The following is a 288,358-nucleotide window of genomic DNA, read 5'->3' as shown; positions in this document are numbered from 1 at the left end:
GATTTTGCGCTAACGGTTAATACTTGTTTCCGAGACTTGATTTTGTATTTTTTGTTGTTGTCTAATTATATGGATCTGTCTACAAGAAGCAGAAGGCAACAAAACCATTTACGGGCTTTCCATATCAATATAACCTGAAAAGCTGGTCTAAGGATGTCTTATACGTCTGATACGCGGAGATTGATAGCTGCCATCCTTAACCCGGACGACGTGTGCACCCGATTTACACATTGTACTCAGCTACCCCATCGGCAAAGTTCGCTGCACATGACACTTAATATCCAAATCCACTTAATACATGGCATGTCCGCGAGCTGGGGCATTTATGCACCTTTTTACAACTATTGACGCGGACCTCTATCGGATATTTCCTCAGAAAATCTCGAACTCGAAAATCTCGAACGCGAAAATAAGGTCTGTTTTGAGCTACTTGCTGTCTACCCGATTGACCTCAATTGGTGCCTCATTTATACTGACGCCTTTTGAGAATCTGACATCATGTAAAAATATGTCACAACGTTATGTATATTCCAGTCTATCGAACAGCTTGGCCTGGAAGGGGCTTCACACGCAAAGGTGCGCAACAATGTTGTTTTGATAGCTTGTTCTAGAGTGAAGCAGATGTATGAAGTGCCAGATGCTTTTAGAATGACAAGAAATTGACACTTTGACAGCGAGTTATTTTTTTTCTTCAACAGCAAAACGCCAACCACAGGTGCACCTGCTCTACGCTTGAAAACAATGTCTGCACGTGTTAAATGACAACGTGGTGACATTACTGAGTAGTGCTCAAAAGCGAGATGGCACGAAGCCGTCGGTAAATGTAATTCACCGTGACACTTAAGTTTTGACTCGTATTTTTGTTTGCCGAGCAGGTCAGTGGAAGGCTCTGTTCCCATACCCATATTTATAAATTTAACGCCATGTTATGAATGGAAAATTCTTGAGCAGAGCCTTAAACAACAGTCAAAACTGTGGAGCTAAATGTTCGAACACTGCCGGCATTTGAAAATGAGCTGACGAACTTTCTCACATATGATGCGTAGATCTATTGAAGAAAGACAATCCTAAGACGCTGGGTGCAGGAATAGAGCGAATCATGGGAAAAGCAGCAGAATCACCGGGTTATCCTCATAAATCTGATCGCTGTGGTAAAAGTTAAATATCGATGAGTGCGGCCGAAATCTCCATGGGGTTGTCAAAGGTTAGGTGAAACTCGACAAAATGGCAATTGCACCATCCCATCTTTAACATTCACTTGTGTGAAGGTTCCTAAAACTATTAGGGTAACCTTTCTAAAACCAATCACACACGGATTCTTTTTTAGATTAACTGAGTAAATCTTTTGGCGAAAATGATTGGCTAAAAAGTCAGTATTAGAAGGTTACTAAACGTAACCTTTATATACAAGTACATAGACAATACAGGGGTTTTTTTTTCGTCATAATTAATAAACACTTTGCATCAGTGCACATTATAGGCTATTAATATTCATCGATCGCATTAGAAACACAACCGCTTTTATGGTAAAGGCAACATCTTGCATCGTAAGTTCATGTGTCCATTAACACTAGTTAGACCTAGATACACAGTAGGAAGACAAAGTCAAAGACAAAGATTTACAAGGAATAACAGATCGATACTGTCGTCGCTTCCTGTTTGATGCCAAATATTCATTCCCTACAATCTGGAGTGCAAACATAGACGTGTTATACCTTAATAATGTCACAGGTTCGATAACCTTCTCCATCCGACATTGGTTCATATATAATAGCTGGTATGTTTTCAATCTTTCTCATTTCAGGTTTGGAAAGTACCTTGAGGAAATTAATTAATTTCACTGGCGGCGTGGAATCGCCGTCGTAGTGGCCATGTGACTGAAAAATTGGTAAGTACGTCGGAACACCCATCGGATATATAGGCCCTACACTGTTCGTATTACGAAAGTACACGAAGGGTCAGCGATGAAATCCTATCATAAAAAAAGTTAAATTTAAATTGTTGATATGTGTATTGAAAACATACTGTACCTAAAAAAAAACCTGTAAACTAACTGGACGTTACGGTTAGCCTTTTTGGTGTAAACAATATCTAACTTTAAAACCTTCTATTATTTGCACAGCTGAGGCCTGTGAAGATAAAGGCACTATAACCCATCAGAGGGAAGCTTTTCTAATTTAAACATTTAATCCTTCACTGGTTTTAGTGCTAAAAACAAACAGACGTTTAAACTGAATGTGTCTTATTTTGCTCCAGGTTATATCGAGTTTTATTTTTGGCGAGGTAATAATGTTGTTCATCTTATACCGTGCTCTTGTCTCAAGCCCTGGGTTTCTGGTAAAAAAAAAATCCTGCACGGGGCATTGGCTGAAGCAGGGCATATCAAGGATTTTAACACAATAATCGGGTTTCGCACTTAAATGTATACCTCAGAATGGAGCGGATATCTTTCAAGCATTTCAGCCTTTTTGTTATTTCGGCTTTTAGATATACTTGTTGAGCGCAAGAAATTGATCACAGATGTCTAATGGAAAAAACAAGCTTCTGCCCGTTGTGGAATGTTTTCAAAAATTCTTTGTAAGTTATCGTCATACTGAATGGAGTAAATTATTCTCTCAACAAGGTGCCATGTATTTAAAAGATACACGAAACGGTACTCTAAAACGAATAATATGGCTTTAAGGGAAATGAAGAAAGTTGTGCAAAATACTTGAACAATATTCTTTCATTTTTGAGGTATATATGTTTTTATCTCTTAGTAACTCTTGTAAAAGTTTCGGAAATGTCGTCATCAAGATACTTCGCGAACTGAGCGCCCTCTATTCGCACTCTTACTGGAATAGTGTTTTGACAGCTATTACTGCTGTCGCCACTACAGGCTACTTAATTTCCTTACTGATCGATTGGGTTTTATACTAAAACTGTAGAATAAGGCCACCTTTACGCCGTCATAAGATATATGAGATTTTTTGTACTTTCATATTTGAGGACACATCCAAAAGTCCATATTAAAGGTATACAGAATCGACGCTGATTGACTGACAGCGGAGATAGGACTACCTGGGGTAAACACTGGAGCATTGGTCACTCTTGACTAGATATGCCATACCTAAAAGGCAAAGTCTGGACTTGCCTTTCACGGGCTCGAAAAGACAATTTTGAAAAATCTCCTCATTGAACAGGTCAAAATTTAACAGAATCGCTAAGAGTTAGATTAAGATTTGAGATTAATATTTCATTATTTATCGTGGACATTTTAATTCTCATCACGCAATGTCGGTTGTAAACGGACTGATTAAATTCTTATTGATGTAAGTAATTTTCTTTGTCTAACAATATAAATGATGATCACTGGTGATTGATAAATGCAAGCTATTCAGCACTGACCCCACCAAAAGTTAAAAAATAAAGCTTAAAGTAATCATATAGTAATTACTTATAGATGAGCGGTCACTGTCTGAGAGTAACCACATTGTTCATGATAATATTCGGGGTCTATCTGGATGTCAATTAAAAGAAGGCTAAACGGCGTTTTTGTGTATTGTGAGAACAGCTGTAGCCTTGATTTTGATGAGTTTAGATACATCGTCGTGTGACGGGTTATCTATCCGCATATTACCCGATGATACCACAGAGCACTGAGGACGACGAGTTTAGATAGATCGTCGGGTGACTGATTACCCATCCGCATATTACCCGATGATACCACAGAACACTGAGCCGATCGAGCAAGTTGTGATTTCATGTATGTGGCAAATGGCCTTTTAGACTTTCATAAATGCAAACCCTTCCTATTTTATAAGTTGTTGTCAATCACTAATCTCAGTTATACTTCCATTACAACTGTTTATATGTGACATGGTGACTTCATTCAACACGATGCCTATTTTATGGTGTTATAAAAACCTGTTAAAAGCAAAAAGTGGGCTGTTTTCTCTCCGAATATTCATTTATTGATTTCCATTGAATGTACCAGCACGAAGTTTAAGCACCGGGAGAAAAAGATAAAAGGGAGTGTCTGTTGATTAAGACAAAGAGACGACTGGTCTAAACAAGACAGATGATCGGTCTTTACGTGCAATGGAGATCGAGATCGAATTACGTAGAAAACAAAGGCCAGCGATCAAGACCAGGGAGTTCGTAATTTAAGAACACTTCAGTCTTTTGACCCCTTATATGATGACTCGGCTCTCTATTGAAACCAATACACAACATAAAAATAACTCTCTGTTTGTAAAAATAGTAATAGCAATATTTTAAAATGATTTTAATGGGAATTTATGAGTGAGTGAGTGAGTACTTAGGGTTTAACGTTGTGCTTTATAACAATTATTCGTTCATATGGCGACGAAGGAGTTCTCAGGCTGCGTGTACGTGTAATGTGCCTCTTTGTTGCAGGATGGATTTGCACCGCTCTTTTATCTTGTACTGGTTAACTGAGACGATTTACCGAAGGCAAGTAAGTCGCCCCGCACAAGCCTGATACGGGTCAACCAGTCGTTGCATTGTCCTCTAAATGCTGAATGCCAAACTAGGAAGCTACAACTTCCTCTCTTGAGGTCTAGGTGTTACCTGACCCAGGATTGACCCTGGATCTACCGCCTCCAAAGCGGGCGCTGTACGAATTGAAACATGGGGGGCCGGTCAGGGAATTTATGACAACAAAAGGCTGTATTAAGTGTAAAATGAAGAAAATCGTAATCCAAAACACGAAGATAGTACTTGGAAAGTTAGCCTTTTACTTGTAAAACTAGCTTGATTGAAATACTGACAAAGATAGTGGATTGTATTATATTTATATTCAGTCAAGTTGTTGGGGGCCTCCGTGGCTCAGTCGGTTAGCGCGCTAGCGCAGCGTAATGACCCAGGAGTCTCTCACCAATGCGGTCGCTGTGAGTTCAAGTCCAGCTCATGCTGGCTTCCTCTCCGGTCGTAAGTGGGTAGGTCTGCCAGCAACCTGCGAATGGTCGTGGGTTTCCGCCGGGCTGTGCCGGGTTTCCACCCACCATAATGCTGGCCGCCGTCGTATAAGTGAAATATTTTTGAGTACGTCGTAAAACACCAATCAAATAAATAAATAAATAAATAAATAATCAGTCTTAATAAGTTTTAAATGACATATATGCTCTCAAACAGCATATAAATCTAGACCAGGTAGACAGGGGACAAAGTGTACTTCTGGATGTCACAGAGAATAGTTTCCGTGGAAGCATAAATTGAAGAATTGCTCCTTGAAAGTATGTTTAATCGATTAGGTGGCTGCTTGTGGTAATGGTGTATGTGTGGTTTGGACAAAAATATCTTCACCTTGTAATGAACAGACATGGGATTCTGGACAGTCTCTTCTCTGTGAAGAGAGAGTTGTGATCACGTAACCCTCTTACTTCGTTAAATTGAAACATTGTATCTGTGAGCTCTACATGATCCTGAGAGATCCTCTAATATCCGCTTGGTGTCGCATATGTCCACAGTGCTATTTAGTGGTCTGACACCGCTCTATGACGTAGCGGTCATAGATCCCCATATAGGCCTACCTAACAGTGGTAATCATTAATCAGAATTTTCCCGTTATAGATTATCTAATCAGAATTTTTACACCATACATATTCTTTGTGAATGAAAAAAATTTCATCCGTTAATCATAAGCAAAATGATCGTGTTAATCTGATCCAAATCCCAATATCCTTAATTACACATAATCTCGGATTTCTATTTATCGTTCAGCATAACACGAACTATAAACAGAAACACTACGAAAGACTACCAACAGTTTCCGAACTTTCGTTTTCTGTCTGGGATTTAGGTCACAGTGGAAAAATGCTGTGGGTTTTAGTCAGAGCAATGAACTTTAGTCAGGGCAAGGAATTGATTTTTTCTGCTATGTGAGGAGAAAGAAGTGAAATGCTAGGATCTGGTCTGACAGTTGACGTTTATCACGTGAGCCGCGTGGCAATGAGTATTCTCTCTATAATGGTAAATCGATTAATTCCTGCATCAGCCCGATGTTAAAATCTTGGGTGACAAGTGAATAAAACTTCCCAGTAAATACAAAACACTTGTGCAGATATAATTCAAGTGATCGAAAAGTTTACCTGGAAAACATAAACAGTTGTATGTCGACAGAAAATAAATTGATGCAGGGTATTGCAAGTAAGTATTTGAAGCACCTGTTGACTTTCCACCCGACCTTATCTGCAATCCTTTCTATGTATTCCTGAAGAGTTCCGTTCCAAAGCTTTTTATCCTTCATTCTATAATTCATTTGACATAATGAACTTGAGTAGATCGACCAAGCAATGTAAATAAGCGTTAACAGGAAATTTCTGTGAAAACGGCGATAGAAATAAATTGTCCATCGAGTTTTTATCGATCATTTTCGGCGACACTATTACATCGCCATGACATAAATCCTTGTATATAAATGAAAAGTCACAAAGTAAAACGTTTTAGGATCGAAATCCCTTTGTTAAACAATCAAGTGTTGTTAATTCATTAAACAAAACTTTAATACTTTTTCAATAACAACTGAGTTTTCACCGTAACTTTACTTTGTCATTTTTTATGTTGTAAGATAGCTAGAAAACCATTTGCAGTTGCTTAGTATCATGAATAAATTAATAATGGAAAGCATTAAAAGTATTACTGTTACGTAGGGAAAAGTAGACTCATTTGTGTACATAGACAAATACGGGAGATTCTTGTATCCATGTAGGGCATATACCTGGTTAGGGATATCCAGTGATGTCTTATACATATACGTGAGTAATGCAGTGCGTACCGTCAGTTTGTTTCAAGTCAGTCTAGCAAATAATTTTGGATTTGACATTAAGACACTTATGACGTGTTGTTGCTTGGTATTTGACTCCATAATAAATTCATATAGCCACCGTCGCTCAGTGTTTGATATTGTTCGAGATGACCTCAACAAGCCTTATGATAAATCAGTCCCTGGGTGATGACGCATTCCATTTTTGTAGATCAAAACGGATTAATCTAATCCGTTCTTGTTCCGGATTAATTCTTTACCGTTAACGGACTAATTCGTTGCATCGACGAAAATGCATTTCTTCTTCACTGAGGGAACGGATTTGACTGAACATTTTTTGAGCATGAAGGGTAATTCCTTGGTTACACTACAATCTGATAAAGTTTATAAATAGACCTAATTCCAAATTTGATTGAGTTCTTGTCACATTGAACCAGATCGGATCTACATCATTTCTTGAACTGATGAAATCTTCATTCAGGAGCTTTTTCGTCGAACCGGCTTGATGTAAGTCAGACAGAGAATGACCTGACCGCTCTGCCTTCAGAAGATTTGCCTAATCTGCTGCTGATGTTTGGCCGTTTCCCACGCGACATATAGTAAACGTCAGTTCTTTTGTCCCACATTTAACACTCTTATACTTATTTCATTGTTATTCAATTTAGATTGAAAGTATACGAAAAGGAAAAAGAACCCGCATGTGGTTAATTTGAAAAACAATTTCTTAAAATTGCATCATTAAAACTGATGTTGGAAAAACGAAAATATGCATTAAGCTGGCGACAGTAACTACTACGATTCTGTTCAGTTAATTTTTATGGATGGAATGTCAAAAGGAGTGCTGGAGAGAAAAACTTGAAAGGGCCGTCCCAAAAACGGACACTTTTGCGAATCAGCAAAAATGAAACGTTAAATGTACTTTCATCTTTGTGCCTTTCCACTTGAACGTTGAGTTTTTAATGCACCTGAAATTTTAAACAGAAGGGAAATTTCTGTTAGCCCAAGAGATAGAAATCATAAGGTTACAAGTATAACTGATACAATTTTATTTCATGTCAAAAACGTCTTTTGACGAAAAGCAAGATCGTCTATTGTTGGTTGAGTGTTTGTGATAAACTAAATGTAATCTCCATCCATAATTTGATATCAAAGATATCGCGGGTGCTTTTTCACGATAACTAGAAACATTGGCATAAAAATTCTATTAATTCCCAGATAAATTTAGAAAATAATTCACCTTTGGCATCAGTTCGGCTTGTGTAATTGACACATACACAGTTTGAAACAGACACACGATTTCATCATGATTTACTTACGGTGAGTGTAATCTAGAGCACTATGCTCCAATACACAATAATGGCAATCAGAAGTTCATAAATCCTAGAAGAAATAGGAACGCTTTCACGTATTTGTATTTTGTATTATCAGTTCATGTATTTCGTGACAATAGTCTGGCATCCGCATGCAGCAGGAACACAAAATACGATTTAATATGAAAAACTAAGCATCATTGTGTTCGCCCGCTTTTTAACATGAACTTTTAAATCCATACAATCCAGACTGCAGGGGTAAATGTGTTATGCAAATAATGTCACATTGGTTATAGCATTCACTAACCGATAATGGATTATACTGACCTTCGTCATTTCCTAAGTCAGTCTTTCTCAGCTTTCGCTGTGAAGAAGTGTTGAGAAAATTTAAAATGTTTGGCCACTCGCTATTCTTTCGTGTTGAATGTATTTCATCATATCATCAATGAAGACGGCCTTTTAGACATGATAGTTAATTCCATAGATGTTTCATAGAGCTGAAGAGGACAAATTTCTACACCCTTGTCTCACTTCCGAACCCTGGTTCAGCGTTAGAATTCTCTGATTTTAACACTACATTTTTGTCCACCTTTGTATGTTTCTATAACTGTTTGATAGTTCAAGAAATCGATGAAAACTTGGGTATGTTGACTTAAACGTCTGTATATATATATGTCCCTGCTTCACATCATATTATGGAGACATTTTGTTAGCGGATTATTCAGATTTTTTTTTGAACCTCAGTGTTATTCCTGCAAACCAATTAATGGTGATAGAAGATCAGTTAAACTATCGACATACCTGTGATGAAACGTACCGTACCCTGTTAAACTATCTATATATTTATGATGAAACAAACCGTACCCTAGAAAGAAACTGGCGTTACAAGTGAATTCGCCAAATTTTGCCCCAGGTTAAATCGGGTTTTAGTTTTTGGCCTCGTAACACCTGTTGTTCAGCTTAGTGTGCCAGTCTAAAGTCCTGGGTTTATGGTAAAAAAAAAACTGCTGCTCGCAGCATTGAATGAAGGAGGTCATTATACTTTTTAACATAATAATCTGGTTGGATTTTCGTTGGTGAACATCACATTTCAAGAACAGCGCATGTGAATGGTGCAGGCATCTTTCAAGCGTTTAAACATTTTTCTTTTTGCGGTTTACACAGATGCTTCGAACTTTGAAGTATTCTTGTTTTACGGATTAGATTGATTTCAGATTAGTCGACAGGTAAAAAAAATCTGGGGCACCACGGTATGTCCTCAAGCATTCTGTGTAGGTTATTGCTTGGCAGAATGGGTTATGTTTCAGCAAGAAGATCTAGCTTAGCCAAAGAATCTTTGAAGTAAATGGAAGATTCTGGATATGCAGTCGAAGCAGTGCATTTAAGCGTATTGGTCAATTCAGCCTGGGTTTTTTGTCATTTGCATCGTCTGCATGGGCCTTTCGTAGAAAAGACAACCTTGCATGTTGTAATTAAAGGCACCTAATCACTCAATACAGATTATGCATTTAGATCATTTGTAGAGACAATTTTGTAAGAGTTTCTTTTTTTAAACCGATTGAGTACTGAAGACAACCGTTAAGAGTTGGATTAAGAGTGGTTTCCGTAGAAACAAATAAAGTTTTCCAAGAAAATTCCACTTCGGCTTTTCAATGTATTTGTCAAACACGCAAGAGTATTAACCCAGCGCAGCTTCTGATGAATAATATAGCGTCGTTTTTAAAAATTCTGATTATCTGTTATTATGACAAATTACTGCACATATCCGTAAGACATCTTTGACCATATTTTTATCTTCACAGCGATAACAAAAAAAAATTCAATTAAATTAAGTTTTTGTGCAGATCGTTCAAGAACTAAGTGTTCACTATCAATGTCCAATGTTTTAATCAGGAAGACATGGGTTTTGTCTGTCTTTCTGGCATTTGCATCATGATATATCTTCTTTAAAGTAGATAGTAAGTTCGTCTTCCACTATCTGAATTGTTTATAACTTGACTTTAAATCCCGTATGATCATAATCAATTTGCGCTTACATCCTATATTTGTCAGAATAACTTGGGCCGAATTTGCAAGGATAAAGCTGCACGGTATACCGTTATAAAGTTAAGCAGTGATATTCATGGGCTGAAGTCTATACTCAGTACCGCTGCCTGTTACCCTGATTCTGAACACAGGCTTCTCATTGATCGGTGATTCTCCGGAAAGACGCGCAAGCCTAAGTCGTGGTTGTTGCTCGGAGAGAGCTCCTCTCTTATATCCCTGTCAACAGCTAATTAGAGGATTACCGTAACACCGGCGGACATTTACTTGTGTGAGGTCATTTCAACCTAGACGGAGATTGTTCAAGCTGCCAGCGCCCCCAACAACGGACAGAATGCTGGGCACCGGTATGTAAGCTTTCTTATCCGCAACCCAATGTTATAGTGCTTCAGATTCGCTTTTATCAGGTGCCTCTAATTTCCGGAGGTTAAATTGGTTGAATTTTGGTTTTCAGGCTAACTTTAATTACAGGGATGTCTAAAGTAGCAATATAATATTGTGACCCAGATCATAACTAACTGCATACACAGGCTCTGCTGTAATGTTTAAGCGCAATTATCCGATGAACTGTCAAATAGTTAGGTTCAACTTGAAGTTTTAGTTGGAATGTGTTTTGCGTTTACATTAGGGTTTCATTTTTAGTATAAGGCGCATATACATGTGTTCAAAAGGTTCTGAGTGAGAAGAAGCGGTAAGTTCGTCCACATGAGGTACTTCTGTATGCTTAATTCATCATGAGATTACAAAGTACTTTTATAATATTTTGACCGGTCATGCTGGAGAATTTTGGCTTAAGTCAAGCCACATTTAGATGCAGACCATTATATCCCAATAATGCCTTGTTTTTTCTTATGTCAGGATGATAGAGTACCTGCTTTTGGTATAGTTTCATGCTTAAATGTTGAGACTGATTACCCAGTAGTATATCGATAGCATATCGATAGTATAGCCATATAAACCACCAAGATCGTTCCCATCGCCAGAGGCCCACTTTACACAGCTGTTATAAAATGCAACATCCAATGCATTTAACATGATGAAGTATGCCTTAATTATGTGTTGACACGGTCGCGTGTTACCCCTGCTTCATAAAGCGAGGCCCTGACCTTTACAGGCTTTAAAGTACCGTTTATACTCCAAATCTAAAAAAAAATTGTGAAAACAGAAACATGCCTATACAGTTGGATTCTGTCAGTATTCAAACTAAACCATTCAAATCATTGTCACCTTTTGTAATGCCTAAGAAAAAGCAGCCATTTCCTATATAGGACTAAGTGTGCAGAAACTATGTTCATCCAATATCCAGTATATATCTAAACGATTCTAAGATACTCGTTACGTTGTTCAAACAATATTTTTCTATTTCGTAGATGGCCGTGGGTTTCCCCCGGGCGCTGCCTGTTTTCTCCCACCTTAATGCTGACTGAGAAATTGGCAGTTCATTTAGAATATTACAGCACAATATACTCCTCTTTGATATATGGGAAATTTTTTCCGATCGATTTTGCCCTCAACCGTGTGGTTTTAGAGAACCACTCGCTGACAGACTTTCTCGTGGCATTGACGCAATCGTGACTATGTCATATCCATCATTTACAACGCCCTGCTACTTGAGCGAGGACAACGTCAGAAAGCAATCGTCTCTAATGAACGTCGCTGTGAGAGAGCACAGCACTGAAGTTGGACAATCGCCTGCTCTATTTTACTGTTGTACAGACCTTCAGTCGACATTCCGTGTCAGTCTTTGTCAAATGTGATAGTCATCTATTTACAGGTTCATGCAGTGTATACTTATATATACTATTCAGATAAACAGAACGAAAAGGCTAACTCGTCTGTAACGATGTGACAAAGTCGTCCATTAAGAGCCAGGAAGAAAATTGGCGTTCAGCTTGCCAAACAGCAAAAGAGATAACGACTTTTTAGTGAGTGGAGTAAATGATAAAAATGATGAAAAGGCATTTTCGGACTGAATTCACTCGCAAATTTGTGGTAATGAGATATTACGGCACAATTGGTCAGTGTTTTTTTTTTTTTTTTTGTATTAATATATTACATAAATAGAAGTCAGGGTACTTTACCACGGAAATAAACCGTTATGTATGGGTAACATGGCCCTGTTCTGGATGAAACAGGATTTGTCAGGCCTAGTTTGAGTGGGCGCGATAACACATCTAGTCTTTTTGACAGAAAACTCTCAGGTCCGGCGGTGAAAATTCGTTGCTATGTCTCACCACAGCGCTACTTATATGGCAATGTTCCATTCATTCCATCCACTGTTCACACCGAAAAATGTCCAGCATTCGCGTTAACACAGGAAACGTACCGGTAAAATTAACAACAACAAGGTCGCCATTAATTGTATAACGTGTTGTGTCTTATTGATCTGTATAGCTTAGATAATGCTTAACGATCTGGAAAAGAGTCGAGTGAGTGGGGTTTAACCTCGTACTTTTTCAGTCATATGACGACGAGAAAAGAGGCGATAGTTCGGGTCAAACATTATTTGATTTTTGTCGCGTATGCATGCACATCGGTCGAACACCTGTGTGATGAAATGTGCATCTCTGACAGAAGGTACTATATGGCCATAGTGCACGGCTTGTTTAGGCAATTCTGGCTTTTTGAATGCGTAAAAAGCCGCGAGAAACGGAGGTATGACGGCTAGCTCAATGCTGTGTTAAAATATGAAGTATTTTGTTCCTATGCACATGTACTCGTACACCAGTGTACTCTGGTTTGTTAGTAGACGATTATGGTGTAATGAAGTGAGCTGTAAGTGACCGCAGGCGAATGTGTCAAGATTCGTCATGAGTTAAAAATGTCTCAAAAGCCAATTTTAGTTTCTTTATTTGCTAGTTTGATAGCAGTATTATTAGGTTATGTATTCAATGAGCTGCAGAATGAATGTTAACAATCTGGTCATAAAGGTATCTATGCAATCCATCGCAGAAATGTTGCTGATAACTCCTGTCTAAACTGCACGTGAGGCTGACATATGAAAGGTCACAGCTGCTGCGGGTTAGTATTCACCGATATCAAACGTTATAATACAGCTTATCAGTTCGCTGTTATATATAGACAGTATTACACTCCTGTATAGTACAATATTTAATTAGTACACTTACAAGAGAGTTTTATTACAGAAATAGGCCGTTAATACAACGTATCAATTTCACGGATATGGGACAGGGAGTTCTTTTCCATGTAAACACTCGTCAAAACCGACTGTTTAAATCTAGCTGTTAATGGGTTATTCGTTCGGGAAAAGCGTGCGTGTTTTGCTTTTGTTTTGAAAGTTGATATATTGAAGAGGTAAAGTGTTTACGGGGAGACAGGCGTTTTTCTATCACCCATATGTTGCCCGTGACCACTGTGTACATTGATTTGTTTGTATAAGACATTACGGTGTTTAAACTGTATGTTGTTTTACACAGGCTTTCACTTACTGTCAATTGCAGAGCCGTTATCGGCTGTTACCAACTGGTAAAGACCCTCTATGCTATTCTGGTTTTCTCTTGTGAGGCAAGGAAAGTTAAGTGTTAACTTTCGTTTGGTTTTTCAGGTGGAAACGATTTACTCAGGATTACCTAGTAAACTAGACGTGTGATTTTGCATGGGCCCAATGTAGTACTACAGGCCCAGAACCTTTTTTTGTAACACGGGTCATTACCATAAGATGGATTTGTGGTATTCTTATATCTTCCAGATTTCTTATATTTGAGAGTAAAAAGACGTTCAGACAAAAGTACATACATAATTAGATTTATCTAAGATGGAACTCTGCCATTTTGTGATGCCATTTCAAGTCGTCAGACAAATAATTTGTATAACACAGGTAAAACTGGAATGGCTGTACATTTTCCACGCCACCGTCATGTCTGACATTTCTGAAATGTAATCAAACTCTTGGACAGTGAACGATTTAACGAGCGCAATTTTCCCATTCAAAACCTTCCGCATACCACATGCATGTGCATAATCTTTGGGAATGCCGTCATTCAGCAACCACGGAGAGCAATAATATACTTACTTTGGCTAAAGGTATGTTTAACAGATTTCCATCCATCCATTTGCCAATTCCAGACCAATTTCGTCAATACCTGAACATCATGCCAATTTTCTCATGGTGAGCGGGATGTGGAAGAGTTAAGTTTTTTGCCTTTCCTCGGTGTTGGATGAAGTCCGCTAAAGTTCGCTAAAGATCACTTGTCTTCCACCTATACGACACGTCACTCTTGAGTTCCCCAGTACATCGGTGATGTTGGATTCTGGTCATATTCTCCACCCCCAAAACTCACTGCAATCTTATGTGACGAAGACTTTCGTGTAGTGTTAAACCACTATCCAAAAAAAATCCTTTACCTTTGCTGTTTTCATGCACTAGATCTACATACAACTGCGTATATGATGAAGTGTTGCATAGTTTGGCTCCTGGCTTATTATGCTTGTGTCATTCACCTTTCATATAGCAACACTGTTAAAATGCCTTTAAACTTGATTGTAAACATGCAGAGTTTCATTTTAGCTACTGATAATATTCAAGAACAAAAACTTGCTGAACCAAAGTCAACACACAATTACACTGCTCTGTATTCAGTGTATGCTTAAGAGGGAACCAAGTCGCAATCTCGCTGGAGGCACTAAGTAGTATATGTTTTTCTTTAATATTGTTCATGTCTGATATTTTACGTTTGTTTAATATAGTGTTGAAGGCATCCGTTAAGGACATGGTACTTTGGCCACTCATATTAAGAAGATTTGACCCAAGAACAAACCATACATCAGTGTATTGTTACAAATTAATGCCAGTTTTTGTGGACACGAAAAGCCATTCCAATGGCAATTTCCATCTGCTTTTACCTTCATAGACCCAATAAACATCAATTGTGCGTCAGAACAGAGCATAGAATCCGGTGCTTCAGTTCCCTAAAAAACCATTGTGTGTGAGGTTCTGAGATAAGAACTCCAGACGGGTAGATCACCACTATACGGCTACAGTGCTCAGGACAGCAGAGGGCTGGGGTGTAATTCTATAATCCCTCTAGCTAATTTTTTATTTCATGCTAATGGAAGACTCGATGACGAGCTACACAGATGGTCCAAATGACAGTAAAACGCATTGTTTTCTTCTGTGACGTTGCAATGCCAGTGTACTTCATGCATGTTTTACGAGAATACGTACACCGATAATTGTGACGTAATAAAGGACAGAACAAATGAGTTCACAGCTTTGGACGGTCTTGATACAGGCAGCAAGGAGTTTTACGCGTTCCCCATTATTCCCCCAAGTGAACAGCATCAGAAGGAACACTGAAAGTATTCGATCTTAATTACTTGTGCGTAGTGTTAAGTGGTTTTTGTTTTAGATATAACAAACTGTTGTATTATTAGGTAGGCTTTAAGTTGTTTCCCTGATGATATTTTATTAAGGTTTTAACCCGCTTATATTAATCGGAATTCCCGGAATAAACTACTTATCTGTCACAATAGGAACTGGTACACTTTTCTACATGTGACATACTCACATATGTATATGAGCACACTGGTGGAAGACAAGAGCAGTTTTTATACTTTCTGTTTTTACCTAGTTGTTGGTGGTTTATGTAATATTTCGTTTTGGGAATTGGCCTTGTGATTATTGATTGGCTAGCATTATGCTAGGAGGAAACCGGGCAAAGCCTGCGGGAAACCCATGACTATTCGCACATTGCTGGCAGGCATCCCCACCAATGTCACTTAGAACAGGATGTGAAAAATACTTTGAGACAAGATTGCCAAATCTCAGTTACTCCTACACTTACGATTAGCTAACGCAATCTTCGACTGAAAATTCGTTGGTAATTGTCGTAAATCATGGAATGATGGTACGATCTTTGCAATAAATGATAATGATCATCAGTTTACACCTGTTGTGCTAGAAAACAGACGAAATCACCCAGTGTCATATGAATACAATAGAAGTAGTTCGAGTGGGAGATTACACATAAAATGTTATCGTTTTCATCTTTTTTTCCTATGGTTTATATTGAAACTGTGTAATATGCCAGTTATTGTACACATCGATGACATTGTCTTAATAATGTGAAATGAGGTATATTATCCAAGGTCAGTGTATCCAGCCTTATAATAACAGTGTAACGGCAGATGTTGTGATGCTCACTGTTTCCATGGCTAAATCAGGCGAGACGTGGGTTGAATGTCCTTCCCTGATAGGGACGTCTATGGGTCTAGGTAATAATAGATAGTCGACGGTGCTGTCTTGCATGTTTGAACTCTCTTACCTTGTACCAGTATGATCTGTAGTAAATAAAGTGAAGAAATCGCCAGTAACTACGGTCACTATAGTTTCCCTCACCCAGAATTTAATTTTTGAGAATGGAGTTCTTTTAAAAAATAAATATATCGCCCACTGCAAAATACTATTTCTGATCTATGATGGATCTTTTGGTGTGCTTTTCTATTTGTTTAACTGAGAACAGACAACATACAGTTCATATTCGCTTGGAAGACAAACAAGGTTCGGTTGTAACGTTGGCTTTAGACATTGTAGTTTGCATATGGCCCTGCTTTACCAAGCTCCTGCTGCCGTTTGAACAGTTTAACGGGTCTTCCACAAATAGTTGTGAATACCCGTGTACGTCACATGTGAAGAAGTTCGCCAGTAGCTTGCCAGTGGTCGATGGTTTGCCCCCAACACTCCAGTTTCCTCCACGCAAAACAAAACAGACTGCAATCGTGTATGTCAAAACTTCAGATAAATAAGTAATACATTCTTTGTTGGCTTGGTGATCAAGGCATCGTAAATATTGGAAATATCCTCATTTGCCTCCTAAGTGTGTATTTTATTGCTGTTCGTCTATTATGTTTTCGGCAATGGTGTGAACCGGTTTCCATGGCAGGCTTTCGGTCTATTGTTCTTTCAGAGCAAATGAGTTTCCCAAATCACAGAAGCAATACGATTAAGCCTAAGATATATCTATACAAGGAAATGCTCTTCATGATTTATGTTTACATTTATTGTTATTTTCTCCAGAATCTACTGTGCTATATGTTCCATGTGACTGTCCAAAATCTTTTTCAAACTGGTGATATGTCCTCCCGTGGAGACTTTGAATAGAGAGTTAACTTATGAATATTTTTCAAGAGTGCTTAGTTCGTTTATTGGCACGCCAGTTGAGAATAAGCGGCTGCCTCATAGAATCGCTTGGCGTGCGTCACTGAGTAGTTGCTTGTGTTTACCCAGAGGCCATTCGGGTTGATTAACTGATGTATAGTGCTGAAGAGAATAACACCACCGATGCTATACTGGACCTATTCTGTAGGTTATGTGAATGACACTTTTTTCTGACAGGAGACATGAAAAATAGAAAAATCCAATAGACAAGCTGATAAGCAGTACATGTAACTGAATGTCGCTACACCCAAATGTACTTATTCATTTTTTAGCTAGAAAACTGAACTTGAAGAGAACTGACTGAAGTAATATAGGAAGCTATGGCACACACTAAATAAGAGAATAGGCAATGATACGTACATCAGTGCATAGAGACCATGATACTGTGTTTTAAATAAGGTAGTAATTAGTATTGGATCAGGGAAAAGGCAGTCAGAGGCTATATACAGTTTTGAAGCAGTATACACATAGTCGGAGATTATAATAAGTACTGAATCAGTGAAAAGACAATTGGAGGTTATAATATGGTTTGAAGTTGTGCACAGTCAAATGTGATAAATGTGTACTGAATCAGCGTACAAAACATCTAGTGTATTGGATCAAGGGACAATCACAGGTAACACTGAATGTCATAAGGTTATAACGCTTAATGAATCAGTGAAAAGTCACTGGCTGTTATACTATTGAATCACCGTACACACAGTCAGAAGAGCGTCCACTTTGGGAACAGTCAATCCTGGGTCGACTCACACATACTCCTTGAAAGAGGAAGTTGTAACTACCTCACTTGGCGTTCAGCACGAAGGGGATAGTGCAACGACTGGTTGACCCGTATCAATATAATGGCTCCGGGGGCGGCTTACTTGCCTTCGGTAAGGCATCTCAGTGAAGCAGCACTAGATAAAAGAGCGGTGGAAATCCCTCCTGCAACAAGAAGGTACGTTACATGCACTCTAAGGATTCCTTCGTCGTCATATGATTGAAAAATTGTTAAGTACGACGTTAAACCCCAAGCACTCACTTACTCATAGCCAAAAGCTATGACACCGACTGATATCCGTGCACAGACAATCGTAGGTTATAATACTACTGAATCAGGGTGTAGAAAGTCTGAGGTTGTAACACCTACTGAATCGGAGTGCAGTTAGTGGTAGATTATATTATCTATTCAATCAGTGTAAAGGCAGATTGAGGTTATAACACCTACTGAACCGGAGTTCAGTTAGTCGTAGATTATATTATCTATTCAATCAGTGTAAAGGCAGATTGAGGTTATAACACCTACTGAATCGGAGTTCAGTTAGTGGTAGATTATATTATCTATTCAATCAGTGTAAAGGCAGATTGAGGTTATAACACCTACTGAACCGGAGTTCAGTTAGTGGTAGATTATATTATCTATTCAATCAGTGTAAAGGCAGATTGAGGTTATAACACCTACTGAATCGGAGCGCATCCAATCGCAGATAAAAAAAAACGTATTCAATCAGTGTAAAGGCAGTCTGAGGTTACAACACCTACTGAACCGGAGTTCAGTTAGTCGTAGATTATATTATCTATTCAATCAGTGTAAAGGCAGATTGAGGTTATAACACCTACTGAATCGGAGCGCAGCCAATCGTAGATTTAAAAAAACGTATTCAATCAGAGTAAAGGCAGTCTAACGTGATTACACCTACTGAATCGGAGTGCAGCCAGTTGTATATTACAATACGTATTCAATCAGTGTAAAGGCAGTCTTAGGTTATAACACTTTTTATGACGAATTTTGTAACAATCATAGGTTATACAACTATTGAATCAACGTACAGAAAGTCAGATGCTATCACACTTAGTGAACATATGTTATAATACTGTAAAGGCAAACACCTACTGAATCCGCGTACACGCCAATACGAGGTTAATACTGGTGTTATATCTACTTTGTCTGTGGCTGAGTATGAACGCTGCATAAGCTGTACTCTTCCAGCAGATCTTTATTTTCGCATGCGGCAGGGTAATGAACATTATTTCCCCAACACAGTCTGGACTGGACAAGGTTCCTTCGCAGGGCTACACTGATCTCCTGGCTGGTTACTTGGCCATAGTATCCCAGACAGGCCAGTATTGTGCATTATGTCACATTGCCTCGCTTTTATACTTGATACCAAGCGCGAAGCCGGATACATTAACAGCGTTGGCTAATATATAAATACCTAGAAGGATATGGAATATGCTTACACACGAAACTTAAATAACTGAAATTAAAGAACAAATTAAATATATTTTGGAATATTTACATGATTTCAAATTTTGAGCTCAGTATTTTTTTGTTTTTATTCTTAGTTGCACACGTTTTTGCATCTTATCTCAAGGAACCAAGGAAGATGGTACTTGATCAACAAATTAACAGATAATACAATACTGATGATGGATTTAAAGTTCACATCAGCCTGTAATAATGAGTAGAAAATCAGGAGAGCTTTATTCACAAAGAGCAAATTCAAAATCATTTATACGCCCATATTGTTATTTCACGGCCTGAATGTAAAGTTTCAACAGAATACACCGGGATTTAAGTGATTTGAGAAACCACTTTACGCGTGTCAAGGAGTTTCCGATAAAAATATCGTCGAGATCAAAACGAAATGACATGCAAAATAGTAATGCAATAAATCACTACGCCTTGGTAATGGTAGCTGGGGCTCGTATCCCCGTTAGCAATCCGTAGCAGTTTAAACGTCGTTGCTGCGCTGATGAGAATAATGGGCTTATCAGCTGCTGTCGTCAACACAATTTCCTACATGTCTGCTTATAGCTGTAGGCCCAAGAATGGCTGATTCATGTCACCTGGCAGGTAAAATAGACGTGGCCGAAAGATATCATCTGTTTAATATCTCTGTACAGGACCCAAGGGCCTTTCAGCACTGTTATGATAAGTTGTCAAACCCCGAACAGTTCTAATGGACATTAACTCAATTTTTTAATGTAGATTAAAATAACTTCATTGCTCTGGCATATTCATGTCGTCACGACAGTGTCGGGATTACCTCCGCCCCCTGGACAACTCAGACCCACTTCTTCTAGGCGGTATTCACGCCAGTGCCGGACTAAGAAAGCCAAGAGTAGCTTGTGTGCTTGATTTTGATTTGCTTGATAACTAAATGTATGTGAACAAAGATATATTATGCAATATATTATCATGCATTGTATTCTATGTGATGGGTGCTTGCCTTTCAGTCGATCAGACAGACGACATTTAAGACCTAACCTGGCCTTGGACAGAGAGTTTGTAGATCCTCCTGCTCATACTGTTCGTAGAACCTTGGTGTTCATCGTTCATCTCGTGGAGCAGTTTAACTTTCGTTGAAAAGCAATTGTGTTTCACCAATACGCTAGTTGTGAATGTATTTGTATGTCTCATGTAAAACAGTTCGTTAATAGCTTGCCAGAGCTCAATGTTTTACTCAGCGCATTCCGGTTTCCTCCATCCATAAAACTGGCAGCCATCGGGTAAGTGAACAATTCTTGAGAATGGCGTAAAATAACGATAAACTAATCAAAATCGTGCATGTATTGACCTTGTATCGCGGTTATAAGCACACATTCAGAACGGCGTAAGTTTCAACCACGTTACATGTACATGTACATAAGTGTACTCATGTACGCGAAAGGTATTCAGATGGTGCTGGTTTTAAACATGAGATCCACAAAGATGTTCATATGCTTTTAACCCAAAGGAATCCTTGGGTGAAATATAAATAAAACTCTTAAAATAAATATGTTTGTTGAACGTCTTGCCCTTGACTTGATCGTGTAACCGAGTCTACTGCACTACCGAGTCTACTGAATTGGTAGATGCTGCATATACAATACACAACCCAAGCAAAGAGGAACATTTGAGGTGTGAGAAACGTTGAGCACGCTTTGTTGTAAAGATCCCATGATAATGAAGACAGACCCTGCCACATCATTAGACATGGTGGGCGTTAAGCATATTCCAGTTTGATGTTTAGCACTAGTGTTTTCTAGGCTTCGTGCACGCTGTGCCTTATGAAGTGTGTATTCAGCCTTCAGCTGTGTTATATCGTTAGTCATTCAGCATGAAACCGTGAAATTTCGGCCGAAAATAACCATACCGAGTTAAACTATTAAATTTTGCCTCCTAACTTCGCCTCTAATGAAGCAGTAGTTAAATAGTTGTAATCGGAGGGCCTTCCTAGGAGGCCACACTACTTGAAAACATGAAGTCTTATCTCTTACAAAATGCACATTCATGAATGAATTTTTATGAATGTACGTCAGACCTGTTTCTCTATTTCGTTTGTTTGTTTTCCGTTTTTTCTTTACGAATTAGTTTATTTGGATTGAATTTACGCTGTACTAACAAAACAATGTACTTACAAGGCGGTGACTTATGAGCTGAGAAAAAGGGCAGAACCTCGACAAGTATGTGACAAACTTAACGTCACGGCTAAATTAATAGCAGCTAGATTCGAACACATAGCGTCACTGGTCTTGTTTTGCTCATTTGTCCCAAAATACAAGGCGAATGAAATGCCTACCTTCCATTAGAGGGACTTTTTCAAGGAGATTTTTTTTGACCTACTTTTTATGTGACCTTGGATTAATTAATTATGTCCTGGACTGAAATAAAATGTTGATAAGATGCCTGATAAACACGAGAGAGTTTTAACAATGGCAGTGGGCATATTACAGCTTGACAAATTGTCCCATACACCATCCGTTGCCACAATGACGGATGGTGGAAATGTTTCTGCGTCATCTACAATAGCCGTAATATCCTGAAGAGAGTTTGGCCGTCCCTTAACTGAGCCCTTACAGATTGGTCACTCACTGCTGTACATTGATTGATTACGGCCCTGTGAGTGGGTGTAGCTTTATAACCAGAGCGTTTTCTGATCATATCTCGCAGAAATATGAACTCAATACATATGTCTATTTATTAACACCGGAGAGGTTACCGAAAGTTTTTCTGGAGATGTGAGCTTTAGTTGGACACGCCAGAGCCGTCACAATGGACCATTAATATTGTGCACCCAGGCGACTTCCAGTTGTGACCCACAAGGTCAACCCTTCGCTCCCCTGACAGGCTTGTGAATTCTTTCTTTTCTTAGATTCACTGGAATGCCCTCTGTCTGACTCTGGCGGTCAATCTGAAGAAATCACTTGAAAATAATGGCACTGGTAGGAAATCCGATGTTGCTTACAGCTAGACGTTTTTCTGAGAACATGTGGGCCACGTTAGAGGAGCACATTTGAATTTTATAGAATTAGCAGGTATAGTAGATTCTTTCCAGGATGACAATTTAATATCCACAATCTGTCTACATGTAGTCAAATTTGTTTTGTTTTTGGAAGTTTTAATCGGAAGTAGGCTGCTCATTACATAGTCATTGGCCATTGAAGGTTTATCAGACCATTTGAACAGTGTACAAGTGTGACAAAGAATCTACGAGACAATGTACAAATGAAAATATAACTCGGTCTTCAAAGGGAAACAAATATACGTTCCTTTGTTCCTTACTTAGCCCTGCTTTCAACTGTGGAGACTGAATCGTTTGTACAAAACTACGCTATGTGGAGATTGTGTCAGTTCGCCAAAGCCAGGGAGAGCTGTCTATTTCATATCTGGCTCGCGGGTGGCCTCATTTCAGTGTTAATTTGCTGGAAACCTTGGAGCTGATTTAGCCCACATTTTGCACCTTTGGCCATGGGGCATTTTCAATTGATTACTCTCTGTGTCCTAATTGCGTGAAGGGAATTCCTCCGAATACTTAAACAGTTGACTTTAATTGTGTTCGTTAAATATTCTTTCACGCGTAAACCCTGAGATGCAGAAACACTATAACGGGAAAGCTAATGAGACATTAAAAGTTAAAATTCACATTTAAAACGTATTATGTTCTGAAATAATAATAAACTGCGTGAAAAGAGAAGGTTGAAAGAGTCTAACAAAGAAAAACCAAGAAGAAAAATTGTATATAAACATGTTGGTCTAAAAATCATAGCAAGATAACAATCAATCTTTTGCAAACTTCTGAGCGTTTTTTTTTTAGCATTTTTCTTTTGTTCTTTTCTAATGTCAATTCCGAAATTAGTAAATTATTCTTTATCAAGAGCATGGAAATCGATGAGCGCATTATAATTTAAACTTTTCTGAGACAATCATCAAAACAAGCTGTCACGTAAGGCTGGAAATGCAGTCATATCTAGTTGTTTCAAATATTTCAATGTTTATTTCAATTTAAAAGGTCAGACTAATTCATCTTACCAGATGTTTTAGTCAAACATCTGCGTTATATTTTCTTCCCCAATATAACGCCTGCATGTCATCATACTAGTATTTTCTTCACCGTATTAACGTGGATCAGACATTTACCTGTTTCGCCTAGGACCGTATTCCCGGACTCAGGTACACCACTCTAGAGACAGACGCGAGTTAAATAAGAATTTTTTCTGACTGATTTCCCAAGATGGCTAGCCTACGCTTAGTATTTGTTGAGAACCGCGTAAAAGCTGCGGTGACTCTACGAAAGCCGTTATTCCCTTTACATGTCCAAGCACTAAAGGAGCATAAACCGTCGTTGTTGGTCAGCTTCAAAATAAACGAGCCATCGGCAAAAACTGAGAATGTCTTCTGTAGTTTTCAACAGCTACTTTGGGATGAACCAAAGTGTCCAACCCCCTTAAGTCATGCCATGACAGCTTTAACTTGTTGTCTGCGTCTATCATACGGTAAGCCCGTTAAACCTTCAACTCTATGACAGCTTACGGACAGCTCGTAGAGGAGGTGAAAATAATTCTGATGTGAGTGGAATCATGTATATTCAAGTGCGCTATATCGATGCTTCCTGTGGGGAATAATTCGAAGACAAAGTTTTCAAGGTTATCCGCGGAGGTAGTGTCATTGGAGCCTCTGGGTTAATCAAGGGCACTCTCAGTACGCACTGAACATTGATGTCTACCATTGGATCTCAAGCGCTGTAAATGCCCCGGCGACTGCTAACCGTGTGATTCTCAGTAATTACAACAGAGACTGCTGAAATGATGACTGTCAATTACTATGGTGTAGACCATTCGTCAAAATGTCTAGGGCCTTTTTTCCCCAGTAACACCTCCCGCTCTAAGAAGTTGCTCTTAAGCCGCCCGCGATCGTTACATTTGCTTATCCCAACATGTCCCCCTCCGACTGGTTGAGTTGGCCCAGTTAACCGGTGGTATCGCCAGAATCACCTCAGCCACTATAATGGCAGGCATCACGAGAAGCTCTCATTTCAAGCTCATTCCCAGACCATGCTGAAGTATTCCATAGTTAAAAAGTACCCAGTCGGAAAAAACCCGCGGGTAAAATATTGACTCAATCCCATAAGATCCATTCGAGCCTGAAATAAAAGTTTCACTAGACGCTACTGTGGGCTTTACGCCTATGCCATGGATGTAGCCAGAGGCGTGATATCACCGGCGCATTGCTGATGTTTCAGGAAATACAGTCTATTCCAAGAAGGTAATTATCTCACGTAGGATCAAAATATACATAGTAACACGTTTTCCGATCCCAGCGCCCTTTGTGAGCACAGCAATATGACCACTAATAAACTCACCCAATGGTCTTTACTCATGGCATTCTTATCATAAGAGATAATCCTTGCGGATGGTATTTGGTGTTAGAAGTTTTGTCCGATGACTTATTTGGGTGAAGGAGCAAAAATCTATTTAGTATTTTTCCTAATTCCACGCAGTAACATTTACTGAGTGAGGCAAAAGGATAATCTAACACCTCACGTCATAGGCCTCGAAAAGTTAAGCCACAGTCGGGCGTGGATGAAAATTTCACCCCTTAATTGATAAACCTCAGGATATTAAGCCTGGATGAAAATCACACCTCATGAACATCAGACCACAGTCGGACCTAGATGAAAATCACACCTCACTTGATAAACCTCAGGACACTAAGCAACAGTCGGGTCTGGGTGAAAATCACACCTCACCTGATAAACCTCAGGATATTAAGCCAGGCTCGCCTGGATGGAAATCACACCACTCTTGATAGATCTCCCGACGTTTTGAGCCTCAGCCCAACCTTGATGAAAGTCACTGCTCAACTGATAAATCTCACCGTCAAGTCATTGGCGAGAGGAGGAAAATTTCACAACCGACAACACAAACCTCAGAACGTTAAGCCATATTTCTCAGTCGGTTAGCGCGCTAGCGCAGCGTAATGACCCAGAAGCCTCTCACCAATGCGGTCGCTGTGAGTTCAAGTCCAGCTCATGCTGGCTTCCTCTCCGGCCGTACGTGGGAAGGTCTGCCAGCAACCTGCGGATGGTCGTGGGTTTCCCCCGGGCTGTGCCCGGTTTCCACCCACCATAATGCTGGCCGCCGTCGTATAAGTGAAATATTCTTGAGTACGGCGTAAAACACCAATCAAATAAATAAATTAAGCCACATTTGAGTCAGGCTGAGAATCTCACATCTTACAATATCTAGAGTGTTGTCACTGCACAATCCAACAATACTCCAACGAGACCAATTTCATACAGTAGTTTAATGCTTACGACTATTATTTTAATCTTGATAAAACTTAACACAGTTAAAGCCCGGTGCTCCCATAGAAATTTGTTACCTTCATGAAAATGTGGAAAACAAATATCTGTGTTTTAATTCTGATTTGAAAACGTCTTTGCAAACAATACGCCAGTCGAGCCTGGATGGAAAATACGGGGGGAGGGGCGTTCTTAAGTATATTCATTTAGAATTTCTATAATTATCAATAATCCAGCTTTTGTTTGTAAACCTGTTGAATAAGCAAGACAATCGATGCTATCTTAACATGTGTCCAGTAAGGACAAGTTTATCGATCCACGTTTGAAACCAGACATTATTTACGGAAATACCTGTAAGCATTTCATTTGCTATCAAACAATACAATTTGTTCTCGCTATACAACAAACACAATAGATTTGTATACACGTATCAGCAGGCATCTTCTGGTTCTATTTTTGTGTGGACAATTGCAGTCACAGCGAGACCGAGAAAAAGCCTTCCATTAAAAAAAAGCAATAATTTCATCTACGATTTGAAGACTAAATATTACTGGAAAATTTTTTTATTGTTTTTCTAATAATAACGATGGTGCATTCTGCTTGTCTTTTCTCACTTTTCCGTGGAAGTCGTTATAAATGTTGTCTTGGATTTAGTATAACTACCCCTCGAGATCGTTTAATAAACTTTCAATTATTCACATACGGATGTAAGTTACAAAAAGACACGTCTAAACACTCATTGCGTGAAGGCCTAACGGTACTTATAGACTTATATGAAAAACTTCTTAGAGATGCTTCTGAGCTGGGGTGTTTTTTTTCTAGGCTTTTTCCCAATCTGTTAACATTCTTGAGTACAAATGTAACACCAAGTAAACAAATAAAAAATAAATATACACCCTATGTCTTGAAACAACGTTACTAACACCTGTACATTCCTTGGTTTATGTTCACCAACGTGTACACGATAACAGATAACTGTATCACGACAAAACGACTGGTTCTTCATGCACAACAGATATATTTACTGTTAATATCTTGCAGGCAATTTTGTTGAGAATAACAGAAATTTATCGTCACTTATTTTTAATTTTGTTTTACCGAGATATCGTTCCAATTCTGCATTTACAATGTAATTTCTGTAAACACGTGGAAAGCGTTGTGCTTGGCAATAAGGCAGCAGGACATGAAAGAGTGATATGGTCATGTTAGATAGTTTCCATCCCCTTTTAGCACTGATAGCTCGGGAGATATTTTTTAATCATGACAACTTATGCTAGTTTTAGCATGATGAGCATTTTGGATCCTAATTAAATTTATGCGGCTAAAACATTTTGAATGTCTAGACATCGTCTAACACTATGACTTCTCTTTACTTGACTTATTTTTAATATCTTTGTAGGTCTTTTGTGGTTTGTCTCTAACATTGTTTTGGAATATGGTCTTGCGATTATTAACGTGGTATACTGCTGAAGGTGATACGGGTATCATAGCGGTTATATTATCACATCACCTCAGAAAACCTGAACAACTTACTTTTGGCGACAGTTTAGCGATACATGTACATACACCCACTGTAATAACACAACTCACAGTGTACAATGTAATTATTTCTTTCTGTTGATTGTCTGTCACTCTACCAATCCTTACAAAGAGCGCAATTCTATCCAATGATAATCGAGTTTCTACAATTTTCCTTACTTCTACACTTTCGAGTAATATGTTTTAGTTTACAATGCGCTAAAACAAATGCTTCAAATCGCTTTACGTATGACCCAGTAGACTTACGAACATGTGGATGTGTTCCGTATATTGGAAAAAACAGCGTGGATGTAGGGGGTTTGAGATGGGAAGTGCTCCGAGTGAAAAGCTGGGCGTACAAGCCATGCATAAATGTCCCCTTTAGATCGCTGTTTAGTGCTATTCCCTCTGGGATCCAATGATTGTGGACATTAGATCAAGGCCTATTGCCTCCATTTCAAAAAATATTATCAGGTAGCGAACAAAAGTTCCAGAATCCCCTGGAGCTCCAGACTTATCAGGACAACCAAGACTCGATCAATAAGGTACATTCAATCAACTTTTTCTTCAGGACATGGGGCTTTTTTCAGGGGAATCTACTCCAGCACTATAGGCGCTAATTTCTAATCAGTCAAACTGCGGGATGACACTTTTTAGAAAGAAATGATACGATCTTCGGAATGATGCCGTCACTGTTAAACATCCATCGGAGTGTGATTTGTGAGAAGGTGAAATGAGCGATGTTACATCGTCAGGGTGTTTAAAAGCTGCAATTGATGTCGTGAAAATCAGCGTTGAGTAAGAATAGCTCTGTTAACCAGCATCTGGAGGTACATCTCCTCGTACTTGATGACCTGAATAACGGGAAGTTTATTTGAATGAAAGTTCTTTTTACATGGCTTTATTCGAAGTTTCTACCATACCTCTCTACCGTGTTTTTTCCGGCTGTTTGCATTCTTGATACCCCATACATCAGCATTATCCAGCTGTGCATCTATTGATACGATCCCAACCATCCTCTACCTAGCTAAGCCTTAAGGAGGAAATTCTCCTTAATTTTCCTCAACTTGATGGGACAATTACGTTAAAAAAATTACAATAGACGATCCCCGGTGATTTGAAACTTATACGACATTTTTATAAATAAACAAGTTTTCGGACACTCAATTACCGTATGTAATTGATAATTTGATGAACCGCTCAATGTGTTCTGTCTACAGTATGGTTCTGGGTATATAGCAATCGCGTCAATGACTTAGCAGGGCAATACAGCTCAGCTGGATGTGTGAGAGGCTGACGCATCACGATACTCTCGTAATCCGCGCTTATGCCTAGGTATTATCTGCGTGGCTGCCCTAATGCGGTCGGACATAACACATGGATGAGGAAGACATAGATACACGCGGGTTATCTCTCCCTGAACTCCAGTTACTATGCACGTCCCTTCTGCTGATTAAGCCGCTCATCTCATTCCCATTAAATATTCATATTTCACGTTATTGCCCAAATTGTCATTTGTTTCACCATTTGTCATATCTGTTCCCGGTCGACCCCAGCAAGCTTTACTAGGTTTTGAAAGACTAATTCCTACCGCTTACATGCGTCTTCTTTAACTGTCCCAAAACTGGCGCTACCTAAACAATATATGCTAGTTATAATCAACTGGTATCCGAGAATGATAACAATAAGGAACGTTTTTCTTGTTTGTTTTTTTTCTAATCGCATTGTTACTATTTTTTCTCCATTCGCTGTCGCTACCTAACCGATATACGCTGGTTATAATCAAACGGTGTTTGTGAATGATAAAACAAGAAACATGTTTTCTCTTGTTTCTTTTTCCCAATACCATTGCAGCGAATTTCTTTCTACATTCGCTTTGTAACTTGATAAAACATTTGGATATATTTATTTATTTATTTATTTATTTATTAGAGTGGTGATTACTGGAGAATATTTCACTTACACAACGACGATCTGAGTAATGACGGGACGAAAGCAAACGGAGCCTGGTGGAATCCTACGACTATTCTCAAATTGGTGGCAGACAACGAACGGAGAGGAAGCCAGCGTGAGCTGAACTTGAACTCACGCTTAATATCGTATTGGTGAGAGGCATTATTCTACGCTAGCACGCTAACAACTGGGCCACGGACACCTTGATATTAGGTGTAGAACAATAAACTCCACATATTGGCGCAAGGCATCTAAGATATAAATACGCTCTGAGCCTCTGTTTTATAAGAATCATTTGTTGTTCGATTCTTGCGTTAACTATAAAAACATTGTCAGCAATCTGTGGAGCTCTTGTGCCAATCCACGGAGGGTTCTGTTGACGTTCCCGACATCTTCGCTGACAGTTAATAGTAACGGAACGTGGTATTGCGTTGTTTCATATGTTACGTGTTATATTGCATGCTGTGGGGCGAAGTCTTGTAATTGCCTGAACGTTCGAAATATTGTCTCAGCTCTATCCTTCACAGAACGGGGGGGGGGGGGGTTTAGTCTGAGGAATGAAGTCCCGGGTTGTCAACACTAATGGACAGTCCCACCTGCCTGTCATATTTTATTTGCCATGGGACATCATTTTTCTAAAAGGAGATATTTTTTTCATAACATGTAAAACGAACAGGGAATTATAAAACCATGGCTAAGGGAATCGCGCTTACATTCCTAATTTAATAATTCTTAATTTACATAATGCCTTCCTACAAAGGACCGCATAGTTTTGTCTATCATATGTTGTCGCCTTAGTGAACGTTGCCCTTACGCTCCAGTTCACTTAGCTCGAAGAAATGTCTGGAACCGGAGGCAGTCAGCTGTATGAAATTAATATGGCATACACAGGGTCCTCGTTTATTAGGGTCCATTGCCATTAAGCGTTTAATTTTTTCCCGCAGCACCAAATGGGCCAACCAGGCCACAGACTCAAATTCCGCTCTCAAGCATTTGGCTGTAGATCAGGATGTAATAGATGGTTCTAAACTAGTTTCTCCCAACTATAACCTGGCCACCGGCGAATAAGAGAAAAGAACTTGAATATGAGGTTAAACTTTATTCAAGAAATAAACAGGTGCAGACGGAAATCTGTCTGCTATAAAGACATACAGGTTAGGAGAATAATAGTTTTATATCATTGTATCTACATACACACGTCCGCCTCATCTCAGAAAAGGAATAAAATTCTGTGTTTTATACCTTTCAGTTGACCTTGTCGACAAGCTCATGCGATCATGATCCAGTTGTTCCAAAGTATACTAGCTAATAGGGGTATCAGGGGTCATATTACGTATTTTAAACTTATAAAATTTTATCCAAACTCAGCAGACAATGCAGTTGTCCAAAACTAACTTTGGACAATATGTAATACATAGCTACGCAATTATATTTAGGCTAAGTGCAAAATCGAAGATTGGGCCAAAACTTAAATCTGGTATTAAGTCTTCAAACACTTTTGAGCAACTGGGCCCCGGTTCACAATTTGCACCCTTGTCTTAGAATATTTGCTATTACACTAAAGTAACCTTCTTCACGGATACTAGCGATTTACAATAGCATAGATTTACGTATAGAAATCACAGTGAATAATTACTTTAATGCCCTGTAATCTTAAGGCTATTCAGTCTGAAATAAAGAATTGTTATATTATTATGTTATATATCATTAAGAACTTTGATGGCGCAATTTTTCGTTATAGTATGTGGAACCGGATTCGTTTCACCGATGCACACTTTTGTTTAATTGCCGTGCTTTAACCTTTACACGTGACCAGATACATGCCCTAATATTGTTCTGAACTCCTTTTATCAACCTTCTATTCAGCCACTAACTACTACTCGTGCACGAACGGTTTGCTGAAGTCGGGAAGAATTCTCCTGAAGTGATTGATTGATCAATTGGAAGTTGTTTAACGCCGTACCGGTACTGTTTTATTGCTGGTTGGAAGAGACTGAGTATAAAACAGCACAAAATAATCATTATCGGTGAAACACCCATTCCACAAAAAGATTTCTCACTTAAACCAAAATGTGAGATACATTCTTAAAGATTATTTTTCGGTTTAATGAAGTAAAATTTTGTCCACCTCATCAGTTTATCTTGTAATGTAATAGCCAAATGTATTTAAATTTCCACTTTCAGAACCAAAAGCTGAGCTTTTTGGAAAGATGTTAAATTTTGACTTAAGTTAGAAACGACTTTGTGGAATTGGCCGTAGGGCTTGATTGAATGCAGGTTCTGTTCACGGACATTACAAACTTCATCTACAGCAGTACAAGTTCTGGATCTACAGCAGTAAATTCTTATCACAGACCAAATAAACTGGATTTACACCATTATAAGCTCTGGTCGCGGACGATACACACGATCTGCAGCAGTGCCAGTTCTGGTCACAGGTGAAACAAATTTAATCTACTGAGTATAAATTCTAATCATAAGTAATCTAAAGTGGCTCTATTGCAGTACAAGTTCTGGTCACAGGTGCTACAAACTGGATCTACTGCAGTTCAAGTTCTGGTCACAGGTGTTACAAACTGGATCTACTGCAGTTCAAGTTCTGGTCACAGGTGTTACAAACTGGATCTACTGCAGTTCAAGTTCTGGTCACAGGTGTTGCAAACTGGATCTACTGCAGTTCAAGTCCTGGTCAAAAGTGAAACAAACTGGATCTACTGCAGTTCAAGTTCTGGTCACAAGTAAAACAAACTAGGTTTATAGCAGTATAAGTTCTGGTCACAGGTGATAAAAATTTATCTACAGCAATACGAGGCATCGAGCTGAGGATCTTTTCGTCACCGGGGTAGCTGGGCCTAAATTTACCCATAAATTCTGGTGCATTACGAACAGTGCAGGATTTTTAAATTATGAAACAGTCATAGCCAAAAAAACGCCAAAGATTCCTCTAATAATCAGTTAGACAGCCTCGTGATACAGAAGACCAGGCTCTAGTAACTGATGGTTTTATACCAGACACATCAGCCAAAATACCACTTTCCACTGTCAATAAGATGTTAGGGACATTTATATCAGTCACTTCCCAATGTCTTTGAACCATTGTAAAAGTGAAGGCCTGGTTGCCCATCAGCCTGGGTACTAGGCCATTTCGGTTGGCAGTCAAATTAAACATGATTACCAACCAGGAAAGAATATTAGCTGCCATCACTAATTCCTGCATGAATAGCCTTCACCGCGAACTAATGTAGACTTCAGTGACCAAAAAGCCTTGTGGTCGACTTCCCGGCTGGCTGGGTCAACATTTACGCTTTTCAAATGTCAATTGAGACATTCTTTCAAAGATCGCCCTACATTTCCTGGAAGTGAAATATTATCCTGTTCAGAATGACTTAGTTTAATGTTTCATGTTGCAGGAGGTGAAAATTAAATTTACCATGGAGGAGTCCATTTCTTGCTTGACTTTGCAATGTTCTGAAGAAGATAGTTGTTGTAGCGACCTTCATAGTGTGTGTTGTTATACCGAATTCTACTATTGTGTGGGTGTAGCCATAAAGACAAAACCTACTAGATGGGCGCAGTGATGGAAGAGATAATCATCATAAAATACAAAGTGTCGGTCATAAGTTTAAGGGGCAATTATTTGTCTGCCATGCAGTCTAGTGGTAAGGTTTCATACCACCTTCATCAAATTTCGCCAATCAAGATGCAAGGCATTGTTTGACTGATCATTTTCACGAGTAAACATTTGCCCCTTATGGAAGTGTATACAATTAAGCCTCTCTGTACATTGAAGAAATATGTGAAGAAATATTTGTATGGGTTTCATGGTTTATATTATGAAGACATTATTGTCATATCTGTGTGGTTGGTTGGATTTCCTGAACGTCACTTGCGATTTGCAATAGGTTTGGCCTTAATGTGGTTTACTGGACGAATAATCATTATGTTTGTTTTTCGGAAATTTCAATATCCCACATAATGTCAGATTTGACAAGGCGAAAACACAATGCTTCATTGATTATGGTTGATTTACCAATACAATCTAGACAAGCATCATCAAAGCAGAAAATGGAAACGAAAACGTGGCTTCAGAAAGCATTATTTTCTTATTTTTCTTATCATGTTTAAGGAAAATAAACTCTGCAGAAGACATGCCATTGAATGGAATACCGGTAGATATGTTAAGTCTCTCTAGTGTTGCATGAGCGAGAAGGCTTTCGTAAATCTTCAGTGTTTTGCAGGTGATCGCTTCCGGATGGGGAGACCTTCCAGAAGACCAATTTCCGCTTAAATAAAGCCCTTGATACGAGCCACAGGGAGTTAACCCGTTTACCAGAAACTGATGTGTGGCTTCACAGTTTCCTTTGTGTGATTGCTAATTTATCTACAGCTGTTACCAGGCTAGCTTGTCACGCTCTTGTCATTCCATTGTTATGGTCATATCACTTCACCTTCCAAATCACAATTTAAGTAACTTGTTGAGAGTGTCAAATAACGGAATAAAAGCTGAATTTGTACCCTGACGGGCGTTATGGTTGGTGAATATGTTTCATTACATGTCACCCATGTTACACTGGTAACATTTATTTAACCTGTGTATAACCTGGAAATAGGAGTTCAGAATATTTAATATAAAAGACAAGGAACCGGTATGTAGAATATGGATTTCACTGGTTACGAGTGACCATTTGCCATCTACCACACTGTCATTAGCGCTCTGGTTTTACTCTCTATGCTGTAATCCTTTATAATGTACACCGGAAGTCTCCACTAATTTTTTTTCTGCCTCCTTAAGCGTGAAGGAGATAACACAATCCTTAAATCTCGTAATTCGAACTTTGCAGATAAAAATCAAGTAATCTTTGTTAATATCCGTATGGTGGTAGAGCATCAGTACTTATACTGCTTAAAGTGAATCTGGCCAGAGAATTACCGAAAAATGATTGGTTCATGATACTTTTTTCAAAATGTTTTGAGTACATTCATGACACCATTCCAGCTGTGTAAATGTGGATGTTGTATAAACTATTTTCCCCACTCAAAGGTAAGCTGGACAACGATGTTAAGAATAATGAATAATGTTAAAAATATGATTAAGGTCTTGGAACAGATTTCACTTTAGAATTGTTCACGTAGTGCCTTTTTCTCTTCTCATTCCACACAAAAATTAAACGGATTTCCCCCGGGGTCTACCCGGTTTCCTGACATCATAACAGTGCCATCAATCCTATTCAGGTGGGATGTTTTTAAGTACTTAAAACATTTCTGAAAGTTTACTCTTATTGCTACTTAATAACGGTTTCACTGAAATCTTAGGCGTCAACTTTTGTCTTGGTTAAGGTAGACAATTGGCAATCTGTGCATTAAAACAATATATGGTAAAGGAATGAAAATAAAATACACCACAACACCGATATCCACATGTTGCAAGGTATTCTACCATGTACCTAATTCAAGTGAAATATCTACCTGTCTTTGTTACTTCAATACCCCTGATATATCTCTCTCATACTGTTTCCATTGAGAACGAATCCGACTTATGCCATGGTGACTGAATGTGATGTGGTGATGTGTGGTAGAAGACGTGTGTTTAAACAACAGGATAACCAAGAATTGTATGCCGAATAAATCTTCCCACGAATGGGTTTTAAAAAGCAATGACGACTTGCAATATGAATTCAACTGTGAGACGAGTTGAAAAGAGTATGTGACAGCAGGTACTTTTTTCTAGATACAGACGTTTATTTATATTTTTAATAATTTCGAAATTATATATTTTGGATAATTATCCGGACATTATTTTTCCACTTTGTTGGTTAATTAAACAGAAATGTACTTCTGTTTCTTTATAATGATCTGAATAATAATAAGAGGAAGAAATATCGACAGAAAAACAGGGTGCAGCTGTTCGTTTAATTAACTTTTGCTCTTTCTATCACTTTACTGTGTCTCAACAAAACTTAGTTGGCTGGCATATCAGCAAATGGCGGGTGGCTTTTAACATAGTTAAACAGGCAGAACATAGGTGCAAGCAAAGTTTGCATGAGAATTTTTTTTTTGAGAGTTTTATGAGACGATCATCCAAGTTAACTTCATAGGCTATATCAAGAACATCCCACAGATGGTTTTATAGCAAAGTCATTTTTCTACTCTGGTTGATTTCATCGTCAGGGCAAATATGACATGAATGAAAGATTTCTTTTATAAACCATACAAACGATGAGGAGCATATAGCAATGTTTGCAAGTTTTACTCCTACTTGTACATATACATCAACCATCTATCGACAGCACAGCAATTCCTAGGCGTTTTGTTTAATGCGTCATATAATTTCCCTGTAGATATGTGCTAATGCGAAAAACCTATTATCAGCATATGGATTTTGTATCCCCCAGAGATTTGTTTTTACCTTAATGCATCAAGATCCAGACATCTTTGAGAATACTTGGCGTCCTTACAATAAGTCCTTAAATAAGGTCCAGTTTTTCCCTTGATACAATACGATTATGTACAATTAGGTATGTCCAAAAACGAGGCCTCAAAATTTTCAGATAAAACCATTAGCGTGAAATTATGAGAACATAAAAGCTCAGTTAAACCAGAAACACTAGACGGTTTAACTTGTAAAAGTCTTAAAACTACAACGAATAGTTTGCAAACACATTAGGAGAGATATTCAAAGTACAGTACAAAAGGAGCAAACTCCCCATTTGACGGATTACTTGACCACAGATCTAATAATCAGTTCTTCTTATTGAACTATCAATACTGACTTTGTTATCAGTTGTGTTTCCAGTAAAAACTTGGTTTGTCCATCAAATACACATATGGATCTGTACATCTCCTAAGAAAGGTGGAGCGGTCAGGGTTAATACAGGCTTTCATACCTTACAAAATCCATCAGGAACAACTACGGTAAACAGTGGAAGAAATTACTCATAAAATTGGCTTAATATAATTGAGGATTGTTCTGTACAATTAACGACAGAAATCGTTCGGCCTTGGGAATACCTACTTTGACAGGTGAAGTTAAAGGCGACAGAGTGAATCCTTGCAGATCGACAGATATTAAATAAGCCAATCACAGTGCACAGTCAGTTAGCTTTATGCACAGCAAGTGTGGCATGTATTGACGTCTGTAAAGTATTGTTAGCGTTTCTAACGGTGTGTAGTCGCTCAGAGGGATGAATTTGAAAGATAGTTGATACAAGACCTTTATATGCTTAAAATCATATGCATGGCCTTCCATGCATTTAAGTTTCAGTATGGAGTAGCATTTGAATTCTAAGGGGAGTGTAATCCCTAACGTTTCGTTGTTGACAGATTTCTTAACAAACGTAATACGTAATATACTATAGAAATATAAAGAGCTAAACAATTTACAGCAAAAGACAAACCATGATGATGTCATCGGCGACCAACACTATATCAGTATGGCCACCTTAGGAATCAAATTTCAATTTTAAGATGCATATGTTGAGCCCCCAAACAACACGTGGAAATATAATAAAATTTCAGCAAGGCTGTTTGTTGAGTTTATTACTGGTTAAAGTGCATATGACCTATGACCTGTCATTATTTACATGTGTAAAACCTAGAAAGCCGAACTAACATTACTAAGTCAGATACTCATTTAAATAGAGACGACAGAAGAGTAAACCGATTACGTACATGTGCCTCACACGACTTGTTGTCATTGTTCTCGCTTGATAACACTGCGATGCAGCGTGAGTCACTTAAACGGACTATATAGACTTATGGATATTTGACTATGTTATAGAGAAATATATTGATTTGTGTACGTACAGAATCAATTTGTTATTTTTCTTTCGCTGAAAAACACACTGCTTATATACGTAGTGGCCATGGTAGCCCTAGTATATCCAAAGAACTAACATTATGTGATAAAAAAAATCTCTTCTTTTCTCCTATTGCCGACGCGGCTGAAGGCTTCCAAACGCCTTAGCATTTTTATTCATCGACCACGCAAATGGCTTGCACATGTGCCGCCTGATAAGCACAAATCGCGGCCGTAGGGTTGAACGTGTTACTTACAACGCGAGCAATGAGTCTGAATTGTCATGAACATGGAAGGTATCTTCATGCTCGGTTGAACTCAATGGACAAAACCAGAACATCGCACAATAAACAAACCGGTTTGAACAGCTGTGCAAGGACATCATGCAGAAGTAGATGGCAAATCAATGACTATGTATTGAGGTTACCAGTGTCGTACTGCGATGCTCAAGTTCGTACTGACAGCTGGCAGCAGTATTGTAACATGTCTGTTTTATGTACTGGTTCTGTACTGTCCTCATTTGACAGTCTGGTCATTTGACTGTCTGACTGTACAGCTTTTAAATGTCTACAGATTGACGTTGCTCTTAGTGGATCATTCACAGGTGTTCAAAAAATAATATTCTTATTAAATTGAAATGATCTCACATACTTTTCAATATATATAAAGAATTTCAAAGAAAGTTAGGAAAATGTAAAAAGTTTCGGCAGGTTTATGTGATGAAACACAAACTACATCAAATCCGTTTGATACAGACTCTTGGTGCTTGAATATAATACGTCATGTGAAGAGTCATTATTTTCCACACATACACCCGAGAGAGAGCTGTTGACTCGCGATTGTCTTCTGCTTGGGAGAGACAAAGTGGCTACGTCAAGCTTTGCCGATTTATTGGCAGTTGGTTTATAAATTATTTCACTGGAAAAGACACTAACAGTACCAGCCTTGCACTTAAATCATGTTTTTAGCCTAATGACAAAATTAATTACTTTCATTACAGTCATTCCATGAAAACAATGCAATTCATTTTACTTCAGTTCGGACAAATGGACCTTAGGCTCTAAGCTCAGTTCTCCTCCATGATCAGAAACTCTGGGAATTATTTTTAACCGATGCATTCATCAGAAATAACAACATTTTGAAGTAACTTACTTTCAATACAGTTTCATCTTGTTCAGGAAAAATTAGCGTAGTGACCTGTCCTTTGGTATTTCAGAATATAGTCGTTTAATGCTGTAAAACTTTGGAACGTGTGGTTCTTGTCTGTGTTCTTTTTTAAAAAAAATATCTTTGATTGGAGGGGGAAGGGGAAGGTCATGATTGTTTACAGGGTCAATGGGACGTCGTCAGTAGATGTGTTGAATTTTGTTGAATATGCCTACTGAACCCCTGTAGTTTATTCTACCTTATTGAATACATCTACTGAACCTTGTTTTTTTGCAACTTGCTGAGTATTCCTACTCGGCCTTGTTGAGTAGACCGAATGAGTCCGTAAAGGCATGCGCAGCACATATGATAAGATGACTATAAATCCCTTGACACCGTCGACCAGGTTGCCAATGACTGCTTGCGGATAGGCCAGCTTATAGGTATTATTCCCTTTTTAATGGATTACACACACTCTCTCCCAAACCCCATAAGCGAAGAGGCCTTCCTAACGTTAGCCCTCTGCAAATCCAAAGGTGGCATTTATATCTCAGAGCTGTTGGTGTCCAGTGGGAAACGCAAGTTTGCTGCTTCATTTAATGACCCTAACGTAAATGGGAATTTGAGCTATTGGCCGTCTGATCACAGCTACGTGACTTCCGAATACAAGACTGGGGCATCTTCTCAGACGGTATTGCTGAGTCCATAAGTCTGTGAAGTCCTGTGTAGAATGACTTTAACGAGTTTGGCTATGATTCTTTCCTCGAAGATATGTCCGTCTTTAACAATCACCAGTAGCGGCTCTGCCTAAGTTGAGCGTCGTGCGTGTAGTGATAACCTCAATGTAAGGCCATCGATCTAGGCTTATCCTCGCTTATCAAATTAACCAAACAAGTGACGTTATTTTTGCCCACCTTGAACCTGGCAAGGGGCCAATCAGCGGAAAGAGTGGCTCCAGATATCCGACTGTAAACCTAAGTCTCTGCCAGAGCAAACTACCCTACTGACAACCACGGGGCTGAATGCCACGGAATTAGTGCAGGCTACAATACGCGGCTTCATGCCGACGTATACATATAGAGTAATAGTGCCAGTTACTTCTTTCGCGACCTTACTCCTCAGCAATTAGTTGACCACTTATGTTGTCAAGAAACTGCTTTTCTCAACTATCTCTTCTCGAAATAGATATTTACAATATTAAATAGAACATTTCTACACAGTCTTGGAATCCATGGTTAACTGAAGGATCGCCCTATATATGTACTGATATGAACCGAAATCCCCGCCTGCATCCCAATGAATTTGCACCAAGATCCTACTGGATACGAAAACAATAATACTCTTCAGGAGCTATTTGTGGTTGAATATTAACGAAGCCACAGCTAGGCGATACCCCAGATTACAAAATCGTCTCCGTTTATTTTATGAGTTGTATACGAGAGTCGAAACTGACGCTTAGATTTAATGGCATGAAATTTTTATTTGCAAAAGAAAGGTCAACCTTTAATATGGGCTAGCTGTATTTGAGTAAAGAAATTCTGACCACAAATTTCTAGGGAAAGTGGCAACTGAGGCGGCACAATGAAGTTTTCGATTGACACGTACTTTGGCCAATTTAGAACCGGTAAAGTGATGTACCCCGCCCAAGGCAATGAACCAAATCGGTTAATGAAGCAAGCTTCAAGGTTCGCTTCTGCAGTAGGAGATGAACCCCCTCAATGTCCAGTCAGTCGAGGCAACCTGAAGCCGAAAGAGTTATTAAAGAGAGCGACGGTGTTATTGGCGACTAGACCACACGGCTGTGAAAAGCCTTTATATTGGAAGAAATGCTCCGCGGTGCTCAGAATTATGACAGAAATGGGAAGCCCAAGGAAGTGGCTGTAACATGAGGGGCCATTTCGTTAATGGATGTGGAATTAAATCCCTCTTGCACTTATTTTCGTTACACAATATTCCTATATAATCAATGCCCATATTGTGTGAGAAAGCAAAAATCTACCTCACTCATGGCTGATAAAATTCTCCAGGTATAAAGACCAAAGATTGGAGACATCCGTTTTAATCACCAGGGCTACAGTGCCAGCGAGTAAGACTGCGAAGTAACAAAGACACGGTACCAGTTTAATATCCGTCTAAAAGAAAGCTTGACACCGTTTGAAGGATTCAGATACAATGGCACATATTGATATCTGACCGCCATGTTTACTTCCCTGGCTCTTTCTGTCGCACTTTGAGAGGTATAAACTTAGATGCTTGTGGGTAATTATATTCTAGTAGAATCGGACTAGGAGTGAGGGGCTACTAGTCTCATGTCTACCAAATTGTTGTTGTTCTCGTTAATTTATGAGAAATTTCAACTAATGGCCATTCTGATCTCCATTTTTGAATTATTAGATACAGAATCATTGTCCTACATCATTATGTTTACGCGATATCTGTGATGACCGTAGTTATATGTAGGTTTTAAAAATGTCAAACATAATATAAACTTCATGGTCATTAATTACCATTCCATTATTAGCATGATTCCATGAACACTTAACAGACCACAACTGAATAGTTTAAGACTGAATCTAACCTGCCTCACTAATAGGACAAAACCAATTGAAAATCTGAAGAGGAAAATATAACACTTCTGGGCCACACACAGAAAACACTTACAAGTTTTGTCTATTAATTTATTTGTTTCACTGTTGTTTCATGCCATACTCAGTTATACTCATTATGGGTGAAGGAAACCTAAGTGTACGGAATAAACTACGGACATAAAGACAAACTTTCCTACATGTGACAAGTCTTCTTCGGGAGTTAGACCGGGCAAACGGCCATACGAACGTTCTCGACCGCATATTGTCACCACGGCCCCACAAGCAATGAGACAGGTTGAATCCAGTCCAGATTCGGGTTTGAATACGCACCATTCAGAGTTTTGAGCAGCGATAGTAAATAAGGCATTTCAAGAGATGATGTTGACTTATTAAGGCATAAAATGATGCTATGAAAAAATCTTACGGTTTGATTAGGTATTTCTTGGGGTTGACTTATTCATAATTATTTCAATGAAACCCACACTCATGGGTTATTTGAGGCAATCGAACAGCCTCAAACACCACAAATGCCGACAGACCTTTCCCAACTTCAAATCAAGAACACTCATTTGACCAATCATAATTAATATTGTTGCAAGTAGGTCAAACGAATGTCATACACATTGTTTGCAAATGGAACCCCTTTGCAAGATTTTCAACATTTTCTCATCAAAACAATGTTTTTAATAATAAAAAATAAATGTGGCCAGATGTGGCCTTTTAATTTTCTCCTGACAATCGGAAGTGCTAATGGAGTTCTGATTCCATCACAGCGACACCTATTGGTCTCCTTGTCACGAACACAGCGACACCTGCCAGGGGCCGTTATCCTTATTTCCCGTGCATATCCACGAATAGTGCAACAAAAAGATGCTGTTTTTGCACTTATCGAATACTTGAGCACCATGCGGAGATCTAAGGCCGATTATACTAGAGGTGCTTACTTAATACCTATTATCAGGACGTGATATGCCTGTACACGGGCGGGTATCGCTTGTTACAGTGAGTAGATGTAATAAACAGGGCGGCAGAAAACAAATGGCTACCGTTCCCATCCATAAAGTGATACAGGTGGAGCGGGGGTTGTTCTTGCGCTTTCCGCTTGCTACCGAAGTTTTGCATTAGCGATCGATACTCGATTACCTTGCTCCCTCTGGTATGCGCTAGCTATCCGGCTCTCGTGGCTTCCCTGTCGACAGGCCATAGCAAGTCGAGGGATTGGCTAACAGAGCGCTCAAATCGTTCAGGAGAACCTACCAGCTGAGAAACTCCAAGCTCACAACGGCGTTTTTCGTCGTTCACCTTGGTGAAAAACAGTGGAAGTTGTTCAGCATGGGACGTAAGTAAACGCTATATGATTCGTTTATTATATATACAGGAGAAAGTGAAGGCTGTTAGGGTAAACTTGACTGTTTGTGTTGGTAGGTTGCTTTAACAGCGTGATGTTTGTCTAGATTCCTACAAATCGATACTTACACTTCGGTTGGAACTTAGAAATGACTAAATTTGTATTTTACTTTGCTAATTTCCTATTCCAGCCCCTAAGAATTTTCAAGGGCCCACGAATAGCCGCCATTTATGTATAACATATGGATTTTTATTTGACGTAATCCATACTGTAACTCTGTAGAGTTGTTGCATGTCTTCACGGCTAACTGATGCCCATAATACGGCGTATTATTTGTTTTGTTTATATTATAATCCTTTTCCACTGCTACCGGTATCCATACCCTTAAGAACATTCATAAGTATGGGTATATGAATCTACTATTCTATCAATCCTTTTTTTTTTTTTGCCTTCTTCCATAATGTATATATCAGTTCATTCATGAGTACTTGATGGATATTTAATGAGAAAACCTTAGGTTAAAAAGTCAGCTACCATAACCCTGAACCTCTTGTCGATTTTCAGATGTTCGCTTTTTAGACCAACAACACATTCTGACCCTTAAAATCAGTTGCTTTTCAACGGAGATTCTTTTTTCATCTTCTATAGCGATACAAATGTGACAGATCCACTAATGTGAAGATTAACAATGTATGAAGATTATTCTTGGTTCATATAGCACCTAAGTCGTACTGACAAATACTCACTACTGACGATCTATTTATATGTCCATTTACGGTTGGTTACCTTTCAATAATGCATACCAAATAGCTTATTTCCATACTGGCCAGTTTGCTGTGGCGACTTCAATTTCTGCTGGTCATACCCAGGGGAAGGTCAATCTGGACCAAAACGCGATTATGGCCAGTAAGTGAAGTTTGCCGCGGCGAGCAGACGGCCACTTAGTGGAATACGATTAACTTTGCGTAGGTCTCCGTTAGCGAAAATAGCAAACCCTTCATCGCCATTTCTGAGCACCTGTTCGAAAACCCGTCGTCCATAGGTGTATTTGCCATCGACTGTCATAATAGTTACTTAAAACGGACGTGACAAAGCAAACGCTCGTTTGGAGGGAAGTGGATGAAGAGTGATAAACGTATAAGTGAATTAGTAGCTGTCGGTTTCTAGGTAAACCATTACCAAGTGTTACTTATGGTATAAGCAATCAACCATCTAAGTTAACCACTTATCCAGTGTAAAGGCTCCATAGACATGCTCCGTGACATGCCTAGCACCATTAACGCAGCATTAAAGTAGTCGATGGAAACCCTGTTTACTAGGTTAAGCCTTCATTTGTCGTTTACAAAAGATTTATAGATTCAATTTAATCCGCAGACATCTCTCGGGTTTGTCAGCCTGTCTAAGTCATCTGGTCGATTTGCCTTTGGATTCATTTATCTTCGTACGTGTACCTGCCAGGTATAGGAATAGTGAATCTGTCATGGAGAAACACATCCTCCCAGCACATGCCTAGCGCTGGTGACAAGCGGCTTATGATAGAACAGCTGGACGTCCTCTTGTTACTGATGGCATGGACATGATGGGACAACTTAAACCGCGATGTGTGCAAACCCTTCCCACTGACGGAGATGAATCGATGTGAACAAAACAAAGCCACAACAGAAGGAAATGGAAAGTGTCTAGCTGCTGGCATGTTGCGGGTGGTACTAATCACGCATGTTTTTACCACAATTTGCCAGTTTGAAACAATAATCACAGCCTTTGTATACGACTAACAAAACAGCCTTCCGCGATCCCCATGTTTTATGAAATGATGAGAGTACTTGCCTATTTAACCCACCAACCACAAGAAGAAAGTCTGTTGTTTTGTTATGTGCCTCGACAACTTCTGATTTAATTTGTTAGCTGATGTACAAGATGGCAGAAATATTCTGTGGGGAATTGCAGAAAATTACATCAGAGCAAAAATTTCTTTGGAAATCTTGTCGTAAGTATTTTATGAAGAAAAACTCGAACGAAAATGGTTTGCATCTGCACTGCAATGTACAATGTCGAGGTGATTTTTCCAGCTGTGTCATGAATGTAGTCATCGCTTTAACCGCGGAGCAGCCTCCTATAATGAAGCCACATAGTAACGGCACATACATCATGTGACCCTCTTGTTCTGTTCGTCTGTCACTTTGAAAAAATACGAACGGTTGGATTGGTGCTGACATATTGACCTCCAACAGGAGTCACGATCACGTCAGGTGTTTGATGGTCGCTAAGCTTCTGTGGTGCTTAAGAAAAGTTCTTCACAGTGGTTTAAGTGCGAAAGAAGCCGTCTAAGGTTAGTCCATGGCACATCAATTTCCAGGTGCTTAACAAAAGTTTTCTTGACTGAATGCATGCAACGTTGTTGTGATTTGTGTGTGGACATTGGCTTCAGCTTTATTTTGGTTCTGTTGTTTCAGGGAATGTTCTTCATACTCAAACCTAAACTGACAAGAAATACAGTTGGGTTCTTCATATATATATATATATATATATATATATATATATATATATATATATATATATATATATATATATATATATACATGTAGGGTGTTTATATATATACATGTACCCAGCAATGTTCTTCATACTCAAACGACATGAAATACAGTTGGGCTCTTCATTTATATATATATATATATATATATATATATATATATATATATATATATATATATATATATATATATATATATACATGTAGGGTGTTTATATATATACATGTACCCAGTATCTGTATCCACCTGCTATAGTAAGCAAGCTATACATATTGACTTACGTGTGTAGTGGGATCTGCACGCAATACGAGAAGGTTACAATTCCTTTCGAACGCTGGTGAAATGGGTGTTTGTCATTAATTGGATCAATTCAAATGTGATGTACAAGGCAAGCGTGCTAATAGTAAACGAATAGAACTTGGGTGTATACTTTTGCCAGTTTTGTCTTATATTCCTCACTAGTTATGCCTTTGATACTAACCGGAGACACAGCAGACCAGAAGCTGAGAGCATCGTACCCAGTAGGTTTTTACAGCTGGGCGAGTCTTTTGTTTCCATACAGGCACATAGCAATTTTACCCCGGAATCTATTGATTCACTGGATCAGCATTCCACTGAACCTTACAATAAGTAATATTAATTTAGTCTATATGAGAGCTCCCATTATTTCTGTGAAAAGCAGTCGAATCTCGCAAGAGCGAAGTATAGAAGATATGATTTGCACTTCAATCATCAGTGGAGGTTATACTTAAGTCTAATTGATGATTCATTCTTCAGTTTCGGAACTCATACTATCGTCAAACTCTTTGACATTATGCATGTTATGTAGTATATTCATGTTAACATTTACAGTTAATTGCTAACGTCCATTATGAAATAAGTTCAACAGCGTAGTGTTGTATTAAACCACTTTCACACTTCGTTCAGTTCAGTGCGTGGAATTGTTTCTATCTCTGACTGCACGGTTACAGAACAGCTTTTACTACTGATGTTGTTCTAACTGCATATGCCCCTGTTTGCTTTTAGTAAAGTTTTTTCAGTTCTGCTCCTGCATGACATTAAACAATGACTGAAAACAATGGTCTGGATAGCTGTCTCTCGTGAACTGTTTTGAGATGCCATCGCTGCGGGACAAACAAATCAGCGTGACCGTGTTAAAGCATCATGACCCTCAGCACTTACAGATCAGTAAAATCCGTGAATTTTATTCCACTCGTTTTGACATCTGAGACTTTGCATGAGTTCGAGGACAGTTTCAAGTCGAAATTTTAGAAAAATACATTTTAAACAATTGGATTGGAGTTGAATTCTGGGCTGTCGCCAAAGACTGTAAGGTTGTACCATAGGCATAAATGATCATTTTCTTTTGTTCATCTCATATATGACACAGCTATCTGGCTTATTGTACTAGAATTACACAAAAAATTCGGAATTCTAGAGGATAATGATTTAAAGAACGACAAAGGATTTAACAGACTAACAGAGATTTTAATTATAATGTATATTATAGTACGGACTTAAAACAAAATGTTGTGTTGATGGCTCTTGTGAAGTGTTTGGGGAGTGGCTTATCTTAAATCCCATTCGTTTTTCCGTGCTTTGAATTGTCTGTAGGCATATAGGCCTACACTGATGTCCACGATTTGGAATAATACCAGGCTGAGCGAATGATATAATCAAAGAACAGTAAATAATGTACCGTATTTTTCTCCCGCGTGGCCTTAAACTTTGTTTTACCAACTTGGCTAAGCCCCTTATTGGTCAAAAGTGTAAGTATAGTTTGAGAGTAATGATCAAATCTATTGTGATATTCTTAACAACAGTGGCGTTTGTCATTTCCCTGAAGGACACTATCAGACCTGCATAAATGTCTTTCCTTAAGAAGTTGACCGGACAAAGGATCCGCCTGACGCTTTGTGAGTGCACCATACGAAAAGTTAAAAGACAAAGCTGGTAAAATATTGTTCTGTTTGTTAGTGTCTGGTGACTACTTTTGACTGCTTTTGCAATCAGGACTTTTTAAGATTATAAGAAACACCCAATAACCCCCTGTGTTCGGCACATAAGTATTTCAGTGATTTTCAGCGTGAATGTTGAACATTGCAGTTAGAATTACTGCCCAAATAAATAAAAAAGGCAGTACCAACATCGACGTAATTTGCTATTGTTGACACATAACTTTCTTTCGATCTGGCCAGTATTTTTTCACTTCAGCTTCGGGATTAGTAATGGTGCATGTTTTATTTTATCACTTTAGGTAACAACTCATATAAGCTACTTTGCATCATATCAGTCACTTTGTGTAACATTTTATTATTAACTTTTACAATGTTTTAAATTTATCAATTCGAATAAGGCGTGTGTGAAGCTGTCGCTATTAGTTTATTTCTTTGGTAGGTATTTTACGCCGTACTCAAGAATACTTCACTTACATGACGTCGGCCAGCATTATGGTGGGAGGAATCCGAGTAATACCCGGAGGATACCCATGACCTACGTGTTTGTAGCTCTAAATATTGTGTTCCTAATTACCTGATTGTGGCCAGTGGTGATGTAATTTTAATGAGCTTGATTAATGCTTCTACTTGACCGGTCATATAAAAGACTGCAGCGTATGGAGTATAATCACAGCATTGACGACAGCGTGATAGGTGACAAACGGTCACAGCTATTTCCAACTCCTTGTCAATTTACCTCAGTCAGGATTTTATTCCGACTGTTCAACTATATAGGTACAATATAGCAGTACACACCCTCTAGCACCTAGCCTTCAGCAGAATTAGGTAAAAAAAATGCATTGATGTAAGTAGCAATTTGTTAGACTTCCCAGGTCTAGAATTAAGCTTGTCTTAATTGACGAACTCCCGCAAGTGCAAAAGAGACCTGATACATTTGTACTCTGTGTTCTATTTGATTCCTTGTCTTGGAAATTTAAATATTACATCTTGCTTTTTTATTCCACCTGCGAGACCTGTCCTTTATATAAATAATATGGGCCAAATTATATCCCGCCGACAACAGAGTAAACTCGCATCCAGTGTCTGACTGCAAGGTATAAAATCTGTATGAAGGCTTTGCACGTGGGCAACGACTTCATGCAAGCTGTAAGTCTTACTTTGGAGAATTGTGATGAATAATTCAACACGCTGCTGACACTCACATGAATAGTAAAAAATGTATGGCAGGTCATCTTAACCCTTACCTAAACTTTGTCTTTGGTAGGAACCTACAGTCAGTTATTTGTTTGCTTCTTTGCTTGGGGTTTGACGCGACTTTAAAAAATATTTCTGTCATATCACGCCAGTGTAGCATGCCAGCTCCATTGTCGACATTTTGATAGAGCTGCATAACTGGTACGTAGTGTGGAGAACGCGATACAGTCACATTGTTAAGTACGCTGGAATGAAGACAACAGAAATTCGCGGAACCGATTGTAGCAATCGTTCAAAACGGCAAAAGTATCCAAATGTATATTTCACAATAATGCAATTAATGAGTGTGTAGCCTCCAACTGAGGGAGTTTCAAAAAGGGAAACGGTTTAACCAGTTTGCTAGAAACAATATAGCTGATACACGAGTAGTATAGCTCCGAAAAAAAAAAATGAGTCTTTCTTTTTTCGGGCCAGAGTTACACTACGCGAGTATTACGTTAAACTAATCAGTGGAACACAATGTATGTAGCAGGTAATTGTGGCAATTGTTAATGGGTAATGACCACAGCAAGCCATTCAATTCCACACAAAAACTATGGTGAAATAACAGAGAACCCCTTGTCTCCTTGAATTTGTCAATTATCATTGTCATTCCTGTAGACAATGAAACTCCTTCACAGCCACCGAGGACAACAGCCACAGCGATTATGCTCTTGGGTCATTGTGGCAGAAAGAAGGCTACACGCGTTTATGACTTCAAAGTAGTTTATATGAATTTTGGGGATTTCGTGAATGTTGCTTGTTTACCGTACAAAGTGGTCAAAATAGTTTGGTGTCATGTAAAAATAAGCTAAGCACACGCTGTAAAACCCAATAGCTGCAAGGTCTGTGACATTATGTGCTGAGAGGACGGCCGATATGGCGCCCTTGTGTCTGTCAGTAATAACTGCCAAACCAAATAACTTGATTGAGATGCAAAACAGTAGAGCATCGAGCTTCATGTTCTCTTTGATCGATGTCTAGTTGCGCTCCTTAAGACGTCGAGTGGCCGTCAATTTCAATTAACGCCTACGATAAAGTTAGTCTCTGAAATTCTAGTCCCGAGCTGCGTTGTTATCTGATCCCTTATATCAAGCCGTACTTGTAACAACAAAGGTATTATCAATAGACTCTCTTTGAACCGATGCTTGCTTTTTGTCTCAGTATCAATATGGCATATATCCTTGGAAAGTGAATCCAATTTAAGTAAACTTGAACAAAACCCTTTCATCCTTTCATGTTCGTTTTATCTACAACATCCCATATACTTCTAATGGACACTAAAATCGATTCTGAAACTCGTTCTTAGACACTGGCGCTTGTCCAAGGCGGTAATCTCAAAGCAGATGTGCATAGCAGACTAAATATTCATTATAATCGAATTCCCCAGCCTCGTTTTTTTCTCGCTTATGTCACTTCCCAAGTTTGCACTCATGGTCAGCTGTTGTAACAAATCAGACGAAAACTTTTACAAATACTCGAACAATATTTGAGAAAATGTTGGAAGATGTAAATCTGAATGTAAATATTTCCGCAGGAATAGAAATCTTTTGTGATACATCTGTTGTACTACTGCCAGGTCAGATCGTAGACTATACGTGTTTTTGGGCACACGGATTTATTAAAAATTGTAGACTTCTAGACTGTTGTTTTGTGTATCAATTACCATTAATAATAATGCCAAACTGATTATTTACAGATTAACAGATTACAAAGAATGGCAGCTGTTCAGAGAATTCTTAGATCAGAGAGAAATGTTCTTCTCCAAAGGTGTTTTCAGCGATAAGTCCTTCTCCCGACTGCACGCGTATAACAGACATTTGCATGGTATCGGGTGTCTTAAATTTCCATGAGACATGTTAAGACGATAACAGTAATGTCATAAGTGTAACCCCATTCAATGAGCGGCAAATTCTTCAATATTTTGATACATTATACATGTTCTAGCGCAAAAGATGTGTCCATAAATGTTGGCAATATGGAATGGAATGTTAAATTCCTAGCCATCCCTCGATGGATTTGACAATTAAATTCTCTGCAGGCAGCCTTTTGAAAGTGGTCGGCATTCTTCATCAATGCGTCAATGGTCGCTTTGAAACCAGCATAATCCAATCAGACCAGCCTGCCGCATTGAAGCCAGCATAATCCAAGCAGACCTGCCTGCCGCATTGAAGCCAGCATAATCCAAGCAGACCTGCCTGCCGCATTGAAGCCAGCATAATCCAAGCAGACCTGCTCCCGTTAAGTTACCGTGTAACGCGGCAATGTTCCCTCGACGCGCCTGTCCACACCTGATGACATTCATGAAGCAAGGTAATGAAGAGCCTCTCTTCCTGATCACTGGCCTGTTTTACAAAACGTGGCGTAGGAATTGTCTTGCGTAACAATTTAGTCGTGAGAACGTTTAGCATAGATCGACATATTGCATGCAATGCATAAATTACAACATTTCTTTAGAGATGATAATAAAGGAGCCGTGACACGTAGTCATTTTCATCGCAATATCTGCGCTAACGACTACAGAAATATGAAGATAAACATTCAGAGATGGTAATTTAAGGCCCATCCAGCCTTATCTATGTTTCGATGACGCAAAAGGCATATTATTCTTTTGTAATCATTATTCCAAGACGGCAACAGGGTATAAAATATTACTAGTTGTCGCAATGCTGTGTTGAGCACATTTACCATGGTGCCATATCAATTCATTGTACGGTGTCACGAAAGGTACGCCAGGCGCATTTTGCGACTGCTACGTAGAACGATCCCCCACCATGAAAAGCGAAACAGGGGCAGCGATGTCAGTGCCGTAGTTGAAAGAGAGTCAAGCTATTGTTCAATTTATCTTAGTTAAGGGATTACTCTTATCTGCTTGTGTCAATGGTAATAAATGGTAGAGCACCATTGGCTAAGTAGAACTAGCTACAAAATATACTCTGGTATTAATTGCAATTTGCGGGAGGTCAGCGGTCTAGATTAATCCAAAATGCTGCATTTTTGCCCGTGGGATGGAAGCTCCAAACGATATTGACATATTGACTATTCTCGTGACATAAATGAGTACTATGTTAACTGTTGCCCAAAAATCGTCATCACAAAGGCAGGAATGAACAATTTTAGTCTGAATTAATTTAGGAAGTTATTTAGACTTAGAATAGTCTTCTTCTTACCAACGTGATGCTGTTAAAAGCGAATTTACAGCGAAACGGCAGGCGACCTTGGGGGAAGAAAACAGCGGAAGTGGGAAGGTCTCTGAGCAACCTGAGGCTCAGCCTGGTTTCCTCCCACAATAAGGCTGGCATCCGTTTTATAGGGCGTAAAACACCAATCAAATGAATAAATAAATAGATCCTGTCAACCACCAACTACAAGTAAATTCAGGATATTCCATAATAGAAACATGACGGAAAGATTAAAAATGAAAATCACATTTACTTTTTTAGATTTATAGTTTGAGCACTTTCTGGTGACAATAACGAGTTGAAGCTTTTGATAACTTCCTTCAGACTACAAAATAGAAACCTTGTAACTTCACTATAAAGTTTTCTACAAACTATCATAGCAGTTTCTTGACTGCTTTAAATCCTTCCGTCGAAGGTTCGGTTCGGTCTCTGTTGGCTTTTAAATGATATGAAGAGACGTTTATCATTTTGATTTGAATGGATGCATAGAAACTTCCGTGGCATATCACGATCATTCCTTTTGCTGTCACCAGATTCCTGTCGCTTGTGGCGAAATTGTATAAATACGTAACCGCTATGACAGACATCTGTCTACAGATGATCTATGCCTAAGGTGTTTTTTTTAAATAAACCTGTAAATATTGCATACCATGGACTTGATATCATATATTATTCACCGCTCTTTGTCTCTGTGTCAGATTTGTTTACCAGAATTTAGTTAAAAGCACCAATCTCTGCATGGAGGTCACTCGTGTAACTCCCCAAATGTTTACTAATGATAATATTTCCTTCTGTATCAACAGGGTCGAACAATCTATTCAATATGGATCTCCAGTGCTTTTTCCCTTGTGTATAAGTTTCCATAAACCATGTTTGCTGTGCAATGTTGGTTATGCAGTAGACACATTTTTGGAAATGATTTTGTTGTTAACTTCTGTGCCCTAGCGGCGTCTCCGTATTATTCCGGCCACTGTAACTAGTACACTCTGTGGGTTGCTATTTTTTAGTACAGGGATTGATCGATGACCTGAATAATAAAACATGACCTCATTAACGCACTGACCCGAAAGGTAATACAAAATCAACATTTCATTTATCTAAAGGTGTAAGTTTAACGCTAGAGCCGTGCTTCGTGTTACAATGTTTCTTTTGTGATAGTTTGTTTGATTAATTATTTTCTGAAAAGTAAAAAGTTTTCTCATCAAATATACAATCATGCATGTGTAAGAGCGTCAAAAAGAAAATTTGATTCCTGCCGGAAACTGCAATCTTTTTATCATACAAACAAGCTAGGCCGTCTTGCTGACAGTGGCCTATTGATTCCCTGTGTCGCGCAGAGCTTACTTCCATGGAGACGTTCCGTCACTCAACAACTCTAGCCACGTCAACCAAATCCCGGCCCTGGCCAAATGCCACTGGATACCACCAAGCCACATCTTGGATAAAATCAGATCTTCTAATTCTCTAAATTGTCTTGGCTTTAGGGGAGTTATATATCACTTCATCTAGTATGTTACACAATGGGTTTAATGACTTGGCCACGATGGGAATTGATCGTCTGTGTTCCACACTTGAATCGGTAAGCTAAATATGAACCTTGCGTTCTTTAGCCGTTGTGTGTTACAAGATAGCACCGTCTCCCTCTCTGATGTGCTCGCCCAACCCTAATCACTACAGACAAAGGTCTCAATGTAAGTCATAACCCCGTTACGTCTTCTGAGAACATTCCAGAAGGTTTCATATCATGAGGCAATCTTTCGTAGAATATCCACTCATGTGACAGACAATCTCAGGCCAAACAGGAAATTGTTCATTATGTTATTTTGGAAATGCTTCTAGAAAGTTTGGCCTTTATCACAGGAGAAAAGTTCTATGTAGTTTTGCTGATAATCAGTCTTACATTGTCTAACCCTTTCCTGGGTACCTACATTCACTGCACAGTTTCTTTATTACACAATAATTTAAACAATACAAATGACGGGAATAAAATCCCATGGGGCTTGATCTATTCCTTGTAGCAGATAATTATGAATGTATCAAAACAGTCCGATGAACATCATCAGTAAATATTTAACCTGTGATGGACCAGTAATGGACAGGTATAAACATTAATATAAAAATAAAGCAGTAACAATAATATCCCAATACACACTGTCGCACAGCATAAACTTGCTCTATCGAGTAAGACAGGCATTACCGCCAATAAGAAGTCAGATAAGAAGTCAAGGAACCCCCAACACGATTGCCCCGGCCAGCTAAGCTGACCTTTATCATTACGTCACCATTGCATTTCAATTCTGTTCACGGAATTTCTGGAACTCTCAACTAACTGACCAATCATTTGAGTGAAAGCTATTGTTCTTGAAGGTAGACCCACCCCAAGATACAATAAGCAGAAAACGTGTATATTTGCATACTGGTATTGATCTTCTATAATTACGCCTATGAAAAGTAAAACCAATTTGCATTTCTGAGCGAATTTTTGCCAACAGACAGAATACAAAAATGTGGACCAGAATCAGAGTAGGTTTGTAAATTTTTGTAGAGAAGGGTTTATTTCATTTGAATTTGCAAAATCAAAGAATATGTCTTGCTTCGGAGACGAAAAAAGTCAAACATCTTGCGAAATCCCCAGATAATATCGAAAAACTGCAGAAAAATTCAAAGCTCCGATAATAGATTTCACTAATTACCTCTTACTTTGAGCTCAAACTGTGTGCGTTTGAATCAATTAGTGCTCCTAAACGACGTCGAAGTTGAATTAATGAATTCAGCATGAAAACATCCTCTAGACTCGTCGACCCAGCTGACACTCAGTTAAAACTAATTTGTAATAGCTCGCCAACCAAATGCAAAGTTCACTTGGCTTTCTGTTGGTATATTTGTGTCACGAAATACATTGGAATGTGTATTTTCGTTTGGACGCTCGTTACCTCTCATCAGACTTTTAGAATCATGCCACACCTTCCATTAACGACAGTGTATATGCCCTGGATAGTGTAGAAATGTCCACATAATCAGAGTATATGGGTCTAAAACAGTTTAAACGAAACCAATTGGTACGCCTGAAGAGGAGAGTACTCAAATCAAAAAGCAATATTCTTGGGTTTCTTTACTGGCAAAGTTACTTCTGTGTATACCAGAGATTTCAAAGAACCTTTCAATAATTGATTTTCACATCTATTCACTCAACAGCTCAAAAGTCTCTCTGGACATTAAACCATAATCACTGATTCATTCAGAAGTCTGTTAGAGTAACAACAGATTTATATATAGCAGAAATCTTCAAAGACCTTACATGACCCAGCTTGACACTTACGAAGCATAATCGATATCTGGGTCACTTCAGCAGGTGGGTCAAGCACATTGACCTACCGCAGAACTGCTCGCACTTTACATTAAAGTAGATATTGGTTTATCAGGGGTAACATTGCTGGTGCAGCCTTCTTTGAATTAGCTGAATTACATCGTAACTGAGGTCAATACATAATTACGACGTCAAATGGTACAACAATTTTTGTCATGATCTCGCTGTAATTGACAGTTTTATTCATCATACTAACCGTTACTTACTGGTCAAGTGATTTTATTACAGGGGAATATATATGACCAGTATTTTGAAAGTGCCTGACAGCGATTGGGAGATCTTTACTGATCTTTATAGCTGGTCATCCAATACTGTTATCCCAGTGTTGGTTGGCATGGATGTTTGTTTCTGTTAAAGATCGCACCAAAATGTGATTGACTGTATTGCCTTCGATGAGAGCCTTACCCTGTAAGATTCTCCATGTGTTCTTTGTTTCACTATATTAGATGTCCATGTTATGTTTGCTTGGTTGGCTCGTAAAACCAGACTATCCAAGGAAGTTGTGAACCTGCCCCTTGTGATTTATTTATTTACTTGATTGATGTTAAAAGCCGTAATCATGAATTGTTGACTAGTAGGACGGCGATATCGGGTAACGGAGCGTCCCATCGCATACATCATCAGGCATCTGTCCAACTTCGAACAAGCAACTTCAGTGGTCAATTTCCGGTTTAAAGCTTTGCAGGCTTTCCGGAAAGCCTTGCATGGAGCGCTCACAGATCTTCTGAATCCAAAGAAATTTTTTTATTTGACGGGTGTTTTATGCCGTGGTCAAGAATATTTCACTTTTACGACGGCGGTCAACATTATGGTGGGGGAAAACTTTGCAGAGCCCGGTTTAATCCACGACCTACGTACGACCAGGGGGGGAATACAGCATGAGCTGGCCTTAAACTCAGGGCGACCACATTGGTGATAGACTCTTGGGTCATGGCCCTGCACTAGCACGCTGACTTTTCCTGCAAAGTCCCACCTGCTTTCTCATCATGAATGCGGCTGCGAGGATTTTTTTGTCGTTAGCGGTAAAATATTAAGGCGTGTAATGTTGGTTATGATGTGACCGCAGAAATAACACAACTTTTATCTTCTCTATAAAAACAAACTGTATCTATAAACATAACGCTAACTGCGTTCTTATCTTTACCTAAACGTTTGAACTCTGTAAGAAGGAAACTAAACTAATTGCAACTTGGTGGAATGTATATCTACCGCAATTAGCTGTAAGTGTTGTAACATTTCCACCTGTATTTTATATGAATGTATTTCTTCTCATGATTGCAACGTTTGACATTGACACCCAACGTTTCATATTTGTTTTAGTAAATGTGTTTTGATAAGGAAACTCAAATTCCCCTCATCTGTCTGTCATTTTTTTTTATTAATTTGATTAATGACATCGTCTAGATAATAAATATGGCGAAATGATACCAGATGGCAGTTTGCTTAACCTCACCACTATCGAAGGCATATGAATTTCATTTATCACACAGAATACAATGTCTGTATATGTACGTCACATCTGATTGTGGTATGACTGAGAAAAGTACTGTAAATGCTTTACAAAGTTTAAGATAGATGTAAAGTAGAGTAGATGTACAAAAGATACCGTGATATTGATATTCGTGCAATGGTTTTAGTTGTAGTTTTACATCTAGCCCTAGCCCCAGGTGGCTATCTCATCTCCTCTCTTTATACTGGGCTGGGAATATCATAGCCACAGGAGCAACCTGTGATAATCCATACACCGATTCACGCCATAGCCGATGCGTCCACGATGTCTGCAGTCCAAAACATGTGTATTCTATGGCTCTTACCTTTCAGCTCGCCTGCACACGCAACATCCCAGGTATACTCCACTCGGTTATGGCGCACCAGTGCCGAAATCACAAGACGGTCACAGCTGAAGCAGTAGCCATGTTGCCTTCACCACAGTTATGGGTCTTGTTAAAGTTGTCGTTCTTGGATGGCCCATACGCGTTAATCCTGAAAAGACATGCCTAATGACGGACTTATTTTGAAATAGGTCGCAGTGTCGTGATTACGGGGCTGGTGTGTCATTACCTAGGGGAATATGCCTGGGATATTAAGTGTGCGGGCGAGCTGAGGGGTAAGAACCACAGATGACATCAGTTTTGGACTGCAGGCATCGTTTAGAAAGGACTCATGGGACATTGCGTGAATCGGTGTATGGTTTATTATTGGTTGCCAGTGTGGCAATCAGAAGAGCGCTGTTTATCTACAGGAAAAGTAGTATAGCCCTTAGATAAAGGCATATAAAAGATAAAGGTAATAGTATAATTTCTATCCAAATATGCAGCTGAAAAAAACATTGGCTGTATTGGATTTTTCATAGTGAAATTTCTAGTTGATCTACTGAGCAACACCAAATCATTATTCAAATTAATGGTGTGATTGTAAATAAATATTCCTATATATACTTAGTATCGCTGGAATCCATTGCTTCTTTCCGGTTTACAAGGTTAAAACATATTAGCACGAGCTGCTCGTTCAGTGACTCGATGATATGATCATTCCAGACGCTCGCACTGGGTAGCATTTTTCAGATATATTCAAATGTAATACTGTGAAACGTCACACTGGTGACATATGTAAAAGATGTAACAGATAGATCCTTGTCTGATACACTCCCTTTGTTTAAATATGCTGTCAGTTAAGAGGAAGCGGACCAACTGTAACTACTGCTTCTTACTGGCCTTTCAAATTTTTTCAAGAGATCTAATGGTCAACCACATTATGAATATGTCAGAATCGTCTGTATTAATGGCTTCTTTCAACAAGATAAAAATCGATAATTAAACACCTTAAGTTTCTGAGATATGTAAAGAGGAAGCCTGCATTAGGCCACTGGTGTATACATACATTTTAAGTGAAGGCACTGGAGGCCTTATTGAAATTGTACCTTCACACTAGCTGACCTCTCATGGGAAGGCCATGCTGACTTTTATTTGGCAGGTAAAATAAAGACGTATCATAAATATGCAAATCCTTACCAAGACGCCACCGAGTGTCTAGTCTTGCTGGCAAACAACAAATATACAGCTGCCTTGTGTATTTAGACAATTGTAAAACAAACAAATGAACCGTTTTCCTTGTCTTCTTTAATCACTTTATCCTGTTGTTTCAGCTTGGCATCAGCTAGGATCAAATAATTGTTCCGAAAGACAAAACTACAACCGACAACCCACTAAAATGAGGAACACAGATTTCATTTTTCAACATAGTAGCCGAAATATTCGCCTCAAGTTTTATCGAAGGATTGATTTGTCATCCCAACTAAATGCAAAGTCTTTACTGTGGCGGAACAAAAGAGGTGGCAGTGGCGATAGATGCAGGTCTTCTCCCATAGTGTTTCTGTGATCACCCACATCTGCTATCATGACACGATAGTAAGTGCTGGCGTACCGGACCACCCAACACATGGTTTTCTAGACCTGTACTACGTCTGAGAATACCGCACAAGCTTTTACCCCCAAGGGTTATTGTCGCCACGTCATGACTGAAAAGGGGCCTCCGTGGCCCATTGGTTACGGTGCTATATTCTATCTTTTAGCGAGTCGCCTATGCTCAACTCTCTGTAAAATCAGTCAAAATCGCTACATTGCCTTTAGTCAATGACATGTAACAAGCTCTACCATGTGGATATGTTGGAAGTTCATATTCTTGCAAGTAGAACATTTTTTCTAATTCATAATGTCCATACCTTCGGTTTCAACTTTAAGAACCATTGGCTCGAATGACGTCAGAATTATTTAAAAAACAGTGGCATGCTGGATATTGGGCGTTCAGCATGTTTGACAGAGGGTGACACCAGTTACCTAAACTTCTATTGACTTGACAGTAAACTATGTTACTAACGCTGCTGTATTTGAAATTGTTTACACGTTTTAGCATAATATAACCTTAATAAATGAATTTTATTTTATCTCTTGCAGTATACAGATGAAAGTTAGGAAAGAGACAGTAGTGTGGGTTGTGCTACTGCGTAGAGTTTGTTCTTATCGCTTGTTAATGTAGTCATTACAAAATAAATTACTCTCAACGCCCATTGTCCAGCATGCAACTTGCTTGTGAATAATTGTGATGTCAGAGGAGGCAGTGAGTTCTTGGTGTCGAAACCAAGCTTATGGAGTTTAGCATTATGAATTAGAAAAGGTATTCTAATTGCTTTTTCTTTGTAATCATATGAATATACAACATGTCCATGTGTACAGCTTGGGTTTTTAGCGTCACTAACTAAAGGCAATTTCGGTAGCGAGTATGGGTGATTTTACAGACAAGTGAATATACGCGACTCGCTAAAATAGATAAACTATAGCATATCACAGTGACTCAGGAACCCATTACCAATGCTAACGCTGTTCTAGTCACGCTGGAACCGGAGAGGTATTCCCGTCCCACGGGGCAAGGCCTGATGGCTGGCTGCGAACGGTCGTTGGTTTCTCGGTTTCTTTCCACCATAATGCAGGCCGCCGTAATATGAGTGAAATGTTCTTGAGTAGAGCGTAAAACACGCAAACAAAGTCGTGATTTATTTATTTATTTGATTGGTGTTTTACGCCGTACTCAGGAATATTTCACTTATACGACCGCGGCCAGCATTATAGTGGGTGGAAACCGTGCAGAACCCGGTGGCAGACCTTCCCACGTACGACCGGAGAGGAAGCCAGTATGAGCTGGACTTGAACTCACAGCGACCGCATTGGTGAGAGACTCCTGGGTCATTACGCTGCGCTAGTGCGCTAACCAACTGAGCCACGGAGGCCTCAACAAAGTCGTGATATTTAGCTCTTAAGCTTCTTATGTTTTAAAACCTTTCTCAGCGGAAAAGTTTTGGATGCTTCTAATCTAATTTCTGGCGTGATATTTGTTGTTATCGCCTTGTGAAACGCCCTTGGACTCCTCGTTAATTTCTAGTTTGATAGTCTTTGTTGCCTCCTAAGTCATGTCCTGTACTTCAAAGAGATCGGTGCGAGGTATTTGCAGGATGCAAACATTGGTGACAATGCACACTGCCGTGTGCAATCCGGGTCATGGTATTTTTTATCTGGTTAATCAGTCTGGGAGGCTTAACGGGACTAATTGGGTCTTGTGATCAAAATCCTTGGATAGTACTATCCAGCAACTACCGCGGGCTTCTGTCATGGGCTTGACAGCAGGCCAGATTTTATCTTTAGCTGGTTCTTTAGCCTCCCGGTAAATGACGTAAGCCATGTTTGTAGCCTTTGAAACATGTGTAGGAAAAGCCTTACGGGAATTTATGATCTGGGTCAGGGTTTAATATATACATATATATATATACACACAACAAACGAATGGCAAAGAGATCTAAACCAAGCCACTGAGCTAAGATTGATATCTGGTCACTCATAACCGCTGAGGTATCGTTGATATATTTACGTTCAGGGATCTATTCAAGCTATTCACGACAGTGGTTAATTTGTAGCATGCATATAACTGTTAGAGCAATGATCTGAGCTCAGCAGGTAAGCAGATAAATACAATAAAATTCGCGACTGGAGCGTAGGTTTTTGCTTTCAGGTCACAGAAGGTGGGCTTTGCATCTAGTTTTCGCACCAATGGCGTTTGCTCGGTGTACCGTTTTTCATACACCGTCCCCCAAGAAACCTAGCCCCACCAGAAGTCACTGATTTTGAAACCTCGAGCATTTCTCATGTAGGGGTAAGTAATATCCAAAGGCGTGTGTCCAGCAGATGATACAGCTGGGTATTAACAATGGCAATGCATTTAGTAGTTGACTTATTACAGCTCTGTCCACTATTGTAATATTGTAACCCTTGCAGTACAAAAGAGCTCAGTCTTGTTCAAACATTAAGAAAGTCGCAAGCAATCTAGAAATTAGGCTCGGCAACAGACTATCCCATGGTGTCAAGCTGTCAATATCTGTCAGCTCTCTGCACAGATAGTACAAACCCAATTTTTATTCAGCACAGCGCAATTTTGATTGATCAAGTTCTTTCGTATCTTTCGCAGACTATTTTGGCGCCAGATGGTGTATGTAAATCGATAAATGTACTTATATTTTCTGCAACCCTAAGTGATTAAAGGCAAGCCGCTTAGCCAGTGTTGTCGGGGATTTCCCTGATGTGAGGTTGTGGCTTGACATCCTCATGGCATTTCTGTAGTTATGCTCTTGTACCTCACTGTCTTCATTGGCAGAAAACAGATTCCACACCTCACAGTCTTCCTTTTAATAAAGTGTATGCTTATCAGTCGTCCAGATATAGCTTTCTGTGGACCCGTTGGTCTTATCTCTGTAGAGCTTTGGCTAGGTGTGACATCCCACATGCAGCATACGACTGGTGCTAATATCGCAAAGACAAAACACAAATCTGTTTTTACTTCTTTATTTAAATCCTTTTTAACATTTTCCGCCCAGATATTCTGGATTGTATATGACGCGGGTAATAGTTCCCATAGTAAATCGCAACCTCGGCGCTAGGTACAAACCTCCTTACTTTAAGCGGAACCAGAGAGAGCTGGATTTGAACTTGCGGCCTTAAAGACGGATCAGCTCTACAGAGAACAACTCTTTAACTGACTTAAGCAACGAGGACCACCATCCTTGTTCTACCAAGGATAACACAGGACGAGCCATTTTAATTGGCAATTTTGTTTAAGTAGCATGTAACATACATAAAACGTGGTGGTTGTTCTGGCGTGAGTACCGATCGTAACTAGCCGCTCGAGTTGATCAGTAATCTAAAAGCCCCACCACGTCGATCTTTTGACAGTCTCTTTTCTCCTTCGATATCTTAAAATTTATGGAGAGAGTATCATTCTGACAAGATTCCGGAAAGTTACAACATACGCTCCCGAGTTGCGTACAGTGCAAAGAGCAAAAAACACTTGGGTGAAATGCCGCTGACAGCATGGAGTGTGCAAACTACGTCGTTCTTCTCCATAACTGTCCCGTATGATTCTTATTTCACCACTTTTTTTCAGTTTGTAGCATAGCAAGACATTTGCTCAAACACTGTCGGTAGCTGTCTATATTGACTGTCATCGGTGGACATTTCACCCATGTGCTTTATTTCTATTATTTTGTAAGTTCAAAAAATTCGGATTTCAATCTTAAAGCATTGTATATTTATGGTACGGCATGGTACCCTATAGAGCAGCGTTTGTTAGGTGTATTTCGTCTTCATGTAAGCATGCATAGCTAACTAGACTGTGTGAGGAATCCTGGAACGCTAAAGTTTTACTTCCGATGAGGTGTTAAGCGTCGATCAAAGAGCTTGGTCTTAAAGCCCTCAGCCACCTGCGAAGTGACTCTGGCACCTAATCAATCTTCCTCCGACTGTCCAGCAAACACCTGTAAAGTGGTTAAAATCAATAATTCATCTGGGAAATGAGAAACGGCGACGTGCCAAATAAGCTTCTGTCTAGAGCATATCAACAAGACCATTTCCTCTTTGTAAGTAGTAAGTTATCTGGAAAGCACACTTCACGGAGAAAAATGCTTTGAGCTGTTACGATGGATCGAACATTTACTATCTATTGGATTTCAAATCAAGGACATTGCCCAGTCACCGTGAGGACTTTCGAAGCTCATTGATGCGTAATACTTCTCATTGATTGACCCCAAGCCATTTCGCATTCTCCCATATATAAAGTCAGTACATTTTTTCACTTCATTTTTATTTCAGGGTTAATTTAAGGTCGATGCTTGGTTAGCTGGAGGGTACAATAAATGTAAGCTAACCTGATGTTTTCTCTACTTTGATTGCAGAGATATCAATTGAGAGTGGCGATAACTAGGTGCGGACTGAAGAGCGAGCCGACCTGAGCAATGTCACAGCCCCTCGGTGTCGAGTTCTCCTCACCGGATGTGTTCCGTTTTGAGAACAATTCCTGGAAATCCACGGACCAGCTGCCATGCACTGGCAACTTCTCGGTTTCTGAAACCAAGGCGAGCTGCTACGAAGTGATTAACCCTGGTAATGCCTCGGGACAGGAAGAAGGATTTGTGCCGTACGGAGAAATCTGGACACCTGCTGTTATACAACGAGTGGCAACCTTATCTGTTATAATGCTCATTACTGTTTTTGGAAATGTCTTCATTCTTATTGTACTGTCTTGCAGCAAATACCGAAAACGCCACAGTCGTGTCAACATATTTATTATCAACTTAGCCATCGGAGACTTAGCTGTTTGTTGTTTTACAATGACGTCGGAAATTCTGTTCGTTGCTTTCGGAGAATGGGTGTTAGGAGCGGCTGCATGTAAAATCATCACCTACTTCCAAATCGTCACCCTAGCCAGTACCACCTTCATTTTAACCGCCATGAGTTTTGATCGTTTCATGGCCATATGTAAACCTCTTCGCTTTGCAACAACCATCAGTCGGGCTCGCAAGATGATCGCTGTGGCCTGGGTCCTCGCCTTTCTCTTTGCCATTCCACAGTTATTTATATTTATACAAACAAAGACGGGCGTACACCCGGATGGTAAAATCCAATACAAGTGCTTAAGTAAAGGCTACACGGCCTGGTGGCAGCGAAAGTTATATTTTACTTGGCTGGCCATTTATATTCTGGCTATTCCTGCCGTGTTAATATCCTATTGTTATATCAACGTCGTCTTGGTTGTTTGGGGTCAAGGTAAGGAGGTCAGCGTGACCTCTGATAATAGCGTGCCCTTGAGGCGCTCTATCTCTGATAAAAGGGCCATTCCCAGAGCCAAAATCAAAACCATTAAAATGACTCTGGCCATCATCCTGAGCTTTATAGCTTGCTGGACACCATACTTTGTGACAACATTAATCATCATATACAGCGAATATACGTACAAAATCCCCGAGTCTGTGATTGTATTCGCTGAGACGGCCGCTTTACTCCAGAGCGCGCTAAACCCTTTATGGTATGGGTTTTTCAATATAAAGCTGAAGCGGGGTTTGATGGAAGTGTTCTGTCCACAGCGTTTAGCCCTGATAACAAAGTACAATAGCCGGGGAGCGACAATGTCAGAGTGTATGTCAATGACTGAGGATTATACCTGTGTTCAGACGGCTAAGCGGTTGTCCGCCAGATGTCGGGAGCAATCCTCCTCCAGCAGTGGCTCCTACGAAGGTCGTTCACGAACTCAGAACTCTATTATCGAGGAAAACAAAAACGGATACCGACTCAGAGTTCGTTTCACTGCTAAAGACACCGTGTCAGTCGGACTCCATCGATCTCAGGAGGGGTTGGATAATGGAGGTGAAAACGTTACCTCTATTTAGACTTTAGCGTCTCATTACATCATCTTGCTTACAGCGGAAGTTCCGTGATTTTTGCTCTCTTATTTGACTTAAGTTAAAATGGTCACATCGCTTGGGATTTATATCCCGCGTCATATATATTATCGATAATGCCATGTTCCTTGGATATTAACAAACTCGCCCCTCGCAGATCCGTATCTTTTTATAAAAATTTACAAGTTGCTGTTTAAATCAATCATCTTTTCTCTTGTGTTAATTATTGTTTGTTAGAGCAAAGTTTATAATTTCTTTTCGAAGAACTTAAATCTTTGTGAAAGGAAAATATAAATTATTTGCTCCTTAACCTCTGTTATTTAATCACGCGGATGCTGTCAAAATTTGAACAAATGAGATATTTCAAAGTGTCCATCTCTTTAGATTGAAAACATATTGCTTAAAAATTAATGTATCTGTTTAAGTAACTATATAAATAATAAGCGGAATTAGAACGATTGTGGCGTAACGTCAGAGTTCAGACTCATGCGCTTCACACGCTCGCTTCTTCATACTGTATAGGTATAAATTCTTCATGACTGTTCCTTAAATGCTCTGAACTCGCAACGCAAATTCTTCAAATGTTGTCCTATGACTTTAGCCAATGGACATTCGTGTTTGTCAGCAGTTGTTAAGGGTCTCTCTTTCCCGAAACTATGCCATGAGACACTGGTTAAACTGATCTGGCGATTAGACCTTTCAATATAAACTACACGCCAGATTAAATGGTGTTAACTCTCTCGTCACTTGCACATTGTAAATCATGTATGAAACCTTTGGAGGCCGGTTAAGACCGACATCGTACCAACATTGTATTATCCACTGACGATAGTGCGTAGTGACTGGGCAATAGCCCGCAGGCACGAAGCGATAAGATCAAGATACTGACAGATGGCATGATGACCTTCACTTCCTACCATCGTCCCACCGTTTCGTGCCTTTGTTTCTTCGCTCTGTACCATCGTGTCATCGATTTGTACAATTGTGTCATCGCTTTGTGCCATTGTGTCATCGCTTTGTACCATCGTCTCATCGCTTTGTACCATCGCACATGCTTTTCGATGAAAATACTTTTTCGATGAAAAAACCTTACTTTAACACAGTTCGACAAAGCAAATATACCGGCCCTTGTGAATTTTTGGTGAAAAAATCTTCGGAAGCACGAAGCGTTAGGACGAAGACACGAAGCCATTAACATCTTGCCATAGTTTGGCATTATGGTACATTAGAACATGGTCATATCTATTCGCATCATCGTCCCATCACTCCGACTCATCATGCTACCACTTCTAGTCATCGTCTCGTGGCTTCGTATTATTGTCGGACGATGCTACAACAGTATTATGATGGCTTTAATCGGACTTCATAGAAACCACAATCATTTGTTCATTCATCAAGCTGCCGATCATTACACTGTAGTTTAAGGTTCACGTGAAACCAGGGTTGCAAGATCTGACAACTCCTGAAAAGAAACAAATCGTTCGCCATTTCGTTGTTGTGGTAGCACAGGTGCCACTGCTGCCTTATACTGTGATCGGATCATTACACTGTATTTAGAAGATAGTATCCAAATTTGAATCTGGGGTACAAATCGCGGCCATATTTTCACAGGGGACCGTTAGACGATCCGCTATGGTAGCGCGGTGGTAATGTTGTGATCGCAAAGAGGTTTCTTTATTATTCAAAAGCTGTCTACCTCATGAATACATGCACGCCCGTAGATGATGTTGGTTTGTTCGTGCCGCCAAGAGTTGTCTAAACGCATCTGGCATAGTAAGCTTGACATTAGGAAAATAACATGCTGTGAATATCAATTATACCACGCTATGCAGAGATTTTAAAGTATTGCAGTATTCATACACTTCATGCATGCGTCAGTTTGTCCTCGATTTCAGCTTCATCAGGTTGTCTCGTTGCAGCAGACCAGTCCAACAAGACTAGACGTATTTACAATGGCACGCCAGTCCGGAGACAATATACCCAGTCAGAGTATAACCAGTAGCAGGTCGATCCTGTTGCCCTGGGACTTATTCCACAGTCACTTTTGACCTATAGTGAAGATCTGAAATTTATTTTACACGTTTATATGTATAAGTAATCAGGATACACGATATGTGATGTGTAAAGACGAACTGATCCCACTATAAAATTTTGACTAAAGTCAGGCATAACCCCAAAATCATCTCCGTGTCCGTATGCTAACATTGGGAGAACATGAATCTCTAAGCTTTGTGGCACCCAAGCTCAATCAAAACCCCGGGTGTGGTATACATGGTACCATCGTATGTGGCGTACGTGATACCAGATATCGTTTCGTTATGGCCTCGCAAACTTTGCTGATTTCCAACAATATGCCCAAACAGAGAAGATTATTGACAGTTTTTCATGACTGAAGTATACAGGCATCATCTAATTACCTTCTGTGCTAAACTCGCTTCACTCGTTAAGTCCTTACACGACAGAAGCTCTTGAAAGGTTATTTTCATCAAAGGTTTAACAGGCTAAATGGATCGTGCGGGCGCGCGAGAAGAAAAATAGTGTTGGCTATTAATTCATTTCAAAAGCAACAAAGAAGTAATCTCTATCGTTGGCCTGGGTTTGTTGGGTGCGGCGTACATCTGTCAAAGATAAGCCCTCAACACAAAGGTATGCATACATCCGCGAATTTGTCATCCATCATAAACGTAATTTGCTATAAAATTTCAATTTACACTTGACCGGTGTATGATAAAGGAACGCCATTAAAACAGATATGCGAAGGCATAAACAGTTTCATAAGTCAGTGGACAAGATCTCTGACCTCAAGAGATATGCTACTATGTTATTTCGGTCACGGTTGCCTTCCAAGCAGGCATTCAGCGTAACGATGACGGATACATCAATCATGGTCAGATAATTTGCAATCTAAGGTACCCGATGGATTCCATATTCTCTTTTTTTTTGAGGTATTGAGGCGATTTCAGCAACTATTACTGTTTTTGTTATAAGATCTGTTTTAAATGAAAACAGAAAGATATGTTGACCTTCTTAGTTACACGTATTTCACACATGGACTTCAACAGTTTCTAGCTAAGAATTGGAGCCCCTTGCATCAAGAGACTATGCTCGTCCCTACACTAATGTGGGTGCCATTTAAACTTCGACATGATGACGCTGTTGAATAACATATAGCAATTGATCTTCAAAGGAAGATCTAATATAACATATAATATTCCAAAAAACTAAGGTTGAATTTCCACCTTTAAAAATCTGCTTCAGTCCTAAGTTCAATAATTAATTTAATACAGTGATAAGATTTAGTACATTTTTACCCACGTTACACAATGAGAAAGTCAGAATGTCAGTCATTATAAAGTAAACCACAGAAGTTCATTCAAAGATGACACCTGGATTCATATTTACTTACTCCAGGGACTTTAGATGTCCTGAAAACGACATACGGTTTTCAACATTAAAAGTTGATTTTGTTTTCATTCTGACCCTTTTGAACTGTTTCTATCAGTTTGTGGCTTTACACCAGGATATATGCGAAATAAAACGTCGGAGTGAAGTAATTTGTTAAAGTTGAGCCCAATGGTCCCAAAGCGTTACATACGGCTAATAGTTAACCTACACAACGCGCAGACCTCAGAAAAAAAAGACATTGCCGAAGCCAAGCGAGCCCATTGGACGGCACGATCCCATAGCACGGTACATTCCCATAACACGAATGACGGCAATAATTACAGACATGAGTTAAACCCTGTCTTATTGAACAAATAATGCCTGAGGCGAAGTGTATGTCTTCTTCTAGTTACAGATATACGTTGTAGACTTAAGAAAGCATTGATAGTCTTTGGTCCGAGTGTCAACCAATTGATGGATGGAGTTTTGATCAGCGCATACGTCTTTTTCAAACGGCCTGAAGTAACACACAGGAGAAAATGACATTTCTAAAAAGATGTTTTCCTGAAAGCCAACCCTTTAATATAAAGAAATATCATAGATTTTATAGTATTTTTGTCATGTAAGGCGAGTTATGCCGTGTCAAACTCTAAAGGTGTCACTACTATGCGGTTAATTTCGTAAGGTGAAGAGTTCTTGTCTCTGGTCAACTGTCTGCTTGTGACGTCACGAGATCCATATCGCGCTCTGCAGGTGACTTCAGCTACATTCTGCTCAAGTTTTTCGCCAACGAAACAGCTCACATTCGTGTGTTTTGTTTACATTCCTGGTATGAATATGTGTAGTTACCTTCGTTATTAGTGAATTTGTCATTAATGCCATTTTCATTAAAGTAGCACATAAAGCCTTCACTCAAAAATTCAAACACAGCTACAATTAAAATGTTTTGCTCTAGAAAGTTTAAAATTTGGACACTGATTCAATACAGCAGATCAATATACCAACCACAATTTTTGAGTTCATTCCTGCACTAGCGTTTTTAATGCTTGTAATTTATGGTTTTAAGTCTTAATTATCTTGATAAATACGGACCACAGGTGGGCGAACATTTCAGCAGCTGGAGCCACCAACATGGATGTTCTAACGACATCTTTAGGGGGGGGGGGGGGGGGCGGCGGGTAGTATATGTACGCCTGGGAACCGGCGTAAACAAGACATCTTTCAGACAAATTACATGACTGGCAGCAGCTGTTAACACTATTAAACAGTGATTAAGATCTACATTAACGACATGGCTGTCTGGAGACGTGACCTTCAGACGTTTTACGTATGAATCAAGGTCAGATTCTCCTGTACTGGGAAAAATGACAGGGTCTGACAGGGAAGACGTATCACCATATACTTAGCTGATTATGCCAAGTAAGTAGAGAAAAACATGTTAGCTCTGTTAGCATGTCAGGTCCTGACAAAAGTTCTAAACAGCAAATGAACCCTTTGTAAATCTCTAATCAGCTTATGTACTGATCACTTTAATGTTATCCTGCATATGTGCAAAACAAAACGGTCACATTTTATCCTCGCCCACACGTTCCTTTCTCCATAGTGTCAAGATCTGTTGACATAGATGTCAGGATCTACCCGGTTAGCTTTGAGTGGCTTTCAGTATTATTGTTACTTTCTCTTATACGTACATAGACCATTCCATCAAAACCATAAAAGAGAAAACAAAATTAATGTACACGTAAAAACATTCTTAAAACAACGACCTTGAACTCAGTCCATGACAAACGTGGGAAATTCGATATTGCTTTATGCCATAAGCCAACAGTTTCGAGTGAGCATTTGTACGCATGTCCAGAATAGGTCATACCGTATGATCGATCTATGTCCGTTTGCGCATGTGCTACAATATCGCAATAGGAATTTATAACTTGTAGTCCTGTGTGCAAGCCTCTTGTGAACTTTTCTTTCTATCGCCATGCCTCCGTGTTCTCCTACTTCCTAAATATCTCTTAGCTGTGGACGCCGATAGAGGAAATCTCGCTACCTCGCCCTTTCTAATACAAGATCAGACACCAGGCAGCCAGGCAGCCAGGCAGCGAGGTAGCAAGGTAACGAGGCAGCGAGATAGCCAGGTAGCGAGGTGGGGAGCAGTCATTATAATCACTTTAGTGTCAGGCTGTGTGTAAGTCACTAATATCAGTGAAGTATTCAGTAAATAATAAATCGCATTTCAAATTCCTTCCACCAACCAGTACTGAAATATGACCTAGTCAAGGTTAATGGGACGGATAATGATGGAAGGAAAAGTGATCACTATGTATACCCCAACAAAAATCCTATTCCAGCGTACCCCCCACTCAACTTTTTTCGCTCCAATTCTTCCCTTCTCACCTTACCCGAGCAGAAGTACTGACCCAGTTGGGACTATTATGCAATATATCCATGACCAATTATTGTGTGTTGATTTCAACAGGCATCACATCCGGCCCGGTGTCTGAAGAACCCAACTTACACACGGTGTATGCCTCAGCCTGACACTGACTATAACTGCTCCACACTTCGCTACCTCGCCCTTTGCAAAGGCCGATTACCTCGTTACATCGCTTCGCTACCTGGTTACCTCGCTGTCTCGCCCTGTGTTAGACAGGCCGAGGTAGCGAGGTAGCGAGATGTCCTCTATCGGCTTCGATGCTTAGCCCACTTTCACTAAACTGAGTCGCTCTACTTAAACATCGGGCATTCTGAATCAGAAAAACACAAATGCTGCGAGAAAACGGATTCACCGAGTTTTTGCTAAAAGGGAAAAAGGCGATGTTAACTCCCTGTGTTACCATGTAATTGTTGGGAATATTATTTACAAAAACCGGTAAAACCTGGGTTATTGTGCAATTTTAAATAAACTATGCAGATGTCTTTTGTCTTAAACACGCTACACTTTCTCCTATCCGTCTACAATAGTGTAACACTGAATTGGACTGACATAGCGATTTATGGATGAAATGCCAGTCCCATATCGATTGCAATGCTGTAGATTTAACATTCCCCGACCTTAAAATAGTCTTGAATGAACCAAACAAGACACAAGTTTGTCAATTTACCAGTAGGCGTCTATTTAAGTTCCATGATAAGATTTGTTTCGAGGCAAGCTAATATTAATACAGCTTTGTGTACATATGAATATTATGTGAGCGAAAGGCAATTTATTGTAAAGTGTAGCAGGATCGTGCCCAGTACTTACAAGCTGAGTCGATTGTTACTAGCATAATTATGTATGTCTAACATCTGTTGTCGTCATAGTTACAATAGTTAGACTCCGCATCTAAAGAACCGGTCACATCAAAGACATGATTCCACTTTAATTCTCCACATTATTTGAAGCTCCCGTAAGGGCAAGTAAAAGAGTCTTGCCAGGAATAACTCCGTCATAGTATTAGCATGTTTTCAAGGGCAAGTAGACATCAATCAACCATTTCTCTGAATATGAACATCGTTAAGTGCTTCTGACATAGGTGATTAAATATTATTTGAAAAGATCTTAAGAAATGGGAAACATTTCCACCGGATGATGAAGGAAATTTCGCGAAAGATGATAAAATCGATCCAGATATGAGGTTAACAAATTCCTTGTAATGGCTATACTTTTGTATTCAACTCTGCAGCAATCTAGTAATGAAGGCAGCCTCTGCTTAAGTTCATAACATGCTTGTGTTTCTTATGTATTCGGAGAATGTTTCCTGGATCAGAATCATTCATGTGGGTGATTTCGTGATTGTCCAGCTCAGCAGATAAAATCGTCTATTTTGGATTCCCAATTACGCGAAATGAAAGACGTGACATTTCATTGTCCAAGTTGCCTAAAGAGCGAGTCCACGAGTATACCCACGGTCAACTGTAGATAAAACACCGGTCGCTGAACTTCAATCACAGCCAGGCCACCCTGTGCTCCACGCATCACGCCTTTGACATGTTTTCCAGTTTACTTCATTTGAAATCCCTGCCTCATGTATGGACCAGACCGCCATTGGCAGCTCCAAATGATTTGAGGTCAGACGTCAAGGAGGATTGGACAATGCTTGTGTGTGGGCTCACTTGCCATTCTCCGGACACGCCTGTCAGTCAGGGTCTGCCCCTGGACCAGTACCTACACTAATGACCTAGAGGCAGAGAAATAACCAAAGCCTATAAAGTACGCAGACACTGACACTGCATCAAATCTTTGCCCAGAACATCTACTCGAATCCTCTGGCTATTTAATCAGTGCAAATAACAAGTCTGGCAATCTGGCTATAAAGAAATGAATCGATTGTTGCATTAGAGGTCAAAAAGTATGAAATTGATAGGTAACAATACCAACCTAAGTTTGGAAGATTTTAAATACTTGAATAAAGCCATTAGTTACATCTACATGTTACGTGCACGGGAAAATACCTCACAATTAAATCTAAAAGCTACAACATAGTGAGAAAAAGGCATGATTTTGGTTGTTGACTGATGTGCTTGAACATTATACTGATCAACACATGATGTTACCGTCTTGTAACAGGATGGAAGTTGGTTATACATACACTGCTATATTCCATCTGCCTCCATTGTTTTCGGGGCCTGGTGGCTAGAAGCCATGTGTGGTCTGCCTCCATTGTTTTCGGGATCTGGTGGCAAGAGACCATGTGTGGTCTGCCTCCATTGTTTTCGGGGCCTGGTGGCTAGAGGCCTTGTGTAGTCTGTCTCCATTGTTTTCGGGGCCTGGTGGCAAGTGACCATGTGTGGTGTGCCTCCATTGTTTTCGGGGCCTGGTGGCAAGAGGCCTTGTGTAGTCTGCCTCCATTGTTTTCGGGGCCTGGCAGCAAGAGGCCATGTGTGGTCTTACATGATCTTCGTTAGAGACCAGTCTCATTAACGTTGGTGTTTAAGTTAATGATCAAGTTTTTATTTATACGATTGCGACGAGTAAGGGAAACTGGGGCAAGTAGGACACTTAACACATTTTCGAAAATATGAATGCAATCTTTGATGAGAGCTTTGTAAAAATATGAAGGTATTAAACCTACCAGGTTAACAACAAGAAAATGTGAATATCACATATAGTTTTCGATATTTAAGCCAATTTTGTATTTTAAAAAATGTTGTCGGGGTAAAGTGGGGACAGCCTATGGCCTAAGTGGGACAGCCATTTGGGCTAAGTGGAACAGCCGTTTGGGCTAATTGGACAGCCATTTGGCTAATTGGACAGCCATTTGGGCTAACTGGACAGTCATTTGGGCTAAGTGGAACAGCCATTAGGGCTAAGTGGGGACAGCCATTTGGGCCAAGTGGAACAGCCATTTGAGCTAATTGGACAGCCATTTGGACCAATTGGACAGCCATTTGGGCTAACTGGACAGTCATTTGGGCTAAGTGGGACAGCCATTCGGGCTAAGTGGGAACAGCCATTTGGGCTAAGTGGGGACAGCCATTTGGGCCAAGTAGGACAGCCATTTGGGCTAAGTGGGGACAGCCATTTGGGCTAAGTGGGACAGTCATTTGGGCCAAGTGGGACAGCCATTCGGGCTAATTGGGACAGCACTGGTGTTGAAACATAAACAGCTGAAACAAAATTAATAAAAAATCAAAGGAATAATTTCTTCAGAAGTAGTGTTTTATTTCTTGAAGGTCGGAAAATTAAAGCAACAACGGGAAAATTATCCATAGTTAGTTTCAAAAAGTCTAGATGGGCTCTGATGAATCAGTGGTTGAGAGACCACAAAAAAAGAATACAAAAATGTTACTTTCTGTTTTTGCCCTTGAAAGTGATGAAAAAACAGCACATGAAAACAGTAAGACAGCAGATAAATGGCCGAATAAAGAGCGATTACATGTAATAAATTAAATTTAAAATCTAAAAAAAAGTTACGATTTTAGAACACAGGATAGAATCCGATGCAGGATAGTATCGAGTAAGGTCAAAGCCTTCAAACTACTGAGTCACCAGTCACGGATGGAATCAGAAGTATTCAGTTTGTTCGATGTCTATCACATTCATATCAGCAATACCTTCATTTATCTTGGAAACAAGTATTGCTTGCAATACGTGCACCGTATACCAGTTTGAGTCGTCGAAGACGTATGTAAACGTCCAAAAAAAAGCACAAAAACGCTCAAGATTTTGTTGGAAACAGATGAAACAGTTCCGGATTCGAACTTGGTATGTACATAATTTAGCACGGTAGCAGTTTAGATAGATTCAGAATAACCAACAGGTAGAAGAAAAAAAAGTTATTATTTTGTCGAAAATGGACAGCTCTGGAACTGGCACATGAGAGGACATGCTGTGAATAGGTCACTTTTCCTTAGTAAGGAGGCCTACACTAAGATTTAATTTAGATTGTACAATCTGCATGCCCCCTCTTTGGCTACTTAAACTGTTACACTGCAACACATAAATAAATAAATACTCACCCACTTTGCCCCGTCCATGGTGTTCCACATTTCCCCGATGATATATCTACATAGATACATCACTTACATTCATCATAGTGGTAAACGGCAAGCTGTCTTCATGGAAATTCATGTAAGATCGTACAAAAGGGCATTTTCTACCACTTGTTGCTTGCATAGTCACAACAACAGCGGAAGCAGGAGAGTCTTGAAATTCCTGTATACGAGAATGTTTATGAATCTACGTCTCGTGTAACAAAGCGAAAAATATTTTAACCGTATCTTTACAGGCGAACTTTTCATGGGCCGCTCTCCCGCCAATATAATTTACTTGTATGTCATACCTTGGGAGTGAGTGAGTGAGTGAGTGCTTGGGGTTTAACGTCGTACTCAACAATTTTTCAGTCATATGACGACGAAGGAATCCTTAGGGTGTATGTAATGTACCTCCTTGTTGCAAGACGGATTTCCACCGCTCTTTTATTTAGTGCTGCTTCACTGAGACGTCTTACCGAAGGCAAGTAAGTCGCCCCGCCCGATCCATTATACTGATACGGGTCAACCAGTCGTTGCACTACCCACCATGCTGAACTCACCTTTGGACTTCTCAGCCAATAAACCGACTGCTATTCTTAAAGTAAAGACGTTTTGAGAATGTCGTTAAGTCAAAATGAATAGATAGATTTTATTCCAACTGATCATGTACATGCATCGTGAGTAAAAAGTAATGTATTAGACGTCACTGGTCTAGAATTACACAAAAAAATCAACAAAAACAAGAAAACATTGTGAAGGGCTTTGCGGATTCTTAGCTTATCTGACGAATCCTCTTTTATATACAAAATAATACAGCGTTACGTATGTCAGTCCGCAGGTACGCTCACAATGTACATTTGGCCACTGTAAAGACGCTCCAGTTCAAGCTTATGGTAATCGTGTTATGCAAGCCCGCGTGTTGCCAATAAAAAGTAGGACAAGCACAGAGGATCAGTGTGTTTTTAAGCTGTTTTCTCGCGTGGGCTTTAAAGTCAGGTTAACATTGGTAGTATTTCAATCAAAGCACCACACAGGGATCGCGATTTCAAACCAGGCCTTAGACACAGAATTTATGAGATCTCCCGTTGTAACTGACCTAGGAGACAATGAGCGGTTGACGACGCTCGTGTGGCTGTTTCCACATTCTAACGTTCGTCTTCCACCAATGTGGTTTGCATATCTGTAAGGCACATGTGGCAAAGTTACGAACTTACAAATGGTCTTTGACTTACCAAGGACACATTCCTTTCACCCACAAAACTCACCGTCATTGTAATACTTGAGTATGGCTGTGATGAACTATCAAATGATAAAATAAATGAGGATGGTGTCTTCTTTTAGCAGGCTTATGGCCCCAATGTTGGTATATTTACACCGCTATTTGAACAATCAAATAATAAAATAAATGAGGATGGTGGTTTCTTATAGCAGGCTTATGGCCCCAATGTTGGTATATTTACACAGCTATATGAACAATCAAATAATAAAATAAATGAGGATGGTGTCTTCTTATAGCAGGCTTATGGCCCCAATGTTGGTATATTTACACCGCTATATTTACGACTGGAACCCCATACTGAAAACCATTAAAACCCAACTGGGACGCCAGACCAACAATAATTCCAATATTTCTGATGGACAGACTTAGACTTAGCTGTGTCGTTTGTGAGACGTACGATGTGTGAGTATGGACTGAACCCAGCAACCACTCTTGTTAAAGGGATGAAGTGTAATTAGCTATGTCGGGCTTGTCAGATGCATGAAGTGTGATTATAAACCGTGACACGTACGATATGTGAGTGTGGACTGAACCACGCAACCGCTCTTGTGACAGAGACGAAGTGTAATTATGTATGTCAAGCTTGTGAAATCCATGAAGTGTGACAGAGACTGAGAGCCGCGCGATGAGTGAGTATGGGCTGAACACAACAACCGCTCTTGTCACAGCGATGAAGTGTGCAATTAGGTATGTCGAGCTTGTGAAATGCATGAAGTGTGATTAGTTACTGTGAAACGTCCGATGTGTGAATATGGATTGAACCCAGCCACCACTTTTGTTACAGGGATGAAGTGTGTAATTAGGTATGTCGAGCTTGTGAAATGCATGAAGTGTGATTAGTTACTGTGAAACGTCCGATGTGTGAGTATGGACTGAACCCAGCCACCACTTTTGTTACAGGGATGAAGTGTGTAATTAGGTATGTCGAGCTTGTGAAATGCATGAAGTGTGATTAGTTACTGTGAAACGTCCGATGTGTGAATATGGACTGAACCCAGCCACCACTTTTGTTACAGGGATGAAGTGTGTAATTAGGTATGTCGAGCTTGTGAAATGCATGAAGTGTGATTAGTTACTGTGAAACGTCCGATGTGTGAGTATGGACTGAACCCAGCCACCACTTTTGTTACAGGGATGAAGTGTGTAATTAGGTATGTCGAGCTTGTGAAATGCATGAAGTGTGATTAGTTACTGTGAAACGTCCGATGTGTGAGTATGGACTGAACCCAGCCACCACTTTTGTTACAGGGATGAAGTGAAATTAAGTATGTCGAGCTTTTGACACGGATGAAGTGTGAATTATGATAAATTATGATTAAAATAGAACCCGCATGTCTTGCTTATTAAATGAAAGAAGCATGAATAAGTATTATACCCGTTCTCCCACTTGAAGTATGATTAAAGATACATCCCATGAAATATGATTAAAGATACAAATGATGAAGTATGATTAAAGATACTACCCGGATGCAGAGTGAAGTTTTCTTATCCACTCTGTATGTCTTTTTGTCATATAATTTTGGATAGAATAAAGACAGCTTTTCCTTTATGTTGCTGCCTGCAAGGAAATAACCACGAAGTTTTATCAGGCGAGATGTTTTAAATTGGAATTGTGGCAAATAATCCAAAAAGACTGGAATAATTTTGTGTAGATTTGTTCCCTTCTCAACGCTCTCACGTCGACAACTTTCAGGATGTTCCTATTCAGATATGCCGACAATTACGTAACCTCTCTTCCTCATCGGTCAAATCAGGAATAAACCTTGACGGTAAATCAAGATTTTCCGCAATCCAGAGGTACCGACGAGACAACACTTGTCCGCAGCTGTCTCCTCTTAGATAATATCTCTCGAATATCGTTTTTACACTGAAATAACTAGATAAGGTTGAAAATATGCAGATATGCGGACGGAATAAACAAGCGTGCTCTGCTGACATGTCGTAAAATGTCATCCCTGATATAATCTCTTCTCGAACGCAATCTCATTCGATATGATTGATTTTCACATTCGAATATGTGCTTTGAATTCGCTTGCTCGATGGCCAGTGTTTTCTCCCTAAACTTATTCAAGATTCCTCTGCTTTCTTCAAAGACGGTAGACTGTATTCCATAATCATGATAGAAATATTTCACAAAACTCTTAGAGGAGAATTTTCTGTCAGAAATTTGTCTACGTGGTCTACGTAATTTCTGGGATGTCTCGTTGTTTATTGAGTTTCTTGAAATTCTCATTATTAACATTAAACCATATGTCACCGATGTACAGATATCCCAATGGAACAAATTTTGCCCCCTTTTTAGGCTGAGCTATACTTATTCTTGGATGAATACGACTATGTGAAGAAATTATTAAAAAGTAATCTTCATTAGACTCCATCTTTTTCGGTCACTAGACATTATAATGATGATCTTACAACCCTTATATACGAATTGTTGTCAAACACGTCTCTCTACAGACTACAGACTCTCTACATGCTACATCTTATCTGGACTTGTATTTGAACAAATACCAAAACCGTTTCCTAAGACGTCGACTTTATGACCAAGGGGATAGTTTCCATTTTGACATTGTAAGTTAACCTTACTTGGCTATATATAGTATATTATATATTAAAGACCCCTGCATATAGCATGTACATATCTAGCCTTGACGAGTTTTGTTAGACCCTGGGTGTTATGTATTGATTTCAACCAACATCACATTGTCAAGATATTGCCACAAATATTAATGTGTCAAAACGATGTCCATGAAGTTTTACAATGAGTATAATTCGCTTGCAAATAAATATGGACAAAGTGTACAGAATCCTCGGTACTCAGCTTCATAATTGTGTCTAATTCAGCTTATCTGAGTGCTGGGGACTCATCGCTCATTAATATTTTAATTATCGACAACTTACACACTAGCATGATATACAAGTTGGATATCGATCTCATTCAATGGCCTAGAACATTTTTAAAAAATCCGTCTTAATTTCATACTCTGTGTACTTTCCTAGTTCTTCGGTGGTTTATGCTGAATGTTATTTTGGGAATTGACCTTGTGATTATTGATCGGGGACGTCCGTTTTGGTTGATAACTAATATAAGTTTCTGTTTTGAACACCCAGAACGATATCAAAAATAATACTCATGTTAGCCTTTACATAAACTGATGTCATATACAAAGTACACTTGGATAAAGTAAAAAAAATATTGTTAATGAATAAGTACGCCTTTTAGACAAATGCCTTTCCATGAAGGCGTTAGTTGTCGTACGAAGAATAAGCGCTAATACCTAATTACATTTAGTACGGTTAAAAATGAAAGTGTTTTATTTTGAAGTGTGCGTAATTTTACATAAGCATAAGGCAGTAAGAAGTTTAATACAGTCCTATACAGTCAGAAAAGCCCTGTCCTTCAGGATAAAGCTATATACAAGGGGTCGGTTGTTCAAAAGTATATTAAAGTTAAGCCAGAGTTAAATCTAAATACGAGTCTCTTCAGTCGCTTTTACTTGCACTTATGATCTATCAGAGAGCCCTTTTCTCAATTCGCCAGATGTATTCCCACTCCGTGTAAACAATACAGCTTATCTTCCAATTCATCACAGTAAGAAAAACACTTGGTTCCGAGAAGTGGAAATGACGATGTCGTCTTCACTAAAGGAACATCTACCATTTCACAAATGAACTGCTTGTCCCAGACCTCTCCCATTCCAAGATAACACGATTTGTGTGTTATGGAAATACGTCATCGAGATCGGCGACTGGATGGAAATCCTCGATATTCAAATACTGATTACATTTCACACACTACAAAATGCACAATAAAACCACAGCACCGATGACATTATAATAAATTGGGTAAATGGTCGTCCAGCAACGAAATAATATCAACTTTCCATAGAATCACACATTGGAAAGAGATTAGACTTAGTCTATCTGGTTTACAATATTAAAGGATTGACGATAAATTCCCACAAAAGGTACTTTTGTCAGGTTTCTGACAACGGTTTATTCTTGGCACTCTGCTTCCTTCATCTTCATATCTAAACACAGTAAAATAAAAGACAAATTCTCAAGAATGGTGTTGCACACACATTAAATGTGTCAAAGAACACGAAACAAAGTCAAAGAAATGAAACAGTAATTTACTCTACGCTGAATTTATCTGTTTGCTCAATACCGCAAACGTTAATTCTTTTCAAAAATCAAAACCTTGTGACGGTGCACTACAATTAACTGATCGTAAAGAATTGAATACAAATACTTGTTCTTGAATTATAAGCGAAGCAAGAGAGCTGTCGAAACGCGCCGCTAGTCAATAACGAAATTACAACCTGCATTTCCATGTCTGTTTGCGGATTCTAAATGGTTCCGGTACATGATCGAGTGTGGATGTGATAGCTACAAATCACATGGGCTAAGGGGGAAATCCTACATGTGAATGGTCAAGGAATTGTAGAACATAGTCCGTTTGGTTTCACCTGCCTGCAGCTAATGATCCACAGCCAGCGTTAACGAGATGCCGTACAGCTGTGCCCAGCCCCGAATGCTGTTCATATGCTTTTGTCCCGTTCAATATTGCCCATTTATTACCAGATACCATATCAGTGTTATCACCTCTCACCTTCGCATCCGATAAATAGCTACACCTTCATTAAGCTTGATCCATTCATCAGACAAAAACAAAGAAGAAAGCAGCAACGGAAAACACTCTTTTTTATTTTCAAAATGTGGGAACATCTGTCTAATTTTGAGCGTGGCAATTGGACATGGCACAGAGTACTCTTTCAATGGAATATCAAATCACTGAAGCAATATTTGTGCATCAAAAACACAAAATTGACATATGTAAAAATAATCAATGGGCCAATCCAATATTATTTTGCAGCGGGTTTATTTACTTATATATCTGTTTAGTATTTCACAATGCATTCAAGAATATATTGTTGGCGGAAAACAGACAGAACCTGAAGGAACATGGAGGAATTGGAGGGTCTGGGATAACCCTGCTGGCTCAGTGGAACCACTGGAAGCTAGTTTCACCAAACGACGTCATTGCTAAAAGGCTAGTTTGTGAGAGAAAAACATCTTCTTTTGCAGAAGAGACAGCTGTTCATGAAATACATTAAAACTTGGATAAAACCAGACAAAAAATGTCAAGCGGGCTATGGTGTAAAATTGAAAGTTGTGACGTTCTATGCTGCCAGTTGTCTTCACGCAAGAAGGCTAGTAAGACAGAGTTCCAAGATTTCTCTGGTTCAATTAAGAACGTGAATGTTACAGATTGTAAACGTTGTGAACACAATTTTCAAACCTATAGCTGGATCATGTTCAGCCATCAACAAAAACTGTGAGTTGGAATTGCAAGGTGGTTTTATCAGGTCAATACACTGGTGATAGTTAATTAGTCGTTCACTGACAGGAACACCTGTTCCTTACTCTTTCTTCAAAACATATACATCGACATAAATAGAGAGGCATATTAAAGAATACAAAACTCGTGAAGTAAAAAGGAATAGCGATTATGCATTTTATTTTGGTGTGCTTTATGAGTCAACAGACAAAACTAATATGAGATTTACTGGATCCTTCATCGTCATGAAGGAATCATAAATATAAAAGGCTACAGCATACAAACAAAAATTAGAGGTGTGATTATTCTCAAATGGCCACGCATATTTACAACTGAAATCCGACCACCTGCTAATTTACCTCAGTTACAGTTTATCCCAGTTGTTCATTACATGCTTAAAAACTGGCAATGGACACGCCCCCTCCCAGCGAACAACAACTTAAGCAGAAGTGCTACAGTAAATATAATTAAAGACGTACAACATAGAGAGTAATACCAGAGTAGCGACGACAGTGTGATAGCTGGCAAATGGTCACATGGTACTGGTGAAATACAGCCTCTTGTCAGTTTACCTCAGTTAGGGTTTTATTTTACCTGCTCGTGTAAATACATAAATAGTAGCAATTTACACATCAATAAATGCAGTGATGTTGGACAATTACAATATATTAGATGTCACTGATCATCACTGAAGTACTCATAATGCTGTGTTGTGATCACATTTAACATACATTCACATAAAAGCAATGCCAATCACCGCCATTAAGCTATTTAGAAGATATTAGAAATGTAACATCCCTATTAATGACGCATTTACATTTGCGGTTTTAATTTTTTTTTTTTACCAAATTTGAATCCTGGCATTTAAGCAATTTCTTGTAGAGACCAAGATATTAAAGTTTAAAGAAATATGAGATTGGTTCCGGGTGTAAGATCAGGGAACCACTGATAATAATTTACTCCTAAAAATACAACTAGTCCCTACAAGTAAATACCAATAACGTTTTTGTTTGTAATGTAACGATTAGTCTTTCTAAAGGCTAATAATCTAAAATAATCTTAATATCTCAGAATTTTGTCCAAAAAACAGATCTCCATGACACAAATTATCTGCACGCACGCTTGCGTCCTTTCAATAAGGTTTTATTGATCTTAGACCACGATCTATCATTCAAACGAGCCACACACAAACGGTGGACAAAACCCAGCTGTGGTGGAAAGACAATCCAGCCAGCTCACTGCTTTGACCAGGATATCAGTCGGATTAACGGCTGTGTTTGCGTGACTTAATTAAGCCCTCCCAAAGCTGGAGTAATTTAAGCTAGTGGCTTTGGTCTCGAAAGGTCGTTATCTGTAAGTAGCATCCACTGGGATTTATTGACTTCTAATACTTCATGGTGTATAGCGTACAGCATAGGGGGATCTATGAAATCCCATTTGTGTGTACCAGTATGTTGTTTAAAGGCAAAGACTACACTAAAATAAAGTATGGTCTCAGATCTGAGACCATTAAAAACTCTCCCGGAGAATAGTTTGATTTACTTTTTGGGATTTTTCTAACCGACTAAAATACATTTAAAACATGGTGGTCTGTTGGGACGCTGAAGTTTCAGTGACGTCACAGCAATATTTTTTTCATCTGAAATGCTCGTTTCAAGAACCATTTGTTGCATGCATTCATAGCCCTAAATGAAGATGCATTATGAATGATAAAATATAGCAAGTGGCAAAAAACTCGAGTGACATTACTGGTTCCAGTATGATCAGGAAAGACCACGTTAGAATCCAAAGTTTTAAATGTACTTTGCTGGACTGAAAAATATTCCAGAAAAATAAATCAAACTATTTTTGATTTAGTTAATGATCTTTCTTGACATGTCACGCTAAAGTATTATTTGTCTTTAATTCGTGAAACCATTATTTCTTTCACTGTTCTCTTGTAATACCTTAGTACTACGCCACCTGAGTCCAAGCTGGGTTGATCACTGTTCTCTTCACCAGCTTACACGCACAACAAACTGCACCAGATTAACTTTAGTAACTTTATACCCCAGAAGTTCCTGTAATTAGTTCATATGTGACGCACAGGTCGCCCCCCACCCCCTTTCCCGACACACATACTGCGCTCAATATGAAAAGCATTTTATTGGCAGGCAAATTCTTTCCAAAGAACTTCATGTAATACCACCTAAATATCGAGCGCTGCCGCCAGCTTATTGCCACAAGGATTCCGAATCTCGAGATTACGTATCCGAATCTGGGACAATACCTCGTGTGTCCAAACGATCAGAAGAAAAGTAGACAAAGGCCCACCCTGGGAACTCATACACACATGTTAACTTTAATACTGAGAGTCACGGACAAATTGAGGCACGGGTGAAAACTGCTGAAGGGAGTTTCCACCGACGGGAACAGGAACAGTCGTTTATCTAGAAAAAGTGAAAGCGAAGCACATGTTTTGTATTTAGAGATGACTTTCGATTTTCTGTGACAGATGTCAAAATGTTTCCCGTGGCTGGACAGGCTGGTCTTTAAAACAACACAATGATGTGGAAACGACATAGGCCTATCAACATAGCCTGCTGACGACACGACCCTCATAACACCGTGTACTGAGGCAGAACATGAGAATCTGTAAGATATTCAGATGTATAATTCTTGTCTTTGATACCCATATTCGTGTGATTCTTGAATCCGTGATTTAACCCTGTGTCAGGGAAAACTGACTATCCGATATTGTTAGCGATTTTAATGTGAAACTTTTATCATCAGTTGTTAAATACTGTCCTTTAATAAATTTTAAGCCAGATAAATTTTACAGGAATTGCTTCTGCGATTTATATATATTGATTTTTATAGGAAAATAATGTAAATGTACACAAAATTTCTGTGCATCTGTATTTGCAATTATATAAATCAGTACCATTCCGTTCTTATTTCACCGATTTAATGTGTGAATTGGTTGAAAATTATGTAAATATTTCGAAAAAACATTACATATACATACAGCTGAACAAGAAATTGCTTGTTCAGCTCCAATCCACACAATTGTTGATGATTTCATTTACGTTTACAGGTAATTTACGAAAATTTTCATTCTGGTTAAACAGTTAACAATTGCTTCCAGACGACTGTGTCCCCTACTACACCCATTGTCAAGAGAAAAACAGGCGGATCGTTCTAGATAAGGTAAAAATCTGATCTGATCAATCTTTTGTCTCTTGAGGCACTTGGCTGGCTTTTTGAATGCTTATCCATCTGTTAAAGGCAGAGTTAAAAGTAAGCTCAGCAATGTAACGTATCTTTTAACATCAAACTTAAAGTACTGAGTACAAGATCCATTACTGCCTTATTATTCAAATACGGCCATTTCCTCCATTCTTAGGCAAACAAGCCTTGAAGGCCAGACATAAAGTGACACCAACGGAGACTGGTGACTTGTTCAAAAACATGTCGGGAGACTTGTTCAAAACTGTGGGTGTTCGGATATGTTCACAAAGCGGCATAACAAGAGTTTTGACGTTATGTCCAGCTGACTGTTTATGTTCCAGTTTCTCAGACCTCTTCGGCTTGGTTTGAATGATAGAGAGTTTTGCCATGCTTTACGCCCTGAATGTGAAGACAAGGAAGCGAACAAAAATCATGATTTGCAAACATAGCTTTCTTTGACACAAACTGCGCAGTGTTTTTCCTCAAACAATTGGTTGTATATAATTGCTAGCACTGGAACCTTCCTATTTCAAGACGAGGAATCCGGTATTGCTGTTTTGGAGGTCTTCTTCGAACTCGCCGCGAAGTGACATCAACTTGATGAATGCCATTCACAACGAAAACGTAAACAAGGCAACATGTTGCCAAATCTTGTTTCGGAAAGATGCTCCACTAATGAAAACTGCCGTATTTGTAAAATAAAATGTTTTTAACTTTTGAATTCATTTCTGTATTGGTTGCTTAAAATACCAAAACCTCTAAAAGGTTTTCATGTCATAAACCATTTACGACAGTGAGGCAAATATCAGTTTAGAATTTAATCATGATATTGCCATACGATCACGAGAGTAGTTTTCACATTAACTAAAACAATGTACCTTGTAAGTATAGAAATACAGATACGTCAGGCTGTGTAAGATGTGAACTGAGTCAATGGAACACACCATACGTCTGGCAAATGGTCAAATCTCGCATACCGCCTCTGTCTGTCGGGATAACTACCATCTTCCTTCATCTTGTACTACCAGTCTTGATGTAATTTGCCCTGGTTTTAATCCGTTAGAACTTACTTAAGATAAGTTTGGCCATCATATGAGAACAATGGAGACTGTTTACAAATTCGCAAGATTTTGAGCAGATTTGGATTTGAATCGTGACAATTGTTGCTTGAGCAGATCCGACGTCAGAATAGAAGGGCGTGATGTAGGGTAGGATATACTCGACCAGACGACCTTTAGCCTGTCGCATGTGTTCTATACCCAAACAGGTACTTGTCCAAAAATGTACAGCTCACATGGCCTTATGAACTCTGCAGACCCAGACTAACAAACCACACCTTTAACTGTGAAACGACTCAGGATAGTGTGGTAAAATTACGATTAAATTCCTTATTGACATGTGCGTTGCTTTCTTACTGCCAGAGTATATCTCTTACAGATCAGGAACATTACAATAGTTTGTCAGTAATGTCATGACAACGACCATGTCATTTCTAATAGCACAATTGCATAGATTGATCACTTAAATATTGCCATTTTCCTCATTCTTACCACACAACCGTCGGAGACAGCAAAGCGACTTCGACCAGCAAGCCTGGGGCTCTGTCTAAACCAGTGGGTGTTTCTGCGTAATTCAGAAAACGTCCTCTTTAAAAGAGCGGTGACATTAAAGATTTCAAACGAGACTTCATTTAATTTTGAATTGTCATCAGCCAGGAGCTACTAAAGCTTAAAAAGAACCAAAGTCTGTTGAAAGCCTATGGATGGTGAAGTAGTGCTGAGAGGTCTGCAAAAAATGTGAAACTCTGAAATCAATACCAGCAAGTTAAACTTTCAAAGATAATTCTACCTCACGCGTTTGGATTTCTGCCTGCTGTGAAGCAAAAGGATTTGTTCTTGTTTTTTTTTTAAAGCACATTTGATATTTTGAATCTTTTTCCCCCTTTACAAAATATTTAAATAACATACGTTACAATGATTGTATAACTTCTCATTTATTCAAGAGCCCTTGCTGACCGAGCAAAGGAGGCGCTCGCCTGTTAGAATCAAAGATCAACTAAATCGGTGTAGCTGTCCGGAAGGTTTCCAGGTCGGTTGCAAGCTGCAATAGTTTCCTCTAAGCTTTGGTCGACTATCTCTTTACGTTTACTTGGCAGTTGTCAACAAAGTGAAATATCCTTCAGTGACGCGTAAGACCATTAATCCATTAATAAAAAAAAAATGAATAAAACCTCTTCGGTTTGAAAGGGGTGTATTTTAGGCAAAATTTTTCACAAATGTCGCATATGTGTTGATCAAAGGCGGCGAACGATTTGCTTAATGTAGCTTTGTAAATGTGGTATTTGTGAAAATAATGCATGTTTGCCAATTATGCTATCCTCGTTGGCATCCATGTGAAGATCCTAGTTTGTAACAACAAGATCTGTCGTATCGATTCTGACAAATTTCACTTGTTCATCGAAAATATTCTATAGTTTGCATCGTTATTCCACTCCACTTACTCATGCAAAAGGGCAGTTAGTCTGCACCTTTATTCCATTTCACTTACACATGTAAAGGGCGGTTAGTCTACACCTTTCTTGCACTTCACTCACACATGTAAAGGGCGGTTAATCTGCACCTTTCTTGCACTTTACTCACACATGTAAAGGGAGGTTAGTCTGCACCTTTATTCCACTCCACTTACACATGCAAAAGGGCGGATAGTCTGCACCTTTATTCCATTTCACTTACACATGTAAAGGGCGGTTAGTCTACACCTTTCTTGCACTTCACTCACACATGTAAAGGGAGGTTAGTCTGCATCTTTATTCCACTCCACTTACTCATGCAAAAGGGCGGATAGTCTGCACCTTTATTCCACCTCACTTACACATGCAAAAGGCGGTTCGTCTGCCCCTTTATTGCACCTCAGTCACACATTCAAAGGGCCGTTAGTTTGTACCTTTATTCCACTTCTCTCACACATGCAAAAGGTGGTAAATTTGCATATCTTTTATTCACTGGCAAAAATAGGTATTGATCATAACAGTAATTAACTCATATAAATATTTCTATTATATTTTATATTTACTTGATCCATTGCATGTGCGGATCAACAGCTTCTAATACGGTTAAAAGGGTTTACATTTATTTTTCAGAAAAGCTTCCAGGGATCTAAAAACCAACAGCACGTACAAATGCTTGTTTTGCTTTGAAATAAAACATATTCCGTCATGTGTACGGCCATTGTTTCTCTGCAGGTGTGTAGCCAGTAATCTTTTCCTATCTCAATCAGTTATCAAGAGCCTGTCTTGTTAAGTTAAAAATACTTTGCGCAAGCTATAGTTAAACGAAGATGAACGTGAATGGCTGCAGGAACTGAATGCCACATCTCATTTCCAGAGTTGTAATTATGTGATATTATCGTTGACCAAACCTCTTCCACTCCGATATTGACCTGTATAATTAGAGAGGTTAGCAACTGTATCCACCACATCTTGAGCATCTCCTTGGAATCATCCATCAGTTTGGCCCTTCACTTTTCAAAATGGTGAACTGGCTAAGAGAGTTAACAAGTTAACGAACATGAGATAAAGACGATTCTTTGTTCTTGATGTAATATTGTTTTCTCAGTGAGAGCCCGCAATTCATGTCTTCTGCCGTTTGATGTAGCAATCGTACTCACCGGCAACATACAAAATGTTGTCGCGAGAAGAAAACCCTGGTGCTGGCACCACAGGCTTCCCCGATTCCTTGTTTCCGATGTGGTCTGCTTTGAAAATGCTTCCATGTTCCATGTTTCATGTTATAGCCGAAGTTTGATGTGGAAAGTGTATTGCCCTCGTTTTCTACATCGTTTAATGTAGCTGACAATTTGACAGCTACGTGACAGCATTGCAATTTCATTGTTCAATTGTCAGGACAATAAATATTCATTTTTTCTCTCTCTGACTGGTATTTCATCTGGTTTCATTCAAACTTTAATCCTTGACCTGAAGTACTTTCCACTTGTGACTCCGGTGGTGGGAGAATTTCATTCATCAGAATAGCTCCAAAAACGTTTACAGAGAACTTGACCAATCATCGGTCAACTGACCCAGTAATACAAGACCAAACTCAGAAGCTCTAGTTCCTGCTACTCGATTAATGCTTCTCTGTGCTTTACATGTGCCTGGTTCCGGGTCTTAGGTACTCAATTCGCTGTCTGGTTACGTCACACTGTCTTACATGTATCTTGTAATGTGAATTCTTGGAAATATAAATAAACAAGAGGGAGCATGTAATTTTTTTTTTGCATTTTTCTCAGTGATATGCGACTGCAATTAAAAGACGACATAAAGAAGGTGTTCCTGTTAAGTGGAAAAAGCGATTTCATAAGTAACGTCACAAAACAGTTTTTAACTCTGCGGTTGACCTAATTAAGTTTGTAGGTAAGTCTGCATTGATTTTCAGCTCAGGATTAATAGGTTAATATCTAGATCAGCTGTGTGATATTTGCGTAAACGAACCATGCCGTCAAAGTTTTCTTTGATCTCTTCAAAATGTCTTTTGTGAAGCAATTCCATTGCTAAAAAAATCTCTTCGCCCATTCTTGTCAATCATCGGCTCTTTGCCGCCGTATGTAGTCTTTAAACACACCTATCGATTTGCCTTGTTGCTTGCGTATTCAGTTGCGCCGAAAGTGGCTAATAAAAATGTGAAAAGAAGGTGGAGTGCTTTCTGCTTGTAGATGGTATCTAAAGGTAACAAGATTGGATGCTTGTGTACTGTAAACATACTGTATAATGTACAGTAAAGACATCAACACCAGGGATCGGTTAGTGTAAAGAATCAAGGAAGGTACACTTCTGCACAATGGATAGTTAATCTGAAATTGTCATGTAATCATGTTTCATGCCGCATTAAGTCCGACATTATCACTCCTTATCTTACATTGATCAAAGATGTCTTTAGACTTTGAATAGATTATTTACACAAAAAAGTTTTGCGGGACTTTTTGCTTGTTTTTTGCAATCCTGCCTTGTTTTTTTATAACTACTAGTCGCCACACAGAGAACGTGGTGGAAGATTTCAGAGGTTACTTGCAGTATAACAGACTCCTGCAAGACTGGTTTGGCTTTTCACACACACACTTTTTGACCAGGGGTAATTCTATATTTCCCGCACTCACATTGCATATGGGTCGTTGTTGACAATAAGTGGTCCACGATGCCCATGTGGCTCTTTGCCCAGTCTGACGCATGTGGAAGACCACTAGTGTTCCATCAATACAGCGAGCATATCTAGAAAGAATTCGTCAGCAGTTTGACAAAGGGCTCCCACGATAACTTCCACCCATAAAACTCATAACCAGAGTATAAGTCAAAAATGTTGGGTATACCTTTAAAACAATAAATAAATTCTATATTCGAAATCCCATACTAATATAGCATTTTACTTCAGACTCATTCATCGTCAAACAAAACCTGTGATACCCGCTACCGTGTATTTTCTGACTCTTTACACATGTCCAAGAAAAAAAACAGTTGAAAGCCTTACTTCAGCTTCACGAAGAATTTTTAGTTAATAATAAAGTTTAACTTTGTGTAGATGATGTTCAACAAATATATAGTTTTTTTTCGCTTTTCGCTTTTTTTTTTTTTTGATTTTTAGTGGGAAAAAGGGTAAATTGAAAATGCACATTTCGATCATTTTACCCATTTCAAAAATCATGTCAACTTTACAGTGTACATGTACATCCAAAACAAATCTTCGATGTGAAATCATTACACTATGACAGTAGAAAGAGAAGTAATGACATCAGTAAATTTAACACATCCTAAACTCGCAGTACACACAGCACTCGGTGTTTTCACCCGTGCACGCACGTGCACCGTTTTACCGTTTGCATCTATAACTGTATGCTAATCCACTAGTGTTACAGATAACGAATTGACTTTTGGTCCAACCTGAAAAACCAACACAGGGGAAGTCTATTAACATAATTGTGATTTAATTTCTAACCTGTTGAAGTTTAAAAAGGTAAAATGTTCTCATTTACACTGTCAGACTCAGAAACTTGTTAACGGGGGTTTTTCTTGCCTTTTCAGCTATCTAAGACCGATGTATTTAGCACTGCCAGCCGTGGTTTGAGTTCCGATCTATTTCGGCCCTATAAAGCAAGCAAATTATTCACTAATGAAGCTGGCCAACTGCGAGGCAACACAAGTATGTTCATTACTGGCAACAGAATCCACGCACTTGCTGAAGCCAGCCAAGTATCCTTCAACAATCCCGTTCATGATGATTCTTCAGCCGCAGCTTGCCATTTGTTTCCTTAGCAAATAAGAATGATTATGTAAGTCAATTTAGATTTATTATATAAACCGTTGATTTTGACAATCAACGGTTTCATTTATGCGTCAGACAATAAATCAATGAAGAAATGACATGATTAACGTCAGCAAATAACTGAGTTAAGTTTGGATTTAGTAACGTTTAAAGTAACAACGGCGTTTTAAAGCTGAACATTAGTTTAATTTAGAGAATGCCTCGGGAAGCAACACTATTTTAGCAAGCATGCCATGTCCCTGTTCAACATAACAAAGGAAAACAGTGTAGTGGAGTTGTTTTCTTTTTGTTTTGTGTTTTAGGCGTTTTAAAGCTGAACATTAGTTTAATTTAGAGAATGCCTCGGGAAGCAACACTATTTTGGCAAGCATGCCATGTCCCTGTTCAACATAACAAAGGAAAACAGTGTAGTGAAGTTGTTTTCTTTTTGCTTTGTGTTTTTTTTTTTTTTTTTTTTTTTTTGTTTTTTTCAAATTATATTGACATAACCGTTTAGTTTTTTAATCGGTTGTCCTTCACATGAAAAAGCAAACTGCATCATAATATTTCATCAGTATTCAGGTTTTTCGATCGTCACATTCACGTAGCTTCAGTGGTAACTTAATGGCTATTGTTAATGGGTCAAGCAGAAGTTCTGCTTAACAGACGTACTTGTGTTTGACCAATTCGTTCAACGGGCAACTAGAACTATAAAATTGTAACTTTAAAGGTGAACTACATGGTTTGATTTTTTAACTCTGTCAATGTTCGCACACATGTAAGCCAGTGAACTAGATTACAGTTTAGTGGACGGTTAACTAACAGTTGAAATTCAAACAAAGTTAGATTTTGGTACATTCATGTAAATGGGCCATTACGATCTCGAATTTGGTTCATATTTTGTTTTGTGTAATAATGGCAGCTTTTGTATTGGTATAGGTGTGACGACACCAGTTGGCGTTTAAAGATCAACTAGGTTAGGAAGTTAAAAACACATTAACATAATCAAACTGTTTCTCATTTTCTCTCTCATGTATGGAAGCTGATAGTGGACATCTCGTTATCTTGATAACGCAACCTTTTCTTCCAGGCCGAGGAAGTGAGGCGGCGAAGTAGCGAAGCGGGGTAACGAACTAACGAGACAACGAGGTAGCGAGACAATGCAATCGCTGGACAGCATGGTAGTCAGACAGCCAGGTAGCGAGGCAAGGTAGCGAAGCGAGTCAGCGAGGTAGCGAAACGAGGTAGTGAGGCAGCTAGATGACTCCCTCGTTGCCTCGCTTCCCTGCCTTGCTGCGTCTCTACCTTGTTTCACTGCCTCGCCTTTTGCAAAGGTCGAGGTAGCTAAGCAGCGAGGTAGTGATACGAGGTGGCGCCACCTTGCTGCTTCGCATCATCACATCGTTGCTTCGCTACCTAGCTGCCTGGCCCTGCATTAGTAAGGTCAAGACAGCGAGATGTACCTTATCGGATTCCATGCTTTCGTGTTTTGTATCAGAAAAACATCACTGATTAGAGACTGTATCACATTTCGTATTGTAAAAGTAATTTAAATTTGATTCATGACGCTAATATTTATTTATATTTACGATTGGTGTAAATGAATAAAATATGTGCCAAGTACTGAGTAAAATACTTGCCATTCGATAATGAACACCGGAAAGGTAATTTCAAGATTATTGAATTATTTAGAACGGGAAGATAGCGATCCAAAAACCTGCATGACGATATAGCCTTTTTAAAATGATTCCCGTCGTTAATGAATGAAAGATCAGTTAAAGATAAGGAGAAGATCGTCTGGTCAGGATGTCATTTATACATGGTGTTTCTGTGTACGTAACTTATGGAAAGTCCGATCGATAATTTCTTCCCCCGACTTTGGTGTTCCGATTTGTTTATTTTAGCCGGCGCGCAGCGCTGAATGAATCTGGACTGCACGGTGGAACTCTTAGAAGAGAAGAGGCTACTGTGCAGTACTAAGTTGTTCGGAGTACTAAGCGTTATCCATATAAAAATATTTGTCTTGTTCAGGGAAGGCTTGAATCATAGTTCTTCTTCAGTATTATCCGTAAATGAATTAAATTCCCACTGCGCTTCAATCCAGTCAAGCAACTTACAGCCTTGTCCAAACAGATACTTTTAACCTGTGCCCATATATGGTGCAAATCCCTTTTCATGGCGGGAAGAACGTAAGGTATATTTCCAGCCAGATAAAAGTCACCAAATATTATCCATGACTATAACCCTACATGGTTGAGTCCAGCTTGTGCTGGCTTACGCATGTGGGAAGGTCTGCAGGAAACTGTGGATAGTCATGTTTCCCCAGGGCTTTGCCCGGTTTCCTCCTATTATAATGCTGGCCGCCTTTGTACATATTTTTATGTATGTATTTATTTAGTTTTTTTGTTTTTTTGTTGTGTTTTTTTTTTTGGTTTTTTTTTAGAGTGTTTATTTTTGACAAGAAGAAGCTTAGTTTTGTATCATCTGATTAACACTGAAAACTCGTGGCGGGTCATACCAAAGACTTTAAAAATGATACTTGCTGCTGCCTCGCTTGATGCTCAGTACTGGGAGGTTTAGAGCAAGGAAATATGACTGGTTGGCCCGGTGTAACTATAATGTGAATGGGTGGGGTGTCATGTCTGGTGTTTTCGGCATGATACTTCAGTGGCGGCAGCGCTTTGGCGGCATGGACGCCCTGCCACAGAAGACCCAGTATATGTACACACTATACCTACTGTATACCCCCTCTTCGTCATATGGCTGAAAAATTGCAAAACCATTCATTTATTCATTCATTCATTCTGATAAGTACTCATATAGCAATTGGGAACCCCTGATTTACATGATTAGCCGAAAATTACAGATCAGTTTTTCTTTATTTAAACAGAATTAAAGTATAAACCCAGTCGGTATTTCAGCAGTCTCGGGAGTTCACGCAGAATTTGGCGAGACACGCTGGTGGGGGGCAGTGAAATGCAGAGTGGGTGAAATTACAAAACTACGCTGTAAGATAAACGTTTCGTTTTACTTTGAAGTCACATTGGAAGTCTGTGTTACAAGGATGTAATAAATCTAGCCATTCATAATCATAGGGTTTCCTTGTCTTTCCTTGTCTGATCAGCATGGGGGCTTTATAATGGTAAGATAAAAACCATTATGTGAGAACGTGCGTTATTTTTCTGTTTTAGATCCTCCAAACGACAGAAATAATTTTATGTTTACACGATATGGCCATTAAAAAGCTAGGCACTGGGAGTGGCAATTATACAACACAGCAAATAATAAGATAGTTAAAATAATCACAAAAACAACTTGCAGGCCTACCATCAAATGCATTGAACACAAAAGATAGGAAAGTCCTAAGCCAAGACAGCAGTAGCCAGCATAGTGGTAACGAAGCCAGAAAAGTAGGTCTGATGATTCAAGCGAATACAGCTCGTCTTACGACGTGATACAAACGTCCATGCACTCTAGCATCTTTGAGTATACAAACATATATTTCAATTGATAAACAATAAAAAAGTTTAGCACCAATGTACAACATTAATAAGTTTTATAATATACAATATCCTGAACTGTTTATCATACATCTACAAAATTAAACTACAGACTGAAATGTAGAAGAGTATATTTGTATCAAGAGGGCGGGCAAATAGCCCAAAACAAATGGCAGCAGCGCGATTAGCATGGTGTAAGCTGTAAGATTTGTGTGTATGTACGTATGTACAGCAACACCATCTTATGTACGTTAATAAGCATCATATTACGTATGGGGAGTATCACCATCTCACGTGGTCGTCTCATCAACCATGAACCACTCCACCACATCACCAACCAAGTGCTGCTACAATATAATATAGTTCAACATCAGAAGCGGATCCTGTATGCATGATGACATAAGCACTGATTTTTCACCCAACACACCGTCTGCAAAATCAGTCAGTACTATCTTTCTTCTCAGTGTCAACATTACTATTTCATGTTTGGTGAATTGGTTTTCAATGTGTAATGTTCGCGTTCATCGCATCTGAGTGCCTTTAACGTTATTTACCTATACGCATAACCGTCACCTACACTTGCCTTTTTAATTGAGAGATTCTTGGGTTCCATAATTGGTCAGTGTGGCACGTACTTTCTAGATTCTAGCGTTCCAGAATTGGTTAGTGTGGCATAGGTGGCAGTAAGCGACAATCAGTTTATTCCTTTGTTACCCAGGAATTTTTCAATTAAACGAAGATAGTCGACTTTATGTGTGGAATAAGCCGGAATTCCCGATATTATCCAGAGACGCGTGACGCACAGATGCGCACACCATGTCGGCAGTCTTCTTCACGGAATGCAACACTGCACAGCCATACCAGCGTCGTCTATCACTTGTTATGGGACTCCACGAATAGTGAGTGCGAGGGAATCGAAATATTCCCTGTCCAAGGCCGAGTGCGAACATCCACTCTCTGTGTCCTGGCGATCCCATGCAACCACGCTAATCACTCTATTACGGTGAGATTCCCAGCAAATTTATGCATTGGCTGACTGATGACTCATTTCTCCTGTATCTGAAGTGAAAGGTATTTAGAATCATACATATAACATATTGATACAGTTTCGGGAAGCAAACTCACTGAGAAACTGTTAAGTGGTATACATTCTCTGGAGTTTAATCCTGTTATATAACACGTCCATGGGATTTTCTCCATCGCCATATGCATTCATAGTTGCGAAATGTTTATTGAGTGGTAATCAACAAGTGGCGCATATTAAGTTTCGCAGATCAAAAGATGAAACTTTTTCATGGTGTTTTTTCCTCCCCAGTGTGCACATCAAATCGTTCAGTAATTACGGCCAGTTTGTCACAATATAGACAGCGGAATAAGAACTACACTGGCCCTAAATATGGCCCCGTGCATTTCCCCACCTACTCTTCAATACTTCGATGCAGACCTAATTGGTTTCGGAGAAAAAAGCAGACGACTCTCCCTTGAGAATGTCCTTCTCCGGTTTGTGGGTGGAAGTTCTGTTAATATCTTATTGCGCAGCGGAAAATTGTGCCGCGTTGGCGAGCGTAGGGTTTTGGCTGAATATATTCATGAGTATGTTTTTTAACTTGTAACGATTTAGGAGAACGTTTCGTGAAGAATAAATTCCCCACCAACATCATAAAGATATAATGCTCCTATGTAAATACAGACAAAGAAATTTGAACATTTTACCGCTTGACAAAGGATACCCTACAAGCTATCCCACCAAACTATTTAGTTGTTAATAACAGTTTAATTCCAATATTTGTTTCTTTTTCCTACAGGTTTTTTTTTACACCAATACTATGGTATACCTTGATGGTAATTTCATTTTTATCATTCATCTGTATAAGAATTTATATTGAACATGTCATACTGTATATGTACAGTTGCAAACGATGTGGCCCTCATCAAAAATACTGTAATGCGGAAGATCGAATTTATACTATTATATTCACTAAAATGACAAATTCTTTTCCTTTCATATCGTAGAGCTTTTTTGTACCACACTTGAAGGACAGAAACGGGAAAGTAGGAATAGAAAAAATAGACAGGTCGGACAGAGACAAGAATGATTCAAAATTCCCTGTCCTCCGCTCTGTCAGAAATCAGAATTATGCTGGAATGCTGTCTGTCGCAGTTTATTTGTTTTAGCTTCTCTAATTTGATTGTCCTTTTTAAATTTTTAGTTTACAACGCCGAATGTTCAAATTCACCACCATATGTTCTTGTATGCAGAAAAGCTAGATGTGTTGATAAATTGACACTAACAGTAGCACAAAGAACTGACCTGACTAAATATACTTATATGTGAGCAGGACAGCACGTGACAATATCGTTTAGATTAACGTTTTGGTTTCTTCAAACAGTATCGTTCCAGTCTGTGTGTACATTTGACAATTTATGACAAATTCCTGGCCGTAAATTGTTTTCATAGATATGAAATACATAAAGCTTAGATATAAGAATCTTAAGTCAATAACGTCATGGAGCATTGATGTAGGCAAAGGATCGTAAATAATGGATACATTTTATGGCTGTTAATACCCAGGTGAAAATGGTCTGTGTAACTGTGAAAAGCATGGGATATTAACACAGCCAGCCGGGAGTAATATGTACATTTGACCTGTTTGGCATCTGACAACTTCATTACAGTTAGCTTCCATTAGCGATCCCCCCAGAACGATTGAGGATTGCAGGACTGAATCATTGACAATAACTGTCAACATACGCATTCTGTCAGCAATCCTGGCCTGGTCGGTTACCATAGGGCTGTTGTATACAGGGGGATTATGTTAATTTCACTATCTATTGTTTGGTTATTATCACTATTTTAAAATCGGTACACTTTCAGTTACAGAAAACGATGGTTTGTGTATGGTTTGGCACAAGCAAAGAGACTAGTCGTACATGTCTGAGTGTTTCAGCTGCACAGGCAAAGAGACTAGTCGTACATGTCTAAGTGTTTCAGCTGCACAGGCAAAGAGACTAGTCGTACACGTCTAAGTGTTTCAGCTGCACAGGCAAAGAGACTAGTCGTACATGTCTAAGTGTTTCAGCTGCACAGGCAAAGAGACTAGTCGTACATGTCTGAGTGTTTCAGCTGCACAGGCAAAAAAACTAGTCGTACATGTCTAAGTGTTTCAGCTGCACAGGCAAAGAGACTAGTCGTACACGTCTAAGTGTTTCAGCTGCACAGGCAAAGAGACTAGTCGTACACGTCCAAGTGTTTCAGCTGTACAAGCTTACAGCAATTCTATACTTTATTCCCTATGTATATGGTAGGATCTTTTAAAATACCACTGCACAGAATTTTACCTCGCGACTTAAGTGAGATAGACACGAGCTTAAAATTTTAAAACAGCTTTTGATACATGGATATGGAATTATGCTTTGATAAATCCTTGTCTAAAAGTGGCTGAGTTTACCAAATGTAGCAAGTTTCGTTAAATCCCATGAAGCAGGTCCGGTTTTATTTGTAGATTGTACATGTGCATAAGGCTAGTTAGAAATGTTCCAGTACTTCCTTCCGGTTGTGATTCAGAATGATTAGTACCGTCTTGATATCGTGCTCGCTTTCACTTCATTAAACCGAAGCCACTGATCATATTCGAACGTCAAGCGTGGGCGACTGTCTGTCCAATGATTTCTTTGGAGGAGGGGAAGAAGAAAGGTTTCGTTTTTTTTTCCTCAGCAACCACGCACCAGTACGTGTTGTAGTAGCGCCTCTATCACCAGCTCCCTCTCTCTTTCTCTGTCCTGTAGCATGCATAGTAGTCTATTTTGCACCACACTGACGGTTCTTCCCAGCCTGTAAGCGACTGAACGCGGTGGCGGGGATTGTCCCCGGCGGTAGAATGTGAAGACGCCAGAGGAAAGCAACTTACAGTAAAAGAAGCTAATATATAATAGTTTAGTTTCAGGTTATGGGCATTCGGAGGAATACATTCTTGAGGTTGGCATTTAACAGTAATCAATTGATTTATTTATTTATTTGATTCGTGTTTTATGCTGTACTCAAGAATATCTCACTAATACGACGACGGCCACCATTATGGTGGGAAGAAACCGGGCACAGCCCGGGGGAAACCCACGACCATCCGCACGTTGCTGACAAACCTTCCCGCGTACGACCGGAGATAATCAATTGAAATAAATAAATGCCCATCGTCACCGTCCTAATCAGGTTCTCCCTCTCCTCATCATTGCTAGTATCAGAACCATTGGCGCCTTCACTTTATATTGCGATTGTCAAATTCATTTTGACATTCCCTTCTTGTGTCTCTCAAAGATGATTCTTGGGTGGGACCTAATCAGAATCACAATCAGAGTCAATGAGCTTTTCAAAAGTGAAATAAATGCATTTTGTTTTTCATATGAGTTCGAGGTCTTTCTTATGCCCTTGGACAGTTATTCCAGAAGGTCGGCGGCAAGGATCCAGTAATCTCTTTCCAGAAATCAGAAACCTTAACATTAAATTACGCATGAGTTTGTTCCCTATTATTAGCTGTACGTATCCATTGATATTACTTAATTTGTGTTAAACGTCAACATTTTATACTTTTGATAGAAGAAGAAAAAAGACGCATGTTTTTTATTATCGCCATAATTAAGTTTTTTCAACACTGAATAAAGAAGTTTATTAAACCGATCAAGCAGTGTGTGCAATGTAAAATGTCTCTTTTAGCCAGTTATCTTGTACATAATTACATTGGTAAGGACATTCGCAATCTCCATTAGCTCTATCCAAAATCATTAACAAATAGTTTGCGGTTCCATAATTGTCACAAAGTGTTCGTCATTAAAAAAACGTGTTTACAAGATACTGGCACTCTGCAAAAACATACATCACAATACCATTGTTAGTTTTGTTTTATGCAATGTCTTTTATGTGCAATGTAGCATTTGACAATGATGATTTGAATGAGTCAAAATAATCTTGTCGTCAAGTAGCATTGGTACATGTATAACTTGTTCTTTAAAAGCTCCTTTTCTTTTGCCACGAGTGGTCGACCATGTCGGTGCACTTCTGTCATTTAAACGCCGTATCCTGATTTAAAACTCGAGAATTTCGACGATATAACACCGTCAAGCGACGTTAATTGGAATAAACAATATCAGCCAGAAAAAAACATATTACTTCAGCTGATGTACAACTCCCCCAATAAATTCTCCATCGTTGGCTGACGGGTCATTCACACTTCGCGGTATATATTTTGTTATTTCCTTGATAATGAGTTGGTACTTTGAAGGTCAACACCGACGCGAGTGTCTAAGACGAGTACATTCAGAAACATAGCTAAATACTTGTTTACATTAAGATTCATCAGGTGAGTTGCTTTCGGAAACAGACTCTTGTTTGTGCTTTGTCTTTGTTCAGGATAAGGATGTTCTTATGGTATCCAAGAACTTTTTGACACACATGGAAGGTTCCTTGAAAATTCTTGTTTTTCCTGCTGCTTCCTCCCCAAAGTTGGTGTCACAGGTAGTACATAAACAGCGGTACACCAAAAAAAATGAGTATAAAAATTGTTTAATTCCTGATGCACATTGTCCTATTTGTTTTCGGCATGACTGCTATGTCCATGTGGATGCCAATAAAAATAGCTGGGTCACGCTTGACACTGTCAAACATTTCATTTTATCTATAGCTGGTGGATACATGGTTAACTCAGAACTATTTCAAGTCCGGGCAGTTCTTTGTGGCTTGCCGACAGAATTATCCCAGACTTGATGAAGGTGTTCAAGAGTTCTATTTGTTCTCATTAGAAAAAGCCATTAGGTTTATTCCTTTGTACACAATGTTTTTTGCACAGATGGGCTTTTGTATGAACAAGCTTGAGACATGCGCAGTAAGACGCAATCTGGCTTATTCCCTCGGGCCCCAGCAAAACATAATCTGTCTTGATACTCCATAATCTGACGTTAATCCTCCGCTTACCGGGTGGGTACGTAATGTATCTATGCGTCGAAACAGAAATTCGCACATCAGCCGTCAACCAAAATGGATCTTTCGGGGCGATAATAGTAAAGCCCTTTCCAAAAACGACGTTTAGCACAAACCACTAAAAAATTAAAAAGTTTAGGACAGAATGATGAAAAAACAAGCAGTCAATGGTTTTCAATGATGTAGGAAAGGCCCAAATGAATGTTATAGGCGAATGAATGAGACCAGTCACTAAATTACGTACTATGCTAATATGTAAGTTTTTGACGAATAAGGCAGAGTGCCAGAAATCCTGAGACTTCTGTCCATATTTACTCACAGTACTCATTGTAAACCTTAGGAAATTTAAAATGAAAGCGTTTGATGGAATAACCTTGACAAACCAATTTTTGCGGTAATAAGTTGTGACGTTGATGGAAAACGCCACTCAGGATTTAACAAATGCTTCATGCATGGGATATGCGCGCGCGAAAACAATGGTCCTTCGGTATATAACTATCCAAGTGAGGATAATTTACAGTGTCAAAATTGAAACAATCTCTCTTGTCGGAAAGTCTTTGAGACAGGAAACCGTTTTAGTCTTCATACAAAAATAGATCCAGATAAGATGTACCTAGAAAGTCTGTAGTTTCCTTTAAATCCAACGAAAGTAGAGATATATCGTGCACAGCCTCGGCTATGTTTGGATTGTTTAAAGCCAACAGATCATCAATAAATCGTTTAGCCAATGAACACTAGAACTTCACAATCCCAACATTTGTTCATTAAGACCCTCGGTAAAACACCACCTCTATGTATACTCCATTTTGTCACATTTACCTTTTGCTTACCCAGTACGCAATACACATCAGGATACAACATTTTGTCAGCTGCCTCCACAGGGACTAAGGATTCCATCTGACAGAAAACATAATGAACATTCAACCCCCATAGAATTCCATAATCCCACATGAATTCCAGTCATGCAAAATTATGTTTTTGTTCATTAAAGGCGACTTGGTATCTGTTGGACATTTTCCACCGTTTCGATATTTGTTTATTTCCCTTTTTCATTTGAGAAAGACGTCCTGAGTTAGCTATCATAAATTACCCTTCGATTCCGTGCCGTCATTAACCACAACCCACAAATGTAATTCAGGGTCAGTTATGACGTCACGAAGGGGCTAACCAACAGATATAGAATAAACACCGGCGCCAACTGACCTAGCACAAGGGCAATGTTTCTGTACGACGAGAAAAGCAATAATTCGACGTTTGGGGGGGAAAACCGAGAGTTAAGGTTATTGACATAGATAAGTATCCATATTTAGGCTATTGATTAAGACCTCATAGGGCTATACCGCAAAATTTTTGGAATGAAGGCAAATAACAAGAAAATTTTCTACATAAGCAAAATCCAGTGTAATTACTTGAGACCATTTTTAATCTGATTAAAGTGAGGTTGAGTGTTATAATAAGGTGAGATTTTCCTTCCGGGTTTCCGACACAATATCAGCTGGCACTAGAAATACTTAGCATTTGGTTCTTTGAGAACCGCAAAGATAATGGTGATTTTTTGTAAAAGAAAGTAGGAGGACCTGATCTCTATTGGACAAACTCGGCATTCCAGGTTATTGGAAAGTTATCACTCGATTTCTTTTTTTTTTTTTTAGGTTTGGGAGTGCCTATCGGTAAACTTAACACTCATGGGAATGTTATTTTTATCAAAGAATCGGCGGTGCCTATAATACGTCATAATGATCTCAATATAGCTGAATTCACCTGTCCACCTGTACACCTGTACAACTGCAGGTGCTGGGCTAACCTAGCATAGTACTGGGGCCAGTTTCACAAAACTTCTGTAGCCGTCCAAGGTCTGTTAGTCGGCTAAGTCTTACTTAGCCTATTAACGTAAGCAGGGTATGAAGACAAAACCGCTAGTGGGATAACTGAGTTAGCTGTTTAAACTAAGCCTTCAGATTTGCTATGAAACGGTCCATTGGATTGCATGTAATGTGCCAGCAGAGTTGATCTCGTACGGCAGTATTACGATCATAGTTCTTCACCTTTATGTGGGATGAAATGCGTGTTCATAAAACACAGGTGTATATTTATACTATTAAGGAGGATTGTCAGTAGCACACCAGATTTTTCTTTGAGTTGTTTCTGTCATACTAATGCCAGTTTGCTTCATTGTCATTTTCTATTTTCAGTATTCTTATATTCTTCAGTAGGGCTTATTTTTATAGAAACCTGGTATTATTTCAAAGTTAAGTTAATCTATTATGGTCCATTTCTTCTAAAGAGTCGTCTATATTCAGATGTCTGTAAAATTAGTCATACTCGCTACCAACAGTATCTTTAGTTACTGACATGTAACAACACAAGCTCTACACATGGATATGTTGGAAATTCTTGCAAAGAAAATCAAATTAGAACACTTTTCCTAAATCAAAATCATAATGCTAAACTCCACAAGCTTAGTTCCACACCAAGAACTCATTGCCTCGGATGACGTCATAATTATTCAAAAACCTATGGCATGCTAGGGAATTGGCGTGCAGAGTAATTTGTTTCACAATAGGTGCACCAACACGGAGTAACACATCCTACACTACACTTTCGGCGAATAGACTACATTGTTTTTTATAACAAAATTTCCTAACATCCAGCTGTAAAACCCTACTGTCGTGAGATAGTATACTACACCAGATGAAATTATATTAATTTATTAAAGTTATATTATATTAAAACGTGTAAACAATTCCAAATATGACCGAGGCAGAAACAGGGTTTACGGTAAGATCGTTTAGGAAACTGAGCAATCTTGGCCCAGTCTGTGCCTGTCACAAGTTACTGTTTTCCATTTTAATGACCTTAATAACCAAACGACAGATAGGGAAAAAAACATTTTATCCCTGTGCATAACAGTCCGATCGTTCTCGACCCGGCCATGATTGCTGACAGGACTCTTTGTGGACAGTTACATTCATGCTTCAGTCGCGAACGTTAAAATGTCAAACAGGTCTAATGTACATATTCCTAGCAGATGGCTGTGTTAATATCCCATGTCATCTGGGTATTAACAGCCACAAAATGTGTCCATTACTCACGATCATTTGCCTGCATTATTGTGCTATGGTGTTTTTGACTCAGTTTTAAATATGGCCTTTATAGTTCTTATCGCTCGTAGATTTTTAGCTCGGTGACACTGTCTACGCGTACACAGGATCTTGCCACCATTCAGTTATGTTCGCTCGGCTAACTGCATATCGCCGTCAGCGATTACATATATAGCCCACGATGAAGACATGTAGACATACGTGGAAAAGTAGAGGCCAAGTAAATGTCACTTCACATGTCAGTCTCTTTACCGGAGAGACATCTCAGTTGATAGCAAAAGTTTACTATCCCGTTGGTAAAAGGTATACCGTTTAGAATAACCTTTCATTGAAAAAAACAACCGTATTTTCATCCACTCCCGCGTCAGCCATGTCAAACTGCCTTTGCTTATTTCCTGAACCGGCATGCAGTGGTATTGTGTACCCGGCGCGCTGATTGGTTGAAGGATCTCGCCAGAGCAGCCACGCGAGAAAGCACGGAGTGAACATGGAATAGTTGTCAGATGGATAATCATATATATATTCAGCTGAGTTTATTCAGATTGGCAGACTTGGATATTTCCGACACTTATGTGTCATTCACCTTAAAAAAAAGATAAAATAACTGCAAAATGTTATACGAGGTAATCACTACATGTATAAACATTGCCCGTTATACGTCACATTGCCAGCTATTTTCTATATTTCAAGCGTATTACCTTATTTCCTTTGAAAGGAAACAACTGGAATGTGATTGGCATTGGGTTATCGTTGCACGGTTACCGAAGAACTATTTCAAATCCGGGCAGTTCTTTGGTGGTGTGCCGATTGAATTAGTCCAGTGTTCTGTCTTGATCAATGTGTTTTGTACCTGCAGGAGTTGGAGTAGTTCTCATTAGGAAAAGTCATTAAATTTTGCTCCTGGTTCACAATATTTGCTGGCCAGACGGACCATTGCGTGGAAAAGCCTGAGACATGCGCAACAAGACGTAATTATTCCCCGTTACCGGCTAAAACATCACCTCTATTTGTAGTCCACATTGCCACAATGATCTTTTACTTACTCGTTACATAATGCGAATTAGGATAGATCACTTTGTTAAATGCATCGAGACTCCCATCCGACAGACAACATAGTGTTCATTCTAACACACTAGAACTTCATAATCATGATAAACACTAGAACTCCACACATCTCGTGTGGACATGTTGAACTGATGTTTATTGTTCGTTAATTAAAGCAGTTCGGTATCTGATGGATATTTTCCGCTGTTTCGATATTCGTTCATTTCCTGTATTCATCTAGGAAAGAGGGAGTAACGTTAGCTGTCACAAATTACCCTTTAAATACATTCCGCCATTAACAACACAACCACAGATATGAGTCAAGGTCATTTGTGAGGTCACAAAGGAGCAAAGCCACAGAGATAGGATTAAGGACGGAGCCAACTGACTTGGCGCAAGACACTTCACATATCTGTATCCAGAGCGTTGGGGCGAAAACATCGAGAGTTCTGGTTATATTTACGATTCAGACAAACTTAATTGTTATTTATCTGCATCATACAACAGTTTTCGTGACTTTGATTTCATAAAGAAATCTTTAGAAAATAGATCGGGTTTTATACATTATACGGCTATAGACTTGGATGAGCTGCCATCTTTCATCTCTTAAATCAACTCACAAAGCTGTAACACAAACTACATGTATTTGGAATAATGCCGAATGACATGAACATTTTCTACAAAAGCAAAAAGCAGTGTAATTACTTTTGACCACTTTAGAATAGCACCATGCAGGGCAAAGCCTGACTGAGGTTGCGTGTTATAATATGTGAGATTTTTCATCCCTGGCTATGATTTGGGCTTAGAGTGCTAAGTAGGAATAGATGCTCCCGGAGAACCGAACGGGATTTTAACACAATATCAGCTGGCACTAGAAATACCTAACATTTAAACCCGCCTACCACAAGAGTAGAAGACTCTGTCATGAAATGTTTTCATTCACGGCAATGTTGAAACCTTTATAAATAAAAAAGAGAGATTGCTATTTGCCCCCATATTTACCGTTGTAATTAAGTCTGAGATGCCTGAATGTTGCACCTGATGCAAACTCTGAATGATTTCATTCTCATAACGTAAAACTTCTCGCCTTTCATCAGACACCAGAGTGCAATTCTAATTTTCATCTAATATCCAGGTGAGGTCTCTTTGAGGAAAAATCGTAATCTAGCTGTTTGCCTGAAGACATTTATATTATAAACAGAGATATCGTAACCCGTTGCGAAGAGACGATTTTTGTTGCTTTAACCAATATTCATTAAGGTTGTTCTGAACAAGCTGTAATCAAACGCATATCACAGACTGCAAAGATAACACCGGAAAAACTAGTCCTGTTTTTTTGTAACCTCTCATTGCTGAGTTCCAAGCGAGGCAGCAGCATTTACCATTTGGTATGACCCGGCCGAAGGTTTGAGGCCGGGTCTCCCGACTTCTCGGTGAAAGGCACATACAAAAGACAGGTGGTGCAGTAATTGCAATATGCCCTTCTAGGACAAAAATAATATATTCATAGACAGCTGTACTAACACTGTAAATGGTTCGCCGCACGTAGGTATAAATTAGTTTATCAAGACAAAACCTAAAAACTGACATCAGAAGACCTCAACTATCATGCCTCTTTAGAATTGGATATTTAACTTAGCTGGAATTTATGCAATTGATCAACAGAAAATATTCAAAACAATGATGAAAAAGATTCGGAAATGTTTCGCTCAGCAATCATTCTGCACAAAACTGTCCAACACATTCCTTCAGCGTGACGGAATCTGGTGTTGCACAAATGGAAACAGGACAAAGGAAGGATAGGAAGAGAGGGAAATGTGATGGGAACGAGGAACATATCCATCAGACTTTGCTCACGTTACATACACAAAAACACGATGAATGGATGACATCCTGACCAGATGATCAGCTTACATCCCCTCATTACCTTCCAATCATCCTCCATACATTAACAACCACGCGAATCAATTTAACACACAGGATTTTTTTTAGTTATTTTCTTCCTATTCTAAATCATTCAATAGAACGTCTTGAACTAGGTTTTCCCGCATTCAGTACTGACAGAACTTTGCCAGAGTTGGATTAAACGTTTCTGTTTACAAGGTTGTACACGAAAGGAAGCCAAGTAATTTTGCTCAGTACCTCGAACACACTGTATTCATTTTTACAAATGGTAAAAAATAAAAATAATATCAACATAATACATCAAATTTAGATAATTTTTAGAACGTAATGGTTGACAAAATTGATATTTTTCTTTAGGGCTTGATAAAAAAATGAAGTTTGATTATGTAAACGTGCGCGTGGCCTACAAATGTCCTCAAGCGTGTACTGGATTTGCGCCTAACAATTGAATAACTGAATAACTAAAAGCCCTCACAGTCAGCTTACAAGTATTTATCAGTCAACAAGTCGGTCTAAGACATCCTCATGTCGCCAAAAACACGGTTTTCACTGACTGTATCATTGTGTTCCAAAGTGCAGGCACATAAACGTTTGCTTTTTACGTCCATGCAGCATATGAACATTGTCTGTTAAACAGTGCTACAGCTTAAGCACTTCGAAAAACCGTTTAAGTACGACTCATTTTTTTAAAAAAGCTGATAATCCGTAAAAGTGGACGTTTCTTCCAGCTTAAAATCCACTAACAAACGTCAGTGAAATGTTGCTCAAAATAAGCGTTCTGTAACCGTGAACAGAACTGTACGGTTACTTCTATGGAATGGATTCCTTGGCTGATTTTAGTTCAAGATCAAGCCTCCTGATTCCGGAATATCCACTAGGACGTGTTCATTTGCTACTTGGCTCTAATCTTCTACACTAAAGTCCTTACGCGGACGAAAAGCATTGAAACCTGTGAACGTATCTGCTTTCAAATTATTGTTAAATTTAATGTTAACCGGATATTTTCTTATTGTATCGAAAAGATGATGTTAAAAATTAAATTGACAATAGTGGTATCGATGATTAAGACAACGTCGATGATTCTGATGATAATATAGGAAGATGAATATAGTAATAATAATAACAATGCTGATAGCATTCAACAGGTGGAAGAAAAGATGAAAACAGTGACGAATTTGATGACAATGAGGACAATATCTATCATGATGAAGATAGTCATGAGGATAATTATGATTTTGGTGATAAACATCCGAAACTCATCTGGAGAATCAGACTTGTACATCTTTACGTATGTGTATGTATTCTCTACAAATTACCATTGTACGTACACACTGTTATGCTCATAGTAACCTCTTCATTCATGGAGGTGTGAAAGTCAGTTCCCTGACGCGCAAAAAATGTGATGAGTGTATTGCTCAGAATCTGTATGACATGAACATGAAATGTACGTTAACCTATTTTATGGTAAGTTGCTTTCTTCCGGCTCTGTTACAATCTATCCCCTGGGGACGAACTGAGGAGTGCACTGCTATGTAGGACACGGGAAAGGAGAGGTGAGTCGGTGGCAATACAGCTACTCTTCTATTAAAGTCACACATGCCCACTTGTAAAGTTACTTTGTACAAGAGATAGGGGATCAAAGAAAAACACACTAATAAGGCATTGCCCAAATCGTCACCCCCATTTGAACTTCAGGATATCATCAGTAGTGTAGGTTTAATGAACTGAAAGAAACAACGCGTAATCAAGTCCTGACCAGAGATTTTGAATGATAACCGGAAGTGCTTGTACATTGCTGATTGGAATAGGAAGAGCCAGCTCAATCTGGTATCTGATTCACCTCCACAATCACTCTCACCTTTAGCTAATTTTGTACAGAAACATTAATCAACGCCAAGGCCGATGTACCCACGGTGATCGGAGAGGGAAATGTTGTTTTAATAATTCTTTTGATACATGTACCATTGTTCTATCTAAAGTATGTACAATATGACTGTAAAGGAGAGGTGAAGCAAACTTATTAACAAATGCTCATTACACGTGCGTGCTAAGACATCAGTGGTGAGGCTAAACCAAACCAAGCCCACGTGCGTCGCACATGCTCCAATAGTCAAACTTGTCCCGTGATGTAAACCTAGCGTAAAAAAGCGTTGTAAGGAGTATGATTCACCTCATCGACATAAGTTGGATCAAAGTTATATTCTTTATAATAAACAAAACCGGACATGCCTAACTCAGATATTATTTCCTTTCCATGTATCATACATTATTTTAATTTATCAAAATTTCTGTCTTTCTTACGTTAAGTTAAAGTCAAAAGCAATCCTGTCTCGTGGTATTTTAGAAAAATCTTTGTCCGGGGTTAATCCATGCAGGCACTGAGCTAGGTATTACTGGTATCACTACGTGTGTCACTCACAGTCATTGTTTTATCTATAAGACGTACCGGTTTTAATGTCCATATGACCAAACGACGGGCAGTGAAAAAAAACACTTTGCCCTGATACACATAACAGACGGTAATAGATCAGTCCATGATTGCCGGAAGAACGCTTATGTAGACAGGTGCATTTAGTTCCACAATCCCCAGTCCTTGGAGGGAGGGGGAATTCTAATTAAAGCTAACTGTAATGAAGTTGTTTAATGCCAAACAGGGCAAATGTAGATATTACTCCTGTGTGGCTATGTTAATATGCCGTGTTTTAACGAATGGAGCCCAAGCTGCAAATCATTCACTTGACGTGGGAACAGAAATTATTCAAAATGTCTATCCCGCTCTGGAATTTTAATTTGCCTCTGTGAAAGTTGATTTACGTCTTCACATTTAGGGCCATATCTTACTTATTTGACGGCTGTTTTACCCGAGGATGCGTGTCGTTCAATCGTCAAGACACCCGAGCTGGAATTTATATGTATTTATAAAGCCTTTTCTTTAAAGTGAAAGACAGCACCTGACTAACGTTTAAAACCTACCATTCAAAGTATCTTAAATCTGCATTTAATATTTTTTAGCTTTTTTCAACCCGGTAAAAGTTTACTGGAATTTCGTCTTAACACGGCTTTAGAACGTCTCCGTGACCGAAAGCAAGGTTACGTCACGTTTACTCTAGCTAATTTAATGTCTACGCAGTAGCCTATGGCAGGCTAAAATTGTGGATTTCGACGATGAAGGACCAAATATAAACTTCATGTCCGACATTCGTATACCATTCGTGGTCCGTAAAGGGCGTTCCAAGTCGATAATCGCAAGATCCATTTCCAAAATAGCGTTCAACACTAGCTCCCAAAGACACGGGTATGTAAGAAATTGTACAAATAGAAAATAAAGCCGGTAACACACAAGGGAGAAGCGGTCATCAGTTTTCAATGATGCCGAGCAGACATTGGATATTCCAGGATAATTCCATATCAAAGTTCAAATTCGTAGTCCATGAATGAGTTCCAGGTCAAATAACAATTAAACAAGTATCTCAGTCGCGCTTTGATTGCAACTGTTCATAAAGGCAACATTCAGATGTAATGAGCAAGACTGTCTTTACGGCCCCTAGCCCCAGGTTAAACGGTATTGGATACAGTTCGAAAATGACGAGCATTACAGACCTTAACCGAACAGATTGTGATTCAAAAGTAACGAACGATTATGTCTTTCCCGTTAATATATAAGGATCTCATACTACATAGCTTTCTCGGAAATTGGACATCCTGGAAGTATATTTCTTCCACTGCTTGAACTCTTCATACAGTACGCCTACCATATCATTTATACTGTTTAAGAGTGGCTTGCAGATGAACGGCCGGGGTATTTCTGGTTCAGGCAAAATTTAAATTCTTCACTTCTCATTAACTCAGAGAAAAAATATTAGATAATAAGATTTAATTCATTTGAAACGTTGTCCGATGAGGTGCCCACTTCTCATTCCCATAAACCTTCGGCATCCCTGATGAATTTTTCACTGACTCTAACATTTGATATTTAGCAATTGCATGCTGACTAAACGTTAACATGAACGACAAAAATGTATTTGTATACTTGAAGAGCGTGTCTAAGTAAGCCTAACGTCTACTAGGGTTGAGAATTAATAACCGAATAACCGAATAATAACCGGAAATAACCGAGACGTTATGCTGCTGTCTGACATAATTTGTGATTCCCTCGTTGTTTGTTGAACGGCTTGTAAATCAACTGATTTTACGTCTGTCGTGGTTCGTAACTGATTCAGACCTGTCCCACAACACCATGTGAAATGACCTTCGGGCTTCACGTAAATAAATCGTTGTAATTGATCTTAGAATGATATCTTCTACAGTAGTTCTGTGTTATCATATGTCACTTCATGGAGTGAATGGGTAAAGGCTACGTCACAACCTGATAGCAAAATGTTTGATTCGATAAAATTCTCAACATGGCTGCCTCTATCCACACCAGTCACTTGTGCAGTATTGTCATTTTGTTCTACATGTTATTTGGTGAAATCTCATTAAAATAATAAAGGATGATGCATTTAGGAAAGCTTGATTACCCTGCTTTTGATTGCAATATGTTTTAGCCAGGTGCTGTCTTGTCCTTTAGGTGGTAAATATAAATCACATATACAGGCCTCATTGATCAAGATCATTGTGTTCTCATAATACGTTACAAGTGAAGTAAAAAAGCTATCCACAAATCCTATATTTAACACAAGAGAATTATGCCCACCAACGCGGTACAATTTTCCACTTCCACTCGGGTACTTCCACCCACAAACCGAAGCAGGACATTCCCGATGGGAAGTCATCTGCTTATTTTCTCCGAAACCAATTAGATCTGCATCGATAGTGTTGTAGAGTAGGTGGAAGAATGTACATAGTTATATTTAGGGCCTGTGTGTAGTTTGGTGTCCATACCCTGCTGTTTATAGTGTGATAAGCTAGCCATAATTACTGAACGATTTATGTGCACACTGGGTAGGAAAACCACCATGAAAATCATGATCTTTTGATCTGAGAAACTTAACGTTCGCCACTAGTTGATTACCTCTCAATACAGACTTCGCAACTATGATTGCCCGTTGTCACTGAGAAAATCACACGAAGATATAACAGGATTCTGTTAACTTCTGTAACAGTTTCTCAGTGGGTTTGCTTCCCAAAACTGTATCAATATAGTCTACGAATATGATAATAAGTAAGTTACATCACTGCTTTAGTATTTTGTACGGTAAATTTTCATGTTATATACATTTTAAAAATGATTGTGACAACATGCAATCCAAGAAGTAGATTAAATTGGTCTGCATGATAAAACACTTTAAACACACTTTCACCCAATCAGATCGACTTTTTGGATTCACTAAACCAAAATCCTTGTCACTTATACTCTGGCTTGGAGTAACTATATCCTGTAATTTGTTGTCATTCGCTCATGCTGGTAGACCTACAATTATTTTATCTTGTACATTTGTGTGAATAATTTGTTCATCATTTATTTATTTATATGATTGGAGTTTTATGCCGTACTCAAGAATATTTCACTTATACAACGGCGGCCAGCATTATGGTGGGAGGAAACCGGGCAGAGCCCGTTGGAAACACAGGTTGCTGTCAGACCTTCCCACGTACGGCCGGAGAGTAAGCCAGCATGAGCAGGACTTGAACTCACAGCGACCGCATTGGTGAGATGCTTCTGGATCATTACACAATTTGCTCATCAAGGCATCGTTATTGCCAGAGCTTTCCTAAATGTAGCCTACTCCTGGCATAACGTTTAAACATATAAATAAACTTCTTGTAAAATTGGCAAAACAAAAAAACAGAATAAGAGTTAAGGCTTTTCGTCTTCCCATAATAAAACTAGCATGCTGTGCTCGAACAAGTCATATGATTATAAAACGCCCGAATCAATACATCTTCCAGTGTGACTACACAGTAAAACAAAATGTTTGTCCCACAGCGAAATTCTGTATAAATACCATATTCATTTATGTTTAATAGGAGACTAGTTTTCTAAAGTAGTAGCTTTCGATCTTGCAATTTTTAACCCTACCAGACCATGTGAATCACAGGTTCACGATTGCTGTACATATATTAAATTCATTCTTGTCTTAAAATAAAAATATTATTTCCACATGAAGTTAAGTCGCTTGGCTGTGCAAAAGGATTTAATTGAAATGTAGTATCAATTCTTTTAACTCATTCACAAACAATGTTAAATGTGAACAATCCAAACATTCCCCGAACAGTTTAGTATTGCACTAAATCCTCGTGCATACGGTTTCGAAATAGACCTGCCGTTGCCTGATTACTTCCACGCAGTGAGCTGTTCCATAATAACGGAACGCGGAAGACGGGGGAAGAGATTGTGGGAAGTAAAATGTATCGATCAAACTTCCCTTAAGTTACGTACACAAAAACACGATGAATAGATGACATCCTGACCAAATCACCACACATCCCCTTGCATATTCTATCACTCACCCGCCATCCATTAACGACGGTGGAAATCAATTTGGCACCCTATACCGACACGCAGTCTTTAATCATTATTTTCCTTTTCCACATAATTTAATAGCACATCTTAAAATTTCCTTCCCGTATTCAAGATTGACAGAATTTGCCAAGGTTAGATTAGAACATCTCTATTTACGTGATGACAAAGGCACGGGACTTTACTCAGAACAGATTTTATTCAGTTGTAGCAACACTGAAAAGAAATATGTATTAATACGCTGTACGGTAAATTAGGTTTAAATTATTTTTAGAATACAATGTTTGATGCAAAGGCAATTCTTTTTTAGGGCAGCACACAAAGGAGGGCAAAAATTAGGAGGGGTTTCATATTGGAATCAGCCACCTTCTTGATATTTAAGACGCCATTTCCTTCTCCGTTTTAGGATCAGGCACCTTCGTGATATTTACGATGCCATTCCTTCTCTGTTTTGGAATCAGCTACTTACTTGATATTTAAGACTCCATTTCCTTCTCCCTTTTAGAATCAGCCACCTTCTTGATACTTACGATGTCATTCCTACACTGTTTTATAATCAGTTATACCGTCTTGATATTTACTATATCATTCCCCCACTCCTTTAACAACTGATACTTACACGAAACCATTTCTTTCTAAATTTGTTTCCATCACCAATAATTGTTGTAAGGGTACCACTATCGGAGAGTAAAGATGAGAAACAACTGGCTTGTTCAACTCTCAGATCAGCAATAGGACTTACACAAGATCAAACAAAGAAACACGAAGACGCTTCAATACGTTCAATCCATATATTTGAATAAAACAGACAATAATACAACTGTCAATAATATACAAAACAATACAAATAATTACAAAAAAACGTAACCTTTTACTCATGACAGTATCCAAATCCGGGTGGAATATTCTGGCATCCACATACGAGGCAGTCCACGTAAAAATAGACAACACAGTCAAGAAGAATTCCCCAGTCGAAGGATGACAGTCCTATAAGTGACAAGCTGTAGTGGACACGGCACGCTGATAATGATTGATTTCCAACTGCCTGAAGGTTTTTCTTAGGGCGGACGAGTTGACATTAGCGTCCGTGATGCCGAGCTGGCATGTTTGCCTCCTCGGAAATATACACAAAGTCACTTTCAGGGTAAACTGGGATCAAATGTACGTAATTGCACATAGACAATGAGCGATACAAGCTCCAAAATAATTTCTCAAAGAATAGCAAGTAGCAAAACACAAGCTCACAAAGTGGTACATACAGACAATGGAGAACAAATGACGAATGTCGATTGGCATGAAAGCCGGTATCTTTAAACCCATTAAAATCCTTCACAGTGAATGACAGTAAATATGACTGCTCTCAAGTAGACTTGAGGGAATGATTGCGAGCTTCACAACCCCGTTCCTCATATTCATAGACTAAGGTAAAGAAAATTCAGGATGATTTGATCCTAAACGTGTTTACAACACCGATAAATATTTCCAGAATGCATACTCTTTGTACAATAACACGAAACTCATCGATACACCGAATCTTGAGAACGTTGGCGCGAATTACAGTGCAGGCTAAAACGTTCACAAAGAGGAAAATGTAGGTCAGACACTGACCCGGTGAGCTCAAGAAGAAATAGAACAATATAATACAATGTTTCAAGATGGGGTTCGTAACAGTGCTCATAGTTTTACAGTCGGACACGTTCAAATAGTTTCTAAGATCAAAAATTGTTGTTAGCGAAAGCAACAACTGTCATAAACGAGATTGTCATGGTATACTTGGCTGGCTTCAGCAAAACGTGAATTTCGTTCAGTGTAATGAGCAGGCTTGTCTTGCTTCTCGGCTGACCAACTTCATCAGTGAATGGCCTAATTTAGGACAGGAAATATGATTTTCTTTGACGGATTGGAAACGTTGTTCACAGATTGTTATTTGTGTTACAAATTACTTTTTGTATGCGAACGTCAGATAAAAAGGGGGACACTATAAGCATTGCCTTTTAAAAGAACAGAACACATTCATAAAACATACTTTAAATGAAAGAGCTATATTAAAAGTTACATAAATATCTAAATTTTCTGTCAGCAGCGCTTGTTATTTGAGTGTTTAATAGTTCAACATCGAAGGCTTAGAAATATCCTTTACGCCCCTTTTTGAACAGATTACATACGTCATCGTGTTTAGCGTTGCCCAGTAGCTCTTCAGGATATGGTATTACATATTGGCAGACAACAGCCACGCATGTAGGTATGATGTTGGCCTCTAGCACATCCTAAACTCTTCCTTTTTAGAGTTGGCTTTCACAGACCGTAAAACCCACGATTGTCGCTACATACGTACGTATTTACTGGAGACTGGAAATGCACGGTAGGAGTAAAACCTTAAACACCTTGACACCACCATGAACATTCAACAGGAGGAAAGGAGGCTTTTCATTGGACAAGCCTAAAACATGGCAGGGCTACCAATGTGCCTCCAATCGGTAGATTTTGTAGAAAATGACGATATTTAAAGCCGTTTTTCTCTCTTACGAAAACTCAAAAAAATTTTAAAAGATAGAATTCCACACAGTTTGTATAGCACTTTCATTTAAGGTATAGTTTGTATAAATGTGTTCCTCGGTTTTAAGTCACACCGTCAGCTATTTTTATCTCAAACATCTTGTCGTATCTTATTTTCTTTGAAAGCGAGCTACAGGGATGTGAACCGATTGTAGACGTTATGTGATTAACCAGGCAGTCTTTCAAATCGGGACTATTCTTTTGTGGTTTACCGACCAAATTAGCCCAGTGCCCTGAATTTATCAATGTCTTTTGAGCCTGCAGGACTTGGATTTGTTCTCATTAAGGAAAGCCGTTCAGGGTTTTCGCTCGCCCAATGTTTGTCGGCTAGATGGGCCATTCTTTGAAGAAGCTTGAGGTTTGCGCAATAACACGTAATCAGCCTTATTCCCCTGTGAACAGGGTAAAACATCACCCTCACGACATGTCAACCTTCTATCGTGTTTATTTGTACTGCTCTGCGACATACTGACCTTTTCCTGATGTTATGAACCTCACGAAAGCAGGATACTATACTTTGTCACATGAGTCGCCCCGGGTTAGTTAACTCTTCTCGGGCATCAGGACAGGCATGCCACCATTTTCACTAAGGCTCAGTAATGGGCGAACAGACAAGCTGAAGGAATGTTTTGGGGATTTTTTTTCTTCTTCATTAAAAGCAGCTTGATGTATGTCTGACAGATATTTTCCGTTGTTTCAACATGTTGACCTATTGATTTACAGCATTCATTTGAGAAAGCCTCTTTTGCGCTCCCCCAGAAATCGTGGCATAAGCTGTCACAAATTACCCTCCAAATCCATCCACACAACCGCAAGCGTGATTCAAAGTCAGTGATAACGTCACAAAAGAAGCAGTCAACTGGCATAATTAACGTCACAGCCGACAGACTGGGCGCAAAAAAAATCAGATTTCTGCACAAAGTGAAAAGACAATGATCAGAGTGGAGAGCGAAACCTTTAATAGTACAGGTGTTACGAACCACGCCTTGAAACATTGTATTATATCTTTTCAATTTTTGTATTTATGAGTGTCTGACCTACACTTTTCCCTCTGTGTACGTTTATAGCCTGTACTGTAATTCAGTCAAGCGTTCTCGAGGTTTCGGTGTTTATCAGCTCATTGTCATTGTAAATCGAGTGTACATTTTGGAAATATGTATTGGTGTTATAAACATGTTCACGATGAAACCATCCAAAATTTTTCTTTTATGTTAGTCTATAAATATGAACAATGGAGTTGTGAAGCTTGGAGTCATTCAATCAAGTCCACTTGTAAACAGTCATTTACTCAAGTTCATTTGAGAGCAGTCATATTTACTGTCATTCACTGTGAAGAATTTTGCTGGGTTTGGAGATATCGGCTTTCACGCCATTTATACATTCGTCATTTGTACTCCATTTTCTGTATAGAGCACTGATTTAAGCCAGAGTTTTAGAAAAAAGTGAAATGGTGGATGCTATTAGCAAGCACTTGAACTTTAATACTTTACCTATTACGGGCCAAAGTGGTGATGTTAAGTTGCTTAAGCTTCAGTTAGAGATGGAAAGGTTTAAGTCAGAAAAGGAAGAAAGAAAAAATAAAGAGAAGAGTGAGAAAGGGAAATGGAAAGAGACGAAAGACAAAAAGAAAAAGAGTTTGAGTTAGAGAAGTTGAAGTCAGAACAGGAGTTCAAACTGAAGGTACTCCAGGCTAAAGGTAGCGGTAGTGAAGCTGTTAGTCGAAGTCACCAAGGATTTGATTTGGCTCGAAACATTCGATTAGTGCCCAAATTTGATGATAGGGATGTAGAGATGTTTTTTCTGCTCTTTGAGAGGTTGGCTGTTAACTTGGATTGGCCTAAAAAAATATTGGACAATCTTGTTACAGAGTTCATTTGAAGGTAAAGCTACAGAGGTAGTTTTGTCGATAGATCAGTCTTCAGATTACAAAACAGTTTTGCAGATTAAAAAGGCAGTGCTTTTGTCTGCTTATGAGCTTTTACCGGAGGCCTAAGGCAGAAGTTCAGACAGCTAAGGAAACAGTCTGTTGAAACTTGTGGAGTTTGCCAGAGGAAAAGAAACATTCTATTCGGAATTTAAGTGACCTTGTTCTCCTAGAGGAATTTAGGAACACTGTGCCTAATGAGGTCAAGGCTTACTTTGGTGAACACAAGGTCAAGGAATTCTGATAAGAAGATTTCAAATTTTAGTACTGACTAGCAGACCGATGAAAAGCATACCTCAAATATGGGGAAGAACTTCCAGTGCAAAACCTCAAGATCTAAGTCCACCTTCCTGCCGTTATTGCAAAGGCTCAGGACACCTATTATTCACGTGTCCAATAATGAAAAGGAAAGAGGAGCGAATGTCAGTAGCTCTTGTTAGCTCTAGTTGTAAACCAGTGAGGCCTCAGGTAGAGATAGGTACTGTTGGTCATATCGATAAACCAGAAGTTAAGGAAGTATGGCAGGCTCAAGAGACTGTTCGAATACTGGGGCTAGTCATTCTTTGATATTGGCAGATGTGATTCCCGCACATTCTGATAACGCCAACAGTCATGTTTTGATCCAGAGTATTGATGGAAATTTTATGTCTTTTCATCACTGGAGGTTACACTTACTTCTGAATAGATTACTGTTTTAGTAACTGAAGAGGCTGTTAATACTTTGCCTGTGCAGGTGTTTCCTTTTTCCCGGATAATGACTTTGCAGGAGATGAAGCTAAGATGTAACCCCATGTCTGTAGTGTTCCGGTTTTACAGAAGACCTACAGGAGGAGTTTCCAGATATATTTCCCTCATGTGTGGTTAACAGATCACAGAAAAGAGCTAGGGATTGAGAAGACAATTCTTCTATTACCACTGGAAATATTCTCTCGATCTGATGTGGTTAGGCAACAACAGTCAGATCCCGAATTAAGGGAACTGAGTAAGTCTGCTTTATCTGTGAAGAAAATACCTGATGTGCCTGTTGGTTATTATATGGAGGATAAGCTGTTGAGAAGAAAGTATAGACCTCCTTATGTATCAGCTAACAATAATTGGGCAATTTTTAATGAAGTTGTCTTACTTCCAAGTTACAGGTAGGAAGTACTTAGAATGGCTCATGAGATTGCTATAGGTAGACATTTAGGCATTAGAAAGACAGAAAGTAAAATTACTCGCCATTTTTACTGGTCTAAGATTCACAAATATGTGGTTAATTTCTGTAAGACATGTCACATGTCTCAGCCGGTAGGAAAACCCCAGCATAGTGTAAGAACCCTTAATTTCCATTCCTGCTTTTGGAGAACCTTTTGTTGAGGTATTTATTGGTTGCGTTGGTCCATTACCTAGAACTAAGTCGGGATACAAGTATCTTTTGACGATTATGGATTCAGCTATTAGATTTCTGGAAGCTGTCTCACTGAATCAGATAACTACTCCTCAGATAGTTAATAGTCTGTTACAGTTTTTCACCAGGTATGGTTTACCTAAGGAAATACAATCTGACCAGGAATCAAATTTTATGTCATGCTTATTTCAGAAAGTTATATATTAGTTAGTTATTAAGCAGCACAAATCCACATCTTATTACTTTCAATCTCAACGGGCTTTGGAACGACACCACCAAACCACGAAGAGTGCTCTACGAGCATAGTGTATGGAATATCCTGAAGACTGGGACAAAGGGATTCCATTTGTATTGTTTGCCACTAGGGATACTCCTAATAAGTCTTCTGGGTTTGGTTCATTTGAGTTGGTGTATGGTCAAGAGGTTAAAAGTCCTTTAACTTTGATGAAGGGGCGTATCTTGGCCCCAGAAACAGAAGAAAAATTATTAGAGTATGTTTCGGGACAGGTTATGTAAAGCCTGGAAGATAGCTCGTGCTTATTTAAAGATCTCACAGGAGAAAATGAAACTATACTACGACAAGAAGGCTAAGCCAAGAAGTTTTTCTCCTGGAGATCAGGTTCTAGTTTTGTTGTGCCTACCTCAGGAACCACTTAAGGCCATGTTTGATGAACAATATCAGGTGGTGAAGAAAGTTAACGATGTTACCTACATTATTAGCACACGTGATCATAAGAAAATTGAAAGTATGTCACATTAATATGCTAAAAAAAATACACTTCCCGTGACGCAAGTCAGTCTATAACTGTGGATAGCACAGTAGTAAATCCTGTAAAGGAGAGTGATGAGTTGCCTACGACATGTACTGAGACCACAGAGCTAGGTAGCATTCAAGTTGATTTGTTAGATCCTAAGTTGGATACCTCAGGTGTATTGAGCAATTTAGATGAAGTATTTTCTTTCTAAAAGTCAGAGACAGTATATTTGTAAGTTGCTCAAAACTTATGCTAAGATATGTTTGGATGTTGAAGTAATGCTGTAGTACATGATGTAGATGTAGGAGGGGCTGTACGTATATCAACCAGCACCCTACAAAATCAACTCTGCAAAGTTAAAGCTTGTTAACCAGGAAATACAGTACATGTTAGACAATGGGATGGTAGAGCCTGGCCAGAGTGACTGGTGTTCCCCAACTGTAGTTATCCCTAAACCCGATGGCTTTATACGCTTATGTGTGAATTACAGAAAGGTCAATGCTGTAACCAAGACGGAGCGCTTATATTATTCCCCGTATTGAGAATTGTATTAACCGAGTAGGCAATGCTAAGTTCCTGACTAAGATTGATCTTCTATAGGGTTACTGGCAGGTATCATTAATAGATAGGTCTAAGGAGATTTCTGTCTTTGCTACTCCTTCGGGTCTTTATAAGTTTTGTGTCACGCGGTGAAATACCTTGGTCATAAAGTTGGCGGTGGACAGGTAGTCCCTCGTTTACTCGTCCAAGCCATACTGGATTTGCCAGTGTCTACTTGTGAGAAAGAGTGCTTGGAGTGTGTGGTTTTTACCGCAAGTTTGTACATATTTTCAGCGATGTTGCTGCTCCCTTGACGCAGTTGCTTAAAAAGAATGTCAAGTTTGCATGGTCTCAGTCAGCTTTTGATAGGTTAAACGCCATTCTGTTTAACCCTCCTGTTTTGAAAGCTCCAGATTTAAACAGTCCTTTCAAGAGGACAGTGGACGCCAGTGACGTCGGAGTAGGAGCTTTTTTGCTCCAGGAAGGGGATGGTGGGATAGAACAACCTGTGAGTTACTTCTGTAGCAAGTTACAAGAACATTGAAAGAATTATTCTTCTATAATGAAGCAAGTATTAGGCCTGGTGCTGGTTGTACAGCGTTTCGAAGTGCATTTGACCAGTTGTTCGGTGATGTCACCCTCTTGTGTTCTTAGAGAAGCTTAAGAATAAAAATCAGAGATTACTACGATGGTATTTCACCGTACAGCCTTATACTCTGGAAATTGTACATATTGCTGTTAAGGATACATTGTGGCTGACATGCTATCCAGAGCTTGATTGGCATTTTTGTATGTATATATCTGGTTGTATGTTCATATATCCCCTGTAAACATGTTTAAACCATCTAGATATTTAAACCATCTAGACTTTTTTATGTTAGTCTATATATATGGGAGATGGAAATATGAAGCTCGCAGTCATTCATCAAAGTCTACTTATAAGCAGTCATTTGCTCAAGTCAATGTGAGAGCAGTCATATTTACTGTCATTCAATGTGAAGGATTTTGCTTGGTTTTTAGATATCGGCTTTCACGACATTCGTCATTTGTACTCCATTTTCTGCACGTAGAACTTTGTGAGCTTGTGTGTCGGTACTTACTATTTTTGAGACGATATTTTGGAGGTTGTGCCATTGCGTACATTTCATCCGAGTTTACCCTGAAAGTGACTTTGTGTATATTTCCGAGGAAACATACATCGACAGCTCGGCCTCACGGACGCTACTGTCAACCCACCCGCCCTGAGAAGTTACACATTCACAGGCAGTTGAGGTATAATCCACTTATCAGACTGTCATCGGTAGGGATTCATCTTAACTATGGACTGTACATTCACCTTCACTGATTCACCTTTAGAAGTCGGAATATTCCATCCGGATTCGGACGCTGTAAGATACTTATCTATCGCTAATCTAAGAGTTAAACAAGCCAGTTGTTTCTCATCTTTACCCTCCGATAGTGGTACCCGTACACAGGTTATTTTTAACGTTCATTTCGCAAAAAAAAAAAACACATTGAGCGACTGTGAAAATGGGATAAGGATACTTGGAAAGTAGATATGTGCTATTTTCAGTTACTGAAGACAAGCAACTCGCAGAACTCAATCGCAAAGCTTTTAGAATGACTAAAATAATATCTAAACGGTCATATTCAACTTTTTCTACAAAGACAGCATAGATCACCAGTGTAATTACTCGCGACCACTTAATTAAACGGCATACAGGAGAGTGCCAGACTGAGTGTTACAATATAATATTTCCATCTTTGGTTTTGACTCGGGTATAGAACGTGTAATGGATGGATATATGCTCCCAGAGGGCAGAGGTGTTCTTGCGCTGGAAATATACGGCCTTTCGTACCGGTTTAATAAAAGACTACAAGGGAAATAATACTGTTGAAAACATTGCTGAACCCAAATTAAAGAAAGAAGTGCCATTTGACTTTGTCGTTACTTAGTTATGTTCAAGCCTTTATCTGAGGTGTCCCGAAATGTTGCCCCTGAGGCGAACTCTGGATGGCTTCTTCTTTCCTTCGATTGTTGGTGCGCTCTCTCATAGAATAGAACCGCTAATCTTTAATCTGACACTAGACAATTATTTTAATTTTATACGGAAAAGGGGAATCGAGAATAAAATCCTAATTTTATTTCTTGACCTTGGGGACCTATAGCATCAATACAGACATCTTACATCGGCACGAAGAGGCAATATTTAAGTTTTTTTCCTTTAACCTATATTATACAAGCTTTAAACAAGTCTTCATCAATGTGCGGATATTTCTTTGTTTGACAGCATATTTATTGAAAAAGTAATACATGAAACTCTGTGCACAGCTTGGCGTTAGCAACAATCAAATTCAGACTCATAACCCAGGATTCTGGACAGAAATGATTTTTACCACTGTCATATAAAGCACAAATGCAGAGTACAGTCTCTTTGTGTATAGTTGGGGATTTTTACAGGTAGCTGCGACGGAGGTCTGCTGTCTTGAAATGTCTTACACAGTTGTTAAAGCTGCGATGCTCATACTGGCATACTTATGAATGCTTGGGGTTTAACGTCGTACTTAACAATTTTTCTTTCATATGACAACGAGGAATCATTAGGTGTGTGTACATATATTGTCTCCTTGTGGCTGAGCCCATGCCGCCAAAGTGCAGCCGCCAATGAAGTATCGTGACACCAGACATGACACCCCATCCAGACACTTTATACTGACACAGGGATAACCGGTCCTGTTCCCTTGCTCTAACCTCTCAGTGCTGAGCGTCGACACACCATTTCTTTGGTATGGGTTGAACCCGACATCCAGGCGGACGCTCTGACCATTAGGCTACCGAAGCGATCTTATATTTATTGACACTAAACCAATAATTGCTTATTTGAAGCCAATAACTGAAGGAAAAAATAAATCCAAGTTGTAATCTAATGCAAAACATAAAGTCGCCGAAGCATCTAAAAGATTCCAAACGAATCAAAGATACATAACGAATGACAAGAGCTTGTCGAGCTATTGATGTAAATGGAACTGCCAAAAGTTACCTGGTTGGCTTAAGCAAGCATGTGGGCGGTACTGACTGTGATGGAGGCTTCTTATGTTGCCTCTCTGTTCACAGACCTAATCAGTGAATAATTGGCCTGATTCAGAGCAGTTGGGTTGAAAATCAAACAACGACTGACTGTCCCTAGGCACTAAAGACATTTGCCTCACACAAATCAAAAGCCATAATATGTTGTTTAGCACCGTTGACACCATGCGATTTCTAGATCCCACAGAGAATTCACTGAGCACATGTTGAACACGTATTGAGGTTGGGTTCATAAGGCCAGAGATCAAATTCCATGCAATTTAACAGGGTGCTCCTATATTGGAATCCTATAGGGCCGGGTGTTCAGCCGAACAGATTATTAAGTACAGCGATAGAAGTTTCATAAGTTTTAAACACTGAGTAAAATTCCTGATTCCATCCGATTCGTAATGAAAGATAGCAGAAAATACATATTGCCGTAAAATCATTAGACTAGTTTGATATGACATCAGTATTACAATTAACTGTATACTTTTTTGTATATAATGATGTACATGAACTAAAGACTTTTCGTTACATTCATTTCGCTGGTGTCATGGGGGAAAACGATGGCCTTGAACATCTCTTTACAGTAAGCCAACGAGTTATTTACATCCTTACAGAAGTATCCTTTTACCCTAACGTTCATATACAGCAACATCTTGATAAGTCAAAACCTACGTCTTATGTGTCTGCACAACATCATAAAATCTAAGTGGCTAAATCTTTTTACGTTCTGAAGAATCTGAACAGCTGATCCCAAGACACTCTAACTCATATTCCTCGTGTATTACGTATACAGAAGATTGCCTTTTTTCTTTGAAAACTCAATTCATGAAACAGAAAGTATATGTGTATCATTACTAATATATAGATATATCTGCTTTGACGCCTACATTCAATAAAGCCAAGAAACGCAGAATGAAATGACAACGTTAACGTTGGGCTTTATCTAAGAAACATGGAATATAGTTTGATACTTATTATTAATTAAAACAGTATTATTTTCTCCTGTTGTTTTATCGCCACAATATGTCTGAGATATTGCCGATGTTGCGTTAAACCATAATCATTCATTCATCCATTTATTCCTTTCGTTTTATGGTCAGCCAGCTTTCCATAAAATGCTTAAATTTGAGATTCATTTTGTTCTTTTAAATATTCCTTGTCTTGATAAACCGATAAAAGATAAACCGGGATGAAGCTAGTAACCTGACGCTATAATCATTACGCGTCACACTGTCTGCTCTTTTTTCACCCAAACATGCTTCTTGAATGCAAAACCTGTAGCGTAAAGTGATTTAAGGGTAGTGGACGTAACAAAGTTAACCAAGTTAACGCGGATGGGTCTTTTGTGTTTTTTTTATTTTAGCGCCTTAAATTGCTGGCCACTTGATAGAATGTCTTAGCCCAATGCTTTGAGTTGATCAATGTGTTTTGTACCTGCAGGAGTTATATTTGTTCTCATGAGCAAAAGCCATTAGATTTTTTTCGCTTGCCCACAACGTCTGTCGGCAAAACAGGTGACTGTACGGAGTCTGAGTACAGCATAATAACCAGGCTCATCGCCCTAATGTACAGTTCTACTAAAACTTCACCCTCACGGAATGTCAGCGTTGTGCTGTCCTGTCTTGTCGGCGAGTCTTGTTTGGCAAACTTACGTAATGTACATCATGAAATCAGGAGACAATATTTTATCAGATGAATCGCCCCAGGGTCAAGAATCCCATCTGACAGGCACCATACTGACGCTGTCACTGCACAGCTTCAATCCATACATCTCGTTTCGACACAACCTTTTAGCGCACTGAATATAGAGTATTCTAGTCGATATTTTCCAGTTGCTTCGACGTGTTGGCCAACTATTTACTGGATTCATTTGGGAAAGTTGTTTTTTTCCAAAGAATGACTGTCAGAAAGGTCTCTCCCGCCATTCACCTTACAACCACGGGTGTGATTCAAGGTCAGTTATGACGTCACGAAGGAGCTGAGCGACTGACTTGAACACTTATATCACTGGTTTACCACACCCGTCCGATATTTTGCATTTCCAAACATAGCGAAAAAAGTAATAATCAGGGAAGGTTTTTCTTGCGGTCCTACTATAAATCAGTAAATTTTATTACTGATGACATGTATCCTGAAATACGGAGAGTGATTTAAATCACCCCTAATTAATCCAATTATATAATGTTTTACAAACAGCTAACAACGCATAGTAATTATGTCGGGTTAGCTTAGTACAGCGATAAGCAGAACATAGCTGAACTTGCTCATGTCTTACTACAGAAGCCGTACTCGATGCGACTTGAGATTGCTATATCCCCAATATGTGGCACTGTAGTTTGTCCCTTGTTTCCCTGCCACACTTCAAAACAAGGATCATGCCCTTACTCTGGGTGATTACAGACGCTTGTACCCGTTCTGGACGTCCCTCAATCAAGTTTGGATCTGAACGAAATCAATATCCCGCAGAAATGTACACGAATCAGGGCCAGGGCCCAGGTTTTACTTGGATTTGGGCCCATTGACCAGATTGCAAACATGTGCTGGAGGTCTATACCTCTATGCTCTAATTCTGTCTTCAGCACCTAGCTTCGTTGTGCTGAAATTCTGAACAGACGGGTCTCAGAGAGTGGTCAGAATGGCCTTACTTTGATATGATTGTAGAGTAAATCGCTGCCGAAGCAATAACCTTTGCGTGGACATTTTTATGACAATAGGGTTGTATTGACGTACATGTATGAGGTGCTGATTTGTTTTAAGTACAGTGTTCTTAGCTCTGAGATCAATGGGTCATGTTACCTGCAATGTCATGGAACTTGGTCCTGTCGTCTGAACTGTCCCCAAAGCGCCAAAGCCGTACTCAACGAAGACAGTATCTGAAAATTCACTCTGTTATTAGGGTGTACCTAAGGTAGTAAATCAGAGATGATTTATAGAAAATAACTATTTTCCACATATCCAAATAAACGGAAATTCTGATGAAAGTGATGTCACATTACTTAGACATGGCCCAAAGAGTCCATTATATTTTATGTTACTTTTCCATGGCGCACCAAACTTTTTGGGTACATTTTTGCACAACGTATTTCCCATGACAAGAGCAGCTGACTCAAATTGAAAATGGCGGTAAGTGGAGATTATGTTGATAGAGGAGTTTCCAGTTAGAACTCTTTCATCACTAGAAGTTAAACACATCAAGTGTTACTAATATATTGATATATTTTACTGTTAGCACCCCAGTGCGGAGCAATGACCTCGCAGCACCCTCAACCAATGCGGTCACTGTTAGTTCAAATCCAGTTTTCGCTGGCTTCTTCTCCGAAGGCCTTCCAACAACCCGCGGATATATATATATATTACCAATTCTTGTTCTTAATAGAAAGCCTAATGTCGTGTATTTAAATGCGTGTGACCTACTTCCGGGCACTAACGTAAATCAGTCGGTCAAACGTTCGCTTGAGCCGAACCTGAGACCAATTCCTATTCGGCTCACACCTTTAAACACATCTTAATAATGTTTTCTTAATTCCCACTCCCTTGTCGCTCACCATAAGGTCGGAAGAGTGTAACAAAAATGCAGATGAGTGGAACATCAGCTCAGGTTTCTTCCACCAAGGTAGTGCAATGATGATGCCTGAATGGGGACCGATCTGTTACAATAGCTGAGTCAGAAAGCACAATAAACGTGATGCCAATGGAACGGATCTGCTAAAAGACGACCTAGTCGTTAGGTAGTAATACAAATGTGTTATTATTGGGGGGCCCGTCTGTTACAAGACGACGCATTCGTTAGGCAGAACTACAAGCTGACGCCATTTTAACCTGTCTATTAGAAGGCGACAAGATCGTTAAATAACACTACAGATATGTCCCCATCTTCTGGTTGGCTATAAAGCGACAGCGTCGCTAGGTAATATTACTGTTATGTCGGCGTCTTCCGCTATGCTTCAAGGCGACAAAGTCATTAGGTAACACAGTAGTTATGTCGCCTCGTGGGCAGGTCTGCTTCAAGAAGACCTCATGACTATGTAACATTACAATATGTCGCAATGGGGACCGGTCTGCAAGAAGACTTCATAGCAAGGTAATCCTACAACACGTCGCACCGGGGGTTGGTCTGTTTCAATAACACTTCATAGCTATGTAACGTTACAGTATATCGCAATGGAGGGCAGGTCTGTTTCAAGAACACCTCACGGGTAAGTAACACAACAATTATGTCGCATTGTTGGCTGGTCTGCTTCAAGAAGGCCTCAAAGCTAGGTAACACTACAGTTATCTCGCAATGGGAGCCGGTTTGCTACAAGACGACACCAAAGTTAGGTAACACTACGGATAGGTCGCCATGTGAGCCGGTCTGCTACAAGGACACACCGTTGCTTGGTAACACTACAAATGTGTCATTATAGTTGCAAAATACACCATTGCGTGGCTGCATTACAAATAGCTTAAAACCATTGGATGCGGTGTTAAACCCTTAACTATCAACGTATCCATCGTTATTTTTAGTTATTTTTAAGCCTGATAAAAGATGTCACTAAATAAGGATAAGTAGAAGCCAGAAGTTTAAACACTTTTTTCTCTCGAGTATTCATATTTTCTCTCTTCCTTAATTACATACCAGGAATTGCAACACTGTCTGCAGGAGATTCCTCATCTGAATAAATGAGTGGGATGTCTTGTTACCCGCGACTGTTATTAAATTGATATTACTTCATCACTATTTTGGTTCTTTGAAGAACAAGCTAAGATGCAACTGATAGATGCAATTTCTCTATCAATTGAAATCGATGACAGATTAAACACAGCGCAGTTCACGATTCCAAATCGTCTGCGTTACGGCCTGAGCCCTCAGTAGTCTTATATCTTACTCCTAGGATTCATTTACGCTCACATTTCTTAACCCAAGGGATTCAGATCATAAAAAAGATGTCTGACTTCAGCACGAAGAAAGTGTGCATCTCATGAATTCTTCAAGAGCACTTTAAACGGACATGTCACTCTCGAGAGAGGAAATTCAGATGAAACAGTGCAGGTGAGTTCTTATCCCCTTACTCCTGGGTATACTTAATCCTGGTTGTTTGAGACTTAAACTTTTAACAATTTTGAAATTCAAAACAAGCGATGGTAAATGGCTGTCACATAAGAAGTTCATCTTACATGTCACATATGTAATACTGCTATATTTTCAATATAGCTCACGGGTCACGTTGCATCGTATTTTGATACGAACTAAACCCTGCGCCTGAGCCAACAAAGCCCAAGTCACAAAACCGTGGAAAGCTCATCCAGAACCAGCCTAACGTTTTTCGTATAAAACATAGCGCACGAATTTGTGTTGGTATTTTTCGTTTCTAAGATAAAAATTCAATAAGTAAGTATGTATTTCCATAAAAACACATTCAACGAAAATCATTAAAAAATATACATTTATGTTTGTGGCAGTTTCTAATAAAATGGCTAAATCAGCAACTCATTCTAGGCGATTTTATACTGTTGATTATGCGCTTGATTCCTTTTTTTTTTTGTTCATGCCAGATGAAATATCTGAACTGGAGAAGCCATTATCCTGGCGCTGTAATCTTTACACTTATAAACTTTGCCCATTATGTCAAAATGTCTGCTCTAATTTAACCCAAACTTGTTTCTTGAAAGCAAGAAGTATAACGCAAAATGATGTAAAGCGGTTGAACGTTACAAAGTTAACATGGAACTACTTCTACACGAAAACTTCTTTTATGCGATTTTAGCGTCTTACATTGCCAGCCACTTAAAAGAACGTATAAACCCAATGCATTGACTTGATGAATGTGTTTTATACCTGCTGTGGTTGTATTTGTTCTCATTAGCAAGAGCCGTTAGATTTTTTCCCTCGTCCACAAAGTCTGTTCGCAAGATGGGTAATCAGGCTTATTCCCTTAAGAAACCGGTATATCATCGCTTTCACGTCATATTTGTCTTTTCACGTCTATATTGTTATAATGCCTCATGGTAGCTATTAATTACGCAAGGCGCATCGATAAATCAGGATACAATACTTCGTCAAATGAATGGCTCCAGACCAAGGATTTCTTCTAAAAGACAACACAGAAAGCATGTTTCAATGCTATAGCTTCGATGCATGAGAGAATGCTTAAGAAAAAGAATGTGTTTTTATTGAAATATGTACTTAGTTAAATAAATCATACGCGTGACACAGGAGTCTCTCACCAAGTCCAAGCTCATGCTGGCTTCCTGTCTGGCCGTATGTGGGAAGGTCTTCTAGCATGCTGCGGATTGTCGTGGGTTTCCCCCGGGCTCTGCCCGGTTTCCACCCACCATAATGCTGGCTGCCGTCGTATAAGTGAAATATTCTTGAGTACGGCGTGAAACACCAATCAAATAAATAAATAAATAAATAATACGCGCAGTTCATCTACACTCAGATCTTTGGCTCACTGAATCTAAACGTCCAACATTCATATACCACTCGTAAACCATGAAGTGATCTTTCAAGTATACAATCGCAAGATCCATTTCAAAAAAACCTCTAAAGCGAGTTCCCAAAGGAATATGCAAGAAAAACTATATACAAACATATGAAGACAGATACTGAGAATAGTCAGTGTAACATGAGATTGTTCTGCAGTGTCGAAGTCTATAGCTTTATCCATGTTCCTTTGATACACGTCATTCCCCACAACTGGTTATACTAAAAGTTCAGTACTTAGAAGTATGCAACTTCTCCATAGCTAGTATCCACGGCACTTTACACTTTTCTTCCATCTCCAACACATAATGTGACGCATCTGCGCAGCCAAGTATTTTTTTCATGGTGGGACCCAAACGTGGTTGTATTAAAATAGACTTAAAAAATTACGACAGCGGAAAATTTTGTAAAAGGGCAACAATGTCTTTGATAGTTTTTGTTTTAGAGTTGTTTGGAAATATAAAAAAGTCAATGGGTTTATAACTGCAAGCAACAACGATTCTCGAACTTGCAGTTTTTAAATACGGAGTTTCGGTTTCATGGTGCGGTCAATTTTTTTGTAGCAGCCGTTTACAATTAGTTTTCCCATGATTCAGTTCACAATTCTCACCCAAGAGGTTGGCATATTTATCCACCAGGTGGCGCAATCTGGTTATGCATAACAAAATCACACCACGAGCAACTATGTCATTGGCACTCCGTCTGAGTGATTACGGGAGTTCTGCACCTTTCTTTACAATATGTCCCTTAGTCAAGTTTGGTTCTGATCGAAGTAGGCAAAGATTTCGGAAACATGTGGAACTGAAAGTAAACCGTTACCAGATCTTAGATTTGCTTTTGAGCCCACTGACCAGATTGCCAACATAAGTTGGAGCCCGAACTAGCTTTATACTTTGCTCTGTAGTCCCTCTTACACACAAATTTCTTAACCCATTTCATACCATGAGTCAAGATATTTTAGTTCAACACAAAGAAAGTTGGAGTCTCATGTATTCTTTAAGAGTACTTTTACACAGACAAGTCACACAGACCTAGTAAAGTGAATCGAGATAAAAACAGTGCAGAAAAATTCTTCTTTCCCCACCCTGACGATTGATAATCCTGCTTGAGTTTCAAACTTTAACAACGTTTTTGAATCAATCTTAATGTTCAGATCAAATTAAAACTGTTTCAATACAGATACAGAAACAATTTTAGATTCAGTTTGAAAATCCATATTGTTTTTAATTATTCTTTTTGTTATTATCCTGTTGTATCCGGATAGTGTTACAGATTTGCTTTTTTTCCCTATTTTTGTGGAATTACAGAAGGAAGATCTGACAGCTTCATCGACCGGTGTATGACGAGACTTTATGTGATTTAAAAGGGTACATTCCATGATTCTTTTCATGCATTCTTAATGTAAATCAGGTTTGAATTACCCTCTTACGAATGATGTCACTCGTGAAATGAATGGATAATTATGGTTAACGTACAGGCCTTGTGTGCGGAATATTTCGGTTATCAGTGTCAACGTGACCGGAAACCCGTTACAACCCGATAACAGATAAGACGTAATCAGGTTTATTCCCCTGGGGTAAAAGGCCTTCCGTTAAACCATCACCCTCACGTGGGGTCTGTTCTAATACTGGGATATTTAACTTACGTAATCTACATCACGAAATCCGGACACAATGTCAGTGGAATCGTTCGAGCCGTGGCTCCCATCTTAAACGACAACGAGAGCACCCAACCGCACTAGAACTTCATAATTCGAACAGCAATGTCTCTTACTTCTTAGAAAATGAACAACACAAACACCCTCCCCCCACCCCCACCCCCAGCTTTTCCTAACGTCCATTGTGTGATTCTTGTGAAAAAATGGTTGGCTAGAGCCAATATCTGAAGGAAAACATAAATATAAGATGTAATCCACAAAGCATTTTCTACATCCCGCCCACCCCGTGTTATAAAAAATATGACATCTTTTCTGTCATAGAGGCATATCAAAGGTGTCCAACAAGAATGAATGATATAGATTCTGAAAATTTCAAACTTGGGTTTACAAAATGATTTTTTGAACGCACTGGTATCACGTGACTTTAATCGGTCGTCTTATCGTCATTATCAAATCAACACATATTTGATTGGCTTCAGTAAGGACGTGAATGGTATTGACTGTGTTGGAGCCTACTTCCGCTTCAACGACTTACACCCACATCATGAAGCCTCGGAAAGCTCATCCCAGGAGCTGTCTAAATCATGTGAGTCCACTTTCTGCGTTGAGAAGAATGCAGTATTTCTTCCAAGAAAATTCATTCAGTTGTAAACCTATACATGCATCAATAAAGTTCAATTCAGAGTTCAAAATAGAATTCTTTTTCAAACTTATGCTTTAACTACAATATATGGGACATGGTTTTATAGTTATCATCGATCAAGAGGTTATAATTTCCACCATTTCAATGATACATTTTTGCCAGAGCCTTGTTTAGAAAGAGTAGCTCAGATATTCACTTAATTGTTTTTACAGCCCTTCACCGGTGTGGATGTGAGACGTAAAACCTGACCGTGAGAACCCAGTGACCTGACGCTGTAATCATTACAAGTATAAACTTTGCCCATTAAGTCGAATTGCCTGTTGCCTGTTCTTATTTCCCCTAAACATGCTTCATATATGTAAAAAAATGTAATGCGAAGTAATTTGAAGCTGGTGGACTTTACATTGTTAACGAGCAACTATCTCAACGAAGACAGTTCTTTTGAGCGCTGTACATTGTTTGCCATTTGCAGAATCAATTAGCCCAGTGCCCCGACTTGATCAATGTGTTTTGTACCTGCAGGAGTTGAATTTGTTCTCATTAGGAGAACCGTTACATTTTTTTTTGGCTTTCCCAGAATGTCTGTTGGCAAGACATGCCTTTGTTTGAAACGTGAGAGCTGTATGACCCTTGGGGCTAGTAAAACATCACTATTCGTTACGTCACTGTTGGGGTGTCTACATTCTTATCAGCGATCTGTGGCATATCAATCTGTTACTTACGTAATGTACATCACGGAATCAGGAAACATTTTTTGTCAGAGCAATTGCTCAGGGTCATGGGTCCTGTCTGATAGGCAACCTATTGAGCATTCCATCTTACCAGAGGACATCTTAATCCGAGAATCTTGTCTCGACTCAAATGTTTGCGCATTGAAGGCGGAGATATCTGACGGATATTTTTCAGCTGTTCTTTTGGGATGGTCGGTTTTGCCTAAAGATGACTCTCCAATTCCGCCCCGTCCTTCCCCGTAGGACAGGTGTGATTATATGTCACTTATGACGTCACGAAGTAACGACACAACCAATAACATGATTAACAATAGAGAGGTAGCACAAAATTATAGAAAGTGACCAAGTCAAAATTACTAAGAAAAAAAAAGATATATTCCGAAAATAAAATTAATTTTGGCAGTGATAAGTGTGTAATTGTAATTTTCCCACAATTTTTATAATTTAATCCCCAAAAGTGCCAGATCGTTGCAGCACAAAACATGATGGATGAAACAAAATAACCCTCAGTTAATTGAATAAAACAACTTTCTTCAAAAACAGTTAACTCGGCATCATAATTATTTTTAACAGTTTAATATAGCGATATGCACTATAGAGCCGATCTGGGGCTGGACGTTCCTTTTGAAGTCATACTCAGTGTCACGTGAGATTGCTATGTCTGCCGCATATGGTAATGCAGTTTGATGTACGTTCCGGCGCTACACTTCAACACCTCCAATATGTAATACACGAGACACAAAGAATGATTATCCACCAGCTACTGTGTTATTGGCCCTTAGTCTGAGTGATGGCAGACGCTTCCACACGTCCTGGACTGGAAGTCCCTCAATCAAGTTAAGATCTGACTGAAATCGATAAAGATTTCGCACACGCACAGAAGAGAAAGTGAATCTGTGCCAGACCTAGGGTTTTCCTTGGCTCTGTTCCCACTGACCAGATTGCAAAGATGTGTAGGTGGATCCAATATTGTTTACCCTAATTCTGTCTTCGACTTAACACTAACTTGTCGAGTATTAGAGATTGGTTAACGCTGCCGTGCCGAGTTGTGATTGTACAGCAGATATTAAGATGGTACAGAGGATTGGGGGCTGATCTAGTACCAGTTGATTTCCATTTTTGTACATTTTACTATATTTTGTTCGTTACTGAAAACTTGGTGTCGCATATTTTAATAATACTGGCTGTCCTGCTGGTACTTCCACATATCATAACGATCAAGTCGTACCAGTGTAGGTACACTGTGGCTCGGAGAAACGTAATTTCAGGACAAGGGGGTAGTTGACTTAGTTAAGTGCGACTGATATATAGATACTGTACACTGTGGCTGGGCGGTACGTTAGGTCAGGTGTCTTCCGGATGGTATTTCAGTGTAGCAGCAAACTAAGGACTGCAATACGACCGGTGTGCTACAAGAAGGCACGGTCGTTAGGCAGAATCACAATTGTTTCAAAAATATTGAAAACCACGCAAAGAAATATAGAATCCATGCCCTTTGGCACCCTTGCTAAGTTGCATTTAAGCCTTGTTTAGGATAATAGGTAATAATGGTAACGAAGTACAAATAACAAGCTCAAACAATTTCTCTCCCTCGCATATTTGTGAATTCTCCTCATTAAACTGGAAATGATCATCTTCAATCAGATCCCAGAGGATGATTCGAACTTTTCATACTTTCTTCATCCCATAATTCCGGACGCCAACTTCTATTCTTTTCGTGATTGCTGCTAAATAGGTATCAAGTTATCAGTAACTTAAAAACCCAGGCCTTTTGTCACCGTCCCATTCTCCATTAGGCCTATATACCTCTTAAGAGCACACTTAAGCATACATTTCACACTGTTCTTGGGAAGAGAATGGAGATAATAACAGTGCAGTGGAATTCTCCTTTTTTTTTTTTTTGGTTTCAAAATGTCGCTTTTGAAAGTCTAAAATCATCTAACAATTTATGTTAACCCATGATACATAATCAGATACATTAAAAACCATCTGTCGTGTTCCACAATTGTACCCTACACTTTTGATTGAGGTTTTTCTCTCAATGGAATTTTTTCATCATAAAGGCAAAAGCCTTTAGGCTTTTTCGCTGCTCCATAAACGCTGTTCGCAAGATGGGTAATCAGGCTTAATCCTCTAAGAACCAGTAAAACATCACTTTCATGGAATATCTGCCTTATCAGGTCTATATTCTTATAATTCCTCATCGTACATTGACGTTTACTTACGTAAGGCGCATTACACAAGCGGAATAACGGTACTTCATCAAATGAATTTTTCCAGACAACGGATTTCTAATACCAATACAAAAAAGCAAACATGCCTCAGTGCTATGACATCATAATGCATAAACTTTTTTTGCACTCAAGTTTCTGGCACATTGAATCTAAACGTCAAGTCCGACATTCACATATCAATCGAAAACTGTCAAGGAATGTTTCAAGTCGATAATGGCAAAATCCATTCCCAAAACAACCTATAAGACCAGTTCCCAACGAAATATGCAAGAAATACAAAACATAAATATATGAAGGGAGATCCTGAGAATAGTCAGTGTCACGTGAGATTGATGTGTCGCCAGCATGTGGAAATTTACAGCTTGATTCATGTTCCTTTCTCTACACGTTCTTGACTGGATGTCCCTCAATCAAGTTCGAAGTTGGTAACGATTTGGAAACACGTAGAACTGTAAGTAAACCAGTGAGAGAGCTTAGATTTTCTTGGTTTTGATCCCATTGACCAGATCGCAAACATGTTCTGAAATGTCTCAATTTGTATGACTTGAGTCTGTCTTCATCGCATACGTCGCGGTTAAATACTGGCCAGCGAGGGATCAGAGAGTAGTAAGCAAGGCCATACTTCATGTGCTTGTAAAGGAATTCACTAATGAGACAATAACCCTTTTACGGTCTACTAACCAGGTCATGCACGTAATATTATGGTTGTAAATAAAACCTTTTTGGAATCTCACTAAATGATGTCATCAGCTAAAGTCATTAGTCTAAACACTTTTTCCCATGCATCGATGTAAAAATAATGAAAACGGAACAGCAGTCTTCAATCAGACACATGGGAATGTTCCTCATTGTCTGTAGAACCTTCATCATTTCATCGTGCAAACGTATTCTTTCCCTGTGACTATAAGCAGATGTTAACTGACACTTCATCATTAACTTGTTACTTCAAATAACTAGCCAAAACCCGAATTGACCCTAGGGATTCATACCATGAACCGGGATATTTTACTTCAACACATAGAAAGTTTGAGTCTCATGAATTCTTTGAGCATTTTTACACAGACAAGTTATACAGAACTCTTAAAGTGAATCGAGATAAAAAAAAAAACAGTACAGAAGAATTCTTCTTTCCCAACCCGACGTTTGATAATCCCAATTAAGTTTCAAGCTTTAACAACGTTTGTTGAATCATTCTTATAATTCAGACAAAATCTAAACTTTTCCGTACAGATGCAGAAACGGTATCAGAAGGAAAATTGGACAGCTTAACCTTGGAGTTACCGTTGTGAGCGTGACCAGGAACCCGTTACAACATATGGGTTTACTTACACTAATTTGTATACAAGATAAGACGTAATCAGCTTTATTCACCCAGGATAAAAAGTCCACCGCTAAAACATCAAGCTTCATGCCAGTGTGAGATATATTGTAACACTGGGATATTTTACTTACTTAATCTCCATCACGAAATCAGGATATAAAACACGACAACGAGAACAACCCACCGCACTAGAACTTCATAACTATAATGTCTCTTAGACCTTAGACCGGCCCTGATAGCACAGTTGGTAGATCGTCCGCATCGGTAGATCCAGGGTCAATCCTGGGTCGAGTCACACCTAAGATTTTCAAAGAGGAAGTATTAACTTCCTCGCTTGGCGTTCAGCATAGTATAATGTCTCGGGCGGGTCGGCTTACTTGCCTTCGGTGAGTCGTCGCAGTAAAGCAGCACTCGATAAATGAGCGGTGGAAATCCGTCCTGCAACAAGGCGGCACATTATATGCACTCTAAGGATTCCTTCGTCGTCATATGCCTAAAAAATTGTCAAGTACGACGTTAAACCCCAAGCATTCACTCACTCACTCTCAGACCTTAGAAGCTAAAACAACAGCCCCAGCTTTTCCTATCATCCATTGTGTAATTCTTGTGCTGACATATGGACTGATGTGTAAATCCAAAAGTTCATTTCTGAGTTTTTCTGAAATTTTCAGAAAATTTGGCGTCAGTAAGAACGTAAATTTTATTGAATGTGATGGAGCCTACTTCCGCATGGGTCTTCAACGACTTAGACCCGCATCATGAAGCCTCGGAAAGCTCATCCCAGAAGCCGTCTAACTCATGTGACTTCATTTTCTGCATTCAGAAGAATGTAGCATTTCTCCCAAAGCAATTCATCAAACAGTAAGCCTATACGTGCATCAATCAAAAGTTCAAATAGAACGCTATTTCAAACTTATGCTCTAACTATAATATATGGGACATAGTTTTATAGTTATCATCAAATAAGAGGTTATAATTTCCACCCTTTCAATGATACATTTTTGCCAGAGCCTTGTTTAGAAAGAGTGGCGCAGATATTCACTTCATTGTTTTTACAGTCTTTCACTAGTGTGGATGTTAGATGAAAAACCTGAAAGAGAGAAGCCAGTTACCTGACGCTGTAATCATTACATATATAAACTTTGCCCATTACATCGAATTGCCTGCTTTTATTTCCCCTAAACATGCTTCTTAAATGCAAAAACAATAATGCAAAGCAATTAGAAGCTGGTGGACTTTACATTGTTAACGAGCAACTATCTCAACGTGGACGATTCTTTTGTGTGCTTTACATTGCTTGACGTTTGCGGAATCAGTTAGCCCAGTGCCCCGACGTGATTAATGTGTTTTGTACCTGCAGGAGTTGGATTTGTTCTCATTAGCAGGACCGTTAGACTTTTTAGCTTTTCCCGCAATGTCTTTTGGCCAGAGATGCCTTTGTTCGAAACATGAGAGCTGTATGATACGACGTAATCAGGTATATTCTCCTCGGGGAAAGTAAAACATCACCACTCGCTATGACAATGTTGAGGTGTCTACATTCTTATCAGCGATCTGTGGCATATTGAACTGCTACTTACGTAATGTACATCAAGGAATCAGGAAAGTTTTGTCAGAGCAATTGCCCAGGGTCAAGGATCCTGTCTGAAAGGCAAACTAGCATTCCATCCCACAAGAGGACTTCTTAATCTTTGCCGTGACTCAAATGTTTGCGCATTGTAAACGGGGATATTTGACGGCTATTTTCCAGCTGTTTCAGCATGTTAGATGTTTCTTTTTCTTGGATTCAATTGGGATAAAGTTTATCTGTAAAGATGTAAGCTGAAATTAGCTATCGCAAAAGTCTTTCCAAGTTCGATTATGAGGTCACGAAGTAACGATAAACTTAATACCATAATTAACACTAGTGGCAATAGGCCTAGCACAAAATCACCTTTCAAATTTCTCATCAAAGTCAAGAAAAAAAAACAAGGAAAGCTTGGACAAAATAAATTCCTTTGGCCAGTGAAAGTTGTTTAACTGTAATTATCTCATTTAAACAAATTTACAGCACGATTTTTTTTTTTTTTTTTTTTTTTGATTGGTGTTTTACGCCGTACTTAAGAATATTTCACTTATACGACGGCAGCCAGCATTATGGTGGGTGGAAGCCAGGCAGAGCCCGGGGGAAACCCACGACCATCCGCAGGTAGCTGACAGACCTTCCCACATACGGCCGGAGAGAAAGCCAGCATGAGCTGGACTTGAACTCACAGCGACCGCATTGGTGAGAGACTCCTGGGTCATTGCGCTGCGCTAGCGCGCTAACCAACTGAGCCACGGAGGCCCCCCTACAGCACGATTTAATATTATCCCAAAACATGTCAGGTCATTATGTATAGCGTAAACCTTTAGGAACGAAACAAAGTAACCCTTAGTCCATCTAAAGCAGTTTCCTTTAAAAACAGTCAACGCAGCATTTAGACATCTTAATATAACCATATGCACTTCAGAGCCCATTTGAGGCTGGACTTTCCTTCAGTATCACATGAAACTGGTATATCAGCCACATATGGTAATGCAGTTTTATGTATGTTTCGGCGCTACCCTTCAACACATCAGATAGGTTATACACGAGACACAAAGCATGATCATGCGACTAGCTGCAGTGTTATTGACCCTCAGTTTGAGTGATGACAGACGCATCTATACGTTCTGCACTGGACGTCCCTCAGTCAATTTAGGCTCTGGTCGAAATCGATAAATATTTCGGAGACACATGGAAGAGAAAGTGAATCGGTGCGAGACCTACGGTTCTCCTTGGCTCTTTTTCCACTGATCTGATTGCAAACATATGTAGGAGGGTTTAAAGTTGTAAACCTTAATTCTGTTTTCGGCCTCATTCTACATTAGGCTTATGCACCTCTTAACAAAACTCGTACGCAGACATTTCACACTGTCCATGTGAAGAAAACTGAGATAATAACAGTACCCTGTCAGACTATAGAGGTTTAATTCCTGGTAGGAAAGGTAAGCCTGCGAACGAGCCGACTCACCCACCAAAGAGAGCCATATTCCGAAGTTTTTATTAAACCTTAGATTGAGGTCTTTTATTTTTTTTCTCTCAATGGATTTGTTCTCATTAGCAAAAACCTTTAGATTTTTTTCTCTTCTCCACAAGGTCTGTTCGCAAGATGGGTAATCAGGCTTATTCGCCTAAGAACTCTCTATAACATCGCTTTCACGTCAATTCTGTCTTATCAGGTCTGTATTTTTATAATGCCTCATGGTATAATGCCTTACTAACGTAAGGCGCATCGCAAAATCAGGATACGATATTCAGTGATAAAATATTACAGTCAATCCTTACAATTTAATTTATGCAATAAAATGATGTTATCTAATGTTTTACTTTTATTCCAAAATGTGAGAAATGTCAGTCGATTGTTTTGAAGAAGGGGACGCCGCTGCCTCCAGAATACACATTTTATGAATGAGATTCTTTGGGTCAATGAAATTGGTGATCAAAGTTCTACTGTTACTAAGCAACCATCACGTGTACGGCGAGCCAAGAGTCGTGCCAAAGTTCACATCTGCGGGTCCTTTTCAAAAAGAATTGTAAAAACATTCTTCTAATAACATTTAGAAGGTGAATTCCGAGTTAGAAAACTTTGGTGGAGAAGATAAAGAAAGAGTTGAATTTATTTTATGAAACGCATTTTCTAGGCGACAAGACGCTTGCGACTTTATTATGCCGGTTGTAAAATACGTGTAACATATGGACGATATCTCGTTGTTTAAAACAAACTGCTTATCCAAGAACAACAGTGTGTATTTTAAACATAAGTTGGAAAGTGATTTCGATCATAATGGCTTATATTTGGCGAGCACTCACACTCGAATATACACATTCACACGGCGACCCAGCACGCCTGCGCGTGTTTGTGATCAAGTCCATACACTAAGGTAGGCACTAGTGTTTGAACAGTCTTAATTCATCTTAGACTATCCACAGAGTTTGTACCGATCCATATGAGTGTGAATATAATACAGGCGATAGCAGATATATCTATAGTGGTCTATTTGTCATTTTACATGACGTACCGTCGGTCTCTTTCAGTTCTATTCTTAGAAAAAGTAGTTCTATGTGGGCGTGGCTTCATTTTTTTTTTTTTTTTTTTTGGTTTATTGGCGTATAAACTCAAAAATTTGAACAATCTGATTGCGCCTTACAGGCGTAAAATCGAGAAAGTTAGATTATTAAAACGAGTTTCCAAAGGAATATGCAAGAAAAACTATATACAAGTACATGAAAAGTGAGAAAAGCCAGTGTCATGAGAGATTGTTCTGCAGTGTTGAACTCTATAGCCTGATCCATGTTCCTTTGATACACGCCATTCCCTACAATTGGTTATACACAACAAAATCACGCCGCCAGTAACTATGTCATTGACCTTCAGTTTGAGTGATTACGGGAGTTTTACACCTTTCTTTACAGGATGTCCCTTAGTCAAGTGTGGCTCTGTTCGAAGTCGGCAAAGATTTTGGAGACACGTAGAACTGTAAGTAAAACAGTACCAGACCTTAGATTTCTCTTGGATTTGAGCCCACTGACCAGATTGCAAACATAAACGGGAGCCTATACTAGCTTTATACTTTACTCTGTAGCCTCTCTTATGTACAAATTTCTTAACCCTAGAATTTCATACCATCAATCAGGATATCTTACTTCACACAGAAACAATATCAGATACAGATTAAAAAAATCCATAGGTTTTTTGTATTTCTACAATTTGTTATTATCCTATTGTACCTGGATAGTGCTACACATTTGCTCTTTCCTTTTATTTATTGAATTACAGAAGGCAGATTGAAGAGCTTCATCGACCGGTGTATGATGAGATTTTGCGGTAAAAATCTCATCATACACCGATAAATTCCATGATTCTTTTCCTTTCTTCTTGATGTAAATCAGGTTTGAATTGCTATTGACGTAATTCGTGGAATGAATGAATAATTATGGTTAACGTACAGGCCTTGTGTGTGGAATATTTCGGTTATCAGTCATCTATAAGAAATAATCAGGTTTATTCTCCTAGGGTAAAAAGTCTACCGCTAAATCATCACTCTCACGTCATGCCACCGTGGGATCTATTCTAACACTGGGCTATTTTACTTACGTAATCTACATCACGAAATCAGGACACAATACCGTGGTTCCCATCTTAAACGACAACGAGACAACAGCACTAGAACTTCATAATCCGAACAGCAATGTCTCTTACATCTTAGAAAGTAAAACAACTGCCTTAGTTTTTCCTAACGTCCATTGTGTGAATCTTGTGATGACATTTGGACTGATGTGTAAATGAAAAACTTCATTTCTGATTTACTTTTAGCAAGAAAAACCGGTTGGCTTGAGCCAATATTTGAATGAAAATATAAATATAAGACGTAATCCAGAAAGTATTTTCTACATCCCGTCAACCCTGAGTTATAAAAAATAGGACATGTTTTCTCTCGTAGATGCATTTCCAAGATGCCCAACAAAAATGAAACATATAGCTTTTGAAAAATTCACTCTTGGGTTTACAAAATGGTTGTGCGTTCGCATTGGTATCGCGTGACTTGATTCGTTCGTCTTACTGTCATTGTGGCATTAATACATACTTGGTTGGCTTCAGTAAGAACGTGAATTATACTAACTCCTCCTACGTATGGTTCTTCTCTCTAGATGAGCGACTTAGACTCATATCATAAAGCCCAGAAAGCTCATCCCAGAAGCCGTCTAACTCATGTGACTTCATTTTCTGTATTCAGAAGAATGTAGCATTTCTTCCAAAGCAATTCATCAAACAGTAAGCCTATACGTGCATCAATAAAAAGTTCAAAATAGAACGCTATTTCTAACTTAAGCTTTAACTACAATATATGGGACATAGTTTTATAGTTATCATCAATCAAGAGGTTATAATTTCCACCCTTTCAATGATACATTATGCCAGAGCCTTCTTTTGAAAGAGTGGCTTAGTCAGATATTCACTTCATTGTTTTTACAGTCCTTCACTAATGTGGATGTTAGATGAAAAACCTGACAAAAAGAAGCCAGTATTTATTTATTTATTTATTTATTTATTTATTTATTTATTTATTTATTTGATTGGTGTTTTACGCCGTACTCAAGAATATTTCACTTATACGAGAGTCCAGGGGAAACCCACGACAATCCGCAGGTTGCTGGAAGACCTTCCCGCTGAGAAGCCAGTAACCTGACGCTGTAATCACACGTACATGTGATACACGTATAAGCTTTACCCATTACGTCACATTGCCTGCTCTTATTTCCTACCAAACATGCTTGTTAAAAGCAAAAACAATAACGCAAAGTAATTTAAAATCGCCAAGAGTCAAGGATCTTGTGTGAAGGCAAGCTAGTAAGCATTTCACCCTACAAGAGGGCTTCTCAATCTGAATCTTGTCTCGAAACTCAAATGTTTGCGCATTATAGGCGGAGATATCTGACGGCTGTTTTCCAACCGTTTCGACATGTTGGATGGTTCTTTTTCTGGATTATTTTGGGATGTTCAGTTTTGTCCAAAGATGACTGACGTTGGCCATCACAAAAGTCATCACAAAGGTGTGATTAGATGTCCCGATGTAACGACACAACCAATGACATGATTAAGAATATAGAGGCAGCAGAAAATGATATTTGAAAATGACCATGTCAAAATTACGAAGGAAAAGAAGATATATTCGTGAATAAAAATTATTTTAGAAAGTGATAGTTGTTTAATTGTAACTTTCCAGAAACTTTTGTAATTTAATCCCAGAAAGTGCCACGTACTTCTGAGGGATAAAGCAAAATAACCCTCAATCAACTGAATAAAACAACTTTCTTCAAAAAGAGCTAACACAGCATAGTAATTATTTCAGACAGTTTAATATAGCGATATGCACTATAGAGCCGAACTGGGGCTGGGCGTTCCTTTTGAAGTCATACTCAGTGTCACGTGATATTGCTATGTCTGCCGCAATTTGATGTACGTTCCCGCGCTACACTTCAACACCTCCAATATGTTATACACGACACACAAAGTATGATTATGCCACTAGCTACTGTGTTATTGGCCCTCAGTTCGAGTGATGACAGACGCTTCTATGCGTTCTGGTCTGGGCGTCCCTTAGGATCTGATCGAATTCCATAAAAGATTTCGGAGATGCGCGGAAGAGAAAGCGAATCGGTGCCAGACCTTCTTGGCTTTTCTCCAAGACCAAATTGCAAACATGTGTAGGAAGGTCTAAAGTGGTATACCCTAATTTTGTCTTCGACGTCTACGTTGTTCTGGAATACTAACCTGTCGAGTATTAGAGATTGGTTAACGCTGCCGTACCGAATTGTGATTGTAGGGCAAGCCACTGATACAACAATAGCAAATCCAGATGCTGGAATGATACAGAAGATTGGGGGCTGATTTGGAAATAGTTAATTTGTACATTTTATTTAATTTTGTTCGTTACTGAAAACTTGGTGTCTCATATTTTAATAATACTGGTTGTCCTGCTGTAAATAAGCTCAGCACAAGGGGATAAACCTGTTAAGTGCGATCGCTATATAGATACTGTACACTGTGACTGGGCGGTACGTTAGGTCAGGTGTCTTCCGGATGGCATGCAGTGTGGCAGCAAACTAAGGATGTCTGCAATACGACCGGTGTGCTACAAGAAGGCACTGTCGTTAGGCAGAATCACAAATGTTTCAAACAAATTGAAAACCATGCAAACAAATATAGAATCCATGCCCTTTGGCACCCTTGTTAAGTTGCATTTAAGCCTTGTTTAGGATAATAGGTAATAATGGTAACGAAAAACATATAACAAGCTCAAACAATTTCTCTCCCTCACATATTTGTGTATACTCCTCATTAAACTGTGGCAGCAAACTAAGAATGCCTGCCATGCAACCGGTGTGCTACAAGAAGACACTGTCGTTCGGCAGCACGTCAAATATCTCAAAATATTAAAAAGCCTTATAAACACCATGCATCGAAAGAAAGAATCGGTGCCCTTTGGCATCATTGCTAGGCTGTCTGTAAGCCTTGTTTATGATATGATGTTATAATGTTCTTGAAGCGAAATACGAATGACGGGTTCAAACACTTTCTTTCCTTCGTGTACATATCTGCTCTTTTATGAAATAGGAATGATCATCTTCAATCAGACGCCAGAGAAAAAAAAGGTTCGGACTTTCTATATAACCTCCTTTATCTGATAAGTTTGGGCGCCAACGTCCATTCTTTTTCGTGACTATTGCTAAATTGGTTAATAATTTTTTATGCCTTCGGGACACAGAAGAACCAACCAAGATATGAATTTACCTGCACGAAAGCATAGAAACCCAAGCCTTGTGTTAAGGCCTTGAGTTCCCCATAGGCTTATGCACCCTTTAAGAGCACTCCTACGCTAACAGTCCTGCCTGTCTTTGTAAAGAGAAATAAGATAATAACAGTGCAGTGGAATTCATATTTCTTAACCCTGGAAATTCAGATCATGAATAAAGGTGTCTTATCTGAGCACAAAGATACATGAACCAGTGAGTTTCATAAATCCTACCTGAGCACTGTTACGCAAATATTTTCCTTGTAAAGAAAATTTGGATAAAACTAGTGCAGTTTAATTCTGATTTCCTAAACATGGAAGTTTTTAAACCCGCTTTGTACGAGTTTCAAACTTGAGTAGAGTGATCTTGAAAGTCTAAAAAATCTCTATGGTGTCCAATAGTGGTGTCATTTGTACCTCATCAGTGCAGTGTATTTGCCTTTCTATTGATTTGTGGAGGCGAGGAAGAGGGAGTACTTCATCAGTCTGTGGGAGGGATTATACGTCATCTAAAAATGGTACATTCCGTGATCCTATTATCGATATTTACTTGATGCTGATCTTGATGGACCACATGGCAATGCTATAGTCTGTGGCCTATTATAATTCTTTGTGTCATCGTGACCGCAAACACACACTGGGATTTACTTATTCCTATGAACCGTTAAAGGGTTAAGAGTTAGTGCTACGGACCAAGAGACCGACCATGTGAAACTTTTGTTTATTGTTCCTATATTCATCCCTCCATTCCACGACTACAAACCTGTCAGACTATAGGTCTGGGTTGTTGACAGGAAAAGTACATGTAAGCCTGGAACTATCAATAGGAGATCTACTCTGAAGATCTTTTTGGCGTTTTGTTGATATTTTTTTTCTTCCGTTGTTAGTTTTTTCTTAGATATCTGAGTTTTATCTTTTTCATTATCCACGGTAAATAAATAAAAAATTTTCCCTTCTGACCAGCTGTGTATTTTTGTTCGAGTTTCGCACAACAAGGTATTTTTAGTGTGTACTGATGACAAAATTAGAAAAAATGCCACCAGTTGCTAATTTTGTGCAGAGAACACGTCACGGCGATGAGGAAAGAGGAGATGTCAGAAAATATGTACCTAAACATGTTTATTTTTTATGCTCTAATATGCTCCAACAGACACCTGAAGCAATTTTTTTAAATTCGGATTCCAGTATTTGGTTTTCATTCTGGCGTTTTGCATTTTCTGTCCTTTTGTACGTGTCTCTTTATATATAGTCCGTGAAGATTCGTTTGTTTGTTTGATGGTTTGTTAATAGTTGTTTTGTATTTTTTATTTCGTAATGTCTCATTGGTCGATCAGTAATAAGCAAAGGAGACTGGGTGTTAAAATGCAAAGAACTGAATAAGTAACTAAAATTTATGGTCACGTAGACAGAACCCTCTTGAATTGCCTGCAGCATTTGAGACTTCCAAACTATCGTCCATAACCCATTCAGACAACTGCTGCTCCCTTTACCCCAATGCGCGTGATGACCACAGATCCTATTAATTTTCCATATGAGACATTGATAATTCTTGGTGTTGTCACTCGGCCCCAAACATTCCATGGTCAATAAAGCAGCCAGAAAGATCTTCACATGGGCTGACCATCAAAATCTGGACCCTACTCTGTCAACATCATGGAGAAGTATCTAGCTATGCGAAGAGGGCATCACTACCTGACACCATCTGTTGTATATGTACCATTTCACACAAACATTTCAAACTCTCAGCATCAATAAATCTCATTTAGCATTTAACTAAATATTGATGACTGCCACTAAAAAAAAAACCTAAAATGTACGGAATTGAACTTCCCGAAAGGAAAAATGTTAAGAAAGGTCTTGATTCCTGAAAAGCGTAACATCATGCCTAAAGGGAGGTAATGGTGCAAGAACAAACGTTTGCAAAGTTGTCTCCCATGTTACCAGCGCTGCCCTCAAATTTAGCTAGCACGTGAAAAATCATTTCCTCTACAATATTTTTGCCAGACGAACAATATAATGTACTACTGGTCAGTGTTATTATGGGAAATGTCTTGGCCGGGAAAGGCAGAGCTGTGTGTCTTTAAAGGGTTTCTAGGTAACCATCATTGTTATCTTTCTGTGTTGGTCTTTCTCAGGTGAAGTATGTTAATATGAAATGATAGCTCATTGACATTAAAGGTAGAAGCAACGGTTTGAAATAGTTCTAGATGGCATGCATCTTATTTTTTATTTCCTTTGCCTATTAATCCACATACCGTAGAATCATCGTATATCATCATATATTAAGGCTCCCGGCAGGTAGTATTGCGGAACACCTATTGTTTTCGTTTGGATTATTATTTTTATTCCATCTATTTTGTGATCGCCCTACAGCCTAGACCGTTTGACCGATTCACTCAAAACTTTGCAGTTTTCAGTCCTGCTATTGCCCTTTTCTATGTCACGTGGTTTGGAAGCCATGTTGGATTTTATACCAAATCGTTTGAACATCTTCTTCCCAAGAACCAGAGAAAGGATTGTTCTGCAGTTTGTTATGCCGGTAAACCGTTGATACTTACAATTAGTTTGAAAAAAATCGCTGACTTCAGGTAAAAACTATGGAAGATTCATTGTCGTCTTTCCGGTATCACTGGAAACGGCTGACCTTGACTCTTTATAGGATTCATTCCTGTTTCTATGATGGTTTGTGTTGAAAAGTTGGTCTTTTGTTTGTCAATCTAGAACGTTCATTATTGTTGACAGTTGTTATAGAGATGTTTGTCACGATGCCTAGATTGTATATCGACACACCTGAAAAACGCATAATATAAAAATTGGTGATTTTTTTTTATATAATTCAACAAAAAAATATTGAGACAAACATGATATTTTTGTGTGATCATGGCAGTATTCTTCTGTGGTTTACAGACACCTAATATTCCACTGGGTTTTTTGGTGAATTATAAATGTGTTTCAATATATATCGAACCTTTTACCGCGCAAAGGCGACTCGGGTCCAAGCTAGATTGGCTTTAACTCTATTGTTCTCTTGCAACACTGGAGTACTATGTATAATCTGTGTGAAATCCTCCCAATTCTCTGACTTTTGCAGCCTCCGAACTCATGCATAATCCCAACTGCACAGCATACTGACCACCAGAAATTAATTGACCATTTGACCCAGCGTGACACGTGTGGTCCTGTTTAAAGGACCTTGTGCGGTAAGGCAGAGAATCGGCCCCAGAGAGGTACGATAAGAAAGTGCAAATTTCAAAATCCCAACACAATTCTGTAAATTTCCAAATTAGAAGTATAAATCTTGGTCGAACTACTCATAAAAGTTATATGGCCATAAAAGAAATGGTTGCTTATGAACAACCCGGCAAAAATGCACTCTCCATCAACAATGCCAATTTTTCGTTCAAACGAGACGCTGTGTTTTTGATTTACAGAAAAATATCTTTATCTTGAAACTTTCAAGTGCGTGTTTCTACGTGTTATCATTTATCGTTTTGGTTATCGTTTGTCTTGATATGTAAAATATAAACTTTAAAATGTGATCAATTTTGACAAGTTTGAAATACATATTTTCTACTTTAGTATCGCGGGCATCCTCCATAGTACAGCGGACTAAGTCGTTATTGGGAAAATAGTTAAGATACGGTATTACGTAACGTGTAGCTACTACAGCGAAAGCATACGTGAATCCTGGTTGAGAGCACGTGTCGACCTGCAACTATCATTAAAATTAACATGTTATGCGTAGCGGAAGTATAAGGCTAAAATTTACATTGGTTATATATTTATTTAATTGATTGGTTCATAACTGCGTGCTCAAGAATTTTGAGTGATTTTCACAATTCTGCAGTGTCTAATGCAATAAAAGATCACTGGAATCACTGGAGCCGGCTACAATTTTTCGATTTTATGACCTATATATCGCCTCAGTGCATGTTTGGAGTTTTATAAGTCGCATGCTAGTCATATAACAGGAAGAGAAGAGTAAAACAGAACTGAAAATAAGAAGTAGCCTTAATATCATTGACAGCTATAGTCAGTTTCGCTGTTAGAGGTGAACAGTTTCTTTCACTGGGGCCGACTCACCACCTTACCATACCAGGTCCTTTGACTCATAACTACATAGCCTTTATAGGCGCGCAGATGTATAATATGTCAGCGGGTATTTGCGGAGCGTAGACATACATCGCTAAGTGCTGTAGAGAATTTACTATATATTAAGTAGACACGCTAATAAATTATTAATTGTCTTTATTTACAAATACCTTTGGTTGTGGGGCCACCATGACAGTAAGCGGCCGACGACGCCCATATGGCCGTTTGCGCAGTAGGGTGATCTTTGAAGACACACATATACCTACCAAAATACATTATTAAATATTACATACTACAAAAAGCGTATTTTACCGGTGGGAACAGAAAGCCGATTTGGTTTCAAATGTTGCGATACTGATTCCAATCACAATGAATGACTTCTCTTCCTATCTGATGACATGTATGAATGAAAGCGACATGCAGCATTCAGTATAGGGCCTACTGATTTCCTACTTCAACGCTGTAGCAGATTGGGACTATTTGTCACAAAGGCTTTGGTATCGTTCATGTTTTGATTCCCCGTTTTGAGACAGTTCTAAACTTTAGAGCTGATCTTTGAATGCTCTTACTCTGGATCTTCGCTTGGCCAAATAAGACGCGCTGTGCCTGTAAATTAATTAATGAGCAGAAATTAAAATACGATCTTGAATTGAACTGAATTGACTAAAAAACCCTACAGCATTTTGTTTAACTACCGGTTATGAGTCTCCCAGATTCAACATTTCAACCTCATTTCCTAGTTTGTGTTTATCTACATTTTAACCAGTTCTTTTTATATTTTCTATATCATGTCATTGCGCGTGAGGCTGTACATGACTGGTCAACATTTGCTCCTGCGTACGGAAACCGGATAGGGCCATCACCCCAACATTATACTTTCGTTCCATTGCGGGGCGATGGCAAGAAGTGATGGCACGTTAATGTGAAGCCATGCCACGATGATATAAAGTGATGGCACGAGGCGATAGCACGATGCGATGACGCGATGCAAGCATCCTACCAGCGATGACCCCAAGCTAGCATCTCACAATCGTGCCATCGCTTGGTACGACGGTGGCCTTAACCGGCTTCCACACATTTGTGAAAAACAGCACATAAAAACTTGTGACGTCATAATTCATCGCATCAAAAAATCCGCCCCGTACTTCATTGCATACAATTAAGAAATAATGCTCTGCTTCGGTGTCTAGCGGCAGTTTTATAGTCTTCGACCTAAAATGATAACTTCGTCCATCTCGTTGACTAATATTTTTTAGTTTCGTCCACCGTATTGATTATAAACTTTAACATACAAGCCCGTGACACTTTAACCTTCAATGCTTGTGACGCCTGTGTCAGTATTGCCCAATTTGCATACACACGCTATTATCGAATACTTCACGCTGTACCTCGTTTGGCCCTCAACATTACCCCTGTCAATTCTGAGTTAGATCGGATGATACTGTGGAGAAAATCTGGAAAGAGTTAATGGCAGGTACCTGGTCGTGGTTGGTGAACAGACAGAATCAATATATTGTTTGTCCTGGGTCATTATATATATATGGTTTGATGGTATACCAGCTTGACCTATCCCTGACCTCTTCCCTATAACCGTTTATAAACAGCCATCAATCAATCAATCTTGGATTACTGTACACAATCATTCAACCACTCAGTCTGCAAGTGAGCATTGCATGGCTTTATTCCTAGTCAAAGTTCACCCTTTATCGCCAGTTTACATTCAAAATCTGACGTCAATGAGACCTAGATGATGCGTGTTCATTTTCTTTTTTTCACACTCGTTTGTCCCCAAGTCAACATAATGGTCTATTATTGGTTTTCCGGGTAATGGCTGACAATAATTCAGAGGCCGATATTCGTAACCCTAGATTACATATATATCATGTGATGTTGAATGTGTGTCACGTTGACCGGCTCTATAGATATAAACGCACACACACATATATATATACACACACACGTTGTAAGATCAGCTGTTCGTACAGGCGGTGTAGAACAGGCCAGTGCCAAGGCAGAATGACAGGTGGGAGGTTCAAGGACAAGGTTGTCATCGTTACAGGGGGCTCCAAGGGCATAGGGCGGGGATGTGTGGACGTATTCGGTAAGACATTGGTTACTGTAGTGCTGTATTTTAATAGCATAATAACTAATGCAATACACAAGCCCGGGTAACATCAGGGAGGCGTGCTTTGTTAGTCCTTAGTTAACATCAGATCTGTAAGACTCGGAATCTATGAGCCTCACGTGCGACATTCAGTACTACAGATAGGCTCTGAAGGGCGCTCCAAATCGATATAACTGTAAGAACCATTTCCAAAACAACTTAAAAAAGAAAGCAATCATCAAAGGAATATGTAAACGAATACAATAAAGCTGGTAGATGACATGAACAGAGAGAAATAGGTTTCGGTGATCAGCAAGGAAGGCAGTCGATATTCTACGGATGACATTCTATTCATATTTCCAACTCGTAGTCCGTGGATAATTTTCAGGACCCACTCGTTACGAGCACGTAACCGCCAAGGCGACGCAATGTCAACATTAAGAATGCCTTCATTAACGTTATGAAGGCTTCGTACAAGCGAGCCCAGGTCGTTAACAGATACACAGGTGCCTCTGTGGAGCCTTGATTGTAACTGTTCATAAAGTCACACAATCTAACATGAGGCTCGTTTGGTTGTTGGTTGGTAATGGTACCCACCTCAACAACATATACAAATTCCCAAAATATACCAAGGGGCAATACTCTGCATTACTGTCATATCTCTTAATTGTGAAGAATCGACTATAGATACTCCACCAAACTTTAATGCATTTGTTCATATTTTAAGGCCAACCTGCACACAAAATGTCATCCAACCGACTAGATGAACAGACAGACAAACAGGCAAACAATCAGACAAATAAACACCTGTAAAAACATAACCTTTCTAAGCGGAGGTAAAATATCCATAAATGCCTCCCCTTCCTACACTACTAGCCGTTCGTTCATTCATTGACAGGGAAATTCCAGTTCCTCAAAAATTATAGTACATGCACTTTTTTATTTTTTCATTTCATGCATTAAGATATTTTTCTTTTCATCTGCACCAGATAATTCCTGGTTAACTGGTTCCTGGTGTTCTTCTTGTGAGCTTTTCATTTATATTTCATGATAGTCTGAATTAACAGAATTTTGCTTGTTCTTCCCTGATGTCATTTACTAATATGAACAGGTGTGCGTTTTCCCTGAGTGTACATGTAAATAGCTTGTTCTAGGAGTATAGGTAGGTATTGCGTGTAAACAGCACCATTAACATTTTTACTTTCATGTAAAATTAATTTAGCTACATTGTATCGTGTTTATTGTCAGGTAGGCTTGAAATAAGTTCATAGTAAATTGTACAGGTATTCCTTCCCTAACTTCAACCACAACAACGAATTTCAGTCAGCACAGGTGTTTCCGCCATTATATACACCCCCCTGCAAATGTACAGGGATGAAGAAGATAACACTCGGTGACACAGTTCTTCCTATTAGATATCCAACCCTACCAAGATATAATGCGTAATGTGCCAAACTATCTGTAGTTTACAAGATAAAGGGAAGGACCTTGTCCCAGTCGCGTCTAATACATTCTGATAACAATGTGTCTGAACAGAATGACCTGCTATTTATTACGATTATACCACGATCCACACATGACATGTTGCTTTGTTTTGATACTATTGCTTTACTTTTCATCTGGATTGAATCCATTTTTATCTAGGTAAATAAAAAATGTTTCCATATTGATTTTACCTGATTGAAAACAATTCTACCTTGGCAGAAACTGTTCCCACTCGGGGGGAACAAATTTCTCCTGAGAGAGAATATTTTTTTTGTGGGTTAAAACAAGTTTCACCTGGTTTGAAACAGTTCTCACTTGGGTGGGAGCAGTTCTGACCTGTGTGAAAACTTTTTCTAGTGGGTGAAAATGTATTCACAGGGTTAAAACAGTTTCCACCCAGGTGAAAAACCACGTTTTTCACGTGCCACAGACCGTGCGGTGAAGATACCGTGATGAAAGATGTAGATAAGGTTATAGCCACAGGAATTTCTCAGACTAGTTCTCAGATAGTGTATCACGTGATTTTCAAACTGAATATAAATATTTTCACCCAAATGGGAACACTTTCCAACCAGATGGAAACTTCTTCCACACACTGAAAGCGTTCTCACCGATTACATCTCAGTACAATAAAAAAATAGTAAACCAAGTGTTTACAACCAAATAATTTAATGTTTTAACTCAATTGAAAGGTTTTTTCACCGAATGAAAACCGCTTCCGTGCAGGTAAAAACGATTTCACCGAATTCAGAACTGTTTCAATCCATATAAAACCAAAGAAAAAGCTGCAAAACTTACAAAACATTGAATGTTGTCTGTGTGCCACCTTACCATCACGTACGTCTGTTTTGAAATATAACCGAAAAATACGCAGATGTATCAGTTTTAAAAAATTTTGTGTTGAATGTTTGCTTAAGATATGTTTACGAATATATACACGACCAGACAGATGCTGTCTTGAACCCGGTCTGCGCTGTGTTTCACTACAACGACTATATTTAAACAAACACAGGGAAATAACCTTTACTGAACGTGGATGATGTGATGAGTCAATATACCTGAATGTCACATCCCCGTTCTTCCTCGGTCACAGCATCAGGTCTGTGATATACATTCTCATGCGTTATTACTGCAACTCTTCACAAACAAATGCTATGTAAATATGTTATGTCATGACATCTTGATGCCTGTGCCCGGTGTGGTGTGGTGTTTCAACTCGAGCACCTTATACACTCATCCGGGGTATAGTATAGATACATGTGCACACTTGATAACATCTTGTCAAGGAAAGAATAAGTTGTCAATACTAGACCTTATTTATATCACCAGGCACATGTCTTCATACAACTTCAGCTCCATCTTTCCTCATTTCATCCTTTCCCTATTGAAATGTGCAATTACGTGATACATTTTATTTGTTTCACCAATTTTCTTTCAAGTTGCTTGGTGCTGATATCTTCTGATGTTTTTGTTCCACAGTTGAGAATGGCGCTAAAGTGGTATTCTGTTCAAGGGGAGGTAAGTTTACACTATATGTACAATCAATGCGAAAACGTCGGAAAAATCAACGGTGCTTCAAATTGAAGGTAATTCATATAATTAAATTTTCCTCCCATCATATAATACTGACTGCTGTCATATAAATGAACTATTCTTGAGTAAGGAATCGAATACGAATCACACACTAGATAAATTGTAAAGGTACCACTAATGCAGAGTAAAAATAAGAAACAACTGGCTTGTTTGACTCTCAGATCAGCCTAGGCCTTACACAAGATGAAAAAAAGGAACACGAAGACGCTCGAATAAGTTCAATACATATATCTGAACAAAATAGACAAATAATACAAGTGACAATAATATGCAAATAGTACATATAATTACAAAAATATATAGTCTCTTACTGATAATTAGGCCAGTCAGTCCACGCCAGTATAGAATCTTCAGTCAACAGGAATTTCTCAGTCGACGGATGACAGGATGATAAGATGTAGGCCTAGTGGGCACGACACGCTGACCATGGTTTATTCCCCACCTGCCTTGAAGGTGTGACTTCTCATGGCGGACGGGTTCACAATAGCGTCCGAGATGCCGAGCTGGCGATATGTGTTTCACTCCTTGGAAATATACACAGTCACTTTCAGGATAAACTGGGATGAAATGTTCGTAATCTCACAAAGACACAATGAGCGATACAAGCTCCAAAATAACGTCTCAAAAGAATAGCAGGTGGCGAAACACAAGCTTACAAAGTGCTCTGTACAGAAAATGGAGTACAAATGACGTGAAAGCCCATATCTCCAAACCCAGCAAAATCCTTCACAGTCGATGACAGTAAATAGCGACCTCTCCCAAATGGACTTGAGTAAATGACTGCAACCTTCACAACTCCGTCGCTCATTTTGATAGACTATGGTAAAGAAAAATCCGGATGGTTTGCTCGTAAACAGGTTTACAACACCGATACACATTTTCTGAATGTATACCAAATGTACAATGACGCTAAACTCATAACACCGAAGTCTCGAGAACGCTCGACTGAATAACAGTGCAGGCTGTAATATACACAGCGGGGAAAATGTAGGACAGACACTGACAAATAAAACAATAAAAAGACGTAGGCTCGTAACACTCCCCCCCCCATAAAGAAAGGATACACGAGTACGGTGATATTTAATTTCATATTACATACACAAAGAAATATACATACACAAATGGATAGCATGTCAACTACAATGTTAACCTTACCAGCAATATATACAATTTCCATGGCATAAGGCTGTAAGTCAAACACCATCATAATAATCTCTGATTTTTGTTCTTAAACTTCTGTATGAACACCAAAGGGTTGGATCTCTATACACAGTGACATTAAACAGCGACATTACCAAAACAACTGGCCAAATACACTTCGAAATGCCGTGCCCAATGCCTCCTTCTTTATTTATTTATTTGATTGGTGTTTTACGCCGTACTCAAGAATATCCTTCTCTATGGTGGAATAATTCCTTTGATGTTCATTTAACTTCCTACAGAAGTAACTCACAGGCTGTTCTATCCCATCCTCTCCTTTCTGGAGCAAAAAAGCTCCTACTCCGATGCCACTAAAATTGGGAGCTTTCAAAATAGGTTAGTTAAACAGAAAGGCGTTTAACCTATCAAACGCCGTCCGACCATATGAACTTGACATTCTTTTTAAGCAATTGAATCAATGGAGCAGTAACAACGATGAAATTGGGTACAAACTTGCGGTAAAAACCACACACTCCAAACACTCTAAGAATGTCTTCCTTACAAGTAAGCACTGGTAAATCCAGTATGGCGTGGGCTACCTCGTCCACTCGTCCTCTTAAGATTAATTACTAAATCTAATGAAAACAATCCAGAGAATATGTTCTCCAGATGTTTACAATGGTCTTCCCACGTGTCTGTCACAATGACAATGTCTTCTATATAGCCGGCAGACTATAGAAGTCCAGAGCTTCTACAATCTTATTGGCTAACCTCTGAAACGTCGCCGCACTAGTTTTCATACCATACAAGAAGCAGATAAAATCCTGAAGGAGTAGCAAAGGGAGACATCTCCTAAACCCTATATGTCTATGGTACCTGCCAGTAACCCTTAAAATCAACCTTAGTAATAAACTTGGCATTTCCTACTCTATCAATACAATCCTCAATACGGGTAACAGGATAAGAATTCGTCGTGGTTACAACATGAACCTTTCTGTAATCCACACATATGTGTATAGAGCAATCGGGCTAAGGGATAATTACAATTGGTGAATACCAGCCACCCTGGCTGGGGTGTATAATCCCATTGTCTATCATGTACTGTATTTCCTGGTTAACAAGTTTTAACTTGGCAGGGTTAATTCTGTAGGGGTGCTGTTTGATAGGTACAGCCCCCCCCCCCCCACCACCCCCCCCCCTACATCTACATCTTGTACTGCAGCACTAGTACAACCTGGTACATCCGAACATATCTTAAGATAAGTCTCGAGCAACTTACAAATATCCTGTCTCTGATTTTTAGAAAGATGGCTTAACACTTCATCAAAATTGATCAATACGCCTGAGTTATTCAACTTAGTATCTCACAAATCAAGTTGAATGCTACCTGACCCTTTGAGCTCAGTACATGTAGTAGACAACTCACCACTCTCCTCTACATGATTTACCACAGTGCTGGTCACAGCTACAGACTGACTTGCGTCACGGGAATTGTACTTCCTGAACATATTTATGTGACACTCTTTCAGTTTTCCTATGATCAGTGTGCTAATAATGTAGTTAACATCGTTAACTTTCGTCACCACCTGCTATGGTCCACTAAATTCCGCCTTAAGGGGTCCCTGAGATAGGGACAGCAAATCAAGAACCTGATCTCCAGGAGAAAAACTTCTTGACATAGCCTTCTTGTCGTATTACAGTTTCATTTTCTCCAGCGAGATCTTTAAATTAGCACGAGCTATCTCCCAGACTTTATACAACCTGTCCCGAAACTGGCAAACATGCTCTCATAAGTTTCCCTCCGTTTCCTGGGTCAAGATACGCTCCAAAGGACTTTTAACCTCGTGACCATACACGAACTGAAATGGACTAAACCCAATGGACTCATTGGGAGTATCCCTGGTGGCAAACAATACAAGTGGAATCCCTTTGTCCCAATCTTCAGGATATTCCATACACTATGCTCGTAGAGCACTCTTCATGGTTTGGTGGTGTCGTTCCAAAGCTCCTTGGGATTGATGGTTATAAGCTGTGGATTGAAGTTGCTGATACATAATTTCCGGAAATAAGCCGAACCAAAAAATTGACCCCTAATCAGATTGTATTTCCTTAGTAAACCATACCTGGTGAGAACTTGTAACAGAATGTTAACTATCTGAGGAGTAGTTATCTGTTTCAGTGGGATAACTACTGGAAATCTAGTAGCTGCATCCATAATAACATACAAAGAGTGAAAAATGTAGATCAGACACTGACAAATAAAAAAAAATTTTTAAATATAATACAATGTTTAAAGACGGGGTTCGTGACAAAATCAAATCTATTCAACTTTAAATGTTTCAGTTGAGGAAGGCAAGAAGGCAGAAGCGGAAGTGAATGCTGTAGGACCTGGAACGTCTCTCTTTGTTCCTTGTGACGTCAATAAAGAGGATCAAATCAAGGTAACCTACACGTTCATAATGCACAGGGACGAGTTGTTTAAAAATACATTAGCATTGAATCCCATTATTTAAGTATTTAATCACATTTGACTTTAGTCTGGACTGAAGTGCCCTTAGTTTTGCATTACGTCGAGGCTGGTATTAAGGCTTAAGCCTGGCTTAACTTTTAATACACTTTTGAATAACTGACCCCAAAGTAGCTACTGCACTTATCTCTAAGATGGTAACCTGTACCACTCCGTCAAGAAATTGCATAGATACTTATTCCCAGAGTAACTACTCTACTTATCTCTCAGATGGTAACCTATCCCACCCCCTCAAGAAATCGTATAGATACTAAATAAGCTTGTTTGAAACACAATTGTTACAGCTCAAATGGATTGGCTGGTTGATTGATTGACTGGTTGGTTGATTGACTGAATGGTTGGTTAGTTGATTCTTTCTTTTCTTCCTCCTGTCTTATTCGTGAATAGTTTACAAGAGGATGGGCGAGCTCAATGTGTCCCTTTGGTGGAATACTTAGTTAACTTCATTTAAAATCATTTAATACCAGTTAAGTATCTACCAGCGTTAGGCCGCTAAATGTCATGGCGGTACGGAAAACAGTGGAGAATCTCCAAAGAATCTCTGTTTGAGGCTGTGTGACTGCATCAGCACTGTGCGTGTCTCAGAGAAGGGGAATATTTACCACTTAAACAAGTCCGTTCTCAGATGTGTAATATCACATCCACCATTCTCTGTTGTTACTTTGCTGTTACTCTGCAGTGCCTACAGTGCCTCTTCGCTTCACGAGTACAACTTTGCAGGAAATGTGACGTTCTGCAGAAAACCAAACCGCTTGGACCGAATTGTTTTAGACGGGCAATGTGTCCTAAAGCATTTTCAGATGATGAATGATATTTTAAGCGATTCATGAAATTGAGTGGAGGAATTGAATGTAATTTATTCACACCTCAAATCTCAAATGTTTTATCCTCCCACCGAAATGCTGGCCGCTATCGAAAATTCGAAATATTCTTGAGTACGGCGTAAAACACCAAGCAAATAATTAAATAAATCAAATGGTTAGTGTGTTGGCGCTGCACAATGATTCAGGAGTTCAAGTCCAGCTCATGCCGGCTTCCTCTCTGGTCTTGCGTGGGAAGGTCATCCAGCAACGTTCGGATGATCGTAGATTTCTCCCTTGCTCTGTCCGGTTTCTTCCCACCATTATGCCGCCGTATAAGTAAAATATTCTTTAGCACGGCGTAAAACCCAATCGGTATCTTATTCATAGTTCACCATTCTTATCGCTGCAGAATGTCGTGGAGAAAACGATCGAAGCCTTTGGTCAGATAGACTGCCTCATTAACAATGCTGGCTATCGTGAGTATATTCATCTCTTTATATCTATCCGGATAAAAACTGTCTGAATCGTCGACAGTTCTCACGTTGATGTATTGGTTTATTGTCTGAGATAGCTTTTGTGTTCTTCTAACATACATGGCTATTTTTTATTTGTGGACATCAGTTGTCAACCACTCTGTATTGACTTTTTCCTTCATATTTATGTTTTTGACTTCATTGAAATACACTTCAGCTGCAGTTGTTGGATACACTTCTGCTAGTTCGTGCAGTAAAAAGTGTGAGTGGAGGTAGATAAAATCGTCTGGTTTATTTTGAAAAAATGTGTTGACCTGTTTTATCATATGATAAAACATTACCGACATCAGTTTAAGCGAGTTTTCCTCCGTGTTTACAGATCCGGAGCACCAAACCATCGACGAATTTTCGGCAGATGATTTTCGAAGTTTGTTCAACCTTAACGTTGTAAGCTATTTCCTCTTCGCCAAGGTACGTACCGGATAATTTATTTTCTGATTTAAATATAAACATATCTCCTGCGTGACTTAAAAAAAAAACAATGCAAGACATCACTTAGAGAAAAGCCTGGATTCACTGACTCAAAAACATGAGTCGTACAGTAGAGCTAGTTCGACTCTTATGACCGGATCAGCTGAGTCATGAAACATATCTGGTTATACTATGACTCACTTGGTTAGTTGGAGAATTCAAGAAGTCATGTTGAGTCTGTTTTCAGAGTCCAGTTAGATGCACTCTATAAATTTTTTTGAGTCAGCTGACCCAAACTTTTCCCTCATTCTTTCACAGAATAAACGGCCTCGTGTGTATGTTTTCTGTGGGATGACGAAACACCAGGATTCCACCTGTATAAAAGTCTTAGGTTTAGGCCGCGTTTTTTCCTCACTAAAATAAAGTTGGTATTACTTTAATAATAATAACAATAAATTTTACTGCATGTCCAAATTTGTTTTCAAATGAATGATTATGGCTTAACGCCACATCGGCAATATTTCAGCCATATCGTGGCGAGCAAATTTGTATTCATCTTCGTTATCCTTGTCGTCGTCATATGACTGAAAAATTGTTGAGAACGACGTTAAACACCAAGCACTCACTCGTTATCCTTGTGTTGTAGTTCTGTTTGCCCCATCTCAGGAAGACACGGGGAAGTATTATCAACAACTCCAGTCTGGTAGCTGAAATTGGTCAGAAAGGGGCCGTTACGTATGTAGCCACAAAGGTATCACCTGTGCATTTAAATTTCTGCTTTGGCCATCCTAAAATCCCAGATGTGTTATGGACCACGATATATATTTAAATGTTTTATTTATTTATTTCTATTTTACTGATGTTACTGTCCCATATACATAGAAGCCCCCAGGTAACGGTCTTAAATACAAATCAGGATGCTGGTAAACATTTTATGTGCAAACCAGTCCTGTGCTAAACGGTCTTAAATGCAAAACAGTCCTCTAGTAACGGTCTTAAATGCAAACCAGTCCTCTGGTAACGGCCTTAAATATAAACGAATCCTCTGCTTACAGGCCAATCGGTGAATTTACAGATACAGTTATTAACGGGTTGTTTATTTAATTCCGTCATATATAAAAGGTGCCCAACAGCCATTTCAGCTGGCGGACACAGCATCCCCGAGGGCTGGTCCCTTTGCATTGTTTTAATGTTATGGTATGCTAAATGTGATGAAAACACAGCATTTTGAGTAATTCCCGACCACTGACGTCTAATAAATTGCAATTAACATCACGGCAGTTTTTCTTTACATAATTCTGCTTAAACTATGGTGCCAGGGGGAGTGTAATTTGCAACTATTTATGCATTTACATGACCAGCTGGAATAAAACCTTAACTCAGTAAAACTGACGTGAGGCCGTATTTCACCGGTTACGTTTGAACATTTGCCAACTATCCCACTGTCGTCGCTACTCTGGTCTCTCTACGATGTATGTCTTAATAATATCAATACTCTACATGGTATAAATACCTACGCGTTCCTGGTGTCATCTTGAGGATTTGTCAAGTACTTCAGACCATTATAGGCCGCCCTCACCTGTCTATATTCACTGATGCTTGAAATCACAGCTGCATGAAATTTCTCTCTTTCACTGTATCGATTACTGTCGAATCAGTGTTTTAATTTATCTATAGGCAGCTACAGGTGCAAAGCCAGCTGAACATTTTTGTTTATGATTTGTAGGGTGCCATAACATCTATGACAAAGGCCCTGGCCATAGACGAAGCACGACATGGAGTTAGGGTGAACAGGTGTGTACCAAGAATTAAACCGCTTCATTTATAAATAGTTTATTTCTAGCTTGTATAGGAAGATATGACTTTTTATTTGCGTTACATATTACATCAGATTTGGTCACCGTCGCTGTTTGTTGCTGAACCCCTTAAGTACATGCACCAATAATGTAAGAGGTATATTTCTCCAAGTGATATGCACCTTGCCACTTATCTCGAGTGTGTTATATATTTTCTGTACTTATCCCGAGTGTGTTATTCCGTATGTTTTCTGCCACTTTATTTTGTGTTATCTCATATGTTTTCATCCACTTTATTCTGTCTTATCTCATATGTTTTCTGCCACTCATCCTGAGTGTGTTATTCCACATGCTTTCTGCCATTTATCCCGAGTGTGTTATCCCATATGTTTTCCAACACTGATACTGTGTTATCCCATGTTTTCTGCCACTCATCCTGAGTGTGTTATCCCAGATGTTTTCTGTCACTTATCCCGCGTGTGTTATTCCAGATGTTTTCTGTCACTTATCTCCAGTGTGTTATCCCAGATGTTTTCTGCCATTTATCAAGAGTGTATTATCCCAGATGTTTCTGCCATTTATCCCGAGTGTGTTATCCCAGATGTTTTCCAACACTGATACTGTGTTATCCCATGTTTTCTGCCACTTATCCTGAGTGTGTTATCCCAGATGTTTTTTGTCACTTATCCCGCGTGTGTTATTCCAGATGTTTTCTGTCACTTATCCCGTGGGTCTTATCCCAGATGTTATCTGCCACTTATCTCCAGTGTGTTATCCCAGATGTTTTCTGCCATTTGTCAAGAGTGTGTTATCCCAGATGCCTTCCAATTCTGATACTGTGTTATCCCATGTTTTCTGCCACTTATCCTGAGTGTGTTATCCCAGATGTTTTCTGTCACTTATCCCGCGAGTCTTATCCCAGATGTTATCTGCCACTTATCTTCAGTGTGTTATCCCCGATGCTTTCTATCATTTGTCCAGAGTGTGTTATCCCAGATGTTTTCTGCCATTTATCCCGAGTGTGTTATCCCAGATGTTTTCCAATACTAATATTGTGTTATCCTAATATTATGTAGTCTTTTGTATTGTTTCCGGGCTAAAACCCTGATTCTACCGGAGGACTAAGCACCCTCGAGGCCTGGTCCTCTTGCATTGTTTTCTTGCTGTTGTATATTAAATGTGATGATAACACAACATTTTTAGTGGCTCTACACCCGTGACGTCTTAAATATTTCGGCTGACATTTGCTAATCAAGCCATGGTGCTAGAAGGCGTGTAGTTAATGCTATTTACATGAACAGTTAAAGTAAAACCTAAATGAGGTAAATGGGCAAGACCCTGGCTTTCACCAGTTATATTTGACTACGCATTTGTCAGCTACATTTACTACACTGTCGTCATTGCTCTGGTTTTACTATCTATGCAATAGTCGTTTACATACGTGTTATCGGATATATTTCAGCAACTGATATATATTTAGGTACTGATCCTGTATTGTTGTAAAATTTATTGAGACAGTGATGCCGTATTACCCTATATGGTAATAAAGACTGATTCTGTGTTAACCTACACGTTTTAAGACACTGATTGTACGTTATCCTATATGTTTTCAGCATTGCACCAGGCAATGTTTGGACTCCTTTGTGGGAATCTTTAGGCAAATCCACGGAAGATTTCGAGAAAACCAAGAAAAGCGGGGACGATGCACAGGTATAAAAACACCAATTTGGAGAACTAAATTTCATGGTGAACATTACAGATGTTACATACGTATATAAATACATGTGCGCGCGCACACACACACACACACACACACACACACACACACACCTTAGTGTTGGTGAAGAAATTAACTTCCGTAGTTTACCAGTGAACAATTAAAGTCACTGCTTTTCCTGTTAGTCTTTTAAGCCTTTTGGCAAATTTCTTGACAAGGCTGTCTCGTTATTTTCCAATGTGGGCAAGTTCATTCAGATTTTAGGTGGATTGGGGGTGTCGGTACATTGATTCAGTGGTATTGAGGAGCAAATTTATCTAACAGGGGATCAGCTGTGCATTTTGTGTAGCCATTCCAAGACATGAAATGTTTAATCACAGCCAGCTTAATCCACAAATATGTAGTCACTGAAGTCTATTTGTATTTTTCCAGCTTATTGGACGAATGGGTACAATTCGGGAGTGCGGTGAAGCATGCCTGTTTCTTGCTGCAGAGGGCCAATTCTGTACCGGGATCAACCTACTTTTGTCCGGTGGTGCCGAACTTAAATACGGCCATAAAAATCAAATGCAGGGGACAGAATCTGTGTTTGGTTAGTGGCTAATGCGGTACTAAAATATCACATTCCGGTTCTCTATTGTGCTTGATTTATAGTGCCCTCACTTTATGGATGCATCTTAAGATAATTTGTACTTTGTTTTAATTTTAAATCATTGTTTTAATCTACTTTTTTAATCTACTGCCACAAACATATGTAAGTACATGTACACGAGAGTGTTGATGTGTGTCGTTCTTTGACAGCGTGTATACTGTCAATTCGAAACATTGCTGTTTTGGGGTTTCAGTCGCCTTTTGTCAATAAGACTGATTCGGTAGATATTATGTAATACTGACCTACAGATGAGAGCATGCAAGCTCAGATTTCATACCATATCGCATGGTATTGCCGATGTATTTGTATTTGCATTTATTAATTATGCAATTTTTATCATACTCACACGAAAAACTGGACCTCTTAGGTCTTCATATATATATATATATTTTTTTTTTTTGCGATTGGTGTTTTACGCCGTACTCCAGAATATTTCACTTATACGACGGCGGCCAGCATTATGGTGGGTGGAAACCGGGCACAGCCCGGGGGAAACCCACGACCATCCGCAGGTTGCTGGCAGACCTTCCCACTTACGGCCGGAGAGGAAGCCAGCATGAGCTGGCATGAGCTATGTATAGATCACCTTTAAGTTTGAACAAAGTTTGATGCCGAAGAAAGTCTTCATATTTCATGAAAATAAGTCAGCAATGAAAGTTTGCCACTCAGCTGTGTACCATCTTTCTTGTTAACGGGTTGGCGACCAACAACGTCGTGCCTTCGAATTTATCCCCAACACACCTCACCACCGCAACCCAAGTTTATACAGTGAGCAGATTGGCATGGCTGTGCAGCGGTTCTTTAGCATTCTTAACAATCTTGAGAAGGAGGTGCTTACACTTCAAATCTTTGATATACGTGTATTCAAGAGACAATGTCTTTGGCTTCTTGAACTCCAAGATCCACGAATAAATACTGATTACGACACAGAGGTAAGCTGGCAACACAGCCGGGACGAAGAAGCAGTAAAGGGGGAGCAACTCTTGAGACCATATTGCCGACTGCTGCAGGATAAGTTCTTCAACTCTAATGATTAGCTTCAGATGCATCGCTTGGATGTTTGATGTACCACCCGGTTTTACCTCAAAGGCGATGTATTATTGTAATCATTACCTTCTGAGAAGCAGCGCTGGTCTAACTATATTTGCTGAAATGCATGATGAACGCCTGAGGCTCGGAGGCGGCAGAACACTGGAAGGACATAGGCCTAAAACTGCGCCGTAAGCCATTATGAAATATCGGCGCGAATGTGGACGCATGTAGATCTAGTTCAGGTACAAGACTTTTTCATCAGCTACTTCAAAACCTGTCTGGGTGAATAAACTTTGTATATAACATATAGTGTACATGTAATTTTGCCATATGGCCTTTTATGCTTGGGGTTGAACGTCGTACTTAACAACTTTTCTGTCATATGACGGCGAGGAGTCATTAGGACTCTTTAGGAGTCCATGCCGCCAAAGTATTACCGCCACTGAAGTATTATCCCGAAGACACCAGACATGACACCCCCACCCACTCATATTATACTGACACTTGGGCCAACCACTCATGTTTCCTGGCTCTAACCTCTCAGTGCTCTCTAGTACCATTTTTAAAGTCTTTGGCATGACCTGACTTTGGTTTGATTTCCGCAAGAAGGCAAAACTCATTGTAACACCATAAATGGCGATATATATGCCTTTAGCATTTGTTGTCAAGTCCGCTACAATAAGCAGTCAAGGATAAATTTGTGGGAACGGCTATGGCCCCACGAGATGTCCAGGGAGACCGCACCATGGCCTTCTGCATTATCATGGGGTAACTTCTCTGGTATTGGATTAAATATGGTATTTGGTTAAACAATCAGATCAAGGAGATTTCGTCGGGATTTGGTTCCAGAACGCGACACTGATTCAAGTCTCCTAGATGCACTTGGTGCATGGAAACATTGCCGAAGTATGTAATCATTCGTTCGTTCATTCATTCATTCTAATTGCCAAGTTGTCATCTGAATGGTGCGCACTATCTACCATTGGAATAGCGATTTTAGGCCTAGCGATTTTAGGCCTAGCGATTTTAGCGATTCTAAAGAAAGGCTACAGGAGGAGGTTAGTTGTTACTAAGCAAGAACTTGTGAAGAATGAGTCAAGATTTGATTGAGACTGCCAAGAACGATGTCAAATTTGGTCTACAACACGGAAGACAAGGGATTCCTATAGAATCTCGTTATTCCAAACACAATCCCGTCCGGGCGAAATTCCCATCAGATTCTCCATCGTCACTTTCGTTCTAATCTGATTACAATCCTGTGCTATTGAGCAAATCTACACTCAATGCGGTAAGATATAGCAATGCCAATCAAATGTCACTGTTGCTCTGACTGTAGTCTGTTTCTTTTAGCTGGGACGAACATATTCGTTGATAGCCAGTTGCCCAAATTCAGCTATCTGTAAAAATCAGTGACAATCAGTGTCAAAATTGCCTTGTCAAACAAGCTATACACTTTGACATTTGGGCATCCATATTATTACAAAGAAAATGCAGGTAGAATACTTTTTCTAACTCCATAAGCTTGGTTTCGACATCAAGAACCCATTGCCTCTGGTGACGTCAGAATTATTTAAAATCAAGTGGCATGCCGGATAATGGTAATTTGTTGTACAATGGCTGCGCCAATCAGCGGTTAGAACAAATACTACTGGTACGGCGAACAGACTACACTGTACATTTTTATAACAGAATTTCCTGATATCCAAACCCAAAACCATATTGTCCTGAGATCATATACTACAAGAAAAAAAATAAAATGGATTTATTAAGGTTTTATTGTACTAAAAAGTGTAGACAATTTCAAATATGGTCAGGGCGACCTTCGCCATTTTTAGAAATGTTCAACAATTGTTCAATACTGGTTGCAAATTTACGAATAACGAACAAGAAATAATCATAATTACAGAAAAAAAAACTATTCTTCCGGCTAATATTGTAAAGTTTCATATATACGTCACACGATATATATTGATATTTTCATTGTTCACACAATGAACACAAATTGTTTATTTGTACACATTTGATTCGTACATATATGTCTATATACATGGTGAGTTACATAGTTAGTACATAGATGTTAGTACATATAGACATGACTGTTTACCAAAAACGAGGTTTGTTTTTGGAAACCTCTGCCAAGTTTCTTCCCGTCGTCTGTACATGTATGTATATTCTGGAGTACGATGCAAAACATCAATCAAATAAATAAATAAATAAATAAATAAATAAGTATAACATGATTTGAGGACCCACACTGTCTATAGTGGACTACTGACTTCTGTCAGAAGATCAAGTCAAGATTTAGTATGAACTTATCGGCTATCAGCTTATCGGATTATACACACCCATCAAATAAATAAACACTTTTGTAACATTAACTTCAATAATATTATTAGTTGTATACATCCAGAATATGTGTTTTAAAAATGAAAATAAATTTAATATTTGAAGTCGTAGTTGAAATACGGGCCAGCACATAGCTCAAGGCTTACACGTAGGCGTATATGCTTGCCTATACAACCGAGAGATAAGCCAATGCCATTTCAGCTGCATTATTGATCAGTCCAGGTTATGGCCCTTACATTGTGATCAAACATGCCATGTACTTCAATTACCTAACTATTGACTGGTAACATTTGTTTATCAGAATTTTCAAGCTGTATATACATGTATATGCATAATAATGATTCATGTTCTGAATATTTTTGCCGACTGTCTGGCTGGAGAAGGAAGAACATCGAGATATAGGAAAACCGTTGTCGGGAGTATTATGGTTAAAACTCGTCAATGGAAATTTCACTTCTTTTCAGTGACTAGCGCTACTGCCAAGAATATACGAAGAGTGAAAACACACATGTGGAATTCAAGCGCTCCTTATAAGTTCTGGTCTTCAGAGATGAACTGAGCCCGGAGTCTTGACAGTCTTGAATAAATGCCCCAATTATGAACTGTTATAAAAAAGGTTCTGTATAGTTTTAATATTTTGGCAAAAATCATGAACTGTATAGATGCTCACGTACATACATACGTACATGTTCTAATGTTAGGATTTTAATATATTCATTTTAATATATCATTTTCGGAATAACCTTATTCCGAAAGGTTATCAGTACTTGAAATTTTATTGTCGCATGCTTTAACGAAAATTTGAGGGATTTTATTTTGGGTCCGTCCCTCTGACTGTTCGTCTGATGGTCCGTCTGTCTGTCCGTCTGTTGTGTGATATGTTTCCTTGAAATAATCTTCAAATATTGTGATTTTTTGTAAAAAAATTCTCTGCAGCTTTTTTTAGAATGTGCAACCCCATGTGTATAAGTCATATGTATATATATATACATACATATATATTATACAAAACCCCAAAAACGTGAAAGGGCGAAGGTCGAAAACCCGAAAGTTTCGAGAAAAAAGCCCGAAAACACAGGGCGAAAACACGAAAGTGCGAAGTTTTCGCTTTGTGTTTTGGGGTTTTTGCTTCGCTCCTTGGGATTTTCGCCTCGCGTTTTCGGGTTTTTGTCTCTCACTTTGGGACAAATTTATTTATCTGTGGACTCATTTGATTTGTGTTTTACACTGAATATTTCATTTCTTCGACTGGAGTAAGGTTTACAGAAAACACGGCTCTCCGCAATGTACATATATAGGTCTCCCTCACTAGCCACGGCTGATGTTACAGGCATGAAACAAGATCTGGATTATAACATGCTATTCCATTAATCAATACTAAGTCGATCCTCTCATCAATAACATCGATCTAGTAAAGCAGTCAGTTAAATAAATACGCAAAGCCTTCAACAGCCCAATACCACATACAAAAAGGTATATATGGACCGAATTTATTTATATGTTTGATTGATGTTACAGGTAGTCTTCATGTATAGCTCATTTTCACTTTTTTATGGGTGGAAATTCTAACCATTCATTAAACAGGGCTACACAATTGCATTTTAGAATTCTATTCTATTAGAAGCTATGCTTAACATAGTTGTTAAGTGCAATAATTGCAATTGTTTCCTCTTGTACACACTTGAGAACAACTTTAAAATACTTATTTCTTTTAAAGTCAACATTGCTGTGAAGGTTAAGATAAAATGAACAGCCCTGAATGAAAAAAAAAATGATTGAAGTATAGCCATTATCGAAATGTCAAGACCGAGGGTCAATTAGGCCAAGGTCAAACTTACAAATAATGGAACAATTTCAAGACCAAGACGAAGGCCAACATAAATTTTGAGATCAGTCGGAGTTTACAACATTTCCAGCAGCGATTTGGTCCATGAAAATGCTAACGACGAGAAAGGACTGTGTACATATATAGCACTTTTATTTGTTTGTAAAAAGCATCCTTGAAAAATTCGGATCACTGGTTATTCAAAACGAATTTTAAACCGATAAATGTACCTGTATTCATATATCATATTTATTCACAGTGATTTAATTTTAATACGACCTACTTTTAGCCCAAAGCTAAGCTGATCCTTCCTATCGTAATGCCCAGATTCCGTCATACATGCTTCCACGCAGACAATTTCACTAAAAAAAAAAAAAACAACTCGAACCCTACCTTATTTTTGATATCCACCGATTCCCTAAAACGCCCGAAATGTAATGTTATTAAACCTTATGTCAAAAACCCGACTCAAACCCTACCTTATTTTTGCTATCCACCGTCCTTAAGACGCCCGAAATGTAATATGTCAAAGTCAGCATTGTTAAGCCATCTTTCAACTGTAATCCAGACAACTCAAATCAACGTCTGCCATGCTTGGAATTTTTTTTTGACCTTTAAAAAAAACAAAACAAAACAAAACAAAACCCCCAAAAAATCCAAACATGGCTGATCTTGATTTGAGTTGTGCGATTCGAAAGTTTAAACAGCTGGATTACTGTGGAATGATGGTTTATCATTGCTGGCTTTGATACATGACATTTCGGGCGTTGTAAGGAATCGGTGGATAGCAAAAATAAGGTATTTTTCGAGCAAGTTTTTTTTAGTGAAATTGTCCGCGTGGAAGTCTACAAAACCGAAGCTGGGCGTTACGGAAGGAACGTCCAGCTTAACTTTGGGCTAGCCTGCTTTCTACTCTCCTCATACATATATTAGACCACAGGCGAAAGTTTTCTCAGTAACTTGCCAAAGGTTGTTTGTTGAACGCGATCCCTCTGGCTTAACATCGTTAAAATTAAAATCTGAACTTGCCTATCTCTCTCACCATCCAATCAGTCATGATTCTCTGTACCGTACGGTAGGCCTGGCCTATCCCATTCATTCAATAAAATAATTTTCTTAATCCAGACGGAGGTTGTGCTTTTTATGATAACATTCTCCCCCCCCCCCCCTTCCCCAGAATATCTCTGCTAGGCACAAGAAATAACTTCTAGGAATGGAAGAATAGGGATTTCTTAGGCTAGCGGTCAGCTGCATGCATACATATGATCGATATCAGCAATTATATTTGTCAGAGTTATCTGCCCTTGTCGCCGAGCGGCCATACCCCCTTACGCTTCACGCCTTGTTCAGGCGCGAGTTGACGTATGCAGGCTTACACAGCCTATCTCGTGGGTCAGTTGCCCTCTCACTTATGATAGGTACAGACACACAAAGATCATGATGTTCACAGCTTTCATGTCACGAGTGAGCCATGGGTTTCGTCTGGCGGATGTGGTAAGCGGATTGTGTGGTTAGCTAGTGGCGGTAGTTTTGATTAGTCTTCTTGTGAGTGTGACACGCGTTTCTAAAGCACAAAATGCCGACTGTGCATTAGTTTCGGGACTCACTGACTGTTACGCCCGAATGGGCACGGCTTAGCGAGATCGATGACGGCTATCGTTAGTAATGCATGTGTGCCAAGCAGTGATGGTACCCACTCATGGCACCTAACAGAATAGATTTAAACAAGCCTTCTGGTAACTCGTCTATTTGATTGAAGAACGTACGAACTGTAGGCCTAATACTTTCACTGGTACTACAAGATAAGCCCCACGTAGGCCTTCGTGCAGATGAGATCATATTTAGGGACTGGATACCGATGAAGTGGGAATTAATAAGATGTGTTGGTGTTTGGAGGGCTGAGATGGGAGGAGTGGTGGGGGGGGGGGGGGGGGAAGCTGAGGAGTTGGGGGGTAGTTAAAGGTAGACAGAGGCAGATCTTAGTTGGTGGATGGATCCAGGCTACTTTAAGCCTTTCAGTTTCAGCCTTTTCTGCTTTTTAAGAAAAAAAATTTATTTCTTACTTAGTAGGGATTATGTTAGTGTACTAAAATGTTGTTCTTTTTGCGTTTATATGTTTGGATTGGCACTGTAGATTGGACATTTTCCAAGTTAATTTTTTGGGGTCATAGCCCTTTGAGCAGTCACATTTGTTTTCCAAGTTCTTCAAAGTACAGGACCTACAGACCAAATTTTTGGGTAAAAACTGTGGTTTGGTTAAGTTAGGAAAAATATTTCTATTTGTCATTTATAGGATGTGTAGTAGGCTGTTTTTAAGCACTGCAGACAGGGCACCCAATATGTACTGTAGGCTTATATATATATTGTATATCATACATTTTTCTTGCAAAAACATACAAGCATACTGGGCTATAAGCTGCTCTCAGTTTCAGGCAGTAGAGCAACATCTGGAGGAACCTGGCTTAATGAATATAATGAATAGATAATTACTGTTGTCTATTCTATTACTGTTGTTATTAGTGAAATGTGTGATTCATATCCGTAGGGTAAAATGATGATAAATTATGCACACAGCTGTGTTATTGCTTGTACCAGTAGACTGGTCACTATATACAGATGTGACAGCAGAACAACTGTCACTGCATATTATACATCTTCACAAGATGACAGATCAAAAAAGCAGTAATTAACAAAGTCTCCTGATCTCGTACATCTGAGACTGCCAGCTCACACTTGTTTGCTGGACAGGTCAGCTGGGATCATAACAAAGGTCACCACACAGAAATAACACAAGGGACAACTTATCGGTTTGAATGGTTTGACAACTTTTTTCAGAATTATAATGCCCCCCCCCCCCCCCCCCAATCAGTTTGACCAGAGCATTCAGCTACCTTCCCTTATGAAAAGTTAAGCTTGTCGCAGACTATCAACAAACTACCTCTACCAGGTAAACTGTTAACTGGTCAGAAGCCGTCTTTAAGCTCCCATTTGAAACATAGCTAGCTACCTGTGTTAGCTTATTTTGATCCCTGCTAGCTTGTACTAGCTCTCTATATTAGCTTGTGCTAGCTCCCCTGACTCTCCTGGACTAGCTACCTTATTAGCTAGCACAATTAAACATGAACGGCAGAGTTCTATCTCTGCCAAAATCCGAAATAACTACAAATGAAACAGTGTTAACCTGGGAGCCATTAATAACTAAAACATTACACCATCATCTTTTCAATACTTTCTCTTTTAATAAACACTAAAAAGAAATAAAGACCAAAACAAACAGTCACAGTATGTTGATCTACTTGCCATATAGCCATAGTGTGGGTGTTATATCACCCTTCACTGTGACTATGGGTCACCCCAGCCACTTTCACTGTCACCTTGTACCCATTGGAATTTCCCTGGTAAATATGGATGACCCTCTCCACAAACACATCATCTTCCCCACTTACAACAGGTTGCTGGCAGCCCGTGTCCTTTAATTCCCATTGTAACTGCGAGTGGCCTGCCCTCTATTAGCCCAATCTCCCCTGTATAACTATGGATTACCTGCTCTCCACAACCTCATGACATTTCCCATTGTAACTACAGGTGGCCTGCCCTCCTTAACCCCAATTTCCCCTTTATAACTATGAATTACCTACTCTCCATAACCTAATGTTCTTTCCCATCGTAACTACTGGTGACCTGCTCTTCGTAACCTCGTAACCTGCCCCTCGTAACCCTCTCCACAAACACACCATCTTCCCCACTTACAACAGGTTGCTGGCAACCCATGACCTTTAATTCCCATTGTAACTACGCATGGCCTGCCCTCTATAAGCCCAATTTCCCCTTTATAACTATGGATTACCTGCTCTCCACAACCTCATGACATTTCCCATTGTAACTACTGGTGACCTGCCCTCTGTAACCCCAATTTCCCCTTTATAACTATGGATTACCTACTCTACATAACCTCATGTCTTTTGCCAAGTGTAACCATCTATCTTGTAGACAGCTTTTATACAGACCAGCATGTCATGTGTAACATCATAGATGGCGCCTCTTGTAGTAGGAGATCCTTACATATTAACGGGAAAGACTTAATCGTCCATTACTTTTGAATTTCAAACTGTTCGGTTGAGGTCTGTAATGCTCGTCATTTTTTGAACTGTATCTAATACATTCATTACATTTGCATGATGCCTTTATGAACAGTTGCAATCAAAGCGTGTCTGAGATACCTTGTTTAATTGTTATTTGACCTGGAACCCATTCATGGACTACATATTTGAATTTTGATATGTAATTCATGCCTGGAATACAAACTGTCTGCCAGGCATCATTGAAAATGGATGACCACTTCTCTGTTACCGGCTTTATTTCCTATTTGCATAATTTCTTACGTACCTTTTGTCTTTGGGAGTTAGTGTTAAACGTTGTTTTGCAAACTGATCTTGTGATTATCGACTTGGAACGCCCTTTACAGACTATGAATGACATACGAATGTCAGACATATTTTCTTATATTTTCTCATTGTAACTACTGGTGACCTGCCCCTTGTAACCCCAACCTCCCCTTTATAACTATGGATTACGTACTCTACATAACCTCATGTCCTTTCCCATTGTAACTACAGGTGGCCTGCCCTCCGTAACCCAGTCTCCCCTTTATAACTGTGGATTACCTACCATGCACTGAGTGAATGGTTATTGTGTTCATTATAGTATCTTTGGAGCTCCTGGAAACTACACGATTTTCAGGGCGTATTATTTACATGTACACACCCAACAAATTACTGGCATTGACAGTGAACATTTTCATACAGTGTGTGTTCATTTATGTCATCAACCTGTCAAAACTTGTCTTTTTTTAGGTGAAGAAAACTGTGACAGGACAAGACAGCACCGGGCTAGAACATATTTCAATCGAACGCAGGATTCTCAAGCTTTCACAAATCATATGAGACAGTCGCATACATACTATCTCGGCCCAAAGGGAATTTATCTTCTCAAATACAGTTTTAGCCATTCATTTTAGTGTTTAGTCAGAAGTTTATGAATAACAAATATCAGAGTCATTGCAAAATTCATTTGAGATGCTGAAGGTTTATGGGAATGAGAAGACGGCATCTCACTGGACAAGGCTTTAAATTAATGTAATAATTAATAATAATAAATTCTTACGCATAATGATATAATTTTATTTCTCTGAATTTATTACTACTGAAGAATTTAAATTTTGCTCCTTCATCCTTCTCTCATACATGGGATTTTTCGGCTGTTTTCTTTTATAAAATACAGTAAAAGTATTGAAATTATTGAGGCGCTTTCTCTGACGTCCGTGATAACTAGATCAGCACTACTGTCATCTGACATGTCTTAAACGCCACAACTACAAAATTAAAGGACAATAACCAGCCACAGTTGAATGCTTAGATCGGCCTCAGTGGTGCTTAGATTTATTTCCATTTGTTTCAGAATTGAACATGAATCTAGTTGTAAGCATTTCATAGGGGTCAAAGTCACCAGTACAACCAGGAATACCCCGACAGTGCATCTGCAGCTAGGCTATTTAAACAGGGTCCGTGTAAATGATATAGTAGGCCTACCGTATCAACACTTCAAGCAGTGGAAGAAATATTCTTCCGGTATGTCCTGTTTCTGAGAAAACTATTCTTATCACTTTTGCCTTCATCGCCGAGTCCAGAACTTTAATCTGCCATAGCCTACTGCTTAGACTATTACACGGAAAATACCTTAGATGTTAGAGAGCTAGAGTAAACCTGACTTCACCTTGCTCCCAATGATGGAGATACGCTGAAGTTGTGTCGAGATGAAGTTTCACTAAACTTTTGCTGGGTTGAAAAAAAGTCTAAAAAAGATGCTTTAAATGGTGGTCTTTCAGTGTACATAAACGTTAATCAGGTGCTGTCTTTCACTTTAATACCGGTATACGTGCAATGAAATGTATCTTAATACTTGTCCGTATAGTGTCTTTCTATTACATTCCCCACACAGGCTTATGAGCCACATAATGCCATGGATTGTTTGACTGTTACACGACTACTGAGTTATGCACGTACATTTACCAGTGTCAGTTTGCATATGTCAACGATAAATTTGTTCCAAGGGCTGAGCCAGTTAGTCTTCTCACTTTATATTGTAAAAGATATTGATCAAAGGAGCGCGGAGCAGGTTTCCATGTTTGATTTACGTTCTGTTGGCAATTTCTCTTTAGTATGCCACGTAATAAATTATTGATAACACTGATCTGTAAGATTAGATCTGACCAACATCTGAACCTGAACAGACCAGGATGTTTGTCAAGGAAAGCTTGAAAGTGAATGGTTGATGTTCCCTTGTAGATAGCAGAACTACTACTAAAAGTATTTAGCGAGGGAATTGAAATCATGTTTTGAACAACACAGTGGATTTGCTTACAAGTGCATACCATCATGTGAAACACATGTATTAGTTTCTGACGATTTATGTTTCTTAGTTTCTGACTTACACATGTTTATAAAATGTATGATTGCCTGAAAACATGAAAAGCATGTTGCATAACAGTCATTGTTATATTTTTGTCTCTAATTGCTCAGTTTCATTTTCTCACAATCATTGTTCACATGTCTTGTTCTAAACCTGATCAAGGGTAGTGACCCCACATGATATATATATATACTCCGGGCTCTCTGGTTTCCTTTGATCATAAAGATTGTTCACATTTCTTGTTCTAAACCTGATGATGAAGAGTAATGACTGCAAATGATGTATATACTCAAGGCTCTATGTTTCCTTTGCTCACAATCATTGTTCACATTTCTTGTTCTAAACCTGATGATGAGGCATGATGACTGCAAATGATATATATACTCAAGGCTCTATGTTTCCTTTGATCATAAACATTGTTCACATTTCTTGTTCTAAACCTGATCAAGGGTAGTGACTCCACACGATATATATATATATATATATATATATATATATATATATATATACTCCGGGCTCTCCGGTTTCCTTTGATCATAAAGATTGTTCACATTTCTTGTTCTAAACCTGATGATAAGGAGTAATAACTGCAAATGATATATGTACTCAAGGCTCTATGTTTCCTTTGCTCACAATCATTGTTGACATTTCTTGTTCTAAACGTGATGATGAGGCGTGATGACTGCAAATGACATATATACTCAAGGCTCTATGTTTCCTTTGCTCACAATCATTGTTCACATTTCTTTGTTCTAAACCTGATCAAGGGTAGTGACTCCACATGATATATATATATACTCCAGGCTCTCTGGTTTCCTTTGATCATAAACATTGTTCACATTTCTTGTTCTAAACCTGATACGGGGTATTGGTGAACACATGGTATATATACTCTAGGCTCTTGGGTTTTCTCACAATCATAAAAACACTGTCTAGGAAAATAGATTTTAGAATTTTTCCAACGCGAATAAAATAGTTTTTAAGACACCAGATTCTGTTGTAGTCAGTAGTGTCTCAGAAGGTAGTATTGACATCCCATCCATATTTTTGGCTTGAAATTTCAAGGCTCTTTTGAAGGCGAATTCGATGAATGCATCCATCGATCTATACATGCCAGGATTTTGCCTGCATTTGGCATGTGGGCAAGCGTTAAGTTACACCAGTGTGGTGTAACCTTGTGGCTGCGATACTCCGCCAGCCTAATATAAAAAGGGGAGTTGAAGTAGCCAAAGCTGCTTTGTTGGAGGATGAGACAAAGTTGGAGTCACTATGCTAGTTCCCTGTTCCCAGTGTGTCCATTGATGGTGTAATTTTCTAACATTTCCACCCATTTCACCGAAAATAAAGGAGGTTGTTAAGAAATATATAAATATGCCTCAAAAGTGAATTTTTTGTTCTAATATTTTTGGCATATTTTTCTGCATTTGTTAGAACAATACTCCATGTTTTCTCCTTTTCATGTGTCCTTCAATAACGTGAGAAAGGGAAAAATTGAAAACCTACAATATAAGTACGCTGACATTCAAGCAAGTTGTGATTGCTTCTCTGCCTTTTGTTTGTTTACTTCTTTGTGAATAGTTATGCAAAGCACACATATCAGTCATGGTCTTGCAATTTAACACAAAATGTATTCATTCAACATGGTGTTTATTTAACCCTTTCGATAAACACTTGTTGTGTTTCAGGTTTGTAGAATTCCAGACAAGACAATGTCATTACAGGTGCCTGTCCGGAGATGTTACAGCAAGAAATGGAATGTACATTCTTCAAGACAGTTTCACATCAGTGACCAGAAATTGCAGGAGAACAGAATAGAAGAGGTGAGTCATGGGTTGAATAGTAACAGGAGAACTTTATGAAACAGGTGAGTCCTTTGTTGGAAGTTATCAAGAGTACATGATAGAAGAGACAAGGTATGTGGTGGCTAGTAAAAAGAGAACATGATGGAACAGGTGGGCCCTGTGTTGGATAGCAACAGCAGAAATGATGGAACAAGTGAGTCTTATTGGAAGGTATCAAGAGCACATGATAGAAGAGTAAGTCATGTGTTGGATAGTGACAGAACATGATCAAACAGGTGAGTCGTGTTGGAAGGGATAAGTCATGTTTTGTATAGAACATGATGGACCAGGTGTCTTGTGTGGGAAAGCATCAAGGGTACATGGTAGAACAAGTGAGTTGTGTGAAAGGGAGGTATGAAGTAAATGTCAAAACAACAGGTGAGTCATGTGTTAGATGGTAAACATAACATGATGGAACAGGTGAGTTTTGTGAAAGGAAGGTATCAAGTAAATGCGAAACAACAGGTGACTCATGTGTTGGATTCTAACAGGAGACCATGATGAACAGGTGAGTTTTGTGAAAGGAAGGTATCAAGTAAATGTGAAACAACAGGTGAGTCATGTGTTGGATTGTAACAGGAAACCATGATGAACAGGTGAGTTTTGTGAAAGGAAGGTATCAAGTAAATGTGAAAGGATATTTGAGTAAAATATTCTGTGACCATGGCTACAGAAAAATTGGTGAAGATGTGTTTTGATGTTTGACTATAATTACGAAAGAGAGTTATGAACAGTGTAAGTCACTCCATGCATGATCTTGGGTATAAGAAAATGTTACCAGTGTTCAGTGGGTCATGAGTTACCTTAGATACAGGAGGACAAGTTTGAGCAAGTAAGTATCTTGTTTCATTGCTGTCATGAGACTGTGAGAGAAGTAAGTCAGGAACTGAAGTCGTTGCAGAAGAATGTGGCTCAGCATATGATGGAGTCCAGTGATGGAACTGGCGACTCATACATGTATTTTACCATGGTCAAATAAGAATACATTGAACAAGCGAGACCATGGGATGATGGCCCGCATACGTGGGATGATGACCAGCATACGTGGGATGATGGCCAGCATACGTGGGATGATGGCCAGCATACGTGGGATGATGGCCAGCATACGTGGGATGATGACCAGCATACGTGGGATGATGGCCAGCATACGTGGGATGATGACCAGCATACGTGGGATGATGGCCAGCATACGTGGGATGATGGCCAGCATACGTGGGATGATGGCCAGCATACGTGGGATGATGGCCCGCATACGTGGGATGATGACCCGCATACGTGGGATGATGGCCAGCAGAATAATAAGGAGAATTTATCCAAGGGGTTTTACAAGGAAATAAAAAAAACTGCTGGTCCAGAATTGTAACAGCTGTGTAAAAAGTTGAGGCATAATCAATATAAAAAATATTTGCATGTACATGGTTCTCTTATCTGATAAAAAAATTTACCTGTGAAAGGTTTTCCTGTCTGATAAGCTCTTGCCTGGACCTGCATTTGGACTTTCTACCTGCCGTGATCATATTGATCAACTCAGTAAACACGTTCTAAACATTCAGGCATTCCCAGACACAATAAATGTCCGGATGTCTGTTAATACACCTCTCCCTCAGTATAACCTGCATCGTTACAATACAACAAGTCACAGATGTGCCCCTCAAATTTAAAACAAAAATAAATTGTGTTTTCTTTACACTCAGAGGCTTTGTTGTCATGTAACAATTCAAATTTGGAGATCTCCTCTGTATGAAAAACATCATCTTACTGGGTATACCTTACATAGGGCAAAGTGCACAGGCCCTAAGATCACAAAACTGTCTTAGACTTAAATCAGACCATGGAGGTGGAATAGAAGGAGGGGATGCTTGGCCTAGTTACAGTTGAGTGACCCTCGGCCGCATGCTGGTCTGGGGAGGTATGTAAAGGCTTCATGCAGTCTTGTCCCACTTTGATGTACACTGTACCTTAGGGATGATCAGCTAGACTCGCCCAGAAAAGGAGCCTTCTCCAAACAACACATAAATTGCCTCCGTGTAGCATTTTTCCCTGTACGTACATCGTAACAAGCTGGTCACCAAGAACGATTCTACAGTGCTTACAAAATAATCAATGAGCACATGTTTGATTGACAGCTGTACGAGACTGTGCTGTAAAACAATGTTTTTGTAATTTGAAATACTTTCCGACCAATTGATAAAAATAAAATTTTTATGTGAACGTAGATAACATATCAAGTTATTGACTGTGTAAGTGAATATGAGGTCAAAAGCATATTTTCAGAGAAATTTGTTGTTAAAAAAGCCAGAAAAGGCCCATTTGATTAACATTAGAAAAACTGAGAAAATCAGAATATTGCCTGTCTTTTGAGTACTGATATACTTTCCAATCAGCTTCCATAAAAAAGATTACGCCAACCAGGAGAGCAAAATGAAAAGTTTATACATCTTGAGCTTGAGTTTATACAAGAGCTACTTCTGCAATATTTTCCTCTCGGCGCATGTGAACAAGGGCTCGGGGCTATCTGGTGTGAATACACAGAGCAGTTAAGCCTATCCCGTTCGTATATAGTAAAAACGCGGTCTAACAAAAGTCACAACATTGCTCTCAGGAACCTCCCCGTGGTGCGCAGTCATGTTTAAAAACCTCTACACTTGTTACATACGAGGTTCAAACTTGCATGTTCATGCTGACAATAGAGGAAAAGCAATGGTTGCATGCATGGGTGGAGTGGAATGTACATGTAGACTTCCAGGCCTGTTGAGGCTACATGAATGGGGCGGGTGACTTCACCTAATAGACAGAATTAAAAATATTTGCAACGGCCCAGACAGGCCGACCCCGCCTCCAGCATTACCTGGGCTAATCATGCTAATCAGACTAATCATTATTTAGGTCTAATCGTAGATTTGTATACAGTAGCAAATTAGATTTATATACAGTAGCAAATTATTTGCTTTCATTTCCCTTTGGACAAATGACACTATGACCTCCTTGTATAAATACAAATGAAAAACGCGAAGCATTTAGACTCAAGGAAGAGCATCAAGCGTCCGAATACTGTCGTGTTTGTGGTGAAAGGGATGATATGGGGAAAAATCCAGCCAACAGGAAAATATTAGATTCACTGAATTTCTTACGACTTGACATAGGCAATGATGTAACCAGGGTCCATTTAACTTCCATCTGCAATCGACGTCCATTTATCTCAGTGTTGAATACAAAACCTTGTAATCAATCACAATAAATAAAATAATGAAAAGTACCTCTAGTTGTTTAAAACCGAATTAGATAAATTGGTAGGAATGTATCGATCACAAACAAACATGTAAATAACATGATTTTGTTTGTTATTGCATAGAGGGCATAAAGGACGATAATTAAAGAGCCATGAACAACTCACATGATTTTCATAGATTTTCACCTTTAATATTACACGTACGTGTATTTTCTGCTTTGTTCATGTGATTCCAAGATCAAGACCCCATCCAGTTTTTTCTTTGTCTTTTTGGTCTGCTTATTCGCCAATATACAAAGGCTTCAATGTTTAAAACATTTATTTATTTTAATTTCAACCAAAAACCTCAAACAGAAGGACACAAAGTTACAGGCGTTGTGTGCAAATCCCTGTGAGCTTAACTGAAGTCGGTATCTAGACGTGTCCTGGTTGTTCTTGTGCGGCAGCCTGGCGAGGGCGCTTGCACCTAGGGCTTACCAAGCCAGATGGGTCTTATCTCCTGTCACAACAAAGAGCGGCTCCCGTGGTGTCATTAACGTACATTGAACACTCTGAAGCCTCATAGTTGTGCCTTCTTCTGTTCTACCTCCATGGTCATACTTTGTCTTAACTTCTAAACAGTTTACTGCTCTAAAATTGTTACTAATCTTAGGAAGTTTTACTTTAATACTCAGAGTTGTCCTGGACTTTCTTGACAAATTTCAAAATTAGTGCTTAATTTCAAAAATAGTCTTAGGAATTATACCTGCTTCATGACCTGGGGCCGGGTCTCTTATTCACCCAAATGGTCACTGATTTTAACTTACCATGGTGACCATTATTAGGCATTAGAAAACCATGATAACCAGGACTAGCAAAGCGGTGGATTCAGTTCTGGCCAGGGCCCCCGGGGCTCAAGTCTGGCTCTGAGCAATAGTCAGATAAATGTATCAGTTGACTCTAAACAGCCAAATGAATTATTGTATGGTGTGCACATTATTTTGATACTTGAATCAAGTTGTATTGTATGTTTAATTTCATCACAGCAAATATTGGAGCAGAAGAAGCGTAATGAGGAAGCAGGGGAGCTTACTGAGTTGATCCGTGACTTTCTGGACCCTGCCGAGTTCTACAGAGCCGTGAGAGGATCAGGCATTGAGTTTTTCTGTGGTGTTCCAGACTCACTCTTGAAAGGTAAGTGCAGTAAGTGACAATGATTTTTGTTGAATTAATGAAAACAAACACATTACCTATGTATTAGACCAAATGTTACATATTTAATCTTAACAAGGAAGCCTTGAGAGACCATCAGAAAACTCCGTGTACATGTGTGTGTATACTATTACAAATGGTGGCCACCTAAGCATTTTCCTTGGCTTCACCTTTATGGTTTAAAGCGAACATAAAGTCAGCCACTTAAGCTGAATTAATAAGTAACAATAAAGTAGTATTCCAAATATTTTAAAAATATTTACAAAGCTCAACACCACTTATCAATAAAGTAAATAACAAACAATCATCAGTACTTCGCCACTCATTTGGTGATGTCATTTTGCCATCTTATAGCTGTCTAATGTGACGTCACAAAACCTAGGAGCTCTCCCGTAATTTCAGTATTAAATAATGTGACTATGAGAAAATACAAACAAAACCACCTGGTAATCAACCAAAGAGTATCAGCTCTATTCCATGTTCAAAGGGCCAGTGTTTCTTTTAGTTTGGTCTGGGCGATGTTCATGGACACAAGCGTTGTGTTTTAGCGGCCTTGCTAGTCCTCGTCCTGCATGGGTGTCGGAATTTGGCCTAGCTGGCTGTACCGACTTCAGGAAGTTTACCGAACATAGCAGGACCAACAGACTGATAACATATCCTGTCGTTCAGATTTTAGGAAGATATTTTCGTAATAAATCTATATTTTTCTTTAAACATTAACTGTCCCGATGCCATTTTCTTGCCAGCTCACCCTGACAAGTTACTGCAGTATCCTGCCCAACTTGTACATATTGGGACATGGGCGGCAGTTCTCGATCCCTGCTCATAAATATGTGGTTTAAAATGCATCAGTTGACCTGAAAGCCAATTATCATGTGATGGTTTTAGAGCCAGTGATTGGCCAAGTTCATAAGGGCTTCCACATCATGGCTACTCAGAGAGAATTGTCCATCAGTGCCATATCCCCAATGCTGAACTTCATCTTCTCTGCTTTCAAAACTTCATAGAATTTGTTACATATTTTTCTTTGATAACTGTGACCTGTATCATTTTTTCTATGCATGTATAGTCGCTTACTTTATATTCACTTTAACGCTTTTAATATAGTCATACTTGAAGGCGAATACACGAGACATTTGACCCATTCTTTCCTGTGTACAAGTATCCTCAGCATTACCAACATGTCTCTCACAGTTCCTAATAATGGCATTCCGATAAAACAAGCAAGATTGCTAAAGTTAAATGTGAAGATTATCTCATAGTTACAGACTCTTCTGAACAGTGTTTTAAAGGGAAGTCACCTTCCAGAGTGCATCACTACCTGAAGACACATGTATGTCCATTTAACTGCTTTGAGAAAATGTCATAAAACAGAATTTTGTTTGGAAAATGTCAGGGTTTTTAGGCCAAAAAGCCATCTGAGGAAAGATGAAGCGAAAAAAAAAAACAAAAAAAAAACGTGGAAATTGACACGTAACATTCGTAACATGTTCTTTTGCCAACTAGGTTTGGCTCTCATCTTGGTGAATTTTGGTATTTTGTGGTACTGTGTTGGTCTATTTGCCGTATTTTACAGAAGAATAAAGTGCGACAATCCACTGTGTGGATTTCAGTTTTGTCTATATATGTACTTTCAGATTTCTGCGCATATGTGACGGACCACACTCCCTCTCACAACCATATAATTACCCCTAATGAAGGTGCTGCTGTCGCTGTGGCAACGGGTTACCACTTAGCAACCAATAGAACTGCCATGGTGTATCTACAGGTGATCTTGTCATATTAACTAGTGACATGGTTTCTGCATGCATTTGAATCATTTAGATATCACTTTAAACTTCACTTCTATTTTGCTGCTCTGTTAAATTAATATGTATTTATTTTTGAAGAGGTGGTGAAGATGGCTGTGTGTTTATATGACTTGACACTTGTTGGCCACAATACTTATTTTACACACATCACATCTTTAGCTTCAGTACCTGTTTAAGCTCATTGGTGACTGTCCAACTGTAAATATTTGTAAGGTTTTTAACAGATATTGGTAGTTGATTTTAAAATTTAGGGCTCGATAGTATTGTGAACCCAATCCTGTGGGTAACCAGTCTGTCAGTGTATAGTATACCGAAACTGATGTATGTACTGTTGTTACAGACATTGTTTGATGATTTCGGAATTCTGGGCTATGCAGTATAGTAAACCCATTCCTAGCCAGCCCTGTACTGTTGTTACAGACATTGTTTGATGATTTCAGAATTCTGGGCTATGCAGTATAGTAAACCCATTCCTAGCCAGCCCTGTACTGTTGTTACAGACATTGTTTGATGATTTCAGAATTCTGGGCTATGCAGTATAGTAAACCCATTCCTAGCCAGCCCTGTACTGTTGTTACAGACATTGTTTGATGATTTCAGAATTCTGGGCTATGCAGTATAGTAAACCCATTCCTAGCCAGCGCTGTACTGTTGTTACAGACATTGTTTGATGATTTTGGAATTCAGGGCTATGCAGTATAGTAAACCCATTCCTAGCCAGCCCTGTACTGTTGTTACAGACATTGTTTGATGATTTTGGAATTCAGGGCTATGTAATATAGTGAACCCAATCCTAGCCAGCCCGTCAGTATATAATACGCCTATTTTAATGTACTCAGAACAGACATTATTTTATAATTTCAGAATTCTGCACAAGTACATGTAGTTTTGTGAACCTGATCATGTTGCTACACAGCCCATTGGTGAATAATATACCCCTACTGATGTATTTACCGTTCTTACGCTGTTTGATGGTTTCAGAATTCTGGGATAGGTAATACGGTGAATCCAATCATGTCGCTAGCCAGTCCGTCGGTGTACAGTATTCCCATGCTACTGCTGGTGGGCTGGAGAGGTGAACCAGGCAAGCGTGATGAGCCACAGCACCTTGTTCAAGGGCAGGCAACTCCTGGTCTATTAGGTACATGTATCCCAAACATTCTTACCTACCCTTGTTATTCCATGTCACAACATATATGCAATTTTAATAATAAAATAAAGTGTATCATAAGTGGTTGTTGCTGCCTTATTGTTTCATGGCTATTCACACAACACATATTGGCCAGCGCTAGCTATAAGTAACGAATTTCGTTTAGATGCAAGGCTGTCTGTGCATCTAGTTGTTCCTGTGACATTGAGTTACATACAACATTGATCTCATGACATTTCACCATCCAATTCCTCAGTCAGGTGAAAATTGATATTTAAATTACCTATATTCCGCCACACACTGTTACATATCCCAGATAGTAGAAATGTGTGCAGTTTCTGAAGCTTTTTAGCTTGTGATGCGGTGCATAAAAGTATGTAGTGTTATCCATACACCTCCATTTTTGTAGTACACAGAATTTCTCCAAATAGTGCTTTTAATAAAAAATGACCACATCTTGACAACAGAAATTCCTTTCCATTCTGACCTAAATCTCTTTATAGTGCTCTTAATTCACAACATAGTCACTATAATGTTCTGTCACCAAGGATTTCATTTTCAATTTACTAATATTTGATAATATTTTTTTTATATTTCAGCCTCTCTGCACATTCCATTCCAAATTCTTCCTGACTATGAAGAAGGTGCGGAACAGGTAAACAAATTTTTCTTATTAGCATGTAGAAGATTTTAATAATGGCTAATTGTCACAGAAATATTCTGAAAGAAAACAAACATAAATCTGTATAAGATGTCTTCACTTAGTACGCGCTTTTGATATGTGCCATAGAATGTAAACACCATGTGACACGGTTACTGTTAACTGTACTTACTGTATAACACTGATTACATTCACCACATGTTGTAGTTGCAGTTCGGTCTTTGGCGGAAAAGAACGGAGTTAATGAAATAATCATTTTCAATGAGTGTATTTGTCTGTCGCGTGCAAACATCACAGGCGAGGAGAGAACATATCTTTACGAAACATATAGAATGTCATTGCATTTGAGATACCGTTTTCTAGACCATTACACCGCTTTCCCATTGTCAACAAGTCAGCCACATGTTGTCTGTCATTGTCAAAGTTCACATCGCGCCGCAACCCCTTCCTGGGTGATGTAAAACCATAAAAGCGAAACAACAGACTTTCATTAACGCTATAATGCATGAACACATTAACATATAATTCAGAGCTAACAAATGTTCCTTGGCCTTTACAATTGGGTTCAGGTGTAGTAAGCAGGAACAGAAATGTCCTCGGGTTAACGAAATAACTTGAATAAAACTGTTAACATTGTGGCTTTTCTAGTATTGTTTTTTTCTTATAAGGAAATGAATTAAGCATGTATTAAGAACAAACTGGCATACAGAAGACTTTCATTGGGATAATATCATCTTCCCTGATAAGTTACTGATCAATGAGGTCACAGACTCAAAACCAGATTTTATTAATTCAGCTGTAGCATTAAGTCACGAAGTTTGTTGGCTTTGTTAGAAAAAGTGTGTTTAGTCAAGGGCACTCTGGTTTCCTCCAGCCGTAAATTTGACAGCAGTGATATAAACATGCTTTAAGTTATAAGGCAAATGACGCTACAGTGATAATCTGGCAAAATCTTATCACTGGACACAGCATTATATATGGTGCAATCATACGCCTTCCCAAAAATGCACATCCTTAATGTCTCTTCGTCGACATATGACTGAAAAATTGTTACGTACAAAATTGTACATATTCATCACGTCTGATGTTGAAACTCGTGAACCAATTTTAACTACTTAACTGTTTTCAAATAACTGTTAGAAGTGATCTGTGGTTTGATGTTTAAAAGTGCTACTTCCCTACAAGGTTATCATAATTACATGTTATGTTGTTTGCTTTGGAGGTGTTGCACACTGCTAAACAGTACATGGAGACAACTGGAGGACCGTATTGTCTGTTAGTCAGAAGGCAAACCTTTCTGCCGTACAAGCTGAAGACTGCAGCAGCACATGAGTAAGCTGACGTTTACTAAATTATTTTCTCAGCTGGTCCTGTTAAACATAAGGTAGACACCTCACCATGATTTGAGGGGTGCAGGTAAATATGAGAACAATGGGTACTGTGGTTTACCCCAGACACTCCAGATTCCCCCACTCACAATAAACTCATTGCCATCACATAAGTGAAAATTTTCCATATGAGTCAAGTTTATACCTTTGCCTCTGATATTCCAAAATGGAGTATTGAGAGTTTTTATGCATTATCAAGAAAAGGTTTGATACAAATACAGAAAATTATATTTTTTGATGTGAAAAACAGTGGGATAGTCATACCTTCAGCAGGAGTTACATGTATCTTTATTTTGGTATAAAGTCCAAATAAAGTTTTATCAGTAATAGCAAAGTAACTATGGTTTCATAGTATAGGCCGCATTGGCTGTGTGCACTGAAGGCTACACTTTGCCATTCTACACTTTGCCAGTTGCTCTTTGCCGGCACCCATATTGGTCTGTGTGGACCGAAGGCTGCTGCCCGGAGTCTGCTTGCTCTTTGTCGGCACCCATATTGGCTGTGTGGACCGAAGGCTGCTGCCCGGAGTCTGCTTGCTCTTTGCTGGCACCCATATTGGCTGTGTGGACCGAAGGCTGCTGCCCGGAGTCTGCTTGCTCTTTGCTGGCACCCATATTGGCTGTGTGGACCGAAGGCTGCTGCCGGAGACGGCATGCTCTTTGCTGGCACCCATATTGGCTGTGTGGAGCGAAGGTTGCTGCCCAGAGTTTGCTTGCTCTTTGCCGGCACCCATGTTGGCTGTGTGGACTGAAGGCTGCTGCCCGGAGTCCACTTGCTCTTTGCCGGCACACATATTGGCTGTGTGGACCGAAGGCTGCTGCTGGAGACTGCTTGCTCTTTGCCGGCACCCATATTGGCTGTGTGGACCGACGGCTGCTGCCCAGAGTCCGCTCGCTCTTTGCTGGCACCCATATTGGCTGTGTAGACTGAAGGCTCCTGCCCGGAGTCCACTTGCTCTTTGCCGGCACCCATATTGGCTGTGTGGGCCGAAGGCTGCTGCCCGGAGTCCACTTGCTCTTTGCCGGCACCCATGTTGGCTGTGTGGACCGAAGGCTGCTGCCCGGAGTCCACTTGCTCTTTGCTGACACCCATATTGGCTGTGTGGGCTGAAGGCTGCTGTCCGGAGTCAACTTGCTCTTTGCCGACACCCATATTGGCTGTGTGGGCTGAAGGCTGCTGCCTGGAGTCCACTTGCTCTTTGCCGACACCCATATTGGCTGTGTGGGCTGAAGGCTGCTGCCTGGAGTCCACTTGCTCTTTGCCGGCACCCATATTGGCTGCAGACTTATGTCAGGACATTTGTCATGTAGTGAAGTGCTGTGATTTCCCCTTAGTACTGCCTTAATTTCTAAACCCTTAAAACTAACAGTAAGTAATATTATGAGTATGTTCCAAATGTTTTGTTTTTTATATCTCTGTCCCCAGATTTCCACTATCAAGAGAAGAGGCGATGAAGTCTGTTGTGGACACACTTCGAGATAAAGATGTTGTCATTAGTACAACAGGGATGGTCTCCAGAGAACTGTTTGAATACAGGTTTGGTGATGTCATTTTACACTGCCATTTCACTCGTATCCATGTATTAGAACATGCTGTAATAGTGTTTCACAACCACAGGCAAACTTCAGAGCTTACTTGTAGCTTATTGCTTTGTTTCTAGAGGGTTTTCTTCCTGGTTTTTATCCCACATTTCTAAAAAAAAATTCCAAATACTGTTCAATTTTTATGAAATTTTGTATATGTAGGGTGAAAACTCAGATCAAGTTTGAGAAGTTTGCATATTTAATGAATTCTGTGATTCTCATAGATGGTTGGTTTCTATATAATAATTGACCAAGACAGTTTTTGATTTTGGTAAAATTTGGCGCAGGCCCATTTTGTGTAACCTCATATTAAGGTTGAAAACCAGCCAGATCTGTGCAGAAATTTGAACATTTCTGTGTAATCATAAGAACTTGTTGTCCAGTTCAGATTAATATTCGGCTCCTCAGATCAAGGTCAAAACCCAGCTTGATCCATTCATCAGTTTTTCACCCTTTTTTTAATAGCATGGGATATAAATTCAGTGAATTTAATCTAATATTGTAATGTAAGTTTTCACAGTAAAAGTTTTATCATGAGGGATTTCCAGCCAGTGTTTATTAGGGGAAGAGGTGGGGAGTAATGTGCCTTTCAGGAGGAAAGTTTTGAATTTATACCTCTTGTTTTCAATACATGTACCTGTTTACATTAACGTAAACATGTACTGTAAACAATATTTTGTGTTTTCACAGGGTTGCAAAAGGCCAGGGCCATGAGCGAGACTTCCTTACTGTGGGGTCTATGGGACATGCCTCTAGCATAGCTTTAGGTGTAGCATTATCCAAACCAAAGAGACAGGTAAAATGTAAAGTCGGTCTGAATAGAGAAAGTGAAGTATTGTATGCGATAGAAAAGGAGAGGCATGAGAAGGGAATGTTCATCAAAGTTCCTCCCACCCCCCACCCCCTTCAATACAGATTCAAATATAGCATGTCCTCCAGTGTGTGTGAGAGCAAAGGAGACGTGAGAAGGGAATGTTCATCAAAGTTCCTCCCACCCCCCACCCCTTTCAATACAGATTCAAATATAGCATGTCCTCCAGTGTGTGTGAGAGCAAAGGAGACGTGAGAAGGGAATGTTTAGCAAAGTTCTTCCTCTCGCACCACCCCGTCCGATACAGATTCAAATGTAGCATGTCCTCCAGTGTGTGTGTGAGCAAAGGAGACGTGAGAAGGGAATGTTCATCAAAGTTCCTCCCACCCCTTTCAATACAGATTCAAATGTAGCATGCCCTTCAGTGTGTGTGTGAGCAAAGGAGACGTGAGAAGGGGATGTTCATCAAAGTTCCTCCCACCCCCCACCCCTTTCAATACAGATTCAAATGTAGCATGCCCTCCAGAGTGTGTGTGAGCAAAGGAGACGTGAGAAAGGAATGTTTAGCAAAGTTCTTCCTCTCCCACCACCCCGTCCGATACAGATTTAAATCTAACATGTCCTCCAGTGTGTGTGAGAGAAAAAAAGTGACATGAGAGGGGAATGTTTAGCAAAGTTAAACCCCCACCCCACCCCACCCTCCAATCCCTGCCCTTTCTGATACAGATTCAAGTGTAACATGTCCTCCAATGTGTGTGAGAGAAAAAAAAGTGACATGAGAGGGGAATGTTTAGCAAAGTTATCCGCCCCCCACCCCCCTCCAGTCCCTGGTTGAAGTATTTGGTTAGGGTTTTACATCATAACCCTTCCCAGTGGGAGGAAACGATGTAGAGGAATGGCAAAACCCATGACCTTCAGCATGTTTGCTGGAAGACCTTCCCACATACGACTGGAAAGGAGGGCCAGCATGAGCTAGACTTTTTTGATTAGGTCACAAGTGAAGGGTATGGGGGATGGAGTGACGTATTGATTTTATGCCATAACTTCAGTAACCACAGCTTGTAACTTGTATGAACTCAATTTTAATAGTCCATTGTATAATATTTGCATTTTATATTTTAGGTTAAATGGACATGGCTCTGTGTTGTTTACAGCCCTTTTTGTCTTTTTTCTATATTTTCATGTACTTGTAGCCTATATCTCTTTTTTTTTTTCATGCATATATATCGTACAGTGTATTCCCATGGTTGTATCTTTTGTTTCTCAGGTGTTTTGTTTAGACGGTGATGGTGCTGCAATCATGCATTTGGGTGCTATGGCTAGTATAGGAGCTCAAGGACTAAAAAATTTCAAACATGTGATTTTGAATAATGGATCTCACGACTCTGTAGGAGGCCAGCCAACCGATGCTCAAAACTTCGATACCTTCTCCTTCACTGGCATCGCCAAGGCTTGTGGATACAAAGATGTAAGTCTAATGAACAAACTAGCTGCATTGTGTTGTTGATTGAGCAGTCTTGTTTTCAGTATAGTAGTTTACAGATTTCACATTAGTTTGTCAAAGATCGTCTAAATCAGGTATCTTACAGTGAGTTCATTCCTCCAGGGTCTGCACGGTTTCCTCATTCCATAATGCTGGCCGTCGTCGCGTGAGTGAGATATTCTGAGAATGGTATAAAACAGCAATAAAATAAATAATAAATACAGTGAGTTGGAAAACTCAACATGAATTTTAATAGACATTGAGACGTTAAAAGAGCTACCCCAGTATCAAATTCTATGTATCTTAAAAGCAGGGCGAAATGATAAGGATTGAGACCAAGTGCAGGTTATTAAAGCTCTGTTTTTAGCTCGCCCACAGGTATGAAGTAAGGTGAAGTACTGTGAGAGTGGGGAAAAGCGACGGTGTCCGATTAAGCTTTTTTTTTTTAGCTTCTGTATAATGGGCTCTTATACATGAATTGGAGGTTAAGCTTTTTCTTTTAGCTCGTGTATAGTGGGCTCTCATACAAGAATTGAAGGTTAAGTTTTAGTTCCTGCATAGTGGGCTCTCATACATGAATTGAAGGTTAAGCTTTGTCTTTAGCTCATGTATAATGGCAATCATATGTTGATCTCCAGCATACAGCAATAGAACCACCTGGTATGATGTCACATAAGAAAACGTGGCGTCTTGTTGATCCTAATGTCAGTCCAGTATAACCGCTTTTAATGGATATCTTATCTGCCTGCTCCAGTGTTATACAAAAGAATATTACTGGCATCACATGAGGCATACATGTATTTTAGTGACACAAAGATTTTGTTTCTGAGGACTCCTGAAGTACAAATAATGCAGGACATATTATTCATCATAAATCCTGTAGAATCACGTTGTTAATTAGCTCTGTTACTTATAATCATGTACATAAGCTAAACGTATCGCTTGCATGAAAGTGGAGTAGCTCTTTAAGGTATTTTTATTCCATGATTACTTTTCACCTCATTCCTTGTTATCTGTTCTCGCACAGGCCTGGATGGCGACCACTGAAGCAGAGGTGAAGGACATGGTGCAGATGATGAGAGACAGTGAGGGACCCGTATTGCTAGAGATCAGGACCAGGAAGGGCAGTCGTAAAACTCTCGGTCGACCAACCACCAGCCCAGCAGAAAACAAAAGTGACCTTATGCACTTCCTTGCCATTGGTTAAGTTAAAGAATAACTTCTCATTGGCTATGTCTTCAACTTTCTGTCTCCTCCAATACATTTCTGCTTGAAAGAAAAAATGGAAAGCTTTAAATTATTACTCAATTATAAGCAAGCATTGTAAAATACCAATAATACACCGATCTCTCATCATAACATGTTTCATTACAACGTGCTATTTGTGCCGTTCATGGGGTCACAAATGTGTCCCCCAGATTTTTCACAAAGATGTTATTGGGCACATCTGCATCAAATTTAAAACACTTTCAAATGTTTCAGTGAAGAAAAGCTTCCGATTTTCTGTCTCCTTTGCACTCAGAGGCTTGATTACCTTGTAGTTATTCAGTGAAGCCATGATATTAGGCTGATTTGGTCTTCACCTGACATCCAGCATCATACTATACCTCTTCTTATATTGTATGTCAGTTCAGGCTAACAAAGTTGACACAACATGCTTCACCTATAGCACGGTAGACGGGTTTACCAACTAATAACTACATTGTAATGAGGGAGAATTGTATTATTGTTAAACACACCAGAAGCTAAATTTTGAGAACACTGGGAAATATATATTTGCAAAAGTTTGAGTAACACTGTTTTTCCATGGGAAATTCTGAAACATTGGGCACTACATAGACTTTTGAATTATGGCGAGTAGGATGACCTGTCTTCTCAATTATTCACTTTCTTCTCGTTCATGTCAGCGATCAGTCCTCACCATTGTACACCAGATGCTTTGGTTTACGTCATAATTGTGGTTGAAAAATATAAAGTAATCAGTTAACCCAGGTAGGCTAATTCATTGAAGGCAACGGGGAAACTACATGTAACTTCTCTGTTACATGTGTCTCCATCACCCTTTTGCTTGTGAGTATGCACAAGGGCTATTACAGCATTTACAGAGTTACTATTACAGCATTTACAGAGTCACTATTACAGAGTCATTTGGGATACAACAGCTTAATATAATACACACATGTACATGTAGGTGACCAGAATACAGCTAAGCTTTGAACTAAACTATGTTCGTCAACATATATATATGTTATGTGTGGAAAAAGCTCACCGTTTCCTAATGAGAGGAAAATTGTGAAAATGTATTCGTGTGAATTTAACAAATGTTCAGTTTTGCCAGTGGGAAAATTTTCCATTTTGGCATATGGGTCCTTGGAGGTATTGCTTTAAAATTGGTTGCAATTGTTTATTGTGCGTGTAGCGTAGAAAGGGAAATGATTTGATGCAAACACATCAAAAGCTTTTCCCAAAGGAACAACAGTTACGTTATTGACCTACGCCATCGGGAGTAACTGTGTTACACCATGAGCGGAAGTGGCATGATGTTACATTGTTTAGGTCTTGTTCATTACTTTGGTCTTGCCCCTCATTTTTTTTTTGCTCCTCATTTTTCTTTTGCTCCTAAACTTTTCTTTTGCTCCTTTTTTTTCTAAGGACAGTAATTAATAAAATCACCTAAAAATTCATGGAAGCTTTCACCAGCCAGTCACCCTGAGGTGCCAGTTGGTGAAAAAATCACCTGAGTTTTTATATGATAAAAAGTAAATGTCAGATAATCCTTCATGAAATTATGGGGATTTACTGAAAATACAGTCCAGTATTCAAAACATAGAATCATTAGATCATGCTGTTTTTATTATGGTAGGAACACCCCCGTTTTGGTCTCAAAATATGTGGTCACTTAGGAGTATATTGTTCACAGTGCGTTAATTTTAATGATTTTTACCACCTAAAAATGTCAGATGTTGTCAGTATTGTGAAATGCACATGTAATTAAAACAAATCATGAATGTAATGTCTTTTAATCTATATGTTTAACCATATTTTTTTCTATGCTGAGTTTATCCATTTTATCGATTTATATTTTATGCAAAAAAATTTGAACAGTATTACATATTTGTGAATATGTATTAAGTAAGTGAGAGTGATTTTAGAACATTAGAAGCTAACGCAACGTGTGCGTGCGCGTGCGCATGTATCTCTGCTGGAAACAATATTTATATGAGTAAATATGTTTCTTCTGCAGAGTGATTTTATACGAAGTTTATTAATTCTTTATGAACTGATTGAAATGTAAACCAAAAAAAAGGCTTTGTACCAAATACAGTGAGTAGTCAAAAGTGGAATTTAAACTTAAAATGAAAATATCATTTTAGAAAAATGTGTACTGGTCTCTTTGCAATATGTAATTTCATGTGCAATTCTTCGTGCAAATGCTTTGTAGTGGTAATCTTGTATTCTGATTTGATTACGTTATGGGCTGGATGTCTTAAGGGGCTTTGTTATGAAATTGCCATAAGTATCTTTCGGGGCTCATTGATTAAAATTATCGCTACCAGTATGAAAGGAAGAAAAACAAAATGTGTTTTTAATACAGAATCAAATCAAATTACATGATCTGCCTGTTGGGAAAAATATTAGTGCTTTGTATACTTATCATAGCTTGCCCTTTTTTTTGTTGTTGTTGACTGTTTTGAGTATACTACATTAAGTATAATAGCACTGTCCGTTTAACCTAACAGAACAGGTATCTGTAAAGTATAATCCACATGGTTATGATGTATGTCTCTGTCTTCTATACACCCAATTTCCAAAGTACCTGTAACAAGCTCTATAAATTATATTTTGACAGCAGTTTGGAATATGCATAATATATGTATTTAAAATAATGAATAGTGATGATGTCATTAACCATACATAAAGGATATAGAGCTATCAAATGTATTTGCATGTATTATTCAGGCTTGACTGTTAGGATTATTAGGGGCTCAAGCCATTCCGACTTGAATCCCTATTGTATCTTCTAGGATTATTTGTTTTTATTAATAGGCTTCCAAACTCTAGAAGAAAAAAATATCTGAACAAGAACAATATCTTGGAATACTTTTGTTCTTGTTAAATTATTTTTCTTCTTCTCTCACGGCTGTTTTTTTCCTTTTGCGAGAAAACTGCGTGTCACAGCTGTTAACTTTCTACACATGTTCGTTACCAAATCGCTTAGGCTACCTGCTGGAGTATAAAACTTTACCCACCTGTGACCAACTTTTAGGCCATATTGGAGAAGTATGGAAATCTAAAGAAAACTGCTTCATCAGTACCGCTGATCTGATTGCATGCAAAATGCAAAAATGCCATTTTTACATTTTTTCAAAATTGAAAAACAGCTTTTGAAAAGATGCTCAACAGAAATGTGTAAAACTCAGGAAAGTGACTGTCTCAGAGATGTGCTCTTACAAGCAAAGATTTCAAAATTGCTAAGTGGAAGGGACTACATATGTACTGGATGTATGCTGAAAATCTTCGAGCCGTCTTCATAAATACAGGATGTACAGGGTTTCAAAATTTGACAAAAGGCTGATAAACTACATTTTGGCACATTTACAAGTGTATCTTATATAATGCATACACACTCTGTTCGTGTCTAGGATGAATGCAGAAACTTTGTAAGTATGCCACCTGAAGAAGCTTGATGTCCTGATCATGAATCTGGTCTTATTTTTTTCCTTCGATGTATACTATGGTATTTTTTTTTTTTTTTTGAAAGTGCAATTGTCCCCATTTTTAAAGTTCATGAGGCAGAAAACTGTTATGGTTGTAAAGCCAAAAATCACTGAGTGCAAAGCGCTACATATGTACTCTATGTATGGTGAAAATCGTTGGGCTGTGTTAAAAAAGAGGGGACTTGCACGCCTTCAAATATTGCCCAAAGTTTACTCTTTTGGCACATCTACATACATATTATATACAATATATATGTATTTACAATGCACTAATAACTAGGAAGAATGTAGGCTTTCTCATTAAATTGGTTATATATCTGTGCATGGACACCATGCAGGTAACTGGAAGTGACACCGAATAGGCCGCCAATACCGGCTTGAACCCTGGCATCGCTGCTTTGGCAGCTATATTTAGATACTTATACTGTCCCTAATGATTTTCCTGAACTAAGTTTTATCAATCAATTACACATTGTTATCTGAGACTGTATTATAGTAATATTCTTGAATAGGATTCTAAACACCTCAACTAAATCTGTAGCAGTCAATAGTCAGCATTTAAAGAAAACATGTTTAGTTGGCCCAGTATTTATGACATTGAATCACTACATAACCAGCATAATACGTTGAGTGTCTTTGGAATATGATTCAGTGAGGCAGCATTATAAACTGTAGTACTCTTTTATAGACTGTCTTGTTGTAAGCAGACCTTACATCATGGAAATATATTTAATGTTGAAAGAAACGAAACTGGTATTTCTCATTTCCCATTTGGCATGTACACACAGGTAGGATCTCCATTTTTATCTGTTGTAAATGTATATTGTTTATACCTGTATATGTTATGGTGATAAATGCAAATTTATCACACTGCCTGAATATCTGAAGTACTTGTATCTTGAATACACATATTTAACTATAACGTGAGTTTCTTTACAGGATTTGATATTCATATACCCTGTTTTATGTAATATATTTCTTTTGCACCTGTTCTGTAACACTTTAGGCCATCATGTATTATTTTACATGTAGAAGCTACATGGTACGGTAATGTAATATGTAGCAAATGACTTTCTAATCTCCACTAAAGTTAACAGCTTTGTCCTGATAATCAGGCATTTTGAAACCTCGCTACATACATGTACAACCCGTTTTTAACTTGTGAGGGTATTTTTTGGGTTCTCTTTGTGATTCATTTACTGAGGGCATCAGCTTTTTGCGGATTTGTATTTGTTACTTGCTTAATCTGTTACTTACTTAGTGGGACATTGCTCTGTTTTTTTTTCCTGCAGCTTTTGTACAATATTTTATTCTCAGTTTTCAGTTGTGACCATGTTTGTTTAAACCAAAGTAAAGTGTAAAGTGTTAATGTTGTAAACTGTGACTGCCATAAGCATGAGATTTTCCTGCACCATGATGTAGATTCAAACCGTGCCCTGTATTATAGTTGGTCAATTTTGTAGCATCCTACAAAATGTCTTTTAACATGGGCCATTACTGAGTACCCCCCTCCCATTAAACTGACAACCATATCTTATAAGTCAAAAATTTTTGAATGACTTTAATGATTTTGACTACAAGCAATCCATCAACGCAGTGCTACATGTATCTGCAGTGTGGACATATTGTACATATCTGTGTGCATATGTGCCTATCTTGTGACCGGGATTTATCATAAACTGACTAGCTTTATCTCATTCAGATTTGATGCACGCATTTTTATCACCATGGTAATGACTTGCATCACTTCTGAACACAGTTTTGTATGCTGTTTTTTTCCTGTGGCACAGGAATGTACAGATTTTGGGCTAGGACAAATTTCTGTTCTATCGTTACCTTGTCAGCTGAACATCTCACTACCTTATTAATGTTAACATTGAACACTGAAATTTGGAACACACTTTTCGTAACATGATGGTGATATCTTTACTAGGTTTCTTTAATTTTCGTCATTTCAACAGATTTTTTTTTTTTCAATCGGTTGGACTTGAGCACAACTAGTATTTATGGGTGTACATCTCACTAACTTATATTGTCAAGGCTAGCGTGGACAGCTAAATAAAGTCTTTATGTAAATATACATGCTTGGGGTTTAATGTCGTACTGAACAATTTTTCAGTCACATGACGATGAGATGTCATCAGATGTATGTATATATGTATACTGTGTCTTATTGTGGCAGGGCAAGTCCATGCTGTCAAAGTGATGCCGCCACTGAAGTATCACGCTCAAGACACCAGACATGACACCCTACCCAGTTACGTTATGCTGACACCTGGCCAACCAGTCCTGTTTCCTTGCTCTAACCTCTCAGTGCTGAGCGCCAAGCACCAAGCAAGGCAGTAACAAGTACTATTTTTAAAGTCTTTATGGGGCCTCTGTGGCTCAGTTGGTTAGCACGCTAGCGTAGCATAATGACCCAGAAACCTTTCACCAATGCGGTCGCTGTGAGTTCAAGTCCAGCTCATGCTGCCATCCTCTCTGGCCGTAAATGGAAAGGTCTGCCAGCAACCTGCAGATGGTCATGGGTTTCTCCCGGGCTCTGCCGGGTTTCCTCCCACCATAATGCTTGCCGCTGTCGTATAAGTGAAATATTCTTGAGTGGGGCGTATAACAACAATCAAATAAATAAATAAAATCTTGACACGACCTGGGTTTGATCCCAGGTCTCCCAATTTCAAGGCAGACACTAACCATTTAATGTCTTTGTTTTTCACCCATGTAGTTAGAGGTTGTATACAGCGTATACATGTATTTTCTACCCATGCTATTGGTTTTTCAAACTTTAGAGTACATTTACATGGAAACTTTGTTAAAAACTGAATTGGCTTATATGGTTGCGCTAGCTTTCACCCAGGTGGCATATGGCTCAGACCTGTACATCATTGTCAGTAATCATGTTGACCAAGCAGTGTTATGGTGTTTTCGGGCTTAACTGCGATTTGACACCTGTAAAGTGTGGTATTTGTTCTGTTCATTATAAATCTTACTCTCTAAATCTTTGTACCAGGGAAATATTGGTTAAAGCAGCGTGAAATACATTCAGATTTGATTGTACAAGACAAAAACATGCACATTCGCTCAGAGCAAGGAATTTTCCTTGTTATAAGTGTCACCCTATCTTGATGCATCTGTGTCAAAGTGGTACTGTTGGCCTCATTGATTGAAGACAAGTTTTCCTGCAAATGGACAGGCCTTGGTTTGCGAGGTCATCTTTGAATCTAGCATCAACTAAAGGTGTGTCCAGGTGAGCAATAGCACGATATTTTTCAGCTGGCTAGTGCATTTTTCATTCACGCTTGTACTTTGCCAGAGATTTGAATGTGGCTCTATATACCTCATGGGTTTCATCATAAATTATAAATATCCAAGTACAACATGATTTTCTGCCTGATTTCCTTGATGTAGGCAAAATATTCTTGTGTATAGGTTAAAACCCGATGGAAAAAACAATGTAATGACAAAGAGGGAGTGAGTGTCACCCAGAGATTATGGGGAAACCATCTTTCAAACTTAAGCTTTCTTTAATGTAGATCATCCAATGTACATGTAGGCTGGCACTGACAAAGCTTCAGTCAGCGCAGTAAATAATTAAATCTCATCCAGAAAATATATTCCCTGAACTCTAAGGTTGTTGGTAAGATTACACTCTAACACCTGGAGCCCTAACCATGTGAAGGATACCGAGACCAAATCTCTACGTCACCTGAGAAATTCTCATGCTTTCCTGTGTTTATTTATTTTATTGTTCTTTAATACATATTCAAGAATTTTTCAGTGACGTATATAATCGCAGTAATTTTCATGGGCGAAGGAAACCTTGAATTGAATCTGTTTTCAATTCATTCCACGTCATTCCATGCATCTTCAACACATAACTGTCACGAACAGATAACGAAATTCTCCCATAATTGCACACAAGCTCTTAAAAATATTACAGCAAGGCCAGGCATCTAGGGAATCAATACATGTTTAATCCATTCCTATAGTTACAATATCACAATAATGACACGTACCAATATAGTTTTTGAGTTACAACTAAGTGACGTCCCAGAGCAAACTGATGTCGAGGCTTGACTCCGGCTACTTCCCTCTCTCTTACCACGGCAGTATCTGAGTACAGATACATGTATAACTACCAACAGAATATTACTAATTCTCAACACTGGACACCCAAGCCCACCCAGGATCACAATTTAGAAGATTAATCTAATTATCTTTAATTAGTTTTCTATATTCTATGTAACACTTTAAGTTAAGCTATGTAAAGCGAAGATATCCTTTGCTAAAGGTCGTCACCGTCTCGTTACATCATAAATGTATTTCAATCCCCATGTACATGAACGGTCAAAATACATATATCTGACAAAAAAACATCACACAAAGTTCTTATGCCATTCCGCTCGCATATAACTGCCTCAAATAGTTTAGTTTTAATAAAATGAATTTTTTCTACCTTAATCTATAGTTATAGATATATGTAACATTGTGAAAAGCTTGTGTATTAACCGAAGCCATACATGTCTATTTGACATGTACAGGTATTCATTAGGCTGTTGTTTAAACACCACACTTTTTCCCTTGTACGATGGCGTTCAGTTTTATGGTGGGGTAAATGAAACCTAAAAAAAACACACCAACCTTTGGCAAATAACTTTCAGTGGAGCCAATGGTTTGTAGTGTCATACAGTCTTGCATTTGAGCTACTTTTTCCTGCTTAAAATAAATTAATGTACTGCTATAAACAATTTAACACATACCTATAGTATAGGGCCACTCTCACAAAACTATGCAAGTCACATTTCTCGTAACTTTTTTTGTAAAAGACGTCTAGGTTATAGTGCCATAAGATGACCTCATTTATGAGCAAAGTTATGCAAAATTGATTTACGAAGTTTTGTGAAAGTGGTCCCAGAAGCTCCAAGAAAATAAGATAGGCAAGTTTTGCAAAAGAACGGTCACATCTGACAAATGGAGAGAATAACGTGGCCCAATTATCACACTGCACTCCACACCATATTTGACACCCAGTCACTCTGTGTATCACAGTTTAACAAATTGTTCTATACATTATTAAAACGGGTCTGCATGATTATTATCAGAAACAATGCATTCCAAAAGATGTAATACCGTGACAATATGCAAATCACTGACCTCAAAACTAACTTACAAAGAAACTACTTTGTTTCAGTTACATTAATACCAGTCTCATTGACTATCCTGTCAGTTTTCAGCTGAACAAACCAACTCTATAAGCTATTCTGACTGTCTGTCTGTTAATTGGCCAGCCCCATTCTTTGATATCCTAGCTTTTACCATTGGCCATTCACTTAACATGGGCTTTCCCCGAGTCTGAGAACAAGACAATAGTGACTTTCTACAAGGTGTCATACTTTACAGTCTGAATTTGTGCTTATCTTTACTAGATATCAAAACACACAAAACATACCAACAAAACCAAATAAAGCATGACATTCTCTAAGGTACACACACACAACTAGTGCTGGACAAAAAAGAACTGAAGAATACTGAGGGCAGCCGTTAACGGTGGCTGTGTCCAGTAATGGTATAGATTGTATATGGCAACAATCTCTCCTGAACTGTATTTGCCCTCTCTTCACCCATATGTCCAAAATATAATAAGAGAATCAGACAATGTTCTAAAAATGAAATTCGCCTTAACCTAACATCTAGATTGAATGAATGATCATGGTATAATGCCATATAGGCAATATCGCAGCCGTTTCTAGTTTGAATTAAACCAATATATCCAATAATTAATGAATTCACTATGTATCCAGTATTTAGACAAAACATTATGTACAATCATGCAAAGATCAAAAAAAACAGCGAATTAATCTACATACTTGTCATAACTTTTCAATATTTGTTAAATGTAACATCAAAGCATAATTTTTTCATAACATTTATTATTGTCTGACCTCATACTTAGTTACATGATCACATTTAGACAATGAGAGAAACCACTACTTCACTAGTGAAAGTCTGACTGACTGTCACAACAACAACAATGCTCTACTTGAATGCTTCAATCTTATAGTAACCTAAAAACGATTTGCATGTATATACATGTACGACCAGTAAGAAATATGTCATTGAAGAGTACACTTCAAGGCAGATCAGTATAAAAAAAAACAAAAATATTAAACATATGGGCCAGTTGACCACTGTACAAACATGCACCTGCTGTTAGAAAATTTCACAACGATTATGCCTGTAAGAATTTATTTATTTATCTATTTGACTGGTGCTATTTGCCCTGGGGGAAACCCACGACCATCCCCAGGTTGCTGGAAGACCTGTGCCTGTATGAAGGACTGACTTCACCTATCATTTTAAGTTAATAACTTATTGCTGTCTCACTAGTACACCTGACCTAATCTCTAGAAAACAGCGAAAGCCAAATTTATGTATTGACAAGCAATATGCTGCACAAATGTTTGCCCTCAAAAAGCAGGAAGCAACTGTACTCTAATTCTTCAACCTTTTTGCATATGAAAGACCAATTTTCAGTGCAATTTATGTGCATTTTTAATTTGATTTTGGTTGGATTGGCCATTTTCAGGGCTTCACAAAAAGTAAAATTTTAGCAGTCTACAAATGCCTTCAGAATATGCTTGAAAAAACACTTTGCACCCATGAGAAAAAGTTGAGGGATTACAGTAATTAAATGGGAGACAACTGAGGACAAAACAGCAAACCAGCCATATCCAAATAAAAAAAACAACACAATTATATTGTATAATTAATAACATATTCTGGATAGGCCTGAGAGCTATCAAATATCACAAAGATACGAGCGTTATCAGGGTTATCCACACAAGAATCAAATGTTCGACCATCATCAAAACTGTTATTACGAGGAGGTTTCCGATATTCTGCGCTGCCAATTGTTGACCGTCCTACCAGCACTTTAGAAACAAACATTGTATACTCTCTAGGCCTGTGTGGTTCTTCCTCGGCTGTTGAGCTGGATGGTTGTATAGTGTTATACCCAGATGTGGAGGGGTTTTGAGACACATAAGCCCTGGTCACCAAAGATGAGGGTACAATCACCTGCCTTTTGGCTTGCGGTCTTGACCCGCTGATATTGATGGACACAAGATATCTGTTCGGGTCTTGCAAGGTCACCTGTCTTGAGGGCGCTACTGATAAATGATTTGCCGCTGCTGCAGCAAGACTTGTGGATGTACCACTTCCTGAGGCACCTGGTACATTAGGAGAGTATTGTGTTTGCCCTGCGTAGGCTGACGTGGTTGTACTACTTGTCTGTGCAGGTCTCCTGTCTGAGGGGCTAGACACCGCCGAACCGGTACGTTGTAATTGCCTGTAACCTACAAGATGAAAGAAATTCTCCTGAATTACATATTTTCTCATTGAAATCCATGAATTCACCATAATGTTACACTGTAAATTGTGCCATGTAAATGCATCTAATTTACCGTTAATACTATGTTTCTTTGATGATCTCTTTCATACATAACACATGAAAGCACTGATTCATGCATATACAGTACTAATTTGATAATGTCAGTTTTATGCTGTCCTCAAGAATATTTGACTTACACGTAAGAGGCCATTTTTAAGGGTGGAGAAAAGCAAGCACTGATAAAAACTACAGCTCAAACAATGCCTCAAACAAATGAGTTAAATGTATTTTCACTGTTAAACAAGAAAACACACTGCTAAAGTCGATGTATATTGCCTGACTATGGCATATATTTATGCAGATGTACCCTGCTATAACAAATATCAACGGCACTAGATAATCACATTCCCAAAATGTCACTAGATAAATGGCCATCCCTTTCAGTAATATTAACGAATGAAATAGATAATGGTCTTTATATGAGCCATGTTGTTTTAGGGATGTCTACATGTACAGTGTGTGCACGTAGCTCAAAAAAAATCCCACTCAGTCTTGCACTGATGTCATATCACTGCCCAAGGAAATCTGTTAGAAAGTTTAATGACAAGGTAACCATGATGGCTCCAGCAGCCATATTGTTTCACAAACATGACAGAAAACCGATGAAAGTTGTCCTCTCCTTGAAGTCATACCGTCCAAGTTTGAAAGGGACTCAAGAGTTATTGTCAGGGTAAAATTAAACTAATGGAAAGAAACATCGCTGTAACAGCCAGTATGTTGTGTGCATACATATATCTATGAAAACCAATCCCAGTCGTTCCTTCACTCAAGTAATAAAGACAGTCGGTTAAATAATGTTACAGCAACAATATTGTTTTCACACACATTGCTGAAAACCATTCCTAGCTGCGCTCTGATTGATGTCCTACCGCTGACAAGGATTGAAGGCAATATATCACAGTGCTTTCCAGTTATGGACCAAAAAATCACTTGTGATACAGAATGACTGACAGGCTGCAAATCCCTGTGGTCTACTACCGGTTTCCAGCTGGGGACATAAAGTGATTAATACTCCTATATACATCCAACTGATCACTTGAATACAACTACAAACAAACAGTTTACCCGAGGCCGGCTAGAACTAAGGTCATATACCATACAACGTACCTCTAGCTATCTGATGCCACACATCAAGTGGCTGTGTAGTGTATCTGGGAGCTCGCGGTCCCTGCTGTACCTGAGCAGAATAACGATGTGAATACACGGCATCCCTGGCAAAATAGGCTCCTATCAAGCAAACAGAAAACTCAGTCTACATTTAAACCAGCCTTACTTTCCATGCCTAAACAGAAACTATGAATATAGTTTTAAAAAAATCTATTTCAGTGAAAATACATTTCCTTTGGCACACAGCAATTCATACAAAAGAGTGTAATACATATAATTTCCTACATGTACACTGGTATTTATCAAGTCCAGTCTAGGTTTATTTCATAGTCAACAATACACAAAGTTACATGCACTACAAAATGATACATCTGAAATCCTGGAGTGCTGCTGATAAGTTATATGTAAAACATAACTGGTGTATCTATAGACAACATTTGGGCATTTTATTCAACCATCATCAAAATATTCAGAATCAGAATGAAGTCTTTTCCGTGTTACATGTACACTACTGGTGTGATACTTTTGTGCACCAACAAACAGCATTTCAAACTGCAATATGTAGCACAAAGATAACATTTTACATTACACTGTCAAGTACAAAAACAGCATTTCACATTACAATGTGCAGCCGTACGTGAGGAGGTCTGTTGGCAACCTGCGGATGGTCGTGGGTTTCCCCCGGGCTCTGCCTGGTTTCCTCCTACCATTATGCTGGCCGCCGGAGAAATATTCTTGAGTATGGCGTAAAACACCAATTAAATAAATAAATAAATAAGTACAATGTGCACCATGTAACACAATTTTACATTATAATGTGTATCACAAAACAGCACTTTACATTACAATGTGTACCACAAAACAACATTTTACATTATAATGTGTACCACAAAACAGCATTTTACATTACAATGTGTACCACAAAAAGACAAACACAGAAAAATATGAACTACAAACCTTGTCCATACGTCACCCCATGGCGACCACACATCCTCCAATCAAAACCCTCTCGGCATATACTCTCTACCACTCTAGGTGCTGTGCCATGGAACAAAATTTTCTCATTAAGGTGTGTCTCACCATTATCTTCCAGCATATTCTGGCGGGTTCTGTTGAAACAAGCAAAAATTTTCTGATAAATGCGTAATTTGAAGACAGAACAGTCCCAGTGCTTAGCACAGGATATCAGAACTGTAAGCTATTAGACATCCTTTCAGGGCAACTTTTCTGCAGACAAAATAATCTTACATCATTAAGCTTTTATACATTACAGTCACTGTATCTATTTCTATTTCCGGAATAGCTTGCAATATACGAGGCAGATGTAAATGACTGCACACCAATCGGACACATATTAAAATTGCAATTAATTAAGTTCAAATTTAGAGAAACAAACAGCAAAACGAGGAACATTAATGCAGATATATAGTGGAACTATTACAGCATCCACATAAACAAATAATTTCTGACAGGTGACATGGTACAGTAGGAAGAAGAGTTCAAACTCAAAACTTCCATATTCACCAGTAATAATAGACATATTATATGTAGGTGTCATATGTAGGCATTCCTCATGTAGCCATCTTCAGAATGTCCTATAGTTATTTTGACTGAGTCACTGAATTATCAATGCCCAGACATTCATCTACTGACAGGAGAGGTTACTGATTTGCCTCATTATTTCATCACTGTGGCATTATCAGCCTTTGTTTCAAGCTTACAAACTGTCAGTATAATTTGCATTTCACAGCCATGCTTGATGTGAGCCTCCATTTAAAGGATAAATGTTGGGTAATGTACTACCGGTACTCAGAAAGTAGCACATAATCTACACAATTCATTTGATTGAGGTTTAATGCTAACATTATAGCAAGCAATGTCATTGGCTGATATATTAAATTGGGCATCATGCAATAGTAGACATCCATTTAATACTAAAGAGGCCATACCTGGCCAAAAACCCATACTTGCTAATCAAATGATATTATTGCCTTTCAGTAAATATCAGATACAGCCTATTTGAAGTTCAACTTATTTATTTATTTATTTGACTGACGTATTACACCATACTCAAGAATATTTCATTTATGCGATGGTGTAATTAACTTCACCTATAGCATATATATGAGTACTTACACACAGTATTTTCTCCACAGTCGAGGATTCTGAACTCTGTGTATGTACTTCAGGTGAGCATCAGCAAGAGTCTTTGAGAACAATGCTCTGATATTGGCCCATTCCTGAGAACTGGGTTGTACAAGCTCCTTTATGAATATCTGCAATAGTCAATGAACAGAGAATTATTAAATACTTTTGCTCAAAGTGAACTGTTCTATAACCATACAGCACATTACAATATATGCAGATGTCCATAACCACATGTTAACCCTAGTCAAGCTGCAGTGTGTTTAACAGAAAAGACATGATCCTATATGGTTTTTTTTTGTCTCACCAGGATCAACAGAACAGAACAATCAAAATCAGACAAATCGACTTGTGTAATTTAGTCCTGGTTGAAATTTTACAATTTCAACAAGCGTCAAATACTGTACTGCATTTAATTAAATCAGCCAAAATTAAAAAAAAAAAGAAAAACAACTCACGGTAGTTCAATTATAGTTATCACAGAGGTACTTAGTTACCTGTATTACATTACCATAAGTTACCAGAAAAGTGGTCTTTTTCACCCAGTAGCAAACTTTTATGCTTTTCACATAACCATACAGATTACTGGATTCTTCTCTCTGTTTAACTCCATTATCCTGTATTTCACCTAAAATTTGGCATGTATAAATTCACCTTCGGAAGCAAATAAAAGCTTTTTGTACTTTTGTCATTAAAATTGGACGAATTAATTATAATTAAGCAAAATGGGTCAGTTCAAAAAAGTTAACTTTTAGGCGAAATACGGTTCTGGTCTTTTTGCTCCACACCTGCTATGCTAGGCTAACTAGGGCTGTTGTACTTACAGTCGACACTAGCTGAGGATGACCATGAGTATATAAGGAGTGTCAAAAAACCATGAACCTAGAGGCAAGTCAGAGAGTGAATGATTATGGCTTACCAAAAAGTCAACCAACTACAGCCATATCGTGACTAACAAAATGAATGAATGAATGCTTGGGGTTTAACTTTTAAGTTGACCATTTTAAGTCACATGACGATGAGGAATCATTAGATGTGTGTATATATACTGTGTCTTCTTGTAACACAGCGAATCCATGCCACCAAAGTTCTGCCTCCACTGAATTATCATGCCGAAGACATCAGATATGAGACCCCAAACAGTGACATTACACTAGCACCAAGCCAACCAGTTTTGTTTCCTTGCTCCAACCCCATAGTGTTGAGTGCCAAGCAAGGAAGCAACTTATTCAAAGTCTTTGGTATGACCCGACCTGAGTCGTGACTAACAAAGTTGAGAAGCTAGTAACATATAGTGTGTGTGTAAACTGGAACCTCCACCCACAGCACCACTCAACATGGAACACTCAGCCGGACAGGTGTTTAACACTGGATGGTTCTTTTTACCTTCCCCTTCATGTCGGTGGTGGACCAGTGAGACGGGAGTTGCAATGACAGATCAGCATTAGCTCCCTCTGGGGGTGACTCCTCACTACTGCCCCTCTCACACAGGCTGTGATCCCTTCCCGTCCAATCCTGTCTACAGTGTCTACAAGTCACCTAGAGAAGGACACATCGTATCAAGACCATTGAGGTATCATCAATTAGACAAACAGGATGCAAGATCATCAAAATTCCTAATCTTATTGTGAATTTTGTGAGAAAATTGCCTACTATGACACTGGAATCATTTATTCTTGGAATGCTTATGAAAAATAATTCAGTAAAACACAGGGAGGTGTCAATAAATACCAGTGTGAAATAATACAGTTTACATTTTAAGTCAGGGTATAAGGGCAATACATGGAGTCATGGAGAAATGTACTTACAGCCATACAACTGTCGCTTCTACAGACAAATCTTTTCACTGTAAGATTCAGCACGGTGCCAAAACTGCAGCTGGGACACCTGAGGAGAATTTATTGTTTGAAAATACTATTTTACACTACTCAGATTTATTTGTGAAAACTGAGGGATTCATAGTTACCCAAAAAGCTTCACCACAATCACCTAAGTATTTATGAAATGCATACTTTTTGGTAGCTGGAGTTCAAAATACAATAGATTTGTCTGAAAATCGCCTTTGATATTGGCCACTGACCAATCCCATGTAGATATAAGATATCAAATATAATTTTTGCTATTATTTAATAATGGAACAAATAATTACCTTTGATACATTTTTTTTCCAATCTAATAAAACGCATTTCTTTTATTTATCTGATTGGTGTTTTAAGCCATACTCAAGAATATTTCACTTATATGACTGTGGCCAGCATTATGGTGGGTGGAAACCGTGCAGACCCCTTTAGTGTTTTCTTTGCCTTTAATCATTACTTCATCAATATGCAGTGGAGGTAATTATAGGGCAAAATGCAGACATGTTATTTTAAAGCAGTTGTTCATAAATGTGAATATCAAAAACAAGAAATAGTGAACTTCATGCAAAAGCAGAATGTGATCACTAGCTCTCATCTTGTTCTCATCTAAAGTCAAATGACCTGTTACTCGCCACTAGGCTACTTCCACATGTGCGACAATAAATTAGAACATCCGATTTACTCGCTTTCTGCTTGCCCAAAATGGCAAGAAGGAGAGGGGATAACTGCTTGCCTGTTAATTTCTCCCAGCCAGGGCTGAGGGTATTTTATGTATCACAAGTGCAGTTATCCCTCTTTGTGAACTTGATGAGTGTGCTGGCTTTATTTGCTTACCTGACAAAGTCTTCCCTATCTGGGTCTGATAGCGCACTTTCCTGAGTTTGCAACTTATCATCCAGCAAGTCCAGGATCATTCCAGGCAAGGCTCTTTCTAAGTTATCTGAAAATCACCAACAAATCACAAGCTATTGGAAGTCTTAGGTAAAATTCTGGCCAAAATACCCTCTTAAAAACATCACAGCCTGTAATATGAACATCTCAAATAAAAAAAAAAAAACGTGTGAAGATAGAACACTTCTTTTATAACCACAAATCTGTGAAGAGATTATCAGTGAACAGACTATTCCAAAGTTACTGCTACATGAATTTATTTATTTATTTATTTGAATGGTGTTCTAGGCCGTATTCAAGAATATTTCACTTATGCAATGGCGGCAAGCATCATGGTGGGAGGATACCAGGCAGAGCCCAGGGGAAACCAAAACCATTCGCAAATTGTTGCCAGACCTTTCCGCAGCCACTGCTACATGTAGGTATAATAAATACATATGCATGTCGAGTTGTTGTTGCATCACAAAACTGATGAATCCTCTAACCTTTAACCTTGTTTTAAATCACTTTTCCACCACATAAGTTGGTCTTATGTAGGTGATTATTGATGAAGGGATCAAACTCTACATTTTCCAGGCTCAACATGTCAATTAAAGTAGAATCAAAGGTCATTCAGTGCCAACTGACCTTTGACCTTGTCTTAAGTGACCTTTTCACCCCATAAACTTGTCTTAAGTTGGCAATTCTTGCCATTTACACCATACTCAACATTTTACATCTGATTTCAATGTAATACGTTTTTTGTCAAATAAATCCTTCATCAGCGCTAATCAGTCTTTGTCTTAAGCGGCCTTTCCACTATAAAATTCTGTTTGAAGTTACAGATTCATAATTAGTGTGTCTTTCCTTACAATGTAGCATTGGTCTTAGCCATATAGGCACTAGGTCAAATAAAACTGAATTGGGGGGAAATTAGAAAGAGCCCCAATAACCCACTGGCTGCACTTAAGACAAGGATTTCTGTAGTCAGGTAGGCTACCTCTACCCCACCAAACTGTAAAAAATTTGATAGCTTTCACGTCAAATAAATCTCAGCTAGCTCTTGGACTACTGAGACGCCTTTATCTTTTGCAGTTGTTAAGTACAAACAAGCATACATATATTTACTTACAAGATTTACAGAGGCCTATTATCATATCATATTTGTAATTAACTTATATGTCTTTCAACAAGGGATTATCGATGGTTTACCTTAGTAATGTATTTAATCTACAACATAAATTCAGGGAGCTTGGAATAAGCAGGTAAGGCCAGCAGATTTGGGTATTTGTAACATGATGGAAACTCTGATGCTAGAAGCTACATGTAGCAGAGAGTTTAATTCCTAAAATACACACATCATTATTTGGGGCTGTCTCAGGTCTTACCAGTTAGTACCTCTACGAGGCCATGACTGCGTAGATTTCTAAAAATACACAAAAAGGTTTAGCACAAAGGATTTACACGTATGTCCAGGGCTTACCTCTTGGAACCACGGCAATGCATTCAGAGCAAGGACAAAGTACAGCAAACTGGCAATGAAAATAACATATTAAGTTTATAAATATCGAGTATTCTACAATTCATGGTCTATACACTGCACAAATTTCACGATTACAGTCATCTAATCCAATAAAAATGAAGGCTATTATGTGTACATACTGGATGAAAATCAAACCTAATAACTCACCCGTCCTCCAAATTCATAACTATGCGTTACCACAGAAAACCATGTGTCTGCATGATGCAGGCACATTATATCCCATAAAGACACAGAAGTTGTGCCCAAGCGGTAAGCTAATTTGGTAACTAGCAAGATGACGTTAATATGTACATCTTCTACATACATGAAGCACATTTATTAATGTATGACGAAATGCAAGGTGAAAACAGGAAAATGCACTTCATTATGTGTTAGTACGTAACCACTGGTAACAATAAGAACGCTCACCTTTAACATGTAATCATTTTTTGTCATGTTTCTTGTTTGTTTATTTTTTTTTTATCAAATATCAGAAAGAAAAATTTATCAGACACTTCCACCAAGAAGTGGTGTGAATATTTAGTGATCATATGATTGTTATGAAGATTTAGAATAATTCCTAATGTTTAAATTATTTTATTTTCTTTTATTCAAAGGATTTTATTTATTTATTAATTCCACTGGTTTTTCACACCATACTCAAGAATATATTACTTGTACAACTGGGTGGAAGATACCAGGGGGAACTCACGACCACCTGCAGCCTGCTGGCAGAGCAGAAGGATTTCATGAACGATGACTAGGAATGCAGCTAATGAAGATGGCCGTGTTGATCTTGCTTACCGTCTTCCCTGAGAGTGCTTCCTTAGCCCGTTCCTCCACACATTTGGTACAAATAACATGGCCGTCACCACACTGATGCATCCCTTCAGGGTCCTTACTCAGGAAACAACTTTCACATGTCAATATATAGGATTCTGAACTTGTTGCATCTGCAACACAATTTGACGAACTGTATGTACATGCATCAAAGTAGATGCTACAACATCGTTTACAAATTTGCACCACTGTCAAATTTTAGGCAGTGGTACTTGGTTTGACATTCGCAAACTTGTCAGAATTACAGTTCAGCTTGGTATCTTATGTTTTTGCTGAGAATGCATGAGTTAATGTGAATCGAGGTTACATGTAATTCAGGACAAGGGTTCATGCTAGAAATATGTGTGACAGAATACAAATTTCAATGAAGTAGCAGACCTGCAAATAACATTACATATCCAGATGTAATGTTCCAGCTACTTCAAGAGATCAAATCCAGGACATGTTTACCAGGACATCACTAAAATACACAGCACAAAAAAATATGAACATAATACTTATCTGCAAAAAGCATGTTTAAATGACCTACAATTTTGCCTGTGGCCAAGTCACATATTTTGCCTGATTCTGAAGTTCTATTGATCTTAGAAAAAGGTCGTATTTGTCTCTATAAAAACTCACTATTTCAGGTGAAATTCCACGTCATTTATCGTAGGTTTATATCTTACCTTCCTTGATGATGACAATGTTCTTATTAGTGCTATCCGGAGACTTGGGCGTAGGAGACTGGGGTGAAGCAGATCCTGAAGTCACACTCTGTAAACCAATGTCTCGGGGTAAGACTTCTGAACCACTTGACAAATCAGGAGGCGTTGGCTTTATGGAGGTCTCATTGCAGGTTGACTTAGGCAGTGAAATTAGTGAAGAACCCTCTGAACTAGATGAATTAAAGTCAGGAGCAGAAACAGGGGCTGATGATGTTGAGGCTTTAACAGGTGCATGTGAGCCCTCTTGCTTTGAGGACTTTGAAGGCACTGAGGCTGATGTCCTACCTGATAATCGAGCAGAACTTGGCGGTGTTTGAGATCTTGTAAGTTCTGAGGTGCTTAATGATCTAGCACACGTTGACACTGAGAAGTATCTTTCATGTGACCCTGGAGTCTCCAACCCAATGGATGCAGAGGGGGCACTATGTTGTGCTGAAGCCACTGAAGTTGATGATCCACTAGGAGTTAATGATGACATAGACACTTTAGTGCCAGGCGTTGATGATAAGGGAGAAGCTGAAGGTAAAGAGTGTGTATCATGCTGTGTTGAGAGCCTTGAATTTGATGATCTGCCAGGAGCTGAAGTTGATAAGGACATCTGGGTGCCAGGTCTTGCTGAAGAAGTTGAAGGTAAATAATGCTGTGTTGATATCCCTAATCTTGGAGACCTTCCAGCTGTTGAAGCTGAAAAGGATCTATCTTTTGACCTGTATGATTTTGAAGTTGTAGATCTACCTGAAACATTCGAGACAGAGGTCCTTCCACTTGATGGTGTCACAGAGGTGGAGGTTAATGTGGAAGATGTGGCATCTGATGCTGATCCTGATGACCTGGTAGGTGTGGAAGCAGAAATGGATCTTGCTTGAGGTACACCCATTCTCAACTTTGATGATCTGGCACGTCTCATCATTGCTTGGAGTAAGACTGAGTCCATTTTTGATGCAGTGTCCATACTTGATGAAGAAGCATGACCAGGGGAAGTTGTTCTACTGTTAGGTGTGGTTGATGTCATGGTCAGATGATAGGAATTTTCAGCAGGCAATGTTTGATCCCTCATGCTGACTGATGAGCTATCAGATGATGGTGCAGGCCTATGAGGTGCTCTGTCACTTGAAGCAGGAGCTGGCACTACAGAAGCACATCTATCCCTTACTTTTGATCCATGTCCAGGTGTAACAGATCTTGATGTTCCTCCTGCCTTTGACAGACTGGCATCTGAGTGAACTGTACATGGAACATTTATCTCAGCATTTCTCAAATGGCCCCGATTATAAGGCCTGTGATGATTTGGATGCAGTCCCGATGCAGCACGAGAACCTTGGAGGCGTTTCACAAGAAGTTTCTTTCCTTTCACCACAGTGGTATACATACTAGGTTGTGGGAGATGTCCTTTGAAACTCTTTATTCCACTGCTCAGTTGATCAGTGTTTGAGCTTGTGGAAGACTGACTCCTGCTACTAGCAAGATGGGACCTCTCCTTAGAAAGCAGGTAATCCAGACGATCCAATTCTAATGATGTTGATGATGCGGACGGCAGAACTGGTTGCGATACAGTGCGCCGCTTGAACTGATTTGGGGTACCTGAACCCTCTAATGATGAAGATCTCTTCCTGTTTACTGGTAATGAGGTGGAGCTTACAGCATCAGGGCTGCTATTCAGTGTCTGCAGACACCTTAACTGTTGCATTTTTCTTTGAAGGTGCTCAGCGAGATATCTAGCCTGTGCTTTGGTGTGATATTTGGCACTAGATTCAACTTTCTTTGTAGACACCTTGCCCTTATCTCCCTGTCCTGTTGAGGACAGCTGTGGACACTGGACAGATGATGTATCACCTGAAGCCATGGATTGCTGGAAATGTGAAGAAGATGCATGAGACAATTCAGATGATGGCTGAATTCTCCTTCCCTGCTCTCCATGTCTCTCTCCTCGAGTACTTCCAGAATGTTTCACTGATGATGGACATGCAGATCTGGTAGGGTTTGGCCCAATGTTTAATGACAAACCAACTGATAGTGATGATGAACTAGACTCGGATGGCTTTGAGTTTGCTATTTGTGTAGAGTAAGACGATGGTGATGGGTAAGTTTCTGATGAAGAACTTGATGATGCATTTGAATCTGCGTTTTCAGATACACCAGATGCTGATGGTTCTTGCCGGCTACTGTGTACAGCATGAGAAAGACTTGGCTTAGAAACTGATGCTTCAAAATCAAAACGCAAGAAAGAAGGAAGGTCCTCTTCACTAGAAGAACTAAGTTGTAACAGGTTAGAATCAATTTGTAGAGATCCAGATGTTGATGGTTTTGACTCAGTCTTTCGTGTCAAACCAGGTAGTGATGACTGTGTCACTTGCGATGAGCCAGATGTTGATGGTTTTGATTCACCCTTCTGTGACAAGCCAGGTATTGATGACACTGTCACATGTGGTGAGCTGGATGTTGATGGTCTTGATTCACCCTTCTGTGACAAGCCAGGTATTGATGACACTGTCACATGTGGTGAGCAGGATGTTGATGGTCTTGATTCACCCTTCTGTGACAAGCCAGGTATTGATGACACTGTCACATGTGGTGAGCCAGATGTTGATGGTTTTGATTCACCCTTCTGTGACAAGCCAGGTATTGATGACACTGTCACATGTGGTGAGCTGGATGTTGATGGTCTTGATTCACCCCTCTGTGACAAGCCAGGTATTGATGACACTGTCACATCAGGTGAGCCAAATGTTGATGGTTTAGACTCACCATTTTGTGACAAACCAGACACAGATGGTTCTGGATTACTACTAAGCAATTCACTACATGCAGATGGTCTTGAACTAGCTGCTTCAAACTCATAAGGCAAGAAAGACGGAAGGTCCTCATCACTCGAAGAATCAAGTTGTAACAAGTCAGAATCAATCCGCAGAGAACCTGATGTTGACGGTTTTTTCTCCACAATTTTTGCCAAATCAGAATTTAATGGCACATACCTTTGTGACGAACTTGATGTTGATGGTTCTGGGTCTGTCATCAGGGGCAAAGTAGATGTTGAAGGTATTTGTGACAACATAGTTCTTGCTGGTCTTGACCCAATATTTTGTATTGAACCAGAGGACTGTGTTCTTGGTTGCGTAGAATCAGAAGGCAAGAGAGAAGAAAGGTCCCCATCATTTAAGGAATCTAATCCTAACACACTGGAATCAATACGCAGTGAACTTTCAGTGCTCTGTTTATCTTTTCTTGTGCTTTGCTCAGATCCACTTAAACTTGAGTTAGAATCAGAAACAGGAGCAGACTTTTTCTTCTGGTATTTGAAAGGGTTTTCAAACATATAGTTACATGTCCTATCAACAATGTTGTCTCCATAACGTCGTTTTGAGTAAATTAATGTCGATCTGACCCAGTCTTCATCAGCGTCTGGGAATATGAACACCTGAAACAAATACATGAAAATTATATGTGAATATGTCCATTACTTTACCACACATTTTTAGCATAAGTCCATGTAATAGATAAGGTAGAGTGTATCATTCTAATTCAACATGACCACCAGAATTGGTAATGGGAATTAATTTATTTATTTATTTAATTGTTGACTGTTGCCATACTCAACAATCTCTCCCTTATACAACAGCAGTCATTTATATGATTAAAAGAAACCTGCATGTCCAAGATAAAACAACTGATCTTTGGCTAGTTACTAACAAACTTTCCCACATTTGACACCTTAATACTTCAGCTGGCTAAAATATGTAAATACCTCTGTGATGTGTAAGCCATTCAAAGTCAGCTAAACTGTCAATGATTTGATATAAAATGTTGAGGGAGGCAAATCTGTACTTACAACTTGTTGGACCATTGCATTTGTCACTGCTTCCTGGGCTTGACCCAAAGTACATGCATACTGTATATCAGGAGATGTGGTTTGCTCAGCTGTTAAAACACGAACAACAAACATGTTCGGTGATGAGTTAATTTGGGGAGACCAGTTGATCAAAAACATAACAACATTAATCAATAGGTCAGAAAATCTTCTAGCTTATTGGAAAGAATACTCCAATCATAACGTCAGCATTATATAACTGTACATAATATAAGTTATTTATTGCAGTATTTCATTTACCTGATATGAGAAAATGTTCAGCACAGGCCTGTAGCCAGGTATTATAGCTGTTGGTCTGCACATCAGGACTAGAGGTGGCCCATTTTATACGAGGTTCATAGCTCTTGATTACATCCGTCAACACATTCAGTGGTTTGTCAGGGAACAAAGTATGTAGCTCTTTGAATAATTCCTTTATCTTTAACACACGGCAATCATTATTGTCCATGTTTGCTGAAATCAAAAGAATGCACATTGTATTGTTCATGGTATTAAAAATACAACATAATGACTAAAGCAACAGAATGACTTCTCTTGTGCCAGACAGTTGTTTCCCACACTACAATACATTTAATTTGTCAAATTTACTTATTTGCTGGATTGATGTTTTATGCCACACTCAAGAATATTTCACTTATACAGTATGACGGTAGCCAGCACAATGGTGGGAGAAAGCCCGCGGGGAAACCCATAACAATCCACAGGTTGCTGCAGACCTTCCCACATATGCCCAGAGAGGAAGCCAGCCTGTGAAATTTAATATGGGTCAATACGTAACAAGGTATTCATATAACACTGGTAGCTCGCTTGATTGAGCTGTTCATAAAACTGCATAATGTTCCACTGAGGTGATATGTTTAAATACTGACTTCTATATCAAAATAAAGTACAATGACACTGTCATATAATTCTCTAATTAGATAGCGCAAGATCGATCTATTTATTTATTTATTTATCTGATTGGTGATTTATGCCGTACTCAAGAATATTTCACTTATATGACGGCGGCCAGCATTATGGTGGGAAGAAACCGGGCAGACCTCGGGCGGAAACCCACGACCATCCGCAGGTTGCTGGAAGACCTTCCCATGTACGGCCGGAGAGGAACCCAGCATGAGCTGGACTTGAAATAACACCCACCGCATTGGTGAGAGGCTCCTGGGTCATTACGCTGCGCTAGCGCGCTAACCAACTGAGCCACCAAGGCCCCCGCAAGATCTATCCATTAAATTAACGAGAGGCCAAAATTTTTATACTGTCACAAATATGACTGCAAATCTTATGCATAAAGATTGCAGAGCAGCAACTTCATATGTTGTAAATCAATGCGGCGGTAAAAGACAAAACTGTGAGCAGTGGTCTTTGATATGCATTTAGCGATATCTGTGTACTATGGGTGGCAATTGCAACGCTGTGAATGGCTGAGTAAATGTTTAGCTATGCTATGGTAGTAAACAACTCCTCTCTGAGGTGGTCGTTGACTTGCAAATCACTTCACACAATTAGCCACATGTGTACTACATGCTAATGCAATCCTAAGATTCGCTGAGCAAATATTCTCACATGCAAATATTGGACTGAAAATAAAGGCATTGGGGTTCTCCTTCAAGGGAATGTGCATTTACAGAAGGACAATAGTGAGTCCCAACAGAAAAATGATGACAAACCTTGTAAAATTGCCATGGGAACCTGGTTAATAGCCATCTTGTTCTCCTACAAGGTGTCACTGCAGTGCCCACATAGATGGTTTAAACTTTCCGTAGCCATCTAGAAGGGCACATGCATCAGCCAATGTCATCATGGTCATAGACTTGAAATATTAATATGGATGTGGAAAGCTCTCTGTAGATGATGGATGTCTAATGCGTGTCAGACAAACTAGTCAGGAGCACATTTGTGTCATCTACAGTGATTGCCATGTGACCAAAAATCAGTCATCATATTACCCGGTTGATATGCTGTACACACTTCTCCAGCATCTAATACAGCTCCAGTATCTCTCAAAATATCTCTTGTGAAATTTGTTTTACCTGTATGATTTTCAGGGTGCTAATTAAGAGGTGTAAACGTAGGGGTAATTACAGACTTAGTTATACGACAGCTTCAGGAAAAACACACTGGGTAGGCCTGTAATGCATGGATTTGTCAATACTTTGCAGGGCTTTTCAACACATAATCTCAGCTGGTCTTCATGGCATGACATCACCATCGCTCAGCAGCTGATAAGACAGGCAGACAGGCAGACAGTCCAACTTTCATTTTTTTGTTAAGTGGAACTAATTAAAATAATATTGTTTTAAATGCAGTTCACATACTAACATAGCAAAAATATTGTGTCTAGGGAACATTTAGACTGAAAATAAAGGCACTGGGATTCTCCTTCAAGGGAACGTGCATTTACAGACGAACATAGAAATGAAGACAAATTTTTTAAAACTGCCATGGGAACCTGGTTATCAATACCCATCTTGTTCTCCTACATGTAGGTAGGCCTGTGAACAAAACTTGTACCCCTACATGAAAGTTTTCTTGATTACACGAAGTAGGTAAATTTGGCATTGTTACAACTAAAAAATGTGAAAGCCATGTTTTATTCCATACCTGTGTATCAGGCAGTCAAACAACCTGAATTAATCACCAACATTTAGTACTTTCAGTTTCAAATAATTTCATGATGACTGGATTGATTGCTTGATTGGTGTTTTTCATTTACACCAGGTCTGTCAAGTTTATGGGTGGAGGAAATGGCTGACATAAACAACTAATTTGCATCAAATAGATGACAAACCTTTGTCAGAGTCATAAAAAAGTAGGAACTCCATTCAGACATGCCACCTTCATCTTGATGTATATGCACAATGAAAATATTTGAAACACCACCAAAAACATTAATCAGTTCAAATTGTGAAAACTATTATGGTCACAATACAGTCAGCCAATGCAGCTCCAGTATTTCATATCTATGCAGTGCGGATTACAAAAAAAAAGAAAAAAATTTTTTTTTCAAGCAGCGAGTTCAGATGCCAACATGTATGACATGAATGAGAGATTGATACCAAAGTCTGATTGCTCTGATGTCACATTTCTTCAGCCAAGGAAAACCTAAAACCAATGTCAATAGAGCTCCATTTAAAAACTTGATGCAAACACTTAGTGGCCTTTGTCAAATATGTAACAGCTGGCATTAAAGCCAGTCACTTTGAGCATTGGAAATAATCTTAAACTTGCGATAAATCGGATGATAAAAAGATTAGAAACATGTAAAATGGTAAACTTTTTTAAAGGCCCTTGAGATATATTTCACATGTAATATTTATTTCGAATGTAGGAGTTCAAAATGACATGTGAAATATATTACAGCTGAGCTGCATCAGGTTTATGCATCAGGTTTATACGTTATGGCATTGGTTTGGGGCCATCCTAGGCCGAATAAAATTTTGCCAAACCTAACAATAGAGCAATCCCGCACGAGCTTCGCTAGATCAAATAGTCTAAGTCTGCCATGAATATGCACACAGCATATAGGTTTAGGTTTTGTCATCAAATTTAGTGTTGTATAAATGTAGAATCTTCCCTATAAACCTGTAACATCTTATGAACAAAATCTTTACATCACTTATTGAGCATACAACTGACCTACATGAGCATTACTAGTGATCATAACTAGTAGGCGTTGTACTACACTTTCAGTTACAAGTTTGCGGTAGGGCGTTTACAACAACAACATTAACTTAGACGTGAACATTTCTTCCTGATCATATATATCACCAATTTAACACAAAATGTGGTTATGCAACAATAAACTCTACATACCGTTATACTGAGCATTGCCTGTCCCACAGATTTGAAGTAGAGAAAGACTACATTTTAGCAGATGACAGATAACTGTTTGTTTTGATCAAATATTAGAATTTACTAGACAGCTGCTAAATTCAGAATCTGTCAAAGGTACGGGCTAGGTGAGCGGAATGTGCCAAGGCTTTGCAACGAATTTGTTCTGTACTACAATAAAATTTAATGTATTCCTCGGTGGTTAAAAAAAATAATGTACCACTGCTTGTATATGGTATGCAAATTAATATAATATTACAGCCCTTCCACGAGGATTGTTTTTCTACCTTTTTTTAGGTACCGGTATGGCAGGCAATTTTATGACGTAGGGCCTACCTAGTACACACCGTATGTACATGGAGGTGTACGCCGTATGTCTACACGAGATGCTTCTAGTACAGTAAAGAGCTCTAAATCATTATAAATTTTGTTCCTTTTTCAGTTTGTGGGTGGTATCATGAAACGTCTAGACATAAATTTATATTGTATCATATGACATTCAAGACGTTTTAGTACTTCTTATGCACCAGTATGTGTTTATGCCAAACAGGCTTGTCATAATCAAGGTAGCTTTTACATGTAGTGCTAGTACCATCTTAATATTATTCCGAGATAATGTAGCCACGCATGCACCGATAGGCCTACATATGTGTCTGTAGTAATTGCTCTATCTGATCATTAATGTTACATTTGCCACGTGAGACATATTCAGAACATTGTCCTTTGTGTTATATTATTATGATAAGTATAAACGTTAATTTGTATTAATTTACTGGCGGCATTGAATACTTAATGGTTAATCTGCTGAACCACCTGCGGTAGATCAGGGGTGAACAGCACAAAGCTATTTCTGACAAGTCAAAAATTGAAATACGATCATGAAACTTATTTTTCGGCTTTAGGACTTAAATATTTTGTTCACCTCATCAGTATTAGGTAAACACAAAAGTGTCTAAATGTCCACTTCCACAACTAAAACTATGCATTGTAAAAAGGTTTTGAAGTTTGTCTTAATTCAGAAATAGCTTTGTGGAATCGGCCCCAGATTTTTTGTGACACCTGTAGTTTCTGGTTTGGACAGGTTCAAACTTGACGCAAAAAAATTAATGGTGGATGAAGTAACTCATTGCGAATGTTTTAGTGTATCATACTCAGACTAGCTATGTATACACAGGACGATTTGATTTTGGATTTTCAGCAGATAACTGTAAGTAGGTTGAACTGAGATTTAAATGTCCGCATACACGATCAGTTCAAGTTTTACGTGCAATGGGAACTTGCGCGCATGTGAAGTAGACCCGTTGGCAACGCTTCCAAACAGAAGTACACTGACATCAATAATGCGCTAAAAATGACAGCGATCATCCCGATCGTGTCTCCCGTAACTTACAGCGTAAGAAGAGACATACGGGTAAGACGTCATAATTTATAAGATTGTCATAACCGAGGCCTCTGTGCTTTATTAAGAGACGAGTTTGAAAAACAGTTACAACAACGACTTCTTTGAATATCACAGCTACTAGTAGTACAACTGGCCTTGTTTCGTGTAAGATTCCACGCACCATAATTTCTATACATGTGCATGTATACTGTACATCTTCTAGAAATGTAACTACACGAAGTGTTAACATTTTACACTTAACTAGAACAATGGACTGTAAATAATAGCAATAAGGTACATTCTTCGTAGTTTTATTATGTTACCGGTACTAGCATGTGTTGTAACAGCAGGCTACATCATGTAGGTGTCTATGACAGAAGTTATGAACCTTTGGTGATAACTTATTGCATCCCTTCCAAATGCCATAGTTTAACAGTTTACTCTTTACTTGAATATGATCCTGCAATATATTAAACACTCTGTCATGTCCCAAAGTCCTGGTACTAATTCAATTAAGCCTCCATAGAACAAGATTAGGCCTAATTAACATAAAATGCCTATTTTTCACATCAAAAAATGACTCATAGTGACTTGTAATTACTGTTACTGAATTATTATTGAAAACAGAAGCCCCACATTATGTGTCAGCAGTCTAAATCATTTCTGTTTAAAACCTTTGACCAATATACATTATTGTGTTTGAACTTTGAATCCAGCTTCCTATGGAAGTTGATGCTTTTTGTTGGAGTTTTGTGAAGCATATTGTAATATGTGGTGACTTAATTGTTGGTATAAATTAATTGCTGTCAAAGATCATGCAGAATACTTTGGATACTACTTGGATACCTTATTTGTAAATGAGGTATTTAAGGTAAATTAAACTGCATTAGGGGTGTGGTTACATCCCCAGAACAATAGAAAACCAAGCAATAGTCGATTTGTCACTTATGTGTATATCAGTTATGAATGTATTTTACTATTTTTGCTTTCATTTTAAGGTATTGAATTACTGGTGATGTGAGCCTGAGGATCATGTTGATAACCTACTGAGAGATAAATGAAAGAAAGTCATTAGAATTGCTGTTTGTGGGAAGACACAATGAGTATCACAGGGGGATCATACATGTCCCAGCCTTACACAAACTCTGAGGCTGTGAAGAGATGTATGGTCATGTCAACTGGGCCCTTGTCCTCACATATGCTTGTGAAGGAACCACATCCTCCATTTGCGGTTAACTATGGCAGAAGTATCTCAAGACCAAGACCTTACTCAGGTAGGTGAAAACTGAAGAGTTCAGGACACTGAGGACTTTTATAAACATCTCGCACACTGGCATTGTGTGCCTGGTATGTCTAGTCTTGTAAAGGTTCTGTCTTCAATATTTCGGATAATTTTGGGTATCCACAATGTGCAGAGATAATTAAGATTGTGCAAATTTCATGCATTAGCTATGTATATGATCTTGTTTCCTGAACTTTGACAGACAGTTAAGAGCTTGTATATTCTCATGAAAATATGCTTAGCAGAATATTGATATCTATGCAAAGGTGTATTGTTTCAGCTATTGATTTTAACACCAATACTTCCTTTCTTTGAGGCTGTGCTCCTACTGAATGGTCTAATTTATTTGAAGTTTTATAGGGATCAGGGGATCAGCTTGCATACATGTCTTGGTATATGCCAGCTTTATATAAATTTCTATGTTAAGTTTATTTATTTATTTGATTGGTGTTTTACGCCGTACTTAAAAATATTTCACTTATAAAGAAAAGAAAGAAATTGAGCTGAGCCCGGGGGAACCCACAACTATCTGCAGGTTGCAGACAGACCTTCCCATGTAGAGAAAGCCAGCATAAGCATTGGTGAGAGGCTCCTAGGTCATTGCGCCACCCTGGCGTGCTAACCCCCCACCACCCCCATTCACAGACAGAGGAGCCCTTTCTATGTTATGTAAATTTCCCATGCTTTTTTCCAGCTCCTCATGTTATTAGAAGTAATGGACCTATACCGCCCCAGAGACAGATGCCTTACCATGACCCTCGCACATCACAGCGCCATTTGCACCACTCTCTCTTCCACCGGCCTTACGATACCCCTACCACAAGGGCTGCACCCTTTGCAGGTAAGAAATGAATTATGAGGGATTCATTGGGAGTAGGAAGTCTGTCTATAATGTAGTAATTAATGGAAATACAGTTACTATTTTACATTGTATGTTTTTCTCATGATTTTAATTGAGAGAAGGGAGTCTGAAGATGAATTATAAATGATGTCTGTGGTTAGAAATGTACACATGTATTGCATCTGATATACCTGAGCCTTTTTTTAGTTTCCCCTAGTTTTATAGTCATATATATCATTTTGTTTAGATCTCGTGTAAGTTTTTCTGTTTCCGTTATCTTTGATGGTGATATGAGTTGTGTCCCCTTATAATTCATTTTGTGCGTTGTCTGCTAATTTTTTTTCACATTTAAATTCTTTCTGGTTTTGTAAAGCACAACATGAAAATCGATATCCTGTCACATCTAAGTCCACAACTTCTTATTCGGTATAATAAAACAACTAACAGTTGCAGAGTGGATCTGCAGTATATCTGCGCAGAGTTGGTCTAAGGTATATCTTTGCTATATTAAATATCATTATTATAAATTTACCTCAACAATTGATCTACAACTTGCACTGTACTCTTGTTGGACATAAACTGTCCCTAGTCGCCAACAAATCATAGTGTTCTACTCGGCAACATGCAATAATTGTACATTGGTTGGCAGGAACATTTACTGCCAAGTTCCTGGTATTATTTAAGTACATGCAATTGATATGTATATTCAAAATTTCTTTCATGCAAATCAACATATATATGATGTTTAATGAGAATTTAATTTATTTGCAGCTAGGAAAATAGAAGCATTTATTGATTCAACATTAAACAAGAACTCTCGCATACCTTATGATGCTCTCAATGACCCTCATCTTGTTGACTACTATGAAAGGAAATTTGGTGCCCTGGATATTCCAGTAAGTATTGTTTTACACGCTCATTATACGTCATTAGAAAGCATGTGCTATTACATATTGTCTGAGATCAAATATAAATTACAGGTTAATCCTGCCTAGAGCATATCTTGATGTTCTGTGGTTTTTAGGCACACATAATTGAAAAAGAAACATGTGACTTGTGATAATAATTAAATTATTACTTTAAAGTTTCTTTTCTATTTATAACACTGATATCTAATATTGCACAGATATACCGCAGATCAACTACCTCAAACTTACTGGGATCCAGAAGAACGCAAAGTGCCAGGTATGGCCGTGGAAGCTCAGGGGTGTTAGGGGAGGGCAAAGTGCTTTATAAGGTCTCTGTAACTACTGCCGATAAGAAAAATGCAGGAACTGATGCAAAGGTAAGAGCTTTAAATTCCAGCATAAGGACTTCTAGATTTGGTGAAATTTTAGAGTGATTAGTTTAAATTTTAATTACTTATACAAGATGTTATTATTTTAGATGTAAATTCAAGCAATTAAATGTTTGTCAATTTACAAGTACAGGATATGGCTTACAGGAGCTTCTTGAAGGTTGTGAAAAGTTTATTGTATACTATTTGTGAAGTGAAGTGAACTAGATACCGATCTCAATTTTCCTATAGGTGTGGATCAGCATGAAGGGAACCAAGGGAAAGTTGACAAAAACACGACTCACAAAAAAGGCAGGCTCTGTCAAATCATCCAAGGATGTGGCTTTCAAGTTTTCCAGAGGAACTACGCACATTTTTAAAATCAAAGGACCAGAGCTCGGGGATATCAGATCCATTCAAATATCGGTAATAAACCCGCAGCATAATGGCTGCCTTACTCTGCCATGCATTGTAGGATTTGAAGAGGGGTGTGAAGCAAAATACAAACAATATGTACAATGTGACATATAACAGGTTATTTTTGCCTTTAGTTGAGTATGACAAAAGATCGTATTAATGACCCCTAATGCATTCAGTGTGGATTTCTGTCCTCTTACAGTGTAACTAAAAATATGAAAAATATTGATATTAGAAATGCAGCCCTGCAATAGCTACAAGAAAGGCAATGTACACTTTTAAGGGTGAAGAAAGAACCAAACTCTTGGATCTGCTCTTAAAGCTTTAAGTAGAGGTGTTGTCCAGTAGTGTAACACTCAGATAGAAAAATGACTTGTCAGACAACAATCATGTGACATTGTTGTTTCTGTACAAGGCATGCTGTAATCAAACCCCACTTCACATCCAAAATGCATAAAGTGCACAAAGTATGGTATTTTTTATACGATCAATCTGTACTAGACCACCACTCTTTAGTTGTAAATCTTGTTTGAATTAGAATTAAATGTGTTTGTCAAGTGATTGGATTACAGGTACAGCAAAGCTATATGTGTATTGCTGGCTTTTGCTGTGTTTGCATTTCTTTTGCGTTTAAAGTACACGTAACTCATAAAGCTAAATGCATATGCAAAGCTGTAATACTGTATTTTGTTTTGTTTTTTTAAATATGAATGAAGGTAAAAAAACAAGGTTGTGTTGTGTGTTTTCAGACGTCAGCAAAGACACAGGCAGAAGCTTGGTATCTACAAGAGATGGAAATTGTAAATACAAAGACAAAGAAGTCCTGGTTGTTTTTATGCAATCAGTGGTTTTCTCTGTTCCATTCTGATCAGCAAACCAGCAGAGAGCTTTATCCTGAAAAAGCCAGCAAAACAGGTAGACAGTGTAATTCAGTTTTCTGTAACAAAGAGGGTCTGCCTAAAAATATCACATTGAACTCTGTAGTCCATTAATATCAGTCAATACCATAATCTATAACCACCAAAATAATGTCAGAGATAGCTTGGGTCTTTTCCACACCATGGACCTCTCATTCCTGATGTTAACTTGCAGCAAATGTGATTTTGTCGGGCTAGCCAAATGTGTCTCTACACATAGAGACTAACAAAATTCATACAATTTTGTATATTCCCACCTCAGATTAGTATTTGAATATTCTGCCATTTTACTACTCAGCTGCATTAACTCCATCAACCCCGACGTTTGTTGTATCCACTTGTCAAAGTAAATTTGACAAGTGGAATAAAAATGTCTCTCATAAGATGATGTCATAAGTGTTGAGATAATGAGATTTGTCAAATGCTACACTCACATGAAATAGTGCATATCTTATTTTCATTTGACTAGTCATGTTTGACTGATCGACTTAACAATCCCACAGTGTGAACACAGCTTTTTTAAATACATGTATATTTGGATATTTGTTTTACTTTCTGTGTCACTTGGTATCCATAGATCGATTTCAGTTTAAAACTGATGTTGCTTGTCCAAAACCAGCTCTTATTGAAAGGGGAGCTACATAATGTTGAGATATTTAGATTTCTGCCCAGTTACCACCCACTATCAATCTGACAGCTGTTTGGAATATCTTTCAGTGTATGACCTAAAACTTCAATGAGATACATACTGTAAATCATATTTTGGTTTCAGAGTATGAGATTGTCACGGTGACAGGTGACTGTCAGTCTGCTGGGACAGATGCCAACGTTTTTCTTACCATATTTGGTAAGACAGGTGTCACGCCCAAAATTCACCTCAAGAATAACCACAGGAAGTGCTTTCGGCGGGGCACAAGTGATGTTTTTATGGTGAAGGCGAAAAGTGTTGGGCAGATGACAAAAGTCCGGATAGAACATGACAACACTGGTTTTGGAGCAGGATGGTACTTGGAAAGGGTATGTTTATGAAAGAGATGGTGTGATGATTGTTTTGATATATCCACACAATTGTTTTAGATATACTTTTGGTTTTGGATTATTTCCCTTTGAGAAAACAGAATTGTCTCCCTTCATTTACCTCAACAAGTAAGCCTTTGTGTTTTGTTTATAGGTGGTGGTGACCGACATGAGGACAAGCAAATGGAAGTACTTCTTTCCTTGTGGCCAGTGGTTGGCCAAAGATGAGGGTGACGGGGCTATCTGTCGTGACTTGGCAGGCAGCAAGGACCCGTTAGCAATGCGAAAAGGTGAGTTCTCTTAATGTAATGTGAGTGACAATGGTAATGCTTAATACTTTCCTGTAAGGGATCGAAGAAGCAAGCTCTTAGATTTGCTGCTGTCTAAAGTCAGATGTTAACTATATAAAAGGGAATTCAATAGTTGGTCATGCAAACTTGAAATTTAAAACCTTTTGATCTGTGAGAAGCCAAGATTGTGCAAGTCACTAGTCATTAGGTGATTAGGGAACTTGTGTCATAAGGTCTGTTGACTGCTTTATTTACATGTACTGGCGTAGGGTCAGTTGTTGTGTTGTTACAGAATATATAAAATAGACGTCTTTTACCTTGTAGTGATAGTGAGGTTCATACATCTTGTTCAGCATTTAACCATTGACCATCTTACATTATATTTTGACACCTGTATATGAATAACATTTGAGGACTGCTGTTTATACATATCTAAGCATAACTTAAATTAATCTAATAGTTGACATTTGACTATTCTTTATGTACAGAGAAGAAAGGTAAGGCACAGCAAAGGTTGCACGCTTTTCCCTCTTCCAAGACATACAGGCAAATGTTCTTTAATTTATGTGATATTTTTTCATTCTTGCAAATATGGGAATGAAAATATTTTCATTATCCACCAAAGTACTTTACACTCTGCTTAAAATGCTTGTGCTCACCAAATACACAGTCATCTGTACATGGTTCACCAGCACGCATACACTGTGCTCACAAGGAGCAGTATTGTGGATGCGTATTGTTTTGGTATTATCTTGGACAAATGAAGCTATAGCAGTGGCTTTAAAGGAATAGATGCATGTGGAAAAAGTTGATATCGAATGTAGCAAATCTTTCAGAATTGAGATGAAGAAGCCTACTAATTTGACTCCATTTCTGACAGTTTTTGAAAAGGCGATTTGAGATGTGTTTATATGAGAGGACAATATCCTAATATCGTAGCACCAAAAGTAATATTTTGTGACCTTTATTTGCCTCTTAAAATGTACTTTATCGGAGAATTTTCACGTTAACAAAAGATTATAAATATGTTTGTAAAAAATAATGTACAGACAGGTACAGCTGTGAACAATATTTTTCACGCTCAATAGATTTATCTCCCTTGTCTTTACTCTTCTGTGCTTTCAATGACAACTAGGGTAGTAAGGCAGAACTGCATTTTGACGAAGTTCGTATGTTTATTTATGTTGAGGTTGAATACTTTTGGAGTTATTTTGAACATGAAAACATGATGGGAATGTCACAAAAGCGCTAGGTTGTTGAAGTAAGGTAATCATTTATTTCTAAAGATTAAAATATACATTCCAAGCTGACTCTTTACATAAACAGCTGATAAAATGCTGAAAGCAGAAGGCCATGATGACGTATTGCATTGCTACTAATGCTAGGCCTACAGTGTCGAAAACCGGTGCAACTTTCACTGCAAAATTAACTTTAGAGCTAAATTCCGTTGCTATTTATAAATTTCAGGATTCAGAAAAGACACATCGTAAAGTTAATTTAACATGTAATGCATCATTTTAAGAAAAGCTGGTCTTAGTTGATATCTGCATTTCTTTTTAATATGTATGTGCTTGAAATGTTCTGTTTATATCAAAAATTCTTTCAAAAACCAGAAGCATATTATACTGATGGAAGTATTTTGGATAGACGTGCATGTACTTCTGTTCAGTGTTGATAGCTTGGTGCATATCTTCAGCTTTGCCTTGATGTTTGGCTTACAGTGACTAAGTATAAGGTGACTGTGTACACTGGTGACAAACGTGGAGCTGGGACGGACGCTAACGTCTACATCACTTTGTTTGGGGAGAAGGGAGAGTCTGGTGAGAAGAGACTAGATACATCCAGGAGGAACGACTTTGAAAGAGGACAGTAAGTATTCTGCCAAAAATTTCATTACCTGTTTAATGTGATTGATGATTTCCCAGCTACAGATGGAGACTCCTGTGACTCCTTTTGTGACAACAAGGTATTGCATTTATAGTAGTCACTTTAATGTTCAAGTCCTTTGTTAAGGTTAATATTCTCTGACCACTGAGAAATTTTTTTTGCAACAGTGCAATGTTTTTATAACTGAAGGTTGTCTTTACTTAAAAGAAAAGACAACAAATAGTATAAACTTAATATAAACTTAGGAAGATGAATGAAAAGTTACCTAAATGGTCATGGTCAGTTTATTTTGATGTGCTTGGATTAGAGGAACCAAAACAGAGTGTTATGTCATTCATACACCAAACTCCCACGGCTAAATGTGACATCAACTATATTCTCGGGTTACGAAAATTATTTTTAGCAGATTGTTTAAAACTAATAGCATGGCATACCCTTTTGGTTATTTTCAGTTTTCGTGATTTTGCTTACTTTGCAATATCACAGTTATGCAACATCAAAAAAAATAGAAAATTATGCTCTTTACACTACATGGGATACTTTTTGGTTTACCATTGTCTTTTTTTTTTAAAACGCCTCCTTTCTGAATTGCGAACATCATGATACAGGTAACTTTCACTGTATCAGATGTCAAAAACCCAATACCAGACAACTTATTTCCAGGCAAAGGGAGAACCTAGTGCTTTGTTGGCATCATGTAATGAAATGATTAATAAAACTAGCATAGAGAAACCCAAAGTCTTTCTAGGCATTCAACTGGCTGTCATTGAAAATGCCAGAATGTTTTTGATTCATTGAATTGTGACTGTGTATTCCTTTTAACTTCTGGTTTGCAGGTCAGACATTACTGGTATAAACTGACAATTTTAGCTCTGTGAGCATGTGGAAGTATCAGATAGTGTTCCAATTTTTGTGAAAGTGAACCCCTGTAAAATATGTTGATATTACATCAAATTGTTATTATATGGACAAGAACATAGCACAAGTGAAACACTCTTCAAAATTTATTCCTTTTTTGAAAAACTGTAAAATATGTCTTTCTGGTCACATGCTGTTGGTTTATGACTTTAATATTATATTTCCGTTCTCAGAATTGATGAGTTTTATGTGGAGTGTCCAGGCCTTGGGAGACTGGAGAGAATCAGAATAGGCCATGATAACAGTGGCTTCTCTGCTGGCTGGTTCCTGGACAAGGTAGATAACTCTGCTTTCCTTTACACCTTAAACCAGGAACACACTAGGCCGATTTTTTCGCCTGAAGAGATGAACTTAAACGCCCACAAAATACACTTATAATATTCATGGCATAGTTGCAGACACCCTATGTGGATTTTTCCATTGATCGTGGACAATAAGTTATGTCATGTGATCTAGTAAATCATAAACAAAATGTCACAGGTCAGCACAATTCCGTATTGTTTGATTAGTCAGATCAATCGCCGAAATTCGCTGGAGCAGACATACTCGGTGGACAAAGTGAAATCGCTGGCATATTTCTTCACTAGTATCTGACGTGTTTGATACCAGTGAATTTCAGAGCAGACAAGACCACCAGGCGAAATACGTCATCGCCGGTGCAGACGCATTAGGAAGAGTTTTAGAAAATAACCAAAAAATGCCTGTACAAGCATCGCTGTGTTTGTGTCCAAGTGTGTCCCTGGCTTTAGGGGAGCATTGTTTCATCTAGATAATACATGCATATTTGTTGTTGTTATAACCCAGAATTTCCCCTGCTTTAGAACAAATCTTCTTCGAGGAAAGTTTACAGCTAAATTTCTCATAGAACATAATGGGTAAAGAAAGAAAACTTCATGTCCATGAATTTCTATATAACTCAAGTAATTTTTTTATAAGCTCAGACTTTTTTGAGATTGAAATACATAAAAGTTAGAATTATTTCTGGCTGATCACTGGAAGTTTGTGATTTATGATATTTAATTATTGATTGCTACCCACCTGTTTACAAAAAATGCAACATGTTGACATGTAGTGTCAACTGTTCACATGTTGACAACCATTATACATTAGGAAGCAGTGTACCCAGTAAGGTTGACCTACAGCAACACATGTGATAGTCAACAAATACATGTAGCCTGAACTTTCTGTTATATATCTTGATCAAAGAGGTTTATAACAACTTATTATAAAAGCTAACCATTTTAATTTAAAGCTTGATTCATGAAAGAAATACATGTACAATATTGAACCGGTGGTTAATAGGCATATGCCTGGACCACATGTAGATTCACCACTGATGAGAATATTACCAGAAATGCACTTGAAAATTGCTGCATACATGTAATACAGTCATTTCTGAGCATTGAGTTCATGGTAATAGACCTAACAGTCACATCAGGAAATTAACTTGATATGACATGAAATGAAACCTCCTTTTCTGTATTTAGTTGTGAAGATCTTCATAATCCAATATGTCAAGGCTGTGAGTAAGCTGGTAACTGTCAGAAATGTGAACTTGTGTGTGGCATTGACACACAGAGCAAACTGTCTTCGGTGAATAATGTAAGAATCCAGCTTAAGAACAAAGCAGTCTGTGTGGAGCATCCTCCTTGGTAACATCATCAGTAAGATCACAATATAAGTTACATGTAGTCTGTATACAGGTGTTATACTCAGCCAGGTATAGACACACCACACCTGTACCACTCTGGTGACAGGTTCAGTAAGGTCAGATAGGTGCGTTTAGGTATCTCACCCCACGAGTGACGTTTATAACCTACAGGGAAACAAAAACAGAACATGGAAAAGAAAATGAGCAATGTATTATGCAGACATTTAATAATAGCCAGCTGACATATTTGTGTGAAAAACAAGTCAATATCTACCAAAAATGTTCGTCAATGGATTGTATTGGGTGTCCAGTCATTTGAGTCAGATCTGGTTACCACCCTCAGAATACCCAGTCCATTTATCCAGTGGAATTCTTGCTTCTGTCCTTGTTATTTAACGCATTTTTGTTTTGAAACTCTGATTGGTAAAAAGGATTGACATCTCCGTTAACACAGGAGTAATTAGATGGGCTGGAAACAGGTTTAGATATGATGACAACTCTGTATCAGGAGCGGCTACTGAATCTGACTCAGTGGGATTGATTTGGTGCTTGGTTACTATCTATTCTATACATGTGTACTATACATGTGTGTGCAATTCTGACAGTACAGTGGAAGATTGTTTTGTATTGGTTGTATTTGTTATCCTGTATCAGTATATGGTTACTTAAGTATTGCCATCAGTTTAGACTATAAATAGCAATAAATTTATAGTATTGCCTGAAATACTTTTTAATGCCAAAATAAATTTAAAGAATTTAAATCTGACACAGGTCAAGAAAACATTTGGCTTACCCATCTGCCTTTTATAGAACACAGGGGTGTTTCCTAGCTGGGATGTCCTCTCCAGCTTCCCCCCTACAAACTCACAATGGTCATGTCCATACCCATCACTGTCTGCCACGTCCAGGAAGGTGTCTGTCAGGGAGTCACTGAGAAAAATCTTATACATATCTGGAGAACATAGCACCACACCTACAATACTGCCAGAAGGATAGTTTGTCTTTCTTACATACTTCTCGCCAAAACATTTTACATGGCCTTTAGTATGAGAAAAGCTATAAGGATACCACGTTTCATTGTTGAGTTTGAACTGAACGCTCAGAGTGCGCACCGATTCATTAAGGCTCATTACGGACACGTGCACCTGCTCGCTTAGTTGGCGCAAGTCAGTGGACAGGTGTGACAAGCTGGCATTGTTTTCTGTCACTCTGTCTCGCCATTCCAGAATGCTTAACCGATTCTCTGTTAGTTTCTGGTTAGATTTACCTATGGCGGATTTCAGAGCCTGGGACTGTTCTTCGTCAGACTTCTGTAGTTTGTGGATGCTCATGCCTATGGTCCAGGAAGTGTTTTTGATGAGCTCCCTGTGATGGGTGAAGTTGTTGATGGTGTCTCTGTGGAGATCAGCTAGCACCTGTCTGAGCGAGGCTAGTTGCTGCTCAGTCACGTGGTGGTTCTTCTCAATGTTCAGTGTCATCTGATCAGCCATATTCCTCACTTCCTTCAGGTCACCATCTAGGCTGCCAATGTGTTTACGCATCTGCTCCAAGCTCACATGTGCGCTCATATTCAGCTGATCATCCATATGCCTTCTGTCCATCACCTCCTCTCTAAGCTGAATCTCAGTGCTGTTCCACGCAGCAAGACTCTTACGATTGGAGTCCTCAAGCCGCTGGAACTGCTGAGACACGAGGTTCTGTAAAGCCGTCACATTTTTCTCCAATTCCATGAATGCTGACGTTTCTGTTAAAGGTTTTGTTGTATCATCTATTACATTATCACCGTCTGCATCCTCATCATAGTAGTAATCCTCCTGAGCAATGCGTGCTCGCACCTTGGTTCTGCGTCGAGACTTACAGTTGCCCCGCAGCGTGTCCTTGGCGTTGGAGAGTTGTCTGGCGATGTCCAGCCTGATTTCCTGCAATTCTGAATGGCACGTCTGGTTCAGCTTCAGTAGCTTGTTCTCATGCTCTAGTTGTAGCACCCGTGAGCGCAAGTCTGTGGTGCGCTGACCAGCAACATTGTGGATGGATATCAAACGACTCTCCATCATACTCACCTTCTTCTGCAGGATCAAGTGCTGCGTGTTCATATGCAGCAGCTTGTCATGAACATTACTTACCTGCACGAACAGGTGAGACAATGCAATGGTGTTCATGGAAGTCTGAGCACCAGGACTCGGCACATTGGCATCACGGCTGCCATTCTGGAGAGTGAACTTCTTCACCTCTTCAAATCCAGCAGCAAATGGATGGAGCCTTTGACTGATTGTCCGTGATATGTTGACCTTTAGTCTGGCCAGCTCTCTGTCCAAGTAAGGCCGTAGTAGGTCCATAGCAAACAGGTTGATTCTTTTGTGTTGATCAACCTTTTCTCTCCTTGGCTTACCTTTGTCGGACCTTGAGGACACATCAGGGGGATAGTAGTCAGCAAAATCTGGGTAATCATCAGACAGGTCTGGTAAGACTGGGGGCATGTACAGATCCTCATCATCCGGTCGGCTCACCTGAAGACCTGGATCAAGCACCGGTGTCTTTTTGGTGTGCTTAACAATGGATTTGTCTTTCCGTAACATCACCTCAAGATCCTTGATAACTTTGGCCTGGTGATTGATTTGTCCCTCCAGGTACTCAAGCTTCTTCTGGAACTGTTCTTGGACATCACAGGTGTGTTTGATCTTCTCTTTGGGCACCACAAGGGTCATAAGGCAGGTGTCATCTGCCTCAGCAGCCTGGCTGGCCAAGATGCAGAGCAACAGGCTGTAACACACATAAACAGCTCTAGCAACACAGCTTAATCTGCTCTTCCAAACACCCGACATTTCCACAGCTTTTGCGTAGTTAACTGTTCAAGTAAAGCTGTGTGGTAGTTCTTTTTGGAGTTTATGATGTCATGAGGCTGGGAGGTAACACGGATAGGTACCAGGGCAGGGTGTGTGTGACTTCTCCCTTGTATTACTCAGCCAGCCTGCATGTGTACAGGAAGACTTTGCTACCCCACACATCTGCTCTCCCATAACTCTAATGACTGGCTAATGGGTAGCTGAGCTGTAAACAGGAGCTGAGCAGTCCACCACTTCTCACAACCCTATCCTGTTTCCTCTGGTAGCCTGCCAGTCTTGAGAATAACCTACATGTGGTAAGCAAACTGAAGTGCCCCAGTGCTTGTTCATTTTAATACAATTAATTATCTTTGTCAGCCCTGAGAACAAGGAGAGAGCAGAGGTGTATTTATAATAGGAAGGGGGCGTGTGTTGACATCTGACCTCTCTCCTGCCTTAAGGCTGAACACCCCCAACCTCAGTTGGGGATGAACTCCCTCTGTTCCGCTAAAGATATCACTTTACTTTCTTCCTTCAAAAGTAGGATTTATCCCATCAGTAAACTGAAGATTTAGAACCCTTGAGGTCAGGGACCTCCTACCCACACAACTGACACACAAAGCTAAGACATATAATACCGGAAACATTTGTACAGTTGAGAGAAAGAAATGTGATATAAATGTAGTTTGGATAAAAATAATAAACATCACAGTACTAAGGTTGGGAACTACTTTTTATGATCTTAATGTATGAAAATATTCTCAATATTCCGTGCAGATTATAAATTATTGTTGTGTATATATAAATGTAATGTTTTTGGTATGAACATATAAGACAAAAAAAAGCTTTCTAATAAAAGTGCCGGATTGCGTCCAAATAAACGTTTTTTTTTTCTTTTTTTCAATACATAAATATTTATTAAACATTGTTTTTGTATCACCATTATGGGAGTCACATTGATGATAGCCTGTATTCCAGATAATGTCCCTAAAGTTGCTTTATTTCTATAAAAATGTTTGCTTTATTTCTATAAAGCATGCACTTGCTGATATTTGAAGATATATAGTTATTTAAAGACTTAGCTTTTTCTCATATTGCTATGGAACATTAACGAAATTTATGTTGAATTTGGATCAGAAAGGTGCTGTCATTCACACAGATTCATTGGTTACAAGACAGATGTGGGCAATACTTGGGATGCTTTATTTGAAATATTGCAGGATAAAATCAAAGTATTCATTCACAATGCACTGTATATGCGTTTCTGTTTTCTCGATACTATTAGGTCATTATTGATGACATGGATATGGGCACCGTGTATGAATTTCCTTGTTACCGGTGGCTGGCCTCAGATGAAGATGATGGAATGATCTCCCGAGAGCTTCTTGTCAATGTGGGTGCAACAGAAGCCCCACCAGGTGAGCAGATTTTTTCACTTCTTAATAAGAAAATTTTTTTTCAGTGTAACTGTTGGTATACATTAAAGATCAATACAAATGACATGTATATAGCAATGTCTACTATACAGGTATCTCTTACTGTATTATACTCCACTGTAAGATAAATATAAATATTAAAGGAATAATTCAAGTATACAGTTGTACTGATATTGCTAAATACAGCTTTATAGTCTAGAAACTTTTAGTCTAAACTGTTAGCTTTCTCTGTGTTTTAACAAAGCATTTTATCTTTGAGAAATAGACACAGTATGTATACTTTGGGGAATGTTTGTACTACATCTGTTGTTTGTTTCTGTTTTATCCTGTAACAGGGACAGGTAAATTTTGTTGTTAATTAATGTTGTCAATTAATGTTACACAATGGCAAATGTTTCTGTGATATCTGTTGTCAGCACTTCTAGTTGTTCATTATTTTCATTTTCAAGTTTTGTTAAAATTATTATCAAAGCTTCAGTCTTATTATTGGTGCAAAGTGTATGAAATTTTAGTATCTAACCTCTTCAGTACACTGCTTTCAGTTTGAAAGCAAGAAATACTAGACGAAACTGAACCATATAATTTGCTTCTTAATGAAGTTTTTTTCTACAAGCAAACATGTCATTTGCTTTTTATCTATTTTATTTATTTATTTATTTATTTATTTATTTATTTGTATCACAGTGGAGAGGGATCCACTCTTCCACTTGTCTTTAGTATGGTAGTATTTTGAAAACTGGTTTGCTGATTCATTATGGCCATCAGTGCATTCTGTACCACATAAGCATAATGTGCATAAGGGAACTTTTCATGTATTATTTCGGAATTCTTGTTTCAACTTTATTCTGTGGTGGTTGATTTTATTTTATGTAACCTGCTGAGCGGATGAAACTAAAGCAGAATTAAGAATAAACCTTAAACATGTGAAAAAAATCTCACCTAAGTAGTAAATAATACGTGTGCTTTGTATTTGACATCTGCCATGATAATCCAGTTGGGTATACACACTGTTTCTTGCTTTTAGCTATTTTACGTCAGGTTTATGTAGGAATTGCCCACCTCCCTACCAAACTTTATAAATATGTATGTCCATTGAAAAATTCCTCCTAAAAGGATATAAGCATTATTCTGGCTTGTGTGTTTTAGGTGTGCCATACTCCATCACCGTGATAACAGGAGATGTCCGTCATGCTGGAACCGACTCCCGTGTGTATATCCTCCTCTACGGGGGTAAGGGTGGAGAAGAGAACAGTGGGAAGATTTGGCTGGAGGGGGGCAAGTTTGAGCGTGGCAAAACAGACAAGTTCAATGTGGAAGTAAATAAATTGTTGTCTCCCCTTTCACGAATTGATGTGGGCCATGACAACAAGGGGGCTGCGTCTGGCTGGTTCCTGGAGAAAGTCATTGTGAACTGTCCAAGTGCAGGACTAGAGCAAACCTTCCCTTGTTCCAAATGGCTAGCACTGGATGAGGCAGATGGAGTTATACAGAGGACCCTGTATGAACAGAAGGCACACCGCAAAAAGAGAGAAAAATGTGAGCTTCTTACACCAGGGTCACAAAGATATGAAATATTTAACATTAAAACAAATTCTTCTAATTTCTGGAACATCAGGTCTGCTCATTTGAGTAAATATGAATGTGATTGTAACAGGAATGCAGTTTCTCCTTTCTCACATGGTTAGCCCATCTATTGAATAATGTACACATACTAATCGTTACATTTCAGAAAAAAATTGAAAAGGAAGTGTGATTGTTTGATTTCAGTACTAGTGCCATAATATCTGTCCCCAAAATTAGAAGAATTACATATACATATATTTAAGTTCTAACTTTGAATATATTTGAAAGTTTGGTAAGTACAGATTTATTAAGTATTATGTGAAGCTCAAGATTTTAGCATCAAACTTGCAAAACATTATGCAATCAGTAAAACGTTCTCCTGTCCCCTCCACGTACACACAAACAGATAAAGTTTCAGTTATCTCTGTCTATTTATTTTTCATCCATTTATGCCTTGATTTGAACCTTGTTACCATTATGTGGCATACATCTGTATAAGATAACACTGTGATGCACAAACTGAGAGCAGTGGGCGGGTTTGCAGCATTTGGTGGCCGAATGTTCAGCGTCTGTGTAACAGTATCTTACTGGCACACATATGTTTGTGTTGTAGTGGTGACCTGGTATACGTGGGTTTACACTAGTGACCTGAAGGGTGCAGGAACAGACTCTAATGTCTTCCTGGTGGCCTATGGGGAGAAAGGCAAGTCAGATGACATTCCATTACGAAACAAAACCGACAACTTTGAGTCCGGCATGATGGATGCTTTCAAATTTGAGATGACTGATATTGGCAAGCCGTACAAGATCCGAGTGTGGCATGATGACAAAGGATTAGCATCAGGATGGCATCTGAATAAGGTAAGATGTCTAAATTTAGAAATAGCTTTATTGTGAACTCTTACCGGTACTATTACAATTGGTCAGTTTGTTTTTCTTTTCAATTTTCTTGTATGAAATTAAGCAATACGTAAATGTGCCAAATGCTTGCCTGAAATTTTGCTGTGCCAAAACAGTGTCATGCAGATAGCAGAAAATGCAAGCACATGTATTTTATTTTTGGAAATATGTATTCTTGGATTCTTACATAATTTACTTTTACTTTTTGGGGAAATACATAAATGAATGTAAGCATACATGTATGATATAAAGAAGGTACATGCTGATGTAACCAAGAACAAAAATCCTTCTATTTAATTGCTGGCTGTGTTTGTCTGAACTGAAAGATTTTCCTGACAGTTGCATGTAATGTGATCAGTAGCTAAAATATACACAATAATAAATATATATCCAACAGTAACTTGAAAACAAATAATTGGCCTCTGGGTATGTTCATATTCACATGGACTTTTGAATGTAAAATGTACAACACTTGTTATGTATATAAAAGTGAAATGTCAGGATTTCCTTCACTGATAAAAGTGAAATCTCTCTGGCTAGAAGAGTTGGATATCACTGTCCAATCCGAGCTTAGCGGAATGACACCATAATACAAGTTCAGTGAATTTTAACATCTCTTATGTCACTTAACAAGACATGACCTCACACTGTATGCACCAGTATGTGAAAGCCTACAAATGAAAACATTGCTTAAACCTGTTCAAACGCACAGAATCACGATATTGTCAAAATACAAATAATGTATAGAATATTGCACAGGTGCAGTATCCTCTGTGTAATTCACTCAGGAGAAACATGCAGTTGTGTCCATGGATGAAGCTTTGTGCTGCTGGTTGTACCAGAGTGGTCGTCACTATCATTGAGTTTTTTTTCCTCAGATTGTCATGGAGAACATGTCCACCAAAGAACGCTATAACTTCCCGTGTGACCGTTGGCTTGCCACTGATGAAGATGATCACCAGATTGTGAGAGAGTTACCTGCTAGTGGTCCAGGGATAAATAAGCCACTGCCTAGTGAGTAATATTACTGTATTTGATTTATTTTATTCGTTTGACAAGAATGCTTCACTTACACGACATTGGCCAGCATTAATTGTGGGATGAAACAGCCATGTGTGTACATCAGTAAATAAGCATAGCACAAGGGACAGACATGCACAAATATACAGACAAGCAAAGTTTAATTGTTTATAAATAGGTGTTAAGCAACAATGAAATACATGTAAAGCTAAATGTACACATATATTTCCCATGGATAGTGGTCAGAATTGATTGGATAAATGTGGTAAAAGAAGATAAAGGTCTCATTAGGATTTTTTTTTTTTTTACAAATTCCAAATACAACGCAGATTTTGATAAAGGTAGTCATACTGGTTCTTATGTAGGATTACTGTATATGAGTCAATATTTGGTAAAGTTTTCATAGAGGCAAACATGTTTTTTTTTAACTGTATATTTGACAGATATTTTTGTTATATGATCAACGTATAGCATTGAACTACATGATTTTAATAATGTACACAAATTACTTACAAAATTTTAATTAATTTTTCCACCTAAAGCGTTACTGTTTAGTATAAAATGTCGTCTCCGTCACGAAATGGATATTGCGGTCGTCTGAAATCAACATCTTTGTTCTGTGTTTTAGAGATCTTTGCAGTTTTACCTTTAGTTTCACTGTGAAAGCTTGAACATCAAATCTGGCTTCCAAAATCTAATTAAAAGTTTAAAAAGTAAATATCTAGTGACATCTTCTGTAGCAAAATGACAACAAGCTCTAAAATAATCCACCTCACTAACGACTGTCACTCCAGAAATTTGCACTGATCCACCTCATGTTTAATTTTGAAAAGCTTGCTGACATGTTAGATGTTGCCTTATTTGCAGAACATAGTTATTATATCAAGGAAAACCTGTCGCATGACGCAGGTGACGTGCTGTGACAGAGATGACAAACTCTGACGTAGATGACAGTTAATAACCAAAGGCAAAGTCTTGGTAATTATTTGAACTGACTTCAGTGATTTTAAATGAAATCAGTGAGTAACAGTGATGGTGGTATGCCTTTCACTTACAGATATACGTACGTGTACTTAAGCGTACATATACGTTAGACAATAAAATTAACATGTCAAATGAAAGGCCATAAATGTGCTCTTTCCAACCACGGCAACCAGTATGAGTTCAAGAAAGAAGAAATTCGTTAAGGTCTTTTTGTTTTGTTTTTGGGTTCTGGAACCAAAGCATCACAATGAAGTCATATTAGGTCATTTCTGAGGTGGTGAAAATTGTCGCTGATGTACAGATGTAGTTCCAGTTTTAGAGTACACTGCCGCAGTGTGTTTTAGCACCCCTGTAAGGTTTCCTTCTATCTGGGTGTGTAAACCCACCTAGAGCATCGTTATTGTTAAGCACAATACTTAATTCATAAAATACCAGTCAAATTATGTTTTTGACGTTAAAATTTTGGTGTTATCTGTTCGCACTCTTTAGCTCTATGCATGATACAAACTAGTCGCATTTCCTGTGATTCGACCAGGCCATGATTTAAAAAAAAGGTGACTTGAGACACTAAATTCGGGCTGACTCAATTTTTTGCCTAGAAATGTGAGAATTTCTTTCTTTGAGAGACAAACATTGCCCAGCTCACACCACTGCACTGCTCTGATTTACAGAAATTAGGTTCAGTATTATAGGTGTGCAATAGAAGGCAATTCATTTCATCCCTTATGTTAAAAGAAAAGAACACATTTATACAATCTAAAGCTTAAATGAAGGAGCTACATTTAAAGTTCAATAAAATATCTAAATTTCTGTCTGCAGGGCTTATTATTTGAGTATTTAATAGTTAAACATCGAAAGCTTAGAAGCATCCTTTACACTACCATTTGAACAGAGTACATACGTCATCGTGCTTAGCTTTGCCCAGTAACTCTTCAGGACGTGACACTCCAGACACAGTTTGGTAGACAGTAGCCACGCATGTAGGTATAATGTGGCCCTCTAATGTGACGGGGGTATCAATGTACCTCTAATCGGTGGATTTTGTAGAAAATACCGATGTTTAAAACCATTTTTCTCTCTTACAACAACTTTAAAAAATCTAAAAAATATAGAATTCCACACAGTTTGTATACCTCTTTCACTTAAGGTATAGTTTGTATAAATGTGTTCTTTTTCTTTTAAAGCACATTCTTCTTCACACCATGAATGTAGGTACTAAAAATCTAACAATGGCATCATTTAAAATCTACTGTTTTGCAGCCGATAGTCAGAGATCCGTTGAACCTACGGTTTAACACCATTAGTCAGTGTGGCTCAGTACTGGTTGGTACATCAGTGCATCGTTAGATCTGTTGACACTCATTCGTGTGGCTAATACCTTATAATCTCGTACTTTTCTACACAATAACCAGACCCCATTTAAACCCAGGTTTTTAATTTGTTTTCTTTCGGAAGCCAAACTTTCTTCAAGAGCTTTTTTTAAGATTCAATTAAGACATATCTAGTTTAAAGAGGTATACCGAAAATTTTTGGCAAAGACCCATTTCAATGAAAATCAAAATGAAACCAAATTTTTCTATGTTTATCAAATGAAGTGCAAATTGTTGCTTTTCACTAAGTATCAGACTTGTACCTGTACTGTCTTTAGTGTTAAAATGACTTTAAATTTTGAAAAAAGTTAACAATCAACATAAAACATCAGGCACTTAAATATTGCCACTTTGGAACGGTAACATGCTCAAAGGAGAGGTTGATATTTTGTGGAAGGTAATTATTTGGGCTACCGGTATTCTAATTGAAAGTTATAATTCAATAAGATTTTAGCTGGTCAATTTTTTCCGAAAATTTTATGTTTAGTATGAATTCAGGATACAGTTTTGTATATACATATGTCTTAGTGTCGGTCTGTTTTAAGAGACGAGCCATTAGGTAACAGTATTTGTCATCTCCGTAACGGGAATTGTCATCTAGGTCACGCAAACATGTGACAGGAGTCTGGTTGATTGCCTAGCAGACAGTACTGTTACGTCGTACTATAGGTCTCAAACTATTTTGTCACTTAGCAGTTAAAATTTTGAAATCAGCATTTAATAATTACTTGCCTTTTGGCATTCGTAGATGAAAAGAAATGTGAAAATAACCTAGGTATGGGTAGAGAAGTAGAAATTCTTATGACAAAACATGGAGAACTTTAACTTTCCAGTTCGTTTCAAAAATATAGAGGTGCTGTCAACTTTTGTGAGCCACATGGTAAGTCACATGCCTTGTCCAAACTGTAACAAGGTAGATCTGCCATCCATGACGGAAATAACCAAAAATTTAGGGACACCAAATTTTAGGAACAGAAAGCAGATTTTATTAGTTTCATATATTTCATATAGTTCAGTTCCAGAAGCAAATTTTTTTATAATGAAATGAGCATAATCGGAATTATATCAGTGCACAAATTTTTCACAGTATGCTCTGGGACATGCTATTTTGACATACATGAGTGACTTTCGAGGCATAAAAACATAATTCTTACAGTGATATTCCAAGGTGAAAATATGTATTTAGTCTTATAAATGTATTAGCTTGTTAATCAAGGTAAAAAAAATAGTCCAGATCTGAAAAAATCAAAATGAAAGAGATATCAAAACTGAAGGACATGAATGCGTGACATACTGGAATTTGACCCATATATGCCTTAACTGGCTTAGATCCCAATTTAATACACATCGGATCACATACATGTTTTGCTGTTTTGACGGCAGTTGTCCACTACAGTGTGGAGGTTCACACTGGAAAGAAGACTGGAGCCGGAACAGATGCCAATGTCTTCTTGACCATCTTTGGTGACCTGGGTGACACTGGGGACAGACATCTGAGGCAATCCAAGAGTAACAGGAACAAGTTTGAGAAAGGCAGTGTAAGTTATGAAGACAGCATAAAGACAGTCTCAGCAATACGGGCAATTGATTAAAATAACGTAACAGTACTTATTATAAGTTTTATCTGTTGAAACACATTGACACTAGATGTCTAAATTAAATGTGCATACAAGTCTTTCTAATTCATATATCTGTTATGATGATGTTTTTATCAAATAAATGAAATTTATTTATTAAAAAAACTTACTTGACTTGCCTTTATGATGGTTTTTTTTTCTCTTCAAACACCACATACATGTACAGATGGACATTAAATACCAATTTTATATGGTAAAACTTTTTATATCATCTTTTGATTGCATTTTCAGGTGGACACTTTTGACATTGAGGCTGTGACCTTGAAGAAGTTAAGGAAGATCAAGATAGGACATGATGGAAAGAGGGCTGGTGATGGCTGGTTTTTGGACAAGGTCGTCATTAAACAGGATGGTTCCACCAAATATGACACAGTATTTGAGTGCAACAGGTTAGTGCAGAATATAATCCTGAGTGAATAGTTCAGTTTATAAGCCTGTGTTATATGATATGTATTCTTGTGGAAGGCACTAGAATAGGGATAAAGGTATTCCTGTGGCCAAATTACCAGCATTCAGCATTCAAGTTTGTCTATACATACAACATTGCATCATGGGTTTTCGTGGTATTAACACTTTGAACACAAAAGTAAAAACTACTGCTGATCATACTATAGCATTCAAGTTAGCAGACTGCTTACCAGAATCTGGGATCAAAATTGTCTTGATAGAGATAACAAAACGACCAATCTTGTGCTCAAAATCTTGCAGATTTAGGCATTGACACAAAAGTGCCAGAAGAAACAAAAACGTGTGATTGGACAGTGTCTTATTTCACAATAGTTTAGCTCATATAACTAAGGCTTTGAAATTATTATGCCATAGTTATATGAGCTATATACATTGTTGTACTTTTCTTTAGAATGGCATTAAATGAAGTACAGCTACTAGCTAAGGTTATCAGTTCAGAGAACGCTATATGTGCTCATAGCTTCCATCACATGAAGCTGAGTAATCACCTTCCAGTAGTTCGGCGTATGTACATGTAATGCCACATGACCAATATAAAACAAATGTCTCATTTTACCTCTTTACTTATCAAAAAGGCTTATTGCAATCTCTTTGAAGATTGATTGTTTAATCTAATGTTTTAAGTAAATAAAGATATCACAAGCTTTGTTTGTCCCATGCTTTTTAGATGGTTGTCCATAGATGAAGATGATGGTGCCATTGTAAGGGAGATAACTGCAGGTGGCAGTCAGATGTTGAGCAGTATGTATTTAGTGTTTTATTAATTTTTAACTCTTTCTTACAAAGTAAGGTGAGGTAATGAGAGATAATGAGTGAATGATGCCACATCGGCAATGTTTTATTGTGGAATATAGAAAGTATGGGGAATGTAAACTGCTTCCATGCTTATTTGTTTGGTTTAATAAATGTGCACAGATTTAAGTTTAATGTTTAAAAGTAAATTAATCCTAAGCTAGGCTTTTAGAAATGAGCTGTACCCTGCACCTAAAATCTGTACTCTGCCCTTGTTTTGTCAGGCATAATGTTAATTGATGGGTGGTGAAAGTTGCCACCATGTCCCCTTTTTTGAGAAATGTACCTTTGCACCCTGTCCCTTTGATTTCTAGCTGTGAAGGTGTATGTGGGCTCTGTTGCCTGGGTGTTAGGGCAGTACAATGACCCAGAAGCCTGGCACCATTGTGATGACGTTGAGTTCTAGTCAGGGTATTCATAGCTCAGTTGGTTAGTGCGCTAGCGTGGAGTAATGACCCAGGAGCCTCTCACCAATGCGATCGCTGTGAGTTCAAGTCCAGCTCATGCTGGGTTCCTCTCTGGCACTATGTGGGAAGGTCTGTCAGCAACCTGCAGATGGTCATGGGTTTCACCTGGGCTCTGCCCAGTTTTCCCCCACCATAATGCTGGCCACCGTCATATAAGAGAAATATTCTTGAGTAAGGCGTAAAACATCGATCAAATAAATAAATAAATTGAGTTCTAGTCCAGCTCATGCTCTTCTTCTCTTCTAAATAAATAAATAAATGTAAATGCGAGTATCTGTGCAATGTTACAGCCACATCATACCATGTGAGTGTGAAGACTGGGAATGTGAGAGGAGCTTCGACAGATGCGAACGTCTTCATTAAAATCTTTGGCACTGATGGTGACACAGGGACCCTGAAGCTGAGGTCTTCAGAAAATACATCAAACAAGTTTGAGAGAGGTCGCAGGGACATGTTCAAACTGGAGGCTACAGACATAGGCAGGGTGAGTGGGGGCAAACTGCATTGGTCATAAAACAACCCTGATGGCTCTTGCAGATGTGTCCTGTGGTTGAATGGACAAACATGTATGTAATGTTGGTTTACTGTTGAACCAAGCCAATTTACCCATAAATCACAGACATATTAGTATTTCCTTACATGAGATGAAGATCATAACACATGGTATCCACAGTGACACATTGTCTTCAGATATCAGCAGTGATTGTAATTGTTGCATTTCACCTAATATTGGGTATGTAAAAACGCACTGTCAGAAGCATATAAAGCCCTTAACATGATACTTGTTATCCCAAGGCTTTTTCTGATAAGAAATGAATAACTTGGGAGAAAACTCTGGACTAGGCGTATAAAGTTGATGAATAAATCAAAATCAGACATAATGTGTGACTTCAAAAATGGTAGACTTTGGGTGAAATACAAATATTCAGATTAAAATAAAAACCAGTCTGTTGCTGTTGTGGTGTTAGGGAGAAAGGTAGAAGTTGTATCCTAGTTTTACACTGATGTGTGCATCTCGCCTGGCACATTAGGAAAGTATGTACTTTGCACTTTATAATGGCAAACAGTTTCCCATGGTACACCTCAAAACTGCTCAGGTTATTTCAAGACTGCTCGTACAGTTTTCAGTTGTGACTTGTTCTGAGTGATTTGTTGTTATTTGTTTATACCAGATTAAGAAGATAAAGATTGGGCATGATGGTGTGAGCCCTGGAGCAGGCTGGTTCCTGGATGAGGTGACTATTGACGTGCCATCCCGCGGGGAGCACTACCTGTTTGCCTGTCACCGGTGGCTGTCTAAGGATGAGGAGGATGGCCAGATAGAGCTGGAGCTTGACCCCTCATCTGTGGAAGAGAGGGACAAAAGTAAGTCACTCTGGGGAGGAGAGTAAATTAACGTAAATCTATTCAGAAGGATTAAGTGTGGAGGATAAATTTTGCAGCTCTACATACAATTTTATGTTGTAGAAAAAAAATAATATTCAATATTTGACTGTGCAGAATGTTCTATGATGTGTACAGTTCACAACTGACATAAATGTATCATTCTAAATTTAAATTTCCATCACTATAGCACACACCAAAGGGCCGGTTTGTTCAAAAGTGTTTTATAAGTTAATTCATACGGTAGACTTAATATCAGTCTTGTCCTCAGATGAAACTAATCGAACTTTGTTTAATACCGAGCTTAATTTCCAGTATTCTGGTATAAAACTAATACCAGGCTTACCTGCTAGTACACTTTCGAACTACTGGGCCCATGATCCAAGTTACCAAACAAGTGGACGCCTCTCACATATATGCTTTTCATTACAGACATTCCATATGAGGTGACAGTATGGACAGGAGAGCAGAAAGGGGCCGGCACAGATGCCAACGTCTTCATCCAGATGTATGGTGACAAGGGCAAGACAGAGGAGCTCAAACTGAAGAACAGGACTGACAACTTTGAGAAGGGCAACATGGATAAGTTCAAGGTACTTGTACACACCCACAAAGTACACTTAACATTACATGTGCATAGATGTAATTATATGTACATGTACCATGACAATGTGCTTCTTACAGTAACAGTAGTGGCTACTTACAGTAATAGTAGTGGCTACTTACAGTAATGGTAGTGATGGGCACATAAAGCATGTTGGAAAGCTAGGTCCTGAATATCTGGCCACAAACTTAAAACTTACAAACTGGAATACAATATTTTTCCTGATAAATTGTACAAGTAAATATGTCTTTCATAACCAAAGGTTTTTTAAGTGCAAAAAGAGAAGGTTGGTATTACACTTACTTGTAGCTTTGGTTTTGTTTTTGTGGTGAAAGCACAATTATTCCCATAAAAAATATGGTCCTTTTCAGTGTCTGAAACACATTGAAGAAACGTCACCTTCTTGAAATATTTGATATAAGAGAATAGTAAGAAGCTAATGAAACTAAAATATTGTTTAAATCATTTTCCATTCGCAGCAGGAAGAGATGTATTTTGAAGTGAACATGACATATTTCATTCGATTCTCATAAACTGGTATTAATGTTGTGTTAATATGAGTATAATTGATATTTTTATGTAACAACATGTACATGTATGCGCTAGTATATGGACAACATCAGGTCATTGTTTAACTATGAATGTTTCAGATTGAAGCAGCTGATATTGGCACCCTGCAGAAAGTGAGAATCGGTCATGATGGGAAAGGCCTTTTGGCAGGCTGGTACCTGGAAAAGGTTGGTAGTGTACATACATATTGAGTATTCATCAAATGATTTATGGTGTAAAATCATACATTTCATTGGTAGATGGGAAGACAGTTATATTGCTGGAACACAAGACTTTTCTTTCACCATCACAGTAATAGTACAATTTAAATGTTTACCGGCCCAGATAGCACAGTTGTTGGAGCGTCTGCTTCAGGAGCTGTAGATCCAGGATCAATCCTGGGTCGAGTCACATCTAAGACTTTAAAAGAGGAAGTTGTAACTTCCTGGCTTGGCGTTCAGCATGAAGGGGATAGTGCAAACACTGGTTGACTGGTATCAGTATAATGGCTCGGGTGGGGTGGCTTACTCGCCTTTGGTAAGTCGTCTCAGTGAAGCAGCACTAGATAAAAGAACGATGGAAATCAGTCCTGCAACAAGGAGGCACATTACACATACATGCACCCTAAGGATTCCTTCGTCTTCATATGACTGAAAAATTGTTGAGCATGACGTTAAACCCCAATCACTTACTCAATTAAAATGTTAGAGTGAAGTCTGATATTGAATGCCACATTCTCATATCTGTAATTACTTAGTAGTAGTATGTAATAAATGTAAATATATTGTTACATGTATTTTTTTAATAGTTTTTCGGCCATCAAAAGCCATTACATTAGGCATATAGCTGGAATATTTGCAATTCCAATGTCTGGTTTCAGTTTTTGATCCAAAGACCAAAAGCAAAGGTGGATAAAGGCAAGAGAAAACCAGGTGAGGTGAGAAAGAAGTCCTTAACTCCTGAGCAGAGGCGTAAGTCTATCCTGGAGACAGGGGACTACAGTGATGAGGATTCTGACAGCACGTCCATGTCCACACCCGGTAGAGGGCGCCGACGGTCTCCTCGTCAGTCGCGCGATGAGCTGGACTCTGACAGTGGTCGCCGTAGCCTCTCAGCCAAACGTCACCTTCACCTGAGGACAGTCGCAGAAGAGGATGTAGAAGAAGGAACGGAGGACTACTGGTTTTTTGTGGATAACTGGTTTGCCCGTAATGAGGGTGACGGCTTAATAGTGAGGGAACTCATACCCACAGACAAACATGGAAGACCGTTGAAGGGAACCCTAGAAGGTGACTGTCTTATTTCATTCTATTTTTCTCACTACTCAACCAAAAAATAACACCCTGTTTATTTTTACACATTGTTTTTATACAGGTACGTTACTAGGGTGTGGCATTGCAGAACATGTTCATCTTCACAAACATTTTAAAAGCTTACATCTCCATGTGTGCTTATTTTGCTTCAACTTGCTTTCTTGTTTCCCTTACAAGGATATAGTGTAGAAAAAGAAGTCTTTTGTTGTTCTGAAGTGAGATGCATTCACTGTTTAAATTGTTAACCACTTTATTTTCACAGAGAACGAGTACACGGTGAAGGTGTACACTGGAGACAAGTGGGGAGCAGGGACGGATGCCAACATCTTTGTGAATTTGTTTGGGAAGAAAGGAGACACTGGAGAGAGACAGCTCAAGGAGTCTAACAAGATCAACAAATTTGAGAGAAAGCAGGTAGGGCTGAAAATTAATTTTTTCCAGAAAGTGTTAATGATAGGAATTAGTTATACTCAAGAATTTAAGACCATTTACAAATAGGACTTTCTTACACCTGCAATGTACTTCGTTTTTGCACATTCATTGTTTATCCATGTAATTGTCTTGTTTGGCAGAAATTTTGATACATATTGTTATATAGTGCTATATATCTTACAGGAGGACATTTTTACAATCAAAGCAATTGACTTGCATAGACTAACAAAAGTGAAAATTCGTCATGACAACAAAGGGGGAGGTGCAGCCTGGTTCTTGGACAGAGTAGAAGTGGAGGACACTAAGCGCAAGAAAAGGTGGGTGCACACAGCTTAGACTGAATCTTCGCTACAAACTTCTGACGGGAACAGAAGTACTAGCTACGCTCATTGATAATATCTGAGTTGCATTGAGTTTGATACAGCCATTCAATTTGTAAGTGTATTGTATTAAAGTCATAAGTGAAGTTCTGAATTGAAATTTGACGGTATCTTTGCGTATCTGTATTCACGTGTCTTGCAGATTAACGAATGATTTTTTGTGTGTGTTGATATTGATATCCTTAACATGGATGCATTGTGTTGAATTGTGAGGTGCTGTATGTCAGTACATTTATCTGCACTGTAACACAGAATGACTGTTATTTCTGTAATATTAACTGTCTATTGTTTCAGTTATTTCTTCCCATGTCAGCGCTGGCTGGCTGTAGACGAGGACGATGGTCAGATAGCCAGAGAGCTGGTCCCTGTGGATGACACACTGCGACAGAAACTAGCAGGCAAAGACACTACTGCTATCAGAGATGAGATAGCATTGGAAACTAAAGGTAGAGTTTGATGCTGGGCTAAGGTCTTGCCACTATCAGAGAATAAAGATGAGAAACAGTAGGCTTGTTTATCTCTCAGAACAGCGATAGCCCTTACACAAGATCAAACAAAGAAACATGAAGATGCTTGAAGAAGTTCAATGCATATATTTGAACAAAATAGACCAATAATACATTACATCTAACAAGAATATACAAAAAAATACAAATAAGTACAAATATATATATATATATATATATATATATATATATATATATATATATATATATATATATATAGTCTCTTACTGAAGATAGCATCCAAATCCGGATGGAATATTCCAGCTTTTACAATGACACTAATCTCATAAACACCAAATTCTCGAGAATGCTTGACTGAATTACAGTGCAGGTTATAACATACACAGAGAGGATAATGTAGGTGAAACATTGACCTGGCAAAATTAAAAAAAAAAAATACGTTTGTAAACGAGATTCGCTTCACTTGACCCAGTGGTTTTTGAACCGCTAGAATACATGAACTAAAGGTTCACAGAGAATTTCTTGGAGTTGTCTTGAGGACAGTGGTGGCAATATTAAAGCAGTGGACCACAATAAGAGGATTGCTTATGTGGTGTTACTTTAGGTTCAGTTAGAGATCAGTTTGTCTGTCATTTTGTCTATATGTATGTGATATGTATCCAAACTTCAAATGTGGGAAAGTTGTTCAGTTGCTTGCCAGAGTCAAGTGTTTCATTTCAGTCACTCTGGTTTCCTCAATCACTAAATTTGACTGCCATTGTATAAGTGAAATATTCTGGTGTAAGATATACCACCTCAATCAATATAAGTAAATAAAGTTGATTCTGATGTTTTTGGATTCGCAGACCCCTCCCCCACCTCCCCCCTCCCCCCAGAAAATGTTTCACAAGAACAATCAGCCAACATGTCTTAAAATTACTTCAGTTAAAAACCTCTTCACAGGCTTGCATCATATCATGTGTTTTTTTAGGTAAACTGATAAAATGTTGTTTGAACCTCCTGTTATTCTTCTTGCAGCTGCTATGACCACGTATCATGCCAAGGTGACAACTGGAAAGAAGTGGGGAGCAGGCACAGATGCTAATGTTTATGTCATTTTATATGGGGAAGAAGACAACACAGGTACATGTAGGTAGAAGCCTTAGTCCACTTTCACAAAACTTTATAGGTCTTTATGTGGCTTTGCTCTTAAATCACGTCACCTTAGGGTGTTTTAACCTCTGGATAAAGTTGTTTACGAAAAATTACACGAAATGTGAGATACAAGTTTTGTGAAAGTGGCCTGGATAGTTGAGAAACAAGGGAGACAACTCATATTATTAGATGTGATATAATATCAAGGATATGATCCTTTTATATATTTTATTTCTGTATTTATTTCTTTTCTAATCTACTTAAAATCTACTCTAATCTACTTAATTAGGAATAACATAGTTCAGAACATTACCTTACTTCAAAGAGACATGCATTGCCATTGACATACAGATGTTTTTATGTTCTACAGGTCAAATGTTCCTGAAGTCTTCCCTGACAAACAAAAACAAGTTTGAATCTGGCCAGACAGATGAATTTATACTTGAGGCAGTAGACATTGGAGACCTCAAGAAAATCAGGTCAGACTCAGCGCAACATTGTAAAAACTTGTCTGCAAACTAAAAAAAAAGTTTGGAGCAATATTTTACACACAGTACCTTAATATTTCATTTGGATCACATCTAACAGTACTGGCTAGTTCACCGATATTAGAGAGATGTGGAATATACCAGAATATACCAGCAGGTCATACTTTAGAGATCATTAATATGCTGATGCTATGGTGCTCCATGGTCATGATCAAGTAGTCTGTGATTGTCTTGTGATAAATTATTCATGGTATGGTTCTGTACAAATAGGTATGAGATTTGGCTTTGCTGATTTCAGAATTGGTCATGACAATGCAGGGGGAGGGGCAGCCTGGTACCTGGACAAAGTGGTGATTGACGCCCCGTCCCTGGGGAAAGCCTGGACATTCCCATGCTCACGCTGGCTCTCAAAGAAAGAGGATGATGGTCTGATTGAGAGAGAGCTTTTCCCTCAAGAGCTGGCCACAGAGGTTTATGACAAATGTAAATGTTTAATATGTTAATTTTCCTTATAAACAAATCCCACTGGCAGTTGACAAAGTTCAGATAAAACCATTTGTCTTACTCGTCCCAAAATTGAGAGTATCAGCTGGGGTGTGTGTGATTTTTGTTTTCTTTTCATGAGTGTCAAACATGAAACTGTGTTTCACCTGAAGTTTAGCATTTTTTATTTGACATTTTGCTGGATTCTGAATGATTTATTCACGTTATAGGGCCACTTCAGAGTTTTTTGTGAAAAACTTCAGTGTTAGACATTAACATTATCATGTTAAGACTTTTATGAGCTTGCTTGAGGTGAAATACAGTTTTTCAAAATGAACACTCAATTGAAATCCTACTCTAAATTATTTACTAAAGTTATTTACAAAAATTACTTTTTGGTGTATGTATAACCATATGTGGCATGTAATTCTGTTTCCTGCACAAGTCTTCCAGATCCACACAGGTGATATGTTGCTGTGTAAATGAACTAACAGACATTTGTCTGCAGACTATGCCTTAATCACCTCTGAGCTGTTTTATTTACCTAAGACTGTATGGTACACCTCTGGTATGTTTACAGGTGTACCTTATGAGGTGACAACCTATACGAGTGACCGGTCAGGTGCCTCCACTGATGCAGATGTCTACATTGTACTGTACGGTAAAGATATGTGTACCATGCAGAAACCACTATGTGCCAGTAAGCGAGAGAGAAAGGAGAGTTTCAAGAAGGGAGCTGTGGATAAATTCATTGTCGAGGTTTGGCTGTCTTTCCTAATTGAGCTCATTCCATCCTATGCTGTGTGATATTAAGATACTGTATTTATATAGGAAAAGATGATATACATTGTACTAGTATGTCTGTAATACATTGATACATAGTTCATGATTCATTGTAAAGTTTACATTTAGAAAATAAATAACTTAACATTGGATCATTGAATTCTTCACAGATGAGGTGAACTAATGTTACAAGCATAGAATGTACATATATGTATGAATACTTACATATACGTAAATCAGGTCAGGGTTTTTATCACTGTCTGTGACCTGTAGTTGTATGACTGTTTGCTTTACAGCTAGAAGATGTAGGAGACTCCATAGAGAAGATCCGCATAGGCCATGATGCCTCGGGCTTTGGGTCTGGCTGGCATCTCAGCAAGGTGGAGATCAGGAAACTGCTGGATACTGGCAAGGTCAGTACAAGGTCATGCACAAAGTAAAGGAAGAAAATTGGTAGAATTTACTGCATTCTCTGACATTTGTCATTAATTCTGTTGTAATTTTCATGCCCTCCACAAATGATGAAGTGAAGTTAAATTACATGATTCTCCACTTCCCTGAGTAGGACTTGTTGCCATGTTATGTGGTGTTTTGATCACCTCTAAAATTTACACTTTACTCATGTGTAATGGTTTCTTTGCAACAGGGAAAAAGTTCCAGTCAGGTTTGTAGTTTCTTGATGTTGCACAGTACTTGTTTTAATGTTGTGTTGCTTGTTCTGTGGTAGTAGAGCTAAATTTTGGGGACGGTGTTAATCAGACCTGCAGTCTATCTTTTTCCTGCATACCACGTTAATTCAGAACTAGCCAAAGACACAATGCTTGACAACAGCTGTAGTTTGAAGGACATCCTTTTATTTTTACATTTTATAAAATTTAATTTTGCATGTTCCTATGTGCCTCTTACGTGTTAAGCCAATCATCTGATTCCATTCATTCCCTGCTTCAAAAAATTGCAGTTAATTTAGATCTGCCCTTATTTTACCTTTTCAGCAAAACATCTTGCACATATTGTTACTGATGGACATTTGAATAACTGTTGGTTTATATGACAAATTTAATGTTTTACACTGTACTGAAGAATGTTTCACTTATACGACGGCGACCAGCGTCATGGTGGGAGGAAACCAGGCAGAGCCCCACAACCATCTGCAGGCTGCTGCCAGACCTTTTCAGAGACTTGACAGAAATTGTTAATAATTCACTCTTGACAAGATGATTCCACTTGGAAAAAATGGTAGAAAATTGTGATGCTAACAGCTGAGCATTAGTGTTCAATTGTTTAGATGTCTGCAGTTTTAGTTTTCTGAATAGTTATATAGGATAGTTTCAACCATGATGTATTTATTGATTATTTATTTCATTTATCTTTAATGTGGACCAAAATTGGTCACATTTATGATGGATATTGCAACTTCATCTGTGAACGTATCATCATCTAGCTTCATAGTATATATTAAGTACTTTTCATTTTGTTGTGTGTGTTGTATACCACATTTAATATTGTAGTGTGTTTTTCTTTAGGTCAAGAATTTAAGTCTTTCTCTGAGTAAAATAATTCAAGTATAATTTCACATATTTTTTATTGCACATGTACATGTAATATCTTACGTGCATATATGATGAAGACATGGAAAATATAACTGTAAAATACAAGCAATGCTTTGAACATGTACTTTTAAATTTTAGTACCATTCCATTGTGAAATTACCTTTGTCCTCTTTCTGGAGTAAAAAAAAAATCCAAATCGAATGTGAGTATCCTGTATCTATTTGTGAATCTGTCTCCAGGGTTCAGTGACCTTCACCTTCCCATGTGACCGCTGGCTGGCCAAAGATGAGGAAGATGGGGCTATTGTACGAGAACTTGTGCCCGAGAAAGTCCTGGAGGAGAGGATGGGCAGAGATGGCCAGGTGAAGATGAAAGAGCGGAGAAAGAAAGATTCTCTCATAGGTGAGATAATCCAAAGTGGGGTTAAAGGTATATATATATATATATATATATATATATGTGTGTGTGTGTGTGTGTGTATATATATATATATATATATATATATATATATATATATATATATATATATATATATATCTGAATGGAATTTAGGAAGGGATTGCTTCAGTTAATTCACTATCTGTTTTTATATATGTTTAGTTCTTAATGATGTCAAACTGACAAAGCTGTAATGAATTGTTTGACCCAAGTGGTCAAAGGTTGTTGGTCTGCTGGAAGAATGTTGTTAAAAATTTATTTGTATATTTGTTATATGTTCTTCTGTAAGGTTATGTTATCTGAGAATATATGTATCTATTTCAGCCAAGAAGTATCTGGTGAACGTGTACACTGGTGATGTGAAGGGGGCTGGCACTGATGCCAATGTTTTCCTGACAGTGTATGGGGATAAAGGTGACACAGGGGAGAGGAAACTCAGCAAGTCAGAGACTCACAGGGACAAGTTTGAAAGGGGACAGGTAAGGGGAAATCTGCCCGGACTGTGGCAAAATTTGAAGGAGCAAGGCCAGTAAAAATATCTGTGTAAAAGTTATCACTACATGTGTATAAATTGTGATCTCTTTTTTTTTTTTTTTTTGTCCAGAATATTCAGTTATTTGGAAAACATGCCTGTAAGAAGGACATCTCAAGAAATATGTCTTCCTGGTTACATGTACTAATATATGTTTATGTATACGTGTGTAGTTATAACATTTTGTGATATGCCAGAAAATATTCTGATGTAATCCACTTCATTTCCTAATAATTATACATATATATATGTTGCATTTCTTATAGGTGGATAAATTCACCCTGGATGCAGTAGATTTGGGTAATATCCACAAAATCCACATTCGCCATGACAACTCCATGTTGAACCCCTCCTGGTACCTGGACAAAGTAGAGGTGGTTGACACCATGGATAACGATGTGACCACCTTCCACTGTGAGAGGTGGCTGGCCAAGAACAAGGACGATGGCAGGATTGAGAGGAGCTTCTATATTAAGGTATTGTTTTCTGTAATCAGTGGGAGCTCGGCTGTGCAGGTGTAGCCAGACACAGATTCGTGAAGTTATCAGCCAAAAATAGAATAGATGATGACATTAATGGATAGAATTGAGTAATTACATGTATCTGTCTTGGATAAAATGCCTTTCCAATGTGTTTCAGCTCGGTTGTTTGGTTTATGAAAACAGGCACATGTATTATGTTAATTCTTATAAAATTCCTAAAAATGCATGAGGAACATTACATGTACATACGTAGTTTTATGGAACTCGAAGGTTGATATGCAGAATGGAAGTTTTTAGTAATTTAAAACTCAAACATGTGTTTTGCATTACATTAAACAAATGTATCTTATGACATTATATTGTATGTTTATAATATATGCAATTTAGGGATGGTGATGTCTAATCTGTGGTTGCTGTACCTGTACTATTGTGTGTAGGGTTATGATGGTGAGATGTCCAGTCAGGGTACACTGCGGTCAGCTGGTAGGATTGGATCCATCTCCAGTCTAGATTCCCTGAAAAGTGACACATTTGGCAAAAGTCCACGACTCAGTAAGAAACAGCTCTCCCTAGAGCAACTGCCTGAAGGACCTAGTAAGTCAATCTAGATTTATATCAACATGCTCGTGTAAACTGACCTATACACCTATGGTGCATGTCTGATGCATTTTGTTCCATTTCACTTCTACAGCATCGATGATGTTTAAAAATACAATTAGAGCCCAGGTGGAGCCGCTATCTGTCATCATGTGCCATATTGACTCGTGTCAGTGTAGCCTCACCTGAGTGCGTACTTGCAAAATACACTCTTTGCTTAAGTCAGAAAGGTTATTGTTGTATGTGTGACGTTTACAAAATGGTTATGAAGCTAACTGGACAAGGTTATATGAATAACAATTTCTCATGTATTAATAAACTAAAAAGTTTATATGTAAGAAAAAAATACCTTGAGCAGTTATATGTATAAATTGTTCTACAACATTTTACATTTTCAGCAATTCCCTACACTGTAAAAGTGGTCACAGGAAGTGGGGCTGATAATGGCACAGATAGTAATGTTTGGATCAAGATCTTTGGGCCCAAGAAAAAGTGCTCTGGGAAGTTGTTCTTAGAACTGGCCCAGAAGGAGACCTTTGAACCTGGTTCAGTAGAAACCTTCTCACTGGAGGCCCTGGAAATGGACGAAGTCAGACAGATAGAGGTGGGTACATTGACACCAACTGCTGGTGAGGGGCCCCAGATAACAATAGATTTCTTGCAAACTGAAAATAATGTTGTGCGTTTTTTTTACCTATATTTGTTTCATATTCTTTTATTATAGAAATGCTCTCTGTGTTCAATGCATTCGTTTGTCATGTCATTTGATGTTGCGAAAAAGATATTATTAACAGCCAGTCAAACTAATCATGTTCATGTTTCACAGTGGGTTGAGGGTAGCGACTAAACCCTGGGGATATTTTTTGGTCACTCTACATAATCCAGTATGGCTGCTGTCAGCCATCTTGGATTTCCTGGACATTACACCTTAATCTTTATACAGACATTATCAAATAGTGAGAATGGTAATTGCATCATAATAACAAAATGCTGGGAGACCTGTCACTACTGAGCTTGCTTTGCTTTTAGTTAAATATCTGCATGTACACTGTTGCTCATTTGGATCTGGGTGTATTTTGTTTTAGTTGGGCCATGATGGTGTCACCCCAGGGAGTGGGTGGTTTGTGAAGGAGGTAGATGTCGACATCCCCACAAAGGGCAAACATTATCACTTCAGCTGTAAGACGTGGCTGGCCCGAGACAAGGGAGATGGAAAAACTAGCCGGGTGTTCACTGTGGAGGATGGCACGAGTACCATGTTCTCCTACAGACCCAGTAAGTCACACACTCAAATGGGACCAGACAGGTGTAACACGATGGATTTGAATTGAATGGGTGGTTATAGTGTAGGATGGCACTAGCACTGTGTTCTACAGACCGAGTAAGTCACACACTCAAATGGGACCAGACAGGTGTAACATGATGGATTTGAATTGGCTGGGTGGTTATAGTGGAGGATGGCACTAGCACTGTGTTCTACAGACCCAGTAATTCACACACTCAAATAGGACCTGACAGGAGTTGGGTGTGACATGGCACATGTAGAATTAGCTGGGTGTTCACAGTGGAGGATGGCACTAGTACCATGTTCTACAGACCCAGTAAGTCACACACTCAAATAGGACCTGACAGGAGTTATGTGTGTCACATGGCACATGTAGAATTAGCTGGGTGTTCACAGTGGAGGATGGCACTAGTACCATGTTCTACAGACCCAGTAAGTCACACACTCAAATAGGACCTGACAGGAGTTATGTGTGTCACATGGCACATGTAGAATTAGCTGGGTGTTCACAGTGGAGGATGGCACTAGTACCATGTTCTACAGACCCAGTAAGTCACATGCTCAAATAGGACCTGACAGGAGTTGGGTGTCACATGGCACATGTAGAATTAGCTGGGTGTTCACAGTGGAGGATGGCACTAGTACCATGTTCTACAGACCCAGTAAGTCACACACTCGAATAGGACCTGACAGGAGTTGGGTGTCACATGGCACATGTAGAATTAGCTGGGTGTTCACAGTGGAGGATGGCACTAGTACCATGTTCTACAGACCCAGTAAGTCACACACTCAAACAGGACCTGACAGGAGTTTGGTGTGACATGGCACATGTAGAATTAGCTGGGTGTTCACAGTGGAGGATGGCACTAGTACCATGTTCTACAGACCCAGTAAGTCATACACTCAAATAGGACCTGACAGGAGTTGGGTGTCACATGGCACATGTAGAATTAGCTGGGTGTTCACAGTGGAGGATGGCACTAGTACCATGTTCTACAGACCCAGTAAGTCACACACTCAAATAGGACCTGACAGGAGTTGGGTGTGACATGGCACATGTAGAATTAGCTGGGTGTTCACAGTGGAGGATGGCACTAGTACCATGTTCTACAGACCCAGTAAGTCACACACTCAAATAGGACCTGACAGGAGTTATGTGTGTCACATGGCACATGTAGAATTAGCTGGGTGTTCACAGTGGAGGATGGCACTAGTACCATGTTCTACAGACCCAGTAAGTCACACACTCAAATAGGACCTGACAGGAGTTATGTGTGTCACATGGCACATGTAGAATTAGCTGGGTGTTCACAGTGGAGGATGGCACTAGTACCATGTTCTACAGACCCAGTAAGTCACATGCTCAAATAGGACCTGACAGGAGTTGGGTGTCACATGGCACATGTAGAATTAGCTGGGTGTTCACAGTGGAGGATGGCACTAGTACCATGTTCTACAGACCCAGTAAGTCACACACTCGAATAGGACCTGACAGGAGTTGGGTGTCACATGGCACATGTAGAATTAGCTGGGTGTTCACAGTGGAGGATGGCACTAGTACCATGTTCTACAGACCCAGTAAGTCACACACTCAAACAGGACCTGACAGGAGTTTGGTGTGACATGGCACATGTAGAATTAGCTGGGTGTTCACAGTGGAGGATGGCACTAGTACCATGTTCTACAGACCCAGTAAGTCACACACTCAAATAGGACCTGACAGGAGTTGGGTGTCACATGGCACATGTAGAATTAGCTGGGTGTTCACAGTGGAGGATGGCACTAGTACCATGTTCTACAGACCCAGTAAGTCACACACTCAAATAGGACCTGACAGGAGTTGGGTGTGACATGGCACATGTAGAATTAGCTGGATGTTTATAATGGAAAGTGACACTAGTATCATGTTCTTATGTGAGTGGAGTTAATCATGATGTGAAGAAATAGTTTCATCACTAAATAATACATGCAAACAGCAGCTGCATGTAGCAAGATAGGTGTGTGTAAGTTGATAGGTTTAACCAAGGTTCAGGTACATAGGTTTCAAGTGAATATGTGTTACCCATGTGTGAAGTGATTGGAATATCATGAAGTAGTAGCCTTCCAAGCTGTCTCCAGCCAGCGTACATCAGAAGTTGTAAGGGGAAGGACCTACATGTACTGTATTCAAGTCTGTGTAATGATGTTCTTATGATTCTGTGTTTCAGTGGTACAGTACGAGGTGACGGTGTACACTGGAGATGTGGACCAGGCTGGCACAGACTGCCCTATCACACTCACTGTGTTTGGCACAAAGGGCTCTTCATCCATCATCCCTCTTGATAAAAGTGGAGATCGGTTTGAGAGAGGAAGAAGTGATCTCATCAAGGTCAGTAATTAATCAGACGTATTGTGTCTGGTGGTGTGAAGGTTTAGAATGGCTGATAACTTCCAGGTTAGAGAATGTATAAAGGATACCATGAAAATGCATATTCCTCCAAGAAACTGACGTGTTGAGTTAAAATGCATTGTTTGGTTTTTGTCACATTTTAAACTCAAGGAAATATTATCAGAAACTAAGATTGGCTATTGATGGCGAAGCGAGCAAAAGCAGTACACTCAAGGCCACTATTCCCTAAGTGAATACAGCTGTGCAGAATCAGCATTTATGCGGGGTAAAGTGTTTCGGTGTATGCATCCAAAAGCATCCACCCTTCCTACATATACCCTCAAGCATAGCGTCTGACTTTACCAGTAGATTTGACATCATATATGTAAGTGAAATAATATGTTCAATGAAGGGTGAAACAGAAATCATATAAACTAATATATGTTGAAGTAAGTAAGCATAGCCTCCGTCTGAATTTGCTGTAAGGTGTACACATAAATTTTAAAGTTTAAAACTTAATATAAATATTGTTCATGTTTACAAAGTTTCCTTGCTAATCACTACCTGTTTGATTACCTGTTGATGCAGTTGGAACTGGAGGACATAGCCCCACTGAGGAAGCTGAGAATTGGCCATGATGGAAAGGGAAGCCGACCAGACTGGTATCTGGAAAAGGTAAATAGACACTTATTTCAGACTAGCATTTAACTCTTAACAGCTGTTTGTATCAAGTTCATCAATGTTTTGCCTTTCTCTAATACATACATCGTATCAGTTAATGTCAAATGCACTTTGTTAACAAGACAACATACATGGTGGCATCTGTACATGATGAGTCAGTGTCTAGACTCAAAGAATATTTCACATTGAAATTCAACACACTGTCTTGAGCAAAACTTGTCATAAATGGCATTCCCCATGTCAAACATTCCCATTTTCTTAACCTGGCTGATCCCTTGACTTAATAAAATAACTTAAGAAAAAACTCCAACGAAATTCAACCTCCTGTGGATGACTTGATTAAAGTTCAGATACTGAGATCAGCAGAATTAATTTTTTGAAGTTATTTTGCTGATTTAGTAGATATTCTTGATAATTGATGTACACAAAGTTTCTGTTGTGGTAGATAGGCCCACACTGTTACGATCTTTGCCTCATCTTTACCTTTGACACCTGTACTGTTGACCAGGTGGACTTCCGTAACATGGAAACAGGGGACTTGACAGTGTTCAAATGTAACAAGTGGTTCAGTCGCAAGAAAGCAGAAGATGGGAAAATTGTGCGAGACCTACCAGCTTTCATCAAAGGGAAACAAGTTATAGGAAGTGAGTGGAGAACTTTTAAAAACTCCTAACTCTTAATATCTGCAATCTTTGAAGTCAGTATTGTAGATAAATCCTTTTGTAGAGACCATGGTTTAATAGTGTACATATTTATATCCAAAGATATTCTCAGATTATAGTATACGTAAATTCATTTTCATAGGTAAACTTAAAAATTAACTCCTGGGAGGGCATAAATTGGAACAATTAAGTTGCAATAAATAAATTGTATCTCATGCCCTTTGCTGTGTTTCTCTGCTCAGTGACTTCCTACAAGGTGAAGGTAAAGACATCAGCTATCAGAGGTGCCGGCACGGATGCTAACGTCTTCATCAGCCTGTTTGGGGAGAATGGTAACTCAGGAGATCTCCACCTGAAGAGCTCTGAGACAAACAAAAGTCCGTTTGACAATGATCAGCTGGATGAGTTCACCATCTCTGATATACTGAGCGTGGGAGAGCTCAGTAAACTCAGGGTCTGGCATGACAATAAAGGTACTCATTATCTGATAACATGAAAGTCTTTATTCCCCACTATTTTGAATGAAAGTAAGAAATGCTGTTTTGATGCTTGGGATTTGTCTTTTATCGATGGCATCTAGCAAAATATGGAGGTTACAAATGTTGTCTGTACATCTGTTAAGGATGCTTTCTTCGAAAATAGTTTGTTTTATTATTTAAGTCAGCGAGTCATAACAGGTCACTGCAGAAAATTTTGGATTTTCATATGGGGGAGTTCGAGTCTGTAACATACCATTTTAGAGTCCAATACTATAATTCCTTTTAACTGACTTAGAAAACTTCAAAAAAAAAAAAAACTATTTTATTTGCAGCTTTTGATGGATATTTTTTTTTTAAATATATATTATTCTTTGGATGTCATCACGTGTCTTTTAGATGACTAATGTAACACACGTATTGTTTTTTTATTTCAGTAGCTTTTGTGACATAGTTATAAGAGGTTTGGGTCATCATGTTGTGAGGATTGATATACTACAGTGTAAACCTGTAATCATTTGAAGTTCAGTGATACAAGTAGGTATATTTGTGTATTTGTCAGGTTTGGGAGCTGCATGGCACCTGTCCTACATCGAGGTGACAGACCTAAACACCAAGAAGAAGTTCATGTTCCCCTGTGACAAATGGTTATCAACGCGTGAAGATGACAAACAGATAGTAAGGGAGTTGACCTGTGCTAACCAGAACAGTCCTGACTCACCAGCCAGGGAAAAGGAGAGAGTCAGTAAGTCACATTGACAAACATTCACACAGCATACTACCAGGGAGAGGGAGAGTCAGTAAGTCACATTCAAACACATTCATGCAGCATACTTCCAGGAAGAGGGAGAGTCAGTAAGCCTTATTTACACTCATTTACACAGCATACAGCCAGGGAGAGTCAGTAAGTCACATTCACACACACTCATGCAGCATACACCCTTAGCAAAGGCTGCATGAAAGTGATGTTTTTTATTGTAAAAAGTTTGACCTGTAAAAATATTTGCTTATTTATTTGATTGGTGTTTTACACAATACTCAAGAATATTTCACTTATACGACGACGGCCAGCAGTATGGTGGGTTGGAAACCAGGCACCTGTAAAAATATGCTTTCAGAAGCATAACAGGGCCTTAAAATGACACTTTTGAGGCCATCGCTTACTTTTTTCTGAAAAGAGTAGATTCAAACTTCACCAAAAACTCATAGTGACCCTATGATGAGCTACATGTAACTAGACTCTGCCAAAGTTATTTTGTCTACAAATCTTTTTGTATTTTTGATAGAAAGCATAGAGACAGAGAGAGTGTATGAACCTGTACCCAAACCATTAGTTCATGTGTATGTACATGCTATTGATGATCATGGTAACTTGCTAATTGTCCAGAGTAAGACCAATACGTATTTATTAAAACTCTCCATTGTTTATACAGCTTATGAGATAGAGGTAATCACAACAGACAAGAAAGAAGGAGGGACAATCCACAATGGCTGGATTCTGCTGGAAGGCTCTGTGCGCACTTCCAAACCATACATCCTGGAGAACAGTGCTCAGAACAAAATACTCCGCAGGTAACAGTTAATGCAATTATTCTTTTGGTCGAGGTGTTTCATTTATATTCAGGTCAGGTTTATGGTGGCTAAAATCAGGTAGAGTTTGTTAAATTTGGTATATATGAACGATGATGCTGTATTTGGTTGAATTTTTGGCTTTTTAATGTTTTCTCTTGTAGAGGACAGACGGATTACTTCAAGTACTCCACCAGGAATCTTGGGAAACTGGAGAAGTGCATTGTGGGTGCTGTGGAGCGTGAAGACAAACCCCTGAGTGACAGAGGAGCCAGAGAGGCCCAGTGGCACTGTCATCAAGTGACCATCACTGACACATCAACTGGTGCCAAGTAAGTGTGCTCATCTCTGATACACAAATTTCAGAGCAAGTAACACCAGAGATCGTGCTGCAGATTTAACATTGTAGTTTAATGGAAGTCTCCTTTGGAATAATGGTTTCTGATGAAAATTTACTTACAGCTATATTATTTAACCTGGCTGATGTGGTAAGCATGCCATTTTGAGTTTTCTTTGAATTGACATGCTTAGGTTAAAATGATCAAAGTACTAATGTAAGAAATTCTATTTCTAAAATGATTTTTTCGAGGCTATGATGTTGTATATAAATATCTGCCGCATGTTTGCTCCTTCAGGTATGTGTTCATGTGTAAGGACTGGATTCCTATCAGCGATCGAATCTCACGGCGAGACGCCAAAGAGTTGGAGGTGAAGTCTGTGGAGGAGAGTCAAGTGGCCTTAGTCAGACGTAAGCATCAGTCCTAACCTGGAAAACTTGTCCTAATTTATGTGATTAAGCCTTCTGATGTCAGGGATCGCTGGGGTGTAGCATACAAAAGTATTCAGTAATATTAAGGATTCCTCTGAGTGATTACACTGTGGGTGCTGAGTTAGCCTGAATACACAAATATAGGTCGTGGAATCCATTTATTGAAACACAGATAGGACATGGAGTTGATCAGAAGTACAGTGTAGATGTGCCTGAGGTTAGGTGGGAGTCTTTATATCATGGTGGGGCCTCCGTGGCTCAGTCGGTTAGCGCGCTAGCGCAGCGTAATGACCCAGAAGCCCCTCACCAATGTGAGTTCAAGTCCAGCTCATGCTGGCTTCCTCTCCGGCCGTAAGTGGGAAGGTCTGCCAGCAACCTGCGGATGGTCGTGGGTTTCACCCGTGCTCTGCCCGGTTTCCTTCCACCATAATGCTGGCCGCCGTCGTATAAGTGAAATATTCTTGAGTACAGCGTAAAACACCAATCAAATAAATAAATAAATAAAATTATATCATGGTATATATGGTATACACCTCACAGTGTATGGTACACATGTGTTATTTAACGGTCACCAAAATATAAGATGTACTACATACATTATGTAGTGATCTACAAGATCATTACATTTATTCTACATCTCACGAAGTAACACGTTCGCTCACTCTCATAAGGTGTACTAGAGGTATACTTAAGATACTTCCTGAGGTGTACCATTGGAGTGTAGCATATCTGAACTGAGGTGTGTCTAAGGTATACTTGAAGTGTATCTGAGGTGTATTCAAGGTGTACCTGTTCTGTACCCTGTAAATATTGGGTAAAAAATATGATGCCTGAGGTGTATCTGAGGTACAAGTGAGGCATAGCTGAGGTACATGTTTATAGGCAATATGGATGTTCACTTTTTATTTTGATACAAAACAAACTCAAAACACTTAAACATTAGCTGTATAAATTACAGGCAAGTTTGTAAGTGCATGCTGTCCTTTGTCTACAGTATCTGTAAATCTTAGATCACTTACAACAACAACAATGATATAAATTTGCATGAGGCTTTCTACCTGCTTGATTAAAAATGAGTTCTACTCCTTTTCTATGCCTGTTAGGGCTGTTCATGTGCCCAAACATGTTACAAATTCTGTCCCAGAAAGCATCAGTCATTGTGTGATTTCCCACAGCCTGGAATATATATGCATGTTGTTCAGGGTACCCATCTTGAATAATCTTTTGCACAAAAGTATTTGTAATTTTGCACTCACCAATTTGTCTGAAGTGAAATATAAATTTGATCTCTTGTTTTAAAACTTGAAAAGTGGCTGAGGTGTACCTGAGGTACATCATTTACATTTTTTAGCTTTCAAAGTTTCTAAGGTGTACCTGAGGTACATCTTCTAAGTGTTGATTTTTTTTTAAAAGTTGCTGAGGTGTATTTGAGATACATCATCTCATGTTCTAAAACTGCTCAAAAGCTCTCAAAGCTACCAAGGTGTACCTGACGTACATCATTAATTTTTTTAACTTTCAAAGTTTCTGAAGTGTACCTGAGGTACATCTTCTAACATGTCTAAGTGCAGATTTTTTTCCAATTTCCTGAGGTACACCTGAGGTAGAGGCATATGGCTAAGGTGTACTTGAGGTACAGTACACCTCAGATAATATAGATAGGGTGCACACCTCATCTATACATCACACTAAGGTGTACATGAGGCGTACACCCCATATACACCTCATCCGTACATCACACTGAGATGTACACCTCATGTCTGTAAGGGTTGTTAACATCACTGCATGTGAGTTTAAACAATACCTCACAGAGTAGCGATTTGTTATTTAAAGACACATATAAACTTACATCTTCTAGAGAAATGTGTTGTTATTTAAGGACATCATAGACAGCACCATACCTATTACAGAGAATCAATTGCAGTATTATATGTGTGCTAATGTTGTTGTTGTTGCCAGAACTAGCTGCTGTGAAGTATGAGGTAGTAGTGATAACCGGGGACTTGCCAGGAGCTGGTACAGATGCTAATGTCTCTATCATTATTTACGGGACAAATGGGGACACCGGCAAACGCCCGCTCAAACAACGTTTTCGGGATCTTTTTGAGAAAAATCAAATAGACAAATTCCAGATAGAAGCTCTTGACCTTGGTAAGACACAGCATCGTTATTTTGGTTTAAAGTTAGCATTGGCATTGTTCTATGATTAAATGCTTTACCATTAAATACTATAGCAATGAAACTGAAAGTTGAACCTGAGAAATCCTTGAATTGTACATGTGCACAAAGTAATGTTTGTGAGAGCAATTAACATAACAGAACTTGATATTGAATACTTTTGCCTTTTTGTGCTTTAGTGTTACTTATTTTAGTGTCAGGCATTGTGAGTTTATGATACGATCAGTGTGATTGATGGATATCCTGTCATGTTATACATGTGTAACATGTAGTAGTAGGCTTTGTTAATAAAGGCTTGTTGTTGATTGACAGGGGAGTTAACCAAGTTATACATTGAGCATGACAATGCTGGTCTGGGCGCTGGCTGGTTTCTAGAGAAGGTGGAGGTGATCAATATGGCCACTAACTCGAAGACAGTCTTTCCTTGTCATCAGTGGCTTGACCGCAAGAAAGGCGACGGAGAAATTGCCAGAGTCCTACTGCCCCAGATCGACTGAGATCTTCACTTTTAAACTTGCCAAGTGTTTTTTTATGAAATGCCACAAATGGAATAGTGTAGATGTGTATATTTTAGATGAATAAAATCCATTATGATGATTAAAACCAAATATCAAAACTGTATAAGTATAGTTAATGTCCAGTCACATTATTGTATTGCATGTGTGTTTACATGTATATCACAATCACATTATTGCATTGCATGTTTGATTACATGTATATCACAATCACATTAATGCATTGCATGTTTGATTACATGTATATCACAATCACATTATTGTATTGCATGTTTGATTACATGTATATCACAACCAAATACAAAGACAAGTTTACATTTGTGTATATCTTTATAAAAAACATGTGTTTTATACACTATTTATGTAATGTTTACAATGTATATTTGTGATGTTATCTTATATTGTCCTGTGTTGGACACCGTCCTTGTACAACCATTGGTCCTGAGTCTGTGATAAGAAATGTCAGTTGACTGAGTCTATTAAAACCATTCCTACATGTACAGATCTACTTGTACAATTATTTATATATGTCTCACATTCTTATTTGTATAGAATTTTTCCTGTATAGGATTTTTGATATCCTAATGTTTATGCTTTCATTAACATGACATTAACATGCACAAATTGAAATTTACTTTCTTGTTTTATTTTTACTATGTTTTTTTTTTTCATGTGACGTTATTTATTTATTAATAAGTGCATTTTATAATCTTCACGAATGTTTTCATGAGCTCAATGAAACAGGTTTGGAGAAAGGCTGTGTTCTGTCTTCATTTACTTTTTTTATTCTTTTTGTATAAAAATTTTATCACATATTTATCATTATATATTTTTTTAGCATTTAAATTTGTTAAGAATATTTTATTGTTGTAGTTTTCATTCCATGACCAATCAAAATGGTATTTCAGTAATTTTGTCTTTGGTAATTAAAATTATTAGGCTATTTTGGGTTGTTGTTAAAGAAAATTGTTGATTTAAATAGTTTAAATGACAATAATTTAGTAATTTCATTAGTGATTTTTGAAAGATGTACACATTTGTAATGAATAATATTAACATTATGGGCCATCCTTTGTTAAAACTTCACTATATTGTAGATTATATGTACAGTATGTATAATCGTTACTATTTTTTGTGAAAAAAAATAATAATAATTGTGGATAAATGGTGACATTGTAGAATTAGCATGTCTTGGGTCAGTGTAGACTACAGGTATAGCAACATCAAAGTCAAACTGATGATGTTAAACATAGTGGTGCTTTCTGCTGTAGTTACCTCAACTTACACTACCACCATCGTATTACAGAGTTTGGAAAATGTATTTGCCAACATGGGTTTTGTGTGAGTTTGGAATAAAATCTGTATGAGCTTGGGATCAAATCTGTATGAACCAGGGATCAAATCTGTATGAACCAGGGATCAAATCTAATGAATTTCTGATGCCACAATCTCAAGCGCGTGCTAAACTGTAGACAGTGCCATATCATGTAATTGTTTCAAGTTAATTGTTTGTTTCATGCACAGTGGTTTTGTCTGTGGTAGAATTTAACATTACAGTGTGTATGTGTACTGACTAGTATCACAGCTGAATATGTTATATCACAGTAAAAAATTGAAATGCCTTTCTACTGTGGGTATAGGATACAATATTATGCTTTAATAAGTGCACAGGTCTAATGTATGAGGAAATTTCACCAAAAAAATTGTTTTTTTTTTCTGTCAATTGTATAATAAATTCGAATGGAAAGATCTGAATCTGAATTAGAGTACGCTATTTAAAGAAAGTAGAGGATATTTCAGTTTATGTTGATACTTGTTGAAAATACATTGTAATTATGCGAAAAAATAAATAATACAGTTAGGCTGGTCATAGCGTGTCATGACTAGTTCTAATGTGGATATTAGTCCCAGATCATGATAACTGTAAACCGCCCATGAATCTGGTTATAGTGCATTTCAGAATTTGCATTAAGACTTGTCAGCTTCCATACCTGTGACTTGTGAAATCGCACTAAAAACTGGACTAAAACTTGTCCATATGTCTTAGTGTTATTGATAAACTGTTTATTTATTTAAACTTATTAAATATTAACTTAGGTGGGAACTTAGGTAAGCGGGAAAACATATTCCAGTATGGCTGATTTTAGCCGCCGGTTTAGAATGGGTATATTCCAGAAAAAAATGTTATGTCATGAGGAATTGATGAAGAGTAAAAGTTCTGTTGAGTTATCAATGAGAATACATTTCTCCAGAAATAACAATTTTATCACTCAATTTTGTTTCAGACTGTTTGTTTTTTAAATCCAACATTATTTGATTATGTTGTTTACTGATGAATGTACAGTTTGCTTAATTAGTACTTGACTAACTGAAGTCGTTTATAATAGTGTCCAAACTAGATTTCTTAATTGAAGTTTCAAGTGAATTGTTTAACAAGTTATTTAGCACATCCTCTTTCAAAACCTGATTAAAATTCTAACCATTTCGTATATAATCAAACACTAAATCCTCAATATATTGATTGGTATATTTCACTGATCAAGGTAAAACGATACAGGCCTACCTGATTTCAGGTGTATCAAATTAACTGATAATCCCACTTAACAGGATGTATCGGGTGTATCAAATTAACTGATAATCCCACTTAACAGGGCGCTTTTTGTTTCTTGCACATGTATAGGTGAAACACGGCACTGTAAATGTGCTCTCTGACCAACGCGGAAAATCCTGTGTGTTTTTTTTTTGTTTTTTTTTGTTTTTTTATTTTGTTAGAGAATATGAAGAATAAAACTTTAATTATTCCACTATGTATCATGAAACTTTGTCTATATTCTTTCTTTATAATAAGATGCTGTGTTTGCTACGCTATAGACAGTCCTGAGCAATGTGACGTATGTTGAAAACTACATGTTTATTGTGCGGACGAGTGCTTTAGCGACACCAAGTTTCTTGGTCGTAGTCTGCATTTTATACCACGACTGGTCTGTGACATTTACCTTCACGATCCTCAAAATAGCGCAAGCGCATTCAATAACCTTTCGTGACACGAAACTAAACGAATAATAAATGAAAGCACGCCACGAAACATAATTAAAAATTTTAGTCAGTGCATAATCATAGCATATAAATCCCAACAAAACAATGAAGAAAACATCGCAAAAGGAAGCTAATATTTGACCATAACACACGATCTATTTCGTTACGTGCACTTACACGTCGTGCTTGGGTGAAACTACTTCCGGCAATTTCTTCACATTTTTTCATGCCTCTATAATGGGTCTCTGGTGATTCTCACCAATAGACCCATAAAAACCAACTCCTCGATTCTTCAACGATTTGTTTGCAATCGTATGCAGAACAGCAAACCATTTCGTGGAGAAAGTCGATAAACTTATTACCACTACGTTAGCTTTCTTTTTAACACTAAACTAAATGGCGAAGGTCTGACAGCTCGTGGAGGTTGGACTTGTATGGCGTAATTCGGCAGAGACCACCTAGTGTTGGCGGGAAAAATGCATCCAAGCAACCTCATTATTTAGTGGTTTTAAGCGCCATATTACTCAGATTAATGTATCCTTTTTCAACATTTTTGACACTCAAATGAATAATGTTTACAGGGGTAGCTAATCATGAGTAAACAATGAAACTGGACAACAGCGAACCTTTGCCGCCTACATTTATTGCTACCAAAGCTGTGTAGTCAGTTCTTAATTCAGGCATTTGCGATAACAGTACAACAAACTGGTAGTGCATTCCTCCCGTATTACAAAGGAACAGCGTTCACCGAAACTTGGGCATGTCCCCATTGCTTGGGAAAAGTGTATGCAGGAAAATGTACAAAGCTAGAATTGGCGATCTCGTATGTCTCAATTATTGTTTACCGATGGAAGGTTGGAAAATACTGACTACCTGTACCGTTGCTGCACTATCTCTAAATGCTGACAATGTTCTTGCACCAATAAACTTTTTCAGTACTTTTGTTACTTCAACCAGCAAAGTCACAATGGTCAGTACAGATTGTCAATGGAAAATAGGATGGCGATAGTTGTACAGTTCTCGCTCAGTCATGAGCTTAGGGTTTTCCATAGATGTCCATACATCAGAAATTGTACAAAAGCCTATAGCGTTTATAGCAATTCTACATGTACATGTATATCCATTCTTACTATTCTTCATTGGCGTGCATTTCTGGTATAAATGAATGGTGGCATTGACATGGTAGCTGGAGTAGTGGGTATACTGCATAGAGACTATGGACATACTTTCAGTAGGTCTTTATACGAGCATTGCAATATTTACAGTTTCCTCGACTTACTTCAGTCTTGTGCTGTATAGTACAAGCAGCTTTCATGGAAATTAATAATTTTCGGCTTTGTATTTAGGAGCCTAGCGGTCATTTAAGTCGTATCTGAGATTAAGATATCTTAATCCCAGGTGATGTAAGAAGAGAGATTTTTACCTTCTTGCATGCATTCATACTATGTCAGTCTAATCTTGTATTTCCGATGTATGGCTGAGTTCTCAGCGAATTTGTTAAATGTATCCTCAAATTAGTGTCGTAGGTTAGCTGCTCAGAGGTATACATGTTCATTTACTTCACCACCCCTACCCCATGCCCAAACCTTGCCTACAAACGTCTTTTCCTTCAAAATTTCCACCTAAATGAATAGCCGAAATACTTTAATTGTCGCCAATATCCCACACAAATATTGGGATTCATTTGAAAACTGAACCTGCCTTTACTGAACATTTATTATCAGTTATGTGCATGAAGACCATATTAATATCACAGAATTCAACTGATTTACTGGTTAGCTCTGTTGGGGTGCAATGGGGTGGAGAGGGGAGGGGAGAGGGGAGGGGAGGGGAGAGAGCTTTAAATGGTCTAACAGATACTGATCACTTTTGGGTTTAGTTTGCCTGAGATAATTGATAAACCTGGACTGTATATCGGACTTGTTCGTCTCGTCTTTCGATTTTTAAAACACTTGCAATGTTGTGAGTGATGTACATTTGTGACAACAACTACACAGAGGTAAAGGATGTTGCGTACTTCTTGGATTTCGTTCGTGAGTCCACATGCATGTGAAAGGGAAAAAAACCTGTGACATGTCAGTTTGGCGTCAATATTGTTTGTATAGAATATATATGGACGCCGTGTTAGACAAACGGTTGAGACCCAAACTGCTTACCTGACATGCAGGATATAATCCCGAGTATGTATACACAATGCATGGTTCCACGCCCATTTAGCCTAGTGTTAACTAGTGCACAACAGGGATTAGGCCTATGACTGATGTACAATACTGGTTTAAATACGTGAAAATTAATACTCAGCTTAAATGGGCTTAACCTATTAACAGATCAGAATTTGAGATTTCTATATGATTTAAGATTTACTATTAAACATTCAGAATGAAATATGTTAATGTTGAAGTCTCTGAAATATACATGTAGCGATAGGCCTAGATAGCAAGCCCCTTATCACATCGAACAGCTTTAATCACTGGAAGTTGGTACACTTTGGAATATACATGTGGTGTCAACCAAACATTTGCAATTCAAAACGTTAAAACAGAAAATTATAACAAAAACCTCCGCGCTACTTTACAATATATGCAAGAACGATATCATTCCAATATTATATAAGTGTACATGTACGAATAAGTGTCTCTGTGAGTCTTCTTTAAATTAAGTTTTTTAAAAAAAAATGAGCAAAAATCTGATGGAATAACACGAATATTTACCTTCAAGGGCATGATATTTTGATTGTTTATATACACATCTTTAAATTGATTTCCACTTTGTTTTTACATATACAGCTAAATCATACAGTTTGAACTTCCTGTCTGAAAAAAACCCTATCACATTTTCTCAGATTGATTATCTTTTGACCAAGGGTTTTAATTACACCCTGTAAAATATCTTCGCACACACACATATTTATTTATTTATTTATTTATTTGATTGGTGTTTTACGCCGTACTCAAGAATATTTCACATATACTACGGCGGTCAGCATTATGGTGGGAGGGAACCAGAGCACACATCTTCCCACCTAATACCGGAGAGGAAGCCAGCATGAGCTTATATATATGTATGTATATTATGTATATAATGTACCAGTTCATTCTCTTGTCAGTTATATACAAGAGCATCATGTCATATATCAGTATAAACAAAACTGGTGACGCGATCGATTAAAATATGAAACATACATATCATACATATACATATATATAACACCATGCATACGTCAGATCTCGATTGGTCGTGAAGGGCTGTTTGCTTATCAAAGCTGTTTGAAAGTAATTACTCTGACAACGTACATAATTGCCATGCGTTATTTGACATTTCTAAATAACTGTTGCACTCGCTGATTGATGTTTTAATATCCCACCACTGACATGCAGCCCAGAGCTTATAACCGTGTATGTGTTGTAAATTGGTACGCTGACATGATTTGTTCTGTCTTCTTTACATTGTCATGAATCAGCCGTTTGTAAGATGAATATTCACGTCATGTGATCTGTGAGACGTTCTGACTGTGCTGGCAAAGGTTGTAGTCTGGTCACAACACAGCCATTTCACGTCCACACTAACTGTGCTGGCAAAGGTTGTAGTCTGGTCACTGCACAGCCATTTCACGTCCACACTAACTGTGCTGGCAAAGGTTGTAGCCTGGTCACTGCACAGCCATTTCGCGTCCACACTAACTGTGGTGCCAAAGGTTGTAGTCTGGTCATTGCACAGCCATTTCACGTCCACACTAACTGTGCTGCCAAAGGTTGTAGCCTGGTCACTGCACAGCCATTTCACGTCCACACTAACTGTGCTTCCAATTAAACATTATGGGGTCTAATTTGCAATGGCTGCGATAGCTCTGCTAGACCAAAGGTCAGTCAAGTGGCCAAAAAGGACATTCGTCGTATCCGTGACCAGCCTGTAGTTGTTTGCTTATGTATTTAGCATCTTACAATCACAGACAAGAGGTTTTGTATGTGATTTAGTAGGTGGTTTTGATGTGATTTAGTAGGTACATGAACTCATGTTTACACAATATATAGCATATCTGTATAGAGACGTAGATTTAATCATAGAGTTTTGATGCCAAAGTTCCCCAGTGTGCGATGCGTTAGGCCTATACATAAGGTCATACGTATGTGTATGAGGCACTGAAAGACGCTTGTAATTCATTCATAATTCCATGTTTATACATGGTGTATATACGTATACATGAGTATCCGGCCATATGTGGAAGGTCTTCCAGCAACCTGTGGATGGTCGTGGGTTTCCCCCGGGCTCTGCCCGGTTTCCTCCCACCATAATGCTGGCCGCCGTCGTATAAGTGAAATATTCTTGAATACGGCGTAAAACACCAATCAAATGAATAAATATATGTTCAAAAGTATTATATGCAACTGAAGAAAAAAATCTGCAAAACCTTGGGTATGCATCAAATATGTAAGTTTTGTAAGTTTCTTTTGGTTATTTACTATTATGCTGTATAATTCTGTTTTATATACACACTTTTAGGACAATTATTTTTTACTGTGCCTTAATTCTCCCACTCAAACCAATTTCGTGAGAAACAAGACAATAAAACAAAGGCGTATGTGCATGGACAAATTATTGTTTTTAAAATTTAAATATAATATGTATATATTCTATATACCGGTATATAAATTAATTACGATATTTAGCTTTGAGCTGGCCATAGATCGCAGCTGTTAACGGATTAAAAAAATTGTGTCCGTGATAGCAGAAACACATGTTTCAGTCGTCTTTGTGTTGGATACAAACAAGTGAGCTGTAGTCACCGGGACGGTACACGCCCCCCTGGGTTAGATCAGCAAACTCTCCTCGCTGATTCTCCCCCCATGACGAGTGCGGAAGAAAAGGCCGCTTAGCGTGGCTGGCAATAACGGGTGTGTAGGGGCGGGAGGACGTGTCCGTTCACGAGGTGATCAGGTAGAGACGATACCCGGCCGGGGCACCAGGCGATATTTAAAACAGAAGAGTCTCAAGATGATAGCCAGATAAGACAGACATTTGCCTGTGATCACATCAGCACCAATAGCCTGAATTGATCAATCCATAACCTACAGCAGCCTTGAAGGTAAGTCATTGTGTACAATGCCGTAGACTAGGCCATCTTCCTGCTATATACAGCTGTAGCTGTCATTTTGACCCAGCTATGTTGTCTGTGTGTATCTGACGGCAAGTATGCTTAGTGCTGTAACACATACATTGACGGTATGTGTAAATCAAGGAGTCTGGAGTGTGAAAATGTAGGCCTACGTACGTTTTCTGTCACTGTCACAATGGACAACAGAGACTTAATATCATTATGTGTTGGCAGGATTTCAGTGATTCATTTCGCTGCCCGCAGTTTCTACTGTATATGTATGCACCGGCCCCTGCAGTCGTTCACACTTGCAGTACGCCAAGTACGGCACAAGCACAAATAGAAGGGCCCCAAGCCTAATTTATAGAACATGTACTCGCAGTTGTTTAATATGTATTGGTGAGTTAAAGCAGTTAATCATCCCCAATGTTTTATAAACTTGATTTTAATCCTGAAATATTCTGTCCAACTTTTATTTGTTTATTTGATTGTTGTTTTATGTTGTACTCGAGGATATTTCATTTATACGACGGCGACCAGAATTAAAAACTTAAAAATTAAGTGATGCATAATTTTGTTTTCACCGTATTGATGCATTTGAGTTACCAAATTATTAAAATATACCCAATTATTAACATCAATATTCTGAACAGTTCAAGATCAGTATGTGGCTGTGTATAACATGTGTAGAGAGTGTCGAAAGGAGGAAATTCAATCAGGGCAAAATTCGTGTAATATACCACCGCAGAGTGCACTAAACATGGCCTTCTGATTGACCTGTGTACTGGTATAGATGCACGCAAAACATTTGTATCAACATTATGAGTGTATTTAGATTGCTCAACCTTACTCGCAGTTGATACAGTATTAGTATGACATGTAGATTTAGGTTGATTTGACAGGTTAAAACTGTTAATTAACATGACAGCTCAGTGTGTCGCTTGTGGTAATCATACGCATGATGCGACAGAAATGTTGCTATATACTATTATGTGTAGCATATAGTCTATGCCTGCAGAACCAAGAAATGTTCCCTGCGTAAAATGTCTGCTGAGTTGATGGTTAATGTCCACTTTGTAAGGAGGGTGTAAAACACCAATTAAATAATGTAAAAAAGGTGAATCCATCTGCTATATTTCCCCTAACAGTGAGACACTGTCTCCACGTGTAACAGCTCTGACCACCTGTGTTGCGAGCATGCACCAGCTGTTACACACCACTGACCACTGTGGCATAACCACTGTCCCAAATCTGAGTCTAAAGCCAAATGTAAATATTCTATAGTGTCTCAGCTGGGCAAATCACCACAGGGACTATATAGTTTCAATGGTTAAAGAACCTATCGATTATCAGTAAAGATCATACAATTTTAGTCAGCTTGCCTGAAAGCCGAAGAAGTCAATATAGTTTTACCTAGAGTGAGAATCAGTTTTATCGTGAATTCATGAGTCCTATAAAAATACAACTCAGCCGATGTTGACTGTTGTATAGTTTTTTTTCACTATAATAATGTCTTGTAACTAATACGATAACATTCGTTTTAATGACGTGAGCATAGTTGGCACAAATATTATAAATATAGGTGTACACTTCATATTTACAAATGTATATCCATTTTTTCTTTAACAGATAAGCCCATGGCAGTCCACGAACAGGACTGGCGTACAATACTGCCCATGATGCAGTATCCTCAGACACCAGGATTTCCACATGTACCTTATCAATACTTCAATGGGTTCCATGGTTTCCCTACATACGGCACTGGACTCCATACACGCACCATGGCGCAGTGCGATCAAATCAAGCCGATGTACATCTTATATCCACAGATGCATAACACTCTGTCGCCTTTCCATGCTCCGGTGACATCCACGTTGCCAGCGTCTTTATCATCGTCGTCATCGACCTTCATGACATACCCTGATCAGAATTCATCACTACAGCTACCGGCCGCTCAGACCCCAGTGACATCATTATCCCATGAGATCCCAGCGTACAAACTCCCACAGACGCCAGTCCCACAGATCTCAACATCTCCGGCGTCCATGTCAACGCCAGCGTCCAAAGCCATCTCATCATCACCAGTACCAACCACTTCACCCAGCCAAATTCCTAAGCCGCTTGCGCCTAAACCCCAGGCCTCCCACGTGACAATTTTACCATCGCCAATATCGTGGACCTCTCAAATCTCGCCTCTGACATCAACACTCGGTAACTTTGCTTCTTACAACTCCAGATCTGCTTTATCCAAAACCGATGGGTGTCACCGTGTGATAATCCAGGGCTCCAACGTGAATTACCTCAGCCATTCGCCTGCGGCATTCCCCAGCAATCCTCAACCATTGCAGACGCCCGTGAATGGTGCAGTGGAGACATCGGCGCCCGTGCAGCAGAGTAGGGACTCCCCGAATGCTGGTGTGGTCTTTGATACATCTCGACCCACCTCTGCCAATAGCAGTATTAACTCTCAGAGACATTCCGCTAGTTTGACAGATTTCAGTAACTTGGACCTCTTGTCAACTGTGTCTTTGCTACAGGAAATACCGAAGGACAATGTCCACAAAAAAGTACCTTATTCAAGACAATCTGCTCTGCCCATATCCAGTAACAAAAGCCTGGCTGATGACATAAACACCTTTCCACGGACGTCAACTCCAGAAACACCGGCCACAATGTCACCATCCCGTGCATCTGCATTAGACTTAGTCCCGGCGAAAATGGTGGAGAAACCTTCAGTGTGGCTCAATGTTACCTTACAGGTAGACACAAGCGGTGAGATCAAACGAGGCCAACAAGGTGTGCAATATCGTAGTCTGATTACCAACATAGTCACGGAGTTATTTTATCCGCCAAACCTCTGTCCTCCTGATGACCTTGTAGTGGATGTTCTGACAGCCACAGCTAGTTATGACGACAGGGGGCGCCTCACCGTGCTCGAGGTAAAATATATCACTCCGGGAATATTCAAAGTGGACTGTCAGGATGGACATGGCAAAACGACCGCATCTGGAAAATGTTCCCGCAAAGTTGTAACTTTGACGAGATTAGACTCGCTGGAAACTTTGTGTCCTAAATCGCAATACTGGATGATTGGTGACCTTTGTCCAGTCCCGAGAACGTTCCAGAAATGTCATCGAAATGCGCCGACATTGTACAAAAAGCTCACTGAGTATCTGTATACGAAGGAATTCAGAAAGTACACACTGCCTCTGCTCCTAAAGAACGGCGAGGAAGACGTGTGGACAACGAGTTTGAAAGTCCCCCGCACACGGTCTAGGGTTTCGGACTATGACGACTTAGCAGTGGGAGAACAGTCACTCAAGAGAAAGGCTTCGTCAGATTCGGAAAGAAGTCACAGCCCGGATATCACCAAAACGTTATTTACGTTGAAAAGGAGGAAGAAACTCTCACGTGCCTCTTCAGAAACTTCCATTATCTCAACATCATCATCCGGGTCCTCGTGCCACTCTTCACGAACTTCATCACCTTGCACATCACCAACACCATCTTTGATTTCGTTCCCGTCCATAGAAGCAGCGGACTTGTTATCAGATGAGTCACGTGACACCGTGGGTTCAAATCCTCCAGAGTGTCCTTTTGTCCCGATCAGCCCACCTAAACTTCAGAAGGAGGTTGACCAGTTCCCTTGCTCAAACAATCTGTACAGCTCTCCCCCTCGTCTTCGACTTCAGAGATCACGTGGTCAGAGAACAAATATTTACAATTCTGTATAGCCGCAGAAAAATCTTCGTTTTAGCATTATTCTGCAAAAGTATGGTCCTAGTGCTATCCTTGTCCACGGAAATTCTGACCTGTAAAAACGTGTGCAATATGTTATATATCAATGATCTTAATATATTACAAACAAACATTTTATAGCTTTGAGATGCTAGTGATATTTGTTCTGTATTTAATTCATAAATGTCTGTAGGATTTTAAAATAAACAACTCAAGTACAAATTGTTTTCGGTTTGATTTTTGGGATTGAGTTGACAAGAAATTTTTATATTTGAAACTCGAGGTCCTGAACAAAGACCTAACTCGCACCGGTGAAATTCCCATGCTTATATTCTACATATTTATTTGATTGATGTTTAAAATGCCATACCTAAGAGTTTTTCACCTTTATGATGGTGGCCAGTACTATGGACGGAGAAAACCAGAGTGCCCAAGTTAAACCACAGACCTTTGGCACGTTATTGACGAACATTCTCACCTGCAGTTGTGGTTGGTATCTATATATATCAGGTTTTGAAATGTACGTTTTTTGTAGATCTAGCTTCACCAGAATGTGTGGCTTAACATGTCCTTCAGCAACTTGTTCGCATCAGTTGGTTGAATGTCACCCTGGTCCAGTTAATCTTAATCGGATTAAATCTGTATTGTTGGGCACTAAGTAATACTTAGTCAACTTTAGAAAACTTCCAGCTTACATCAGGTATTACATAAGGAAGAAATTTACATTTAGAAAAAATAGATATGAAATAACATAAAATGTTGTTTAAGTATGTGATCATTGAGTAAATCAAAGTATTCACTAATAGGTGAATATATGCGTACATGATGGTATATCTGACATCTTCAAAATCTAACACTCATATATTCTCGTTCGAAAGAAAGCTTTTAAATCATTGTCTATCACAACACCAAAAGTATCCAAACCGCAAAAATGTTTGCAAAGTATTTTTAAGTACGATTTTGTACATTCTACTACCCGTGTTCAAAAACAGTGTTCGACATGGGTCGGCTGGGTATGGGGATGTGCACGTGGTATAATAATGGGGATTATACACAGCATAGCCTTCAAAAGTGTTTGGGTATACTTTTGAAATCGTTATAGACAAAGTATTGAGTGTCCGCTCTGAAATGTTAGTCCACCTGACCTTTGTTATGGCATCTGCCTGTATAGAGGCATGTTTATTACAGTCACAGACCCATATCAGTTTATCCATGTAGACCAGCCGTGCAATCTGCCGGAAATGCTCAGTACGGACAACGTGATAAAACCTTCTAATCTACAATGTGAATACAAACTAAATTCTGCAAACCCCCATGAAGGTCGTTATGTAGTGTCCCATTGTCCGGTACTTGACTCCTTTGTAAGGTTATGTATACATCCGGTTAATTACGTCATGATCCGCTGGTCAGTTCAGGGCTATATTTAATCTGCTTGGCGAGTATACCAACCGTCAGAAAAACACTCAGAAACACTGTATATGGCATTTGTCATATTTATGCTTGTATTTCAAAGTAACAATAACATAAATGGGCTGATTATTCAAACTGCATTTCTGTTGTTCTCTTTTTAAGGATCAGGGCTGTCTGACAGAACTTTAAAATTTATTTTGACTTATTTTCACTTCGTAACAAAACTTGTGTGACATGTGACATGCACACATATAGGGTTTATTAATTAATTAATTTATTTATTTATAAGATTGGTGTTTTACGCCGTACCCAAGAATATTTCACTTATACGACGGCGGCCAGTATTATGGTGGGAGGAAACCGGGCAGAGCCCGGGGGAAACCCACGACCATCCGCAGGTTTGCTGAAAGACCTTCTCACATACGGCCGAAGAGGAAGCAAGCATGAGCTGGATTTGAACCCACAGCGACAGACATAGGGTTTAACAGCTTTGGATTTGCCAAACACATGAATTGTAACATGCATGCAAAACAATCAAATAAAAAGTAACCATCAACTGGAACATTCCTTATTGAAAAAGAACAACTAATATGAAAGTAGATTAACCCAATATCCATATCAAATCTGAAATACCCATGCAAAGAGATATGGTTTCCATGATGCTCTTTTCAGTCGGTTGCTATAGAAAGCATAAATGTGATGGAGTCATTCCCCGTTTATATTGGAAATTATCTATGGACCTGCATCTGTATCAAATTTGGAATACCTGTGTGGAATGGTAATGAAGAGTTCGATCTGTTTTGGTCACGTTGTTGTAGGCAAGTATTTTCAGCTGGCCGCCATGAAAACCAGAAATATCATAGGGTCTGCTGTCGAATCTGTATGTAAAATGGTATGACATCAGTATCGTCCACGTCATTCAAACTGGCCATTTCTAATCAAGAATTACTCAAGTACTCAACAATACCAGACATTTGATCTAACAAGTAAGTTTAAGTAGGAACCTTGTTTACCTCAATGTAAGTCTTGTACACCATATCTGAAATTTGTATCCTTTTTGGATTGATTTTTAATACTATGCAGATGATATAAAACAAACTGAGCAAATTTTAATCTTAATCTATTCATTTATATATTTAATCGTTGTTTAATACCAAACTCAAGAAATGCTTATCTATATGATGGCGGTAAATGTGAGGAAGAAATCACCTCCTCTAGTAAGGTACCCGACAAACCTCCTGACTTTAAGCCGCATGAGGCTCAGTTGGTTAGCGCGCTAGCGCTTCGTGATGACCCAGCAGTGTCTCACCAATGCAGTCGCTGTGAGTTCAAGTGCAGCTCATGCTGGCTTCCTCTCCGGCCATACGTGGGAAGATCTGCCATCAACCTGCGGATGGTCGTGGGTTTCCCCCGGTCTCGGCCAGGTTTCCTCCCACCATAATGCTGGCCGCCGTCCTATAAGTGAAATATTCTTGAGTACAGTGTAAAACACCAATCAAATAAATAAATAAGCCGCATGACATAAATACCCTTGTTCGCGTTTTCAGTTGTCAGTTGTCTAACGAAGAACTTCCTGGAGTAGACACAATTGTCGTTATTCGTTTGAATAACACCTGACTGGGTTCCTGACAACTTAATACATTTCCACATTCACTCTGGGAAAGGCAACTGTAGTGTAAGGTAACTTTTACGAGCCAAGAAGAACGTTAATAAGCTTTTTTTTTGTTATTTTATATGTTAGGACCCATCCTAATCTAGATGTATACGTATATAAAGAAATAAAAACAAAAACTTGATGTTTTCTTTCAACTTCAGATGGTTTATCAGGTACCTTCAAGGTGAAGTGCTTTACCCCGAGGCCTGGCCGGCCTTCAGGGCGCACAGATCTGACCCCTGACATACAATTAAAATTCCCTTAGCTTAAATAAAATGTGTATCACAGGTACACAGTTTGGACGCACACGTTGTATTTATTTATTTATTTGATTGGTGTATTACGCCGTACTCAAATACTAAGTCACTTTTACGACGGCGACCAGCACTACGGTGTGGGGAAACCCGACAGAGTCCCGGGGGAAACAAACCACCATTCGTGCGTTGCTGACAGACGTTTTCATGTACGGTCCGGAGAGGAAGCCAGCATGAGCTGGACTTGAACCCACAGCGACCGCAATGGTGAGCGGCTCCTGGGTCATTAATTTCGCCGCGCATAGCAGAGGTACTAGATAAATAACCACGTGGTGATATTATTGTCTTATAAGGGCTGTTTTTGTGAGATCACTTAACAACCATATTTTTTTCTTCTAGTCATCAGAGTAACTTCATAGATCCTAAGCACCTATACATGCATACCATTATCCATTGTCTAAGTCTGTTCAGGGTTCACGTTTCTAGATATAGAGCAATGTGATCGAAAGACATTCTAATTATACACTCTGATATCCGACTGGATCCATACACTTGCCAAGACATGGATGAGGTGTAAACTTATGTTATTTCCTGAGGATGGCAAGTGTAAATGAATAGACGAAATGAAACCAAGGCCATGGCAGCTGTTAAATAATTTTGATATATGGTATAACTATGTACATAGGTACAATAACAGCTGTCTGCTGCTTAATAAATTATCAAGAGCACTTGGTACCTGGGTACAGCACTTCGCACCCAAGCACGGCAAATCAGATTTATGGCACATATAGATGATATAAATACAAACATGGAATTCACCTGGTTCGACGTTTAGAATGTGATAATGATAAATCTAACGGAACTGAATGGCGGTCCTTTGTTAAATTCAAGGGAAAATCAAACATTAATTCGTCTCCAAGACAAAGCTCGGGCAGATCTAGTGGTTCAAAAAAAGTGTCCGCAAAAGTTAAAGAGTCATTGGTGGGAGACAGGATTCCGGAATCCTGGAATAATGAAGCAGGATATAATGACGATGAGAGGCCAGAATCCTGATTAAACTGAACAGATGTTAATGGAGATGAGTTGCCAGAATTCTGATACAGCGGTAGAGAGTCCGACGGTGATGAGTTGCCAGAATTCTGATACAGCGGTAGAGAGTCCGACGGTGATGAGTTGCCAGAGTTCAGATATAGCGTCACGGAATCTGACGCTGATGAATTTCCGGAGTTTGAAGGGGATGGGTTGGTAGAGTTCTGATATAATGTCACGGAATCTGACGGTGACGAGTTGCCGGAGTTCGACGGTGAAGAGTTGCTGGAGTTTAACGGTGATGAGTTGTCTGAGTTTGAAGGTGATGAGTTGCAAGACTTTTGGAATAACGGTCTAGAGTCTGGCGGTGATGAGTAACCGGAGTTTGACGGTGATGAGTTGCCGGAGGTTGACGGTGATGAGTTGTCTGAGTTTGAAGGTGATGAGTTGCAAGACTTTTGGAATAACGGTCTAGAGTCTGGCGGTGATGAGTAACCGGAGTTTGACGGTGATGAGTTGCCGGAGGTTGACGGTAATGGGTTGCTAGAGTTTTGGTTTAAGATAACAGAATTTGACAATGACGTATTATCGGACGGCATGAAGGGAGGCCTGGAAGAAGATGAGGTGTGGATCGGTGATAGATCATTCGCATTTCCAGAAAGACCTATAGATGGTGGCGTTTTCGAGGTTTGAGATGAAGCAGTAGAACAAATGTTTTCGGGGAACGAACTGGCCGAGTCCACACGCACGGGAAATAAGGCTGGAATTGAACTGGTCGGCGACGAACTTCTCTGAAACCCATTGGATGTAACCAAAGAAGATGGCCGACAATGGGATGAAGGAAGAATTAGACCATGGTTTATCCCGACAGCACCTGTCGGCGTATACTCCTTGGATGAACCTCCAACTCTCTGACTGCATGTGGGCGACGGTGGTGGAGACGGGAAGGAGCACACTGAGTCGCCTGATGTTGAGGAACTTTCCACACAGCGCCTTGGCCTTTTTCGCCTTGGTGGCAGCACGCTGTTCTGGCGACCCTCGGCATCCGCTGGAGACGGTGAAGTTGGTCGTCTTTTCACGAATACAGTTATGCTAGGTTCGGCGTTCTCAGCAGCTCTTGATCTCGTCCTGGGTGCCTTCAGCGCAGCAGACCACACATCCTCCTCGCCATGTTCCAGTAAAAGTGGCAACGTGTACTTCCTGAATTCGCGGGTATACAAATATTCCATGAGCTTCTTGTGTAACGTCTGAGCATTTCGGTGGCATTTTTGAATTTTTCTTGGCACTGGACATAGGTCACCTATCATCAAGTACTGTGAACTTGGACACAAAGTCTCTAGCGAGTCCAGCCTAGTCAGAGTGACACACTTGGTGTAGGATTTACCAGTCGGCGTGCTTTTGCCACCATCATCTATGTTATGCACTTGATATATCCCTGGGGTGATAAACTCAACCTGAAGCACGGTGAGGCGACCCCTGTCGTCATAACTAACAGTAGCTGTAAGAACGTCCGCTACAAGGTCCTCAGGAGGACACAGGTTTGGCGGGTAAAATAACTCCGTGACAATGTTAGTGATCAGGCTACGATATAGCACACCCTGTTGGCCTCGTTTGATCTCACCGCTTGTGTCTACCTGTAAGGTAACATTGAGCCACACTGAAGGTTTTTCAATAACGTCCACAGAGATTAGCCCCAAACTCCCGGCAAATGTCTTGGGGTCGGGCATAGATGTTTCAGAAGAAACATCTGTACCATGACCAATGTCATTACCCACATTACTGTGCAGGCTTTCACAGGACATTAGAGTATTACTGTCCGTTTTCGTCTTGTTTGAAAGGTCAGCGATATGTTGCACACCACCATCTAGCACGTTGTTGTTGGTTTCCTTTTTGGAAGATTTTTCACTTTCAGTGATACTTTGGATCTCAGAGGATTCATCGGTTTCACCAATTGCTTTTTTCGGCTGAATACAAATTTTTCCCGTTATTTCTGTCCTTTTGTTGTCATACGTGGATTCTCCTCCCTGATGAGTCACGTTTTCCTTTGCGGTACACTCATTCTCCACTTTCTTGCCACCTCTTGGCTGGGTGTTACAGTTGTTTTGTCTCGTGTACACGCCTGGTCTGTGCCATGGTCGCGTAAAGCCGACGACCTCCGGCACTGCAATTTGGGTCTTGGGAACACCTGGCAAAGCCATGTTAGAACATAGGGGTGGTTGCCATGGAGCGGAGACTACCTGAGCCTCCCCTGCCCACGGAACAGGGATAAGCCGCTGTTGTTGTTGGACACTCTGGCATTGTTGTAATGCGCGTATGCGAGCACTCCTCCTCGTTACCGAACCGTCCTCATGAATCCACACAATAGGGTCAATACTGTTAGCAGTGTTTAGCGACTTCAGCATGTTGGGTTGCACCACACTAAACACTGGAGCATCCTGGTTGCACCCTTTTGGTAGAATGGGCTGGTACCTTAACATCGAGCTTCCCAAATCCCCATCTACAGCAAGCGGTTGTTGACATGCCGGGGGCAGAAGGCTAAATGTCTTGGCCCAGTCTTGGGGCAGACATTCCATGGTGAAATCTGAAACAGCCAGCGATACATAATAAAGTACACATAAACCTTCCTTAAGAAGAAACAAAACATTGTAACAATTTAAAAATTGATGAAACTGCATAGTAGGAATTTTTTTCTTTCTGATTTTTTTTCTTTTTCTTTTTTTTTCTTTCTTTCTTTTTTTTTGTTGTTGTTTTCAGGCTGTTTAGTCCAGTATTTTGTTCTGAAAGTATATTTTATCATCTGTTCTCAAGATACGACAATAAAACGTCAACATAGCATGCATGCCTAATGTCTTTCTTCTTACGTACAGCAGATAGGCCAGGGTCGTCACATGTGATGTGTCAGTCTTCAAATATATTAACACTTTAAATCCAACTGTTATAGATCAATAGAAGAACATATGTCCTTGCATCAGTTAACTTTCAGTTTGCTACACTAGCAACGAGCTGTGATCTCTGCATGCGTGAGCTGGTCGATGGGGGGGGTGGGGGGGGGGGGGGGGGTAATGGGTTATTTGGGCTTTAGCAGCTGGCATGTTACCGGTAGGGTTGGTGGCAAGAGGTGGAGGTCTATAACTATACATGTGAGGCGCAGTACTTCCAGAAACTCATGGTGTAAGACACGCACCAGGATGTAATGAAATAAGAGGAAAACACATCCTTGTCGGAGACGATGTATGTACACGTGTACATCACGTACTGATATAATATCAAGCATAATACAGGTCAGTTTTAGACGGTCGAAAAGTAGTCATGTGAATTTTTGTTGTTAGATATTAACTGTTTTCCATAATACACCCAGTATGCATGTATACTTGATATTCTAATTATAATTACGTAACCATGTATATATGCAGCTCTTGGATTATCACATGTAACACATCATGCATGCATCAATGACAATCGACTAAATATATATATATAAAAAAAAAGAATTAAGGTATACCGATATACAATGACTGTCAGTCAGTATGTGACAGGTCACCCGGAACATTCAACCAAATGTATCAGTGTGCCATGTGTGACCTTTGTGTATATAAATACATACATATACTCACCGTAGCGTAGACGCTATCAGCGGTGTCCTGGATCCGAACTTTGCCTCGTTGTTTAACTACCAGTGCACACAGTTACGTTATCAAGGTATATGGGTCTCAACGCCATTCAAGCTTCGCTCAGCTACACGAGGACATCCACACGTGTCTCTTTATCTGTTATCCTAATACTTTTGTGTAGTCGTATTTTATATGTAGGTTGTCAAGCCAGGATCGGGTTAGTGGGATCTAGGATCAGGTATCAACACGCTCTGAGTGATGACCAGTGGTCAGTGCTGACCAGTCCGGCTATGCCTACGGCTGTAGACCTACCCTACAGTTAGGCGAACTTTCCGCTTATCACCATGGGATTTGTCACACTTCACTGACTCCGTGCTCTCTTAATTACCTCAACACCCCGTACATAGTTACCGAATGTGCTTTGTTCTTTGTTGGGGATTGATGTTTAGATTTTAATACTGGGACAATAACTCGCTGTTGTTTGTTCAAAGTATGGTTAACAACGCGATGTCATGGTAATACAGTTCGCGGTATTCACTTAATTCCAAGTTGATTATTCAAAGAACGAAAGGACTGTGTAAATGGAAATGCATGTATACCCAACTATACTGAGCCTTCAGATATACCAAACAGTTACTTGTTTACACCATACTTATTAAACATTTATTTCCCAAATACATACGGGCAAATTATTAAGCCTGATCAATTTATTTCATTACTGACTAAGACATGGATAGAGTCATTATATCGAGGCGCACACAAATAAATCTGATATTCACAGCAGAAAGTAACTGTAAACTGGGACTATAACCTAACCGATCTGTTACATTAGACCAAGCTATAAGTTACTACGCAAATGTATGGGCTATATATATATATATATGGCTGATAAACAAAATATCTGTCACCAAGGAGTGACAGTTAATGTATATATTATTTAGTTTATACAAAAAAAGGGAAATAGCACGCTCTATATATAACAACTCAGAACAAGCCATATAATATCCTGTCACATTGGTAAGTATCAAAACAGACTTCAACCTACACAACTTGGTCACGTGACCACAATCATGACCTGTTGGATGTGCCAAATTAAATTCTGATAGGTAACCATCACGACACGTTACCATGACAAGCACAGATGTCGCCATGTTCTCGTCTTTGACCATTTTGTTAGCACTGACGTCAGTCTGTACTGAGCGTGACGTAACCACCACTGTTCAGAACAATACACTTTGTTGCTTTGAGGATCCACGTAACGTTCATTATTCAGATCTATGAGCATATCTAGGTAGAGGAACAATAGGATTACGTGTAGGTAGGCACATTCAGCTCGCTGTCAGGGCACTGGCAAAGCCTATATATGTTTCCATATACATGCAGCGACAGCGAAAATAAAGGCCCTGTTTGTGGCATGTACTTTCATATGGTTGCTTAAAAGACAAGACATCACTAGGCCATATGTCAATATCGCCTTTGCACCGAAAATACATCCCACATCTGTTTTAAAAAACATAACTTTTTATTTTTGTGATTTATAACAAAGATAACGCTGAGCAAGGTAAAAAAACTCCCACTCATTGAGACAATAGAAAGCGCTTCCATGCTACGAATTTTAACTAATTAAGCAAGAGTTAAGGTCCATTCACATTGCCCATAACCAGAGAACGCAGCTGTTTCCGCCTGGTAACCATGTGGGTGTGGGGTACGAATGACGTGATCGTGTTTCCGGTTTCTCGAACATTTCATATATCCCATGGCCTCATAAGAATTCCAGAAAATACACGGTTAATGTACAGATCACGTCAGAAAAAAAAATGGCTGTAGGCGATTAGGTCTGTTTCCATCCTTCTTCCAAAATAATAAAGGTATATTGAGATGTAGTAAAATCCAGATCAGGTATCGTATATCTTGCAAACAAAAGTTACATGCAAGCATGCATGTGAGTGACGAAGAGTGATATACATGTACATGTAGGCTCAATAGGGCGGCTCACTTGTAGGCGCGGTAAAGATACCGATTATATTATTATTACAAATGAACTGACTGTCGCGTCCTCTACCAAATGAACTCAGTGAATAAAGAATGGCAGGCTTGTCGAAGGTCTTCTCTGGTGCCTTTTCCATTTCCATCGTCAACTTTGGGCCTCCGTGGCTCACATGGTTAGCGCGCTAGCGTAGCGTAATGACCCAGCAGCCTCTCACCAATGCGGTCGCTGTGAGTTCAAGTCCAGCTCATGCTGGGTTCCTCTCCGGCCGTACGTGGGAAGGTCTGCCAGCAACCTGCGGATGGTCGTGGGTTTCCCCCCGGGCTCTGCCCGGTTTCCTCCCACCATAATGCTGGCCGCCGTCGTAGAAGTGAAATATTCTTGAGTACGCCAATCAAATAAATAAATAAATAAATCCATCGTCAACTTACCCGACCAGCGTCGCAGTGAAATACACCCGTGTAGCATACCGTATAAAATTGCAATGAAATAAATAAATGAACCTACTATATATTGATATTGTCTTGTGTATTTTCAAAAGTGTGGAAAAGATTGTAAGCGTGTGAGAAATGGAAATACGTAAATAAACATTAACGATTAAGCGGTTTTCCGCACCCTCACCTCGATCTTTCGTGTAACGATTTCCAGCGCACTATTCTCTGACACTGTGTTTGTGAACGATACCTCTTAGCTTTACAAGCACAACTGCACATGAACCGTTATATAGTGGCATGTTACAGAAAAGGGCAAAAGCGCTTGGATGGACAGGTTTTAATATATAGGCCTATACCTTGGTTGCCGCTATGGCTGTAATGCTCCGCCAGCCCAGTATTAAGAGAGGAGTTGAAATAGCCACCTGGGGCTGGTTCAAATTATGAGAATCTTCTGTCTCAAGAAATAAAGCATACAGTGTACGTACTAAACTTATATAGGCATCAATACCGGAAAAACAACTATGGAATCCTCATTCAGGCAATTTGAAATAAAACAATTACAATAACTAAGATTGTCTTAGCACTAAACCCGCCTTGTGAAAGGAAACATAAAGTATTCGGACTTACATGTTGCGTTAAGCAAATTAACTTGATTATTATTATTTCATTATGGGTGTTCATGTCTGTTAAGTCATGGAGGTATATAGGCCTATATATTCCTCCATGGTTAAATTGACAGAACGCACGCT

General features: G+C 38.9%; 7 protein-coding genes across 7 annotated transcripts; 5 read left to right on the top strand and 2 right to left on the bottom strand.

The window, feature by feature from the left end:
* The first annotated feature begins 62,227 nt into the window (after positions 1–62,227).
* Positions 62,228–63,755, top strand: LOC135468444 (mesotocin receptor-like). The gene has a single exon (XM_064746708.1). It carries the CDS (start codon positions 62,296–62,298, stop codon positions 63,724–63,726), a length of 1,431 nt encoding a protein of 476 aa, XP_064602778.1. The 5' UTR covers positions 62,228–62,295; the 3' UTR covers positions 63,727–63,755.
* Positions 63,756–149,390: 85,635 nt separating this feature from the next.
* LOC135467998 (17-beta-hydroxysteroid dehydrogenase 14-like) lies at positions 149,391–163,502 on the top strand. Its single transcript, XM_064745990.1, has 9 exons — positions 149,391–149,517; positions 152,485–152,523; positions 156,082–156,179; positions 157,478–157,544; positions 157,921–158,012; positions 158,659–158,763; positions 159,739–159,806; positions 161,422–161,518; positions 161,958–163,502. Exons 1-9 carry the CDS (start codon positions 149,433–149,435, stop codon positions 162,120–162,122), a joined length of 816 nt encoding a protein of 271 aa, XP_064602060.1. The 5' UTR covers positions 149,391–149,432; the 3' UTR covers positions 162,123–163,502.
* A 5,245-nt stretch (positions 163,503–168,747) lies between these two features.
* On the top strand, positions 168,748–194,803 carry LOC135468502 (phosphonopyruvate decarboxylase-like). Its single transcript, XM_064746784.1, has 11 exons — positions 168,748–168,874; positions 175,534–175,668; positions 179,944–180,091; positions 181,747–181,877; positions 182,902–183,061; positions 183,670–183,725; positions 184,954–185,063; positions 186,545–186,655; positions 187,393–187,498; positions 188,781–188,981; positions 190,024–194,803. Exons 1-11 carry the CDS (start codon positions 168,818–168,820, stop codon positions 190,201–190,203), a joined length of 1,395 nt encoding a protein of 464 aa, XP_064602854.1. The 5' UTR covers positions 168,748–168,817; the 3' UTR covers positions 190,204–194,803.
* A 2,779-nt stretch (positions 194,804–197,582) lies between these two features.
* On the bottom strand, positions 197,583–217,995 carry LOC135467243 (serine-rich adhesin for platelets-like). Its single transcript, XM_064745008.1, has 13 exons — positions 217,893–217,995; positions 214,320–214,532; positions 214,041–214,129; positions 210,176–213,629; positions 209,472–209,620; positions 208,629–208,677; positions 207,110–207,215; positions 206,225–206,303; positions 205,803–205,955; positions 204,408–204,547; positions 203,229–203,380; positions 202,272–202,391; positions 197,583–201,069 (listed from the first exon to the last, which is right to left on the bottom strand). The coding sequence occupies exons 2-13, from the start codon at positions 214,525–214,527 to the stop codon at positions 200,468–200,470; spliced, it is 5,301 nt and encodes a 1,766-aa protein (XP_064601078.1). The 5' UTR covers positions 214,528–214,532; positions 217,893–217,995; the 3' UTR covers positions 197,583–200,467.
* Positions 217,996–219,228: 1,233 nt separating this feature from the next.
* Positions 219,229–265,686, top strand: LOC135466625 (lipoxygenase homology domain-containing protein 1-like). The gene is made up of 48 exons (XM_064744215.1): positions 219,229–219,321; positions 220,290–220,565; positions 221,268–221,414; positions 222,186–222,310; positions 222,541–222,699; positions 222,943–223,116; positions 223,857–224,022; positions 224,797–225,041; positions 225,196–225,331; positions 227,053–227,200; positions 228,310–228,412; positions 233,895–234,027; positions 235,192–235,581; positions 236,222–236,469; positions 237,387–237,522; positions 241,266–241,420; positions 241,751–241,908; positions 242,655–242,728; positions 243,537–243,730; positions 244,419–244,611; positions 245,062–245,222; positions 245,884–245,970; positions 246,663–247,071; positions 247,358–247,509; positions 247,711–247,844; positions 248,202–248,353; positions 249,392–249,496; positions 249,879–249,987; positions 250,295–250,479; positions 251,060–251,238; positions 251,559–251,675; positions 251,909–251,926; positions 253,052–253,214; positions 253,575–253,729; positions 254,049–254,258; positions 254,702–254,858; positions 255,260–255,465; positions 255,947–256,136; positions 258,354–258,514; positions 259,103–259,189; positions 259,704–259,839; positions 260,100–260,330; positions 260,896–261,078; positions 261,767–261,905; positions 262,067–262,234; positions 262,538–262,650; positions 264,631–264,822; positions 265,162–265,686. The coding sequence occupies exons 2-48, from the start codon at positions 220,391–220,393 to the stop codon at positions 265,344–265,346; spliced, it is 7,743 nt and encodes a 2,580-aa protein (XP_064600285.1). The 5' UTR covers positions 219,229–219,321; positions 220,290–220,390; the 3' UTR covers positions 265,347–265,686.
* LOC135468094 (uncharacterized) lies at positions 229,357–232,744 on the bottom strand. Its single transcript, XM_064746151.1, has 2 exons — positions 230,581–232,744; positions 229,357–229,952 (listed from the first exon to the last, which is right to left on the bottom strand). Exons 1-2 carry the CDS (start codon positions 232,607–232,609, stop codon positions 229,849–229,851), a joined length of 2,133 nt encoding a protein of 710 aa, XP_064602221.1. The 5' UTR covers positions 232,610–232,744; the 3' UTR covers positions 229,357–229,848.
* A 7,670-nt stretch (positions 265,687–273,356) lies between the features above and the next one.
* On the top strand, positions 273,357–277,226 carry LOC135467242 (uncharacterized). Its single transcript, XM_064745007.1, has 2 exons — positions 273,357–273,483; positions 275,122–277,226. Exon 2 carries the CDS (start codon positions 275,130–275,132, stop codon positions 277,224–277,226), a length of 2,097 nt encoding a protein of 698 aa, XP_064601077.1. The 5' UTR covers positions 273,357–273,483; positions 275,122–275,129.
* Positions 277,227–288,358: the final 11,132 nt, after the last annotated feature.

The sequence above is a fragment of the Liolophura sinensis genome, chromosome 6 (assembly GCF_032854445.1).
Source record: "Liolophura sinensis isolate JHLJ2023 chromosome 6, CUHK_Ljap_v2, whole genome shotgun sequence".
In the NCBI taxonomy this organism is placed as follows: Eukaryota; Metazoa; Mollusca; class Polyplacophora; order Chitonida; family Chitonidae; genus Liolophura; species Liolophura sinensis.
The sequence above is the reverse complement of the archived record's forward strand: the minus strand, read 5'-3'. Positions and strand labels throughout refer to the sequence as shown.

What these genes read in the sequence shown, in the direction of transcription:
- LOC135468094 (XM_064746151.1), bottom strand. Translation starts at nt 232,609, where the DNA reads ATGTCGGGTGTTTGGAAGAGCAGATTAAGCTGTGTTGCTAGAGCTGTT. An exon ending in GTTCTATAAAAGGCAGATGG is followed by an intron (nt 229,953 to 230,580) that starts GTAAGCCAAATG and finishes GTTTCCCTGTAG; the next exon opens with GTTATAAACGTCACTCGTGG.
- LOC135468502 (XM_064746784.1), top strand. Translation starts at nt 168,818, where the DNA reads ATGATGTTCACAGCTTTCATGTCACGAGTGAGCCATGGGTTTCGTCTG. An exon ending in TCCAGACTCACTCTTGAAAG is followed by an intron (nt 180,092 to 181,746) that starts GTAAGTGCAGTA and finishes ATGTACTTTCAG; the next exon opens with ATTTCTGCGCATATGTGACG. An exon ending in AGGCTTGTGGATACAAAGAT is followed by an intron (nt 188,982 to 190,023) that starts GTAAGTCTAATG and finishes GTTCTCGCACAG; the next exon opens with GCCTGGATGGCGACCACTGA.
- LOC135466625 (XM_064744215.1), top strand. Translation starts at nt 220,391, where the DNA reads ATGAGTATCACAGGGGGATCATACATGTCCCAGCCTTACACAAACTCT. An exon ending in TCAGATCCATTCAAATATCG is followed by an intron (nt 223,117 to 223,856) that starts GTAATAAACCCG and finishes GTGTGTTTTCAG; the next exon opens with ACGTCAGCAAAGACACAGGC. An exon ending in ACAAATTTGAGAGAAAGCAG is followed by an intron (nt 247,510 to 247,710) that starts GTAGGGCTGAAA and finishes TATATCTTACAG; the next exon opens with GAGGACATTTTTACAATCAA.
- LOC135468444 (XM_064746708.1), top strand. Translation starts at nt 62,296, where the DNA reads ATGTCACAGCCCCTCGGTGTCGAGTTCTCCTCACCGGATGTGTTCCGT.
- LOC135467242 (XM_064745007.1), top strand. Translation starts at nt 275,130, where the DNA reads ATGGCAGTCCACGAACAGGACTGGCGTACAATACTGCCCATGATGCAG.
- LOC135467998 (XM_064745990.1), top strand. Translation starts at nt 149,433, where the DNA reads ATGACAGGTGGGAGGTTCAAGGACAAGGTTGTCATCGTTACAGGGGGC. An exon ending in GGGATGTGTGGACGTATTCG is followed by an intron (nt 149,518 to 152,484) that starts GTAAGACATTGG and finishes TTTGTTCCACAG; the next exon opens with TTGAGAATGGCGCTAAAGTG. An exon ending in AAAGCGGGGACGATGCACAG is followed by an intron (nt 161,519 to 161,957) that starts GTATAAAAACAC and finishes GTATTTTTCCAG; the next exon opens with CTTATTGGACGAATGGGTAC.
- LOC135467243 (XM_064745008.1), bottom strand. Translation starts at nt 214,527, where the DNA reads ATGGACAATAATGATTGCCGTGTGTTAAAGATAAAGGAATTATTCAAA. An exon ending in CATTGCCGTGGTTCCAAGAG is followed by an intron (nt 207,216 to 208,628) that starts GTAAGCCCTGGA and finishes GGTGATTTTCAG; the next exon opens with ATAACTTAGAAAGAGCCTTG. An exon ending in TGGGGTGACGTATGGACAAG is followed by an intron (nt 202,392 to 203,228) that starts GTTTGTAGTTCA and finishes TTTGCTTGATAG; the next exon opens with GAGCCTATTTTGCCAGGGAT.